Source organism: Ictalurus furcatus, chromosome 7, assembly GCF_023375685.1.
Source record: "Ictalurus furcatus strain D&B chromosome 7, Billie_1.0, whole genome shotgun sequence".
In the NCBI taxonomy this organism is placed as follows: domain Eukaryota; kingdom Metazoa; phylum Chordata; class Actinopteri; order Siluriformes; family Ictaluridae; genus Ictalurus; species Ictalurus furcatus.
In genome coordinates, this window is record NC_071261.1 from 28,466,805 (window position 1) to 28,704,113 (window position 237,309).

General features: G+C 40.3%; 3 protein-coding genes across 5 annotated transcripts; 2 read left to right on the top strand and 1 right to left on the bottom strand.

Moving 5' to 3' along the window:
* Positions 1-11,357: 11,357 nt before the first annotated feature.
* On the bottom strand, positions 11,358-96,800 carry cacna1eb (calcium channel, voltage-dependent, R type, alpha 1E subunit b). Its single transcript, XM_053629658.1, has 46 exons — positions 95,262-96,800; positions 89,159-89,264; positions 88,224-88,363; positions 72,786-72,889; positions 70,863-71,021; positions 70,502-70,692; positions 67,457-67,560; positions 66,539-66,654; positions 65,490-65,543; positions 62,912-62,986; positions 60,780-60,989; positions 57,567-57,679; positions 57,273-57,385; positions 55,175-55,306; positions 53,963-54,032; positions 53,731-53,848; positions 52,722-52,789; positions 52,573-52,637; positions 48,171-48,884; positions 46,694-46,956; positions 46,277-46,421; positions 46,053-46,182; positions 45,852-45,911; positions 45,635-45,741; positions 45,226-45,237; positions 41,544-41,640; positions 40,414-40,574; positions 38,690-38,827; positions 31,180-31,381; positions 30,395-30,559; positions 28,947-29,057; positions 28,390-28,470; positions 27,498-27,617; positions 27,056-27,121; positions 25,447-25,538; positions 24,184-24,358; positions 23,156-23,283; positions 20,884-20,980; positions 20,610-20,715; positions 18,965-19,072; positions 18,175-18,275; positions 17,339-17,388; positions 15,257-15,362; positions 14,492-14,582; positions 14,236-14,396; positions 11,358-13,137 (listed from the first exon to the last, which is right to left on the bottom strand). The coding sequence occupies exons 1-46, from the start codon at positions 95,507-95,509 to the stop codon at positions 12,571-12,573; spliced, it is 6,540 nt and encodes a 2,179-aa protein (XP_053485633.1). The 5' UTR covers positions 95,510-96,800; the 3' UTR covers positions 11,358-12,570.
* Positions 96,801-116,284: 19,484 nt separating this feature from the next.
* On the top strand, positions 116,285-228,489 carry si:ch211-241e1.3 (laminin subunit alpha-3). 3 transcript variants are annotated; one of them, XM_053629659.1, is made up of 70 exons: positions 116,285-116,711; positions 121,545-121,697; positions 133,572-133,689; positions 134,206-134,324; positions 134,572-134,742; positions 141,428-141,525; positions 143,818-143,933; positions 147,814-147,932; positions 148,019-148,109; positions 149,189-149,320; positions 150,585-150,638; positions 150,832-150,870; positions 152,683-152,817; positions 155,539-155,673; positions 155,783-155,920; positions 156,245-156,303; positions 157,020-157,119; positions 161,277-161,329; positions 162,335-162,440; positions 163,027-163,126; positions 163,448-163,604; positions 165,310-165,451; positions 169,927-170,069; positions 172,071-172,165; positions 172,778-172,919; positions 174,259-174,416; positions 174,714-174,822; positions 175,076-175,173; positions 182,030-182,165; positions 183,696-183,822; positions 183,980-184,119; positions 186,734-186,849; positions 187,008-187,219; positions 187,716-187,920; positions 190,539-190,683; positions 191,699-191,839; positions 193,108-193,269; positions 193,575-193,676; positions 193,768-193,851; positions 195,934-196,164; positions 204,133-204,234; positions 205,823-205,941; positions 207,974-208,054; positions 208,584-208,678; positions 208,828-208,881; positions 208,969-209,120; positions 209,206-209,316; positions 209,416-209,527; positions 209,667-209,837; positions 210,333-210,529; positions 210,631-210,747; positions 211,115-211,269; positions 211,774-211,915; positions 213,216-213,315; positions 213,541-213,657; positions 213,806-213,991; positions 214,082-214,233; positions 216,121-216,318; positions 216,868-217,016; positions 218,139-218,301; positions 218,404-218,537; positions 219,799-219,943; positions 220,830-220,934; positions 221,257-221,408; positions 225,183-225,300; positions 225,724-225,864; positions 226,424-226,554; positions 226,830-226,964; positions 227,145-227,262; positions 228,171-228,489. In XM_053629659.1, the coding sequence occupies exons 1-70, from the start codon at positions 116,439-116,441 to the stop codon at positions 228,171-228,173; spliced, it is 9,009 nt and encodes a 3,002-aa protein (XP_053485634.1). In that variant the 5' UTR covers positions 116,285-116,438; the 3' UTR covers positions 228,174-228,489. The 3 variants fall into 3 exon arrangements, with proteins under 3 accessions (XP_053485634.1, XP_053485635.1, XP_053485636.1); XM_053629660.1 differs by lacking the exon at positions 165,310-165,451 and adding an exon at positions 166,520-166,652; XM_053629661.1 differs by having other exon boundaries at positions 150,594-150,638.
* Positions 228,490-231,620: 3,131 nt separating this feature from the next.
* On the top strand, positions 231,621-236,595 carry LOC128610387 (laminin subunit alpha-4-like). Its single transcript, XM_053629663.1, has 8 exons — positions 231,621-231,790; positions 231,905-232,085; positions 232,158-232,313; positions 232,431-232,596; positions 232,802-232,929; positions 234,615-234,708; positions 234,867-234,986; positions 235,845-236,595. The coding sequence occupies exons 1-8, from the start codon at positions 231,765-231,767 to the stop codon at positions 236,009-236,011; spliced, it is 1,038 nt and encodes a 345-aa protein (XP_053485638.1). The 5' UTR covers positions 231,621-231,764; the 3' UTR covers positions 236,012-236,595.
* Positions 236,596-237,309: the final 714 nt, after the last annotated feature.

The following is a 237,309-nucleotide window of genomic DNA, read 5'->3' on the forward strand; positions in this document are numbered from 1 at the left end:
AAAAAAACACATCAAAGTGTGCTGTTGTTGGGAAATGATTGACGTATCACCCCAAAAGCAGACGTTTTTTCCTAGAACAGCACGTCCCCGAAAGTGTTTTATTCCTCTTATACCCCGGCAGTTCACATTTTTATTCATAAAAGAACACATCATACATTTCACCAGTTTATAGATACATTTAATGTTGTGGAATGTCCAAGAAACCTAGATAGCTATAAAGAGTTCTTCCCCTCAGCAACCTCTCTTATTTAAAATATATATATATATATTATTACCGGGGTATTACCGATTTATTCATTTATTTTATGTCGTAGTATAAAACGTGAAAATATCTTGAGTTTGTGTTAACCACAGACCTTATCTCAGGCATTTAACCAAAAACCCATTCAAAAACCCCACTGACTTCGGGACGATGGACGTCGAGTACACAGAAAAATTAAGTCGCGATCATGAGAAAACAAATAATAATGCATGGCCGCTTGGGGCTTCCGTAGCTCTATGTTGGTTGGCTCTCTTATATATATATATATATATATATATATATATATATATATATATATATATATATATGTGTGCTGCATCAATGCTGGTTCTACAAGGCTATATATTAATGTCTTTTTTTTTATACAGAACAGAGCATATCTGGTGATTTATTCGCAGGGTAACAAGTGTGTACTACAACATTCTGCACACACTGGAGGACAGTCACCTGCTGGATGTTAGCAACTGCTTGCATTTATTCAGCTGTCATTATGTCTTCCTGCCACGCATCCAGGCTGGATGTCTTTTGTGAGGGGTGGGACAACCATCCGATAGGACAAAACACAATCTGACACCCAGTCAGTTGTGGAAAGTGGACCAGTTCCAAAATCCACTTATGGATCCAGAGGTAAATTTGGCATTCACATAAAATTAAGGCAAAAGTTAAATAAGTACAACCAATTAAAATCATTTGTACAATTATCTACGAATTTTATTTAATTTTTTTTTCAGAATGTAGCCATACCAAACAATGAACAGGAGGACAGCAGATATGGATAAACATGTTTTCAACATTGATATACTTTATATTCTTTTTTTTTAACATGCACATATGATGTGTGTACTGTATACCAACAGGTGTTATTAAACATGACTTCAACATTGGTGTACTTTATATCATTTTTAACACGTGCATGTGGTATGTATACTGTATACCAACAGGTATTACTCTCACAAGTTTTCAACATATTAATGCAGTTTTTTATGCTAAAAGAATGCTTCATTATCAACACTGTCCTCATGATGTGTGTTCAATCGCAATGAACTACAGTCCAAAAACATTTTACGTCACATGCACGTGCATCCCGACCTGTAAAGGCTTCATTTCCTTTCTAATGAGTTCATGTTGCTCGAAGCCGTGCTCCTTGAGTCCTGCACTCTCAGTACTGGCTTATGATCGGTCGAATGGAAAGCTCGCATCTGATTGGCTACAGAGTACTACAGACGCACGTGGGAGGAAAGAGCGCTCAAAAACACACACACACACACACACACACACACACACACATCCAATGCGATTAGCACGTGAATGACGATTTGCAAACTTTCTGTGCACATCTATGGATTGTGTTTTGCGTTTGTGAAATGTATTTTTACTGATATATCATATTATTTTGCGCACGTGAATTGCTTTTTGTGAATATACTTTTTTTTTTTACGTGCACGCGAATTGTTTTTTCGTGCACGTGAATTAAGTTTCGTGCATGTGAAACTGGCTATGCATGTGTGCGTCATGTATTTATTTAAAAAAAAAAAAAATTTGTTTGCGTGAATTATTAATGAGACTGATCTAGCTCCGTAATGCGTCGCGCTTAAAACTGGCTCGCGCTACAGTCACTGAGCGCCACCGTTCCTGTGACGTCACAGCAGCTTGCTTCCATAGCAACACGTCCTATATAACTTCTCATCAGAATTCTGATCTCAGCGCAGGTAAAGGAAACAGGAGCAAAGAGACATGATTTCACTCCGAGCGCGTTGAGAGAACAAGTCTTTTCTTATTGTGAAGAAGTTCAGTGAGAATTCAAAACGCCATGTTTTGGGTGGAAGGTAAGAAATTCTTTCATCCAGACACTTTCACACATCACATTTAGTGTTCGTTATTGAAAGTGAAATATCTCAGGATCTCAAAAACACGCCTACTAACCCAGGGGTTCCCAAACTTTTCCAGGGCAAGGCCGCCCAAATGGCATTAACATGTGACCGAGGCCCCCCTTTTGCAAGATGTCTTTAAAACATATTAAAAATACAGACTTCTGAATATATCCCCCCTCCCCCTTTTTAATTTATTTATTAATAATTACATCTTTACATTACATTACATTAGGAATTGATTGTGTGTGTGTGTGTGTGTGTGTGTGGATTAATGTTTCACACCAAATTGTTGACGCCCCCCGAGCGCCCCCTGGCGGCCCTCACTTAGAAAACCACTGTTTTTGTACACTCTACAGAAATAATTCAGGGGACCTATTACCACAACTTAATTAAATGTGTGGTTGCAAGATAAAAATACTAAAGAAATGAATTTGGGCATATTCTAAATTGCGATATGACCAACAGTGGTCTCGTGTATAGGTTAGGATACACCTGCTAATACAGTTGATGGCTTATGTTCTACTACTACACGTAGCTAACGCTAGTCATGTTTAGCAGTTTCGTTGGAATATCTACTCTTTAGTTCACCATAGCACTGGATAAGAATGATACAGTTTCATTTGAGAAATCTGCTCATCTAGAGAGGGCTTTTCATTTGTGCTACAGGAAAGAAAAGCATGATTAAATTTCTGTATAGTCGTGCAACTACATGGTGTAATCTAATTTCATGCACTGACACATTTTTAAAAATCTTTTGTCATTCACGTAGATAGTCTTCTAGCTCCATTGTAGTCAGTTTGCTCTTTGAGCAGAATTAGCAGCCTGTGGATAGACTGTGGATAGTTCTATGAGAGGGATAAAAGTAGTAGTGTTTCTTTTTTTGTCTATATTGCTCATTTCATTCTGTGCTTTTATGTCTATAAAACCTGCTGAGATGTTGGGTATGATATTTGTATTGTAAATTCCGCCGGATTTTAGTTCCTATTATTATAAAACCTAGTTAGTAATTTTTCCTGGTTTAAAAGGCTGCATTCTACTGGAGAAAATCTAACTGGAGCAATTTTTAAAATGATCGTCATCTTAAAAACTTGTGTTCATAATTATAGTAATTAAGTACACAACACTTAAATTCCTTTTGGAAACTAGTTGGAACTACTTCATTTTTATGAGTAATCAACGTAAAAACTTGCGTTTATTATACAAATGATTAATTAAGTATTAATTGAAAATTCATTTGATTGTAGAGGAAAAGGTCATTTCTCTAACTCATTGTAGTTCGTAGGTTGAACTTAACTTCGTTATAACTCAAAATGATCGAGGCAAACTGTTGCGTTCATTTTTTCGTTGAGCCGAAACATTTGTTTTTAGAGTGTAAGCATCACACTTGGGTCTGTGTGTTTCTTTTATTATCTGTAGAAGGAGAAGGTGCCTTCTTCAGTACCTGTGACACCTAGGGAAACGTAAGCTACATTACAGACATGTGCATGAGATCGAACTCAAACAAGACCTCAGGTATTATGGGTAATGAATTCAGACTGAGATTGTGTAGGTTCAGAGCCCTGTGTGATTAATACTGTAGAATTTGACTGATAGAGACTGTGAAGACAAACAGCATCTGTTTATTCCTCAGCGGCTCGAGAACATCGGCCCAAACTGAGAAGAAGAAGAAGAAGGGTGGTGCAAGCAGAATCGCGAAATGGTGTTTCTGGAGAGTAAGAACATCTTTTATCCAAAATATTCGCATACAAGCATCACATTTAATATTTGTTACCGAAGTGCCACACGAAATATCAGACTTGTAAAGTGAATGAATTTTCCGAAAGCTTCTTCGATTAATCCTGTCGACTTGCAGTTTAGCGAAAAAAGTGTTCGTCCCTCTTGTTTTATATGTGAAAAGCAGCAGGGAATCATGGGAATCTTCACTCCTTCTAAATGAAAAGGCACTCTGGCAAACTGAGGAAGTAGAACTGCCGAAGAGTGGAAGAAAAAAAAAAATAGCTAACCTCAAATGTAGCATGATAAACGAAAAGAATTTCATGTCACAATTTCTTGTGGGTTTTATAAGCGTCCTTCTGATGTCTGTGTGTTTCTTTGTGTGTGGAAGAAGAACAAGATGCATCCTGCAGCCTTTACAGAAAGGTAAGCTACAGCAAAAACTATACAGCTATACAGCTCCATGCTGACATCATGAAACTGTAAGAACTTTTAGAGATAGTTTGTGTCGGCTCAGAGCCCAGATTTTTGAAAATACTGTAGAATTTGACTGTGTAGGGAATTTAGTCAGTGGTGGGAAGAGGACAGACACACAGGAGGCTGCTTCGGGTGAACACGTGGGGAATTTTATTTACAAAGTCCGTGAGAGTGTGTGTGTGTGTGCAAAAGTGTGACCGTGAGATGAAGTGCTCGGTCTTCGTGGGACTTCCGGCGTCGTGCTGGGGTTTTTCCTGAGTGGCGGGGATCCCTTTTTTCTGTCAGGCAGCGCCGTGGGTGCAGTCAGGGGACGGAGTCTCCGATTACGTTGGTCTCGTCTGAAAAAAACACAACGTGGATTAGTTCACGTGCCCGGAGAGCCTTCTCTACCTTTGCGAGTGGAGGATCGCCCTTTTATACTCTCCCCACAGCTGCCGGATGGTGGAAATTTGCCGCGCTGCTTATCATCTACCAGCCGTGTGTGTGTCGGCAGCCCCGCCCCGCAGCCACGCACTCTCCGGCTGTCCAAAACATTGGTGGTGCTGAAGCGGAGCTGTCTCTTCAGCACCACAGCGGCAGCCCTATTTAGTATCGCACTGCTCACCTCCAGGCATGAGGAAGGGGCTAGAAAAGGTGCCCTAAACATTGCCTTCTCCAAAATTTTCCCTAACCAGCTTACTGCGGCTGGTAGGGGCCCTAATCAAGCGGTCAAAACTCAAAGAAGAAAACGAGGATCGTTCCACTCACCTTTGGTGCATGGAATGTGCGCACTGTCATGGACAGGCATGACACGGACAGACCCCAGAGGAGAACCGCTCTGATAGCAAATGAACTATTCAGATACAACATCGACACTGCGGCTCTTAGCGAGACCCGGCTCGCAGGCGAAGGTGAACTTTGTGAAAGGGGCTCTGGATACACCTTTTTCTGGAGTGGTCGAGACAACGACGAGCACCGTGAAGCTGGTGTCGGCTTTGCAGTAAAATAAGCGCTGATTGGCAAGTTGGCAGGCCTTCCCAAGGGAGTCAACGACAGGCTCATGACCATGAAACTCCCACTCCTGTCTAGAAGAAAGCACCTTACAATCATCAGCTGCTATGTTTCATCATCTCTGATGACAAAATGGTCTTTGTCACTACGACGGACAACCAAGAACAAGAAGGTGTAGCAAGTGTCTGTCAGACTATCTGAACCTGTGGGTTCGGCCCCTCGGACCGGTGAGCAGCTCGATATCTGCAAAGTAGCAATCCAGGAAGTGATCCTGAACTCTAGAGCCCCTAGTACTCAGGCCATGTATGCTCTAAAGTGCTAGCCTTTTTGCAGGGACTGCCATATAGTGGTAAATCACCATCTGTGCTGAAAATGTATGTGGCATCCATTTTGGCCTGACTGCAGCACAGAGGATAACATCTAGTTATAATATAGCAATATCAGATCAACGTTTAGAATGTTTTACTCCCCTTAGAGAGACCAAACTAGCTTCATTAATCTCTTCAGTGAAATCATCAACTTGCATACTAGATCCTGTACCTACATGTTTCTTTAAACAGATTTGTCCTGGAGTAATTGAACTGCTTCTAAATACAATCAATTCTTCCCTTAGCACTGGTTATGTACCAAAATCATTTAAATTAGCAGTTATTAAACCCCTGCTTAAAACACCTGACCTTGACAGCTCTCAACTGTCCAGCTATAGACCAATATCAAATCTCCCCTTCATCTCCAAGATATTAGAAAAGGTTGTAGCACAGCAGCTATGCTCGTACTTGCATAGGAACAACATTCATGAAATGTATCAGTCAGGATTTAGACCTCATCATAGCACAGAGACAGCGCTGGTTAAAGTAGTAAATGACCCACTACTGGCCTCTGATCAGGGTTGTGTCTCGCTGCTTGTGTTACTCGACCTTAGTGCAGCTTTTGATACTATTGATCATACTATTCTCCTTGATAGATTAGAAAAAGTTATTGGCATTAAGGGAACAGTCCTCTCCTGGCTCAGGTCTTATTTGACTGATCGTTATCAGTTCGTAGATGTAAATGGAGACTTCTCCACGCATACCGAGGTTAAATTTGGTGTTCCACGAGGTTCTGTTTTAGGCCCGCTGCTTTTTACATTATATATGCTACCTCTAGGTCAAATTATTCATAAACATGGAATTAGCTTCCACTGTTATGCTGATGATACACAGCTGTATGTTTCAGCGAAGCCAGAGGACAGACAGCAGCTTAATAAAGTTGAGGAATGTGTAAAGCACATTAGACGTTGGATCCTTATTAACTTCCTCTTACTTAATTCTGACAAGACAGAAGTACTTGCACTAGGACCACGTGTAACTAGAAGTAATCTTTCTGATCTCATAGTAACTCTGGATGGTCTTTCTGTTTCATCATGTACAGCAGTTAAAGACCTTGGTGTGGTTATTGACTCCAGTCTATCATTTGATGCTCATGTAGATAATATTACTAGGATAGCCTTCTTTCATCTCAGAAATATTTCTAAGATGAGAAATATATTGTCACTACATGATGCAGAAATATTAGTTCATTCAATCGTCACCTCTAGACAAGATTACTGTAATGCCTTACTGTCTGGATGTTCCAGTAGGAGCATAAACAAACTCCAGTTAGACCAGAATGCAGCTGCTAGAGTCCTAACTAGAACCAGAAGATACGACCACATCACCCCGATCTTATCTACACTGCATTGGCTCCCAGTGAAATCTCGCATTGACTATAAAATACTATTATTAACTTATAAAGCACTAAACGGTCTCGCGCCACAGTATCTAAGCGACCTTTTGGTTTTCTATGATCCGCCACGCCTACTTAGATCTAAAGACGCAGGCTATTTGACGGTACCTCGAATAGTGAAGGCTACAGCAGGGGGAAGAGCTTTCTCTTATAGAGCCCCACAGTTATGGAACAGTCTTCCAATTAGTGTTCGGGACTCAGACACAGTCTCGGTGTTTAAGTCTAGGCTTAAAACGTATTTGTTTACTCAAGCTTACCATGACTAGACTTTCTGTTACGCTAAGCACAGTCCTAATAATCTTTTCTCTCCCCCTCTCCTTCTGTCAAGCTACACACGATTTTATGGAGATACTAGAGATCCTGATGCTTTCCGCTCTCCGGACCTGCCTGATCCGTTTCGGATGTCCTACCTCTGGATGGAGCTCTCATCTACTCCAATTCCAGATTGCTGGGACTTCGGCTGCTTCTAAGGCCAAACACTTCTTTTTACACTATCAGTTACCCAGATGAGGATGGGTTCCCTTCTGAGTCTGGTTCCTCTCAAGGTTTCTTCCTCTTAACATCTCAGGGAGTTTTTCCTTGCCACCGTCTCCACCTGCTTTGAGACAATGTCCATTGTAAAAAAGCGCTGTACAAATAAAATTGAATTGAATTAGTCACTATTCACTTTCACTGTATGGAAAAAACAATGGTGACTGAGGCTGTCAGCTCCTAATATTCTGTCTAGCATTGTCTTTTATGTTCCACTGAAGAAATAAAGTCATACAGGTTTGGACCAACATAAGAGAATAAGAACTTTTCTTGACACATGTACAATCCATTACATCCATTATAAAGGTCTTCCTAATGTCTTATAATAAACATTGCTGTATACATGGGGCAGCTGTGGCTCAGGTGGTAGAGCAGGTTGTCCACTAATCGTAGGGTTGGCAGTAGGATTCCCGGCCCACATGACTCCACATGACTCCATATATTGAAGTGTCCTTGGGCAAGACACTGAACCCCAAGTTGCTCCCGATGGCAAGTTAGTGAATTGCATGGCAGCTCCGCTACCACTGGTGTGTGTGTGTGAGTGTGTGTGTGTGTGTGTGTGTGAATGGGTGAATGAGACACAGTGTAAAGCGCTTTGGATAATAGGGAGGGAGGGAGTTCGGACCTGTACACAAAAATATGGCACAGCACACAGAAACAACTTCCCAACCCAAAGATAATGGGTTGTAACACATTATATATTGTCATTAATACTTGTAACTATAGTTATAATGGATTATATTGCCACATGTTATTCAAGGGGGCGCACAGTGGCTTAGTGGTTAGCACGTTCGCGTCACACCTCCAGGGTCCGGCGTTCGATTCCCACCGTGGCCCTGTGTGTGCGGAGTTTGCATGTTCTCCCCGTGCTGCGGGGGTTTCCTCCGTGTACTCCGGTTTCCTCCCCCAGTCCAAAGACATGCATGGTAGTCTGATTGGCGTGTCTAAAGTGTCCGTAGTGTATGAATGGGTGTGTGAGTGTGTATGTGATTGTGCCCTGCGATGGACTGGCCCCCTTTCCAGGGTGTACCTTGCCTTGTGCCCGATGCTTCCTGGGATTGGCTCCAGGTTCCCCCGCCACCCTGAAAAGGAGTAAGCGGTTGAAGATGGATGAATGGATGGATGTATGTATACTGTTAATGGCTTATAATAGTTAAATTTTGTCATGCTGAAACAGAATGAATCATTGAAGAGTTCAAAAGAACCGATTCACGAATATGAATCTTACCACATCATAACAGTGTAACGTGCTGTTAGGATCCTATCGAGTTTAATAATGAGTTTCGATTTATTTTAGAGTCAGACTGGAGCGATTTGGATGAACTGCAAAGTGAGTTGGATTCAGAACGATTCATTACAAAACGATCCAAAAGAGTGCGAACTGTATGACAGTATGATGAGCGCTAGGTGAGAAAGCATACGTCTCAATAAATGGGTGTCATTTTCACACACTGAAACCCCTAACAAGTTGACTGTACTCAATTGAGTAAACTCGTTTACTCAATTTAATTGAGTAATGGGGTCTCCCAAAACTCGTATATTTAAATTCACTTCACCCGAAGACTCGAGACGTGAACTAATTATTTCTGTTTCCTGTACAGAACCTATGGGGATGCTACAGCGCATGCGCGGTCAACAATAAACGAATCACTCTCTGAGACAACTCGTTGTTCCCGAGTCATGTTAAAGACTCGTTCAAAATGAACGACACATCACTAGTTCATAACGCTTAACCAAAGTAAGTTCTTAACACATACGCATTTCTTCTTCAGTGCTCCTGTTTTCTTTTGCGGTTGCTGTTTCGTCCTCGTCATCATCCTGACTAAAGATTTTTGCAATTCTTATCCGTTTGGAAGTGTTGGCTAATTCCTCCTCCATCTCTTCACGGGTCTCTGGAAGTGGTCAATTGAACCACAGTTAATGTAAGTACATCTCTAGCTTTCTAGTCAGCACAAATAGGCATTTGTATCTACTTTAATCGAAGCCCAATTTACTTTATCTAAGAATCACACCCGACCTTTTATTAAAAGTACCCGATACAAAAGTTACAAAATATCCTGCTGATAATTTTTAGGATGAAATTTTTGATGTCTTCTGTGGGAACGATATGTTTGTGTCCGTCCGAATATCTGAGGTAAAATACTATGCGTCAGGTTGAATTCGGTGAAGCAAACCAAACCGTCACAAAACTCCTCTTCCCAAGTATGAATCTTTTTACTGACTCGGATCTTTGAATCTCGTTCAGCAAAATGAACGAATCTTTTTCAGAGTCATTTCGATCATTTCAGCAGAATATAATTTAAATCTCTCTCTCTCTCTCTCTCTCTCTCTCTCTCTCTCTCTCTCTCTGTGTGTGTGTGTCTGGAAACGAATCACTCTCTAAGACAACTTGTTGTTCCCGAGTCATAGTAAAGATTTGTTCAAAATGAACGAATCATTCGAAAATCTACCGGAAATAGTACACCATCCGGGTACCTTTGGGATCCTCATCTCAACATACTACAATTCGGGACACACTACTTCTGATCTCGTATACTATTTAGGATGGATATTAGGCGAATTGGGACGCAACAAATGGTTTGTCATGTTATAGAGAAACCGGAAACCATAAACTCTTCTGTCCCGAAGATTTTCCTGTGGCAGAAAATGTACTGTAATAAATCAATGACACTGGACACTCTTTCCACAAATATTAAATGAGCACCTCCTACCTGAAAAATTCACCATATCATACATATTATACATCCTTCTTTATTCAATAGCACATTTTAAAATCTGTTTATTATTAATCATAGATAAGAGATAACTTTTATTTAGCTGGTAACCTTTTACAATGAGAGCATTAATATTAACGTATTAATGATTTGCAGCTTTCTCCCTTCTGTCTCCTCTTCAGGAGGTGAAAAAGGTCTGGTGATTGACTTGGCCAGTCTAAAACCTTCCTCTTTTCCCCCTGATGAAGTCTTTGTTGAGTTCTCAGTGTGTTTCGGATCCTTGTCTTGCTGCATGATAAAGTTCCTCCTGATTAATTTGAGAGCATTTCTCTGTAAATTGGCGGACAAAACTGTCCTGTAAACTTCTGAATTCATTCTGCTGCTACCATCATGCGTTCCATCATCAATAAAGATTACTGAGAATGTTCCAGAAGCAGTCGTGCGAGCCCCAAGCCGTGACACTACCTCCACCATGTTTCACAGATGAGCTTGTATATTTTGGATCATGAGCAGATCCTTTCTTTCTCCACACTTTGGCCTTTCCATCACTTCGGTAGAGGTTCATCTTGGTTTCATAACTTATCTCTGTATTTCTTTGCAAATTCCAATCTAGACCTCAACCCAAGAGTAGACGTTCAGAGCTATTAACTGTTTAAACAATCAAATTAACAGGGCAGACCTGGGCATAGATTTGGTGAAACGGGACATTTCTGATGTATGGACATTATCCACTATAATCCCCTTTTCCTTTCACAATTTTTGCAATATATTTTACAATGAATGGTATGAATGTTTCTGTGCATCGTAGACACACTGTCTGGACTTACACGTTGCCTTTGTTTGTGGAAATGTCTCAGATTTAATTCGGAGTATTTGCTATAAAACAAGATGTTGGTGTCTGTAGAATATTTTTAAACCATCCCAATTTGGCGTAAAAACCTTGAACCTGGCAACCCTGTCATTAACTCTCCTGTCCGCTGCTCCTCTCCTGAGCCTGGGTCAGCATGAATCCTGTCTCAGTGAGAAGGTCCTTGCTGCAGTTGGCAGAACGGGGCGGGGCTACATGTGTTGCTCTGCCCATAACTGGTCTCAATGTTTAGTCGCAATCTACTTGGTCCCAATAGGCCTTTATAAGAGTTTGTCGTAATTCCCTTTTTTGATCAATAAGTGTAATTATAACGCTATGGAGCTAAATAGGGTGGTGAGAACACTGCACACTAAAGTTTTCTGGTCATTTAAAAGACGTAAGTAATACTGCAACAGAATTTAAAATGCATGGACTTGTGAATGAGGACTTTATGTAGATGAACATTTGTTGAACTGTTCCTATTGATATATATATATATGTATATGCTGCCCCTATGGATGAGCTGCCCGTGTTGATGCGCCCTCGCTATATAAGCCGTCTACACATAGCGACAGATCCGCCTTAATCTGTCATGACGTGCCAGTTGTAGAAGACCCTATGAAAGTTTAATCAGGAACGTTATTATATGAACCTGAAAAGCAGGGCCTGAGGCAGAGGCCCTCGTTTAACTCTGTTTAAAAGAGTGAATGCAAGCATCTCTTCATGTACATGGTAGACACACACACCTCCACAACAAACACCACACCTCATCCGGTGTCGAGTTGCCTTCTTTTATTATTCTCAGATTGTACAAATGTTTAGAAATCGGAATGAATCCAACACAGTAGATGCATTTTAGGCTTTAATTCTGAGCTCACAAAAATATGTCATTGCAAGGTTGTTGCGCGCGGTTTGTGCATCGGTGTGTCGGCGAGAAAGTGAACATCGGTTAAAACGAATGAGCCAGTAGAACTGAATTCATGGAACTGAATTGCATTTCCTTACATTCATTCTGCAACATGTAGCCTATTTTGAGTCGAAACCATTTACCGTGCGAAAGAAAGTGAAATCGATCAGCATTTCAGAGTGTAAAACAGCGATAGTCTGAGTTCGTTATCTCCCACAGACGATGAAGCAGACTTTAGTCTGGTTTTCAAATGTACAGTGTTTTTTTTTTTTTTCTTCTTTTCCTCCGTTGAACTCTCAGAGTGTTTTGTTAGAAACAAGACAAGACAGCTGCGTATATGTTAAAAAAAAAAAAAAAAAAAAAGGTGAAAATCTTAGCAGTCCTCCATTTTAATGATCACATTGGACTTGTATGTAGAGTATATTCAACAGCGCAGCTCAGATGCTGCTGTCGCAGGGGTCAGCGTCCTTCTCCAGAGTTCTTCTGGTCAGTACTTAGTATTTATCATCCTCCGTGTCACTGAGAGGCTCGCCGGCCGAGATGGAGACGCTCTGCGCCAGGCGTTTGCGGAAGTGCCCGTTGGGGACGTGCCAGCCGAGGCGCGCGCGCGTGCGCATGGAGGCCGAGACGGTGTTGGCGCGGCCCAGGCTGGTGGCCACAGCGGCCTCAAACGTCAGAGTCTCCATGGCTGAGGAATCGGGGCTGTGCTCATCTTCCTGCAGGGCGAGGAAGGGTTCAGAAGGGAACCGAGGGGCGCCCGTGCCCAGATACTCGTCCTCTTCGATGTCCCCCATCTCTTCGTCTCCTTCGCCCACTCGCACTTCCTCTTCTTCTGCGTTTTCATCCCATAAGGCATTGCTGCAGCAGCCCAGAATGGGAGCAGCTCCTCGCTCCTCCTCTTCCTCCTCATCTTCAGCCTGTGAGGAAGGCTGAGTGTGGCACACTAACGGCGAGTAGGAGACGTGTGGGTGCGAGTGAGTTGGTGTCTGAGAGAGGCGACGCCTGGCGCTCGGTGTGCTCGACTCCGAGGTGGAGGGCACGGGGCTGTCTGAGCTGTTTCCCTAAAAACACACGCACACGGGGCAAAGCGTTACAAACGAATCCAAACAACCTTTGCTTGCAACATTGCCATATAAATGCACCAATTTGTGTCTTCATTTCAGGCTTTTGTTTGTATATTTTTCTGGCCCAGAAATGAGCTCCACTCCCATCCACAACACAGCTGCTCCTTTTCTTAAAAGGTAACCCCTAAAGGAGTCTAGAGCCTGATATGCTGTGTAAAAATCCCAGACTCAAAGGCTATGCTTGGAATGAAATGATTTTAAATGAAAGGTCAAATCACATGATGTTCACTTAAAGGGGATGCTAATAAGAATAAGCTTTAATAAGAATTAATGCTATCTTTCTAATTACTATATGGAATACTATATATTTGCTATATGTAGGGAAGTGGTAGCTCAGCGGTTAAGACTTTGGACTTCTGATTGAAAGGTTGTGAGTCCAGCACTGCCAAGCTCTCACCGTTGGGCCCTTGGGCAAGGCCCTTAACCCTCAACTGCTCAGCTGTATAAATGAGATAACTGTAAGTCACTCTGGATAAGAGTGTCTGCCAAATGCTGTGATGTAATATGTAATGTAATGTAATTAGGCGACATCAACTCTACTTGATACACTTTGGGTTGTGCTGTTATCGGAAAATAATTAACGACTAGATGGTGTGACGGAGCGGAGTCCCCCTGCTACTACACCGATGTTGATTATCGTCCTACAACAGCACATCCCAAAGTGTTTTAGTCATCTTTCACCACAACTATTTTCCTACAATGTTATTAATTAAACAATAGCTCAACCTACTTTATTTGTTCATACGTAGTTTAAGTGTTTACAGTTCGTTGTGGCTAACAAGGACAAATGAGTAGCCTACATTTAGTACTGGAAAATATGAATGGTGCCCTTTTAATAATAATAATAATAACAACAACAACAACAATAGTAATAAAGTTTAATTTATAATATAGCACATTCGTCACAACGACAAAAAGAAAAATAATTATAAACTTTACTCATTAACGTCATTACTGTTTTCTAGCTTTTTTATGGAAAAATGCAGGCTTCTATACACCTAGGCCCTGTCATATTTTTCATTTGCACATCTTTACCTGCCGAGTGTGTCCATGTCGTCTTTCCTCACTGGGAGAACGAGAGCAGGACTTCGAACTCCTCTCGTTTGAGTTGAAGCGGGACTTGCTTGGGGACAGCAGGTGGCGCTGTTCCTTAGATCTCCCTCTTTCTCTTTCTGCCTGATGCTCTGAATGGGACACTGAGGAGCATGAATCAGATTAAGTTAGACATGATATAATCCAAATGCCAGGGTTTTGCATGCTAATGAAAAGCTGAAAATGTGCGTTGACCCACCTGCAGCTTTGTAGCTCTTGTGTCTTGGTCGGTACAGACGCTCCGGCGGCTGTTCCTCTTCCCACAATCCGTCCATCTCCTGCTCATCCGCCTGTTCGACACCACACCACATGATCTATAACACCAGCCTCCTTCCTTCTATTTTTGCACTGATTCATTTGTTAGTTCTTTATTTGGGTTCGTGTTCACTGAAGAAATATCAGACTGTCTGAAATGATGGATGAAAGTGTTTTGTGTACTTAAATAGACCGAGTACTTAAAGAAGCAGTGGGAACGGTCATCTCTTCCCACATCACATACACAGAAAATATCTTGAGAGACACATCTCGTCTACGTTTAACATCTCCATAAAATGGCTTGAGGGACGTGCTGTGAATCCGCATTTCCTTTTGACACAGGAAATCAGAGTGGGTTGTAGCGCTTGACTGATTTACGCACCAGCCCGTAGCGTTCGAGATACGCCTCGCCGCTTGCTCAGTCGAAATATTCAGCTCGGTAGCTAAATACACACATCTGTTAACTTTAACGTGGACGATGTCCTGAGACTACGAAGCACTTCTGTATGTTGCTCTGGATCGAATGCTGTAAATGGAAACGTAATATGGACCAAAAAAAAAGTTGATATATCATGGGCTGATGAAATAACTCAACATATTTTAAGCCAGATTAGCCCGGTAGTTATTTACATGTTACAACTGTGAACGCCTAGCCTTGTTTGTCTCCTCTCTTCCGGTTTAAAATATAAACCTGATGCGACAAACTCACCATGGACACTTGATCGTCCTCACCGTCTTCCCCGTGATGTGACGCTGGCTGCATTAAGAGCTCTTGGGGTGAGATGGGACTCAAGGCCACGAAACCACCACTGGTCCTACAGAGGAACACACACAACAAGTTACAGTGAGAAACAAACAGGGTGTAAACGACAGGAAAAGTGGACTGATCCCCCTAATTAAGACTCTTCGGATCAACATAGGAAAAGAATTTGGTGGGATAGTGTAGGCATTTTTAAAACTGATGCTGTGTTACCAAAACATGTGATGTGTGTGTGTGTGTGTGTGTGTGTGTGTTTTCCGGTGATGTGTGCTCACACTACACTCCTCTGCACCCTAGAGAGCCACCGCTAATGCCAGCTCTCTGGACCTCATGGTGCTCAGCTCTGAGGTGTAGGTGGATGTGTGCGGTTTGAAGCGTGCTAATAGCCTTTGTGTTTTGTGCTAAAATGAAAGCTCAATTAGCACTTACAATCTAGCTTAAGCTTAGCACTTCATACGTTATGTATAGGACACACTGTATTCGACTCTGTATCAGAATTGTCGGCCAGCAATTTCTGCCTTAATATTGAACAACAATCAGGTACAATCGGGGCTCGAATTCATAAATGGACGGTAGCTTAAAGATAAACGAAAACGAAACAAAACAAAAGAAGAACAGAACAGCACAGAACAGAAGAGAACAACACAAAACTGAACAGCACAGAGTGGCACAGAACAGGGAAAACAAAACAAAACCGAACGGTGCTCAACAGCGCGGCCGGAAAAAAAAAACAGCACAGAACAGCGCAAGACCAAACAAAACCGAACAGAACAGATAAAAACAAACAGAACAGAACAAGACCAAGCAAAACTGAGCAGAAAAAACAAACACAATCAATCAGAACAGAACAAGATCAAACAAAACCAAACAGAACAGAACAAGACCAAACAAAACCAAACAGGACAGAACAAGACCAAACAAAACCAAACAGAACAGAACAAGACCAAACAAAACCAAACAGGACAGAACAAGACCAAACAAAACCAAACAGGACAGAACAAGATCAAACAAAACCGAACAGAACAGAATAAACAAACAAAACTGAACAGAACAGAATAAACAAACAACACTGAACAGAAAAACAAACACAATCAAACAAAACAGAACAAGATCAAACAAAACCAAGCAGAACAGAACAAGACCAAACAAAACCAAACAAAACAGAACAAGACCAAACAAAACCAAACAGAACAGAATAAACAAACAAAACTGAACAGAACAGAATAAACAAACAAAACTGAACAGAAAAACAAACAAACAAAATCAGACAGGACAAGACCAAACAAAAACAGAACAGAATAAACAAACAAAATCAAACAGGACAGGACAAGACCAAACAAAAACAAACAGAACAGAACAAGACCAAACAAAACTGAACAGAACAGAATAAACAAACAAAACTGAACAGAACAGAATAAACAAACAAAACCAAACAGAACAAGACCAAACAAAACTGAACAGAACAGAACAAGACCAAACAAAACTTAACAGAACAGAATAAACAAACAAAACTGAACAGAAAAACAAACAAACAAAATCAGACAGGACAAGACCAAACAAAAACAGAACAGAATAAACAAACAAAATCAGACAGGACAGGACAAGACCAAACAAAACCAAACAGAAAAACAAAAACAAAATCAAACAGAACAGAAAAGAATTAAACCAACCATCACACAACCGTGTAGGACGGCACCAAACTGAACAGTGCAGACGAGATCAGTGCAAAACAATGCAGAACAAAACCAAACAGATAGGCACTGAACATTACAGACTAGAACAGTGCAGAACAGAAGAACATAAAACAAAACAAAACAGAAATCACAGAACAGCGCAGAGAAAAAGAACAAAGCCAAGTTAACAGAACAGAGCAGAATAAAACCAAACCAAACCAAACAGAACTGAACCGCACAGAACCTTTACATTTAAAGCACTGCTTTTGACCTGCAAATGAGAATTATCCCAATGAAGGAAAACAGTCATGACTGAAACATTCCAGTCCAAGTCTAGATAAACGTCGAGCATACTTACAGAGCCGAGCCCGCACTGTGAGATATGAGGGGAAGGGCAGCAATGCTCAACTGTCCATTACACAGAGAGAGAGAGAGAGAGAGAGAGAGAGAGAGAGAGGTGTGAATGATCACTCAACATGGTCTTTCCGTACAACTTTTCAGCTTTGCTAAGCATGTACAGAAGTGTTATAAAATATGAATTAAAAAATAAAAACAAGACTGTACGAAGAAAAACCGAAGGCCTTCTGGTATAAAAACGATCTGTGACAGGTCTGAGTTTAAAATGACACCATCCGTTCAGACAAGCCATTAAAACACACTGAGCACAAAGACATTTACAGACTCATGTGCTGGATGTTCTGGGATGTCTAGATTTGATCCAACATGACATTTCTTAATGTGACTTTTCAAGGACGTAACTACAGTATGAGCAAGATGACAAACTTAATAAGCACCAGAAAGTTACACAGATTTATTGAACCGGTCAAGATGGACCAATGCATCTTATATCAAGGCCAAAATATTCCAATAATCAATGCCTATGGGTCACTTAATGTACCTTAGGGTCAATTAGTTTATATAGTAACTTATTGATTATTGTTATTTAAAAGTCTTTCACATTTTAAAACCCCATCAAGTTCCTTAGGAAGAAATGAGCAATGAGTTCATGAGGATCATTAGTGGGGCACAAACCCGAAAAATCTTTACACTTTACATTTTATATTTAGAACTGATTCAATCGTATTCAAATCACGCTTTGCATAACATTACTGACATGTGGTTTGAGCTGATACACAAGGCAATACGGAGTTTCTATTCATAAGATAAGTAAGTAATTATAATCCCTATGCGTACCTGCTCCTCAGCCTGCCGCCTCAACTTCTTTGCTTTGCTCTGTTTAAAGTAATCCATGATCATCATGGAGGCGTAGATTTTACCCACCGTCATGTCCGTGTCTGTGGGGAAAAGCACACACATGCGTACAAGCACGCATGGTTTGAATTCAAGTCTTAACATCCATTGCTGTACAAAGAGAAAGAAAGATCTAGAGCATCACACTGCTGCTCCGTTAGACCCTTAATGGCTGTTGTGTTTCTATACAGTATGTTACGATACAAGGGAGAAAACGATTAAAGTGCATGGCTGACATTATAAACACGACATGGCAGTCAGTAATGACACAGTAGGATTTACTATCGTCTTAATTCATGGAGTCAGTCAAGACATCTAACACCAATCCTTGCTGTAGCTCTGCATATTTACTCCATTGATCTCACTCCATATTTATACTCGCCCTTCGGTAATCCCACAATTCGGTGTTAACCGGAGGAGGATTTCTCATCCTGAGCAACAGTTCGTCTTTCGAATGACGTGCAGATTTCTCCAGATTTAAGCAATCTCTATATAAATACATTGAATGAATTAAAAACCATCAGTTGCATGGTAAACCCAGATTTCCTTGCTGAACAAAGCTGAGGCGATCATTAATCATCCGCTCAGAGAGGCTCTTAAACGATCCTGTAGTGACACAGTGTGTGTTTAGGCACCGTAATCGGACTCGGTGAGTGGCAGAACGCTGATAAAATGTGGATTCTTCAGGGCACGCAATGATTATCAGCCTAACCGACGGGCACCTGGGCATCACCTTTATTGATCGGCACCAGCAGGTCCAAGGTCTTCTGGGAGAGATGAGGCCAAATCACACTGATCTCCTTCTGCAGTTCAGCATCCAGCTGCAAACGGTCTTCTCCTCCTGAAAGTACACGGGTTTGCTATTTTATAAACAAAGAGACAACGTGTTCTCTCCTTTACTTCTCCTCCTCCTTCTGTTTATGAGTTTAAGACAAAAAGCTTTTTAAACATAATAACTTACTAATTAACTAACAAACAAACCAACTAACTAACCAACTAAGTAACTATCCAACCAACTAACTAACCAGCCAACTAACTGGTTAACTATGATAAGTTATTATGATAAGTTAACATATACCTAACTAACTAACTAACTATCTAACTATCCATCCAACCAACCAGCTAGCTAACCAACTAACTATCCAACCATCCATCCAATGAATCAACCAACTAATTAGCTAGCTAGTTAGTTAGCTAGGCAGCTGGTTAGCTAACCAACTAACTAACCAGCCAACTAACTTAAAAAACAGCCAACTAACAAACCAACCAACCAAAAATCTAACCAACCAATTAACTAGTCAACTAACTAACCAACTAACTAATTAACCAACTAACCAACCAATTGAAACTAACTACCCAACTAACTAACCAACCAACTAACCAATTAACCAACCAACTATCTAGTTAACTAACTAACTAACTGACCAACTAGCCAACTGACCAACTAACTAACAAAGTATCTGACTAAATGTGAATCCTATAAGTAGATATAATAAAGTATTTACATGTAAGTAAAAATGAAATAAACATAAATATATAAATAAAACAGCAAATTATAAATATCATAAACAAACAATAAAAATATCCGTATGTAAACACGTACTGTAAATAGATATCATTTAACTAAGTGAACGTCAAATGAACGAATAAACACTTTATTCGTTGGTGACACACACACGAGTAAATAAATAAACAAACAAACAAATAAATACACCTGTATGAAAACACTGTGTATTGTAAATAGATATGCATGAACTGATCGTTAAAATAAATAAATGCTGTACGTAAGTAAGTAAACCTACCACGAACAAAGAAGCAAACAAATAAACAAACAGCTGGATGCTCAACGTTAGGATGTTTCTTATACAATTTTATTAAGGAAAACTCATTTTTAAACAGGATGAACAGAAAATGAGTTCGCTACAGTAAAATGTGATTCGGTATAATTGAGACCGCTTTTTTCCCCCAGCACATTCACTTACTGTTAAAAATTGTACACCATCAAAAATAGATTTATTTATTGTTGTAGTTGCGATTATAATTCCTATTTTAAGTCCCTGTAAAGAAAAGAAGTGCATACTGTATTCAATTAATATTGAATGCTGGGGAACTGCATGAAAGTGCTACGTTTTCTTCTTTTACCCATATATACATTAGGTTACTAATCTTATGTTATATATATATATATATATTTATTTATTTCTTACTATTCCGCAAGCAGCGCTGAGATACAGCTATTGAGATACACCAGCAGATGAAAAAGGTGAAACCACACGGAGCATATTTGTTAAACCTGCCCCTGTCAGTCTGAACAGTTGTATAAAACGACCACACTGAGTGATTCCTCACTTCTCTCTCTCTCTCTCTCTCTCTATTACCTCGGGCGATTTTGACATCCAGGGCAGTACGGATCAGGGACATCAGTGTGGAGGTAAAGTGGACGCTCATGTCTTCATCCACAGGCATGTTCATCAGTACCAGCCTCTGTGTGTTCACACATGACAAAACTGTATTTTAAACAAGTAACAGTTTAGCTGCTTTCCAAAAAAAAAAAAAAAACCCAAAACAATTGTCCTAGCACAAGTTCAGAGCTTTACTGTGCAGGTAAGACGACACAGCATGATGTAGAAACATTGTACAAACATCTCCCACCTTATACGCTACTTTAGCCGGACACTTCTTCCCCAGGCCAAGAGGGGGCGACATGTGGGTCAGCATCTCATACATGGCATTGTAATGAATACGACCACTAAAAAAAAAAAAAACACACGAGAGAGGTGCCGAGATTAAAAAGTCACAGTGATATAGATTGTTAATCGTTTCAAGAATAACTGATCGACGTGGAAAGCTCACAAAAGTTAATTTTTTAGTCATTATTTTGTAATTTTGTACCACGTTTCTTTCTTATAATACTGCATATCCCTTATAATAATATTTCTTACATGTCCTTCACAGTTTGTATAACCATGGCAGCGGAGATTATAAAAAGATGCAGAATTGGGGTTCCAACTGTGCCACTGCTGGTAAAATCTTTTCATTTCCTTCTCACGCTGTTCTCGTTAAGTGTTCGTGGCTTTTTTAAAGGATTTCCCCACAACTGCAGTGTGTGTGTGTGTGTGTGTGTGTGTGTGTGTGTGTGTGATCTCACTCAGTGGGAGAACAGGTTAAAAGTGCATTTAAAAATAACAGGCAAATTTAAAGTGAAAGTTTAATATGACAACCGGTACTGCATTTCCTGATGTATGACATTTGGCATCCCAACCTTGCTTTAAAAAAAAAACAAAACACACCCACATCGACATAGTAAGGGGATTATTAGCTGAATAATTGGGTCAGGTTTTAAAGCAAGGAAACCAACATAATACATCATCACAGCATTTTGCAGATGCCCTTATCCAGAGCGACTTAATTATCTCATTTATACAACTGAGCAGTTCAAGGTTAAGGGCCTCGCTCAAGGGCCCAACAGTGGTGGCTTGGCAGTGCTGGGATTTGAGCTCGCTACCACTTCCCTAATACTTCCCTGCATATAATAATATACAACCAGGGCTGGAACCTTAGCACTGTAAGATATGATACCTTAGAAAGAGGAAATGCATAAAATCATGCAGATACAGTCAAGAGCTTCAGTTAATGTTCAGATCAAACATCAGAATGGGGGGAAAATGGGATTTCACCATGGCAAGGTTATTGGTGCCATATAGTCTGGGTTGAGTATTTTAGACGGGATTTCCACACACCAAACCCAGACAGTTGAAGATTGGAAAAACATTGGCCTGTCCCCCCCCTCGAGTTTCGTGGGTCTGTGCCCACTGTAGCGTCGGATTCCTGTCCCTGGCTGACAGGATTGGAAGCTGGTGTGGTCTTCTACTCTTGTAGCTCATCCAACTCAAGGTTCGGCATGTTTTGTGCATTCTGAGATGCTTTTCAGCTCACCACGGTGGTAAAGAGTGATTATTTGAGTTTACTGTAGCCTTCCTGGCAGCTCGAGCCAGATTGGCCATTCTCCTCTGATCTCTCTCATCAACGAGGTGCTTCTGCCTGCAGAACTGCCGCTCATTGGATGTTTTTTTTTTTTTTTCCCCAACCCACCATTCTGTTGCGACTGTTGTGTGTGAAAATCCCAGGAGATCAGCAGTTTCAGCCCACCTACCTTACAACCATGCCACTGTCAACTCACTGAGATCACTGATATGATTTCCCCCATTCTGGTGTTTGCTCTGAACATTAACTGAAGCTCTTGACCTGTATCGGCATGATTTTAAACATGACTGATAACTGAAATAAATAAAATTCCACGAATATATCTGATGAGCTGTAGTTTTTCTAGCTGTTTTCTTTTCCCTATGATTCCCTTTAAATGCAGTTGGCATATATTGAACATGAAAGCACAGGCTACAGGCTAGCATGTACTCTATGCTAACAAATTTGAAATCTCCATTAGCCAGCTGATGTAAACATATTTATTTATTTAAATGTGCCAGAAGTTGGTAATTAGTCCATGGCCCTGTTTTTTAGTTAGCTAATACAGCTAATTACAGCTAAGTTTTCCTCAGCAGCCATTTTAGCTGGATAAATGTTCTACAAATTGGGTTTAAAAATGATTCATAATTGCGCCTGCTCGATGCTAGTGTTTTATAACGACGTGGTTCAATTTTGCAGTGCTGTTAGTTCGGTTGCGCAATGCTTCCTTTGTGTTTGGGCCACCGTCAAATTAAAATTGGATATTCGAACGCTGGGACTCATAATCCCCCCATGCCCCCCCCAACCCCCCCCCTCCCGGCCCACGAACTAGCATATGTCCTACTCCAGTTGCCAAATCACTCCTAATTATACTCCTCAGTCACACAGTAGTTAAGAGCCCTCTCTTCCCTTAATTCAAATGAGTGTGCGTCTAATTTTTATTCACTTTTCAATGACTCACCATGCTGCTCGATCAAACTCTCCCCAGATCCGAACAAACTCGTCCAGATGGTGTGGGCCCAAGATGGAGGAATCCCGTGTCAGATACTCAAAATTATCCATGATCACAGCTACAAAAAGATTTAGCATCTGAGGAAAGGAAAAGAATTTGATCATGCAAATTGTCATTGTAGAACAGCATTAAACCCATGAGAATGAAAACTTTTTTGTTTCTGTTTGTATCCTTAACTTATGATTAATTTGGTCATCACGTAACTAAAATAAAAGTTTTTTAAGCAATAAAAAACGGTTCTTTATCGTTGTGCATTTTTGCATTTGAACCTGATTGGCTGTTATATTTTGTGAATCAGTAACACTCGCCTATTTCATATTCAGTACTCAGACTTTTCATTGTAAACCACTGCAAGAACAATTTCTACACGTTGACCAGTCGAATAAATTCTTCCACAAAAAAAACAAAAAAAACCCCCAAACATTTAATGATAAAATAAAACATTTTTATAAAGGTGAAGTTGCCTTTAATATATTATACATTTGAACGTCTACAGCAATTTTATGAAAGTTGATTTCGTCTTGTCTTTTTCCCTGCAGTTTGGATTGTTTTTAAATCATAATCATCATTGTGATGATATTAGCTGTACATATGTTGCGGAGTGATGCACACCAGGTTATTTAACATGAGTCTATTTATCGTGAGTCATGAGTTCAGTTATGGTGCAAAAAAAAAAAAAAAAAAACAGATTCTTGTTATGACTCTTACACAATGAAGAAATGAAGCCACATGGCAAAGGCAAGGGAAGAAGAAGAACAAATCTTGTGTATATGCTTTCAAATATGTATATGACGGTTACATTATTATTATTATCCGTTCCATCCATGCTTCTTTCATCGTAAAAAATGTAAAGGAGATTTATTATTGAAAGTCTGAGCTTTGCAGCTTCATTATCGATCATTATGGATCAATAAGACAGCTAATTTTTAAAGAATATTCTATAAATACTGAACATTGTATAAATACTCCAGCCCTACCAGGAAGGAACTGAAGAAGATGAAGGAGACAAAATAGAAATAGGCGAAGTCAGTGCCACAGCCGCCTTCGTGATCCGGAGAGACGAAGGGTGGAGCGATGGAGGGGTCGGGTTCACACTCCTGACTAGCCAAACACGACAACATGATCTCCTGCCACGACTCTCCTGTTGCACTCCTGCAAACAACACACACGTGTCTCTCTATAATCAATACACCATTCTGAACACGTGACCACAAACCTTCAATTACACATGATCTAATCAGTTCAGAGGGACTTCTTACTCAGTGAGGACCATGTCTAAAAATGGTTCAAATGTTCTTTCTTAGTTATGTTTTACAATATCAGGGATATAAATGTTTTTTTTTTTTTTTTCATGTTTCCTAATTGAATGATGAAATTCACAGAAAAAACCCCCTCCATAATTATATAAAATAACTGTAGAAAAAAATTCTATAGATTTCATTGAGAATTCCAGTAGGAAACATGAGGAAAGAAACATTAGCTATTTAATGCTGAACTGAGCTGACAAAGCACATTTTCTCTCATTTGCTAATGCATAGAATTATAAAACTCCATAATTATACATTATGGCGAACCGTTTGGAACATCAACATTCTTTTGATAACTTTTGTCCAAGTTGGTCTGAGGATGTTGTATGGCAAATTCGGTAATAACTGGACAAAAATTTGTAGGAGGAGCGAAAAAACAGTTTTGGAAAAAAAAAAATCCAACATGGCGGGAAATCGAATTAGGCGGAAATTGACGTCATAGGGTGCGTCTCGACCCAGGGAATCCAGGATCGGCTTTTAAATTGGACACATGGTTCAACAGATATGACCATAAGCGTACTTTCAAATCAGTCACAAATTTGACCCGATGGGGGTGCTAGAGCAATGGCAGCACTTGGCCCAAATTTGGTTAGAATGTTCCATACACCCTCCCCAATCAGTGTGCCAAATTTCACAACTTTTTAACATGCGGTTCTATGGGCTGCCCTGGACACCCTAGCCAGAAGAAGAAGAAAAAAAGGTAGAATAATGACAGTGCTCGGCCCCTTATTATAGCTATATATCACCTTCCACAGACCTATGGCTACTTAAGTCTTACTTTACAAATAAAAATAAATTAATAAATTAATTAAATTAATTAAAAAATCCAGTAAGTGTGCAAAAACATCTTCACTTTGTTCACCCAGATAATCTTTATGTTTACAGACCTTTCATCTATTACAGTTTAGGCTAATGCTGATCCACTAAACTCACCTGAACAGCAGCATTAAAGCGCCAAAAAACGTCTTGAAGTTGTTGTGCTGGTTTATATGGCTCTCATCATTCAGCTTAATATTTCCAAACACCTACAGCGACACACAGGACGAGGTGTAATTCACAGCTCATACACCAAAAACTCCAAAACCAAAAAGGTCACAGAAGTTTTTGGTAACACTTTATTTGAAAGATACCTGCAACGAGCCTTCATAAAACATTCATTAGCATTGCTGTGAATCTTTAATAAAGTAATGATCAAGAATTAATGTACGGCTGATGTCAGAACTTGTGAGGTGACATTTCATGTAATGAAAGGTTAAAAGAGTGAGAGAGGAACTCTCAATTTTTAATTAGTTTGAGACGGTTCTATCTATAATGATTCATTCTTAACGTATTATTTTGTCCTAACCAACAGCACAGTTATGTTTTGAGATCTTCTGGATATCGTACGTTTTTTTGGAACCTGCATCTACTGTGTTAAATTAGACATGAGATGTTTTTTCATTCATTTGCAATCCAAATGATTTTACAGCATCGTTTCAGTGCAGCTTCTTTTATTTAAGAAGCCCAGGTGTCAGCTGAAGGAATAGGGAAAGTCGTCTCAAGTGTATAAGTGGAGTCAAGTGGAGTGTGTAACTTTCAAAATGAGGATTAAAAAAAATTCATAAATGCACCAACAATACTAAAGGATCTACTCCACACGACATTGAAACTCTAATATCATCTCATGGCTTCCACGAAACCTCCAGCATTGGCTTAAAACAATTATAAAAAGAAGGAACCTTTCAAATAAAGTCTTAACAAGGACGCGACATTACAAGAATACTCCTAAAGATTAAATAATGTAGGAGTGGAGTATTCTTCAGGCTACAGAGACTACAATGACGTTCTGGTTTTTTTTGTTTGTTTGTTTGTTTTGTCTTTTTTAAACACCCTTCTTACTGTACCGTGTTATCACGTGACTTGCGAGCCTGATTGTGTTTGCAGAAAAGAGGAGGCTTAATCATTAAGTCATGAAAAGCACAACATTTTCACGTGATGTGGGCTACACTCTATATACATATATATTAAAAAAGAGTTAAAATTGTTTGTTACTTATCAAGCTTATTGAACTAGCTTAGTGGTAGAGGAGGACGTGCCTTGCTGAAAAAAACAACAAAAGACCAATAGAGACCCCCATTAAATTTGTAACGGTTTTAATGGTCATAATGGGAGTTGTATTGGTTTTAATGAAAACTGTAGTGCTTCCTGTGGGTCTCTACTGGTAATTTGTTGCCTTCTATCGGTGGCATGTTATGTCTAGTGGATACCATTAAGGACCTATGTCCTACTATGTAATGGAAACCATTTGGTAATGATTTTCTGGTTAACAGCGGACATTTTGTAAAGGTATTTGTGGTGCGAAACCAGAGAAAAAAAACATTTCTGTGATGGTTTGTGATTCAATTACACTGGTGCACAACCGAACATACAAAGCATTCGAGTGAAAGTTGAATGTTGGTTTTTCTCTTTAGCGGCCCATGCTTGATTATATTCTTCTTTTTAATCCTAAAACTGAACCTGAACCTGTTATTGTACAGTATATGGTGTACAACGTCTGGCTTACCTGCATCCCAATGATGGCGTAGATGAAGAAGAGCATAGCGATGAGCAGACACACGTACGGCAGTGCCTGAAATCAGAAACGCTCCGAGTTCAACCTGTTATTTCTCTTAATTCGTACTAATTCATATCCACACATGCACTCATTAGCCCAGGGCTGTCCAATCCTATCTGGAAAGGGCCAGTCTGGGTGCAGGTTTTCATTCTAACCAAACAGAAACCACACGTGAGTCTATTGAGAGTCAAGATCAACTGATTAAACAAACAAACGGAAGCAGGTGTGGTTCCTGCTTGATTGGAATGAAAACCTGCACCCGCACCGGCCCCCCTTTGATCGGATAAGATTGGACACCCCTGCATTAACCTGTTTAAAATAAGATTTCATATCCAGAAAACAAACAGCACAGTTTAGATTTGTGTCACAATTTTAACGTTACGGAACTTACCTTAAAGGACTGGACGAAGGTCCAGAGGAGGATTCGGATGGTGTAGCCCTGCCTCAAGAGCTTAATGAGCCTGGCTGCACGAAACAGCTTCAGAAAACTCATATTAAAAGTGTTGACCGACTGCAACAGAAAGAAGAGGGAATTTAATGAAGAACTTCTATACTGCTGGGTGACTTGGTCACTAATTCTCAAACGCAGTGAGCTTCACTATAAGGCATTTTTGATATCGCTATTTTTTATTTGTATTTTTTGGTCTTTTTTTTTTTTTTTTTATTAGAGCCTGATTCATGACACCTGAAAAAAGATGCACCGTAAATGTAATTAGATCATCGTTCACCGTAAATCCATTATTGTTTATAGATAATTCTCTTTAATGCAGATTTCTTCAGTCTAGCTAGGGAATAAAACACGACTTGCTGTTACAGGAAAATAATCAAGAATCAACAATCGCTTTTCATCCAATTAAAGTTATGTTTAATGTCTGAGAAACAAGTCCACTTACATACTTGCTATCATTTACATTATTCTCGATCTTGAAGTTGACGAGACAAAAAAAGAAATGCCGACACCCTTCGCGCCGACACTGGAGACTCCTTACAAGAATGCTCACAGAAAACGTCATGCTCCACCGTATAAGCTGTGCGAACCGTTACTATAGAAACCATAACGTATTAGAAGTAGCGCGTTAATATAACCTGTCATTCTTGTCTTGTCACCATGTCACTCGAAATCAATCAACACCTTCTGACCAATCAGAATCGAGAATTCAACAGTAAGGAATACGGAACGGAGAAACAGCTAGATCAGACAAGGCGAATGAAATGAAATGAAAGAAACTTTAAAAGCTACGCGAACATAACGTTTAAAAACTAAAAATGGCTTTCATTGTTACCTGCAAGTCTACAACGATCTCGGTGATGCTGCCGAGGACAGTGATGAAGTCAAAGATGTTCCAAGTGTCTCGGAAATAATTCTGTGATAAAAGACAAATGAATGTACGTTATTGTGTAACGTGACTAAAATAAACATGACTCTAAGACTATTTCCATACTGCCAAAAGGTCCTCTTTTTTTCAGTTTATGCACTTTAATGGCAATTCAATTAGGGAAAAGATGAAAGAAATGCTCCATCAAACTCTAAACGCATCCTTTACTATAAGGCAAGGGCACATGTTTGGTGAAGAAATTGCTGCTTAAATGATACTCAATTTTATTTTACTGCAATATAATGAGTTTAGGTTCCATGAAGGAAAATATTTTGTAATAAAATCCGTCGTGCCTCCAGCAATGTGTAATAATGTTCTGTATTATTATTATTATTATTATTATTATTATTATTTTACATTTTTGTTTATACTGTAGTAGTTCCCTGGCTACAAAACTTACAAAATATCCCCTTTTGATTATTATCAGGTTATCAGGACCTAAACCCCATCTCTGATCAACTCACCATGAAGCCAAAGGCCATGATTTTGAGGATGCACTCCATGGAGAAGAGCACAGTGAAGGCTGTGTTCAGGTGCTTCAGTACCATGTCATAAGCAGCCGGAGCCGAGTGATACTGCAGCAACACACATCAAATACAGTTACAGAGTCACTACAGAGTATTATCTACTGCCAAATTAGTCAAAAATCAGCTGTGTTGCTATAAATAGGTCACTCTTACTGATATACCGTCCCCAAATAACACCAAAGGGGTAATAACTATTGTTCTGTTGCCTCTTTGAATATAGAGTAAGGAGTTGATATCAAATTTGTGTATAAGGCTGTTATAGATGTTCATATCAGTCTTTGAAAAAAGAAAGCCATTATTGTTGCATATAGAAGTACAGTAAAATTCTTCTTCTTCTATTTATTATTATTATTATTATTATTATTATTATTATTATGTTATATCTTAGCTTGTTAGGAAGCAGAGAGGGTGAAGGCCACAACAGTGATGGTTTGGTTGTACTAGGGCTTGAACTCATGACCTTCAGGTAGGCCAGAGCCTTAACCACTTAGTCACCACTGCCCTACATTACCATTCATACAAAATGTATTATTATCCATCCATCCGCTTATCCTACACAGGGTCGTGCGGAGCCTGGATCCTATCCCGGTGAACTTGGGGGAAAAAAGTGCCAACCCAATGACCTAATCACACACCCATTCACACACTAGGGACAATTTAGAAATGCCAATCAGCCTACAGCACATACCTTTGGTCTGGGGGAGGAAACCGGAGTACCCAGAGGAAACCTCCGAAGCACGGGGGGAATATGCAAACTTTGTGCACACAGGGCGGAGGAGGGATTCAAACCCCCAACCCCGGGGTGCAAGGCAAACACACTAACCACTAAGCCACCATTCCTCCAATTATTATTAAAGTGAGATGTTTTATCAGTTGTGGGGTTTTTTTTTTTTTGTATGCCCTTTTTTTCAGGCTTCACGGCAACTTCCTAAAATATCTGTATTAAAAAATTCTCATCCAGGAATTAGGGAACATTGGGGAAGCAACATGAGACATTTTATAGACCTGAACTGAGCTGAGAAAGCACATACTCGTATACTCGTAGGTGTGAACTGCACCCAGGTCATTTTAATACGAAAATGAACCTAAGCACCAACGCAGCATGAGTCTGAATTCACAAAACTCTCCCCTGTGTGATTATGCATGTGAGTTGTGAATTTAATTCTCCACAGTTGTGCCTGTTTCTGGCACAAATACAGTTAAAATATTGATGGCTATAGAAACAGCACGTTGAAAAAGAGAGATCTTGAACGCTGTATGAGTTTTTATCCCGTACAATGCCAATTTTAATATACACCGATTACTAATCAGCTTGATTTCCAACTAAAGACCACCCAATACTGTGGCTTTTACAGGACGATGCTGCAGAATAGAAATGTAGTTACCTTCATCATGAGGACCACAGTGTTGAGCGCGATCATGACCAGGACTGTGTACTCAAACGAGGGAGAGACGACAAAGTGCCACAGTCGGTACTGGAGCGTCTGCCGGTTTTGGGGCATGTAACGAGTAAAAGGCTTTGCACTGATAGCAAAGTCTATGCAGGCTCTCTGAAACATTCCGCCAACAAACACAACTGTTTTAGTGCAGCATTTCTTTGCTACATATATTCATTTGACATGTGTTTTTTATTCAAAGTGATTTCAATTACAACAAAATACAATTTAAATGACAAAATGGAATTGTATGAGAGTTGTGGTTCTTGCCCAAGGGTCCAAATATATCATATTTTTATTCAACTTAAGGAGGAACACTAGAGGTAGAAATAACAATTTTGGTCAGTCTTCTCTTACACTGTAGTACTAATAAAAAAATAAAAAAATAAAACTCAACAAAAAATGTTTCAGTATCTTTGTCTGCTCATGTGTCTTCATGTCCAATCGCGCTATCTGAAACTTAGCAACTCGGAGTAGGCTGTAAGCTCCGCCCACTTAGCACAATCATGCCATGTATCAGCATTTAAAACTACGAAAAGGTTTACCTGTTTAATCTAACCCCCATCTACACACTGTTAATTTACCTTCATACGTTCTGAACGAGTCTCTTTGAGATCTGATCTTTGCTGAAGAACAATTAGAGTGCGTTAGGATTAGGATTCGAGTTAAACACCGCAGGAGTGTCTGATCTACGCCATGTCTCTCTGGCTCTCTGGATTCAAATGAACGCTCACCTCGTTTTTCTCCAGGCTACACTCCTCCATCAGTTTGTCCCCTTGCTCCTGGAACGTGATGATGATCAGGGCGACGAAGATGTTGACGAAGAAGAACGGGAAGACGACGAAGTACACGACGTAGAAGATGGACATCTCCATGCGGTTGCCTCGGCTCGGGCCGTGATCTTCCTCGGTCACGTCTACTGAGTGCTGGAGAACCCTGAAGCAGCACACAAACATCCTCAGAAACAGTGACTGAAATGAGCACCGACGTTCCCAGTGCATGCTCACTAACACACGCATGATTACATAATTATGACCTTTTTAATATAAACAGTAATTTAGGAATAAAAATGCTCATGTTTAGTAGAAAAACAAAAGCAAGAAAATGATTTTGAATCGCCCTGAACAGAACATACGGTGTTAATTATTCAAAAAGAAACTGGAGCAAATTTATGCTAATTAACCAGGAGAAAATGCACTTCACATCTCTGCTGGCGAAGAAAACCTCCTAACAAAAAGGGCTATATTCAGATTTGTGCTAAACACGCGCAGTGAGGATTTAACACCAAAATGAGGCAAATTGGTGCTCAGTCCGCAGACATACAGTAACTCTATTTATACATACAGCGCTATTCCAAAGGTGCTGGAGAGTCACGTAAGTGGGGTGGAGTTTGAGTAAAAAGCAGCATGTCTCAGTTACATGTGATAACATGTCATGCTGAAATGTACGTCTTGGGCTGAAAATACACTCAAATGCCATTTATGGCCAATATTTAATACTAGAGATGCACCGATACTAAATTTCTCCGCCAATACGATAAGCGATTATTCAGAGTGATATCGGCCGATACCGATAACTGATTATTCAGAGAGATATCGGCCGATACCGATTATTCAGAGTGATATCGGCCGATACCGATTATTCAGAGTGATATTGGCCGATACCGATAACCGATTATTCAGAGCGATATAGGCCGATACTGATAACCGATTATTCAGAGTGATATCGGCCGATACCGATAACCGATTATTCAGAGCGATATAGGCCGATACCGATAACCGATTATTCAGAGTGATATCGGCCGATACTGATAACCGATTATTCAGAGTGATATCGGCCGATACTGATAAGCGATTATTCAGAGTGATATCGGCCGATGCCGATTATTCAGAGTGATATCGGCCGATGCCAATAACCGATTATTCAGAGTGATATCGGCCGATGCCGATAACCGATTATTCAGAGTGATATCAGCCGATACCGGTAACCAATTATTCAGAGTGATATCGGCCGATGCCGATAAGCGATTATTACCGATAACCGATTATTCAGAGTGATATCGGCCGATGCCGATAAGCGATTATTCAGAGTGATATCGGCCGATGCCGGTAACCGATTATTCAGAGTGATATCGGCCGATACCGATAAGCGATTATTCGGAGTGATATCGGCCGATACCGATAAGCGATTATTCAGAGTGATATCGGCCGATACCGATAAGCGATTATTCAGAGTGATATCGGCCGATACCGGTAAGCGATTATTCAGAGTGATATCGGCCGATACCGGTAAGCGATTATTCAGAGTGATATCGGCCGATGCCGATAAGCGATTATTCAGAGTGATATCGGCCGATGCCGATTATTCAGAGTGATATCGGCCGATGCCAATAAGCGATTATTCAGAGTGATATCGGCCGATACCGGTAACCGATTATTCAGAGTGATATCGGCCGATGCCGATAAGCGATTATTCAGAGTGATATCGGCCGATGCCAATAAGCGATTATTCAGAGTGATATCAGCCGATACCGATAAGCGATTATTCAGAGTGATATCGGCCGATACCGATAAGCGATTATTCAGAGTGATATCGGCCGATACCGATAAGCGATTATTCAGAGTGATATCGGCCGATGCCGATTATTCAGAGTGATATCGGCCGATGCCAATAAGCGATTATTCAGAGTGATATCGGCCGATACCGGTAACCGATTATTCAGAGTGATATCGGCCGATGCCGATAAGCGATTATTCGGAGTGATATCGGCCGATGCCGGTAACCGATTATTCAGAGTGATATCGGCCGATACCGATAAGCGATTATTCGGAGTGATATCGGCCGATACCGATAAGCGATTATTCAGAGTGATATTGGCCGATACCGATAAGCGATTATTCAGAGTGATATCGGCCGATACCGATAAGCGATTATTCAGAGTGATATCGGCCGATACCGGTAAGCGATTATTCAGAGTGATATCGGCCGATGCCGATTATTCAGAGTGATATCGGCCGATACCGGTAAGCGATTATTCAGAGTGATATCGGCCGATGCCGATTATTCAGAGTGATATCGGCCGATGCCAATAAGCGATTATTCAGAGTGATATCGGCCGATACCGGTAACCGATTATTCAGAGTGATATCGGCCGATGCCGATAAGCGATTATTCGGAGTGATATCGGCCGATGCCGGTAACCGATTATTCAGAGTGATATCGGCCGATACCGATAAGCGATTATTCGGAGTGATATCGGCCGATACCGATAAGCGATTATTCAGAGTGATATTGGCCGATACCGATAAGCGATTATTCAGAGTGATATCGGCCGATACCGATAAGCGATTATTCAGAGTGATATTGGCCGATACCGATAAGCGATTATTCAGAGTGTTATCGGCCGATACCGATAAGCGATTATTCAGAGTGATATCGGCCGATGCCGATTATTCAGAGTGATATCGGCCGATGCCAATAAGCGATTATTCAGAGTGATATCGGCCGATACCGGTAACCGATTATTCAGAGTGATATCGGCCGATGCCGATAAGCGATTATTACCGATAAGCGATTATTCAGAGTGATATCGGCCGATGCCGATAAGCGATTATTCAGAGTGATATCGGCCGATACCGATTATTCGGAGTGATATCGGCCGATACCGATAAGCGATTATTCAGAGTGATATTGGCCGATACCGATAAGCGATTATTCAGAGTGATATCGGCCGATACCGATAAGCGATTATTCAGAGTGATATCGGCCGATACCGGTAAGCGATTATTCAGAGTGATATCGGCCGATGCCGATTATTCAGAGTGATATCGGCCGATGCCAATAAGCGATTATTCAGAGTGATATCGGCCGATACCGGTAACCGATTATTCAGAGTGATATCGGCCGATGCCGATAAGCGATTATTCGGAGTGATATCGGCCGATGCCGGTAACCGATTATTCAGAGTGATATCGGCCGATACCGATAAGCGATTATTCGGAGTGATATCGGCCGATACCGATAAGCGATTATTCAGAGTGATATTGGCCGATACCGATAAGCGATTATTCAGAGTGATATCGGCCGATACCGATAAGCGATTATTCAGAGTGATATTGGCCGATACCGATAAGCGATTATTCAGAGTGATATCGGCCGATACCGATAAGCGATTATTCAGAGTGATATCGGCCGATGCCGATTATTCAGAGTGATATCGGCCGATGCCAATAAGTGATTATTCAGAGTGATATCGGCCGATACCGGTAACCGATTATTCAGAGTGATATCGGCCGATGCCGATAAGCGATTATTACCGATAACCGATTATTCAGAGTGATATCGGCCGATGCCGATAAGCGATTATTCAGAGTGATATCGGCCGATGCCGGTAACCGATTATTCAGAGTGATATCGGCCGATACCGATAAGCGATTATTCGGAGTGATATCGGCCGATACCGATAAGCGATTATTCAGAGTGATATTGGCCGATACCGATAAGCGATTATTCAGAGTGATATCGGCCGATACCGATAAGCGATTATTCAGAGTGATATCGGCCGATACCGGTAAGCGATTATTCAGAGTGATATCGGCCGATGCCGATAAGCGATTATTCAGAGTGATATCGGCCGATGCCGATTATTCAGAGTGATATCGGCCGATGCCAATAAGCGATTATTCAGAGTGATATCGGCCGATACCGGTAACCGATTATTCAGAGTGATATCGGCCGATGCCGATAAGCGATTATTCAGAGTGATATCGGCCGATGCCAATAAGCGATTATTCAGAGTGATATCAGCCGATACCGATAAGCGATTATTCAGAGTGATATCGGCCGATACCGATAAGCGATTATTCAGAGTGATATCGGCCGATACCGATAAGCGATTATTCAGAGTGATATCGGCCGATGCCGATTATTCAGAGTGATATCGGCCGATGCCAATAAGCGATTATTCAGAGTGATATCGGCCGATACCGGTAACCGATTATTCAGAGTGATATCGGCCGATGCCGATAAGCGATTATTCGGAGTGATATCGGCCGATGCCGATAAGCGATTATTCAGAGTGATATCGGCCGGTGCCAAATATTCAGAGTGATATCGGCCGATGCCGATTATTCAGAGTGATATCGGCCGATACCGACAAGCGATTATTCAGAGTGATATCGGCCGATGCCGATTATTCAGAGTGATAACGGCCGATACCGACAAGCGATTATTCAGAGTGATATCGGCCGATGCCGATAAGCGATTATTCAGAGTGATATCGGCCGATACCGATAACCAATTATTCAGAGTCATTTCGGCCGATACGATAAGCGATTATTCAGAGTGATATCGGCCGATGCCGATTATTCAGAGTGATATCGGCCGATGCCAATAAGCGATTATTCAGAGTGATATCGGCCGATACCGGTAACCGATTATTCAGAGTGATATCGGCCGATGCCGATAAGCGATTATTCGGAGTGATATCGGCCGATGCCGATAAGCGATTATTCAGAGTGATATCGGCCGGTGCCGAATATTCAGAGTGATATCGGCCGATGCCGATTATTCAGAGTGATATCGGCCGATACCGACAAGCGATTATTCAGAGTGATATCGGCCGATGCCGATTATTCAGAGTGATAACGGCCGATGCCGATAAGCGATTATTCAGAGTGATATCGGCCGATGCCGATTATTCAGAGTGATAACGGCCGATACCGACAAGCGATTATTCAGAGTGATATCGGCCGATGCCGATAAGCGATTATTCAGAGTGATATCGGCCGATACCGATAACCAATTATTCAGAGTCATTTCGGCCGATACCGATAAGCGATTATTCAGAGTGATATCGGCCGATGCCGATTATTCAGAGTGATAACGGCCGATACCGACAAGCGATTATTCAGAGTGATATCGGCCGATGCCGATAAGCGATTATTCAGAGTGATATCGGCCGATACCGATAACCAATTATTCAGAGTCATTTCGGCCGATACCGATAAGCGATTATTCAGAGTGATATCGGCCGATACCGACAAGCGATTATTCAGAGTGATATCGGCCGATGCCGATTATTCAGAGTGATAACGGCCGATGCCGACAAGCGATTATTCAGAGTGATATCGGCCGATGCCGATAAGCGATTATTCAGAGTGATATCGGCCGATACCGATAACCAATTATTCAGAGTCATTTCGGCCGATACCGATAAGCGATTATTCAGAGTGATATCGGCCGATGCCGATTATTCAGAGTGATAACGGCCGATACCGACAAGCGATTATTCAGAGTGATATCGGCCGATGCCGATAAGCGATTATTCAGAGTGATATCGGCCGATACCGATAACCAATTATTCAGAGTCATATGGGCCGATACCGATAAGCGATTATTCAGAGTGATATCGGCCGATACCGGTAAGCGATTATTCAGAGTGATATCGGCCGATACCAATAAGCGATTATTCAGAGTGATATCGGCCGATACCAATAAGCGATTATTCAGAGTGATATCGGCCGATACCAATAAGCGATTATTCAGAGTGATATCGGCCGATACCGATAAGCGATTATTCAGAGTGATATCGGCCGATGCCGGTAACCGATTATTCAGAGTGATATCGGCCGATACCGATAACCGATTATTCAGAGTGATATCGGCCGATACCGATAAGCGATTACTCAGAGTGATATTGACTGATACCAATAGCCGATACTAATAGTTCTGCCTTTTCTGCCTTCTTTTAAATGAATAATAATTAATTCCACAATTCTGAAAGAAATGCAAAATAAAAACTTTATTCTCTCCATTTCAACAAGTTGTTTGACAGTAACTGGTCTCATAAACAGAAAACACATTACTCTAATTAACATTAACACATGAACTAAATTCTGAAGATTAAAGTGAGATTATTAACTTATTGAATGTTATTAATTCATATGAACATTGACTGAATTCTAAAAAAAACCTCCTGTTAGACTCACATTCACTCTCCACAAACAAAAGCATTTCTACTCCATCACAGACATCAAACTGGTCATACATAATATAAACTTTTTTATATATTAACATTCACTGGATATGAAATATACTACTCTACAAATGTATTTTTCTGTGCACTATATATACTTTTTCGTCAACTCATCTTCATTTAAATCTTTCAGTGGTGTACTGGCGCTTTAATTCAGCGATAGCAGCTCGGCAAAAATAAATAAATAAAATAAATAAATAATTAGACTCAACACCGAAACTCCCGCTTCACCGCTGCAGCGTCCGGTGTAAAATTTTATCAGTGCAGAGATTACAAACCGCACTGTTGTCATCATTCCACACAAGAGACATCTTCTTTACACACAGCACCAAATCCATGTGTTTTCCACCTCTTTTGATTGACAGGATATAATCCGCCCTGATCATCGGATGTTTTTAAACTATCGGTCGATAGCCCATAGCGGGGAAAATAGCCTTCATCGGCCCACACATCGGTGCATCTCTATTTAATACAGAAACATGATACTATTCATTCATTAGTTGTATATTATCCCTTTAGTGTCTTTAGTGTAATGTTTTTATCATAGCATAGCTTATCTTGAGAGGCCAGTAAATCGACTCGTGCGTAACCCAATTCTGAATACGCATAACTTTCCAACATGTCAATCAATACTGATGTAGTATTTAGACCGACATTAAACCGGGCCCAAAATGAGGTAACACTTCACCTAAATGTAGCAGCATTCATAAGGCTACATAACACCTCCATGACAAATGACATAAATCTACACAAACATTCACAGACTCATTCCAACGAGCGACAAATAATATACAGTATATGCCTATACCAGTCGAGTAAGCTGTTGTCATGAAGTGTCTCGGTGTAGTCTTGGAATAAAGTATCTATAAATACTAATGCATGTTTATGCCAATTATCATGAAGACTTATGCAGGAGTTATGACCGCCTAATGAACACTAAGTAAACTGTCATCCACAATATTTTACTGTTTATTTATTTATTTATTAATCGTGAAAGCAGATTATTCATCTTATTCCCTGGATGTGCAAAAAGAAAAAGAAAAAAAAAAAAAATCATCAACTCCAAACATCTTGAGGGTTCAGGATGATGAGAGCACAATGGCAGAATGCCCAGAATGTTGCCTTCCTCTGCTCTAAAGCTGATTTTGTACTGTAGAGAGGAGATGAGCGCGAGCTAGAGCCGGTGGGTGGAGTGAGTGTGTACGTACTGCGGCCAGCCTTCTCCTGTGGACACGGTGAAGAGTGTAAGCAGCGCCCACATCACGTTATCATAGTGGAACTCGTGTCTCTTCCACTCCCGCTTCTTCACCTCCTTCCTGTCCCTCCCGTAATCGATGTAGTAGCCTCTGAACACACACACACACACACACACACACACACACACACAGGGCCATAATGGCATAACAGTTACACCCCAGTGTATGTATATGTATATATATGCCAAAAAAAAATAAAAAATTATATATATATATATATATATATATATATATATATATGTAAAAGTGTCATGAACTGATTTACAGTATACCGCAGTGCTGTTCTTCCTTCTGATTGGTCAGAAGGGGTTGATTCATTTTCTGTAACAGCAGCTTAAAAGTAGTTCCGGCTGCAACATTCATATCGTTTCTATGGTAACAACTTGAAAGGCTGATGCGCCTCGTAAACGAACCGAAAACGTTTATAGTCGTCGATAGACTCTCATTTTCTGTGAAGAGATGTTTATTTCACATTTTGGGAAGGACTCTCCAGTGGAAGCACTTTGTAACAGTCTAACTTTTCGTTTTCCGAAGCAGGAAATCAGAAAGGCGTTTACGTTTGGTGCTTTCTCGGTATCACGACGCTCCGCACTGTTTTTTTTTTTTTTTTTGTCTTATAACTTCAAAAAAAAAAAACAAAGAGAGTTCAAATGAGAGGCTGGTGAGGGAACTTCAGTTTACAGCTGTTGTAACGTAAGCGATAACGGGATCTAAATTGTTTTGCGGCTGCTCCGCTACATTAGAAGTAACTATAAATGGTCACGTATACAATACTATATATAGACAGTAACTATACGGTACATGGAGAACTAGAGATGAAAAGCATGACTGGAGATGAAGATGAAGATGAAGAAAACATTTCAGGATGTGCTGTTACTGGAAAATAACCGACGTACGGGTTGTAACAGTAACTTGGGCCACATTCACCCCGCGCCATTTTGTTTTGTTCCTTACGCAGTACATTCCTTACTAAGGCTCCCAAAAGCTAGATAAAGTTTTATGCGAATGAAAAGCTTACTTATATCTCATACAGATGGTAGCAGGCAAAATGGTGACGAGGTCGACGGTTGATAGAGGGAGAGAGAAAGAGAAAGAGAAACAGAGAGAGAGCTAGAGAGAGAGTGTGTGTGTGTAGGATGAGCGCATCTGTCACACGGGTCTCTCTTACTTTCTGAGCAGATGGACGAAAAGCGGTAGAATCTTTTGACCGCGAGACCGATTGTTTCCTGGATTTGAATACCGTTTGAGGACGTTTTCAGTCTTTGGTATGAATCTCATGTTATAGTTTTCATGATATTTACTTTTTCTTTAAGCATCAAGCACCCTTTTTTGTTGCAGGGAGGATGTAAATAAACCCAATAAAGGCATTCTGGAGGACGACTGACTCCGTGCGAGATTTCTTACAACGTTTACACGCTAACGTGTGATGCTATTAGCTTCACATGGAAGTATATCGTAGGACATCCGTCTGGTGGTCACGAGGAAAACTGGGTTTCTTTTCCCCCTTCCAAAAAATTCAGCGTTTATTTAAAGGAACTGAAAGAACCCAATGTTACCTTTTGGATAATCTGGAGAATCTAATTTAGGGTTAGATTTACATTCTTTATTAATTATGTCAGTGGAAAGTCCTCACTTGTGTGTGTGTGTGTGTGTGTGTGTGTGTGTATGGTACTCACTGGCATTCTCTCTGCGTGCCCATAGAGCCGTCTGTACAGTAGAAGAACTTTCCTTTGAACAGCTGGACTGCGATGACGGCAAAGATGAACATGAAGAGCTTGTAGACGATGAGGATGTTGAAGACGTTCTTCAGGGACGTCACCACACAATCGAACACGGCCTGCGTGCACGCACACACACACACACACACACACACACACACACACACACACACACAATCCCCACAGAATTCAAGTCAATCATCTGTTTAATTCAGTTAGAAATCCAAAAATACACAGCAGAGCGAACCTTAAGGGCCAAGGTTCTACAGCTTGGCAATAGAATTAAAAAAACTGATTTTTCTTCTTTCCCTAGACCAGATATTGTATGGGTTGGAACAGGTGGAGACCATTTTAGGTTTCTGTACCAATAGGAACTGCTGGTACTCGAGGACAGGACTAGTGGAACCCGTTTTTTTATATTGCCGACAGGTTATACAGTCGCCATACTGTGTATTCACACTACATGCAACATTATACACATTATATTATATACATTACATTATACACATCCACATTATGCAACACATCACGTTTCCTGGAAACTCCAGAATTATTGGCACCCTTGTTAAAAAACGAATATACAGTATAATACAAATAACATGCCATAATTGATATTTTGATATATCACTTAACTCATAGGGATGCAACATAATTTAGCACAATAAAATGTACTTTTTCCTTTAAAAAAAAAAAAAGATGACTATTTGTTAGGTTGTGTTGTACAATCGAAGAGCTTAGTTGTTCAGACTTTGCTCTACTGAACAGAAGGATACGAGCGAGACGATCAACCCTCGACTGCATGGCTCGAAGTCGCTTCGGGTGCATTGCAGGTTGAATCGTGGAAGTATACAGCTAATATTTGATGTATTTTCTCAAACGGCGCCAATAATTCAGACTGTATATTTGAGGTCGACTAACCTTTTATTCAGCAGCTTTGTCGGTGCAAATATAAGTCGGTTAACCGAGCGGTCAATAAGACAAAGTATAATTCAAGCACTTTTTGTCGGTCACTGAGAGCTGGAACGATGATGCGGTTGACGTTTTTTAAATGCGCCGTGGAAAACACTCTAATCAAACTAATCTGGTACCTTCAGCTTTGGGAGCCTTTTGATGGTCTTGAGAGGCCGGAGAACTCTCAGCACCCGCAGAGACTTAATAGTCTTGATGTCTCTGCCTTTGTTGTTTCTGCGATTGAAAAAAACTCACATTAGTTGGACTTCAAATCGACTGGAACGTGAAACTCTGTAGCAAAAAAGTATACTGGATAGGGTTATATAACCCAGAGTTCTCATCTTTTGTCTTTTACAGATCCGATATTGGACACGTTTTTTTTCCAAGACGGGTATGTGTAGTAATTAAATAATAAACAATTAAGCTATGAAAGTTGCTTTTGCTTATAAAGTCATAGAACCGTAAAACTGTAGGAAAGGGTTATGATCCAATACTGATATCCCTGCCACCTGCTCCACTGATGAAAGAGTGTATTTATAGAGTGTCTACTCTATAAATACATTTTAATTCAATTATACTGCTATTCATCACAGCAGTGAGTGAACGCTGCTTAGATTTGTTCTCCATGTGTTCTCCATGTACTTGTTTGTGTACAGCCATGTGTATTTGTTTTGGTTTTGTTCCTGTCTCTGCCCCGTCACGTCACTGGTTTGTTCGGGGAATGTGTGTGCCTGGTCTGTGTTAAGTCATTGATTCGTTTGTCTGTTTATTCCCCGCTGTGTCTTAGTGTCCTTGCGAAGTCTTGACAATTCAGACAGCACGAGAAGCATGCTCAACAGCTCAACAGCACGCTTCCGGATTGGCAACCTTTGTTTACTTTTGAACACGTGCGTTTTGTTATGGTTAACTGTAGAACCCTAGGTGTAACGCCCTAACTGAAGAACCCTAGCTGTAGAGCCCTAGCTATAGAACCCTAACTGTAGAACCCTAGCTGTAGAGCTCTAACTGAAGAACCCTAGCTGTAGAGCCCAAACTGTAGAGCCCTAGCTGTAGAACCCTAGGTGTAGAGCCCTAGCTATAGAGCCCTAACTGTAGAGCCCTAGCTGTAGAGCCCTAACTGTAGAGCCCTAGCTGTAGAGCTTAGCTATAGAGCCTTAACTGTAAAACCCTAACTTTAGAACCCTAAATGTAGAACCCTAGCTGTAGAGCCCTAACTGAAGAACCCTAGCTGTAGAGCCCTAGCTGTAGGACCCTAACTGTAGAACCCTAGCTGTAGAGCCCTAACTGTAGAACCCTGGCTGCAGAGCCCTAGCTGTAGGGCCCAAATTGTTGAGTCCTAGCTGTAGAACCCTAGCTGTAGAGCCCTAACTGTAGAACCCTAGCTGTAGAGCCCTAACTGTAGAACCCTAGCTGTAGAGCCCTAACTGTAGAACCCTAACTGTAGAACCCTGGCTGCAGAGCCCTAGCTGTAGGGCCCAAATTGTTGAGTCCTAGCTGTAGAACCCTAGCTGTAGAGCCCTAACTGTAGAACCCTAGCTGTAGAGCCCTAACTGTAGAGCCCTAGCTGTAGAGCCGTAACTGTAGAACTCTAGCTGTAATGCCCTAGCTATAGAACCCTGGCTGTACAGCCCTAGCTTTAGAACCCTAGCTGTAGAGCCCTAAGTGTAGAACCCTAGCTGTACAGCCCTAGCTGTAGAACCCTAGCTGTACAGCCCTAGCTTTCGAACCCAGCTGTAGAACCCTAGCTGTACAGCCCTAGCCTTAGAACCCTATCTGTAGAGCCCTTACTGTAGAGCTCTAGCTGTAGAGCCCTAACTGTAGAACTCTAGCTGTAATGCCCTAGCTATAGAACCCTGGCTGTACAGCCCTAGCTTTAGAACCCTAGCTGTAGAGCCCTAAGTGTAGAACCCTAGCTGTACAGCCCTAGCTGTAGAACCCTAGCTGTACAGCCCTAGCTTTCGAACCCAGCTGTAGAACCCTAGCTGTACAGCCCTAGCCTTAGAACCCTATCTGTAGAGCCCTTACTGTAGAGCTCTAGCTGTAGAGCCCTAACTGTAGAACTCTAGCTGTAATGCCCTAGCTATAGAACCCTGGCTGTACAGCCCTAGCTTTAGAACCCTAGCTGTAGAGCCCTAAGTGTAGAACCCTAGCTGTACAGCCCTAGCTGTAGAACCCTAGCTGTACAGCCCTAGCTTTCGAACCCAGCTGTAGAACCCTAGCTGTACAGCCCTAGCCTTAGAACCCTATCTGTAGAGCCCTTACTGTAGAGCTCTAGCTGTAGAGCCCTAACTGTAGAACTCTAGCTGTAAAGCCCTAGCTATAGAACCCTGGCTGTACAGCCCTAGCTTTAGAACCCTAGCTGTAGAGCCCTAAGTGTAGAACCCTAGCTGTACAGCCCTAGCTTTAGAACCGTAGCTGTAGAGCCCTAAGTGTAGAACCCTAGCTGTACAGCCCTAGCTGTAGAACCCAGCTGTAGAACCCTAGTTGTACAGCCCTAGCTGTAGAGCCCTGGCTGTACAGCCCTAGCCTTAGAACCCTATCTGTAGAGCCCTAACTGTAGAACCCTAGCCGTACAGCCTTAGCTTTCGCCATTACTCTACGAGCCGTTCTGTCCTTTGTTTCTCGTTTCATGGTTCTATATCCGGTTCTCGTTCTCGTTTGTGATTCTCGTTTAAGCCCTGTTTTGCCTGTTTGCCGATCACCTGACCCCCTCGCCTGTTTTGTGACAGTTTTTTTGCCCTACGATTGGGATTTGTCTGCCTGCCTCTCTTCATTAAAAGCTTTAACTGCACTTGTATCCATCTCCACCTTGCATTTTAGCAGCGATAAACAAATCTGCTCACCAGCATCTCTTTTTTTTCCTTTCTTGACATTCATGAGATAAAAATGCAGCTTGTCATGTTACTAAAAAAACAGCTAAGCACAAATACCTCTGTCCTAAAGACATTTCCATGTCAAAAAATAAATAAAACGACACTTTTTCCAGAATGCCGAACACTCCTCATGTGTTTGTTCTGTGTTCTTCGTGTGCTATTGTTTATACATTCCAGGTCTCTGCCCCTGTCACGTCATTGGTTTGTTCCCCAAACGTGTGCGCCTGTTCCGTGTTAGGTCCTCGATTAGTATGTTTATTTATTCCCTGTTGTGTCTCTGTATCCTTGCGAAGTCTTGCCAATTGCATCATGCAGTTCTGAGCCTTATTTTCTACTGCACATTTATTCTGATTTTCTGACTCATGCCTACATTATGATTATTGATTTTGGATTAACCTCATTTGAGGCTGCTTAGCTGTGTATTGACCCCCACTATGGCACTGACTATAGTATTCTTGGATTTGTCCAAATAAAGACCCACGCTGTGTATAAACACTTTACAGAAATACAGTTATTAAACTATCATTGGCACACTACACTACACTGCTGTTCAAATTCACTTGTGGACCCAGTTACACTGACGTTATATTACACTGCGACTCTATTTCTCAATAATATTTATAATTACACAGTAATAAATTCAGACACGAAGAGCTGAAATTGAAACCAATGTTATAGTCCTAATTTTTTTGGGGTGGGATGCCATAAAGACATGGTGCATCATACGCTCACATCTTGTGCACTAATATAACACCACAATTTACTTTTCAACTTTTCCGAATTAAACGAGTTGAATTTCGTGTATGCTTTACAATTTTGAAAAACACCGAACCCTATCCAAAGGATTTAACTGACAAAACACTCCACAAAGGCTGCACACATGAACGTTACTGACATAAATAATGCATCTGTTTGAACAATATGAATGAGAAGTGTGTGGCTTTACCCCATAACATTCCTGGCAGCCACAATGACACAGTCCACAGAGAAAACAGAGAGAAAGAGGGATGACAGAGAAAAAAACATTTACAGCAAGAACGAGATTAAAAACAGAGAAACACCGCACTACCACATAAAGCAATTTGGTCATCTTAACACTGATTTATATTCCATAACATCAATAACTACTTTCTCTTGACCTTGGAAAGAGTGGTTGATAGTTTACTGTAATAATTGAAATTGACGTAAAAGTGAAAGATTGTACATTACAAATATTATGAAAGGCACTTAAACTTGTGAAGCGAAGAAAGCGTTAAATGTAGGTACTAAAATGTGGTTATAAATCGCTTTTCATTGTTAATTCGATTCCACTATCCCTACGTGAAAAGGCAGTTAGCTACAGGGAAATCACTCACGTAAGAGCGAAGGCGATGAGAGCTCCAACCACCACGATGAAGTCCAGGATGTTCCACAAGTCTCGGAAATATGAGCCATCGTGCAGAATGAGGCCCTGGTCAATCATCTAACAAATATAAAAAATATTAAAGCAAATAAATGAAATATCTTCAGTAGGATACTAGGAGGCGACTAGCAAGGAGGATGTGTGGTAAAATTGGACAACAGATGACATACCTTTATGATCATTTCAAATGTAAACACGCCCGTGAAAACGTAATCAAAATAACGGAGAACCTGCAAGAAGAAAAAATTTCAGCAGTGAAACCATCTGGACAATGTTTTGCCCCATCCGCCCCCGTTCGTTTGTGTGTTGTTTATGCAATCAAGTTCCTACAAGACAGGGTTGCGTTCATGAAAAATTTTCAATTTGTTTACCCGGTTGCGCTCCGAGTTGGTGGACACGGGGTCCTCTGCGGCCAGAGCGATGCTGCTAGCCACGATCACAAGAAGAATGGTCATCTCGAAGTAGCGTAGTGTCACTACATAGTGACAAATTCTGCGGATCCTACAGTTTGGATGAAAAAGATTCACTCCACGTTTAGTTTTTTTTATGTCAATTCGGTTCCAAAATGACGTTTAATACTTTGTAATCAGCTTACGGGTTTCTGCTTTTGAAAATGAACATGCTATCCGGTATCACAGGTTTGACGACTTTTGTCGGAGCATCTTCATCCGTGTCGTCATCGTCATCATCGTCTCTATCGGTCTTTTCCGAGTGAGAAGCTTCCACATCCTTAAAACTGACTACAATAGATTGTAGATCCGAGTCATGTACAATGAGCTACTCCATCCTCCAGGCATATCAAATGAAGCGTTAGTGTTTATGCTAGGTTTAGTGTTACAGATACAGGAAATAGATATAGAATTGAATAAATATATCAATGTTATTAAATGTGTACTGGTTGAATTATAGATCGGTGGCTATTTCCATGAGCATTCGAACCAAAAAATGAATTTATGTCAATGAATGAACAGCATAATAACGTTTGTAAAGATGATGTAGTCGGTCACTTTACCAGTCATTGGCGTTAACTCTAAAAGCGGCTGCGCAGACATCTCTCGCATAATGCTCGCTTCCGTCATCGACTCCCCCTGATTTAAATAACAGGCATTGTTCTCGTTATCGATGGCTTCCCCTGAGAGGTAATTAAGCTCTGGAGTATTTTCTCCCCGGTGCTGTGGGCAGGACTCGGCCTCTCCATCTTCACCCAGAGCCGTGCAGGTGCACTGGAGACCAGACTCGTCCTCAGCCACCTCAGAAACCTCACACACACTGTCCCTAAAAAAAGACCAATCATGGGTATGAAAAGGACGTTGGAACACAAATGGACGTGCAAGTGTGTGTGAATTTTTTCATACATAACTTAGATTGGTAAATAATTTGAGGTAAAATGCATGACTATGTGTTTAAACAGGGTGTACTGTTTGCTTTCTTGAATTCAAGGCCTGGTCCTGACCCCATCTTAGGTCCTGATCTAGTCCTATTCTCGGTCTCAGATACAGTTCCTATCTCTGTCCCTGCTCTACAAACTGGATCTCTCTGATGCTCGGTTTTGAAGTACCACCTCATCTTCTAGACCAGGGCTCATCAACTGGTGAACCATCCATCCATCCATTTTCCATACCGCTTACCATACACAGGGTCGCGGGGAGCCTGGAGCCTATCCCAGGGAAATCAGGGGACACCCTGGATGAGGTGCCAGCCCATTGCAAGGCACAATAGCACACACATTCACACACCCATTCACACATTATGGACAATTTGGAAATGCCAAACAGCCTACAATGCATGTCTACGGATGGGGGGGGGGACCGGAGGACCTGTAGGAAACTCTCAAAGCATGCTGAGAACAAGCCAACTCCGTTCGTTTAAACAAATTGTAACTGTGGTATCTAGACCTTTATAAGCAAGGTCCAGGGTTTCTGCTTGTTAAAGAGGGGTCTTGGTTTTCTCTCGTCTCCTTGTTGTGTTGACCTTCTCCTTGTTTTCTTAGTTTCCCCTAGTGCTTGACCTTTGCTTGTCTCTTTTGGATAATGACTACGGTTTGCATGTGATGATTGTGGACTTTGACAACAATTTTCGACAAAAGCCTACAGTAAATAAAAAGAGTGAAAGTCAAGATGTATCGACATTGACATGATACTAAAATATTGCTCTTGACCTTGGGTTACTGTCTGTGTGGAGTTTCTAATGGTAACCCTGTGGCGGCGTGGGTTTTCTCTGCATTCTCTAGTTTCCTCCTACCTCACAAATACTGTACGTACATACTGGTTGTGGAGTAGTTGCTCTAAATTGTGTAAATATGTGTGGGCATGGTGTCTCATCCAGGGTGTATTCCCACCTCATGTCATGGGTAGATTCAGGATCCATCAAAACCTGACCAGGATAAACTGCTTACTAAAGATCAATGAATATATTGTGCTGAAATCAGAGGCTAGACATTATGCTCAACATTACACCATGTCCAAGGTGACTAACAGACAGCATTGTACCTTTGCGGTTCCTCGTCAGGTTGATGGGACATAATTGTCTCACTCCCATCCATCAGAAAGCTCTGTCTGGACTGGGAAGCCTCTCCATCATCTCCTCCTTCCTGAAACTGTTCTTCGTCTGTGTTTTTAATCTCTGTCCTGGACTCACGATGCCTGTGTCTCCGGTGTCGGCCACCCTGCACGACGCCTACTGCTGCAGCAGCCCGGAACTTTCGTGCCACCCGGTGCCTCCTGTCCGTATTGGAGCGATGGATGGCGCCTGAGGATCTGTCCTCCAACCCAGAGCCCATTAGAGACACTGGCTCAGATTCAGGTGGCTCAGGGAGTGGGATCGAGATGGACATGGGTGGTTCGGGTAAAGGCATGATGACTGACATTGGTGACTCGGGGAGGTGTGCTGGACTGGCCTCAGCTGAGGGGACAGTGGTGTGCGCCTGGTGGTGGCCACTCATCGGCGTGCCCATAGGGTCCTCCGTGGGGCTGTCAAACAGAACCTCGCGACTCGCCATCTGACGCCGTCTGCGCAGCTGGTTGGCACGTTGCTCCCACACAGACATTTTGATCTTGTTCCGTCTGTCACGTCGGTTGGCAAAGGCATTTGAAGGCTGCTCTTCACTGGCTTTCACCCCCGCTGTCTCCTCCTCTGCCTCGGCGGGGTTCGGCCTGCCTCTATGAATGGCTCGTTTTCTGTAGAGATATGGCCTTCGCCTCCGTCTGCTTCCACAAAACACGGACTTAGTCACAAAAATAATTATTTAAACGTGCACAATCACAGTTAGCATTCACAGGGAGTGTGTGTTTGATCAAATCTGAGAAATCAGAAGTTTATAAAATAATGGTTATCGGTTTGGGTTGGAGAAATTGAGAGTTGCTGGAAAACAGAGCATTCGAGGGGAGAAAACAAAACAAAACAAAAAAAACAAAGAAAAACCCTACAAACAATTTGCTAGTAAATGAAAAGGACAAAAAGTTCAAAACAGAAACAGTGTGTTAAAGTTGCACGTGTGTGGAGTAAATGAGACAAAAAGATGAAGGTGGAGGACGGAGGTGGAACAGGTAAAAAGGGGTATAGAGAGACAGCGCTACTCACATTTATACGCATTCTTTTGTTGTCCATGTGACCAAATGAATGATTGGTTGGAAATAAGCCATTAGTGTATTTGTACAGCAGACAGACAAAACAATCAGAGTGACAAAGACCAAGTCAGGATCACTAAAGTTTGCTGAATTGATTGGCTAGAGAAAATCGGTCAATACTGTTAATGTTAAAAACGTTGACAAGATGATCCGTATGACCTACACTTACACCTACAATTTGTGCTAAAAAACAAGATACTCACTTCCTGTGAGCAAACCAGCCATACACCATGATATCAGTCTGGTCTGTTGGTGTACCACCTCAGTGCATGACATTATTTTTTGGATGTCTACACAATTTACAGTTGAGCGCAAACATTTGTGAGATCCCCCCCCTCCCCACACCCCCCACACACACAAGTTGTCCTATTGGATTTTGGCTTCTAGATAGGCTCAGATCCTCAAAATACCCAACGATACAGCCAGACTGCACGACTTAATCCAAGCCAGACGCCAAAAATCCATTAGGATCCCTGTTGAAGCAAAGGTGCCTAAATGTCACTGCACTTTCTCTCACACAGAGTGCACACCAGAGCACATTTACTCTACTGTATAGCTTTTTCTCCGACATCCCCTTCCTATTTTCTCCTTTCAAAAGCCCAAACTTCAGTGTCACATTCTCAATGCCAATAGTTCTTGTTCCCAGTTCTTACAAAACTTCAGTTCTCGGATGGATGAACCTAGCAACACTTTCTGCCAAACGCCGTGGGTTGCATAGCTTGAGAAACTTCAAGAAATAAAAATTTAAGTTCCCCTGGAGAAAAGCTTTCATGAGTCGCTAAGGCGGTGGACACATGGCTGTCTAGTCAGGCTTAGAGCCATTTCTTATGCAATAACTTGATATATCTCGCAACAACTGTGCTAAGTTCTCAAGATAATGAAAAAGCTGTTCTTAGTGCTTTAGCGTCAGTGACGGTTTGGCCTTTGTCACTCCATAACCATAAACTGACAAGACAATACAATGGTAGCATCATAATATTTTGGCATTAAGTCCTTCAAGCTGTGCTGAATGCACCAGGCAAAGGATTCTACTGGAAGCACTGGCCAATTGTTCTGCAGGTTTCATCATCCAAGATGCAGGTCAACCTTGTTTTTAAAATTGCACAACAATTTTATCATGAGGACAGTGAGATTTATTTTTCGACATGACATTTGTGGTTTAACTTAAATTACTGGAATGTTGGACATCGGTTTAAGTCGACCAGACAATGAAGTGATACTGGTCTCTTCACTGAATTTCGAGAGGAACGAAGGAACAAGCATGCGAGAGTGCAAGCAGGCAAGCATGCATCATTCCTGGCTCGGGAAATCAAGCTTTCCAGGTACATAACTTCGAATATAGTTCTTTCTAATCTGCTTCAAAGAGGCTTTTTTTTAAAAATGTAATATTTATCTAACCCTTAAATAACATTATAACTGCATTAGTTACTATTAACAAACCACAAAGTTCAGCTATATTCCAATGTATACCGCAGCGATTTCGAATTCTTGTTACTGCTTGGTCAGAAGTCGTTGATTAATTCTCCACAACAGCAGCTCTGACAGTAGTTCTGTCCACAAGAAAAATCAGGGGTTTTTATTAATCCACTGAATCCAATAAATTGACGTTACCATGGTAACATATATTTAGTAAGGAGTCTCCGGTGTCAGTGCTCCAGTGTTAGGACAGAGGACATCTGGTTTCTTGGTAACATGAAAGCTAAGTGGGTTTTTTTTTTGTGGGGGGGGGGGGGGGGGGTGTGTCTCGTTAAGTTCAAAAGAGAGAAAAAAACAGAGACTGTTAAGGAAATAACTGATGAGAAGAATGAACTTGTTCTGCAGACCTTCCACGACAGTGAGTCTAACTATAAATGGATAAAACGCATCGTGTCGTTATTTAATGACTAAAATATATAATTGTTGCTGAAATTACTGAAAAAATTGTTGTTGCCACTTTTTTTTTTTTTTTTATAACAACATGCAATGTCATGCATTTATTCCTTACACAATTAAGTCGACACACGTTAATTTCTGTTGGCTTAAATGTTAAATAAATATGCTTTCATTCTTTTGATGTTCATATCACCAGTGTCTAAAGGTAAGTCCACATAAAATAGCATAAATTACAGTACAGCACGTTCCTGTTGTTCATGTTCATAATGAACTTAACTCAGGTCTCTTATTAGGCATTTCTTACTCATAGATAAAATAAACAACGAATACAAGCATTAATTACTTTATTAAGGTTTATTAATGCTGAAGTTCACGGTTCAAGAGCTGCTCAAAATAACGTTATTAAGAGAACCTTTATGGAACGCTTTATTAACCTACTACCTATTTAGTGTACAAGCCCAAGCCAGAATATATTCTTTAAATTATGACTAAACACCCTTCTTCTTTGAAATAATCCCCAAAGGCAATTTTTATGACTTATACATACGCCTAATGTCTAGGAATAAATGTTGAGGGTTGCAAATCACAATTCACAAGCAGCAGTCACAGTGAGGCGGTCGAGTCAATGCATTAAGAAGGACTTACAAACCAGCACACAGTGAAAGAGTGTTTATGACACTACAAGAAACACTCTGGACACAAGATAACATTTGATTTGCACATTGAATAACCTTGCAAACTGTTGATAATCTTCCAATGATCATTAACCTTGCTAGTATTAAACTAGCGTAAACGATGCTAGACAATGCTAAGCAGAAAGCTCCAGCCTCAACTCCAGCTACAGTGTCAGTTGTAGCAATGGTAAATATATTGTAGTCTATCTGTAAGCAGCCACATTTAAAGTTTTCACATGATCGGAAAATTCCGGGCCAAAAATGTCCCCAATGCCACCACATGTAACGTGGCCCCGTCTTTAAAATCTGGTCTGTATCATGAGAGAATATCTAGTCTTATTAAGTTAAGTAAAAGTCTAAACAAAGTTTTGTATTTTCCATCTAGGTAACACCTCACAACATCACGATGCTCAGCAAACACACTCTGTTCTGTGTTAGACTTTCATTATTTTGCTCTTTATGATTAGTACATAGCAAGGAACATTCTATAAGACTCACTCCAACAGCGACAGACGGATGGCACATTAATAAATGATGCTAGGCCGTATGTAGTGGGTCGTAACAGTTTGATCACAAGAAAGTTTAGAATAACACAGCTTCCTCTTATCGTGCTACTTCCTGCCAGCTAAGTACAGTTAGTGTACATCAAACTGATGCGATATCTAGTAAATACAGGAGGCAGGGGGCATAAACTTACTGACAGGACTGATAACACTTACTCAGAGAGGCCAAATTCCCGGCCCTTGTACCGCTGATTGAAAAACGCCTCTTCCTCCTCTTCATCCTTTTAACGCATTAAGATAAGTTGTGTTATGTGTCAGGCGAACTATTCTTGCATGTATATCAGGATCTGTAGGATTTTCTCTACCTTTGTAAGCTCCTGTGCGTTGGCGAGATTATCCACAGCGATGGCCAAGAAGACATTCAGCAGTGTGTCTGGTCAAATTGTGGTCAAGGATTGTGGTACGTCATTCACACCGACGAATACTGTAATCTTTATGTACTACTGGGACGAGATATGATTCCTGGATATGAAGTAATGTTGCCGGAAGACGTCTGGTCAATTAGTACGTGATCAGTGAAATGTCAGGGCTGTATGCATGGTTGTTCCATGTACTGTACATTTACGTACACCTTACATAAATGCAAACCGTTTATTGTGACCTTCCTCAAACAACTTCTAAGTCAAACGCCCGTAACGTGTATGAAGACTGTACCTGTGTTGGGAATTCAACAGATTAGTCCTTTGTTGTCTATATCTTATTGTTATTGTTTTAAACTTGGTTTCGTCTCAATGATAGAAAAGAAGAAAAAGTGCAAAGCCTCTTTTCCTATACGATAGAACTGAATCTTGACCAACATGCATGGTCAACATGAGTTATTTCTCAGGTCCTTTTTATAGTAGGTGAAAGGTCAGAACCGTTCCCCATAGTGAAGCACGGTGGTGTGAGCATCAGGCTGAGAGTTACTCTTAGTCTTAGATTTTTGGTTCCTTCTTTGACCTTATATATGATCCATGACTTTTTGACCTTGCCTAGGAAGATCATAGTCATGTCGTATTGTTTAGATTGTTTAAATAACGGATTTATTGGATGTTTGAACTTTGGGATATTTTGGTCTTGGTCTTCATGATGCTGTTCTCTGAAAAAAAAACCCCCACTGTATGGCCTTCCAGAAGCAAGTGAAAAAGTTCAAAAGGGGTGAATAGTTATGCAAGCCAAGTGGAACCTGGATTATCAGATCTTTTTATTTATAGAAAGTATAATTAACCCATTTTACATCAGAATAAGTGCCTTTCTGTTGTTCTGTAATTGTTGTTCCAGGCACAGTTGAACAAATTGAACCTGATTTCATTTCGAGACATTTCTGAAGGATACAATTACCAATCAGCGTGAGCACAATGAAGTAGATGGAGGACCACATGCCATACTGTACGCCTCCCTGAGAGCGGATCCCGTTATACATCACCTCGTTCCAGTCTTCACCCGTCAGAATCTGCAGGTTAAAGCGAACAAGGCGTCTGATTTAAAAGCGACGAGACGTAAACGGACAGATATAGTTATGAAATAACGAAACCGCCTCGGCTCGTTGCCGTGATTTAGCACTGACCTGAAAGACCGTCATGATAGCAGCTGGAAATGTATCAAAGTTGGCAGGAGTGTAATCTTTAAAGATGAACCTGGAGAACAAACACAAATCCTAATAATAAACAATGGGTTTCGATTAAAAAGACGTCAGAGGTTTACACAGTGGGGAAAACAATGAAGAAAAGCAACTGGATTGACCGGATCGACTCTTATGGGTTTTACGAGTACAGAATTGTCTTTTCGCGTTACTGAACATGTCCTACGTTAGGAATAAAACAAAGAAGAGTGCTTTTATAGGAAAATGATCAACGACTGGGTCGTGTGATGTATCCAGAGACAAAGCGGAAATACTTTTACCACCCTGGCGTTGATGATTTTCCAAAAACAGCACATCCTGAAGTGTTTTATTCCTCTTATACCACAGCAATTTGTCAAACACTGGAATGTCATACATTTTCCTTAATCAGTTTATAGTTACATGTAACTATTTAGTCAATACACATTAATTTATACATATAATTAAACAATTTGCTAACGAGTAAATTTAGACAACAACAACAACAAAAAAACGTTCTACACGATCCATTTAGAGTCACATTTAATGTTGTGGAACATCCATGAGACAGATCGTTCCTCTTCGAACTTATGTTACAGCAGCTATGAACAGCAGTTCCCTGTTTTGCCATCGAGAGTTAATAAGATGAAAAAAATGCAGCTTGTTTTGTTACCAAGAAACTACAAAGCACAAATTCTACAGTCCGGTACTGACGCCTGAGACCTCCTTAAATGTTAAGCAAAAAGGTGTTACTATAGAAACAGTATACAGTATATGAATACAAACATGTGTGATTTGAATTAAGCTGGAACTACGGTTAGAGCTGGTCTTATAGAACATTAATCAACACCTTCTGACCGATCAGAGTTGAGAATTCAATAGCAGTGTGCGAGGTGACTTAAATATTGGGATTTTTTTTTTTTCAAATGTGAAGTTTGAAGTGAAATACAAATACTCCATACTCCATAAACGTAAATATTCAAGTGCACATGCAGTGACAAAGTGCTGGTAGGACATGAAGAACCCTCCATTTGTCCACGCTTACACAATATTACATAATAAAATGAATTCAAAGAGGAGGCTAAAGTGGATGGCAGTTTTACAACAGAGGTGGTTATGCTTTTAATGTATTAAATGCCTTTATAGGCTATATCTTCATACTCAACATCTGGATGTTACCTGCCACCAAACAGCTGCATCCCGAGCAGAGCGAAAACCACAATGAACAGGAAGAGCAGGAAGAGGAGGCTGATGATGGACTTCATGGAGCTCATCAGAGACACGACCAGGTTTCTCAAAGAGGCCCAGTACCTGATCGGTTTAAAGCAGTATAAAGTAAGTACACACTGCTGACGGTTAGAGGCGTATACAGTGGCGCTGGAAAGTTATTTTTAAATACATCTGCATAAATATGACCTAAAACGTCATCAGATTTTCACACAAGTCCTAAAAGTAGATCAAGGGAACCCAATTAAACAAATGAGACAAAGATATTATTCTTGGTCATTTATTTATTGAGGAAAATGATCCACTATTACATATCTGTGAGTGGGAAAAGTATGTGAACCTTTGTTTTCAGTATCTGGTGTGACTAATTGTGCAGCAATAACTGCAACGAAACGTTTCCAGTAACTGTTGATCAGTCCTGCACATCGGCTTGGAGGAGTTTTAGCCCATTCCTCAGTACAGAACAGATTCAACTCTGGGATGTTGGTGGGTTTCCTCACATGAACTGCTTGCTTCAGGTTCTTCCACAACATTTCTATTGGATTAACGACTTTGACTTGGCCGTTCCAAAACATTAAATTTATTCTTTTTTAACCGTTCTTTGCCAGAACGACTTGTGTGCTTAGGGTCGTGATCTTGCTGCATGACCCACTTTCTCTTCAGATTCAGTTCACAGACAGATGTCCGGACATTTTCCTTTAGAATTCTCTGGTATAATTCACAATTCATTGTTCCATCAATGATGAAGTCGTCCTGGACCAGATGCAGCAAAACAGTTCCAAACCATGACACTACCACCAGCATGTTTCACAGTGTTCATTTTGGAGAGCAGTGGCTTTCTCCTTGCAACCCTGCCATGCTCACCACTGTTGTTCAGTGTTCTCCTGATGGTGGACTCATGAACCACCAAGAGTGCAAACTCTTTAGAGGTGCTTTTTTTTTTTTTTTTTTTTTTTAAACCTTTTCCAGCCTCAACTCTTTTTATGAAATCTCCTTTGTTCATGCCATAATACACTTCTATAAACATGAGTTGTGAAGATCAGACTTTGATAGATCTCTGTTCTTTAAATAAAACGGGGCGCTCATTCACACCTGATGATCATCCCATTGATTGAAATCACCTGACTCTAATTTCACCTTCAAATGAACTGCTAATCCTAGAGATTCACATACTTTTGCCACTCACATATATGTAATATTAGATCATTTTCCTCAATAAATAAATGACCAAGTATTATATTTTTGTCTCATTTGTTTAATTCGGTTCTCTTTGGACTTGCGTGAAAATCTGACGCTGTTTTAGGTCGTATTTATGCAGATGTATAGAAAGCCATCAGGCACCACTGTAATTCGTGAAGAAAGATGAGTCATCATGCGTCTCATTCTATCTCTGATACACCTGAGTGCAGAACTCCTCTACAATATTTAAAAATGAAATGAAACAAGATGAGGAAATGATTCATCTCTACCTTGCAATTGTTGCTACTGACTTTCAGTTTTTCACTTTTTAGAAATGTCTCCCGCATTGTATTGGTCTTCCCTGTTTGTATTTTTCTCTCTTTTTAATTTTTTATTCATATTTTCTTTCTTTCTTTTTTTTTTCTCACTCCGTATTCCTATTTTCTTTCCTTCCTATTTATTTCCCTCTCTTAGTAGTGCCTTTAAAATGCTGTACTAATGTAAGTTAACATATTCCTAACAATGTATATATTGTTGTCTGAAGAAGTGGGTGGTAGTGGCATGTTAAAAAAAACCCCCCAAAACAGATCTGACTATCCAGCAACAAGACAATAATAGACAACATTAAACACATTTTTAAAGAGTTATAGGAGAATACGAGACTGTATATATTCACAATTTTTTCACTATTAATATCGCAACATTGAACATTTGATTATTAAAAAAAAAAAAAAAACACCTAAAACACCTACCTTCTGTAACACCTAAAAGACGAAACGTTTTATCGATATACATTCAATTTCTTTGCCATGTTGACACAAGGGCGCACAAACTTTTGAACTGGATGCTTTTCTGACTCTCACAAACCCACCTGGTTATTTTAAAGATTCGTAACAGTCTCAAAGCTCTAAGCACGCTGATCCCGAAGGATGTCCCAGGTCTAAAGAATCCCCAAACCACCTCGAAAATACTGCCAATGATCACCTGGACAAAGATATGAGAAGAACAACATGACATAAATCTCCACTCGTACTCCTAGTCAGGCCTAAGCAGAAGAAAAAAAAAAACAAAAAACATCTTGTACAGCGGAGTCACGACGTTCTGTTGACAGGCGCACAATGATTCAGCAGTGGACTCACGAAAAACTTCTAAACAGCACACCTACCCCACAGTCAAAGCAGTTGAAGGAGGAGTGGAAGTAGAGGCGGAAGCCAAGACCGTACATCTTCAGAAACATCTCAGCCAGGAACAGTCCCAGAAACACGAACTCTGCGTAGTCTGCAAAAGGTTTGAAAACATTTTCAGTGCCATGATTATGGTACATGTAGCTGAGTGTACACCTGGGTAATTGCCATGATAACTGCAGCTGCACATCCACCTGGATCCAAATATCACCTGGATGTGGAAAAACAATCCCTCAAAACACTGTAGGGGATTATTGCATCTTTCGATAGACAACCACAAAAACTGTCTTCATCTTTAGTACATCCATCCATCCATCCATCCATCTTCTACTGCTTACTCCTTTTCAGGGTCACGGGGAACCTGTAGCCTATCCCAGGGAGCATCGGGGTACAAGGCAGGGTACACCCTGGACAGGGTGCCAGTCCATCGCAGGGCACATCTTTAGTACAATTCAGTTGAATTATACTTGAATAACAGTTTTAACAATAGATATTGCCACAAAGCAGTTTTACAGAAATGTGGATGTAGATTTAGATTCAGGGTTCCGTTACCTATACTCAAAGACAGATTAAATACCAAAATTGTGCACGACCTCAGAACTACAGATTTAAGCGCTATTTAAAAATGCTATGAGTTACACACGGTATACGGAGTTTCCCTAAACATAGATGTTTTTAGCTATGTGGGTTTCTCAACTTACGCTTAGCCTCAATTTTTGTGTTGATATCAACTCGAGCGACGAGCAGTATTAAGTCCGGCATCACTGTCAGTCAGTTTCATGTAATACACAACACGGCGTGCTGACATTCATGTTTGGCGCATTGTGAATACACTATGGAATGCCATTTGAGGCTAACACTGTTAATCAACTCATAGATTCATCCATTTAAAGTCTATGAAAAGTATTTTTTTTCACATGGACGACATCAGAGGTGACAGTATCTTAATCAGAGACGTTTTGAAGTAACTTAAAGTGAGCTGTACTTGTAGCAGATGAGTGCTCGGTCAGCTTATCCTTCAAACCGTCGACATGTTTTCATTACAGGAGAGCTGTCACGATTTCCCTTCGAGCTAGCGCTGCAGTATTGCAGCGTGCTTGGAAAACCGACATGCAGGCTCGTTGCGCGAGCTCGAAACGTGAGCTTTTCAGTCTTCAGTGACATTGACTTTGTTTACTTTGGACACGTGCTTTTGTTATGGTTATGTTCTGTCTCCAGCCCTGTTTTGTCATTGGTTGTTTACCGTATCTACGTCGTCATTGTTTTCAGCTGTCCTGTGTTTCACCCATGATTACGTTTGTCATTTAAACCCCTCGTGTCTCTTAGCACATCGCGTAGTATTGAGTTATTCTCCTTACCAAGCGGTTTTTCCTTGTTTTCGGTTTGATTCATGTTCCTCGTTTCTCGTTCCGGATTCTAGCCTAGCCCAGTTTGTGCCTGACCTATTGCCTGTTTTGACCCCACTTCTGTATCACGATTTGGATTGGTCTGCCTGTCGCTCGTAAATAAAAGTCTTTTACTGCACTCGCATCCGTCCAAACCTCCATTACGTTATTTACGTGACAAGAGCACATCAAACGAACGATGACAATCAATAACAGTCAGAAAAATAAGCACAATTAACTAGCCTACTTCCCACAAACACACTGCAATTTTATGATCTTGACTTAGTATTTATCTAGTATTAAGTTTAAAAAATCTGTGAAAAATGAAACAAAATAAAATAGAAAATAACAGGACTATATCAAGTGCTATTTTGTGCAGGACATGGCACCTGCCCACAGTGCCAAAACTTCTAGTAACTGGTTTGCTGACCGTGGTATTACTGTGCTTGATCGGCCAGCCGACTCGCCTGACCCGAACCCCATAGAGAATCTACGAGAGACACCAGACCCGACAATACAGACGAGCTGAAGGCCACTATCAAAGCAACCTGGACTTCCAGAACACCTCAGCAGCGCCACAGACTGATCGCCTCCATGCCACGAGGTATTTATGCAGTAATTCATGCAAAAGGATTAAAGCCCTGACCAAGTATCGAGTGCATTTATTACCATACTTTTCAGAAGGTCGTCATTTCTGTATTATAAATTCTTTATTCGAACCTTTTGAGATACTGGATTTTTGATGTCCACAAACTGTAAGCCGTAATCTTCGAGATTTAAACAAAGGAAAAAAAAAGGCTCGAAATATTTCACTTTATGTCTAATGAATCTAGAATACATGAACGTTCCACTTTTTGAATTCAGTTACGGGAAAAAAAATGAACTTTTCCACGATATTCTAATTTCTTGACGTGCATGTGTTTCATCCTTACAACACATTTTTAAAAATCCCTTTCTTATTATGAATGAGCTGTTAAGGTACAGGTTCCCAGGTAAGTGGGAACATTAGTATAGAAAATGAATCAACACCTTCTGTCCAGTCAGAACAAAGAATTCAACAGTACTGTGGTCTAAATCGCAATAATTCCCAATTGTCTTTTTTTAATCCTATAATATTACATCTGACTGGTAGAGATCATCAAGTGAAGAATTACTTCCTGGATTGGACTAGACTGAAAACGAGCCCTTACGGTATCAAAACTGGATGTACTAATGTCACAGATGAGCAGCTAATCATTTTTCCATGATAATCACTAAGCATCTGAATATCAGAGAGATGCTAAGATCAGGAACCGAGCATCCCTTTGATAGCAGGCTCTCTTTCAAGTCCTACATTTATCTGACCACATTCTGGCCTTCATTTATATTCCGGCCTGACTCACAATGCTGGGAGTCTTATTTTGCGAATCACTTGACAGCGCCTCTTACATGAATCACTAACAAGAAAATAGACACAAATTAAGAAGGAGGGGAAAAAAAGAAAAACTGTATTTAAAAAAAAAAAAAGGACGTGATAACGTCATGTCTCTATGTAGTTATAAAGTTGCAATTACGTAAACTCTGATTTGTAGTCATCACATGAACGTCGAAGAGAAGCAGATTAGGATTTGGATTTTGCCAAGATCTACCAAGAGGTTCCCTAAGCATGAAAAGTGTTTAATGCTTAATTTAAATATAAAATATATACATTTCCATTGGTATCAAAATGAATATATTCATATTCAAATAAAAAGAGAAATATAAAATACATTGATGTCCCATGGCCTGGGTCGAGCCATTCTTAAGCAGTAAGCAGAACCCGGCTCTTACACTGAAGCACAGTGAGCCACTCGGGCTGGTTGTGGTGGACGATGGCTACGCAGATGGTGTTCAGGCCCACGAGGCTGAGCACTATCCAGTAGAAGCTGTCCGTCTTGACCATACGGCGGATGGAGAAGCGTAGCATGCGCTCTTTACGGCGCAGGTAGGCAGCGGGACCGCGTCTCACGGTGCGGATGTTCACCGGAGGCCTGGGCCCACCTGGGAAACACATGCACGCAAACACAGAGCCAACGTCATGCTGTCACACCACGCAACATGATATACTATAGCAACTGAAGGGTAGCGTTCATAAGATCTTAATAACAATTGACATCAATCTTTTATAATAACTCTTGCGTCAGTTCGGCGTTACAGCACTTTTGCGTTACAGGCTAACTTTTGCTTGAATGTCATGACAATTGACTTGCTGTGCTTTATGTATGTCAGAGTTAGGGTTTGTACAGGCGAATACATTCACTAAAACAGAGGGGCAGATGGTAAGAAAGCAGATAGATGTACTTTGTAGTCTGAACATACTCTATTTCAGACTGGGCCCACGTAGGCAAGTCTCAACTTCATTTTTGCACATGGAAAAACCTCCAAGATGCTGCTGAAGAGCTGCTGTGTACATGAGACGATATAAGGAGAGCTCTGCAGAAGGACATGAGCTTCCATGCTACGCACTCTCAGTTCAAGAATCAGCAGTTTCCATCGAGCCACCAACTCTGGAGTACAGTGATACATTTTAACCACCGGTACATCCTTAAATAGTGTAATATGATACACCGATTTATTATTTTTCACATTTACTGCATTGATTTACAGCCTAAAATATCACTTATAGCCTGTAAATGCTTAATGAAATATGATCGGAAGCTGTTGTTTATCAGCATTTATGTACAAAGTAGTTGACTTAACGATGGAGAAAAAATTACTAATCAACTAGTAGATTGTTTTTTTGTTTTTTTCTTTTTCTGGAATTACTGGTCGAGTAGTGAAAATGAATAACTACATAATGGTGGTGTTGTGATTGGATTAGCTTGCCAAATGAAGATAATCGGAAAGGTTGAACACTGCTCATCATGATGTCGGACCTTAAAGTTTCATATTTCTACCTACAAAGTTTTATGAATATCCACAACAGTGCCAGGACACTGTACTCTTCTGGCCTATCTGTAAACTGAGCATCGTTTGACTACTTATAAGGTTTTTATGAGAACCAGAGTCAGCTGTTATAACGTTCTCATGTAAGCATCATAACAACTGTAAGAAATGACAGACTGCCTCTCAGCAGATTCCACCCCGAACCCCTAACACATGAGCTTGTTCCCCCAAAAATGCCGAATTATCAAAGGGACACTTCACTTCAATCTCAGCAGTATGCGTATAATACCACCTAAAGTGACATTCACACGGTTATAGCATGGGAGGTGCAGTTGGACATCAAGAACCATCCCTGAACAAAGGTCTACGTGACCGTAATTATCATTCAGAAAGACATCTGCCTCGATAAACCCTATCACCTCACCATTTGGTGGGGTCACACCTGTAACAACTGTGAGAACGGAAAGCGATCGCATCGAATGCTTTCCTTAATTTACATTTCGAATGAAACTTCATTTACATCACATACAGAAAACCTGATTTGAAACACAGTATAAAATGATCCGAGCGGATATTATTCGGGGTTCACTCTGACTCTGACGAACCCGAACGAAGTGCTCCGTGTACTTTGTCACTGCTGTGCTGCGATTAAGTTATTCTTCACTGAGATCTTCGACACGCTCTTCATTTTTTTTTCTTACACGACCTTATGTCAAAAAGGAAAACGAATCGATCTCACGTGAGATTAAAAATTCCAAACGGGGTCTTAATTAAAGCCTGTTCAAATACACTTTTATAAATGTTTATGCACGTTTATGTTGGTTATCATGAAGAGCTTATGTCAATGTTATGTAGACTTATTCACACTTATTTTGTAGGCAAAAAATAAACTAGAAACCAAGCACAAAAGTCTTGCAGAAAGAAACTGAGAGAGAAAGAATGAGAAAAAAGACAGAGACACAGGCTCAGAGAGAGAGAGAGAGAGAGAGAGAGTGAGAGAGAGAGCATATGGATGTAGTCAAAGTGATGTTACTAACCAACTGTTGCGATTTCTGAATATTTGTCCTCTCCACGACGCCTCGCGTTTTTCTTGCTCGTGGCTCGCTTCAACACTTCAATGGAACGAAAAAGCGTAATTACTGCAGTGAACATATGAATATCACAACCTAAGACTCCAAACCAAAAGGCAATGTCTTTTTCACACAGCCTCGTTTCGTGCTCCTGTCGGGACCAGCTCGCAAACGTGAAAGACGTGAGTGACCTTTTTTTCTTTCTGCAAAAGCCTGAATGCAGAGGCCGAACAAAGGCACACCGCATCAGTGGGCATGTGAAAAACGGAAAAGGATCAGTGCTGTGGTGACTGGAATGGCTGCAACGAGAGAGCGACCATCGTCAGTGCGCTTTACGAGCCGTAGCGTCCTGCTGCTGGGGCTCGGGCTTGGGCTCTGAATGTATACAGAGCTGATCGTCGGGAAGAAGCAGTAGTCTTTACCAATCATGTGATCTCATGACCATTCTAATATAAACCACGATGGTGTTTTTTTTATGTGCGGTTATTTAAAAAAAATATATAATATTCATGGAAAAGCCAACGTTAGAAAGACATGTGTTTCTATCTATCACATGCTGTCTTGTATCTTGCTCTACTTGGGACTAGCTCACAAATAGTTCAGATGTAATTGAGCTGTTTTTATTGTAAACTGTAAATGGGAAAATACACTATATACGGTATGTAAGGAATAATACACTAGGGGGCATGCTGTTATAGGAAAATAATCAGCGACAGGGTTGCGTGGTGCATCCTGATGTAAGGTGGAGTTATTGTTAACACCCCAATGTTGATTATTTTCCTACACCAGCGCATCCTGAAGTGTTTTATTCTTCTGCTGGTAGTGGTGGCTTGGGGGCAGTGGTGGTGGTGGTGGTGGTGATGGCTTGGGGGCAGTGGTGGTGGTGGTGGTGGCTTGGGGGCAGTGGTGGTGGCTTGTGGGTAGTGGTGGTGGTGGTAGTGGTGGCTTGGGGAAATGGTGGTGGTGGTGGCTTGGGGCAGTGGTGGTGGTGGCTTGGGGGAAGTGGTGGTGGTGGTGGTGGCTTGGGGCAGTGGTGGTGGTAGTGGCTTGGGGGAAGTGGTGGTGGTGGTGGTGGTGGCTTGGGGGCAGTGGTGGTGGTGGTGGCTTGGGGGCAGTCGTGGTTGCTTGGGGGAATTGATGGTGGTGGTGGCTTGGGGGCAGTGGTGGTGGTGGTGGCTTAGGGGAAGTGGTGGTGGTGGCTTGGGGGCAGTGCTGGTGGTGGTGGCGGTGGCGGCTTGGGGGCAGTGGTGGTGGTGGTGGCTTGGGGGCAGTGGTGGTGGTGGTGGTGGCTTGGGGGCAGTGTTTGTGGTGGTGGCTTGGGGCAGTGGTGGCTTGATGGTTCAGGCTCTGGGTTACTGATCAGAAGGTCGGGGGTTCAATCCCCAGCACTGCCAAACTGCCACTGTTGGGCCCTTGAGCAAGGCCCTTAACCCTCTCTGCTCCAGGGGCGCTGTATCATGGCTGACCCTGCGCTCTGACCCCAGCCTACTAACATGCTGGATATACAAAAAGAAAAATTTCACTGTGTTGTAATGCTTATATGGCTAATAAAGACTCCTTATCATTATGCAACAGGAATTTGCCAATAATTACGTTTTTTTTTTCTTTTTCTTCTATTTTCATTTCTTATGTCTTCCAAACAAGTTCCTATTATCACTTTTTTCTTTAATCTGTTTGTTAAAGGTCCTTCTATTAAGTCTTAGATTAATGAACACATTCATATTATATAGAAAATGAATCAACCCCTTTTGACCAATCAGATTTCAGAATTCGATAACACTGTGCTATAATAAAGCAATAAGCCGCTCAAGAATGTGCGCTACAGTCATCTTATCCTACGTAAGGGTGTTTCGCTTAGCACAGTTTGACCAAAGCAAAGCGAAGTTTCAATAAAATGACGAAGAAAACGACAAGCTAAAATCCCGTGTTCAATAAAGAATTCAACTGATTATGAATAATATTAACTAGTATAAACAATCCTTCCGTGATGCAGCGTCGTCGGTAAACAGGGAGCGTTGGTTGCTAAGCAACATAACAGGCAAACGTTACGACGTTCTATCCACCGATGGACGTGGCACGTTAATACAGAATCCAATTCTTGCGATGTGAATGTCGAGGATTTTACGACACCTTTGAATTTTTCGATTTTAGGGCTTAAACTGTCAGTTTTGATCAGAATTAATAACGTTTGAGGAAGGGTTAATACTATTTGTGCTCTATATAACGTAGAAGTCACGTATACGCTTTGTACTTTGGTGTTCCAAGCGTTAGAAAATCTCTACTACGTACGCTGAGAAGAGGAAGGTCCAGCGAACCTTTTAGAAAATAAATACATTACGACTCAAAGGGTAAAATTAATATAATAGCACCGTCAGGACGATGTGTCTCACTGCGAATATAAATGCAGTAAAGCGTTTTACAGCGCAGGAGTAATTTAACTGGAGATGCATACTTATGTCTATTTGTTTATTGGTTGTAATATGTGTGTGTGTGTGAGTGCACTGAACAAAAAGGCACATTAATACATGAATAATAAACCTCATACCCTCTAATGCAGACCTTCCGGAGTTTTTATTCTCCTCTGCGAGCATCACTTCCTCTGTGGAGAGAAAGAGAAAAGAAACGTAATGACACTAAGCGCAAACTGTTCTGAATAGTGAGCAATGTCAAAGCGAAATGCCAAAGTGGCTGGTGTTTGGAGTCCATCATTCGAGACTGATTAAAGTTCTCTGTACCAGAATGCCGCTTAAATCTGATCCCTTGCACTGTAGAAAACAATGACTATACAGAGCGGGTGTCTCACATACACACACACACACACAAACACACACTAGCACACTCCAGTCTGTGAGTCAGGCTCACCTCTTTGCTAACCCTTATCTGCGTGGGAGAGCGAGTTTGCCATGCAGCTCCTACAGAAGAGCAGAGGCTTCACAGAGCCGCTGTGTTTCCACACACTGCCGCTTACCTGCTTGCTCGGCTCAGGTGGGAGGCTGGATCGAGTCGTACCAAGGGTGGCGTAGGCAACTAAACTGGGAGGCCTTTTAGCGGAACTAAAAGGTTCACACTCGGTAAACTTGGGAGTAGTGGGAGACCATACGACTCGCTTTCATGGGATTGATTGATTCACTGATTGATTGAAATACTGAACATCCTTTTAGTTAAAATAACTAATAATAATAATAAAAAAACGTGTTCTCTGGACTGATTAGGACTTTTTGGCTTCGGTACAAAGTGCAGTGTTTTGCAAAAACCCAACACTGCTCATCATCCTGAGAACGCACTGAAGCACGTTTATGGTAGCAGTAACCAATCAGGTTGCACGCTTGTCCTTGCGTATTGGTTGCTTCGTTGACTTGTCTTTGCTCTTCATCAACTGCCTATTTGACAATAATAGACAATGTACATAATAGACAATGCAAATGATTGCGTTTAAGGTCTTTGCCATATTTTTGTCTTATTTTATTTTCATTAATTGTCTGGATTTTTGGAAGTAAGGACATTTGCAGCACGTACTATATCATGGGCGAACGGTATACTATAAAGCACACGAAGGCTCAAAATAGCAAATGGGATAAATATGAAATACCGTACCTGCTCGGTCAATCCATGCACGGTAGCCATTAAGCTCCCTCTCCACCTGCTGCTGTCGTCTAAGCTTCATGAAGGCTCGTCGATTCTCCACACGCTCTCTTTCTTTAGCAAACTCACTATGGGGAACAGGACACACGTCAAACACCAGGACAACTTCAAACGCAAACGCAAACAACAACAAAAAAATGAGCAGTGATTTGACTTTGAGAGTTTGACTTTATTAATGACTTACTATTGCTGGGCATTGACAGCACATTTGATCTTTCTCTAAATGTTAGTCACACAGGAAAGACATGTCCTTTCTGACTGCGGATTATGCGGGTGAGAAAAATACTGATTCTTGTTTACAGTGCCTTACATACGTTTTCAGCCCCCTTTAAGTTGTCTATATTGTGTAGTGTTCCAACCTAGAACGGAAATGGATTTAATTGAGATTATACTGTATATAATAACTAGCGGAGGTTATCCAGCTGACTGTGTACAGAGGAGAAGCAACCAAGAAGCCAAGGGTAACTCTGAAAAAGCTGACGGGATCCACACCTCAGATGAAAGAAGCTGTTAATAGGACAAACTATAGCATGGACACTCCACAAAGCTGGGCTTTATGGAAGACTGGAAAGCCATAGGACATCCTGTTTAGAGTTGCATGGTGGAGACTCAGCAAACATGTGGAAAGTGGTTCTGTGAACTTTTTAGCCTTGGTTCAAAAGCTACGTTTGGCCAAAAAAACAAAACAATACTACTCATCATCCCTACAGTGAAGCACGCTGGTGGTCGCATCATCTGGAAAGTTACCCTAGGCCTCTTAGTTGCATATTGGTTGCAGACATATTTCCAAGGATTGACGCCATTAGCTAAAAAGAGCATGTTACATTTGTCCTGTTAGAGAAACAGGAGTATGTTCTGTGAGGTTCTCACCCTGAAAGGACACCAAGCACCAGGTTTAGCACGAAGAAGGAGCCAATAATGATGAGGGGAATGAAGTATATCCAGTTCCACGTGGGACCCAGCGCATCATTAGTCTAAGGACATATCGGACAACAGACGTGTTATTAGCCTACTTTCATTAGACTGATGGACAGTCCAAAACAACCAAAGCCAAAAAAAAAAAAATCACCAGGCCAAGGTCGTACCAGAACAATATTTAATTCACACAAACAGTATCTCTTAAATGACATAATAATGAGGTGTTGTTTACTGGACTATCAGACATCTGCTGCAAGGCTATAAAAAATGGTGTTGAGTACAGTAAAGCAGTACAGTAGTTTGTGCTTTAAACATAAGAAGGAGTTGAAATTCAGTGTAATCAGAACAAAAAGATCCATCCACCCTCACACAGTGAGTCTGATGAACCTGTGTTGGTGTAGGTCTCCTGACAGCATAACAGCTCTTTCTCCCTCATAAACAAACATCATCAGCGCACTGAACTTCAGTAACATGATGTTTTTCATTATATAAAAATATTGATATACTTCATATCTAAGGACCATTCACAGAGATACACTGTAGATTGTTGCTGGAATTTAAAAAAATGTTGTTGTTGTTTTTTTATCAGAAAATCTTGACTACTTCATATTTTAACCTGCACCTGAGAATAACAACCCAAGTGTAGTTATAAAACGGTGCATTTGTTAGCTTCATAAAAAACGCCGCATGGGACATTCATTAGTTTAAGGACGTATGGGAGAACAGAGGTATGATTAGCCTAATTTCTGGAATCTGATGGAACGTCCAAAATGGTAAATGCCAAAAACACACCAAGGTCACACCAGAATCTCTAGTATCAAATGATCTCAGACTGACATAGTATTACAGAACTCCAATCACACTAAATATTGAGAAGGTTAAGGTTAGTATTCAGGGTGGAGATATATAGTTTGTACCATACGACCTCATCCGATCACATCATTCACACTTGTTTAACGTCATATTTGATTTATTATGAGATAAACCTAAATCTGCTAGATCTTCAGACCTCCCGTAACACAATGAGATTTTGCTGAACAGAAGAGCGGTGTTTATTGAACCGAATGCCATACCAAACATAGGCAGACAAAAGGGTGAGCAAAATCCAACGGGACAAAGAAAATCAGCAAATATGACAAACAGTCTGAGATCCAAAATACCAGAACAAGAAATAACAAACAGCTCAGAATCGCAGACGATAAAACAGGCAAGACTTCGCAACGCATACCTGGAAACTAATGTTTATACTGTATACTAGCTCTGAATGAGGAAGGGATGGGAATCAGGTGAGCTCGGTATCCTGGAAGTGGGTTAGTACTCAGGTGATGGAGGCCTCTGGTGTTGTGGAGTGAGTTTTTCTGTAGCTACAAATTACACATTACTTGGACAGATGTGCGGGGGTTGTGTGCTCGGGTGGAGTTTGCCTAAAGCGAAAGAATTTCAATTTTGACCTTGAACTGAGAGCCATTTTGCCCGCCGTTCTACTGAGACACTGAATGAATAAATGAATGATAAGTAGGATCCTTTCCGCATCCCGTTCATGACAGGCCTTAATACTGCATATTCACGACTCATTAGACTACTGTTAGATATTTATTTAAAACTGGGTCTTTATCCTCATTCATATATCATTATATTAATCTAAAGTGTATTGTATCGTGCTTTACTTTTATGCCAAATGTATTGCACCTAACAGCGGGGGTGGTGGGGAGGGGCGGGGTGATAGAATGCCATTTCAGTCCGTATTTTCTATCACCTGATTATATTATGTTTGGACTTAGAACAATTCTAGACACAACTAAGTTCTATACAATAACAATCGGGCGAAATCGGACGTGTGAATTAAGTTAAGCTCCGGTGTAGCGTGGCTGTAAATGCAAAGGATGTTCCCTGCATAAATCTGAACATAAATTGCTACCTTAAATGATCGATTCTGAAAACGGACCATAGTTTATCACTCAAAATGACCAAACCTTTCATGAACGTTCGTACGTTATCTAGGTTTAAAAAGTGATCCTAAGTAAAAGTTGTAGGGTGGTTAATGACCAAACCACCGCGGTGAGTGGTGGTGGTGGTTGTGTGTGGGGGGGGGGGGGGCAATTGAGGTAATATAAGATAATATAACATAATAATAATATATATAATTTTACATGCTTAAATTAAATAAAAACCTAAATATATAAAAATTAAATGAGGCTTTATTTGAGCAATTCCGTCATCGAAACAACTCAATACAGCCTTGTTGCGTCGTGCTGTTGCAATGAGAAACAGCCTGGGGGTGCTGTGGGATACGGTATTGTGATCGCACGCAAGGGGAGAAGGAGAATTAGTGGATAATAAAGAGATGGTGTTAAACACGGTCGCGCGTTTCTCTGACGAATACTTTATTTCTTTTACAGGTGTCGTATACCACAAGCCTATAAAACTTTGAAAGAAATACCAGTAGGATGGTAACCTAAATAAATTGTTAAAAATCGTCATATTAAATAAAATTAAGAAACGCGGCTGGGTGACGCCTTTTTCCCCCACAAAGCCTACATATGGCTTCATCCAAATTTATTGGATCACCTCTCATTAGGCACGAATCCAAAATGTTCCCAGATCGCCGATGTAACATTTGGTTTCCCAAGATCCATCGCAGCGGCAGAACCCGAAGCGAAATCGCAGAATTCGCCTGACCGGATTTTGCTGCTCAAACAAACCCGGCCCAAACTGACAGACACCACCATAAAAGGCTTTTGATTATGATTACGAAATTTGCGTATTAACATAAAATCTCCCGCTATATGGTAGGTTATAAATACAAACGAATATCGCAACTGGTATTATTATTACACTCGTATACAGAATGTTGTACTTGTCATAGTGTCCACTCAAGCAGAAATATTAACGTTGCGTGTCATTTGACATTACCGCAGGTGGCACTCCACCACCGTGGTGGCAAACTACCACCGTCATGGCCACAGTCACAGATTTATATAAGTGATGCAAGCTTACATTGTAGAGAACAGCAGTCCAGCCCTCCATGGTGATACACTGGAACACGGTGAGCACTGCAAAGAGGATGTTGTCGAACTGAGTGATGCCATCGTTCGGCCCAATCCACGAGCCATTACAGTCGTATTTCTCCGGACACCTGCGTACGCCGCAGGCAAACTCCACTTCGGAGGAGTCCACTGTCTCGTTATCTGACGGCAATACAAACCCACCCAGTGAGAAAAAAAAAAAAAAACATCTCACAACACAAAAATGGAAAATTTCCTACATGGAAAATTTTGGAAAATGGAAAATTTTCAGCTCTATCTCCAATCTGCTTTAATTCTCATTCACTATTATATTATTTAATGACGATCCTAACCAAGGATGTCAGGTTGGGGAAGGCAGGTGTGGTGCAGCTTGCCGCTGTAGAACTCCAGGCCGATGATAGCGAACATCAGGATAGCAAAGAACAGCAGGAGGCCGATCTGCAGCAGAGGAACCATCGCCTTGATGATGGACTTCAGAACAATCTGCAAACCTGATGTTACACATGGAACTCTTACTTCAACACCATCACAAAATCTGTGGCAGGTATGGATAATTGTAATAATTTATAATACAAATTATATTTACTACAACAACAACACCTACTACTACTACTAATATTCATTATTATTTCAAATAATATGTTTTATTTACAAAGAGGACATCTTAGGTTTCCAAACATTCATCTTCCAAATATTTTAATATTATATTAATGGACGGCTTTTATATACAGTTTTGATTGCTTTGTTGTTATATGGCCCAGTAATAAAACACAGCATGGTCTGCGGTTTTAGGAAAATAACAACTTTAGTAATAACACCTCACATCTTATGTACCGTACCAATTTGCCACCGAATTACCTTTCTTTTTATTTAAAGAATGACATATTTTTTTAATGAATTTTTTTGTTACATTTAATGTTGCGAAACGTCCACAAGACAAGTTAGGTCCTCTTATCACTTACATTATAGCAGCTATAAACAGTCAATACGGATCCAGTTGTCGAAGATGCTTGGAAATATCCTACCAGCCGATTTCCTTTAACACTTGCGCAACAAGCACCGGCTATTGATTCGATTTAGATTTCATGAGACTTTTGGACAGCACTGGAGATACGGTGTTATTATATACAGTCATGATGCAATGTATTCACGAAGGCACAAAGGCGATTACAGCCTGAAATTCAAAGACACTAGCTCCTGTGTTTGGTGTGGCCGCTGATGAAGGTGGCTGGCTTATTATGAAGATCAATGATAAGATATTCTAAGGTGGGCTATTTATAGTGAGCAGGATGTAATTGTTATTAATGAAAGAAACCAGAGAATGAGCTCAGTGAGAGAATTCCTCAGGATGCTCAGGATTCATTAGAAAGCTAGTCTGAACCAAATGCTCAGGATTCATGTGACTAGTTTGAGGTATGCACTGAGGATTTGTAACAAACCCACTCGAAACCTTTTCAACGGTTAATTCCACTGATTCCAATTGGACAGATTACTGTTTTGGGCAAAGTTGGCCAAAGAAAGTTGAACACATTTTTCTTCCGAAAAATTGAACATTCATGAGTGAAGCATTTGGGCAGGCAGGCTTACGGGTTTATAAACCAGAACCGGATTGTGAGAAGTGGGCATTCCTCTACCTGCAACTAAGATCATTACTGTCTTTAGAGAATCGCTGCTTCTCGGTTCACTGTGCCAGAGATACTTGAATAAACCAAGACTCATACTGAAAAATCTAGCTTAGTCTGACCAGCAAGTAGCTGCCAAAACACTGGCCAAGTCGGTCAAACTGGCAGACTATGTTTGCGAGAATTAAATAAATAAATAAAACTAATTATAAAATTATTTAAACTAAATTGATTACTAAATGTGTGAGATTTTCCTAATGACCACACTTTTGTCTATTATACTAATAGAAATCAGTAGCTTTAGTAATTCAGTTTCTACCAACACTTACCAGCTAGTAAAGATGGTCTACCAGTTTGACCTGCTCAGCCTTTGCTAGTCAGTCTAGTAGCTAGTCGAGCTAAGTTGCCTTTCCAATTTGCATAACCATGCATATTCATCAATTGCAGCCATTTTGATGTACGGGTAAAGATGTGATGTTTGCTCAAGACTGTTGGGAGTTTATTGGGAATTAAGAGCATATTTGAACAATTTATTATTCGACATGGATCGTATTTTCAAGGTTTAAACGTTACGCTCTTGGGTACTCTTGTGCTATACACATAGAGTTCATTAAATAAATTTGAGACGCTTACTGGGAATTCCTGAGACGAGTTTGAGAGGTCTCAGGACTCGCACTGCTCTCAGAGTCCTCAGGTCCACTGGGATGTTCATGTGAGCTCCAGCAGTGGCCAAGATCCTGTGTTCAGCACAATAAATCACACACACACACACACACACACATACAGATGCCTCATCACTGACCTATTTTCGAATACTTCACACCAAAAACAGGAATACAAAAATGACCAACATGCACTTGCAAATTCATGTTTTTGACCAAATTCGTATCAGGGTTTAAAGGTTACAAACCCCCCCCCCCCCCCCCAAAAAAAAACAGTTCCTCAAGGGTTCTTAAAGTACAACGCCACCCCGAAATACATTAAATATTAAAATATTTGTGAAATGTTTAGTGTTTTTTGTGTTCACTTGTTGGTTGGTACTATATTTTCACCAATCATGTGAAAAGAGACCAGATGTCGATCACGCTAATGTCAAAGCAGGACATTGTATCAGAGTTATAATGGAGTTTTAAAAAATTTCAAGGCTCCAACCAGTATAAAGCGGTTACATGTGAAAAAAATGAAAGATTATAGAATGAATACATAAATAGAGGAGGTTAACAGGAATCCCAGCGTGATTAGAATATATACAGCACCCCGAAGTAAAACAAAGGATGCTATATAAATGTATAAATGTGCATCATCATTTTTCGGAGGTTCCGTTAATAGCAGGTTAGCGATAATTTCATGCAAAACATGACTCCCCATCTGATTAGCATTTAATTACCAATCTTTCACCAATGTGTCTTCGTCCTTTGAGTAAACAGTGTAAGTACAGATCTCCTGTATAACCAAACAACAACTCTATCTAGACATCCATCATATCTTTCATAACACCACGTGTAAATAAACATGATTGTGAGTACAGTGAGGAGAAGTGAAGCGGCTGTAGAGAACTGAGAGGGAATGAGGTACAGAGGTAGAGAATGAGCGCATGCTGAGTGGGAGCAATAAGAAAAAGGCTGAGTGCGGGGGCGTCGAAGGGTGTTCAAGGCTCTGAACGAACGCCGTTGAGTGAAAATGTGCCAGTCTCAAGGTTACGAATCCAACCGGAACATCGTGTATGGTTGTTATTCAAGGAAACGGCTGTGCGGTACACCAAGGCCACGAGTCACCAACAGATCAAAGCAACTGGTGAACAGATTTCATTGCATAATCTGAAGAACCGAGGTAATATGCTAATTTTCTTCAAAGCAAAAATTGGATTTGAAAAACACATGCCAATAGACAATACTTTTTGCTATTGTATAAGCTATTCACGCATATATACTAAATCCAGTCTTCACTGTCATACTGTATGTATAGCTTGGGAAGACTCTGTGATTCTACCAACAAATGAAATCCATAATAAAAGGGGGCGGGGGAAGCTTTTAGGTGAACACCTAATAAAAAAAGATATTCTGAGATATCCATTAAAAAGCATTCAGTAATAATTCCATCTCAATGACTGGAGATTTGTTGGTCTGTAAGTAAACAGAGTTCAGGCTGCTCACAATTCTAATACAGAACCAAATAAAGTCTATAAGAAATGCTTGAAGACTCTTCGGAGAGCCATTCAAACACCACCAGCTCAGTCCCACTGAGCGTACATATGCTTAACACTCGAGAATTATTTTTTGGGATCCCTTCAAAATGATCTGTGCCACCACGTAATCTTTGATGAAGCTTGCCCTGGAGAAAATAACGGCACTGAGGCCCTGATTTACAGTAAAAAACACATAATAAAAAAACACATTAATAATCAAACCTCTGTCCTGGAGTTGTTCTGAAACCTCATAGGTCTTTATGATGCTGCCGGTTTAGGTATGTTCTCTAACAAATTCTGAGGCCTTCCAGGAACAGGAGTATTCATATTGAGATCATGTGACACTTTAATTGTACACAAGTCGACTTCATTTAACTAATTATGTGAATTGTGATGGTAACTGCACCAGAAGTAATTTCAGGTTTTCACAGCAATGGGCGTGAATACTTGTGCAAAAAAAAAATACTTTTTTGTTTTTATAACTATATTGAATCTTTGAGCCTCACTTGATCGGGATCCTCAGGTTCAACACTTTCACTTGATCTAGAGCCTCGGCTTTGACTCTGCCTTACTTAAGGTACGTAGAGCCTTGGATTCAACTCTGCCTCGCTTAATCTAGATCCTCGGAATCGACTCTTCCTCACATGAACTAGATTCTCGGATTCAGCTCTGCCTTGCTTGATCTATATCCTCAGATTCAACTCATTTGATGTAGATACTCCAATTCAACTCTTACTCACTTGTTGTGTATATTCAGATTGAACCCTACCACACTGCTAGAGAAAGATCAAGATCCCTTGCATTCGTCTATAGCTCATGTGGATTCTCAGATTCTACCCTGACACACGTGAGCTAGATCCTCAGATCGACTCAGATCTAGATCCTTGGATTTGGCTCTCCATCACGTACTCTAGACCCTCATATTTGACTGTAGCTCACCAGATCTTTGTATGTGACTTTCCCTTACTTGATCTATATCATTAGACTCAACAATGTGCCACTTGATCTATATCCTCAGATTTGGCTCTGCCTAAATTGATCAAGATTCTCAGATTCGACTGTGCATCAATTGATCTAGATCCTCAGCTTCAACACTCCCTCACTTGATCTGGATCCTCAGATTCAACACTGATTTACTTGATTTGGATCCTCAGATTCAACACTGCCTCACTTGATTTGGATCCTCAGATTCATCACTGCCTCACTTGATTTGGATCCTCAGATTCATAACTGCCTCCCTTGATCTGGATCCTCAGATTCATAACTGCCTCCCTTGATCTGGATCCTCAGATTCAACACTGCCTCACTTGATTTGGATCCTCAGATTCATCACTGCCTCCCTTGATCTGGATCCTCAGATTCATCACTGCCTCACTTGATGTGGATCCTCAGATTCATCACTGCCTCCCTTGATCTGGATCCTCAGATTCAACACCGCTTTACTTGATTTGGATCCTCAGATTCATCACTGCCTCACTTGATCTGGATCCTCAGATTCAACACCGACTCACTTGATCTGGATCCTCAGATTCATCACTGCCTCACTTGATTTGGATCCTCAGATTCATCACTGCCTCCCTTGATCTGGATCCTCAGATTCAACACCGCCTTACTTGATTTGGATCCTCAGATTCATCACTGCCTCACTTGATCTGGATCCTCAGATTCAACACCGACTCACTTGATCTGGATCCTCAGATTCAACACTGCCTCACTTGATGTGGATCCTCAGATTCATCACTGCCTCCCTTGATCTGGATCCTCAGATTCAACACCGCCTTACTTGATTTGGATCCTCAGATTCATCACTGCCTCACTTGATCTGGATCCTCAGATTCATCACTGCCTCACTTGATTTGGATCCTCAGATTCAACACCACCTCACTTGATCTGGATCCTCAGATTCAACACCGCCTCACTTGATCTGGATCCTCGGATTTGACTCTTCCTTACTTCTAGTTTGTTTTGATAAAAACATCTGACAAATGTGTCACTCTAATGTAAATAAAAATGTAGAAATGATTTTCTACACTGATGCAAGTCAATTCAGTATCCATGGCAACATGCTGAACACTGAATGACCAGTTGTTCATTGTTGGTGCAGAAAAGATGTTGTTATTGGTTTATTTTGCTTGGCCCTGGTCCACCTTCATCTAAATCTGCCCACCTTTTTTCAGCCCGTAATGAATTTGATTTGTATGTGACCACAATATTTGTTTTTTTCCTACGTAATAGAAAAGACATGTTAAACTTTCAGTCTAGCTAAAATCTAGACAATCAAATTAGACAGCATTCTTAAATGTGTACATGCAATGTGTGCTCACTGGCTTACACCAGAACCCTGGTTTTTATTTAAAAAGAAAGAGTTTCATGCTATATGCCTAGGTCGAACAGCACACAAAGACCCAAGCTGAATAAAAAACTGAATTAAAGCAGACTTTGCAAGGATACCTGGTACATGCTGATCATAATCACAGCAGTAAAGCAAAAGAAGTGAAAGGATAATAGAGTGCTAGGTTTAAGAGAGTTCTCATGCTAATTTTAATTGCCATGTGACAGCTTAGTTGTACAGTGATGTCTAAACCACACACACCATGGAAACACACACACACCATGGAAACACACACACCATGGAAACACACACACCATGGCTCCTCCAACCTGATATTGATACCTTAAAATGTATTCTTGGTGGAAGATAGAGTAGAACATTGGCTCTATACTTTAATAGATATCATTTATTTGCGTCACATTCACCCATGTGACTCCTGAATTTCCAGACTATAACTCACATGATCCTCAACCTGCGACCTCATTACAATCAATGATTACTCAAGACGCTCACCTGTTTGCAGTTACACTACTCCCTTTAAATACCCTGGAGTCTAACCTGGACTTGTGATGTCGAAACCAACATTGTGTTGTGAGGGTTCCAAGCTTTGGTTATCTGCTCTTTTTGATTTTTTTTTTTACTATAATTTCCTTATTTAGTGTGTAGTTTATTTCTGTTTGCTGAACAGTTGACGTTCATGTAGTTCATGCAGTTCATGTTTCTGAGTTTTGCCTAACCCTTTGGTTTCTTTGCTACATTGGTTGCAGTAAAACCAGAAAACCTGCACTCGTGTTTGTCTGTCCACTTCAATGACAATTAAGAATCAGGACAGAATTAATCATGCGTAACCATCGACATTGAGAATGAGGTTAAATGGGATTGAGGATTGAAGCTTTTATTAGTAAGTTAAGTAAAATTACCCACTGGACAATGCACATGTCCATTGGTTCCTATTGGACAATGCATGTATCCATTGGTTCCCATTGAAAATGCATGAATCCATTGGTTCCCACTGGACAATGCATGCATTCATTGGTTCCCATTGGACAATGTATGCATCCATTGGTTTCCATTGGACAAGACATGTATACATTGTTTTCAATTGGACAATGTATGTATCCATTGGTTTCCATTGGACATTGCATGTATCCATTGGTTCCCATTGAAAATACATGTACTGTATCCCCTGGTTCCCATTGAAAATGCATGTATCCATTGGTTCTCATTGGACAATGTATGTATCCATTGGTTCTCACTGGACAATGTATGTATCCATTGGTTCACATTGGACAATGCATGTACCCATTGGTTCTCATTGGACAATGCATGTATCCATTGGTTCTCAGTGGACAATGTATGTATCCATTGGTTCTCATTGAAAATACATGTACTGTATCCACTGGTTCCCATTGAAAATGCATGTATCCATTGGTTCTCATTGGACAATGTATGTATCCATTGGTTTCCATTGGACAATGTATGTATGCATTGGTTTCCATTGGACAATGTATGTATGCATTGGTTCACATTGGACAATGTATGTATCCATTGGTTCTCATTGGACAATACATGTATCCATTGGTTCTCAGTGGACAATGTATGTATCCATTGGTTCTCATTGGACAATGTATGTGGTGGGCAGGTATGGCTTGGGGGAGGGTAAAAGGTGATACATTTACAGCATTTCTCAGACAGTCGTATCCACTACATAGATGAGTGAAATTGTGCTACATTTGTACAATTATATAACTGAGTTGAGGGTTAACAGCCTTGCTCAAGGTTCCAGGAGGAGCAGCATGGTGTTACTGGGATTTCACAACCTTCTGCGCAGTAGTCCAGTGCTTTAACCTCTGAGCTACCACTGCCCATACACTTGGGGATGCGATAGGTGTATAACAAATGTTGCCTATTAAGGCTGTATTCGAAGACAGGAAGGCATTAGAGCTGCCATCATAACAAAAAGTGCCTTCTTCTGGCTGATATTTGAAGGTAACATACATGGCTTACAGTACATATTCCATAATCCTATGCATCAGCAAGCCTGTACAAAAATGGTGGCAGAGCAGTTTGTGGACAAATAGGTTATTACTTTTATTTAGATTTAAAAATAAATCAATAAATTTTTTAAAAAATTATTATTGGTGTAGTCACACAATATTCGGTTTGCTTTCCCCAAAAATATTTTATTCTGTCTTGCCTAATGGACTTTAGGGTTAACGATTGTTGGCGTATTTTAGTAACCTGACAATGTAGTTGTGTTCCATTTCTGTAGATATGTAAGCACCATCTTAACTGACTTTTAAATCAGCAAGGCAACAAATGCAGCTGCTTTCCATGTGTATATATACTGTTCATTTAATATCTGAACTAAATTGCAAAAAAAAATTGGTTTCACATTTAAATAAATAAGCCACGAACACCGAATTCACTGACAAACACGTCACATGTCACGTCTTCCCACATTCATGCCCGGTTGCAGGAAATCTTGCTGTTGTACAACTTACACTTCATTTTCCTGTCACTATGTCTCTCAAACCTGACATGCACAGCTCAACACCACATTCCAACCCATCGCATTCGGCACACATTTCTTAAGACGGTTCCTCTCAGGCTTTGCTGAAGGCTTCGACAAATTAACAAGCACGGAGCTAACATCAGGCCACGCTAGTCCTGAATGAGAGCTTTCGGCCTTTTGTGACGATTCCGTCCAACTACGCAGCTTCTCTTTCAGAACTGGAAAAGAGAATTTTTTATTTATTTATTTTTTTTGCAGCTGACATGTCCAAGCTTTGAATTCCTAACATGAACAGAATTTGCCCTCTCCCACACACGTACACCTACATGCCTGCACAGTAACGAGCTGTTAGAGGCCAAGGCGAAATCAGAAGGGGGAGAGAGGGGGGACGGCCATATCAACACCGAGCTGTGAATCATCAACATAACTGTAGCAGATGCAGAGCATTTCAGATATTTCCATTCGGATGAAAGTTTTTTTTTTAAATTTAATTTATTTATTTATTTTTACATGTTTAACATTTCGGACATGCAAATCCATGTGTGTCTGACTAATGAGGCCTATCTTTATATAAGAATGTTCTAAAAGCATATGGCAATATAATGACACCATAGAAGCAGGTGTTGTTTCTTTATTCTACATTTTCAACTAAATTATAGTGAGCTTGGTTTGGATGTGATTCTGACATTTTACAAGTGCACTGAGCTACAAAATCAGTTCAGACATAAAAAAAAAAAAAGGTTAAATACAACATGCTTAAGGGTTCTTTGGCTTGTCCCTCTGGAGGAAATCCTAACCGAGGCTTCCATTTTTCCAAGTAGAACCCGCGTAGGAAGCTATTAACTCTATCCAAAGAACGAACATTTATGATATATATTTAATACCAGAGCATTAAAAAAATCCTCCTTATGCTAACTGATAGCTGTTAAAGTATAAATGTTTCCTTATGAATAAACAGTATAGTAATGCGAAACATCAGTATAACTGTAGTAGATTTTGCACTTGGATGACAGAGTTTTTTTCTTTTTTTTATCATGTTTAATGTTTAAGACATGGAATGCCATGCTAACGTCTGATTAATGAGGCCTATCTTCAGACTCACCGGCTGTCATGACTGTCAAAGATTGCGCTTTTGGTCATTTCACAGGCTCGACACAAACAATAACACTCTTTAGTGCTGCTTAGTGCTGAGACTTTTTATTTATTTCGGCTGACTGTGAAACACTTACTCAGACATGCAAAAAATGACTCAGATCTCCACCTTCGGCACAATCACAGAAAAGAAAGTCAGCTCTTTTACTCAAATCCAGCTCAAGACTTCACAGAAAATGAATGATCTCATAACCAGGCATTTGCTCTTAATAACTCCTCAAGAGCAGTGTTTATTGGGCTATGCTACGCACACATTCAGGAATAACAGTTCCATCTAGCAGCTCTGGTGGACTGTTAAAGGTTGCGAGAATGCTTTTATAACTCTAGAACCCATAACCGAGACTTTTATAAAAGCTCAGTCCAACAGGAATCGGTTTGATGATTCTGATGAAATTTTTATTCAATCGTCTTTCAGAACCGTCACTATGGATCCTATCCCAGGAACACATCCTGGATGAGATGGCAGTCTATTGCAAGGCACAAGGCACATGCACATTCACACCAAGGGGCTATTTACTGTAGTAAAGCTACCTATTGGCATGTTTTTGGAAGGTGGGAGGAAAACGGAGAACTAGGAGGAAACACACATGGACAAAGAACTGCACACAAACAGTAACCCGAGATCAGGGTTGAACCAGGTACCAACACTACTCTCTGCACCACCATGCAGTCCCATATATGTACACTGTTCCTGACATAAATTCGAAGAAAATGGTGCCCTTCAAGTGTTCTTTTGGGAAGCTTCCTCATGGAAAATTAAGATTAGTTCTGATGTTTGATCTCCTTTGTATATCATGGTATTTATTTTTAAAAAATGAACTTGAACAATTTCTTAGTCTATAGGCTATGAATAAAGGCAGGGATGGATGTTAGAAAACGTTTCGTAGACATGTTTTTGTATATTTTATTGATTACATATAAAATTAAATGCAAATTAAATCTGCCGATTGCTTTTGGGCGTCATCTAGGTTTTCCAGGTTCCTCCAACCTCCAAAAATCATGCCAGTAGGTAGATTTACTCTAAATTGGCCCTATGTGTAGATGAGTTTCCTGTGATCGACGGGTCTAATCCAGTGTGTATTCTAGTAGAGTGTAATCCATGGCGTATTTACAATTCACTCCCAGTGTTCCTGGGATAGAGTCCGGATCCTCCGCCAACCTGACCAGGATAAAGTGCTTACTGAAGATGAATGAAAGAACAATCAGTATGGCATTCGGTGGGCCGAGGATGAAAATTCAATGCGATTCACTTCAATACTCGAACAATGCTAGAACTTTACTTGTGATATTTCCAAAAGAGAAGCATTATTTCAGCTCAGTAGCTTTTTTAAAAATTTCTATAGTAGAAAATGTCCAGATTTCATCATGTGAAGGGTTTCCCCATGCTGCCACACATATTATTCTATAAATGCCACGTGACTGCCTAATTTAATGCAAATGCCAGAGGATCAGCGTGGCAGAAATGTCTGTGCAGACTTTACCCGCATTTCAGCCCTTCACTGACATACTGTCAAGCGCCATATAGTCTAAATTCGACCTTGCCAGAAATCCCAGCACACTTTTTAGTACACCGAGGCATTCTTGACTTATTTAAGCAGCATTTGCCGTTTTTAGCACTTTACACTCTCAAACAGGACTAATATAAAGAAGGAGAATGGCTTCAGCTGCCCAGGGGGGAAACAATAATCTCCGACAGGGGGCCACTTATGCAAATGCAAGTGCTGCCAATAAAAGACTATTATACAGAAATGAATATTACGGTATATTAAATATAAACACACGTTCCCTTCAGACTTCTGCGCAAAAGAGTATCAAATTAGCTCGGTGCGTCTCTGCAGATTTGCTAGTGGCGATTCATTAATTCCAGATGAAATGACAGCCGCAAGCTGTGGTCCACTGGCCTTGTTTCTAGTCCCGGCGGACCGGAGTGACACATGTGTAGTTTTCTTTTAAGTCTGACTTACTTTTTTTCTGTGTCGAAGGAGGCCGAACGTGTGATGACTGAAAGTGTGTCAGCTGCATACAGGGGGGAAACTGGGTTACATTGCAAAAAGGTGGGACTGTACTAGTAAGGGGCAAGTGTGATATAACAGATTAGAGCTCTAAAATTAGGGGGGAAGTGGGAACCATGAGCACCCAACTCTGAACTATTTTCACATTTTAACCGATAACAGAAGACTGCCAGTAATATACAGTAAAGCTTTGGCGTGTCAGATAATGTACGGAGACTCGGAGGTGACATGGTGGATGATTTTTAATAAGGCATGGCCATGAATTCTTATATTGAGGCCACAAGTTAATATATTGAGGCCAGGACTGTGGGAAGCTCATACTTAATACATGGCCTCCAGATTATTATTGGGTAGAAATGGGAGAAAAAGTGTATTTGCTTTGAGAATTCGCTCGATATAGAGAGTGCTACATCCATTTCACAACACCAGTGACACCAGTATGTGTTTATGCATCATTCCAAGATTGAAGTCAAGTGTAATATTATCATCAATCATCTCCATGCTTAGGTTCCTGTGGCCATAACACTCTAATTCTACTCGTTTTTATGTCTCATTCAGTTAAAAATACAATAACTGCCACAAAATAGCAATTATAATAGATCTTGAGAAACATAATACATTATCTCATGGCTTTATTTGATTCATTTATGCCCACACCTTATTAAAAAATATCTCTCAGCAGTCTTATAGTAATGCTCTATTTCTTGAAGTAATTTACTTTTATGTTAAGCTGGCCATTTTAGAGTAGAGTTTTACATTTTCATTCTGTTATGACAAAAACAGTTAGGATGAAACCTACAAACCAATCCTTTTGGTTAACCCTGATATGACATGATGATTATTTTACAATAAGGTGTAGACACAAATTAATACATTGTGTCCATTAGTTCATATTTCAAGGCCACAAACGTAAACTGAAGTTACACAGTATTTTCCATAGCAACAAGATTCCAAAGTTTGGGAATGAATTGTGTAACATACACCTTAATAGCTGACAAAAACAAACAAACATCAATGTTAGCAGTTGATTGGGGTTTGGGTTGATATCATAAGTGACACCAGTTGATTGGGGTTTGGGTTGACATCATAACAAATGTCACCAGTTGATTGGGGTTTGGGTTGATATCATAACCAATGCCACCATTTGATTGGGGTTTGGATTGATGTCATAACAAATGTCACCAGTTGATAGAGGTTTGGGTTGATATCGTAACAAATGCCACCAGTTGATTGGGGTTTGGGTTGATATCGTAACAAAAGTCACCAGTTGATAGGGGTTTGGGTTGATATCGTAACAAATGCCACCATTTGATTGGGGTTTGGATTGATGTCATAACAAATGCCACCAGCTGATTGGGGTTTGGGTTGACATCATAACAAATGCCACCAGTTGATTGGGGTTTGGATTGACATCATAACAAATGCCACCAGTTGATAGGGGTTTGGGTTGATATCGTAACAAATGCCACCAGTTGATTGGGGTTTGGGTTGATATCGTAACAAATGTCACCAGTTGATTGGGGTTTGGGTTGACATCGTAACAAATGCCACCATTTGATTGGGGTTTGGATTGACGTCATAACAAATGCCACCAGTTGATTGGGGTTTGGATTGACGTCATAACAAATGCCACCAGTTGATTGGGGTTTGGATTGACATCATAACAAATGCCACCAGTTGATAGGGGTTTGGGTTGATATCATAACAAATGCCACCAGTTGATAGGGGTTTGGGTTGATATCGTAACAAATGCCACCAGTTGATTGGGGTTTGGGTTGACGTCGTAACAAATGCCACCATTTGATTGGGGTTTGGATTGACGTCATAACAAATGCCACCAGTTGATAGGGGTTTGGGTTGATATCGTAACAAATGCCACCAGTTGATTGGGGTTTGGGTTGATATCGTAACAAATGTCACCAGTTGATTGGGGTTTGGGTTGACATCGTAACAAATGCCACCATTTGATTGGGGTTTGGATTGACGTCATAACAAATGCCACCAGTTGATTGGGGTTTGGATTGACGTCATAACAAATGTCACCAGTTGATTGGGGTTTGGATTGACATCGTAACAAATGCCACTAGTTGATAGGGGTTTGGGTTGATATCGTAACAAATGTCACCAGTTGATAGGGGTTTGGGTTGATATCGTAACAAATGTCACCAGTTGATTGGGGTTTGGGTTGATATCGTAACAAATGCCACCAGTTGATAGGGGTTTGGATTGATATCGTAACAAATGCCACCATTTGATTGGGGTTTGGATTGACGTCATAACAAATGCCACCAGTTGATTGGGGTTTGGATTGACGTCATAACAAATGTCACCAGTTGATTGGGGTTTGGATTGACGTCATAACAAATGTCACCAGTTGATTGGGGTTTGGGTTGACATCGTAACAAATGTCACCAGTTGATTGGGGTTTGGGTTGACATCGTAACAAATGCCACCAGTTGATGCGGGGTTGGTTTGATATCATAACAAACTGGTTAGATAACCAGGCATTTGTGCTTACAAAGAATTACAAGACTTAGAGCAGTGTTCATGTGGTTACATGACACATACATGAGCCCTTCATGACAAGTGACATCAACTTACATAAGCAGTTATAGAAACTTATTCTAAAAGATGCCAGCTGTAATACTGCGTTTGTCATAACATCATAACAGCATGAGTCATGAGGTCATAAGGTTAGCTATCTTTTACGTACATTAGAATGTCATTATGACTAACTTTGAAACTAAGTGCACACTATGGTCATGATTTCATGTCAAACAACAAAAACCAAGCTCAGAGAAAATTCACATAAATCTGCTATAATAGTGTCCTGACATTGTCATAGTTTTTTTTCTTCAATAAATTAGATCATTATGGATGGGTTAGATTCATCACATGCAAGTTAAACTGCTTATTTAGTCTCTTTCAAGCCTGACACAAAAAACAAAAAAAAACAAAAACAACAACAAAAATAACGTTACCACAGTGAAAAACGATGTAACGTGCCACTTCTACCTCAACACCTTTAAACTAGAGTGTGGGAGCAGAGCAGCTTCTGAAGCCAACATCTTGGCTGAATTTCACTTCATCTCGTCTGCTGACTGGCTGACGTCATGAGACCTTTGCCAAAATTCTGTTTGGAAGGATGAAGCTTCTCATTCTCATCAGCACTGGAAAGCTCTGAAAGCCTCAATAAGGATGATTTCAGGACTATGTCACACAAAGAAATGGGTCATTAAAATGAAAATGTGTCTTCCATAAATTAAATGGAGATCAAATTCCCCTGCATATATGTATATGTACAAATAAATGTCAAAACTGCTGTCACTTCAAATGTGGATCAGGGAATATAAACAACATCAGGCTATCCATCCTGTCCTTGTCCTTATAGAAATAAACCAATATGAAACACTAATTACATAAATCACTGCTTAATTACACTTACAAATGACAATTCCTTGTATATTCGCATAAGCTGTTATATATTGTGACAGCTATACATGAAAGAAAGCAGCAATTTATACAACTTAACTCAACTTGGTCACTACTTCATGAAAAGGAGGTTAAAAAGTGGACTGTAAATGGAATAGAAAGCTCCCATAATCTTCGCTGTGAGCAGTTAACTATAGAAATCTTCCATTCATATTCAATATGCAAATGACTCAAATGCCTCAATCTAAGTTTAGAAAGTTTAACTTAAGTCCATGGAAACAACTTTAAGAACAACTTTCTAACCTGGAATCACTGCAGTGTTTGGAATGCTGCAAAACCTACGCATAATGACGCCCCCGCTACGAAGCTCGGCACCAGCTGACAGTGTTACTCACTGCCACTTTCTAACTGATAAGCGGAAAATGGCCTTAAGGGAAGGACCGCACGGAGAAACTCGCGAATAATAAAACTCAGGAAGATCGGAAGATGTAAAACTTCCAGTGCACGACAGTAACTAAAAACATGTCCACTGACTGGAAGCACATTTTGACATACACAAGTAGAACCTTTCTGTCCTTTTGGTAAATAGTGAGTTAGCACTAAGTTCTCACCTACCATGAGAAGAAAAAAACAACCTACCACCAGTTGACAGGTATTATACCAATACTTTGGTTGGATATCATGAAAAACTGGATAGATAACCAGGTATTTGTATTTAGAAAGTATTATGACACTTTACCTTAGGGGAATGTCCATGTGGCTACACGACGCTTACTGTACATAATGCCTTAATGACATAAACTATATAAATTCACAAACATTTATAAAGGTTTAATGCAAAAGCTCTTAGCTGTAATAAAGACTGGTTTTGCCAAATTTGAAGTCATGTTCATGTATGACATTAATCAAGCTACTGTGTATTGCAACAACTTTACATAAGAGAAAGGAAGGCAAGAATCTATGGAGCATTTTATATAAAAGTATAACTCCTTGATGTAAATACGGCTCAAATAACCTGCAGTGGCTCCTGACCATATAATTTGGTGTGGCAAACAACATGAAGTCAAGACGCTACCACACACGACTTTTCTACTAGATAGGGTTGCTATCTAGTGAAATTTTAGAGTATCTACATAATATGCAGTTGTGAGCTATCCAGCATACAATCTTGAGCAGTTTTAGATGTGTATTTGTTTGACTCTATTCGATACTGCAGGAAAGTGTCCAAAATGTCCACCCAACTACATCTAGCCCAATATAAATGAGAAAAGGGAGACATACTGTATCTTTCTTCTTTTTCTCAGCGTTTGCACGGAAAACAAGGTGACTGTGGCGTGTATGCATTTCTAATGTACGGACATCGTCCACTCCATAATCCCCATTTCAGTCTCCCGTTCTTTGTAATATGTCTTACAATACAATTGGTTCTGTCCACCAAAGACGTGCTGCTTGCACTTACACTGTGCCTTTGATTGTGCAAATGTATTAGATTTCATTCTGCTGATTTGCTATAAATCTAGATCTTCGTAGAGGCATAATATTTTTAAACTAGCCCAATCTGGCAACCCTGTCATTAGCTGTCCTGTCCTCTCTACCGAAAATGTTCACAGAACGAGCATGGGGCGGCGTGATTTCTGCCCCAATAGAGCTCTATTGCAGTTCCAATTTTTGACCACTAGGAGTAACTTCTTGAAAGGTGAGCAAATCAATGGAACACTGGTCACTCAAAAGAAGTAAATAGTATTTCAGAGGACTTTAAATGTATGGAGTTGTAAATGAGGACTTGATGAAGATGAACACTTGTTGACTGGCTGATGTATATGGTGGGGCTGTGCTCTACCTCCTCCTGTGGACCACTGCAAAGAAGGTCCTGTTTTTTGGTGTTGAAGTGATAAAAAGCTTCCATAATCAACAAAGTGTCCTCCAGTGGGGGCCACATTTTCACAACTAGACCTACATGCACAGGTAGCACCTTGATCAGAACCCTTGATTAGACCAAAATAAAGAACTGACGAGATTATCCAAGAATCATTTTGGTAAGGATCCAGTCTTACTCAGAGCTCCGGCAGCTTGTTCTGTCGCATAGCTACCAGCAAATCAGTCTGATGATGATGCCGCTTTTATATAAGCCTGATCGAAAAAGAAGGGAGGGTTGTGATGTCGGTGTGAAAGTGCGCAGTCTAAATGCTTGCATATATCAGCAGAGAACGAAGCTCTGTACAAGCAAGGGGAACATGAGCATGAACATGGGCTTGGTATGAACTTTTTCAATACTAATCAGCGATTGCTGGTTGTGATATTGGAAAATATAAGATCTATCTCTAGACAATGAATGAGGGTTTAACAACGCATCAGTGGATCGACAGGGGCGGAGCTTAGCTCCGATAGCACATTTATACAAGCCGCTCCGGATAATAACTTTAAACAAGGGAGATTCACTTACCCGCTTAGTACAACAATAAAATCCATGACGTTCCAGCCATTTCTCAGGTATGAGCCCTTGTGGAAAACAAACCCAAGCGCTAGCAGCTTGATTCCAGCTTCAAAACAGAAGATCCCAATAAAATAGGGCTCTGTCTTCTCCTGTTGGAGTGTGGACACACAGAAAAAAAGTAAATGAGTCCACAAACAAGTCATTCACGAAAGTTCACATGATTTAATTGACTTCTTTCTATTCAACCTCAATTCTCCAGACAGTGCTCGCAGATGATTTAGCTAAGAGACAGGATTTTTTTTGTCTTTTTGTATAACAGAGCAGTGTCTAGATGGTAGACGAGCTTGTGTCATCCTTTATGTTTTATTTCAATGTCTTTATTAAATCTGAAAAGGTGAGGAAACGAGTACTGCGTCGTTACCATGGTTAAGCGAAGAGAAGGGCTACAGGGATGAGTGAGAGGTGAGATAAAAACATGCAGCACTTTGTTCAAAAAAAAATCAAAAAAATTAAATAAATCAGCATTTGCTATTAATATGACATTTGTTGACGAGTGCTACGTGCATCGATTTGCAGTATCCGCCCATGAATCATACACACGCTGAGTGCAAGGGTTGTGGGCGTTGCAGATATGACGTGTGATTGTATATTAAGTGAACACATCCTCCACTCTCGCTTTGTGGAGGGATCATCATGATCATTGCACAACTCTTATCTCACCTGGAGATTCAGTCTAAAAAGCTCTTTAGTGTAGAAACACGGATCTGATCACACGCCATCAAATGACTCAGTACTGTTTAACAACACTTATGCTTTTTTTTTTTTTTTACCGCAGTATTAATATACTATACAGAAAATTCCCCCGTGTTCAAGCAGTGCTTACTGTGTTTGTGTAAGTCCAGGAGTTATAGTTGTTCAAAACAAAACAAATACAAAAAACTCACCAGTCTTTTGGCCATGGGTGTCTTGTCCTCACCGGGAAGATGCTGCTCCAGAGCAAGAACGACACAGTTGGCGATGATGGTAGCCAAGATCATGTACTCAAACGGAGTAACGGTAAGGTTAAGGTGTATATAAAACTCTCACAAGATGGAGGACAATCATTAAATGAAAAATAAACAACGTGCATACGAATCTTATCATACTGTAGATGTGATCTTCAGTGGTGTCCCAGATAATGAAATTATGAATGGACTTTTTTAAGTTGAAAATGTGTTCATCGACGTGTTAACAGTTTCCTACATTACCCACAATGCCATTTGACTACCTGCTGATAGCGCTACCAGTAACATTTAACCCTCGCTTCATCTCTACCTAAAAAAAAGAGAGCGATGCGGCGGCGCTTTAGTCCTTTAGTCTGTCCAGCTCTCTCACGTCTCACAACCTTCATACTAATACCACCAACACCATCACCTTCACCATCTTGTCGTTCGGTAATCGCTGAGCTGAGTCGAATCTCTAACTGCTGTAATTCTACGCAACCACATTGTATAACTGCATTGCATTCTGGGACTTGAGTCTGTCTTCGCTCATTTCTTTTAATGCTGAGTTTCTCATTAATACGATGTTTAAAAGCTCTTGCTCACTTGTTTTCACGAGCTAACGCTGAAAAATGACTTATGTTATCCCTTATGGTTAAGATCACTTCCTGTGATGTCAGTGAGGCACACAAGAAGTAACTTCTCATAGGAATAATGAAAATACAGCACCAACCATGAAATTAGTGCCATCACATCACAACACAGATATTTGATTACAAACGCTTTTATTATGTTTTTAGGGTGGAGTTTGACTTTAAACATCCACATAATCGAGACACACCTGATTCACCCCCCAAAAAAAACTGAACAGGAAAGCTAAATTCGGGGAAAATCTGCTGCTAATCTGCAAGTCTCATAATCATTTCCATTAGCTAGCCATTCACTAAAATTGCATGTGCATCGCAGTGGTAAATTACAGTGCCATCCATACTAATAGCTTTGACTCTAAATTATGTTCAATGTGCCTTGTGATGAGTGTTTTGAAAACCATTTGCACAGTGGTTATTCTGTGTAGGCGGCTGTACTGAGAAAAGAAAAAAAAAAAAAAAAAAACCCACCCAAAACCTCACATTCACACCGTATGCTGTGGTTAAAAGCCTCTTTGTAACATGCACAAGAACACAGAGAATGAAGTCTATAGTCAATTACAATTCTTCACCATACAATTCATTCTAAATTACAATCTATGGTAAATTATACTTCAGAGTTCCGAATGTTCTCTGTGCAGTGTCTGCGTAGGTTTCCTCTGGGTTCTCTGGTTTCCAGACACCTCCCGAAAACACCCTTACACTAAATTACCTATAGGTGTGAATGAGTGTGTGAATGCACGCTCATCTGGGATGTATTCCCACCTTGTGTCCAGTGTTTCCGGGAAAGACTGACCAACATATAGTGGTTACTGAAGATGAATGAATTTAAAATTTAAAAAAAAAAAAAAAAAAAAAAGGACAACTACCCAAATGTGAACATGTGCCTCAGGACGCTAAACAGTCCCTTTCATCTGTTATTAATTTCTCGGCACCATCATAAACGGTGTCATTAAGCCACAATGGACGGCGTGATGAAGCTGTGGGATTCTCAGTGATTCACGCTGAACAGACAACGTCCACGCAACAACGAGCTGCTATAAATAGTCTCGGTCGTCGAGAACTTCCCACATTCGCTTAATCTCCGATCGGCTTCATGCAAAACACCTTGAGGGAGGTTAGAGACAAGGACCTCATTAAAACACCCCAGGTGAACGCGGACGCTTCGGCTTTTCAGTGTTTTCCTCGGTCAAACGTATGAAAAAGGACAGGAGAGACAGACAGATGAAACAATAGGGAGTGACACATGGCAGACAGACGAGCCACGGCGCTGTCGCAGTTTCAGCAGCACAGAAACACAGATCCTTAGAAAAAAGCACCGAGATACTGTCACTCCAAACAGAAAAACATCCAACAATTATCCACACAAGCCGTTCAGGTTCAGACATAGATTCTTCTTACGTTCTTCACCCTCGTAACTACACGGCTTTCCTCTTAGTTTCACTCTAGTTACCGAATAATTCCTAGTAAATACTGAATAATATGACTAAGGATAATTCAATAATGAACGGCAGCATAGTGTGATGAAGCACGTTTACTGAACCCAACCAAAGTGGATTATTTTCCAATACCAGCATGTCCCAAAGTGTCCTTTTAAAATATATCTCCTGCATATATGTCTCTTAGACACTTATAATAGCTTGAAGAAGCATCTTTACCTCTGACTCTACACAGAAAACCTATGTATATATGCGTATAAACCTTTTATACAGGAAATAAATGCCCCTTCGCCTGTAGTGTCCTCCAACACAAGACTATACCTGTTACAGGTAGACTGTCAACAACCTGTCAGGTGTCTGTCATAACCAACCTGTCGACTGATTCTCAGCATGCCAACAACTGATTTTTATTTGTTGATGTTTAGTAGAAAATCTACATCTTTCACCCAGGGTCATCAAATGACGAACCAGAGTCCGGATGTGGACCCAGCAACGTGTTCAAAACCAAGCACTTGGGAAAAATGACTGCATCAGAGCCGACTGTGGTTTTCTTAATATGATCCTGGCTCTTTGTAGCAGATCCACTAATGATTACACAATAACATGAATTTATGTCAACGATTTAGCTGAGAGTAGCTCATCGGACCAGAGACAAGCTTTTTTTGTTCCTTTTTTTTTTTTTTTTTAACATTTTGATGAAAATGAACTAAACAGCATATTGATAAGAGGACTGCTGGCATGGTTTGTTAAAAAAAAAAAAAATAAATAAAAAAAGAGGCAAACCCAAAATGTTCGAAGGTGATTGGATCGAGACACGTTTGTTTCCTTTCCCTTCATCACTCTAAAAACAAACAAACAAAAAAAATAGGTCTCATCTGTTTAGTCTCTGACACTAGTCCAAAATGGTAATACGAAGTTCCAGTGCAAAGCAAAACTTAACCACTTTAAATGGTCTTATACTGTATATAAGCAGGAATACTACATGAATAGGTAAGTATTGTAAGGTAACTGTTGTCATCTTCCAGATCCTTTGCAAGCAAGGAAATGTAAGTAACTGGAACATTTTTACATATACCTCATTTGGATGACATTTTTATCCGAAGCCGAGGGTTACGGGCCATCGGGATAGGCAGTTGGTGGTGCTGGGATTTGAACTTATAACCTTCTGATCAGACCACCAATGCTTTAAACACTGATCTACCATTGCTCTTCATTGTAGTTGAATACCCTTGATGTAGACTACTAACTTATCCCTAGTATCAGACTTTCAAATCCAGTCACTGTTAATGAACATTTCGCTCATGTTTTGGTTGCGTATCTATAGTGGACTATCCTAATAAGGTGTTACCAATAATTCTGTTTTGAACCCAGGTACACATAAAAAAAAAAAAAAAAAAAAAGAAAAAAACCCAGACCAATATTTCTGGCTAATTGGTTTGCAAATATGTAAAACTGAATGGGAATTGTTTGTTTTTTAATTTACGCACCCCTTATTGGCCCAATCAGGAGTTTCCTAAACAGAGAAGGAGGTACCCCACAATTAGCTCTTAGTTTACTGATCAAGAGTGAAATAAATGTATCGATCATATGTTAAACACTAATGGTTCCGTTAGTCCTTACCAAATATGGCAATCCTGACTGGGAGTTTGAGTTTAGTGCAGATATTAACAATGAATTTCACGCATTAATCTGAATTTGGCTTGGAAATTTGCTCCAGCTATAAGACTGATGCACAAACGACTGGGACTCGGTGATGAGGCCTTCTTTTCCCATGCCAAAATAATATGCAAATCAGGTATATTTTACGTTATTATATAATTCTTAGTGCGAGTAACTTTTTCAGATACAACCCCACTAATTAAAATACTGATGTTTTTAACGTCATCTCACTGAGGAGTGTAACTGGGGAAACGAATCAGAAATCCCGTGTTGTATCCGGGATGTTTTCCCCAGCAAGGCTCTGGATCCACCTCAGCCTTGACCAGGATAAAGTACTTTCTGAAGATGATTTTTAATCTAGGATGAGTTTAATCAGCTTCTTTTACATTTCCAATATCAGAAAGCTACGTTTAGAATATGTTTATTACTATTATTATTATTATTATTATTATTATTATTATCTGGTGTTCCAGGGCTGTCAGGCAAGATTGATCTTCTTTAGAGATTTATCTATTATCTTCAAGAAGTCAGAGGGGCAACTCATGAGCTTCCCTAAGCGAGAATGAGTTTACACATGGCGCAGTGTGGCTTTGAGCTGACTGAAAAATGATCATTTTCATTCCAAGCTCCACAACCACAACGCAGCACAACCAATCTTATATTCACGGTTACAGTTAAAGTTCATTATGTTCCTCAAGGTACAGGCAATTTAAAATGTATCACCAATGCTCCAATAGCAGTCCTAAAGGTCCAGTTATGTACCTTAAATATGTACACTATCGTCAAAGACCTCTCACTAAACGTATACAAGATGTACCCTCGATAGTACGATCCCAGTGACAAACATTTTTACACCTAAATGTACATTTTAATGCCTGTTTTCTGCTACTGAAACAATACACCGAGATTATCTTGCCGACTTGGTGGTGGACACAAGACAAGAGCAGTGTTTTCATGTTTCTAGCCTTATCCCGGAACATTTCGCCACTCCCCTACTCTGACACACATGACTGAACTCTCCAAACCTTTCATGAGACCAACCGAGTGTGTGTTATAGCAGGGAAAACACCCGACTGCGCTTTCTGGCTTATTAATGCAAATGTGCTGTCCATGGTGCTGACGTCAATCATCATCCACCACATGAAGAAGAAAAAAAGAAGGAAAAACCTTATTTTCCCCATTTGCAAAACAATAGGTTCCCCTCAGTGCTCAAAGATATTAATAAACGCCAACAATGCAGAGTTAGACACAACACAACAGACCTGTTCTGAACATATTAAATATGAAGTGCACTCAGTGGCCACTAGATACACCCACCTTGTAGCTAAAACCCCTTATTGGCCCTGTAAATGGTAAACCTACCAAATAGGTCACTTTATAGGTGTACAATTACTGACTGTTGCTATGCACAGAATGTCAGTCATTCTCAAACAGGTCCATCAATGGAAATGTACATCCATTGACTACATATTATTTACGCAACGCTATTATTAAGCAAAACATATTAAGCCAGATATATTCCATCCATTTCCCATACCACTTATCCTATACAGGGTCGTGGGGGAGGCTGGAGCCTATCCCAGGGAGCTTGTGGCACAAGATTTGGGACCCATCACATGGGCTAACCCATCACAGGGCACAATCGCGCACACATATACAATTTGGAAATGCCAATCAGACAATAAACAATGTCTTTGGACTGGGGGAGGAAGCCAGAGTACCCGGAAGAAGCCCCTGAGGTGGGATTTGAATCCCCAACCCTGGATGTGCGAGGCAAGCGTACTAACCACTAAGCCACCGTGCCCCTCCCCCAGATACATTTGTACCACCTAAATGATATTTTGTCCGCGGTGTCCTGTGGTGGTCTCTTTCCACTGATCCAATAGCCTGTACAGAGCAACATATGGCACACAGACAGTAATTGGAATGAAATGACTTACAAATTAAAAGAGCCAATGAGTGTAGGTGTAGCTAATAGACTCACCATTTAGGCTCGACTTTCAGAAATAAACGTACCAAACTGTATTTTGCCTTGTTGTCTGGGGTTGGGGTGGCACCTTTAGTAGGACTCTTTTACATGGGAAGGTGCATGTGGTGTACCTTGAGTCCAGTTCAATTATTTTAAAGGTGTAAGGATACAAACTAAAGGTACTTGATGGTACCACCAAGGAAAAGTACAGTTTGGTACCTGTATCTGTAGCCTATTATTTCCTAAGGATGTTGATTTGAATGTGGGTCAGAGTTTAGTCTCACACACACACACACACACACACACACACACACACACACACACCTGAGTGAAGGTGTAAAAGGTAAGGATATGGCCATTCTATGATCCTCCGTGCGTACTTCCTCACCGGGTTATTCTCGGCGAAGATGAACAGCGACCTGTTTGCCGTGAGACAGTTCCGGCTGCCCGGAGGTGGAGGTTTCGCGCGCCGCGCTTTGATGCTCTTTGGTGCCTCATTACTGGGACCATCTGCGCGCGCGCCCGTGCCTGCGCCCGAGTCCGTCCCCGAGCCTGCGCCCGAGCCCGTCCCGTTCGGCGCGTGCTGTCCGGAGCGGACCATGCCGACCGGACGTGAAGCCAGCGAGTGCAAGGAACGAGCGCGATGCCGCTCTCACTCCATGCCAAGCGCATCCACTTCTGAAAAGCGAGGTCAGATCGGTGCTCCGCTCCTGCTGTTTACATTCCAGGAACTTTTCTCGCAAAAAAAGTTGCTGGCTATGCATCAGATGTCGGGCGGCGCGTGAGGTGCAGGTGCATCTCCCCTTTCCCGTCGGCTCGAGCCGGCTAATTAAAAACCCTGGTGTCTGTCGGTGCGCGCGAGAATTTCCCAACCAGCAAAAACAGCTCAATTAAAAGAAAAAAAAGAAAAGATATCTCGTCATGCATGCATGCAACACACTGGAGAGAAACAAATTTACGTTTCCAATTGCATTGCACGAAACATCATTTCATCTCCCGCCCGTAGTTTTCCGGCATGCAAAACAGTCGAAAGGTGGCGGAAAATCCTGCACGTTGGTCTCACACTTCGGGGCGCGACAAGCAGCAGCAGCATCAGCATAGAAAGACTCAGGAAGCCAAGGGAAGGCTGGAACGGTGGTGGAACAGTTGCCATCCTCCACCCACCCCCTCCCCTCCGGATCCACTACCGTCTCCCACGTACTTTTTAGAGGAGCAGTTTATCTCTTTTCGCCCTCCAGGCAGATCGGGCCGCGGGAAAATCGGTTACCATGGCGATCTGTGTTACACTCATCCTTCCACTCAGTGCTGTAGTGAGTGTGCGTGCATGCATCATGCTCTTTACATGTATAAGAATTGGCGTGGAGAAGAAAGCACTCGTGTTTTCATGCATGCAGTTCCCTGTAAAAAACAAACAAACAAAACAAAAACAAACAAACAAACAAACAAAAAAACAAGAGAGAGAGAGCTCAGAGAGAATGGAAAAACTCTTTTTATTTTAAATTCATCACATCTCTGATTAGACAGAAAATGGTGTGACGCAAACTGGTGGTTCTTACAGCAACCATGGCGTCTCCTTCTTATAACTACTTCTCAGTGTTTTGACCAGAAATGCAAGAAGAAGAAGAAGAAGAAGAAGAAGAAGAAAACCCCAGTTTTGCGTATCAGTGGATGTTGTGATTGTCTTTGTGCGAATATGTCTTTCCCTTCTTGTATTTCCACCTATGAATATAAACTTTGAAAACGTGACTTTTTATTAAATGAAGATGCCTGTATGGTTGAAATAAAATGACCTAGAGTATCCGATGGTACTGCAGAACAATGTGTGCTTCTTTATTAAAAGATGTGTGTGATACAATCGAGCGTGCAGTTTTATTTGTCGAGCACTTAGAAACAATGGACGTCGTCACAAAGCAGAAATCTCAGCGTAGAGTCAGAGACAGTGACAGTGGCGAGGGGAAAAAAAACACCTTGAGTTGACAAGAGAGTTGACGAGGGGCAGCGGTTAAGACACTGGACTTCTGGTCATGAGTTCAAATCCCAGCACCACCAAGATACCACTGCTGGGCCCTTGAGCAAGGCCCTTAACCCTCAACTGCTCAGTTGTATAAATGAGATATATGTAAGTCGCTCTGGATAAGGTTGTCTGCCAAATGCCATTAATGTAATGTGAATGAGAGAGCAACCTTGAGACTCAAAAGATGACTCCATCCTCTTCTGGGAGACACCCGATAGTGTGATTATAAATATTTACTCATCTTCATCTCTATATTGTACTACGGGATTTTAAAGGAGGTTCAATATGAGCAGATTGTGAATAAGAGTCCTGGGATGAGCACAGGACAGCGGCTCGTAGGTACATGCTTACAGTATCCACTGAAGGACATACAAATTGAGTAGGGGTTTTTATGTTAGGATAGCAGCAAGACCTCAGGTGATATTATTTGAGTCACTGAGTACGTTTACATGGACAAAAATAATCTGATATGAACCCGATTAAGACGATACTCTTGATTAAGAAACTAGCATGTAAACAGAGATTATCGATGACCTTAATCTGATTAAAGTCATACTCGAAGTAAACACAAATGGAATTAAGACGTGTGGAGTATTCCTGTTTAAGTCGCATTATCGACGTGCGTTACAGACGTGTACACACCTTAATCACACTATTAACGTCGTGTGGGAGTTTACACCGCATTTTACGACAGGACACGTACACACACGGCAGCGCTCAACCGTTTGACGGCAAACAAGAGAGCACGGCTGCGTCCCAAACCGCGTACTTACCTACTATATATACACGGAAAACATGTATCTCGGTTACTATATAGTAGGTACGTACGTGGTTTGGGACGCAGCCCACGGCTTCAAGTGGTCGTCTATTTGCACGTACAGCACGACAAATAATTAACCGCACTGGAAGCTTTCGTAAAATTAAACATGAAACACCCAAAACTGTAAACGGCACCATAACGAAGACCAACTGTATGTCGATACGTGAAATTCTGGAGGGAACGTCGGACGGCGTGGCGCGGTGACGTAATGACGTGTGCCGTTAATCAATCTATGTTCTATAACATGTAAAACGGGTACATGAAAGGAATATTCTAAAAGCAACTCATGTAAACACCTTTAATCAGAATACTGTCTTATTCAGAATAAGGTCAATAATTAGATTACTGCTGTCCAGGTAAATGTAGTCACTGACTCATAGTCAACACGTTTTGTCTTACTTTTCCAGCTTTTTTTTTTTTATGCCTGATGTTAGATGCCTCATCTAAGAATAGGAAATAATGAATGTACGTGTACGATTACAATAGCATCCAGAGCATTATGCTGGAAGGCTTCCCAACTTGCTACATATTCAAATATCTGCATCTATTTTACATGGGGCCTCCCACAATCCACCAAAGTGAACAACCAGGGCTATGTTTTTAACAAGATGCAGGCATGCGTTGCCGTAATTGTCCACCGTTTCAGTGGGATGCGTTTTTGAGCTCTCGGAATAATAACGTGTCAAAAATGTTTAAACACATGAAAAGGAGATAGAGAGACGAAACAAAGACATGTGACACATGGCAGCCTGATGTGCAACAGCGCTGTCACAGTTTCAATACCATGGAAACACAGATTGCAAAAGATTAAACTCGAAGGTTGTAATTCTCCTACACAGTCAGGCTAAATGTAATTTTTCTGCCACTAATTCATCTCTGTAGATAAATCTAGTTTGTTTATTCAATATTATCGAAGCAGGGAGTGATGGTTTATTCTCGGATGTGTTTCCGAACCACATTCGCAATTCATTCATTTCCATTTATTTCCTATTCCATTCATAACCACTGATTAAATAGAAACTTTGAAAACACATGTTCATCGTTTAAAAAAAAAAAAAAAAAAAAAAAAGAGTTCCCGAAAACATTTGGGTGAATGTTTCTGGAAGTATTTACAGTTCTGTCCGTGGAGATACGCACAATGAATCTCAATGAATTAAACACATGCTTCCTCACACAATGTATTGTTACATATCAGCACAAAGACATTTTTTAAATCACATCACACAGTTGCATTTCACTCCCAGGCTCCAACTGTGCTTATGAATCATCCTCATTTTTGTGTCATTGAAGGAAAAAAAAAAGACAAATACATCTTGGTGAAATGTTTGGCCAGGCTATAGCTATTTGGCATGAGTGAACTCAAAAGCAGCCAAAAGGAATGAAAGGGCCACCTACATACCTGGGATAAAGCTGGGATAATGCAGGCAGAATTACACATTAGCAAAAAAAAAGAAGAACATAAATAAAAACAAACAAAAAAATCATTAGAATAAGCATGTGTACAATTACAAGCACTTTGTTTAATAACCCCCGTTTATAAGACCCTGTCCAAAAATGAAATTAAACCAAATAACAATATCACAGGAGATAGAGTGGTTGGACAGGAGAGTTGTCCTTCAGGCTTCCACTCTCAATGTTTTGGTCGACTGTGCGGTTAAGGCTCTGGGTTACTGATCGGAAGGTCGGGGGTTCAAGCCCCAGCACTGCCAAGCTGCCACTGTTGGGCTCTTGAGCAAGGCCCTTAACCCTCTCTGCTCCAAGGCGCCATATCATGGCTGACGCTGTGCTCTGACCCCAGCTTCCTGACAGGCTGGGGTATGCGAAGAAAACAATTTCACTGTGCTCTACTGTATATGTGACCAATAAAGACTCATTATCATTACTGGATCAGACAACATGATTAAGCCGTTACTGTTCAAACAGTAACTCTTACCTACCAACTGGTGATACCCCTCATAGGTGTAGTTTGACAGCTGATTTTGGGCTCTGTTCTCGATTTCCTTCCAAAATGGGATCTGTAAATAAAAATAGGGGGTTCATTCCCACTCAGAGACCCCCACCAGAACAATACACACAGCTCATAGAATTAGATATGAATGAGCTACACAGAAAAGCTCAATGGTTCAACCTTTAACGGTCCCTCTGGGGGGAAACCTTAAAAGGTTCGATGTAGATCTTTATAATGGAGGATGTCCTTCTGGGTGATGAGTGAAACTGTGTATGCAGAATGACTACAAATTCTGCTGTAGTCTGAAACTCGGGCTCTATGTAGAACCTTATAACAAACCTGCGCATGTGCAAATGTGATTGGCTGGATGGGCTTGCAGTCTGGATGCCTGGCTCTGTGGCAAATAAAATTGGTGGATCTTTGTGTCACTGTCAAGAATTTTCAGACAGAACATTACAAGCACCCTAAACCCTAATGTGAGGACATTAGAAATATTATAGGTACATTGTATGGCCAAAAGTATGTGGACACCTCGCCAATCACACCCATATGTACATTTTGAACATCCCAGTCCAGATTCAGTCCCGCTTTGCTGTTGTAATAACCAACGAATCTTCTGGGAAGGCTTTCCACTAGATTTTAGAGTGTGGCTGTGGGGATTTTTGCCCACTTAACCATAAGAGCATCAGTGAGGCCAGGCACCGGTGATGGATGAGAAGATCTAGGGTGCAGTCAGCATTCCAATTCATCCCAAAAGGGTTCAACGAGTTTGATGTCAGTACTTTGTGCAGGCCACTCAAGTTCTTCCTCACCAACCTTGGCACATCATGACTTTATGTTCCTCACTTTGTGTCCAGGGGCATTGTCATCCTGGAACAGATTTGGGCTAGACTTCTTAGTTCCACTGAAGGCAATTATCTGCTTCCCCCTTTGTGGCAATAGTTTTGGGAGGCCAACATATGGGCGTGAAGGTCAGGTGTCCACATACTTCTCTAAAACACTGAGCACCTGGATGGGTTCTCAAGTAGGCACAGAGATGATTTTATGGAGATGTGACTGAACCTGACGCTGGCCAAGACAGCAACACCCCATCGGAGGTGGGACGACCTGATACTGTGACGAAAGTAAAAGTTGAATTTTGGACTCAGGGCTGTCAAGAATCTTCAGACACAACATTACAAGAAACCGAAAGCATGTAAAGTGGGGCCATTAGAATATATCATATATAGTTCTAAAACCTGAGTTTTAGCTCCTGGGTGGGTTCTTCAGTAGGCAGTGAGGCAGTGAACAGAGATGTGACTGAAACTAAAGCTGGCTGACAAAAGAACACTAATTCTGTGACAAAAGAAAAAGTTGAATTTGGTCCTCAGGGCTGTCAAGAATATTAAAATGGAGCACTACAAGAAACCCAACCTAAGGCATGTAAAGTGGGACTACAACAAATATCATACTTATCTCTAGAACTGGGCTTTGAACTCCTGCATGGGTTCTTGGGAAGACACAGTGTCACTCAGCTATGTTGAAAAAGCCACTGGCAACAAGAAAGAAACCAAGGGGACTCAAAGGCTGGTGACAAGAAGGACAGACTGAGCATGCTTCTCAAGGGGTCCAGGCACACGGATGGCTGGAATAATGGACTGAGGGGCCAACTCACCTGTCACTCCACTGGTCTATGCTTTATCAGACTAGTGGAGTATGTATGCTTGTGATCATCCCTCTGGGTGATGGATCAAACTGCGCATGCAGAAAGCCCACAAATCCTGCTATAGTCTGAAACTCTCTAGGTTTAGGTATCCACCCACACACACACACAAGCTCATCCCTTGATCTCTAAGAGCCTGATAAAAAGCTTAGCTCTTTCAGGAAGAGTTGTTGCTCAAAATACACTAAGCACTGGAAAATATATCCTTTAGTTGACCAGAAACTTGATGGTATACTGTGAAAAATAGCAAGTATTGAAGGTTTTGGTTTGAGGAGGCTGCTGAGGCTGGAGAACAGTGAGTGTTGTGGATGTAATAGAGGATATGAGCTGTTCAATTTTCTGCTCAAGGACACACTGTGGCTGAACAGACTTTCTACATCCATTAGAGTTTGGAAACAGATTTTAGTGATTTTATAGCCCTTTGTTCAAGTGTATCATGTTTTGTTTCATACTTTTCAAAACTCTGTTTCTCTCAAGGTTTCTTCCTTATACCAATGTGAGGATTGTTCCTTGACACCGTTGGTCCTGGCCCGGTCATTAGAGACCAAGATCTGAACCCAGATTTCTATAACATTTACAACCCCAATTCCAAAAAAGTTGGGACGCTGTGTAAAATGTAAATAAAAACAGAATGCAATGATTTGCAAATCTCATAAACCCGTATGTTATACGTAATAGAACATAGAAAACACATTAAATGTTGAAACTGAGGAAATGTACCGTTTTAAGGAAAAAAAGAAGGTCATTTTAAATTTGATGGCCGCAAGACGTCTCAAAAATGTAAAGTTGGGGCAACAAAAGGCTGGAAAAGTAAATGTTACTAAAAAGAAACAGCTGGAGGAATATTTTACAACTAATTAGGTTAATTGGCAACAGGTCAGTAACATGATTGGGTATAAAAAGAGTATCTTAAAGAGACAGTCTCTCAGAAGTAAAGATGAGATGGAATCTGGATGGAAGCGTATGTTGTTCTAAAACCTGTATATACCTTTCGGCATTGGCAGTGCATTTCCAGAGGTGCAAGCTGCCCATTCCATAGGCACTGATGCACCCCATACCATCAGAGATGCTTTTGAACTGAGCACTGATAAAAAGCCAGATGGTCCCTCTCCTCTTTAGTCCTCTTTAGTTTAGAGGACGCGGCGTCCATGGTTTCCAAAAAGAATTTCAAATTTCGATTCGTCTGACCACAGAACAGTTTTCCACTTTGCCTCAGTCCATTTTAAATGAGCTTTGGCCCGGAGAAGACGGTTGCGTTTCTGGATCATGTTCACATATGGCTTCTTCTTTGCATGATAGAGCTTTAACCAGTGTTTGTGGATGGCACGGTGAACTGTGTTCACAGACAATGAGTTCTGGAGGTGTTTCTGAGACCATGCAGTGATTTCCATTACAGAATCATGCCTGTTTTTAATGCAGTGCCACCTGAGGGCCCGAAGCTGTATTGATTCGGTATTCAATATTCAGTATTTAATATTGCCCAATGCAATATTGATTTTCACCCTTGTCCCTTGCACACTGTGACAAATCCATAGCGGAATAGTTAGAATCCATATGCAGTCGTTCTTTATTTCAGAAGTTACAAAGCAAACAATCCAGGGCATCAGGCAGAGTCGTGGTCAAAGGGGAAAACACGGTATAAACACAGAGAGGCAGATAAACAGCAAACAAATCCAAATGAAAGGCTAAATGGCAGAAGCCACAAAAACAGGAATAGGTCAGAGCACAAAGAAACAGAGTCAGTAGCATGGCTTGGTATGGCAGAATAACACTGGCAATACTTCACAAAGGGAAGTGGTAGCTGAATGGCTTATAAAGCAAAAAAACCAGAAGTGAACTCCTATGACGGCTCCCTCTGGTGGCTGGAGGAACTGTTTGTGGGCTGAGGTGTTACACGCACAGATTTCTCCAGATTTTCAGAATCTTTTGATGATGTCACGTACTGTAGATGATGAGATATTCCTAGTCTTCACAATTTTACGCTGAGGAACATTATTCTGAAAGTGTTCCACAAATTGTAGATGCAGTTTTTCGCAGTTTGCTGAACTTCTACACATCTTTATTCCTCAAAAACCTCTCTAAGATGCTCTTTTATTCCCAATCATGTTACTGATCTGTTGCCAATTAGCCTGCAGCTGTTTCTTTTTAGCAACACTTATTTTTCCAGCCTTTTGTTGCCCCGTCCCAACTTTTTTTGAGATGTGTTGCGGCCATCAAATTAAAGATTCCCTTTAGATTTTTTTTTCTGAAAATAGTACATTTCCTCAGTTTAAACATTTGATATGTTTTCTATGTTCTATTGTGAGCAACATACGGGTTTATGAGATTTGCAGATCATTACATTCTGTTTTTATTTACATTTTACACAGCGTCCCAACTTTTCTGGAATTGGGGTTGTACATTTACATTTATTCAATTAGCAGACGCTTTTATCCAAAGTGACTCACAAATGAGGAAATACAAGCAAAGTGATGTATCAAGCATAGAACAGTACAAGTAGTGCTACTATACAAGATTTATAATTGAGTTCTAGAGAAGCAAAGTGTGCAGAGTAGAGGTGTAAGAGCCAGAGTGAGTTATTTATTTTTAATTTTTTTTAAATGGGGGGGGGGGGGCAAATTAGGGGTTAGTTAAGTGTTCATGGCAGAGGTGGATCTTTAGCCGTTCTTTGGAGATGGTGAGAGATTCTGCGGTCCAGATTGAGGTTAGAAGTTCATTCCACCACTGAGGGACAGTTAGTGTGAAGGTTCTGGAAAGGGACCTCGTGCCTTAATGAGTAGGCGCTACTAAGCGTCAGTTGTTCACCGATCCGAGGTTGCGTGAGGGAATGTAAGCCTCAAGGAGAGTTTTAATTGGGGGGTGCTGTTCCAGACAAAATCTTGTACGTGAACCTCAAGGCCTTGAATTTGATACGGGCTGCTACAGGAAGCCAGTGGAGGGAGAGGAAGAGGGGTGTGATGTGGGTTCTTTTGGGCTGGTTGAAGACGAGGCGTGCTGCTGCATTCTGAATCATCTGAAGGGGTTTCATGGAGCTGGCTGGGAGGCCCGAGTGTCGTGCGTTGCAGTAGTCCAGTTATGAGCTAACTATGCTTTGTGAAAAAAAAAAAACCTCTATTTGTAAAAGCATCATAGCATTCTAAAAATAAAATTGAATGAGTTAAGCTTATGAAGTTGATCTGGCTATAGGTTATCTTTTTCATCTTGTTGACTATGACTTGGTCTGAAAAAAAAAAAAAAAATACACCCCAACAACTCACTCAACTTCATATTCTAGATCGCAAATGTTTCAGCATTATTTGGTCTGTAACACTGATTTAATAACGAATAATGAATTCAATATGGTGTCGTACTTTATTTGGGTGCATAAAATAATCCCACAGCTTGTCATACAGCCCTGGGAAATGAAGTGACATATTGGATTGCATGGCAGAGTAGCATCACAACTATTCATAATGACAGTTTCATAAATACTTCCTATCCAGGTCACTGTGCAAATATAATATGTCAAAAATAGATCATGAAATAGTTCTTAAGACTGCTCTGCTTTTGGAGAGAAAGTGAGGTGCGAGGAGGGGGTTGAACTCTGTGCACTAATTGAAGGAGAAAATCTGGCAATAAGAATGTTTTAACCATTTAGCAGAGGAAAAACTGTCATTTATCTTGTAATGGAATTTTTACATATCACCATTGTAATTTCCTCACAGCTGATAAATTTGGGTCTGGAATGCCAAATAGTTCAGATCTTCCTGACAAGAATGTCTGCCATCATTTCCAACGCAAATTAAAGCATATACCAATGGCATAAAGATAACAAACACCTGATAGAGATATAGTGTATATTTTCTCACGACCAACTGGAACCATTCAGCAGTATGTAAAATATCCTGAAAGTGTAGCACTGCCACCTAACAGCTCCAGGGTCGCTGCTTTGATCCTTGAGTCTGTACGGAGCTTCTTATTTTCTCCTCACGTAAATGTGAGGTTCCTCCAGGTTCTCCCACGAAAACATGTTGTTACACATTTTGTCTGAGGGAATACTGAAGCAGACAAAAGCACATATGGTCTGCTGGAAATATCTCTGCCCATGCCCTAATGAGTTGAAATCTTCTCTGGAGAGGAAAAAGTGTCAGAATTTTTTTTCCATCTACTGTTTCAACAAGAAAGGTTCATTTTGCTACTAAGAATTAAATAAATAATCCAGGGTTAATTAAATGTTCAGGGCAGAAGTAGTTGGCCTCCTCCTGGAGTTTCACACTCCCGCAGTTAGTTTTAACAGACATTTACCATCTAATGTGGTCAAATATTTAAGTGGGTGTATGTGTGTGTGTGTGTGTGTGTGTTACTGGCACAAAAGAAGGCATACGATAAGTCAGTCCAGGTAACGAACATCCTAATTATGGCACACGTACCCACTCATTTACAAACGCCTCATTGGTTTATGTTTACAAATGTGTTGACACGACAGGAAAAAAACGCGTGAGATAAATATAAGCCTGGGCGTGATAGAGGATAAATGGAAATGCATCTGAAATTCACTGTAACCGGATGAACGATTGGCTTTTATGTGGTAGGCATATTTGGATACCACTACCACTACCACTACTACTCTTCCTGTTTCCCATCGGGTTTAGAGAACGTGATGCTGAACGAGTACTTTTGGAAACAGTTCAGTATTCACGTAACTGCAACGTTCTGATTTCAAACACATTCGCCCTCCACGTACGACCATGCCGTGTGTCATGTGCGTATGTATATATACATGTATGTGTGTTCTTACATAACCTTCTGTAATAAAATCTAAAGATGCAATCCAAACCACTTTTTTTTTGTTCTTTTTTTTTTCTTTTTTTTTTTCCTACAAACATTTTGATCTCAACTGTTGTTTCCATGGCAACCAAACCCACTCGAATTTGTGCAAAAAAGAGTTGCTGTACAATAGAGCGAGCTCTCCCACAGAAAAGCTGCTCCATCCCGAGGGCAGATTCCGATCCAGCGTGCGGAGTCAGGCTTTCGATCCTGCTCCGGCCGGACTGAACTGGACCAACATGGTCACCAGAGAAACACCACTGAGCTCATGCACATGCTCCCAGCGGTGATCTCACGGAGGCTTTCATCAAGTAGTTGAAGAGCATCCTGGAGGTTCTTAAAAATCTAACCAGTATCCGGAGACATTGGCATGTCCAGGTTTTTAGATATGTGGTGGTGAAGGAGGGGTAAGAGAGGCACTGCAGGAAGACTGGTTGAAATGATTACCCAGAGGCCATAGGAGAAGAAGACCTCAAGAGGCCTGGACTAAAAAACGTTTGCATTTTCAAGAGAGGGGTAGGGTCCCTGAGAGACTACCATTGCACAGGGAACAGAAATTCAGAAACGCATGGAACCATCTAATAATATACAGTATATAGGACAAGACGCGATTGCAGAATGTCCGATTTGTTCCTTGGTGCAAATTGAATGGCCACACAATGACCTTACTGTCTTGGCTTTGTAGTAGCTCTATAGTACCTACTACTGAATGGTGAAAAAACATGATAGAGTCTCTCTAACACAGCATGCAGGAGATGGAAATCTCCTAGAACACTGTTAAAACCCACGAGTGTACCTTGAAGCTCCTATGTAGCCATTGACCAGCATAACCAAATGGGGGCCAGCTAGGCATGTAGTGTTTCATAACAAGATGGACAGCAACTCCCCTCTCGAAGAGAGATCACCCAGGCTTAGAATTTGAATGAGCACAATGACCAAACGTGTCTCCTCCTGGAGGAATTCGGCATCCTCTGCATGGAATCTGTGCATCATCCATTCAATCGATATCCATTTTGAATTCTATAAATGGAAAAACGAACCGTTAAAAACAAACAAATGTGGATTGTTCCAAATGAAACAAGCAATTCAAATCAAATGGGAAAAGGAAAATGAGAAAAAGATTCATTAATTTCCTTCTTCCATTTTCCATTCTTAACAATATATTGGGAAAGATTTCATGTCCGTTCTAGCAACCATATTATCCTGATCAACCTTGATACAACTTTTTCCTCTAGATAGTCAAGTTTGATCGACTTCTCGGCGCGCCGCCAAGACCTGAGAGGAGTCCCGGCGGGACCGATCCGAGGACCTCACTAAACCAATCCGATCAGTAGTAGCGACGGGCGGTGTGTACAAATGGCAGGGACTTAATCGACGTGCGCTTATGACCCGTGCTTACTTGGAGTTCATGGGGAATAATTGCAATCCCCAGTCCCAATCACGAATGGGGTTCAGCGGATTACCCGCACCTCTCGGCGTAGGGTAGGCACACGCTGATCCGACCATCGTGGCGCGTGTGCAGCACCGGAAATCTAAAGGGCATCACAGACCTGTTATTGCTCCATCTCGTGTGGCTGAACGCCACTTGTACCTCTGAGAAGTTGGACGCCGACTGCAAGGGACCGTGTAACTATTTATCATGCCAGAGTCTTGTTCGTTATCGGAATTAACCAGACAAAGAATGACCATCCCCCCACCCAGGGTGGACCTGGAACTGATTCCAGTAACACTGGGCAAAAGGTAGGAGAATTCACCCTGGATGGGAAGCCGTTCCATTACAGGGCACCATTCACACACGCATTCACACCTAGCGGCGATTTGGAGTATCCAATCCACATACCTGCATGTTTTTCAGCTGTGGGAGAAAACTGGAGGCAACCCATGAAAACACGACATTGACTCACGTTTTAGCACAAACCCGGTACCCTGGAGCTCTGAGGTGGCAATGCACCATATTTAGCAATGGCTAAATTCAGAAAACAATCCATGCTTGGATTTCCAAATGGGTATGGATTGAACACGACATACCGTATGGACTGTATGGTCAGGTCTGTCCGTTCCAACGGTATTATGAGTTTTTCCAACTTCAACTTATTGCTTGAATGTTTAAAATGAACTGCTATAGCAGAATAATTGTTTCATACAGCGCGTGCTTAGTGCTAAAAGTCTCTGAGACTGGTTTATACAGTACATAATTCAAGATAAATAAAAGCCTCTGAGATCATTAAGTCACATGTTAGTCTCACAGACTTTTAGCAAGTTGTACAGTATGTGCTTTATGAAACAATGAACTTGCTAGCTCAGCATTTTGGGCATGTAATATTAATGGAATTTTGATATATATATTAACTCGGGATAGCTTTTTGTCATTTTAACTAAAAGCTTATTGTTTGGAATCAGTCACATTATCCTTATAATTCAAGAAATAGTTCAGTTATACTGAAATAATAAACACTTGTTTATTATCGCCAGGGTGTATCCCGCCTTGTGCCTGATACTCCCTGGGATAGGCTCCAGGTTCTCCACGACCCGGTAGAACTAGCGGTATAGAGGATGGATGGATGGATGAAATGATAAAATGATAAACAGGAGCCAGATATTTACGTCATAAAATGAACAGATGTATTTAATCTCCACCTGTACTTATTGATTTTAGGTTAGTAGAGCTTGTTTGTTTCCAATTTTTTTTTTGATTTCTTTGATAAATCCATTGGTGAAAGCAATCGGTCTGGCTACGGTTTATTTCAAGACTAGCATCCAGATCCATGCATAGAGAAAACTAACCAACAATAAGAAAAGAAGAAAGTATTTTGGAGCAGTGTATAGAGATACTGCACCAAGAGTAAGTGGAATTTTTGCTATCATAGTCTCTTGCCGATTTTTGAGCCGTTTAATAAACCCCTTCAGTGGCACCTGAGTATCATTGGGCTTACATTATGAGTTTTTTATGATGTTCGCTGGATCAGTGCAGAATCTTTTGAGAAAACTGTGATGCGTCTCAGAATCTAAGATTACAGATACGTCTGAAAATCTGAAGACCATAGTCTTTTGAACCGATGATGTTTTTTTTTTTTCTATGATAAAAGCGGTGGAAAGATCGGTGGTAAATTCTTCGCAAAGTCAAAAATCAAAGAAGGGTTTAATGAAATTAATTACGTTGTGCTGGATTGAAAGCTTTTCCTTAGAAGCACTGCTTCCAACAGAAGTCAGCAGGCCCATAAACCCCTCTCAGCCTTGATCGCCGCAAGTCTGAAGGACGCTTATGTAATTTCTGATGGATTTTCACCTCAGCTTTGATGAGAGTGGTTTTGGTATTTTTCTTTTTTGCTTTGTTACCTGGCAACAGTCTCTGTTCTCTCAGCTTTTCTTGATCAGGTTCAAGCCTAAATCAAGCCTTACATAAAACACGCGTCGCACATGGCGTAATGTGTTCATCGTTTTCGAATTTTTTTTTTGGTTGGAAAACACTGTAAAGAGTTAAACACAGGGCATTTCCAGCACATTTTCAAGCCGAATGAATTCTCTTATACATTAGCGCATCGTGTGCAAAAAGCATTCGAACGCACTTGGCTTGCCTTGGCAGTGAATTGATTTTCTCTGTTTCTTCCCACCCACATGCCCCTATACTCTTATGCTCATTCTCTGAAAGCACTCATAGCTGCTGGTCTGCATTCATAATTGCTTCCTGTGCTCGAGTGCTTCAGTGTTTGGCATGGCTATAGCGATATAGTAGAAGCATACAAATCACATATATATTCAAGATGTCAGGATCTGTCAGGATAATGGCAGCTGGGGGGGTGGGAGACTTTCACTGAAAGAAGAAGAAAAATAAATCACACCTCATGTTCACACGAGGATGTGTGTAATGGTGATGGGTTGAAATTACCCTGTATAGTGAGGATGCTTAACAGTTTCAGATAGAGCAGCGATTCCCACATGTACACCTAAATTCCCTGTGGGTAGTTTTACGATCACAAAGGGTCTGGAAATGAATTGTGTCGGGTGTGTTAAAGCGGGAAGACATTTGCATGCAAGAAGATGCTAGAAGAGAGACCGGGAAAGGAATGAGCTCAAACGTAACAGCACAGCACTACTGAAATCTCGATTCTGTTCGGTCAGAAGGTCTTGATTCGTTTTCTATAACAGCAGCGCAGATATGTACGGTACGTCATCAGGACAAGCCGATTGTTGGGAAACGTTTCATCGATTTGTCGATATACCGTGGTGAAGCGTTCTGTAAGGAGACGTTCGTACATTTATTTACTTGTCACTGGAGACTCAGTTCCAAAAATGGAAGGAGTCTCCAGTGTCGATGCGTTGCGACAGTCAGAGACACTGCTGTAACTTTACGTTTTACACAACAGGAAAGTCTTTAGGATGGATGGCTTTCCTATTTCTTAAAACATGACATGGTGTGACTTATGAACTTAAAGAAAGAGGAACACATCGAGGCTAGTGATGGGAACAACTGTTAGTAGCTGCTATAATGTAAGTGATAACAAACACTGAATATAACTGTAAATGGATGAAAAGTACAATTATTTCATTAATAAATACATTACATTTTAATTAAATAAATCGCTATGGTATAAGAGAAATTAAACACTTAAGGATGTATTGTTATTGGAAAATAGAAATTCGCTGCATCACACCACCTTGTTGTTGACTATTTGCCTGTTACAGCATAACAGTTGTACAACTCTTATGAGTTCAGTACAGTACAGTAACTTGGATGGGATCAGAACCAGGTCACTTCATCTAATCCCATCTCTAATCACAAGAGGGTCTTTTATGGTGAGCTGCTCTCATTTCTGATAAGAAATATCCAGGGCTGTGATTAGTTTTGGCAGAAGACCTAGATTTGAGATTTTGATAGGTCTATATTTGCAGCTCTCCTCCAACAGATGTCACCAAAGCTTCAACTTTCCATCTTGATGATCTTTTTTTTTCTTCTCTTGTATTGCTTCTCAGTTCAATTTCCAAAAATTCAGTGTAACAAAGAAAAGGATTGTTTGAAGTGACACTTGATCTTAAAACACCTACAACACCTGACCAGCTCACGTTCTTTACCAGAGTCTGAGGAACTTGTTTCAAGAAAGTCTTCAATAGTTTAATAGTTGAAGTAATAAAATATCACTAACAGAATTTTTTTTTATTACATGCACTATTTAAATGAATGGTGTCAGAAAAGGCTCTTTAGAGTGATTAATGACTGGTGGATCGACAGATGAATGGATGGATGGACTGATGGCTGTGTAGATGGATGGTTGGATGAATGGATAAACAAATGAATATATGGATGGATAGGTTCATGGATATACTGTATGTATGGATGAATGGGTGGATGAATGAAGGATGGGTGGATGAATGTTGGATGGATGGATGGACAGATGAGTAGATGGATGAATGATGATTGGATGGATACTGAATGAATGGATGTTCAAAAATGTGGACTGTTGGATGGCTGAGCGACAAACTGATAGATAATGGATGGATGGATGAATGGATGGATGGATGTGTTAGTGGTGGATGGATGGATGGATGGATGGATAGGTTTATGGATATACTCTATGTATGGATGAATGGGTGGATGAATGAAGGACGGATGGATGAATATTGGATAGATGGACAGGTAAGAAGATGTATGTATGGATGGACAGATGAGTAGATGGATAAATGATGAATGGATGGATGGATTTTCAGATGAGTGGACAGACAGATGGATGAATGAATGATGAATGGATAGATAATGGAAGGATGAGTGGACGGATGGATGAATGGATAGATAATGGATGGATGGATGGATGAGTGGATGGATGGATGAATGGGCAGACAAGTGGATGGATGGATGAATGGACAGATGAGTGGATGGATGTATGAATGGTTAGATGAGTGGACGGATGGATGGATGGATGAATGATGAATGGTTAGATAATGGATGGCTGGATGAGTGGATGGATGGATGAATGGATAGATAATGGATGGATGGATGAATGGATAGATAATGGATGGATGATGGATGAGTGGACGGATGGATGAATGGACAGACGAGTGGATGGATGGATGAATGGACACGTGAGAGGACAGTTGGATGGATGAATGAATGATGAATGGTTGGATAATGGATGGCTGGATGAGTGGATGGATGATGAATGGACAGATGAGTGGACGGATGGATGAATGGATAGATAATGGATGGATGGATGGATGAGTGGATGGATGGATGAATGGACAGATGAGTGGATGGATGGATGAATGGACAGATGAGTGAATGGATGGATGAATGGACAGATGAGTGGATGGATGGATGAATGGATAGATAATGGATGGATGGATGAATGGACAGATGAGTGGATGGATGGATGAATGGACAGATGAGTGGATGGATGGATGAATGGACAGATGAGCGGACGGATGGATGAATGGACAGATGAGTGAATGGATGGATGAATGGACAGATGAGCGGACGGATGGATGAATGGATAGATAATGGATGAATGGATAGATGAGTGGACGGATGGATGAATGGACAGATGAGCGGACGGATGGATGAATGGATAGATAATGGATGGATGGATGAATGGACAGATGAGCGGACGGATGGATGAATGGATAGATGAGTGGACGGATGGATGAATGGATAGATAATGGATGAATGGATAGATGAGTGGACGGATGGATGAATGGACAGATGAGCGGACGGATGGATGAATGGACAGATGAGCGGACGGATGGATGAATGGATAGATGAGCGGACGGATGGATGAATGGACAGACGAGTGGACGGATGGATGAATGGACAGACGAGTGGACGGATGGATGAATGGACAGACGAGTGGACGGATGGATGAATGGACAGACGAGTGGACGGATGGATGAATGGACAGACGAGTGGACGGATGGATGAATGGACAGACGAGTGGACGGATGGATGAATGGACAGACGAGTGGACGGATGGATGAATGGATAGATGAGTGGACGGATGGATGAATGGATAGATAATGGATGAATGGATAGATGAGTGGACGGATGGATGAATGGACAGAGGAGTGGACGGATGGATGAATGGATAGACGAGTGGACGGATGGATGAATGGACAGACGAGTGGACGGATGGATGAATGGACAGACGAGTGGACGGATGGATGAATGGACAGACGAGTGGACGGATGGATGAATGGACAGAGGAGTGGACGGATGGATGAATGGACAGACGAGTGGACGGATGGATGAATGGACAGACGAGTGGACGGATGGATGAATGGACAGACGAGTGGACGGATGGATGAATGGACAGACGAGTGGACGGATGGATGAATGGACAGACGAGTGGACGGATGGATGAATGGACAGACGAGTGGACGGATGGATGAATGGACAGATGGTTCTTTAGAACGAGATGAAATTTTCAGTTCCTTAACATTCAGTCCTTGAGTGCTGAACCATTTCTTTGCTGATGAGGCAATACAATGAATCAATATTTTACACAGATCTTTCCACACACTGGTAACATTTATGGAGAGGAATTTTTCAGTTCTCCAGAGCACCAACAAGAATGATTCAAGATCAATTACTCAAAAATATTCTCCAGTAAATACAAACCTGTTTATTTTATAGCATCACTCTATAAAAGAACCTTTTCTAGGACCTGAGCTGGAACCCGAATAAACATTTTTGTGAGGTCCACACTCCAGAATTGTGTCATAATATATATACTGTACCACAACACCAAGTGTGTACTAGAGCAATTGCTCATTTTTAATCTCCATCATGTTTTCCCTAAATTCTTCCATAAACTTCTTGGACTCTAATTGGACCGTTACATGTTACTGAGTTAAATATTTTGGCTTAACAAAATAGCTGAAGTGTTGTAATTGTTGGAGCCTGCTGATTTCTAAATCAATACATTAGTTAATAATGAAAACCATGCACACACACTTTCTCGTGTTCTTTCTGTGTTGGTTTCCTCCAGTTTTTTTAGGTGTGAATGCCCCGAATTATGAATGAGTGTATGAATGTGTGTACATGGCACTCGTTCTGTGGTGGGCATCCTGGATTCCTGCCTCACGCTTAGTGTTCCTTGGGAAGGCTCTGGATCCAGCGTGACCCTGATCAGGATATAGCAATTAATGAAGACTTAATGAATTAAATTACTTAAGAATGAATGTTATGAAGGGACGTCAAAGGACGTCTATAGCAAGTGGATGACTTTGAAACCCACTAGTCCTACCATGCCAACAATCTAGCTTCACATGGGGGGAAAAAAAAAACATATAGACCAGTTAGTTGACTAGCTAGCAAACCTATTGTAATAAAGTAATTAATGCGACATAAAGTGTAGTTTGACTCCAGTATTTCACAATGTAAAGTAGTGAGTGTACAGCTTGTGTAACAGTGTAAATTTGCTGTCCCCTCAAGATAACTCAACACACAGCCGTTAATGTCTAAACCGCTGGCAACAAAAGTGAGTACACCCCTAAGTGAAAATGTCCAAATTGGGCCCAATTAGCCATTTTCCCTCCGCGGTGTCATGTGACTTGTTAGTGTTACAAGGTCTCAGGTGTGAATGGGGAGCAGGTGTGTTAAATTTGGTGTCATCGCTCTCACACTCCCTCATACTGGTCACTGGAAGTTCAACATGGCACCTCATGGCAAAGAACTCTCTGAGAATCTGAAAAAAAGAATTGTTGCTCTACATAAAGATGGCCTGGGCTATAAGAAGATTGCCAAGACCCTGACACTGAGCTGGAGCATGGTGGCCAAGAGCATACAGCGGTTTAACAGGACAGGTTCCACTCAGAACAGGCCTCGCCATGGTCGACCAAAGAAGTTGAGTGCACGTGCTCAGCGTCATATCCAGAGGTTGTCTTTGGGAAATAGACGTATGAGTGCTGCCAGCATTGCTGCAGAGGTTGAAGGGGTGGGGGGTCAGCCTGTCAGTGCTCAGACCATAAGCCACACACTGCATCAAATTGGTCTGCATGGCTGTCGTCCCAGAAGGAAGCCTCTCCTAAAGATGATGCACAAGAAAGCCCGCAAACAGTTTGCTGAAGACAAGCAGACTAAGGACATGGATTACTGGAACCATGTCCTGTGGTCTGATGAGACCAAGATAAACTTATTTGGTTCAGAGGGTGTCAAGCGTGTGTGGCGGCAACCAGGTGAGGAGTACAAAGACAAGTGTGTCTTGCCTACAGTCAAGCATGGTGGTGGGAGTGTCATGGTCTGGGGCTGCATGAGTGCTGCCGGCACTGGGGAGCTACAGTTCATTGAGGAAACCATGAATGCCAACATGTACTGTGACATACTGAAGCAGAGCATGATCCCAGCATGTATTCCAGCATGATAACGACCCCAAACACACCTCCAAGACGACCACTGCCTTGCTAAAGAAGCTGAGGGTGAAGGTGATGGACTGGCCAAGCATGTCTCCAGACTTAAACCCTATTGAGCATCTGTGGGGCATCCTCAAACGGAAGGTGGAAGAGCACAAGGTCTCTAACATCCACCAGCTCCATGATGTCATCATGGAGGAGTGGAAGAGGACTCCAGTGGCAACCTGTGAAGCTCTGGTGAACTCCATGCCCAAGAGGGTTAAGGCAGTGCTGGAAAATAATGGTGCCACACAAAATATTGACACTTTGGGCCCAATTTGGACATTTTCACTTAGGGGTGTACTCACTTTTGTTGGCAGCGGTTTAGACATTAATGGCTGTGTGTCGAGTTATTTTGATGGGACAGCAAATTTACACTGTTACACAAGCTGTACACTCACTACTTTACATTGTAGCAAAGTGTCATTTCTTCAGTGTTGTCACATGAAAAGATATAATCAAATATTTACAAAAATGTGCGGGGTGCACTCACTTTTGTGAGATACTGTGTGTATATATATATATATATATATATATATATATATATATATATATATATATATATATATAGTTTCTTGTTTTAAGTCTACTTTTTAAAACTCTTTTCTGCAAAGTCCTTCTGAGAATTTGATTGAAAATGAATTATGGTTTGATTTGATGCTTTGGTCCTACCAAGTTATTGACGCGCGCGCGCACACGCACAGTAAAGAGGAAGCGCTTGTGCACGAGCACGGTGGGGAAATCCACTTCCAGCAAGTGCAGCAAACTCTGATATCACGCGCACAAGTTCAGGAGTGAAGGCAAGAGGGCAGCTTTTATGGATCGGATATGACTGAAATTCCGCGACAGTCCGAACACAGGGAAAATGGCGCGGAGCAGAAGAGCGACGCTGAACTCCGCCGCACAGCTGCTTGTACCCTGCGTGATCTGCGTGCTTGTTGCGGTGAGAGCGCGAGCCTCGGTCAACGACGTCCCGGGCGGATTCAGCATGACTCCGCCGTACTTTAACTTGGCTGAGGACTCGGTCATTTCAGCCACGGCTACGTGTGGCGAGGAGGAAAACGGCAACCCGAGGACGGATCTGTACTGCAAACTGGTCGGAGGGCCGACGGTGGGATTAACGAGCCAAACTATCCAGGTAAAACACGCGCGCGCGCGCCTACCTGCGTTATTCCCGACTCTGGGAAAACAGGGAGGTGTAAAGAATACCAGAAATCACTGCTGAGCATTCAGTGCTGAAACTTGTATTCACTGATTCATTGACAGTGCAGTTAAACTAATAATAATAATAATAATAATAATAATAATAATAATATAATAATAATGATAATAATAATAATAATAAGGATCATAATTCTAATAATTCTGCCCTGTGTACGTTGAGTTTGCATGTTTGTCCTGTGCTTCGAGGGTTTCCTCCAGGTATTCTGGTTTCCTCCCCCAGTCCAAAGACATGTATGGTAGACTGATTGGCGTGTCCACCCTGTCATGTAGTGTATGAATGTGTGTGTGAGTAAGTCCCGCGCTGGATTGGCACCCTGTCCAGATTGTACCCCGCCTTGTGCCCTTTGCTCCCTGGGATAGGCTCCAGGTTCCCTGCGGCCCTGAAAGATAAGCGCTATAGAAAATGGATTTCTGGATAATTTCACAGCTTCATGGTTCCAGGTTCACCAAGTTCAGAGTTTCACAGCGTTTGTTCTTATTGTGTCCGTGTGGGTTTCCGAGGCATTCTCTGGTTTCCTCCCATCTCCCAAAAAACATGCCAGTAGGTGAATTATCTAGGATAAAACGAAACTCCTGGTCCTGATCCTGGAGAACCCTCTGTTCCGGACATTTTCGTCTTTCCCCCGATCTTACACACGTCGTTCAAGCAATCTGCTAATTAACAACCAGTTATCATGCAGCCAGATGATAATATATCAGTTATTATGCCGGTATCTTAATGGGTTCTCTGGTTCCTTTCTACCTCACAAGAACATGCCGGTAGATGGATTAGCTTTCATAAGTCCTAAAGAGTGTCAAAAGTCCTAAAGTATTGTGCTAGGTGTGAATGTGTGTGTGGTGGCCTGCGTTGAACCGGTGTCCAAATCCAAGGTGTATTCCTATCTCATGCCCAGTGTTCCTGGGTTCGGTTCTGGATCCGCTCCAACCCTGACCCGGACAAAGTGGTTATCGCAAGTGAAGTGAGTAGTGGGAGTTGAAGTGGTTGTGTTAGAGCAGGGAAAACATTAAAGTGTGCACAACAGGGGGTTCTTTAGACCCAGAACCAATTATTACAAATCATGAAATATTTAACAAGAAAACAGACCCAAGAACATGAACAAGCCAAGCTAAACAAGTAGTTTTATTTATTTTATTTAAAAAAAAAAAAACATTGTATGGGATAATATTGTCTGTAACACTATTCTGTAGTTTTTGGGGAAGACCACCTTCTACCACTGAGCTGCGAGCGATGTTCAGGACTACCAGTAGGCCAGTTTCAGCTGAACGATGTGCTCAGGATGAGCTGTACTGCTTCAGGATTTCAGCAAATTACACCCGAACTAAACCATTCGGAGCTTTAAACACCATAATCGGGTTTTTTTTTGTAGTTTGCTTACATTGAGTATATAATATCTAGATAACATCTTTTAATAAAAGTAACATTTCTCTTAAAGAAGTTTCTGGTTTCACGGATTACTTGGAGCCGATCGGTGTTTACAGCTGGTTCTGAATCCTCTCGCAAGGTAATCCTCTTGGTGATCACTGGGGATCTGCTCCATTATCAAAACATTTACAGAGATAATGTACGTGCACCAAATATAGCTTTTTTTTTTTAAAAAAAACTTGTTTCTTCATGTCCAGCTAGTTTTTCTTTCTTTCTTTCTTTCTTTCTTTTTGACCCGCATGCCTCTATGCTGCATTTGGCCTGTGGGAGATTTCAGGAAGGTGAAAAAAAACATCTTGATATTTCACTTGTAAGCTTTTATGATAGGTTAAAATGGCATTGAAAATACCTGGTGTTTTCAGCTCGTTAGCATATAACTGTACTCATAGTACACTTATCATATCAAACAGCAACAGATCAGTATCAGTTTATCATGTAAGCTAAAATGTCTATTTTAGGACGATCTTTGGACAAATCTCGTGCCCACGTTGCCAGTTGCCTGAACTTTGAGTTTTGAGAAGAAAGAAGATAAGAAATGTCTGACAATAGGAACTACGCATGAGTTTTATATTAAGGAAATTGAAAGGCATGCTTAAAAAAAAAACAACGTAAGCAGGATGCATTTAATACTGTGTTACATAAATGATCGAATTTTATAGCAACTTTTCCCATGTTGCAGTGATGAGGATTATTAGCTATTTCATAGCATTTGCTGAAAAGAATTCAAATAGTTTTATCAGTAGCACACAAATATTTGATTTGTTATAAGTGGAAAATGATCTTGGTGGAAAGTAGTGAGAAAGATGGGGCAACAACAACAACAACAACAGCAACAACTGGGAGCAGAGTGGCTTAGTGGTTAGCACGTTTGCCTCGGACCTGCGTGGTCGGGGGTTTAAATCCCACCTCTGCACTGTGGCCGTGGAGTTCTTTCCTTGCTTCGGGGTTTCCTCCGGGTTCTCCGGTTTCCTCCCCCAGTCCAAAGACGTGTGTTGTAGGATGACTGGCACTTCCGAATTGTCCTGTGTAGGATAAGCAGTGTGGAAAATGGATGGACGATGAACATGATTATTATTATTATTATTATTATTATTATTAATAAAATGTAAAAAATCTAAATACTAGCTGAGATTGTTGTTTAAATGTTGTTAAAAACTGATTTGAGAAAAAAGGTCCTAAAGTTCGCAAGACTTTTTGAGATGTTCATATAAAACATTAATCAGACATAAGGCAACATTAGCACTTTGTCAGCCAAGATTGGTGGCGGAAACACACGCACACACACGCACACGCACGTACACGCATGTACACGCACGCACACACACGCACACGCACACGCACGTACACGCATGTACACGCATGCCAATCTCGCACATTTTATTTCTAGAGAGAAACCAAATTATCTGTCAGTAGAACGAGACATTTTCACCCTTTAATTTCGAATACATGGTTTGTCTTGCTTTTCGAATGAACTCCCATTGAGAAATATTAGATGCGTTTGCCTTCATTCAAGATCGTTTCAATTCCTGAGATGCAGTTGTTTTTGCAGTGCAGAGTAAGAGAGAGATTTTGTGCAGCTCACTTGCTTCTCTGATTTAAACGCACCGTGTGAGAGACGAGCGCAGCTTTTGCTTACAAGCTACATTCGTTTCTAAACTCCTTCTCGACTTCGGACTCAAAACTACGTCTGTGAGTGTGAATTAATGAGGTTTTTTTTTTTGGTTTTTTTTTTTACCCTGATACGAAATATGTAAATTTGAACCTGTGGTGCAAAATTTCTTTCAAATTTTTAAAGCATTTAGAATTCTTCCCTGGGGCATTGGCTGAAATTTGCTCGCCATTCAAAATGCTAAAGAAGAACAGAGACTTGACATTTTTCTCATTCCTAATCCTAAAATGTATTTATTTATTTCAGTTCAATATTGTAGATTTGAAATGTCTGAGTTTACACTTAACGAGCGAGCCAGAGGCGACGGTGGCGAGGAAAAACTCCCTGAGATGACACGAGGAAGAAACCTTGAGAGGAACCAGACTCAAAAGGGAACCCGTCCTCATCTGGGTTTTAATAAATTGTTTATTTATTTATTTATTGTTATTAAATCTCTTTGGGAGAGTTCAATTTGTGTGCAGATTATTTAAAACAAACAAAAAAAAAAACGGCATGCAGGCTTGAGACGACTCAGAAGGGGGATCTTTATACTTCTTATTTATTTTCCTTCAATTTTCTCTCTAGGTATATGCACACCTACATGGTTCTGTGCCTCTCTCTCTCTCTCTCTCTCTCTCTCTCTCTCTCTCTCTCGCTCTCTCTCACTCTCTCATTCTTGTTGTCTCTCCCCCTTTGATCGTTTCCACTGCTCACTGTAACACAGAACACTTGTTAGCAAAATCCCTCACAGATATAGGTCCTTACCACTCACTCTCCCGGCTCCACCCTCCATTCACAAACTGGCGCTCGACCACGCCCCTGCCCCTGCCCCTGCCCCCACCTCCACAAATATATTTATGGCTTCTTAAAGTTGAGGTGTTGAAGTATATTATTGGAAGATAAACCCAATTTCTGGCCAAAGCCTGTTTTATTTATTTATTTATTTATTTACTTACTTACTTATTTATTAACTTAAATTATTATTATTTTTTAAACATAATTTATTTATTATTTACAATTTTTTTTGCCTATTCGCCAGAAAATTCAGCCACAGTGGCATCTGATGGGTTTTCCCAGACCACCACACATGAAGCGAATCACGAAATAATCACGTTCCAATACACAAATGTAGGCAGACATTTCCATATAAGGTCGGGGGTGTTTCCAAGCTGCAGATTGCTAGAAAGCGGATCTCTTTATGTGGGTAAAAGTGTATTGCGTTTTTGTCCAATCAGTGAGTGATTTTTATTGATTTATTTATTTTTGTGTGAAACTATTTAAATGATCAAAAATATTGTTGTCCCAACAGCTTTTGGGTTTGGAATGTGTTTCGAGTCCATGCCTATAAAAAAAAACAAAACAAAAAAAAAAACAACAACAACGTAATAAGAACAACTCTGTTATGCAGTAAAAGTTTTCTTCGCTCTTTTTATTCAAACTATTTTTATACAGCCAATATTGTGTATTTATTTCAGAACTATATTATGTACATTATACAGAACCCTTAAGGGTTATTTGGTTGTCTTTCTGTGGAAACCCTTGACGATTTGGATATAAAACCCGAGTGTTTCCTTAGACCTTTTTCGGAAGTTAGAAACCCTTGAACCTGTTTTTGTTAGAGTGTAGATATGTAAAATACGAGTGTGAGACGCTGAGGCTTTATGTGATTGTTTCAGGGGCAGTACTGTGACCACTGCAATGCCAATAACCCTGAGAAAGCCCGTCCAGTGAGCAACGCCATCGATGGCACAGAGCGCTGGTGGCAGAGCCCGCCTCTCTCGAGGGGGATACGGTACAACGAGATAAACGTCACGCTGGATTTGGGTCAGGTGAGTGTACCATGAGAAACACCCTTGCTGGAATTTGCATTCTTTGCCAGGATCCATCTCTCGTTTCTAAATAAATAAACAAGTACACACAGCTATTTGTGTTAACATCCTTGTGAGAACCAGTCGGCATCGTTGAAGCTAATTAATATTGCGTCAGCACTTAAATCTAACTCGAAATGTCCCTACAAATTTGGTCCCCACGCAGATATAAAAACATTCCCGTATACAGACATTAAATTAACTATGGTGTGAATGCTCCAAGAACCTTACTTAGACTTGGCACTGTACCTTTTTTTTTTTTTTTTTTTTTTTACACACACACATATTTATACAAGTGACTACAAGCAGATTCCAATGGGCATTTCCTAAGACTGAGTCTTCTATGTTACAGAGTGCCTGAGCTTCAGACACTCATCCCTCTCGATTAGGACAATAAAATGTATCCCGAGCTTGTCTTCTTGCTCTGATGAACAGCGAAAAAATCCTCTTCAGGCTTAAAAAACAGGACAAAGACTAATAATCCTGCAGGATTTGGTGGGCACGGAGCCTCCTTGAGACACTTTTCGTCTTTACTCAAGGTTTTTGGCACAGAGCACGACCTCATATCAAGGCCCTTTTTAGGGTTTAACGCTGTTCTGTGCTTTTCGCTTTATTTCCAAGTAGGTCATCGTGGTTTCTTAGGGATTTGTGGGAAGCTAATGGATTGCTGCTGCCATGCGGCTGCTCTTAGTGTCTCAAGAGAGCAAGATGTAAAAATAGAGCGTTATTATCGGAGAATCAAGTCGGGTTTTTAGCGTGTTCTCAAACCACAGCACTGTTGAAGTCTCGAAAAGGATCATTCTGTAATCGATGATGGACTTTCGGATTCTGCTAAATGGCGTATCGAGGAGTCTCTGTTCCGCTTTCTCTTTTGCTTTTCTTTTGTTCACACACACACACACACACACACACACTCTCTCTTTCATACACCACACATACACATCCACCTGTTGAAGGCTACAGAATCCTGGCGCTTCTCACGCCAGAGAGACTCCGTTCTCTCAAAAATAGCCTGTGTGTGTGTTACTGAAAGTGTCTGCCATTGTGTTTATTTATAGAGATATGTGGGGGTTTAGAGATTTTCCTTAATGCAGAGAACCGAGCTGGAACCCTACACTTAAAGAACGGTTTAACAAAAGGGTTCTTATGTGTAAAGTAGACCAAAACTTGGACCTTGGACATACTTCAACGATGCCAGTGTAAAATCTCTGACTTTTTTTTTTTTTTAAAATATGTGTTTCTGTTATTTTGAATCTCTGAGTTAATCTTGGACACAAAGATGTTATATTTATTAATGTAAACAGTTATTATAGTCGTAGCACCTAGAGATTTGAAGTGAAGTGAAACGAGTGTGGTCATCATGTCGCGTTGAGCCAATTAGGCAAGGGCTTTAGGAAGTGGAAATAGGGCTGTTGTGAAGACCACCAACATCAATCCAAAGCAAGTCCAATTCCGAGAATAGCCAAGACCGAGTCAAAGCTAAGTCTTAAAGGGGTTGAGGCTAAAGTCAAGATTGAGTTCAAATGAAAGCGAGATTAAGATTACGACTAAAAACCATCAAAAACCTCTCGAGGCCACGCCTTTACATCAAATAGCTGGCTTCATTCATGCATTGCTCCAATGACAAAACACAAGACGAACAGTACTTTTACAAACTCTTGATCAAGACCGTATTTAAAGAGACCGTAATGTCCGAGACCAAGACAAATCCAAGTACGAATGTCTATATGTCTGAGACCCTAAGTCCCAGGCAATACTGAAAACACCTTGAGACCAGATTCAGGTCCTATAGCCATAAGGGGAAAACCCAGAAGCAAATCCATCAGTATTGAAACTGAAAGTGTCCCACAAAGCCACAAAACTTTCTTTGCAGAACTTTGACTTGTTTTTCCACCTTTCTATTTCTCCCAATTCGGTCATTAGTAAGTTTTCACGCTCCTGATGACATGTTAGCTACCAAGCAGGGATGTTGAAGAGTAGCACAGTGTGGCGGAACACATTCTCAGGAAAGCTCTTTCTGCTCTCTTCCGCATACGTGAGTTCAGAGAAACCCACGATTGGCTAGGGTTGCTGTGATTGACAAGGGAGAGAGAGAGAGAGAGAGAGAGAGAGAGCGAGAGCGAGCGAGCGCGCATGCCATCCCTTCCACCCAAAGAACATGGCCAATTTTGCTAGGACTCCCAGCCACGGATGGCTCCCGCACCATCGGGATTGAAACTCGTTGTCTCCTAAAGTTAGCGAGAACGCCGTTCAGCCCCTTTTTTTTTTTTTTTTTTTTTTTACGATTGACTCTATTCCACAGCGATTGAAATGTTGGAATGTATCAATTGAGTTGAGATGTCGTGCACTTTAAGGTCATGGCATATGATTTTATATTATTTTCATCCTCATCAAACCATTCCAATGCATTCCATTCCATCCCTTGTGCGCTGTGAATGGGGGCGGAGTCGTCTTTTAAGAGACCACACCCATTAAGATCGTAGGATAAAGATGATCCGTCAGACTAACTCTCTATTGATTGAGCATCGGTATGAAACGAAATGATTTTTAGTTTTGACGACGGATGGAATAAAAAAAAGAAAGAAAGAAAGAAAGAGTTTTTCCTGTTGTTCGCCAAGACTATTTTGGAAATTTATTCCACGACCACTTGTATAATGAGAACACTACAATCATTTGTATAAATACTGCCTTACATACGTACATTTGTATGTTGCTCGTACAGTTCAAATCCAAACACTGTTGGCGTGCTCCTTCATCTGATATTCCACTTACCTTCCATTTAATCTGAAATTGTCTCCGAATCGCGTGGCTGTAGATGGTATTATTCAAGCTAATTACATATATTAGAGGATAAATACGGGTCATTTGTCCTACTGACTGACGTATTGCTCCTGATTTTTTGTGGTTCTGAGAAGGAAACTGCATCAGATTTCACTTCTGGGTAAATCTTTCATGCCTCAGCTCTCAATGGCTCATTTTACAAGCTACAGTATACGACACGCCCCTTAAGATGGAAACAGGGATTCATCCAGAAGAAAATGATGTGGGAAAGCTAATAAGGGCATGTGACAAACTGGAATTCAGGGGAGTTCACTCTATCTGTCTCCCCCCCCCCCCCCCTTTTTTTAAAGCTGTATGGCTGAGTCTTATTAAGGAAAAAAAGAGAAAGGAAATGAAGAAGGAGAAAATTGAAAGAAAGAGGTGAGAAAACGGGTAAATAGAAGAAAATGAGAAGAGTAAAGGGGGAAAAGACAAGGAAGTGTGATGATGACCCGTTGAGCCCAGTTCCCTCTCCAGGGCATACCCCTTATCATCAGTCTTTTTCTCCCTCCTTTTCTCCTGCCAGTCCCTCTTACTCTCCTACCAGCCCCCCTTATTCCCAGTAAATGTGGTAGTCTGCTTTAACCTCTGTGTCCTGTGGTTATTTTTCTCGCTCTCTATATTCCGTATACCAAATTGTTTACAGAAGAAAGGCGGGGATTAATGAGAATGAAAATAACGGAAAGAAATATAAAAAAGAAAGAAAGGGGGAGAGGGGAAAAGGAAAAGAACAGGAAGACATCCAAAGGAATGATGATGAAGAGAAAAAAACGGAGAAGAAATCGAAACATGGAAAAGAATGAAAGGGAAATAAAAGGGAATGAAACATGGAAAGGAAGGGAAAAGGACAAGAAAGAAGAAAAGGTTAAAAAAACAAAAAGGAAAGGAAAGGAAACAAGAAAGGTTAAAGAAAAAGAACAACAGTTGGAACAGCTTGCCAACCCATCACTGACTACGTTTACATGGACAGCAGTAATCGAATTATTGACCTTACTCTAATTAAGATAATAATGTGAGTCGCTTTTAGAATACTCCTGTCGTGTTCCCGTTTTATATGTATTAGAACATAATCAGATTAACAGCCCGCGTCATTACGTCACCGCGCCACGCCGTCCGACATCCCTCCAGAATTTCACGTATCGACATACAGTTGCGCTTCGTTACGGACCCGTATACAGTTTTGGGTGTTTTTATTAAATTTTTTACGAACGCTTTAAGTGCGGTTAATTATTTGTCGTGCTGTACGTGCTAATAGACGACTGCTTGAAGCCGTGGGCTGCGTCCCAAACCGCGTACTTACCGTCTATATAGTAGCCGAGATACATGTATTTTTCCCTACTACAGGCCTATAGTAGGCAAGTACGCGGTTTGGGACGCAGCCGTGCTCTCTTGTTCGCCGTGACATGTTGAGAACTGCCGTGTGTGATCGTGTCCTGTCGCACAATGCGGTGAAAACTCTCACACGACGTTCATAATGTGATTAAGGTGTTTACATGTCTGTAATACACGTCCATAATGCGACTAAAACAGGAATACTCCACCTGTCTTAATTCGATTAGAGCGATTTCTTAATCACAGTACGGTCTTAATCGGATTAAGAGTGGATTATTGTTGTCCATTTAAACGCAGCTACTGTCTTTAGTTGTGATTCTTCTCTTTGTGTGTGTGTTCCTTACATCACTGACCTTCTGCATGTATTTGTAGAAGAAATGTATGGTTTGTCCTCCTGACCTGCTTTATTGCTTGCACTAGCTTTGTGAATGATTTTTTTTGTTTAGTTTTTTTTTTTTCTTCCCACTGTCTGTTTTTGAATCTCTTGGTTGCTATAGTGACAGCATAGCCTTTGATCTACTCCTGTAGACTCTTATTGTTGTGAATTTTTTTAATAGCGCCACCTGCAGTACCGCTGAACATCACGAACAATACGAAACCGCACGGAGAATGCGAGCTCGGGTGTGCAATCCTACAGTCTGTCTGAACCTTTCAAAACCTCGGTGTAGGTCTTAAAACGTACAATGTTTGTCCTCGTGCTGAAAATCTGTACTCGATTAAACACACCGCTCCTTTTATGTGGCGCTTTTATGACTTCTGTGTTGGTCGCGTACTGTTCTTGGAACCGTGAGACATTTTTGGACTGGGGAGTCCAGCGCTAAAGCAGGGAACATTGTTAGGGATTGACCTTTTAATAGCACCCGCCTTTTCCAGCCTTTCAGCCGTGTACACAGGTAAAGATACAGCGGCGTGCACGAAGAAAATAAATAAATAATGGAGTTATGTTTAAAGCTCCTAAAGCTTGATCTGTTCGAGGAAAAGACTCTCTGCGTAACCTGGCTTACGGAAGCATGTGATCTTTTCTTGGAAAGATTTACCTCGTTTATTATTTAACATAATGCCTTTTAGGTCGTGTGTGTGTGTGTGTGTGTGTGTGTGTGTAGAGAATAGAAATCCGTCTCCCCATGTGACAGCCGTCCCAGCCACCTGTCTCCCTCAGTTACGTGAATGCTACTCTTATTTGAAAGGCCGCATTTCATCCTGCCGCTTTGGGGTCCGGCTCAGAACGTAACAACTGTCTGTCTCTGTCTGCGGCGACGTCAGGTGATTGTTCATTTGTGGAGCAATCTTTATCCCTGAGCTCACACACAATATATACTGTAGATGTCCAAAATAGCCTGTGGTCTAGAGCAAAACACACACACACACACACACACACACACACACAGGTGCCACGTAGTCTTGCTCTGATTTAACTTGAACTGATAATGAGGTGATGAGTGAGGTGAATTAGGTGTCATAAACCAGGAAAAACATTCAACCACCAGTCTTCAAGTGCGCTCTTCAACACCAAAACAAGGTTCCCCTAATGTATAATCTTTTGCCTGAGGGGTCTTTTAATAATTTTTTGGTGTTCCTCAGTCACTTACTAACATTCAGTAAGGGGTACATTCCGGTCAGGGTCACGATCATTGATTCGGAGGAATGTTGGGAATACACCCTGGATGGGATGCCAGTCCATCAGGGATCAATGTTACTGTATTGTAGTTATGTGAAGCAAAATAGTTAAAGAACCATAGACCAAGGGACCAAACAAAAATGTAGATTTATGGTATTTGACAGGGGTGCACGGTGGCTTAGTGGTTAGCACGTTCGGGTTCGATTCCCACCGTGGCCCTGTGTGTGAGGAGTTTGCATGTTCTCCCCGTGCTGCGGGGGTTTCCTCCGGGTACTCCGGTTTCCTCCCCCAGTCCAAAGACATGATTGGCAAGTCCAAAGTGTCCATAGTGTGTGAATGTGTATGTGATTGTGCCCTGCGATGGACTGGCACCATGTCCAGGGTGTACCCCGCCTTGTGCCTGATGCTCCCTGGGATAGACTCCAGGTTCCCCCGTGACCCTGAAAAGGAGTAAGCGGTATAGAAGATGGATGGATGGATGGTATTTGACAGACGATGTTATCCAGAAGTCTGTATGTTATATAGTAGTCCACTTACATTTATCTGATTTATATGACTGAGCAGCTGAGGGCCTTGCTCAAGGGCCCAGCAGTGACTGCTTGACAGTGCTGGGATTTGAACTCACTACCTTCTGATCAGTAATTTAACAGTATAACCATCGAGCTATCACTGGCCCCGTGGTTCTTTACAGTCCTTACAGGATTTCAAAGAGGTTTCCTTGATTTTTGCTGCATCTTTTTGTTCAAAATTTGAGATGCAATTTCTGAGTTTTTTTTATTTTGTGCTTATTTATTTATTTATTTATTTTGCGGAAAACTACACGAACTGGCGAAATTGCAACTGCGTGAAATTGTTCTGCGTGCTCTTTCACAGTGATGGATTGTTGGTGAACGAGACCTTTCAGCTGTACCCGTGTTCGACGCACGTGAATCGAAGACGGCTTCGGCGGAATTCGCGTCGTGATGACGTCACGTGACTCGTCTCGACCCGAATCTGTAGAAAATCTTGATTTAATATATAGAATTATGAAAAATTGCAAGCTCCTTCAATTTGAATAAATTTCTCCAATTTTCATCATTTCAGCGATTGAGAAATCAGGAAATCCTGGAGGGGACTGATAAACAGTGTCTTAAAGTTGTGTCTTTTTCCATACAGCGTGTGTGTTAATTATTTCCTAACCTTCAGCCCTGCGCAGTTTCTGATGGGTTTTTTTTTTTAGTTGGTTTCTCAATGCAGCAGTGACACACAGATATTTAAAAACCTAACACTGCTGATACAGTGTGTGTGAATCACTATATGTTATATCGAGTGTTTACTCAGTGGTGCAGTGGGTAGAGTTCCCGCCTCACTACTTCAGGGTCCAGAGTTCGGGTTACTGTCAGTGTATTGTTTCGCATGTTCTCCTTATGCCCACATGGGCTTCCTCAGGGTTCTCCAGTTTCCTCCTACTTCCCAAAAGCATTCTAGTAGGTGAGCTGGCTATGCACAATTGCCCCCAAGTGAGAATCTGTCCCATCCATTTTATAAAAAGCGACTTACAAATGAGGAAATACAAGCAAAGCGATATATCAAGCGGAGAACAATACAAGTAGTGCTACCGTACAAGATCTTTAATTGAGTTCTAGAGAAACAAAGTGCGCAGAGTAGAGGAGTAAGAGCCAGAGTAAGGTTGTGTTGTTTTTTTTTATTTTTTATTTAAGGACAATGTGGGGGTTGGTGTTGTATGGGTTAGTTCACGGAAGAGGTGGGTCTTTAGCTGTTTTTTGAAGATAGTGAGAGGTTCTGTGGTCCGGATTGAGGTTGGAAGTTCATTCCACCACTGAGGGACGGTTCGTGTGAAGGTTCTGGAAAGGGATCTTGAGCCACGCTGAGTAGGCACTACTAAGCGTCGGTCGTTAAGCGATCGCAGATTGCGTGAGGGAACGTAAGCCTTCAGGAGAGAGTTGAGGTAGGAGGGTGCTGTTCCAGACAAGGTCTTGTACGTGAGCATCAAGGCCTTGAATTTGATACGGGTGGCTACAGGAAGCCAGTGGAGGGAGATGAAGAGGGGTGTGATGTGGGTTCTTTTGGACATGGGTTCATTCTGAATCATCTGGAAGGGTTTGATGGAGCTGGCTGGGAGGCTCGAGAATAGTACGTTGCAGTAGTCCAGTTTTGAATGGGTTGTACTGCTGAGGTAACTTATCAAGAATACCAGAACACCAGCCTGAGCTCTGGCTTCCATCCTGATTGTAAACACGTCCTCGTTAAAACCAGAGCCGGAGAAAGTAAAGCGAGCGTAACGGAGGCCGTGTTGAAATTCACAGCTGTCTGTTTTCTCCTTGAAACGCTATTTAGAGTTAACATGACTCCTGAACCTTTGGCCTGAAGATGTGTTAAGTCTGTGGTCAAAGCGGTGCTGACAGTTTGTAATCTTCTGGCCCATTTTTCAAATATTTACCGCCACTTGAGCGGACAAGGAAAGGCGATAAAAGAAGTGGATACACACGTCCCTTGTGCGCCCGAGTTTACCCGTCACGTACTCGGTGTGCTCTGACATGACCGATGATCAAACACGTTCCTTCCTAACACACCACAGGACCCTCATGCCCTTGTATACGCCGTGCGCCCACAGCGTCAAACAAAAGGAGCTGATTTAAGACTGTTTGACTTTGGAAATTGAGAAGGTAGCACGTCTTATTCAGTCCGTACATGTTAGGGCAGCAGTGCGTGTTGTTCCTTTTGTACGGTGTTTTTTATTGCTGCATGCAGGACTGGACTCATGGCATGAACGCACACTTTCTCTGAACCTGAAATCACAGAACGTGCTCTGTGAAATTGACTTTATAATACAGCACTGATGAATGCTCCATTCCGATCGGTTAGAAGGTGATCGATTCATTTTCCACAACAGCACATCTGCAAGGTTTTTATTTCTTTCTTTCTTTCTTTCTTTCTTTCTTTCTTTATTTTTAACACCAGTTGACGCTTTGTAATACGTTATCCGTGTTCTATATCGTTTCTATAGTAACAGCTTACACAGGGACGGGCTTGGTGTTTTGATTCCGTACATTTCAGGATAAAAGGTTAACGCTTTGTATAACTTTAGTTTTGTATAACTAAGAAAATCTACTTCCGATATATTTTATTGATTATGTTCTTTTATATTTCTAGTGAGTTTTTATTGATTTAAAATGCTACTGTATTTGAAGAAAATTCAAATGAACAATTTATAATACAGTACAGGTAATTATTATAAACAAAACTAAGTGATTTCAGTTAGTTATTTTTATGCATATTTGTATTCATCAGTTTTTCTAACTACATTTTTATAACGTTGCTTAAAAATTCCATTTGACATTTGTATGTAAGCGTTATGTAAATAAAGATTATTATTATTATTAGTAGTAGTAAATAATGAGTAAAATTACTAAATGATTAATAAATGCGTATTTGAATGCATGTTTCCTTGATAAAGAAATTCCATAATAAAAAGTAAATGCTTTATTTTTTTACGCATTAATTCTTATAATATTTAGTATTTCTGTTATTTCATCTCCAGCTACATCTATTGGATTACCGCCACCACCATCCCTGGTGGAGAAATATTCTGCGTACTCATCGTTAAACTCAATAAGACGGAGAAAATGTCTGTGATGTGTTGTTGGAAATTGCTGTGTACGAGGCGTAGCATGGGAGTGACATGCCATGAATGATAGTATGTTGGGTGGGTGTAAGGGGTGTACAGGGGGGTTGTGTTTGCTATGTGACACCATTCCAGGAATCTGTGTGTAGCTGACATGTCTCTTCACACACCCCGAATAACGCCTACATTCGTCTAACAGGAGTGAGTGGGGCAGAACGGATGCATGCCGTCCCTCTTAACACACAGGTGTGAACAAGATGCAGGCCAATTCAAACGGAAAGCCAAGGCCATGTTCAGATCAGCAGCTTTGCTTCTCAGTTCAGATCTTCTCGGTTCACAGCTGTGCGCAAACGTTCAAAGGAGATCTTTCCGAGGAAATGACATGCATACTTGTGTAAGATTTTCATGCTCATTTAATGTGCACTTCTCCCAACATGGGAGTGTCAACAACAGCTGCAAAACAGCTGTATCTCGCATCTTTTCATTTATTTATTTATTTATTTATTTATTTATTTGGGGGGGGGGGGGGGGGGGTAGAAAAGTGCATTAGAAATAAACATTATTATTATTATTATTATTATTATTATTATTAATGATATTATTAGGGGTGTGGGGGGTGCTGTTCCAGACAAGGTCTTGTAGGTGAGCATCAAGGCCTTGAATTTGATGCGGGCGGCTACAGGAAGCCAGTGGAGGGAGATGAAGAGGGGTGTGATGTGGGTTCTTTTGGACATGGGCGTGCTGCTGCATTCTGAATCATCTGAAGGGGTTTGATGGAGCTGGCTGGGAGGCCTGAGAGTAGTACGTCGCAGTAGTCCAGTTTTGAGATAACAGGAGCCTGGACGAGTAGTTGTGCAGCCTGTTCGGTGAGATAGGGTCTGATTTTCTTGATGTTATATGGACTGAACCTACAGTACCGTGCAGTTGTTGATATGTGGTCTGTAAAGGTCAAGCTCTCATCAAAAGTCACCCCAAAGTTCCTGGCCGTCCTGGTTGGCTTGAATGTGGTTGAATCGAGTTGTACAGCGAGGTTGTGGTTGACCGAGGGGCTGGCTGGGATGACGAGAAGCTCAGTTCTTGCCAAGTTGAGCTTAAGGTGGTGTTCCCTCATGTTGAAACTAATCATGCTATTACATAAAACAGGTGGACACAATAGGATAACAAAGCAGTACCAAACATGAAAAAAAGTGTCAGATTTAAGAGATTGTAAACTATTACGAATAGTTTACATAAACAATATGAAGTTTCTCCTCGAAATGTGATTTAATTGCTTATGCAAAATTGAATTTAAACAAGTGTCTAGTTACTGGTCTCAGTTATGTACGGTGAATGCGACCTGCAACTCGCTCCTGGCAGATCTGCCTGTGAGCGCCGTCCGAGCTCTGCAACTGATCCAGAATGCATCTGCATGACTTGTTTTCAGCCGTCCTAAGTTCTCCCACACCACCCCACTGCTACGCTCTTCCGCTGGCTTCCTGTAGCTGCCCGTATCAGATTTAAAACACAGATGCTTGCCTACAAAGCCAAAAATATACCCCCACCCACTTACCTCAAAGCGCTTATCACACCCTGCTCAGCACCACGCTCCCTCCGATCCTCTAGCACTGTTCGACTGGTCCCACCATCTCTCAGGGTAGAAGGAAGGCATGCATTAAGACTTATCTCTGTTCTGGCACCTAGGTGGTGGAGCAGACTTCTCCTAGATGTCCGTCCAGCTGAGTCACTGGCAGTTTCCAAATGACGTTAAATAATTAAAGGTTGTCCTTTGTTCTGTTGTTATGATATTACCTCCCCGACAACGTTTTTAGACCGATGATGATCTTAGTCTGTGACTTCGTGAGCCAGTATCAGGATGTATTTATCGATAGAGACTTCAAAACAGTTCTGTAAGCCGCTCTGGATAAGGGCGTCTGCCAGATGCCGTCAATGGAAATGATCGTGGAGTATTAACGTGATCCAGTTACGCTATGAAATCTCGCCGATGCGAAGAAAGCTCCTCAGCTCGGCTGAAAGTGCAGGCTTTGGTTGCATTCAATTAAGAGTCAACAAAGGAGCACTTGTTGGATGCATCCATGTTTTGACTGACCACAGAGTTTTGATTTCCCACTTCCGAGTTAATTTGAACACAGCGTTAGCACTATGTGGATCCACGAGGTAGAGTTTAGTCCTGCAAGCTCATTTAGATGAACCGGCCCTGGTTTGTATGCCGAAGGGAGGAAAAAACAAAACAAAAACGAATCACTATGGACCTCAGGTCTTCATAACGTGTAGATTTGCCTGTGATAAATCTCCGGTAATATAACTGTGTAGAAAATGACAGTGATTAAGATCCTATCACAGCTTTATTTTGATGAGACAGACCCAGTGATGTGACTTTGATGACTGTGGAAGATAAACCTTACTGAGTGCATTGTGACCGGCGTTTTTGTTTCCTTCCTAGCTCTTCCATGTCGCTTACATCATCGTAAAGTTTGCCAACTCGCCACGGCCAGATCTGTGGGTCCTCGAGCGCTCCGTCGATCACGGGAAGACCTTCACGCCCTGGCAGTATTTTGCACGTGAGTTGACGTTTATCAGTCTCTACCAAACAATTTAGATCTTTAAAATCTAAAATATGTCGTTTTTATTTTATTTCCATTTTTCTCTCTTTTTTTTTTTTTTTTTTTTTTAAAAAAAAAACCCCAAATAAATACATTTTTTTAAAACTGTTTTACTTTTTTTGATTGTTGTGTTTTTACCCATTTTCTTGTAAGAAAACATCGAATAAAGGCTACGGCAGTGACCGAGTCAGCTGAGCTAATGAACGGCGTAAAAAGTCATCGGGATATTTTTCCGTTTCTGACTTCAGCAGCGAAAACTGCATTTTATTTTAGTACGACGGATATTGTCGGGTTATCCAGTGTGAACCACTTCAGCATTGTTTTCATTAGTTTTTACGTAGCTGGCTAACCCATGTTTCCACTGATAAAATACACCGAGACAAAGAAAGATAGAATTCCTATGAAATAGGATTTTTGTGTCCATATGTCACTAAAGCAGAATATATATATTGGGTTCTTTCGATTTTGCTTTAGATTTAAAACAGGATTGCATTGAAAGGTTTGGTAAGGAGCCTAACATCAGAATCGTTGGAGATGATGATCAGATCTGTACCACAGAGTACTCACGGATTGTCCCATTAGAAAACGGCGAGGTGAGTTGTTTTTGTACTTTATTATTATTATTATTATTATTATTATTATTATTATTATTATTATTTTAGAATTTAAAGTGGCAGTGAAAAATAAAGAACGATTGGTGTGATAATGTACGTGCTATCGATACATTAATAAAAAATTGATCCAGGACTATAAGATGGTCATGGCAAATAATCAACTTTGGTGTAGTATCAGTAACATTAACCGCCCTGTTGTTGATTATTCCATTATTGGTGCTTTCAGATCTTCGTGTCTCTCGTGAACGGTCGTCCCGGATCGAAGAACTTCGCCTACTCTCCGGCGCTGCAGGAATTCACCAAGGCCACAAACATCCGCCTGCGCTTTTTACGGACCAACACACTGCTGGGGCATCTGATCTCCAAGGCTCAGCGTGACCCCACTGTGACACGCAGGGTGAGGGTGCCGTTCTATACGTACCACCTCGTTTGTAAAATCGCTCACGCTGACGCAGAGAAATTTCACGAGGTAAATGGAAAAGTTTCATTCAGCCTGGCTGAGAAATGAGGACTTGTTTTGTTTGAGTCCCTTCTCGTTTGAGTAAAAAGATGGCGAAAGTCCTGGGATGTTATAAACCGTGGCGTGTGTGACGCTCGGGGTGCGAGACACGAGCGTGTCGGTGGGTTTAGATCCACTAAATCTGAAGGGAATTTAATGAATAAATCAAACTCTCCACTTCATCTTCACTTCTATTTACGAAGGATCAAACCAGAAACAATGATTCATCATCGCAGATCCTTAAATCAGCTCTTTTCTCTCGCGTCCTGGTCCCGGATCCGTAAATAAGGGTTTATTCGGTATCCTGCTTTATTGTTTATTTTATTTTGGAGTTGTTAAAAGCGACCTAACATAACAGTGATTCCGCGCTACTGCAGGTGAGCTCATTCTTCTCCTATGTAGAGCAGTTTCTCCTTCTCTTATCATGCGCACGGTCGCAAGTTTGAACACGACCAGTGTGCGGTTTTTAACCGCGCCGCACAAAGGATCCGATTTGAGCGTGAGCTGAGTAAACAAGAGATAAGCTCGACTCCATTTGTCGAAGGTTTGCCGTGCGTAGTAGTCGTCGAGCTCTGTGAGTTCTGCGTGCACGACGCCGAGAAGTGCTTTCACTGCGAGATGACCCGGGAGGAATCGCTACTTCCTGTACAGAGACGTGAATCCCGAACGCAGGGAGCGGGATCCTATGGTGTAATTAGCATGGAGGTAATTAAAGACACCAGGTCTCCTGTAATGCAGACTGCAAGGGTTTTCCCGTCTGTCTCGAGGTAAGCCGTATCCCAGGATGCTCCCTGCTCAGGTCTGGGAGCAGTAATTAAACCGGATCAGCTGATGAGGAAGTGACCGAGCCGTACAGAGAGTTCTTTTATGGAAAGTGATTAAAAAAACTACAACAAATTAGTAACATGCATGAGGTTACCTACAGGAGAAATCACGTGACATATGTGAATGGTTTTTCACTGTTTTACGACGCGATACGCAACATTTGTCATGGTAGAAATGTAGTCTCAGACTCGGACGTGCAGTGGCTCATGGAGCTTTTCTGGACACAAGCTCCAGGATCCTGAAGGCTGCAATCTGATTGGCTCTCAGCATTTCTTTGTGCTGGGTCTTTCGAAGGCCGCTAACCAATGAGCTTTAGAGAGTCCGATACAGCCACTGAAGTAAACAAAAAACACCCAAAAACTTCAGTCTGTGTTGTTATTAAAGATTATTAGAGTTGTGTTAGTGGTGAGAAAATGCGAACATGTCACATTTGCTGATGAGCTGTAGGGGGAAAAATGTAACATTTACCGCGTTCTGTAAAATGTACCAGACTCTCTAGAAGATTCTAGAAGGTTGGCTTGCCAGACTTGATGAATATGTTTGAATTTGTTTGTTGGGAAGAAAATGAAAAGAATAGAAAAAAGAAATATGTAAAGGCGATTAAAAGGGCATTCGTTTTCAGTTAGAGTTTTGTAACCTGTAACCTGGTGTGTGTGAGTGTGTGTGTGTGTGTGTGTGTGTGTGTGTGTGTGTGTGTGTGTGTGTGTGAGAGTCGGGGTGTGAAGGACTCAGGAAGGAGACAGGTGCTTCAGGTTCCCATTATTTTCTCACCAACATTTTTCAACAAGTTTTCAAAAACTCAACAGGAAAAAAACCCAAACAATCCCCATGTCGTCTCAACACTTGGCAGCTTTCGTCAGGTTGAAGGTCAAGTTCAAGTTCAATTACGCTCTGTGCATGTGCATTTGTTGTGGGCAAAGTCTGTCTGTCTGTCTCTCTCTGTCTGTCTCTATGTCTCTCTCTGTCTTTCTCTGTCTCTCTATCTCTATAGCTGTCTCTCTCTCTCTGTCTTTGTCTCTCTCTGTCTCTCTCTCTATAGCTGTCTCTGTCTCTCTGTCTGTCTTTCTGTCTCTCTCTCTCTCTCTCTCTCTCTCTCTGTGTCTCTCTCTGTGTCCCTCTGTCTCTCTCTGTCTGTCTGTCTGTCTGTCTCTCTCTTTCTCACTCTCTGTCTGTCTCTCTCTCTCTCTCTGTGTCTCTGTCTCTCTCTTTCTCACTCTCTGTCTGTCTTTCTCTCTCTCTCTCTCTCTCTGTGTCTCTGTCTCTCTCTGTGTCTCTGTGTGTCTGTCTGTCTCTCTCTGTCTGTCTCTCTCTCTCTGTCTGTCTCTCTCTCTGTCTCTCTCTTTCTCACTCTCTGTCTGTCTTTCTCTCTCTCTCTCTCTCTCTGTGTCTCTGTCTCTCTCTGTGTCTCTGTGTGTCTGTCTGTCTCTCTCTCTCTGTCTGTCTCTCTCTCTGTCTCTCTCTTTCTCACTCTCTGTCTGTCTTTCTCTCTCTCTCTCTCTATGTCTCTGTGTCTCTGTGTGTCTGTCTCTGTCTCTCTCTGTCTTTCTCGCTCTCTCTCTGTGTCTCTGTCTCTCTCTGTGTCTCTGTGTCTCTGTGTGTGTGTGTGTGTCTGTCTGTCTGTCTGTCTGTCTGTCTGTCTGTCTCTCTCTAAAAGGACAAACAAAGCAGATAAGTAAACTGGCTGTAATCACACACAGGTGAGAATCATTATGATTTACCTGCCGGTTCAACCCGCCTCCTCTCTGTCTGTAGACCTTGCTCGACCACGCCCCCACTGCCTCATGGTACTTTTAAGACATAGTCACACTTCTTAATTCCATTGCTGCATAGATAATGGACTCTGAGTGGTGTGAATCCCATTTTGTATGAGTGTTTGAGCTCTCACAGGTTTGCAGGTTAGTTGGAGTCACCTCGTTAAAATCTTGTTAGGTGTTGCGTTTATGAAGGTTGTCCTAAGTTACCTCTGCGAATTTCCACTTTGTATACCGTACACACCGTGAGTCTGTGTGTGCCTGAGAGGAACAATCCTCCCTCAGGTGCTATGTCTCTGTTTACTGACAGGACGTCGTCTGGCCTCCGCTGTCTCTCCCCTCCGCTCTAACATTCCTTCATCCTGGGCCGCGTGCCAGCCGAGAGCCTCGTGCCAAGCCGAGTGTAGAGTAATGCATGCACTCGAGGAGAGTGTTTAGACCTGCTTGGGCAGTCAGTAAGAGCCTTCATCACCGGTCTGTGGAGTCTGACATGCTTCAGCACAGGAGAAAAAGCATGACCCGAGTGGAACGATTTATTAGCGAGAAAAATACATCGTAAATTCAGCTCCCAGCTCTGGGGATGGATAACCGGACTAGTGCGGCTAGTGGGTGATGTTTCTAAAGACAATAATACCACGGACTGGCGAGACAGGAGACGTGCCAGAACGTTAAAAGTAACCATAAGTGGATGAATATGAAAAGTTATTCTTTAATGAAGAAAAATCGCAGTGGTATAAGAGGAGCAAAACACTTCAGGACATGCTGTTATTGGAAAATGATCACCGTTGCTTGATTGTTGATTATTTTCCTATAACAGCACACCCGAAATGTTTTATTCCTCACTTATATCGAATACATGCAGTAGATTTGTCTCACCAGGTTTTTACACGTGTCGTAAAACTCAACACGCATGGCTAAAGCGAACATGACAACTTCCACCTGTCGAAAACGGTCACAATTCTCCTCTTTCTAAACAAATTGTTATACTCGGACACGGTGGACTTCTGTTATTGTGCATTATATTATGTTATATTAAATGGTGTCAGTTTTCTGCAATGCTGTCGACTTTGTTTGATCATTAATATAAACTTTATTAAGAAGCTTGACTATGGGGGAAAAAGATATTTATTGGTGTCACAATTTTGATTTCTCAGAGAGAGAGAGACACACAGAGAGACAGAGACACAGAGAGAGACACACAGAGACAGAGAGAGAGACACACACAGGGAGAGAGACACAGAGACATAGACACACAGAGAGAGAGAGACACAGAGACAGAGAGAGAGACACACACAGAGGGAGAGTGACACAGAGAGAGAGACACACAGACACAGAGACATAGACACACACAGAGAGAGAGACACAGAGACAGAGAGAGAGACACACACACAGGGAGAGTGACACACAGAGAGAGACACACAGACACAGAGACATAGACACACAGAGAGAGAGAGAGACACAGAGACAGAGAGAGAGACACACACAGAGGGAGAGTGACACACAGAGAGAGACACACAGACACAGAGACATAGACACACAGAGAGAGAGAGAGACACAGAGACAGAGAGAGAGACACACACAGAGGGAGAGTGACACAGAGAGAGAGACACACAGACACAGAGACATAGACACACACACAGAGAGAGAGACACAGAGACAGAGAGAGACACACACACAGAGGGAGAGTGACACACAGAGAGAGACACACAGACACAGAGACATAGACACACACACAGAGAGAGAGACACAGAGACAGAGAGAGAGACACACACAGAGGGAGAGTGACACAGAGAGAGAGACACACAGACACAGAGACATAGACACACACAGAGAGAGAGACACAGAGACAGAGAGAGAGACACACACACAGGGAGAGTGACACACAGAGAGAGACACACAGACACAGAGACATAGACACAGAGAGAGAGAGAGAGACACAGAGACAGAGAGAGAGACACACACAGAGGGAGAGTGACACACAGAGAGAGACACACAGACACAGAGACATAGACACACAGAGAGAGAGAGAGACACAGAGACAGAGAGAGAGACACACACAGAGGGAGAGTGACACAGAGAGAGAGACACACAGACACAGAGACATAGACACACACACAGAGAGAGAGACACAGAGACAGAGAGAGACACACACACAGAGGGAGAGTGACACACAGAGAGAGACACACAGACACAGAGACATAGACACACACACAGAGAGAGAGACACAGAGACAGAGAGAGAGACACACACAGAGGGAGAGTGACACACAGAGAGAGACACACAGACACAGAGACATAGACACAGAGAGAGAGAGAGACAGAGACACAGACGGAGAGAGAGAGACACAAAGAGAGAGACAGAGACACAGACACAGAGACAGAGAGACACAGACACACAGACACAGAGAGAGCGAGACTTGCTGTCTGTATAGCCCTGCTGAAAAAAACCCCAATAGATACCCTCGTAGAATTTGTAATGGTTTTAATGGTTATAATTGGAATTGCATTGGCATTAATGGAAACCGTAATGGTCCCTATGGGTCTATACTGGTAATTTTTTGCCTTCTATTGGTGGCCTGTTATGTTAATGGAAACCATTAAGAACCAGTAATGGTTTTAATGGTTAGCTCATTGTTTGTAATGGTATTTGTAGTGGAAACCATTAGAATTTCTGTGATGGTTGCTATTATTTTCTTGTTGTTGTTTTTTTTTCCAGCAGGGATGTTTCCAACTGATGTGTGTATTATGGGAATAATTAAATAGCTACACTTACCTGCCACGGTAACCCGTATTATTTTGGCTCTTTTTAATTTTCTGATTTTCTTTTGTCCCTAGAAATAAAAAAAACAAAAACAACAACAAAAAAACAGTAGAATACACAAGCGCGGTCTCTCATGATAAATCAAAGACGTGTATAAGTATCAGTTTTAAAAAATGAATATTTATGGATCCGATATTATCGCATCATCTCAATATCCGAACCACAACACGGTTATATAGTCTACATAAATGTGAAAGATCTGCAACACTGTTTTTCTTCACACCACATACCAGTCACCTATCAGCATAATGCATACATACAGGTTAAGAAACCTTATTGCACAATGCCCTGAACTTAATGCACCTTCATTCTGACACACACCCTCATACACACACGTTACCATAAGATATCCATTATTCTAGATCCAAAAACATGCCATAGTTTCTGGTTCACTCCACAAACTCCAAAGTCTCTGTTTTCAACAGCAGCAACAGCCTCTGTCGCAATTGCATTGATACCAATATACTGATATGAAAGTATCTGATTGATGATTGATAGAACCCATGTCACACCCCTCTTCATCTCCCTCCACTGGCTTCCTGTAGCCGCCCGCATCAAATTCAAGGCCTTGATGCTCACGTACGAGACCTTGTCTGGAACAGCACCCTCCTACCTCAACTCTCTCCTGAAGGCTTACGTTCCCTCACGCAACCTGCGATCGCTTAACGACCGACGCTTAGTAGTGCCGACTCAGCGTGGCTCAAGATCCCTTTCCAGAACCTTCACACGAACCGTCCCTCAGTGGTGGAATGAACTTCCAACCTCAATCCGGACCGCAGAATCTCTCACCATCTTCCAAAAACAGCTAAAGACCCACCTCTTCCGTGAACTAACCCCTAAAACGCCAACCCCGACACTATCCTAAAAAACAAAACAATTTACTCTTCCACCTCTACTCTGCGCACTTTACTCTTCTAGAACTCCATTAAAAGATCCATTTTTACTTAAAAACGCATAAATGTCAAAGTAAATGTCGGACTGTAATATATTACCACCACGGTCAAATATGGAATATGATTTCACCAGTGCGAGTGCCAGTTTCACTCACTGTCCGTACTGTCATTCGACTCGATTCATTTCTATTTAAATTGAGGACATTTTGCTTCAACGAGACTTGTACTCGAAGCGCGGTTACTGCATGCGAGTTGAGTTTTCACCCTTTTGTACTCTCTCTCCTCTCCTTGCAGTACTACTACAGCATTAAAGACATCAGCGTGGGAGGACGGTGTGTGTGTCACGGCCATGCCCATTCGTGCGGAGTGCGAGTGCCAGGCAGGCAAAACCTGTGAGTAACAGTATCCACTGGATAACACTGCTGAACGTGTGCGTACATGAACAACATCTGGACCAGGCATGGCTTTAGCAAACAGATAGTTTTGTCTTTTTTTTAAAATTTATTTTAATAAGCCTTTAGGTTAAAAGATGTACGGCAGTGATGACGGTATAATCAATCAGTCAAGCACAATTTTTTTTTTTTATATCAGAGCCTTGACTATTTATGGATGCCCGATACTGGTGTAATACGTTTTTGTAACCTTAATTATTTCAAACGTTGTTTAACAGATGTTTGTTAATGCATCTCATTTGTTAGGATCATTTGTACTTATAATCATGGCGTACAGGATTTCGCCTGGATTTTTTTGTGGTTGTTGCGGCCAACAAATGCTTGATTTCAATGTGGCTTTTTAAAAAATCTGCGATCTTGCAGTGCTTTTTAAAAAAAAACAAAACATTTTTTTTTCTCTTTTCTGGAAAACTATTGAATTCGGCAAAATCCCATTTGCACGAAATGGTTTTGCACTGTCTTTCGCAGTGCTGTTTGTTGGGTAATGGGACGTTTTAGTTGTAGTCGTGTTCGACGCTTTGACTCGAAGAGCGCGTTGGCCCAAATCTGAGGGAAATCTGCAATGATTTCAGGGAGTTTGCGCTGATTTCTGTGATCGCAAAGTCGCGAAATCCTGGAGGGATTGTGATAATACAAACAATCCCTGAGTTTGTGTAAAAAAATAAAATAAAATAATTAAAAAAAAAAAGTTCTTATTTTCTTCATCATTCAGATAGAGAAGTATAAAAAAAAATTTACTGCTAAAAAAAAAAAAAATAGCAGTGAATCAGTTTGAAAAATGTTAAATCCAATCCAAGAAATTCCTAAAATAAATAAACTATAATCCATGATATTTTCGCATTAAAAAAAAAAAACTCACTTCATTTTAAAGTGCACCTATTATGCTTTTTCACATATTACCTATTCATGTAGTGTGTTATTCACGTAGTTGTTCGTGAATGTAAAAAGTTTCAAAAATTAAAACGCAGGACAAACGGAGTTATCGACTCCCAGAAGAAGGAACCGATTCTGAACAGCTGAATCGAGTCGTTAGTGATTCCAGACTTACTTCCAGTACTAACCTACGTAGGTTTGTAAAAATAAATAAATAAATAAAAAGCCCCGCCTCTGGTCTTCATCGGCCGCTCGCTGACAGACGGAGCTGATACTCGTTACGGTAGTGGGCGTTTCCTTTTCGACACACGCTGACAGTGGTAGACCAATCACAACAGACTGGGACATCTGACCAATCAGAGCAGAGTATGCTCTCTGAAAGGAGGAGTTTCGAATGAATCCTTTTGAACGAATCATTTAACGAGTCGTTTCTTGACACTACGGAGGTAATAATGCTTCAGTTTAAATTACGAGCACGTTAAAGTGTTTTTTTTTTGACCTCGGATGCATGGAAATCTACTGTATGAGACCTTTAAAACAAAATTAGGCACGTTTCAAAACCATAATTCATAACCATAAAAATTCCAACCAATGAACAGGTCTAAGTGAATAGAGAAATGTTTATTATTAAATGGCGAATTAAGTTTTATTTTATTATTTTATTTGTACAATCTAATCAGAAAGATCTAATCAGAAAGGTTAATACTAATGTTCTGTGTGAGTGTTTTATCTCTAGGTTTAATGCTCCAAATGTGCTGCTTTTAATAAAACGCTCATTAAGACTGGCATTAGGATCCGAGAGAAAGCACTTAATACGTTTCACACAGATTTATCTTTCCTTATCTAATCGCTATTCTGTCATTTGTTTGGTGTACAGTAAAGACGCCCAGGAGAGACTTGACTACAATCGACACGCTAGCGTGAGCGCAGGGTTAAACGCGCTTCGATATGAATAACCGAGTAAGACGTTTGGATTTTCAGGGGTTAATAGAGCATAGCCGGTGCTTTAACGGTGCAGGACGCAGTCTTTTAGAAAGGAATTCGTTTGAAGTTTGCCTCCTGGCTATGAAAATATGAAAACTGTCTGTCTTTATCTTTGATGCTTTGGGATTTTAGCCAACCTGCGAACCAAATTCCCATCTGATCAAAAGCTCTGGAATTTTAATTCTACATTTCTGGATGGTTTTTGTACATGTCTCCTGGTGAAAAACACGTGTTGTAGTCTGTAATGCTGCCAAATTCAAATGAAAGGTCTGAGGAATTTGGCACCGTCTCAGACTAATAAACCGTCGAACGTTTTCTCATATGAACAGTTTTACAGACAGAATGATGTCCAGAAACTATCCTGTGTCTCTTCAGACTTCAGTGCGAGTGTCAGCACAACACCTGCGGTGAGTCATGTGATCGCTGTTGCCCTGGATACCACCAGAAGGCGTGGCGTGTGGCGACGACCGACAGTCAAAACGAGTGCGAGCGTAAGTTTCAGTTTCTATCGCGGATGAGATTTGGTTTATTTATTGATTTCATTATTGTATTTATTATTGTTATTTCTTTTAAATTCAGACCTTCAGGGACATGCTGTTATAGGAAGATAATTCACTCTGCTTAATTATTGGTTCCTTATCACACCACCCAATGTAAACTTGGGTTTGCTTTGTTGGTTATATTGTGTTGTTGGGGCGCAGTGGTGGCTTGGCGGTTAAGGCTCTGGGTTACTGATCGGAAGGTCAGGGTTTCGAGCCCCATCACTGCCAAACTGCCACCGTTGGGCCCTTGAGCAAGGCCCTTAACCCTCTCTGCTCCAGGGGGCGCTGTATCATGGCTGACCCTGCACTCTGACCCCAGCTTCCTGACATGCTGGGGTATGCGACGAAAAGAATTTCACTCTGCATATGTATATGTGATCAATAAAGACTCGTTATCATTATCATTATTTTCTGTATGCAGCAGACAAAATGGCTAATTTCTTACTTATATAAACGCTGCTGTACATGTCTCCGTGTGTGTGTGTGTGTGGTGTAAGATGAAATTATGCTGGGTTTTTCTCGCTCTAAGCAGTGTTACTCAGACACAGTGTTTAATCCGGACTAGTGCAAGAACGCACAGGTCTGTTTTGGCACACTGAGCCCCGACAGTCATCTTTCCACTGGCTGAGTACCTTCAGGGTAGAAAAAAAAAAAACCCCAACTTGAAAGAAAACTCCACCCTGAGACACATTAAATATGTTTATATTGAAAGATATGTGAGGTGTTTATTGACTCCGGTGTTGATTTGTTGGTTGATGCAGTATATTCATTATTCCTGTGAGAATCTAGAGGCTGTACATCGCTCTGATGTCCTAGATCTCCTAAAGACATGTGACAAGCGATGTTCAACATCATACTAATGAGAAGTAGTGGAAACAGTATACGTTGGGCTTAAAGTTCCAGAATGCAACATGGCCACATGACGTTAGTTAACGATCTACGAGATGACGAGCGCGGTGGCGTTGATGGTGGTATTAGCACGTGGAAGCTGATCTCTTGGAGCAGAGTTTACAGATGAGGAAGTGAGAAAGCTGGACGGAATAAAAGACTAAAGCACTGCTGCATCACGCTGGACAGCTATCCGCAGGCATTGTGCGTAATGCAGGTGGACTCGTGTTAACCAACGTGTAAATAGCCCAACGTGCGGATGACAGAAATCAACTGACTGCAACACACTTGGGACAGTCGACTGTTTAGCACTGTGCATCATCACCTTTTCTTTTAATAACACTTATTAAGCGTTTGGACGCTGAGTGAAGACACCAGCTGGTTAAGTTTAGCAAGTGGAATTTTCCCCCATTCATCCATTATGCGTTTCTTCAGCTGCACATCTGTACATGGCCTTCGTTGACTTATTTTGCGCTTCATAATGCACCACATGTTCTCAGTGGGAGACGGGTCAGGACTGCAGCAGGCCATGCTAGCACCCGCACTCTCTGCTTACGCAACCATCCGTTTGTAATCCGGGCAGAATGTGGTTTGGCGTTGTGCTGCTCTGGATGGCAGCACATGTACATAATTTTTCTGCATTAATGATACCCTCACAGATGTGCAAGTTACCCATGCTATGTGCACTGACACACCCTCATACCGTGACAGACGCTGGCTTTTGAACCTGACGCTGATAACAGCCTGGATGGTCCTTTTCCTCTTTGACCCGGAGAACACGACTTGACTCGTCGGACCACAAAACACGATTCCACTGTGCTACTGTCCATCTCAGATGAGACCGAGTCCAGAGAAGTGGGCGGAGCTTCTGGACAGTGTTAGTGTATGGCTTCTGCTTTGCATAGTAAAGCCTTAACTTGCATCTGTGGATGCAGCGGCGAATGGTGTTGACTGACAAACGTTTACCAAAGTATTCCCGAGCTAATGTCAGGATATCCATTACAGACTCATGACGGTTTTTAAGACAGTGATGTCTGAGGGATCGGAGATCACACGCATTCAGAAGCGGTTTTCGGCCTCGCCCTTTACGCACCGAGATTTGACCGGATTCCTTGAATCTTTTAATTATATTCTGCACTGTAGAAGGTGAAATGTCCAGAATCCTACCGGTTTGTCTTTGGAGAATGTTCTCAAAGTGTTGGATTATTCACTGACGCATCTGTTGGCGGATTGCCGAGGCTCGACCCATCCTCGCTCTTGAAGGACTAGACCTTTTTTGGAGGCTCCTTATATACTATGATTAGACGATTGCCTCACCTGTTTCACATCATCTTCTTCTTATTTCAACTTGTCACAGTGCTATTAGTCCTAAATTGCCCCGTCCCAATTTTTTTGGAACGTGTTGCATGCATCAATTTCAAAATAAACCTTTATCTTCAAAAAACTATGCAGTTGACTAGGTAAAACATCAAACACGGTACCTTATCTTCATACATTTTTTGTTTAAATACAAGTCAAAGTACATTTACTAATCACTCCTCTTTGTTTTTATTAGCATTTTCCATACTGTCCCAACTTTTTCGGAATTGGATAGGATTATTTTTGTTATCCTCAATCAGGGTAGAGACATACTGATCTAGCTGCACTAAGGGATTTTTTTTTTTTATCGTTCACGAGACTGTCCTTCCATGCTGTTTGAAATACTACCAATGTGGTTTGACCATACTACCATTTACGTTCTAAGGTACGCGTTTGATCGTTACACCAGAGTGCTAGCTTTTTCTCTCTAATTATTTTTCTTTTGAGTGGAGCTACCTTATCTAGCGTCTAGTGGAACAGTGACTCTAAGCGTTTACGCGCCTGATCAAGTTCTTTGGGATCAGACGTTAATCCGATCATAGCGGAGATCTCTGGGAGGTTATTGATAAAACTCGGTGCAGTAGCAGACGTGAATGTACGCGTGATGTGGTAGCGTGGCGAGGTGCATATGTTATGATCAAGACGCAAATTAAAACGAGATGAGATAATGGTCCGAGTTAGCTTCTGACTGCGGAAGTGTTACAATGTTTTCTGTATTTAATCCGTATGTTAGGATCAGGTCAAGAGTGTGACCGCCATTACGAGTGGGTCCTATTACATTCTGATTGGCCTCCATGGAATCTAGAATAGACACAACCGCTGTTCTCAGTGGGTCTTCCGGGTACGCTTGATAATATAATGTACTTTGTATTTCAGCAGGATGGTGTAGAAATGGTTAGAAGGTGGCAGTTAAATGAAAATGGCCCCTAAATTACTGTCAAATCTGATCTTTTACAAAACAATATATAGTCAATTATCCAGCCATCCGTCCGTCCATCTTCTATACCGCTTATCCTTCCTTCAGGGTCACGGGGAAACCTGGAGCCTATCCCAGGGAACATCGGGTACAGGGTGGGGTACCAATCCATCGCAGGGCATATAATTAATTATATGAATGTCAAAATTTCAGCATGTGAAGGGTTTTCCCAGGCCACCAAACGTATTTTTCCATATCCATGCTTATTGGTCTCATTTGCACGATTTTTAAGAAGCACAAATGCAAACTCGTAACCCCGACACCTCACATGAGATGAGTCGAGAGTGTGTGTGGGGGAGGGGGGGGAACTTAAGTTCAGCTGAAATCATTTACTTTTTAATCTTAAGGACCTGTTAATTACGGATATTTAAGTATGGATTGAAAAATGTTTTTAATTCTGCTCAACGTCTAATCAAGTATCCCTTAAGTATAATGTTTAAGTGAAACCAGATGTGCTCAATCAGGTCAGAGATCCAGGGTCCAGGTGTGAAACGCGTTATAAACCCTCATTATTCCAGATGATTTCAGTCTTGACTGTGTGGTCCTGTGGACATGTTTGTGGATGAGCATGAGCATGTTGTTGTTGTTTGTCCCCCCCCCGTGCAGCTTGCCAATGCCATTCGCATGCCACTGACTGTTATTATGATGCCGAGGTGGAGCGCAGGAGAGCAAGTTTGAACATACACGGCAGGTATGACGGTGGAGGCGTGTGCATTAACTGCCAGGTAGGAATCCTGAAGTCTTAAAAAAAAAAAAAAAAAGTGCGTTCATGTGTTTCAAATCCTGTTTAATCTTCAATATCGTGTTTCAGCATAACACCGCCGGGGTGAATTGTGAAGTGTGTGCTGAGGGTTACTACAGGCCCCATGGCGTCCCTCCAGAGTCTCCTACAGGCTGCATACGTACGTATCGGTGCTTTCTACCGTTAAATCACTTTACCTCTGAATCCGAATACATGATGGGTCATGTTGAGCTTTTAGACGGTCCTCTAAAGGACATTTAGCGTTTTTTAGTGCTTGATATATAATATTCTATAATATTTGTCTTTCATTTTTTTCTTCAGTAAAATGTCTTTATCTATATTAGCTGGACAAATGTTGAAATATCCTAATCATACAACTAATATAACAGTTAATATGTTATCACAATATTGGCTTACATTTATTTTGAAGAAGCTGAAGGGCAAGTATTAAATGTATTGAATGTATTAAAGTCTCTTTGATATAGTGTATAGTTTTTCGATGTACGGATAAATTTGTTAGCTCAATGTCATGGCACATGAAGCAGGATCGTAGGCAAGGTAGTATGTTTAAAAAAGAAATAAATGAATTAATCACTTAAGTCATTAGACTCAAGCAAACCGTATATAGAACGTCAAATAAGGTTAAAAACCACTAACGTGAGTAATCGTTTGAGAGATACAACAATAAGAACATGCTACTTACGTTTGCAGACGAAGTTCGTCCTCCATTTTTTTTTTTTTTCCTTCAGAAAATATGACATCATTTCCAGTAAGGGAACTAAGTGAGCATCGACGCCCTCTGGTTTTTGAGGTGCATTGTGGAATATTTTAGGGCGCGAACGTTCCGGTGCACCGGAAGGACTTTGCGATCGAGACAGCCGTTAAAATGGCTGACTCGCTGATCAGTGCCCTGACGGCTGAACTAGGGAGCTGATTGAGACGTACCGAGAGTTTTGGCTTCTGGGAGAGATCTTGGCTCTGGGAGAGTTTTGGCTTCTGAGAGAGATCCTTGGCTTCTGGGTTGCTTTTCTGAGTGACACCGTACTTCTCTGAGTTTTTGGTGGACTCTCCTTTAGGCAGAGTTGTGGTTGTACCGTATACTTTCCATTTTCAATAAAGGATTTTACGGCGCTCTACAGGAAGTTCAATTTCTGAGATATTTTTTTATAATGTAACCAAACCCTGATGGATAGTTTTCCAGAACTTTGTCCTAAATTTGTTTTGATGTGTCTGAGACAGCTTGCAGGTGTGACGACAGGACTACGAGCGGCTGTGAGATGGGTTCAGGACAGTGTCTATGCAAACCTCAGTACACTGGAGACCACTGCGATCGCTGCGCCAGAGGCTACCACGATTACCCACAATGCACTCGTACGTCTTTAATGAAACTTCCTAATCACTGCTGCCAAATGGCTGATTGCTAGATTTCCTGTCTTGATTATAATCAAGACTTTGCACTAAGCCATCCAGGAACGGAAACAGACCCAAAGCTCTGATTGCGGATGCTCTAAATATAACTTCAGAGGAAATCTGTTTATAGGAGCTGGGTCACGTTCTGTAATTCAGTTACAAAACCAGAGGTAGATGGCCAGCTTTAATTACATCCACCTTAAGCTCTCTACACTGGCTGTTTTAATTATTAATTTCACATTGTCTAAATTAATAATGTACACTTATTAAAAAAAGAAAAGGGTTCATCAAGGGTTTTGTTTGAATTAATGGCTTTAGCTCTCTAAAAACGGTCTACTTAAAGGCTCTAGGTTTTAAGTTAAAGCTTTATTGGCTTTCTCCAAAGACACAAAGTAAAGGAAAGTAGAGGACAAGCAAGTAGAACTCGATGCTAATGCCAAGTCTAGTCCTTTTTTGTTACTAATTTGTCAAATCTACTTCGAATAGCTTGGAAGCCATTCCAGACACTTGACCTCGCTGTGACCTTGACCCTGTTTGGATCAATTCCGAAATCGAATTAGTTCATTTGCTGGTTGCAGTGATGTTGTAATTCCAGATTAATCTCATAAACATTCGATCCCTCGTTCTTGACACATCACACGAAGATGGATGGACGTACAGCCGGAAAATGTAAAACACGTTAAAAATAGACGGAGACAAATCAAGTAAACGAGTAAGCAATGGGAATAAGTGCGTGTTTAATATGGGTCAAAAAATACCGCTTAATTACTCATTAAGGTTGAAAATGAATAAACTGTTAAAATATTAATGAATAATGCAAATAATAAGTAGTCTTGAAGTAAAGTAAAAAGATTAGTTTTTTAGCTGGATGATGATAATAATAATAATAATAATAATAATAATAATAATGATGAAGGTCGACTCAAAACTACTGAGGGCCTGCAAGACAACAACAGCATAATTTTCACCATAGAAATAAACATAAATATCACAGAAATAAACATCATTTAACATGAAGTGTATAAAGAGCAGTGTGCTTTATTAATGCATGACAGGGATATCACGCCGAATTTGTTGACAGAATGAAACAGGAGCTTTTTTTTTTTTTTAATATACCTCCCATCCATTCATGTTTCCTGAATGCCATTAGTTACTCTTTTTCATCATCTGTTGAATTGAAACACTCACGTGATTTCACAGTGACTGAATTACTTCATTCTTTCAGCGTATATAGATCACCTGATTAAGACTCCTGCACCTCCAACTGGCAATGCTGTTGGCAAGTATCAGACATATCTTACTTTACTCTCCAGTGAGATTATTACATTGGGAGATAAAGAGCTAAAAATTATTATTATTATTATTATTTTATGAGAAAGCTCTCAAAGCCTGAACGTATTTTATTTTTTTTTTTAGTATTAAACGAATGGATTTTATAAAATTGTTAAAACTATGACATCTCTTTCTCTCAGATTGTCCTGTGGGGTTTTTTGGTGCGCCCAACTGTCAACGTGAGTGTGCTGATCACTTAAATTTGCTGTAACACATTCTATGAAGCCCATATTCATAAATCATTATAACTGTGTTTATCATTGCTTAAGTTGGTAATGATTCCATGCAAGCATTTATTATATAATGATTGATTTATATTATAATGATTGAATATCATGAAGTATAATAGTAAGCATCTCCAATAATGCCTTCATGATTATTTACAATCACGCTGTAAAACAAGTATTAATTATATTACCATGTACTGTACTGGACATCCTTCTTTTATAACTAATAATAACCTGTTTACCATAAATATAATGCAATTCTGATATTTATTAACAGTTTTTAAAAAGCAGTAATTATACAGTGTAAAGTGCTTTGAGTGCCTAGAAAAACACTATATAATCCTAAGGAATTATTATTATTATTATTATTATTATTATTATTATTAAAGAGGGCAAACACTTCTGGCTACACCGGAGTTATGCTGGAGTGAGACCAGAAGCCAGTTACTGAAATATTGCCTCAATCCCTGATTTCATTATTCCTCCTAAGTTGAAAAAAAACTCAAAGCTTGTTTGTTAACTTTAGGTGATGTTGCGATATATATATATATATGTGTGTGAGATATAATTTTGGTGTCACTATGTAAAAGCGTTGCTAAGATATGCCCTCACTTCCTGTGTGACGACTTCAAGTTAGTCTGCAGGTTGTGGATGAACCGTCTCACGTTTCAACAATCCAAGAAACAAGTAATGTCCGTATTTATCTCAGGATGCTGTGATCCAGATTCCGTGATAATTGGACAAAATTTGCGAGAAAAAACAATTTTTATTTCAAAATGGCCGGCATAATTTTTATTATTTTATTTATTTATTTTTTGCAAAGCGACTTCGATAAAGTTTTCAAATTTCAATAGTGTTTCTGTATGTATTTTGACCATTATATTAGGCTTGATGTGGCATTATTAGAGTTTTTAAACTGCTCACAAGGAGTCATTAGCAACTTACAGATAATTATTATGAATTTATTAAGGTCTTACCAAATTACTTTTCCTTTCACCCACTTCCTTTATCCTCTCGTTTTGCCTGAGCGCTACCTTAATGCCTGTCTCTCTGTTACTCTGTACAAACTTTATTCTTTAACTTAATGCACATTAAACACTTCCTGCTCTGGGCTGAACTCCAGAATAGTACAAAATAGCCTTTGTTTGATTTTAATATAATGGCTTTGCTGTAACACTCCATTGGCTCGTTCGCACTAATTCCCATCCTCCTCAGGCCTCCTCTGCTCTGCCAAACTTATTTATTTAATTCTCGGAAGTACTTATTCCTGCAGAGCACTCGGGTCTAAAGTCCGAGGCCTCTTTTTTTCCCCCCATCCATTGTTTTGGTCACCAACTGCGACTGTTTTGCAGGGAATGTTGACGGCTCCTTGGCTCGCATAATGCCCGTTATACTCCGCTCACTCTGCCAAGGTTACTTCCTGTGTAGTGCCCTAAAGACAAAACCTATTGTATAAAAACTACTGTATTGACATCGAATGCACATGGATTCTAAAATGTTAGCACAATACAAAATGTCATGAGGGTAGAATAACAGTTACTCTGTGATCCACATGTACAGTATTAATCATTTGGTCTTAAGTCACTCAGATATTATTTCAGTCCCCTGGTTGGTGAAAGTCTCAGGTTTAACATGTATATGGAACAATGAGGTTTGTAATAACACATGAGGATGTAATAATATTACAGTAATGATGATGACGATGATGACTTTCTTTAAGACACCGTGCTGAAGAGAGAATAACGCTAGTGTTTTTCTTTGCAGCATGTGCGTGTGAGCGAGGTGGTACAGTTCCAGAGATCTGCAGTGTGTCTGGACAATGTTTATGCCGTCCTGAGGTTACAGGCCAGAGCTGTGACCGCTGTCGTCCGGGCCATCACTCCTTCCCGTACTGCCACTGTGAGCTTTCAGACTTAATAAACATAACCAACCAGCTCACAGCTCACTCACTCACACTGTAATACTTAATCAACCTATGGATAAATCTCCAGTATTGGTACAAAAATGCACTTCTTTCTAGACTTGGAAAAGTACGGAGGCAATGATATTCTGTTCTCAAAGCATTAGTGACTCAAGACACTAAGGGTCTGAATCTAAAGAATGGCTTAATGCAAGAATTGTTTATGGTTCATTGAACAAGCATGAAAAACATTGTTTAAGCCCTTTCCAATAAGGATCTGTAAAGCTTATTTTGGTTTGACAAAATGATCTTTATAATACAGTCTCGTGAAAAAGGTACGTTTCTTTTTTTTTTGCTGAGTTTATGTGTGTGTCATTATTGAGCGCTTCCTAAAATGCTTCCAAAATGACAGGCACACACATGTAGCATCTAACTTCCTGTGGTTTCACGATTAAGTAGGTATTTCAGATATGAGTCCAAAAAAGCCATAATGTTTTACTAAAGCGCCTTTAATGTTCTGACATTAACATTTTCAAACTTCAATAATATTTGTGTAGGTATTTGTGTAAACATTCTTTTCCTTTCTGAACCTTTCTGAATTTTCCTTCTTGAACCTTACCTTTACCCTTGCCTACCTTACCTTACCCTACACTACCCTACCTTAGTTTTACCTTACATTACCTTACCGTACCTTTACCTTATCCTACCTTACCCTACCCTACACTACGTTACTTACCATATCTTACCTTTACCTTACCCTACCCTACACTACCCTACCTTAGCGTTACCTTACATTACCTTATCGTACCTTTACCTTACCTTAATCTTACCCTACCTTATCCTACTTACCTTACCCTACCCTACCTTACCTTACCCTACACTACCTTACCCTACTTTACCTTACCTACCTTACCTTAATCTTACCCTACCTTACCTTTACCTTACCCTACACTACCTTACCCTACCTTACCTTACCCTACCTTACCTTAACCTTACCCTACCCTACCTTAACCTACCTTACCTTAATCTTACCCTACCTTATCCTACTTACCTTACCCAACCCTACCTTACCTTACCTTACCCTACACTACCTTACCCTACTTTACCTTACCTACCTTACCTTAATCTTACCCTACCTTACCTTTACCTTACCCAACCCTACCTTACCTTACCTTACCCTACACTACCTTACCCTACTTTACCTTACCTACCTTACCTTAATCTTACCCTACCTTACCTTTACCTTACCCAACCCTACCTTACCTTACCTTACCCTACACTACCTTACCCTACTTTACCTTACCTACTTTACCTTAATCTTACCCTACCTTACCTTTACCTTACCCTACTTACCTTACCCTACCCTATCTTACCTTAATCTTACCCTACCTTACCCTACCCTACCTTACCCTTACCTTACACTACTTACCCTACCTTACCTTACCTTTACCTTACCTTACCCTACCTTACCTTACCCTTACCTTACGCTACTTACCCTACCCTACCTTACTTTACCTTAACTTACCCTATCTTACCTTATCTTCACTTTACCTTACCATACCATACCTAACTTTACCTTACATTTACCTTACCCTACCCTACTTTACCTTACCTTTACCTTTTCTCACGATACTCTACCCAACCTTATGTTACCTTACCCTACTCTACCCTACCTTATTTTACCCTACCTTACCTTACCCTACACTACATTACCCTACACTATCTTACCCTACCCTACCTTACATTACCCTACTCTACCCTACCTTACCTTATCCTTCCCTACTCTACCTTACCCTACTCTACTCTGCCCTACCTTACTTTAACTTACCCTACCTTACCTTACCCTCCTCCCCTACACTACCTACCTTAACTTACCCTACCCTACACTACCTTACCCTGCCCTACCTTACCCTACCCTACACTATCTTACCCTACATTACCTTACCCTTCCCTACTCTACCTTACCCTACTCTACTCTACCCTACCTTACTTTAACTTACCCTACCTTACCTTACCCTCCTCCCCGACACTACCTACCTTAACTTACCCTACCCTACACTACCTTACCCTGCCCTACCTTACCCTACCCTACACTATCTTACCCTACATTACCTTACCCTTCCCTACTCTACCTTACCCTACTCTACTCTACCCTACCTTACTTTAACTTACCCTACCTTACCTTACCCTCCTCCCCTACACTACCTACCTTAACTTACCCTACCCTACACTACCTTACCCTGCCCTACCTTACCCTACCCTACACTATCTTACCCTACATTACCTTACCCTACACTACCTTACCCTGCCCTACCTTACCCTACCCTACACTATCTTACCCTACATTTCCTTACCCTACACTACCTTACCTTACCCTACCTTACCTTACCCTCCTCCCCTACACTACCTACCTTAACTTACCCTACCCTACACTACCTTACCTTGCCCTACCTTACCCTACCCTACACTATCTTACCCTACATTACCTTACCCTACACTACCTTACCTTACCCTGCCCTACCTTACCCTACACTACCTTACCTTACCCTACCTTACCTTACCCTTCCCTACTCTACCTTACCCTACTCTACTCTACTCTACCTTACTTTACCTTACCCTACCTTACCTTTCCTTACCCTACCCTATCTTACCTTACCCTACACTACCCAAATTAAGGAAGATAAACAGGATTGAATTGGTTGATTACATTCTCTCCTTAGTGTGCCGATGTGATGGGCCTGGGGTGTATGATCTTTCATGTGAACCGACGGGTCAGTGTCGCTGTCGACCCAACTACATCGGCCTACAGTGTGAGCAATGCGCCATGGGATACTACGCATACCCGACATGCTCCCGTACGTGTGGTATCTTTTGTTTCGTATGTAATAATGTGTTGCTTTTTTGTATTATGATCCGGATATTTAGTTCAGTGTAAGATTTATGAAATCACTTTTTTCTTCCCAGCATGCCATTGTTCGCGAGAAGGCTCTCTTGATGGGTCATGTGACCCAAAGACAGGTCAGTGCGTGTGTAATCCTGCCGTGACAGGACACAGGTGTGACCGCTGTGTCGAACCCGACCAGACCTTTCCTGATTGCTTTGGTAATTATAAAACCGCATATTTACAGCAGGATTGTTTCATCTCACGCTCGTCTTGTTTCTACATGCATCACGCGCCGTACTCTTGGAATATTCTTAGCATTGTGTTGATGGACAGAATGTGAGTCTGGGATGAAGTTTTTCTCTGCATGACAGCTCTGTGTCCACACCTTCAGAGGAATGCAGATTTACTGAAGAAACACTGTAGTGTGCACTGCTAACACTAGTGTGCAAACCCAGAATGTGTATTTTTTTTCTTTTTCTCCTCAGTCACTGTTAAACCATATGATTTAAAAGTGTGTGTCTGTGTGTGCGATGATTTTTCAGACCTCGACACCTCCTGCAATTCTGCAGGGTCAGACATAGACACTAAGGATCCATTAACGGTATGTAACTCACACGTGTAACTAACACGTGTTCTCACAGCTTCTGAGGTTTGTGTCTTACGCCTTAAATACTGCAAATGACAGTAGAGGCCTTAGAGGACGTGTCAGTAGATGAGTTAACTACCTTATAAATCTTGCTGTTCACACTTTACACGTGTTCATACATTAGCAGGATGTAAATCTGTAAAAATCTGATTGGTCAGAAGGTGTTGATTATTGTTCTATTACAACAACTCTGACAATAGATTCGGCTGTAATTCAGTTAGCTCATTAAAGGTTTAAGGCAGGGGTGTCCAATCTTATCCGCAAAGGGCCGGTGTGGGTGCAGGTTTTCATTCCAACCAAGGAGGAGCCACACCTGATTCCACCTGTTTTAATCAGTTGAGCTTGGATTTCATTAGACTCAGGTGTGGCTTCTGCTTGGTTGGAATGAAAACCTGCACCCAGACCGGCCCTTTGCCGATAAGATTGGACACCCCTGGTTTAAGGATACAGGGATTCAACTCATGACCTTCTGATCAGTAACACTATAGCTTGTTCTATGATATGATATGATATCATATTTATAGTAACATGTACAAGGACTTGTATGGTGGATGCTCCACTCAAACTGAGACTGATAGTAAAGAGATTAAAAATGTGCTGATAAAGTTTTTTTAAATTGAGAAATTATTTTTATTGAAACTTTTTTTTTTTTTGAATCGGTTGTGTTACAGGAAGCATGTATCTGCCTACCGTATGTAGAGGGACCTGAATGTGAACACTGCAAACCTCTTTACTGGAACCTGGATCCTGAAAACCCAACTGGCTGTGCTGGTGCGTCCCACGTCACACTCACTCATGTCTTAATTCCGTTCAGTGCTATTTGATATGATTTAAATCTAAATCAAATTGAATTCCATTCCAGTCCTTTTGATTCAAATCAATTAGATGGAATTCAGTTCCATTCTGTTTTAATAGAAGATTGAAATTCTATTCTATTCTATTTAAAAAAAGTTAAATGAAATTATATTAATTATGATATTATATTTGAATCAGAGGAATTATATATTTGACCTGATTCAGATCATTTAAAGTGAATTCCATTTCATTTTTATTTGCCTTGATTGGAAGAAATTCTATTCCATTAATCTGTTGATTGAAAGAAATTCCAATCAATTTAATTGTGTTCAATTCCATTCCATTTGCTTTTTATTCAAGTTAATTCCATTCTGTTTGCTTTGATTTTTAAATAAATTCTATTCTATTACATTCAATTCCATTCCACTTGGTTTGATTCAAATAAATTCTATTCCATTCCATTCGACTGGCTTTGAATCAAATAAATTCTATTCCATTTGTATTGATTCAAATAAATTCTATTCCATTCAATTAAATTTCATTCCACTGACTTTGAATCACATTCAATTCTATTCCATTTGGCTAGTTCTAATAAATTCTGTTCCACTCAGTTCCATTCCGTTCCACTTGCTTTGGTTTCAAATAGGTTCTGTTCCATTCAAATTGAATTCCATTTGCTTTTTATTCAATAAATTCTGTTCCATTCAATTCCATTCCACTGGCTTTGATTCAAATAAATTCTATTTCATTCAGTTCCAGTCCATTTGCTTTTATTCAAATCCCATTCCATTCTCTTCGATTCAAATAAATTCTATTCCATTCAAATTTCATTCCATTCCACTGGCTTTGGAATCAAATAAATTCTATTCCATTTGTATTGTTTCAAATAAATTCTATTCCATTCATTACATTTTCGACTGCCATTACACACATCTCTAAATGAAATGTTAACTTACATTCAAGTCCCTCACAATGTTTCTTGCAGTTTGTTATTGGAGGTGTGTAGTGTTTGCTATCAGTGTTGTCCGTGTGTGTGGCCTGACCTGCTTTTTTAAGTTCTATGAGAGAAACAGAGTACTTTCTGCATGTTAACACTATAAATATCCAAACAAAGTAGAGTAGAAACGGCATTGTTTTAAACTCATCATGCACTAGAGAAGCAGTGAAATGTCCCGCAGTGGTTTGGGTAGGTTTTTTTGTTCATCACGTTCCCTCCCTTCCTTTCCTGCTCTCACTGACCTGTAGAGTCCGTTTCATTGTCAGAGGAGAAATGTCGTAAGGATTAGGTCCTGTTTCAATTCATAACCAGTCACAGGAAATGATTCGAATCATCACCAGTCCTGTAGCATGCAAGCTGATTCGTGCGCTTTTTCAAGAGCCATGTATCTGTCATTCTAACTCTGACTTTCAGCAGCTTTCCATAATCCTGACACTGATATGAGCAAAATAACTATGTGGACACGTTCCTTAAAATCTGAGAGATTAGATTAGAGATGAATAAATCTGGAATGAAGTTTACTTTAAAAGCTATAATAAATTATAAGATAGTGTGGAGTTGTAGAGTGTTTAATTTTTTTGTGTCTTTTGATGTATTGTAGTTCTATATTCATTTCAACTATTAGTCACTGCAGCTACAGCGGCAGGGATCATTCCTGGGAGACTTTTAAAGCTGATTTCCCTGGCTTTTAATCCAAACCTCTCTTATTTGGGGATTGGATTTCGAAATACTGCACATGGTATTACTATATAAGTGGTTATTAGTCTCCATCCCCACCCCCGTCCCCAGGCAACAGATGTTATTTTTTGAAATTAGATCCTTTTGCTCCTTTTTTTCTGTTCAAACACAAATTTGAGATGTAAATTGCAAACAGTGCACCCTTGAAGGCTTAAAGTAGTCATAAAGTATGACTACAGGACTATGAATAAGGTAGATTCATAGTCCTGACTTGACATTCTACTGATCAGCTTGATCAAGGTCATGACTTTCAACTGAGATAGATGAGTACCTTTTAGTAAAAACAGTCTACATCTTGTCTCGTGTGAAACTGACATATGAAGTTTTTATACTTACGCATCTTTCAAAAACTCATATATTTCCCCTGAGGTTATAAAGTTTATATAGGACACCAATTTTAAAAAGCCTGCATGATTTGTATAAATTTATTATACCGATTATTACTCTGGACTTAAATTGAATAAAGAGCGCATTATGACTCGTTTAGGACACGAAAAGTTGAAGATAGACTTGTAACTTGACTTGGGACTTGAATGCCAAGACGTGAGACGTGTAGGACTTGTGGTACTTGTGAAAACAATGACTTGGTCCATCGTCTGCTGCCGGGGCCGTATTCAAATTTGGTGACTTGAGTCTAAATGTTATGTTAATATTTACGCAGGGAAAGTTATATCTGTTAAGAGATAGGTTAAGAACTTGCTTACGCCAATTCAGATTTATGTGAATTACCTGCCTATAGTTAACGTTTCTCAGTAAAAATCTCAATGAAACCACAACTTAATGAAGCCGTGAGATACTATGTCAAAGTTATGAAATTGTTTTTTTTTTTTTTTTGCTATTTTAAGTCATCGAATTAATAAAATAATTTCATTTTTTTTTTCCCGTTAATTCGGAAAATTTGCCCACAGTTTGAAGGATAAGCTGACCAAGCACTCATCTGCCACACATAAAGGGAATTTTAAGTTAATTTATAACTTTGTTCATGAAAGATGGTGTCTCCTCAGATGTCCTCCATGTGAAAAATAAACCTTTAATTGTCTTTAAATGGACAATACTATTTGATAATTAATCGTGTCATATTTATACTGTGTATTTAATGGCTTGTGGAACGGGTGTAGTGCTGTCAGAGAGCCTGAACATCAGCCTGAAGTGTAGCTAGCCATAAACCATGACTCTCTCTTTCCTCTTTGATGTTTCATCCGTGGGTTGTTTGCTTTGTGCTACATAGATCACTTTTATTTATTTATTTTAGCATTGAATAGACAGCCAGTGCAGGTAATCAGGGCCTATTCATCCAGCTCCACCTTTCTTTTTCCACCTTCCTCTGTCCTTCTTGACCCTGCTCATCTGCTGCTTTTTCTGCCTCAGTATAGATGTCCATATCCTCTTGTCTCCATTTTAAACCAAAAGAATAGGGTAGGATGTTCTTTTTATGAATTCATTAGAGTAATAGGCTTGACTGGTTTGCTAACATACAGACAGTGAAAAGAGCTGAAGAAAACAGGACCTTTTGTACAGTTATGTTCACGTAAGCATCATAGTACTTGAATAACACTTATATAAGGCATACGATATAAGGGTAATACCGTATCCAGTGGATTCTGGACATTATTTTCCACATGGGTGCTAGAATAATAACATTGACCGCACATCACCACTATTCATGCCCTCAAACTAGGTATAACACAAGTTCATAAACTTAAATGTAATCACCTGATCGCATCATGACTCACATGAAATACTGCTAAGCTAACCTTAACTAGCTTAGCTAGTGTTATCTCACCAGCAGCTGGTATTTGATATTAGAAGTGCTAGCCATGTTCTAGCTAATATTAGACTAAGTATAATATTGTGTACAGTAATTAAGGCCAGTAGACAAGTTGGCTAGCAAGCTAGCCAACCTTAAGTCAACTACTTTATTGTGGACTAGGGAGAAAAACAGTAGCCGAGTTTGCTAGCAAGCTAGTTTACGTTGTCATTTTAAACCTGTAGCTAGCACCTAGCAAAGTTTCTAATGTTAGCAACTATTATATTAGCATTGACTTAATTAAGTCGATTTTATTGATAATTTATGGCAACATAAATGCTACATTTTGTTGTGAGGAATCACTGACTGTTGGTGGGATTTCAAAACAGTAAGAAAGATGAGAAAGCAGCAAGCAAACATGAGATATTTCAGCGTACTGTCACAGGCTTGTAATCCAGAAAGGACATCATCATCTGAAAACAAATTATATATTAATATCGCTAATGTCAAGGGTAATTCGAAAAAAAATATTTGGGAACTGTTTGATGTATGAAAAAAAAAGTGAATAACATTCAACTCTAATGCATCCTGTACTCTAACCTGTCTTATAAATGGCTCAGTGAAATGTTTTTTTTTTTCTTTCCTTTTCAGAGTGCATGTGTGATGCTAAAGGGACTCAGAGTGGTGTGGGTGAATGTCATGAGGTGAGTGAGTTTAATGAAGCTAGTTCACCTATAGACAATGAACTTCATTACAGTCAGGGTTGCCAGATCTAGAGAAATATAAGTATTGCCAAAAAAAAAACAAAAAAACAACAAAATTCAGTGTCATTAAACAAGCCTAAACACAACCCTATACATCTAATTAATATTATATTATCCTGTATTATTCCAGATGTTGTCATAAATAAAGTATACCTGTGAGAATGACTAAAGTTTATGTGTATATGTGTATATACATATGTATGTGTATATATATATATATATATATATATATATATATATATATATATATATATATATATATATATATATACATGTGTATGTATGTATGAGAAGAAAACCCTCAACTTACAGGAACAAAAAAGTTCAAAAATCGCCCAACAAAACCTGAAAGGAAAAAAAAATCTATCAAAAAACATGCAGGGGAAAGTTTTTAAAATTATCCCAAAAAAAAACTGCCAGGAAAAAAAATTGGCCAAAAACCCTGCAGAATTTATTTATTTTTTATCATTTTAAAATCGGCCAAAAACAAACTGGCAGGAAAAAAAATAAGCTAAAAATAAATAAATAAATAAAACTGCAGAAAAAAGTTCAAATCAGCCAAAAAACTTGCAGGAAAAAAAAAAATCAGCCAAAAAATTGCTCAACAGAACCAGCAGGATAAATACACACTCATCATTTGGAAAAGATGTATTTTTATTGTATTTCTTGCAGTAAAATGAGCATGAATGACGTCATTTATGTGATTACATTTTTAATTTTTTTATAAAATTAGTCTTAAATTAGAATCGAAGTTTATTTGAAGCTAAAATCTGCTTTGTGGAACCTGTGCAAAATTCAATTTGTATAGCGCGTATAACGGTGGGCATTGTCACTCAGTCACACGCAGCAGCTTCACCGAAATATATAAATATATAAATGAGTAACTGATTTGAGTTATTCTTTGGCAAAGTGTGTGTGATGCAGTGTGTGTGTTTTGTATTTCAGAAAACTGGTGAATGTTTCTGCAAGCCCAACATTTGCAGCCACGCCTGTGATACATGTGACGACGGCTACTTCCTGCTGCAGGAGAAGAACTATTTTGGTTGCCAGGGTGAGTGAATGGAGTGGAAGGCAGTAATCAGTAATCTTTTAATCAAAACATACACACCCTTCAGCTTTGCTCGCTGTGTGTGTGTGCGTGCGTGTGTGTGTGTGTGTGAGATACTGACACGAGTATACTGTAAACCAGAAGCAGTGTTATATATTTAAAAAAAAGGCCACAGTGTTCTTGTGAATTATTGAACTGAAGTGAACTTTATTGTCCTCTCCAGAGTAAATGTGGCTTTGCTCTCACCTGCTGGTCAACATTTCACACCCGAAGAGATCAATTTATGAAAGTTCTGGGTGTTAGTGAAGAGTGTCAAACGAGCAAGGTTATTCAAATTGGGATTGTAATCGGTTAAAACCAAAAAAGTATAACTCGTGAGAACTTGCTAATGGACTTTCAACCCGAGCGACCTGAGGACAGACCATAATATGCAGTCCGAGGTTGCCAGGTGTGTGTCGTTTAAACTCGACTCGACACTGTGTTATCTGTGTGTTTGTTCAGAGCGAGTCGTCTGCGCTGGTCACGTTATGAAGTGTACGTGAGTGTACATGTCTGAGAAGCTACCTGTTTAATCGTCTTTCTCTAATAGGCTGCCAGTGCGATGTGGGCGGGGCTGTAGGGCGTGGCTGCGATGAGCTGACTGGTCAGTGCTGGTGCCGGAAGCACATGCGCGGCCGAACGTGCTCTGAGTAAGCACCGGGCTTCATCTCGGTTTTATTCTTTTACACTTTCATTAAACTTTCCCAAAGCCTGACCATCCTTTCAGCAATTCAATCACGAAAGGAATACACAGCACAAGATATGACACACACACACACACACACGTACATCATCTCCGAAGTGAGACATTTCTGATTTATGAAGCTCTTTTCACTCAGCTGCTATTTCTGTCACTCTTGTGCTGTTTTAGTGTGAGTCACTTTATCTTCCTGATGAAACACTCACTCTCTCCACTGTGTGTGTGTGTGTGTGTGTGTGTGTGTGTGTGTGTGTGTGTGTGTGTGTCACAGGCCAGAGCCCAGCTTCTACATCCCTGACCTCCATCATCTGAAGTTTGAGGCAGAGAATGGCATCATGCCCAATGCCCGGCCCGTGCGCTTCGGATACGACCCAAACGAGTTCCCACAATTCAGCTGGAGAGGCTACGCGACACTCTCGCGTGCGCAGGTAACAATAACACACCTGATGTAGTGAGATCATTTCATCGGAGTCAGATAGAAATGTACAAACACACAGAAATAGACAAATCGTGTACCTCACGAGGAGAATTATCGGCCTGAATTTATTAACAGAGGAAATCAAGCTATCAGTGTGGTCCATTTTAGAAATCGTTTTCATATGAAGCGAATGTGTTGGATATTAGACACCACATGACTTTCAGCTAATATACAGCATGCACTGGTGTAATACTGGAATTCAACACTGCATTAAAAGCAAGCACTGATTAGTTATTTATTTGTTTGTTTGTTTGTTTGTTTGTTATTCCTTACAACTTTTAATCCCTTCATCTTTACATATTTCTACAATTCCTTCCTTCCTGCCTTCCTTCTTTCCATTCACCCTTTTTTTCTTTTCTTCTTCCTTTCACTTTTCTTTTCCATCCTTCCTTCTTCTCTTTGTTTCTCCCACCCAACCCTTCTTCCCATCTATCTATCTATCTATCTATCTATCTATTTGTTATTCCTTACAACTTTTAATCCCTTCATCTTTACATCTTTCTACAATTCCTTTCCTTTCTTTCTTCCTCTCGGTCTCTCTCTCTTTCACTCTCTTTGTTCCTCCCATCCTTCCTTTCCTCTTTCCACCCTTTTTCCACCCTTTTTCTCTTTTATTTATTCATTTGTTTGTTTTTGTTTACTCCTTTCACCTTTCCATCCTTTCATCTTTTTACAATCCCTTCCTTCCTTTATTCCTTCCCTTCTCCCCCCTGTGTGCCCCTTCCTTGCTCTCTTTGTTCCTCCCATCCTTCCTTTCTTCCTTCCACCCTTTCTATCTATCTATCTATCTATCTATTCCTTTCACCTTTCCATCCTTTCATCCTTACTGTACATCTTTCTACAATTCCTTCCTTTTCTTTCTTTCTTTCTCTCTGTCTCTCTCTCTCTCTCTCTCTCTCTCTCTCTCTCACACGCACACACTCTGTCCCTTCCTTCCTCTTTCCAGCCTTTCTTCCTTGTTTATTTGTTTCGTTGTTTGTTTTTGGTTGTTATTCCTTTCACCTTTCCATCCTTACATCTTTCTACAATTCCTTCATTCCTTTATTCCTTCCCTTCTTTCTTTCCTCCCTCCTCTCTGTGGCCCTTCCATCCTTCCTTCCTTCCTTCCACCCTTTCTCCCATATCTATCTATCTATCTATCTATCTATTACCTTGAACCATATTATTGTATGAATTCATTTCAAAGGAAAATGGTCTTAGCCTCGCACCGTGGATTAGGTGAATGAAGAAAACGGATAAATTGATGAGATGTTTATTATTAATTTATGAATGAACACTGCTCTTGTTTAAATAAAAAATGCTAGTATAAACTGTACGGTGTAATATTGTATATACAGTATTGTTTTGTACAGCGTGTATTTTAAGGCCTGGTTGATGTTTAATCAATCTTGAACTAATCCTATTCCATGCTGCTTTATTGCAGTTATTCTCTGAGGAATGAATCCCTCACTTTTGTTTACAGTAAAACATTTTTTTTTTATTCTGGAAATCATCTGGATGAAATCATTTCCACTAATCACGAGCAGAGCAGTTCTTCTCGATCTCGGACGAGATCTGTGCAGCTTTACTGCGCAGCTTTTTAACCGCCTGTAATGCAGTTAAACGTGTGCAGTAATGATCAAGCTTTTGAGCTCTAACCCTGTCTCTCTTCTCAGCCAGAGGTGGAGGTGTATGTTGTTGTCACCTCCTCTGGTCCCTTTACCGTTGTAATGCGCTACATGACCGCCGGCGTGCACACGCCCGTGCGCGGGAGAGTCTTACTGGTGGCGGGATCGAGCTTTTACTCTCACTGCAGCTGTAAGTGACGAGCAGACTGACCATCATCATCATCATCATCATCATCATACTATCCTGTGCTACTTCTTCCATGTTTTTCTACTCATATGATCCTTTTTCAGCTACTGTATTCTCTAACTAACAAAATGACTTCGTTATCATGTACATTACAGCACCTGTAAACATTTGTCCCTTATTTAACTCTCTTGAAGACAAAAAAACATCCTGTGTCCGAAAAATTTCACAGCTTCACAAACTGCTGACGCTGGAGACTCCTTCCGTTAACGTTATATAAACTTCTCCATATATATATATATATATTTTTTGTTAAATGACATTTCAGTTTTTTAATCAGTTTAGTATTAATGAAGTGTCTGCTATACAATGCCATGTGTATACTGTTACTATGGAAACGATCACAAGTGCATTCGCTTGTAACTGGAACTTCAGTTAAGAAGAAGTCTTTATTATTTGTCACACGTATGTTAAAGCACAGTGAAATTCTTCTCTTCGAATGTCCCAGCTTGTTAGGAAGTCGGGGTCAGAGTGTAGGGTCAGCCTTGATACAGCGCCCCTGGAGCAGAGAGGGTTAAGGGCCTTGCTCAAGGGCCCGACCGTGGTAGATTTGGCAGTGCTGGGTCTTGAACCCCTGACCTTCCGATCAGTAACAGAGAGGCTTGCTAGAAAATGAATCAGCACCTTCTATCCAATCAGAATCGAGAGCGCTGCAGTATAATCCTGAATGAGTTGTTAGACATATTTGTTGATTATTATGATAGTTTGTTATATTAGACTAGTCACATCTGAGCTCTTATACAACGATTGCATGATTTTCCTTCTTTCCTGCTAACGCCTTCATGCTAGTACTTTGCTTGCAGCTTGAGCTTGTTTGTCCTGCACTGAATGCTGGGAAATCGGGGCCTGTTTTTTAGTAGGAATTTAAGGAGAAGTTTTAAAGAAGGTTCACATTGAGTGGCCTGTGGCTCTGGAGTCCCTGCTGTGGAGCTGTAGTTGAGCACTGACGTGTATAACCTGACCCACCTGACCTGCTAGTGTGTGTGAGTGTCCATGTTCACGTTCTCCCTTCAGAATGAAGTGTGTGTGAGTGTGCATGCCAATGAGACACACCCTCCTCACTTCCTCATGCTGCTGCGCTACGCTAACCCTAACGGAGCCCACGTGAGCGGCCGAGTCACCGTCACCCGCACCCGGGGCACACCAGGTACTCCTGTCTGTCTGTCTGTCTGTCTGTCTGTCTGTCTGTCTGTATATACAGCATAGATGTAACTCTATATGCTTGTCTGTCTGTCTGTCTGTCTGTCTGTATATACAGCATAGATGTAACTCTATATGCTTGTCTGTCTGTCTGTCTGTCTGTATATACAGTATAGATGTAACTCTATATGCTTGTCTGTCTGTCTGTATATACAGTATAGATGTAACTCTATATGCTTGTCTGTCTGTCTGTATATACAGTATAGATGTAACTCTATATGCTTGTCTGTCTGTCTGTCTGTCTGTCTGTATATACAGTATAGATGTAACTCTATATGCTTGTCTGTCTGTCTGTCTGTATATACAGTATAGATGTAACTCTATATGCTTGTCTGTCTGTCTGTCTGTCTGTATATACAGTATAGATGTAACTCTATATGCTTGTCTGTCTGTCTGTCTGTATATACAGTATAGATGTAACTCTATATGCTTGTCTGTCTGTCTGTCTGTATATACAGTATAGATGTAACTCTATATGCTTGTCTGTCTGTCTGTCTGTATATACAGTATAGATGTAACTCTATATGCTTGTCTGTCTGTCTGTCTGTCTGTCTGTATATTCAGTATAGATGTAACTCTATATGCTTGTCTGTCTGTCTGTCTGTCTGTCTGTATATACAGTATAGATGTAACTCTATATGCTTGTCTGTCTGTCTGTCTGTCTGTCTGTATATACAGTATAGATGTAACTCTATATGCTTGTCTGTCTGTCTGTCTGTCTGTATATACAGTATAGATGTAACTCTATATGCTTGTCTGTCTGTCTGTCTGTCTGTCTGTATATACAGTATAGATGTAACTCTATATGCTTGTCTGTCTGTCTGTATATACAGTATAGATGTAACTCTATATGCTTGTCTGTCTGTCTGTCTGTCTGTCTGTATATACAGTATAGATGTAACTCTATATGCTTGTCTGTCTGTCTGTATATACAGTATAGATGTAACTCTATATGCTTGTCTGTCTGTCTGTCTGTCTGTCTGTATATACAGTATAGATGTAACTCTATATGCTTGTCTGTCTGTCTGTCTGTATATACAGCATAGATGTAACTCTATATGCTTGTCTGCCTGTCTGTTAGTCTGTCCGTGTAAATATGATCTCCTGGGATTTTCACACACTACAGTCTCTAGAGTTGTCTTGTCTGTCTGTCTGTCTGTCTGTCTGTCTGTATATACATAGATATACAGTCATGTAAAAAAAAAATAAGTACACCCCATGGAAATTGTTGGCTTTTTTGACATATCTGGACAAGCAAACATTTGATCATCTTTGAAACAGCGCCTATTAATAAAGTTGATGTACTTGAACAAAACCACAAGGAAAACGAGCATTTTCAATCATTTATACAACAGAATTATCAATAGATGTGTGAAAAAGTAAGTACACCCTTGGCCTCAGAAGCTAGTATTGCCCCCTTTAGCAGAAATAACTTCTTGTAGGTGTTTTGCATAATTGTCCACCAGGCTTGCTGGAATGCAATATTCTTTCAGTTATGAGATGTTTGAGGGTTTTCTTGCATGTTCTGCCACCCACAACATTCACATCCACCCACAACATTTCAATGGGATTCAAATCCGGGCTTTGACTAGGCCATTCCATAACCCTCCATTTCTTCTTTCTGAGCCATTCCTTGGTGGATTTGCTAGTGTGTTTAGGATCATTATCCTGTTGAAAGGTCCACTTTCGGTTCAACTTTCAGACAGACGGCCTTACATTATCTTCAAGCACTCTTTGATATGATGCAGAATTCATAGTTGTATAAATAAATGAATGCAAGCTGTCCAGTCCCTGAGGCAGAGAAGCAACCCCAAACCATAACATTTCCACCACCGTGCTTCACAGTTGGTATGAAGTGCTTCTCCTGAAAAGCTGTCTTTGGTCAACGGCAAACATGTCTGCTGTTACTGTGGCCAAACAACTCTATCTTTAACCCTGTCCAGAGCACATTATTCCAAAAGGCCTGGTCTTTGCCTATATCCTCATCGACAAACTGCAGTCCTGCAAAGGCTTTTTCCTGGCACACCTCCCATGCAGCTCAAATTTGTGCAATCTCTTTCTGATTGTAGAAGCATGCACTTTAACACCAACAGCAGTAAGACTTACTAGCAGATCCTGTGATGAAATCCTGGGGTTCTCGGGGACTTCTTTTTGCATCAGACGGTCTGCTCTTGGGCTGAATTTCCCTGGACGGCCAGTCCCGGACAAATTGGCAGTCGTTTGAAATCTGCGGCATTTGTAGATGATTTTCCTCACAGTGAAATGATGTATCAAATAATTTGGAGACACCACACACCTCACTAACAAAGGGAACACCAGACACTAGATATGAAAGGGGTATAAATAAGACCGGTTCCACCTGCACTTCCTGAGCAGGTTCTAATCACTGCCACCCGATCTTCAACACCTGATTCTAATTATATGGATTTGAAGGTGCGATAAATGTCGGGGTGTACTTACTTTTTGCATGTGACTGATCTGCTTTCTTGTTCATTTAAATTGTAAAAATTACTACAAAATGTCATTTGATAGAGTGTATCAACATTATTAATAGGCACTGATTCAAAGAGGGTCAAAAGTTGGCTTGTCCAAATATGCCCGAAAAAGCTAACATTTTCCATGGGGTGCACTTATTTTTTCACATGACTGTAATTTGTGTGTGTATGTGTGTGTGTGTGTGTATTTCTCTCCCCCTGTACATACTGGTCTGAATACACTACCGATATAGACCAGATTTCATGCGTTATTAACCTGGCACTTAACACACAGCACTCTAACGAGCACAGTCTTCTGCTTTCACAGGGAGGATTAAAACACAACACGCAGCGTGTGTGTGTGTGTGTGTGAGAGAGAGAGAGAATCTGAATAAAAATAACTTACTTAAATATTAACATAACCTTTTGAACTTAAGCCACCAGCTCCGAATACGTCTCGCATCACCGCAGGGTTACAGAAACGTTCTACACTAACACACACACACTGTTTAATGATGTATCATGCTGGTAGTATTGCTTTTAGAGTTCAGGAAACGAAATACACCGATGCAGTGTGAACAAATATTATTAGTAATTGAAATGTAAAAAAAGAAAAAAATGAAAATAGTTATGGAGTATTGATTATGTTACAATTATATACAGTATTATAAAATGAAGAAATGATCCATGTCAGTAACTTACTCCACTCCACTCCACTGTAGTGATTGGTTCTTTTTCCTTCTGTAGGGTCTGGAGATAGTAAAGAGGTGCTGTTTCCTCCCAGCCGCTCTCCCGCCTTCCTCACCGTTCCCGGAGACGGATTCGCCCAGCCCTTCACTCTCAGTACGGGGAAATGGATCGTGTGTGTGCAAGCTGAGGGAATCCTGCTGGTTAGTTCCAGTTTCTTATCCTCATCAAAAGTTGTGATATGAATTGACTTTCTTATAGAGTAACTATCTTCGCATAGAGTAAAGTCTTTGATTCATTAATAAGACTTTACTGTGTAAACAGATGAATTATTTGCTCGCCACAGGTCTGTTATAAGATTAGTCAGGACTCTGTTGGGTTTCTGTGTGTAGAGTATGGTGACTCTGGGTTTTACACATCTCCACGGTAACATTGGTACAGAGATAAAACAGACAGCACAGCTCCAATTTTTTGATAGGAAAACACCGTATACAACGTCCACAATAAAACATTTAAACCTAGTAGGCTTGTGATATGAATTGACATTCTTATATAGTCACTTAGTAGTATACATACAGTAAAGTCTTGATTCGTTATTGATTCATTGAAACATCATAGCACGTTCGCCTCACACCTCCAGGGTCGGGGGTTCGATTCCCATAGTGGCCCTGTGTGTGTGGAGTTTGCATGTTCTCCCCGTGCTGTGGGGGTTTCCTCCGGGTACTCCGGTTTCCTCCCCCAGTCCAAAGACATGCATGGTAGGCTGATTGGCGTGTCTAAAGTGTCCGTAGTGTATGAATGGGTGTGTGAGTGTGTATGTGATTGTGCCCTGCGATGGATTGGCACCCTGTCCAGGGTGTACCCCGCCTTGTGCCCGATGCTCCCTGGGATAGGCTCCAGGTTTCCCCGTGACCCTGAAAAGGATAAGCGGTATAGAAGATGGATGGATGGATGGATGGATGAAACATCACATGACAATTTAGAGTATTGAACTACGAGCCAATGCGGAGGTCAAAGCAGATCCGACTGAGTCTACCATTTCCGCTTATCATGCAATGTTTATACGTTAGGATGGAAATCGTGTTGTATGTTGTGTGGTTCGAGATGTGTGTGTTGAATGTACGGTGTTGTTACTGAACACCAAGAATAATTCCTAATACGTGTGTGTGTGTGTGTGTGTGTGTGTGTGTGTATAGCTTGAGTGAAATGATTCTGATTCTGCTACATTTTTTTGGTTATTCTCAGACCATAAATGTTAAAGAATTTAGTCTTGAACAATCAAGTCAAGACTTTAAAATTCCTACGTTTTTGTAAACAATTAATAGGAGTTGATGCAGACTTGTGTAAAATTTGGAAACGACTAAACTAAACTAAATGTATAACCCAGTGTAACTTTCAGACTTTCTCACCTTCTCACTTTTTAAAAAAAATCAGAATGGTTTTTTTGTTGTTGTTGTTTACGATCCCAAAGTTCAGAGGTGTAAAGAGTACCTGAAAACTATACTTGAGTAAAAGTAGAGATACCTTAACGCGTTCCAAGTTACAAGTCACCAATTCCAATACCACTTCAGTAAAAGTCTTGAAGTGTCTGATTTTAACAGTACTCAAGTATTTCGCTCATATTGAATGTAGGCTCAAAGATGCACTAGTTCTCACCACCTAAGAGACGTGTCAGTGAAAAACAAGAAGCAGTTGATTTGTGAGGAGAGCGAATCACGTTTATTTTCTTTTAAATAAGGCTATGGATGGTCACCAGTTCTGGCACTGTGCTGGCTTTGGCCTCACCACTGACTCCAGCCTATGAAATACCAGCGATTCCGCAGCTAGCTGCTCATGCGCTCACATTCGCGTGGAGCGGCCTCGTTTGGCGCGTAAGAGCAAAACACACAAGATCTAGTACCTTCAATGCCCTATAGATGGCGATATCGCCTCTTCCGTAGCAGAAACAAGCGGCTGCAGAAGACGTTATGATGCCATGCAAAGAGTAAATGCCGTTGTCAATTGAAATACAGTGGAGCATATATTTATTCAAAAGTTGCTAACATCTGATACGCATTTAAAGTACAAAGGAGCCAAAATATAGATACTTAAATACAATAACAAGCTACATTTACTCAAGTACTTTACACGTCTGCCAAAGCTGAAATGTTTGAATTGAAATCAGGTTACATAAACACACAACTGAAGTGTGTGTTGTGTTACAGGATTACTTGGTGCTGCTGCCCAGTGCGTACTATGAAGCTAGGATTCTGCAGCAGGAGATCACAGAGCCGTGCACATACCGGTCCAGAGACGGCAAGTACGTGCGACATCATTACATCAGGATATCCGACTTTCTCGAGATCACGAGCACACATGACGTTTGGATCCAGAAGCCAGAGTTATCATTATATCTAAGCGCAGTCATTATATTCATTATTTATTCAAACCTAAACAGCTGTGTTAAAACACTTCAGCGACCAGATTACAGCAGTCTTCGCTAATAAAAGTCTCGGTTCTCTTTACTGTCCGAATGAAATATATGTTTTACATAATAAAAGGAATATTACTTTTGTATCTGGAAACATTACTGCAAAAAATTGTGACTTTCTTAACTAATATGCATCATTCATTTATTTGATAAATAATTACACATATATAAATAATTAATATTTAATAATTACTGTTAATATTAAAGGCTGCAAATCAACCACTTTTTCTTTTATATATATTTGATATATATCATATATATGCATATATTTGAGATATATATATATATATATATATATATATATATATATATGTGCCTGGGGCGGTGGTGGCTTGGCAGTTAAGGCTATTTACAAAATATTACCATTGTCTTTGTTTACAGTGTACTATATTATGCTCAGATGGTCAGATTCATTTTGTTTGCCATGTGTCCCGACTGCAGCTGTCTCCTCTACAAGCACGTGCCGTTGGACGGGTTCCCGTCAGCGTTGGCGTCTCAGAGCCTGGGCTCGACACACAGACACGGCCGCATCCGCCAGCCCACTGCCGACCATCCCGAGCTGGTGTCCGTTAACGGCAGACAGGTGGGAGATTAGGATGATTACAGGCAACTATGTATGCACATACACACACACACACACACACACACACACAGAGCATGGCATGCATGTTCAAACAAACCCAAAGAGACACATTCATGTGTGTTTCTGCAGTTCTTTCACACATGGGCGATGAGTCACTTTAGCACCTTTTTAATTCTGTCATGGTTATGAAATATTCATCTGCAGTGAATCAAGTGAAGTCCAGCAGGCTTTATCGTCATTCTGCTTTTCAGAGACAGAAGGAATGCCACACCAAACGTGAAACCACGACGGACAAAAAGAATTCGTAGTGCAGTGTCGATTGTTCATCGTATCAAAGTATACGATGAATTTATACAGATTGTGATTCCTGATTCTCGGGTATGCGCCGATAACAAGTACCGATACGTATCCTCACTCCTTATGACAAAATCAGTACGTTTACACGGACAACGATAATCCGATATTAACCCCACTAAGACGATACTCTGATTAAGAAACTAGCATGTAAACAGACATTATCGATGACCTTAATCCGATTAAAGTCATACTCGAAGTAAACACAAATGGAATTAAGACGTGTGGAGTATTCCTGTTTTAGTCGCATTGTCGACGTGCGTTACAGACATGTACACACCTTAATCACACTATTAACGTCGTGTGGGAGTTTTCACCGCATTTTGCGACAGGACACGTACACACACGGCAGCGCTCAACCGTCTGACGGTAAACAAGAGAGCACGGCTGCGTCCCAAACCGCGTACTTACCTACAATGTAGTGTGCAAAATACATGTGTTTTGGCTACTATATAGTAGGTACGTACGTGGTTTGGGACGCAGCCCACGGCTTCAAGCAGTCGTCTATTTGCACGTATAGCACGACAAATAATTAACCGCACTTGAAGAGTTCGTAAAATTAAAAATAAAAACACCCAAAACTGTATACGGTCCCATAACGAAGACCAACTGTATGTCGATACGTGAAATTCTGGAGGAACGTCAGACGGTGTGACGTGGGGACGTAATGGCACGTCATGTTAATCTATCTATGTTCTAGTACATGTAAAACAGGAACATGAAAGGAATATTCTGAAAGCAACTCATGTAAACACCTTAATCAGAATATTGTCTTATTCAGAATAAGGTCCATAATTAGATTACTGCTGTCCGTGTAAACAACAATACGTAGTCACTGACCCAGTAAGTGCCAAATCTTGACAATTAAACTGCTGTGACACCCTAATTTCTCCGTCTGGGGATTAATAAAGTATTATCTTATCTTATCGTAAATGCACACGTGTTTGTGTAGTAACATCACATTTGTCTTCTTTTTTTTTTCCAGCTGCGGCTGATGCTGCACGTCCCCGAGTCCGGCTCACACGTCCTGGTTCTGGAGTACGCCAGTGAAGTGGACGCTTACCAGAATGTTAACGTACATATTGGTGGACAACCAAAGGACCAAGTTCAAACCAGAGCTAACATCTACACCTGCGCTTATAGGTGTGTCCTACTAAATGACAAATTTAATTATGGGACCTCTCAATAAATAAATAAATAAATAAATAAATAAATTCCCAGTAGAAAACCGATGGTGCTCGGGGGGAAAGAATACACACGTACACATAAATATGTTTCCATACATATTGTTTATATTGTAATAATACTGATAAAAATGACAGTATATTGACTATACTGATATTATCAGGCGATGTAAGTCGGCTTGATTCAATTAAATAACCATTGTAGTGGAATTCAGAAAAGGAATTGAGTATGTTTAAACAGTGTTCTGCTCTGTAGCTTTCTCTGTCGCTCTGTGGTGGTGGATGGACAAAACCGCATCGCTCACTTTCTGCTTCCCCCCAAGGCTGAGATACTTCTGCAGTCCCCCACGCGCTCAGTGCTGCTGGTAAGAGATCGCTCTTATGATTTTCTGACTACCGTTGGACCTTTTGTCCCGAATTGCCAGCTCTGAGTGATCTAAATAGCCTCGTATGAGCATTTTGAGAGGCGAGAAAACGAGCTGGACTAAAAGTAATCCTCTTACCGTGTGCATGTAGCGTTGAAGAGTTGGTGAGCCTACAAGTGCATTGTGTTATGCAATCCTCTATTGTGTGTATTGTGTAATACCTTGATCTTTTTGCTGGTTTTTCCTCCCACAGTATCGTGTGTACGCCGTCCCTTCTGATGAGTTCACCATGGAGCTCGTCCAGCCCTCAGTGCTCTGCGTCTCGCGCCACGGCCGATTCACAGAGGACAGGTGAGGTTTTTTTTGGTGGGGGGGGGGGGGGGATAAAAGTATTTCCTATTCGGGAAAAGAGAGTCCTCTTGTCCTTTAATCTGTTTTTCCCGACAAGGGCTGCTGAGTATAAAATAGACAGCAAATCAGGCAGCACTTCAAAGTAGTAATTTTGTAAAGTGTAGTAATGCGTTTCGATTCGGACCGAATTTAATCAGAATAGAAATTGTTTCATGTTCACATTGAAATCAGAATAGAGTAAGCCAACTGACGTCAAACCAAGCACCATCATCCATCCGTCCATTTCCACACCGCTTATCCTACACAGGGTCATGGGGTAACCTCTCCAGGGAACTCAGGGCACGAGGCGGGGAGCACCCTGGACGGGGTGTCAGCCCACCTCAGGATACAAGCGCACACTATTTAAAGATGCCATTAAGCATACAGTGCACATCGTCGGACTGGTGGAGGAAACTGGAGTACCTGGAGGGGGCACGGGGGGAACATGCAAACTCTGCACACACAGGGCGGGTTTTGAACTCCAAACCACGTAGGTGTGAGGCGAACATGTTAACCACTAAGCCATCGCAAGCATCATCAGTGACAGTCCTGTCAGGTGATCACACAGAGTGACATACCCCGACCCCGTTTGTTATTTAGAGGAAACAAAGCATGACCCCAGTAGGGCATTACACACTTAAAACACTTCAAATAATATTTTTGTAACTTCCAAGTCATGAAGGGGAGATGACAACATTATCCTAAGTCCTAAGACCCAGTCACATGACCTGCTTTCTTCTTCTAAACACACCCACCAGTTCCTAGTAACCTGGCCTTTTTGTGCATCTTTGCGAAGTCTTGCTCTTCGCATTATATTAGTGATGATGTAGAGACATGTGTTCCGGACCATTTGGTCAGGATAAATATTAACCGTTCATTTCATCTGTTCATTCGTTCATCCATCTTGAGCAAGCGCTTTATCCCAGCCAGGGTTGTAGTGAATCCGTGGCCTATCCCGGAACCACCCAGGATAAAGCTCCAGTCCGTTGCAGGGCATTATGCACACACAAAATCACACTGGGGGCAATTTAGAGTCACGGGTGGACAGCAGGAGGAAACCAGAGAACACTGAAGAAGCCCGTGCGCATGGGCTGTCCATACAGTCAGTAACCCGAGCTCAGGAGCGAACCGGGATCCCTGGAGCTGTGAGGTGGCAATGCTTCCGACTCTAAGAAAGCTCAGAATGAATTCATGTACATTGATGAAGCACAGAAAGAAAAAAAAAAACCCAACACCAGCACCACCACACCAACGTACTCAGCTAGGCTCAGGATGTAGGCAGTGCTGGACTTCTGAAGCCAAGCAGGATCTGTTCGTCTGAATCATTCCTTTTTTATTTCCTCCGAAGGGCATTGAGCGTAAAATAGAAACAAGCCCACGCTACAAAACAGGGATGTCTTTAACAGCATTTTTTAAAAGTCATGTGCGATCTCAAAAATAAAACTCTCTTCCTCTACACAGAAACGATGTAGCCTTTTCCAGTAGACTTTTTTTTTTTTTTTTTTTTTTTTTTTTTTTTTTTTTTTACAACATGTGTTTAACATAATAGTTGTGGTTATAAAACATGTATAAACATGCTTTAGCAGTCATGTTAACAGTTGTGGAAGCACAGCTCAAATCCACCCAGGCACTTAGCCTGTAAGCCTCTCCTGCTTTTGATCTATTCAGAAAGCAGTCATATTTCAGTAAGGAGAAAATAAAAAGCGCATCTGTGGTACAGGCGTGGCTGCTTACATTCCACACACAGGGCTGAGTGTGTCACCTGGAGCGCAGTATTCCTCCATTTATCATCTCTAACCCGCCTCACGGTGTTTCGGGGTCTATTCTTGATCCGAGGCGTAATAACAGAGCATTAACGTCATAAGAAGCGGTCATGTAGAGAAACACATTTATTTATTTATTTAGTTATTTTGTTTGCCACGGCAAATAGGAAACGGGTTGAACGGTTCAGTTCGGGGTTGTTCGGCTTATGTTCTTATAAGATGAGACCCGAGTCTTCCGAAAGCTGCTCACACTGTACACACTGGCAATCCACATCTGTCTGAGCTAATAGATACATAAAAAAAACCAAAAAAACCCCAAACATTTAAATAAATAAATATATATTTTTAAAGGAAAAAATGGCAAAAAAAATATTTAAAAACAAAAGAATACTGAAAAAAATAGAAGACCCCTTGAATAAAGTGTCCAGAGAACAAGGAAAAAGCATTCCATGTACAGTAGCACTCTGGAGGGTTCTCCAGTTTGTCCCTCTTTATGTGTTACCCTTTAACAGGTAACTTCTTATAAGAACCTATGACTATTCAAACAAACCTTATAAAGGTCCTTCTTTGGACCGCTTTTGGTACTGTAGGTACTAACCGCTGCATACCGGGAACACCCCACAAGACCTGCGTTTTGGAGATGCTCTGACCCAGTCGTCTCGCCATCACAATCTGGCCCTTGTCAGAGTCGCTCAGATCCTTACGCTTGCCCATTTTTCCTGCTTCCATCACATCAACTTCGAGAGCTGATTGTTCACTTTCTGACTCACGTTATTCACTTCACCTTCATCAGTGGTTTTAATGTTATGGCTGATCGGTGTATATATTTTTAAATAGTTCTGGTTGTATCCTCGGTTTGTCCAACAGTGGAAATCCTTAAAAGATCTGTGTAGTATCCTATAACACAGAACCTATAAAAAAAACCCTATACCTATGCCTTATATTCTAAACCTTATATTCTTTAAAAAGGTGTTATCTAGAACTCGGGGGGGGGGGGGGGGGGGGGTTCAGTTTGTCCTGTGGTAGAAAGGTTCTCTTAATGGTTCTCTCTAGTACCCTATAACCTTTTTTACATGGGTTCCAATTAGAACTAAGAACCCATCAATATCCCAAAAGCTTTTACATTCTTAGAAAAAATAAGGATTCCATCTAGTGCTCTGGAGGGTTCTACAGTTTGTCCCTCTGGGGGAACCCTAAAAGTTTCTGTGTTCTACATCGGAGTGTTTCCCTTTCAGTAAGGGGTTGCAATCAGTGCTTAATTTGTAAATCTGCAGGTCCCGGAACACTAAGAGGGTAGTGATCCAGCAGGTCAGGAGGCACGCAAAAGGTCCCGTCCCCGAACTTACAGACATGTAAAAAACATGTAAAAGTACAGGGAGGTGGTAGAGCGGGTTGTCCACTAATTGTAGGGTTGGTGGTTCGATTCCCGGCCCAAGTGACTCCATGTGCCGAAGTGTCCTTGGGCAAGACACTGAACCCCAAGTTGCTCCCGATGGCAAGTTAGTGCCTTGCATGGCAGCTCTGCTACCATTGGGGTGTGTGTAAAGCGCTTTGGAAAAAAGTGCTATATAAGTGTAGACCATTTGCTTCCAATATCTCACGTAGCCAATGATATTCAATGCTGAATATAGCAGCATTGAATATCAATGCTGATAGGTAGGCCTATGAAATTGATCACACTGCTACAGTGTGTAGCTTCAAAACACTTCCAAAGCACTTTGAAAACAAAGCTACGTTTCATACAGTAATCAAGAAAGAAATCGTCTTACCTAAGACAAAATATTCCACGAAGCTGTCAGTGTGTCAGTGTCCTCCTCCTCCTCCTTCTCTTCCCTGCATCCATTACGTATCCATGAGTGCACAAATGGCTCGGGATTGAACTTTGTAAGCGGTAGACCCACGATGTTCAAAAACATCAGAGACGAGATGGTGAGGATGAGAATGGATGCACGATGCGAGCTACAACCGAGATTGATTTTGGACAAACCCTGCTCGTGCTCCACTTGAGATCGGTGTGGTGTTCTCAGCCCTTCTGGGACTTTTTGTCTATTTGAGTCGCAGTACTCCCTAAAAGCCCGGATGTCTGTACATGGACTGTTAACTCGATTTAATTCCAGGCAGCCGATCTCACTTTCAAAGCCATGCGACAACGTTTAGCCTCATAAGCGCTTCTAAAAACCTTCCACAATCAGGTTCGCGTTATCACTGCTAGTCGTGGGAACGGTTGCCAAACTGCTTTATCAGTGACCTGCTGCCGCTCGCTCTCTTGGACTCTTGCCTTTTTAGTACTTTGTTTGTGTTCTTAAAAAAATCCTGGTGATGATAACTGCTTACTTTTCGCCATGACGCACTCTACAACGCATGCTACGTGACTGTAGGCTCGCTTCGTGACAACGAATTCAGGTGAACTTTGAACTTGAAATGATTACATTATATGAAAGAGGCTATTGATTGGCTATGAGCAATATTTGAGCATTTCTATTGCCGTTTTTTGTTGTTGTTCTGTTTTACTTTTGGTGAATTACAAATTAAAACGATTTATTTTGATAATATTGCTGCGGGAGACTTTGTATCCAGCCGCAGTGGTTCCGGATCCACATAAAAAGGTTCCGGAATGCAGGTGTGCTATATTTTAGAGGTGCAGGAACAGGATCCGGCTCAAATTAAGCTCTGGTTGTAATTATACATCCATTTGGAAACTAGGAACCCATAACTATCCAAAGAACCCATACTTTCTTATAAAAAAATAAAAAATGGTTCCATTTAGCTCCATTCAGGCTTTTGCAGTTTGTTCCACTCTTAAAGATTCTACGTAGAGCCCAACAACAGAGGATTTCCCATTCAGAAAAGGTTTGTACGTAGAACCCCTTTCCGAATCTATGAACCCATACCCATACCCTACGTTCTTATCATGCTGGGGGGTTCTTCAGTCCTCCCACTGGGGGAACCCTTAAGGGTTCTATGTAGTAACCCACAACAGAGTGTTTGACTTTGAGTAAAAAAAGAAAAAATGTTTGAGGTAGAACTTTTATAGGAAGCTGAGGATTTATAAATCTCCAAAGAACCGTTGAGGAATGTATTTTTATGCTGTATTGAAGATTAAAGGCATAAGCTTAGTACAGCATTAAAGAACATGAAGTGTGTGTGTGTGTGTGTGTGAAATCCAAGCTTTAAGGCAAATCATGAGTGAATCATTATACACATCTCTAAAAATACATCTATACATCCAAACGAAGAGCTTTATGTGTGTGTGTGTGTGTGTGTGTGTGTGTGTGTGTGTTTAAAGTAATTTGTCATGTTTCTTGGCATAAGCGATCCACTACAGGGAAATACATCTACATTCCCTATTATTAGATGTCTTTCATAGAACGTGTAACTATACTATTAAAAGAAACGATTTCTGAAAGGTTCTTCACACAGTTAACGATTGCTAGTTTCCTAAAGGAATTCTACATGGAAACCTTTCTAAAAAGGAGACGCTCTGTTTGTGTGGATATACAGTGTGTAGAACTTATAAAGCTTCACCCAGGTAGACAAATGGATAAAACCCTTTATGATGCTAGATGGAAACGTTTTAAGAGTGGCAGGGTTCTTTGGAGAGCTGTGGGTTCATAGCATTGAACCCTTTATTGTATGGTTCTTTTCATCTTTTAAGGTTCACTTATAGGGACAAATGAAGAACCCTTTATGGCACCAAAGAAAACCTTTATTTTTTAAGTGTTCAAAGGTTCTTTGTGTGGTAATTGGGTAATATGCTAGATGTAAACTTTTTTCCCCCCTAGGGGTTTCTTTGGCTATATAGTTCTCATTTCTTAGCTTCTTGAAGAAAACTTCTTCTCTTCCTAAAGAACACTTCTTGGGACCGTTTATAACCGAGAACCCTTTTGTTGTACGGTTTTACATAGACTCTTAATGAGTAGTTTTCATTAAGAGTCTATGTAGGTAGTTCTGGGGTATCGTCTTCTTCAAGAACCCTTCTTGAAAAGAGATGTAATCTCTTTTCCCACTGGAATGTCAGGAAACTTTGACTATTTCTAGGTTCTAAGCTTCTTGAACACTTTTTGAAACCCTTTCTAAAAACGGAAACCCTTTCTGAAAGGTTGCAAGGTTCTATATAGAAATTTTAGGGGTTCCCACAAAGGGACACACCAAATAATCCTTTAGGATGCTAGATGGAACCTTTGTTCCCTAGAGACTGTACAGAACATGTGGCTAGTTCTGTATTCTTTGCTTCCTGAAGAGCAGTTCTTGGAATGCTTTCTAAAAGTGAAGCCTTTTGTTACATGGTTCTACTTACAACAATTAGGGTTCTCCTGAGAGGAGCAGACTGAAGCACCCTTTTGATTGCTGGATTGAACCTTTTCCCCCTCAAGAATGTGAGGGTCCTTTGGAGTTCTTTGCTTCCTGTGTGGTTCTACATACAGTACCTTTTAAAGGTTTCCTAAAGGACAACACAAAGTGCCTATTAGGATTCTAGATGGATCTAAGGTGGATCCATACAACAAAAGATGTCCCGTTCAGAAAGGGTAGCAAGTAGAACCCTTTGATAGATGGTTGGGGAATGAGGGTTCTTTGGCTAGCTCTGGGTTTGTAGCATCCTATCTGGAAGGGAGCCCTTTGTTGTATGGTTCAACTTTAAAATTTCACAACAAGAGCCGATGCAAAGTGACCTATAGAGTGCTAAATGGAAGACAGTGCAGAAGACAATGTGTAGAGATGACCGTGTTCATTTATATTTAACGATATATTTCCTTTTGATTGCGGCAATTGCTTGGAGGAAGGAGCTGTAAACTTTTAGCCTCACCGATGGAGCACAGGATGGGATGAGGAAGCTTCGGGCAATGAAACGAGAGATATGGAGTGTGTGTTCTAAGCGGCTCAGAGCAGGTTAAAACGTCCTCTCTGTCTTTGTTGTGACTGAGCAAAGCTGAATTCAGATGCAGCAAAGGAAATCTGTCTCTGCTTTCCACATCTGATCTCTACCTGATGTTGTCAAAGACACCAAGGAAGAACAACGTCCGTAGGCAGTAACTTGTGTTTGTTCTCTGTTTCAGTAAGCACTGCGTTCAGAGTCAGTTCAACACACCTCCTACAGCGCTCACGTTAGACGCCTCGACCGTGACACGGCCGTCCAAATTCAGCACTCAGGCTTCAGGACGGTGCGATGGACCTTTGCTCAAATCACCCCAGGTACCACAACCACTAGAACACCATTATCTCAGTGACTCAGGTACCACACAGATTTGCGAGTTCACACTAGGGAAGAGCGACTGATTTTCTTTCCATTCCTACAACAAGTGATGCCATTTTGATTATATTCAACACTTCTGAGATCATATTTAAACTTTAGATGGCATCTTAAGCCCTATTCGGAAGAACTCGGGTAAATCATTTGTAGGTACTCCTCTGTGATTTAGGTTTTTTTTTTCCCTTTTCCCTTTGTTGAGAAAATTATACACCCAAATAGTGGGGTCATCTGATAATTTTAGCCACCGCCCACATAGTGATTACTGCCTGTTGCATTGGAAGGAAAAAATAGTGACCACTCCTACTTACCATATTTAGGTACTTGACACGCATATCCAACTTCCTGTAATCTCTCTGCCACCATGGTACCGCAATCCCACCACCCAGTTTACAAATGATCACACTAAGGAAGATTTAGATTTAGGGAAGATGTAGGTTTTAGAACGTGTCTTAAGCTCTGTTTGGGTGGGATGAATTTGATCATTTGGGGAACTGGGGCAAATCCATCATTTGTAGGTGCTTCTCTATATATTGTTTCTACCCTAAAAGACCACGTTTGAGATTTTCTTTCTTGTTTTATAACCAACTTTGCGGTCATCTGAACATTTTAGTCCCGTCCAAAAACGATACATCTTCAGCATTACAGGCAGATACAGCCTTGTGTTGAGAAAACAATTGTTTTTGACCACTGTTTCTTGACGTTTTTTTTTTTTAGTGCACATATACGCTTCCTGAATCTCAAAAAAGACAGACAAACGAAGCAGCCTCTCAACAACTTACTTGGATTGTAGAATTTCTTCTCTTGTCCATTGTATGGACTTCGACTTTTTGCTTGCCATCTCATGAATCGAGCATGAGCAGTGGTAGCTCAGAGGTTAAGACGTTGGGCTACTGATTGGAAGGTCATCATCGCCAAGCTGCCACTGTTGGGCCCTTGAGCAAGGCCCTTAACCTTCAACTGTTCAGATGTATATATGAGATAAATGTCGCTCTGGATAAAGGCGTCTGCTAAATGTAAAAAAAAAAAAAAAATGTAAATGTAAAATGATCATACGTCCATATGGGATGCAATCATCCAGGCTAGTCTACAAAACAACCCAGTAGAAACTTGTCCCTCGTACATCGACTCGTATACATTACAGCACAGTGAAATTCATTCACCGCATATCCAAGCTTGTTAGGAAGCTGGGGTCAGAGTGCTGGGTCAGCCATGATACAGCACCCCTGGAGCAGAGAGGGTTAAGGGACTTCTCAAGGGCCTGGCAGTGGCAGCTTGGCAGTGCTGGGGCTTGAACTCCGACCTTCTGATCAGTAACCCAGAATATGGCGTTGAGCCGCCACAAATAGGGCTTTAAACAACCAAATTAGGGCTTTAAACTAATATTAATATAATTACAATTTGAGCATCAGTGCCCATCCAAATTGAAACATTAACTTGTAAGTCTGTATTTGTTCGTACTAATCTGCTTCCAGACTGAAGTGGAACTGAGAGCACATGTTCCTCAGACAGCCCGCTACATCTTCATAGTGCACTACTGTCAGCCTGAGCACACTACTTTCCCTGTAGAGGTGCTGCTGGACTCCGGGGAGATATGGAAAGGTGAGGACGCACAACGAACACTCTTTTCGAACTCACGCCCTTTCGAAAAGAATGCGCTTTCTGAATGCTTTTCAGTCGCGCCCAGTACACGCTATCCCCTTTATTTAAAAAAAACAAAACTTTTTGAACCATTGAACGTTTAATTTTTTCTCCTCAGGTCATGTGAACGCCTCCTTCTGTCCCTCCGTGTCCGGCTGCAGGAGTGTGGTCATAGCAGACAGACGCATCGCTCTGGACGTCCGTAAACAGACTCTGTCTATTACACTGAAGATCCCAAAAGGAAAAACCCTCACTCTGGTCAGGACGCCTTTATCACATTCCTTTTGTTTTGTTTTGAACAGTTCTTCCAGACTTATACTTACATCAGTTACAGTAATGAGCTCATGATGGCTGCGTGTGATGCTTCATATGAGCTCTTATACACTGTTATGTAAAGATTCTCTATTATAAAAGGAGAGGAGGTTATGAGAGGCTGGTATGTGGTTGGCTGAGTGTTTCACTCACTCACACACACACACACACACACACACACACACAGATACTCTGTGATCCTCTGCCCATCCCGTCCTGGCTCTTTCTCTCAGTACTTTTAAGTGCTACACTACACAGGCAGCTGAAATAGAATTTTTAAAAGCACTGCCAGTAAACCAGAAGGATCTAGATCCAACGCTATGATTATTTACATCACATCTACAGTAGGGTCGAAAAGAGTCTAGGTCCATTACCAAGAGCTGTTTTTATTTCATCAAAAACATAGTGTTCTTGGCCTCTGACGATTTTAGTCTATCAAGCTAAAACCTTAATGTAAAATTACTGTACGTAAAGATCAGGACTGTACGTGGAGTTAATAAGCTCATAGCAGTAAAATGAAGGAAATTCCCAAATATATTTCAGTTTCATGTACTGTATGTAACACTGTTGTTTTAAATCAGAAGTCATAGTGAGGTAACTATATTTTGAGGTTCGTTGGTTTCTAATCAAATGGAGTCGCGGCTTTCCTAAAATACATATATATATATATATATATATATATATATATATATATATATATATATATATATATACTTAAGGTTTACATTTAGAAATGCGCATTTAGCTGCAAAATCCTAAAAAGTTTTAGCAAAATATCAGTACAACTGGCTAAAAAATATCATCGTTCTCATTAAACAATAAGATTTTAGTCATTGACTTCAGCCAAGAAGGTGTACTTCAAACCTTAAGTACCCCTTTACTCAAAAAGAAAATTTGATGATGGATTCAAAAGTATAGTGTATTAATATAATTTAAACATAGTAACATTTGTTATTTATTAATATAAGATTATTATTATAATGTATCCAATACATCTATCTGTTTTTTTCAGGCTCGGAATGATCCTGTGCTATTTTTGGATAAAATATTTCAAGCTTTTGTTACTCAAATGGTCATGAAACGGGCGTGCAGGTGGATGTGAGTGCAGTAAAAGGCTTTTATTAAAGAAAGGCAGGCAGACAAATCCAAAACGTGATAAAAAGGTAATCCACAAAGCAGGCAAGGGTTATAGAGGCCGCCCTGTCGGCGTCTGGCTGGAGCTCCTCAGGGGAGACCATGTCTTTGGTCTCAGGCTGGAGCTCTGGAGGTGAGGATGGCACATTGGCTTCTGGCTGGAGCTTTTCAGGAGAGACCGCCTCATTGGTTTCTGGCTGAAGCTCTGGAGGTGACTTCACTTCGTCCTCGACTCCAGGTTTCCTCACCTCACAGAAGATAGTCATCATCCGAGTGGGCTCGGCCCTCCCCAAAAAGTTTTCTAGGTTTAACTTGAAGTCTGCGTTTCCGTAGATCACCCGCAACTCAGCCATGCTTCCTAGGCCCATGGTTCCTGTGGCACCTAGAAGCTCCGCCCACTAGTGGGTTCGGCCGGTTTGGGATCACATGAACCCCAGCCTCTGCTTCTCTTCACGCTTGGGTTCCAACAGGCTCTCGAAATAAAACTGGCACTGGAGAAAGAAACCATTCGGTACGCACTACCAGTGCCGTGAAATGGACCTGGGGTGTTCATGAAAAGCCAGCGTAGCTCTCCTCGCACTTTCCTGCTGCATCCATGGTGGTGGCACAGTATTCGGTCATGAAACGGGTGTGCAGGTGGATGCAAGTGCAATAAAAGGCTTTTATTAAAGACAGGCAGGCAGACAAATCCAAAACAGAACAGGCAGGGGTCAGGCGATGTGCAAACAGTGATAATAATAATAATAATAAGAACAATCCGAAAACGTAAAACAGGAAACCCAAACGAGATCAAGAAGCGAGATGACAAACACAGAAACAAATGGCTCTGTAATGCTCAGGCGGCGAGACACTGATTTAATACTGTGCGAAGAAACAAGGAAACACAGGGGATATAAATACACAGACTAATCAAGACTAAACACAGAACAGGTGACAGGAACATGACGTCTATATTAGGGAGACAACCAGTGACCTGACAAGGGAGGAGACAAGACATTAACCGAAACAAACACACGTGTCAACGTAAACAAAGTCACAACCTGGAAGCACACGCTGCTTATGCACTCGGGGGAAATCCCTACACAAATATTCCAAAGAATGTTTTTAAAATAATAAATAAAATATCTGTTAATAGAATGAGACAGTTTTAAGCTTGAAATTAGTATTAAAAAAAAGCTTAATAATCTTGTATTTATTTTATCAGTCTGTAAATGAGCAATATGAGATAAATTGGACTACATTCAGATATTATGAGCTGCTCAGATTTTTTTTGGGCGGTGTAATCCACATATTTAAATCACTATCATCGATCTAATGGTCGAAAAATTAAAGTGAGCATCGGTTTGAACCGATTTTGTCAGCATTTTGAACGCTGTAAGCTAAATTAGTTAGCTCTATTCATGCAGTGTGTGTATTTTTGTTAAAGGATTCTGTGCTGGTGATTCCTGAAGAAAGCTACAGCCCCGAACTTCTTAATCCTAAAGCTCTGGATAAGGCTTCGGATTTCATCCATCAGTGTGGAGCTCAGGGATTTCACATTGAGTACGTGTGCACTTTCTTTTTATCTGTCTCTAAAATGATTATCCTGGATTTCATTTTCAACTGTGAGAAGTGTCTCGTTCACATTTTGGACAACTTTCACCTTCCATCCCCTGTCACTACAGACTTGACTCTGACTTCCTGTTCCGTTTTTCCCTCAGCCACCACAGCGCCTCGGAGTTCTGTAAGAGTTCGGCACGCTCTCTGGTCGCTCACTATCTGGACGGCGCTCTGCCTTGCCATTGTGATCAATCGGGATCAACCAGCCCTACCTGTGAGCCAATAGGAGGACAGTGCCACTGCAGACCTCACGTGATTGGGCGCCAGTGCTCTCGCTGTGCCACAGGGTTCTACGGCTTCCCGTACTGCAGACGTGAGTGCCCTCTGCTGGACAACTTACACACTGCCTTCACATGCTCATCAAACTTTCACTGTCTTTTCCTATTTCATATTTATCTGATTTATTGTAAAAAACAAACAAACAAAAAAACATGCATAACCAGTGTACCCTCTGTATATGGCTTAATCAGTGACTGTGCAGCTATTATTATTATTATTATTATTATTATTATTATTATTTTACATTTTTACCACAAAAAACAATTTTTTTAAAAAAAATCGTCCTATATTTAAAACCACAAACAGTAAACATACAGCAATGCAACATAAAGTGGTGTGCTGTTGTAGGAAAATAATTAACAACGGGGGTACGCTTACATAACTGAAGCTGATTTAGTTGCATTTCCCGTGCATCATGTCTAGGAGAAAGTCAAGTATTTCTTCCCACCTTAATAAAATTGCTTGATGGCAAAGTGTTTAAACACCCCTGACTTCAACGCCTATTAATCTCCGTCTCGGTGTCCGTGCAGCGTGCCAGTGCGGCCGGCGGCTGTGTGACGAGGTCACCGGCGAGTGCATCTGTCCTCCGCAGACGGTGCGTCCCGCGTGCGACGTGTGTCAGAGTGAGACGTTCAGCTATCACCCGCTGCTGGGCTGTGAAGTCTGCGAGTGTTCACCCACTGGAATCCGTAACGGAGACACGGGCCAATGCGATGTCACCACCGGCCAGTGCATGTGAGTCACACGTTCACACTAAAACCTCGTCTCCTGTTGTACAATAGTCACTGCTGGTTTACTGAAGAATCGTGTGTGCGAGACACGGCCTATACGGAGGGTCGTGTATTTTACATCAGCAAAGTAACACGTCAGTTTTGTGTGTTTTCTTGAAGCAAAAACGAGACGTGAATATTAAAAACCGCCGGATATTTAATAATGAAATTTGAGCGCCATTGGATTTTTTATCATGAAATTTAAACATGGTGTGGATTCTTAATAATGAAATTTAAATACTGTTGGAGTCCTAATAATGAAATTTAAATACTGTTGGATTCTTAATAATGAAATTTAAATACTGTTGGAGTCCTAATAATGAAATTTAAATACTGTTGGATTCTTAATAATGAAATTTAAATACTGTTGGATTCTTAATAATGAAATTTAAATACTGTTGGAGTCCTAATAATGAAATTTAAATACTGTTGGAGTCCTAATAATGAAATTTAAATACTGTTGGAGTCCTAATAATGAAATTTAAATACTGTTGGATTCTTAATAATGAAATTTAAATACTGTTGGATTCTTAATAATGAAATTTAAATACTGTTGGAGTCCTAATAATGAAATTTAAATACTGTTGGATTCTTAATAATGAAATTTAAATACTGTTGGAGTCCTAATAATGAAATTTAAATACTGTTGGATTCTTAATAATGAAATTTAAATACTGTTGGATTCTTAATAATGAAATTTAAATACTGTTGGAGTCCTAATAATGAAATTTAAATACTGTTGGAGTCCTAATAATGAAATTTAAATACTGTTGGAGTCCTAATAATGAAATTTAAATACTGTTGGATTCTTAATAATGAAATTTAAATACTGTTGGAGTCCTAATAATGAAATTTAAATACTGTTGGAGTCCTAATAATGAAATTTAAATACTGTTGGAGTCCTAATAATGAAATTTAAATACTGTTGGATTCTTAATAATGAAATTTAAATACTGTTGGATTCTTAATAATGAAATTTAAATACTGTTGGAGTCCTAATAATGAAATTTAAATACTGTTGGAGTCCTAATAATGAAATTTAAATACTGTTGGATTCTTAATAATGAAATTTAAATACTGTTGGATTCTTAATAATGAAATTTAAATACTGTTGGAGTCCTAATAATGAAATTTAAATACTGTTGGATTCTTAATAATGAAATTTAAATACTGTTGGAGTCCTAATAATGAAATTTAAATACTGTTGGATTCTTAATAATGAAATTTAAATACTGTTGGATTCTTAATAATGAAATTTAAATACTGTTGGAGTCCTAATAATGAAATTTAAATACTGTTGGAGTCCTAATAATGAAATTTAAATACTGTTGGAGTCCTAATAATGAAATTTAAATACTGTTGGATTCTTAATAATGAAATTTAAATACTGTTGGAGTCCTAATAATGAAATTTAAATACTGTTGGAGTCCTAATAATGAAATTTAAATACTGTTGGATTCTTAATAATGAAATTTAAATACTGTTGGAGTCCTAATAATGAAATTTAAATACTGTTGGAGTCCTAATAATGAAATTTAAATACTGTTGGAGTCCTAATAATGAAATTTAAATACTGTTGGATTCTTAATAATGAAATTTAAATACTGTTGGAGTCCTAATAATGAAATTTAAATACTGTTGGATTCTTAATAATGAAATTTAAATACTGTTGGATTCTTAATAATGAAATTTAAATACTGTTGGAGTCCTAATAATGAAATTTAAATACTGTTGGAGTCCTAATAATGAAATTTAAACCTAGTTTGGTTTTTAATGGCAAAAACTTGAACACTGTTGGATTCTTAATCATGCAATTTAAACACCGTTGGATTTTTAGCATTGCGCTACGTTTGCTCATCATGTATGTATTGGTTTTGAATTTAACGTCCTTATAATTTAAGAACTGATTTTCCCCAGCGCTGCGATGAGCAACCTGAACAGACTTTTCTTAATATCTGAAAATGTAATGATTCAAACTGAATTTTTTGAGCAACAAACAATTGATTCATTTATTTATTTATTTATTTATTTATTTATTTCCGAAAACATGCATTTTAAAATGTGAAAATCTCCTGAACGCTGAAATAAACCACTTTGAAATTCAAGGAGTTTCATTCAAAAAGAAATGAGTACAGTTTTTGCTGGTTTCAAAAGTGATATCTTTCAAGTCTATGAATTTGAAATGGATTTTGAAATTTCATTCTTATGAATTCAACGGATTTAACTTTCCAATCTTGATCTCTCTCTGTTATTTTTTTTAATGCCTTAAGGAATATTCAGTTTGGGGCATTACTACCTTAAATAAAATAGAATGCAAAATACAGAGCAGGGTTAATGTTACGCCAGCCTTGAAGGCACTTCGGGAAGGGCAGGTATTCAATTTGCGCCGGCTGAAGACGAACTAATTCGGATCGTTCTGAATAAATGAGAAACGTTTCCAAATAATAGGCCTTTGGCGTACTAGGAATATTTCATAAAAGAGGATGACTTACGACTGTATATCTGTGCTAATTAGTGTACCTTTGTATTACTGTAGAATGAAGGATGTTAAGTGTGTTGTGGTTTATCTGCGTGCTCTCTCAGCTGTAAACCCAGGATAGGTGGGCGGCAGTGCTCGCAGTGTGTCGCCGGTTACTACCGTTTCCCCGACTGTCTGGCGTGCTCGTGTAACGCCGGAGGAGTGACGGCGCAGATCTGCGACCCCAACACCGGACGCTGCCTCTGCAAGGTGACGAGTGCGGCGTGTCCTGCTCGCGATATAAAACTCCTGACACGCACTACATGACAAAAACGATCAAAACACATTACTCGTTCAATTTCGAACGGATTTCATCCTTACTCTTACGATATATAATGAATTTCATGCACAGTCCTGCATAGTCGTGAGCTCCTAAGAGCTGTCTTCGCTACCGGAGTAACTTAAAAGCAATCCAGGTGTTCATTGTGTAATGTGTGTTTAGAGTGTTTGATCATGATGACACAAGCTTAAGGCTGCTTTCAGCGTACAGTTTAGCTAGGCTTGTCCTAGTCTCTCGTCCTAGCTAGTATCAGCTAACTAACCAGCCTACACTAGATTAGACTTATGCTCTTTTCTTTCTTTTAGATTAGATTTTGTGCTTTTGCGCTCTAGATTTAGATTCACCAGTAAACACTTGGCTTCGCTGTAGCTTTGCAGAGAGAAAATCTTACTGTGAGACTTGACCGTACGCAGACACGGTTAACGTGAGACGTCACGTCGCAAGAAAGGTTCTTATTCTGGGTCACGTCACTACAGTGGAATATCGGCGGTAAAAATGCTTTTCATTTCACGTATCATGAATCTCCTCGTACTCAATCACGAACAATGTTTAGTCACATTTTTCATGAGTTGTTTTTTTGTTGTTGTGGTTTCGTTTTTTTTGTTTTGTTTTGTTTTTCGTTTGCATCCCAACTTGCGATCTGATTGGTCACTACGTTACCAAAAAAAATAAATAAAAAATCAATGACCAAAAAAGGCAGTAGCAGCGCATTTAAAAAACAACACCCACCACCCCCCCCCCCCCAAACTGCATTCCACCCACCTTTTCACAAAAGAAAAAGTGTGAAGGAGCGTTAATCTAGAGTTGTTACAGATAAATCATAAGAATTGTGTTATGATGGTGAATTGTGCTAAAATATTCTGCTAAATATTCCGAGGTGTGTGTGTGTATGTGTGTGTATGTGTGTGTATGTGTGTGTGTGTGTGTGTGTGTTCGTTCTCTCAGAGTAACGTGGAGGGGCCGCGGTGTGACGTGTGCCGTAAGGGTTCATTTCATTTTGACCCGAGCAACCCGAGAGGATGTACCGAGTGCTTCTGCTTCGGTGTAACAGACCAGTGCCACAGCTCTGACAAACGCAGGGGGAAGGTGTGTGTTTCTGTCCGTCCGTGTGTGTGTGTGTGTGTGTGAGTGAGTGTTTATGTGTGTGTGTGTGTATTTGTGTGTGGTTTTGTGTGTGTGTATGCGTGTGTGTGTTTGTGTTTGTGTGTGTGTGTTCTGTTTGCGTGTGTGTTTGTGTGTGTGTGTGTGTTTCTGTTTGCGTGTGTGTGTGTGAGTGTGTGCGTGTGAGTGCGTGCGTGCGTGTGTGAGTGTGTGTGTGTGTGTGTGTGTGTGTAAATAAATAAAGAACTGAATAAAGATTGTCTACAAAACCAAAGCATCTATAGATAAGAGATTGTTTACATCATTTATTTGATGCTTTTATTAATTTAGATTATTTTATTTTTTTACTTGACTTTTTTATTACACTTAAAATAAAATTTTTTTGTGTATTTATTTATTTATTTTAAAATAAGAAAACATATATCTCGTTTGGAGCATTATAACATTTTTATTTCATACTTATTCATTATTGACCCAAGAGCACTGTCGTTACTCTGTAACTGATGATTAGTGATGCAGTGCTGTCTCTGTATTGGAGTTCTTAAACCTCAGGTGACTAAAGGATGTTTTTCACTTTCTCTCTCTCTCTCTCTCTCTCTCTCTCTCTGTCTCTCTCTGTCTGTCTCTCTCTGTCTGTCTGTCTGTCTCTCTCTCTATATATATCTTTTTCTCTCTCTGTCTCTCTCTTTGTTTTTCTCTCTCTGTCTGTCTCTCTCTGTCTGTCTGTCTGTCTCTCTCTCTATATATATCTTTTTCTCTCTCTGTCTCTCTCTTTGTTTTTCTCTCTCTGTCTGTCTCTCTCTATCTTTTTCTCTCTCTGTCTGTCTCTATCTTTTTCTCTCTCTGTCTGTCTCTCTCTGTCTGTCTGTCTCTCTCTATCTTTTTCTCTGTCTGTCTCATTCTCTCTCTCTCTGTCTGTCTCTCTCTCTCTGTCTCTCTCTGTCTGTCTGTCTGTCTCTCTCTATCTTTTTCTCTCTCTGTCTGTCTGTCTCTCTGTCTCTCTCTCTGTGTCTGTCTGTCTCTTTCTCTCTCTCTGTCTGTCTCTCTCTCTCTGTGTCTCTCTCTGTCTGTCTGTCTGTCTCTCTCTATCTTTTTCTCTCTCTGTCTGTCTGTCTCTCTCTCTCTCTCTCTCTCTGTCTCTCTCTCTGTGTCTGTCTCTCTCTCTCTCTCTCTGTCTGTCTGTCTGTCTGTCTCTCTCTCTCTCTCTCTCTCTCTCTCTCTCTCTCTCTCTCTCTCTCTCTGTCTTCGTCCAGTTTGTGGACATGCGCTCGTGGCGCTTGGTGACCGCTGATCAGGACGAGGTGGGGAGTGTGTTAAACCCGCTCAGTAATACAGTGGTGGCTGATGTTCAGGAGCTTCCTGCGTCCGTTCTGCAGCTCCACTGGGTTCTGCCTCAGTCGTACCTCGGGGACAGGGTGAGCATGTCCTCCATCCTCCATGTCCACATGTAAATGAACATAGAGTGAAAGATTAGTCCAGTGCGCTAATATACGACATACAACACAGCACATTTTGTATCAGACCACCCAATTTGTAGGCGAGGAAAAATATTGGAACACGTGACTGTCGGGTGTTTCTTGTTACCCGGGTGTGTCCTGTTTCACCGGTGAACGCTGCATTTGTTGTTAAAAAGGATAAACCAACATGAAGATCAGAGAGCTGTCTATGGGAGAAAAGATTTTTAGGAGTCACTGTCTTATTCCAATATTTTGTGCTCAAGGTGTCATCTTACGGGGGCTACCTCACCTACCAGGTCAAATCTTTTGGCCTCCCACGTGAAGGGATGAGCCTCCTAGACAAACAACCTGACGTTATTCTCAAGGTATTTGTTCACCTCTCAGATTCACATGTGCTTATCTAATCTACACAGATATCACGTATAAAAACCTGACATTTTCATTTGGTTGTCACAGGGAGAAAAAATGATGGTGGTCTATCAGGACCCTCAGTCGCCTTTGCCAGACAGGGTTTATCAGGGTCGCATGCAGTTAGTCGAGGTAACACACACACACACACACACACACACACACACACACACACCACCTCGTTTGCAATTTAACCACACAAATGTCACTTTTCTCAAAAAGAGAGCTCAGAGGAAACACGCTGTGGCTTGATGGAAAGCAGAGTGTCTGATTTAAAATGCTCAAGAATTTGCACTTCATAAATTTTCAATCCTGTTCTGATGTGCCAAAAGGATCATGGTGCTGAATGTTGTTTTGTTGAATCCAGGTGCGTTTCATCACATCTCGAGCCAGCATTTAATCAGATCTAACTCGGAACTCTTAAACTCGCATAGCTGTGATTTCGGCTGAGTCGCCTGTAGCTTTACTTACAGCTGCTGTGTTTTCTATACAAGCAGCAACGCTGCAGATACAGTACAGGTGTACTTTCGGCTAATGAGATGTCTGTCCCAGTCAGTTCCACAATACAGAGGTTCATTCTTACATCACAGCTTTTACAACACAATCAGTCCTGCTTGAAATTATTTCCAGCATTTGTTTACATTAACAAAGCATCCATTTAATGAAATTATAATACATTTAATACACTTCAAGTAATGTCATTATGTGATGCTGTTGCTGTTCTTGGTGTTGTTAATACAGCTGTTGTTCTTAGTGGTGGTAGTGTTGCTTCTGCTATTGCTGCTGCTGCTGTTCTTGGTGATACTGCTATTGTTGTTCCTGTTGTTATTGGTGGTGTTGTCATTGTTATAAGTATTGTTGTTCTTGGTGTTGTTGTTGTTATTGGTGGTGTTGTCATTGTTATTGGTATTGTTCTTGGTCTTGTTGTTGTTATTGCTATTGTCGTTCCTATTGTTATTGTTACTGTTGTTCTTGGTGGTGTTGTTATTATTGTTGTTCTTGGTGTTGTTGTCATTGTAATTGGTATTGTTGTTGTTCTTTGTGTTGTTGTTGTTGTTCTTGGTGTTGTTGTCATTGTTATTGGTATTGTTGTTGTTCTTGGTGTTGTTGTTATTGCTATTGTTATTGTTACTGTTGCTGCTGTTGCCGTTATTCTTGCTACTGTTATTGGTGTTGTTTGTGTTATTGCTACTGTTGTTGCTGTTCTTGGTGCTGTTGTTATTATTGTTATTATTGCTGTTCTTGGTGTTGTTGTCATTGTTATTGGTATTGTTGTTGTTCTTGGTGTTGTTGTTATTATTGTTGTTCTTGGTGTTGTTGTCATTGTTATTGGTATTGTTGTTGTTCTTGGTGTTGTTATTATTGTTGTTCTTGGTGTTGTTGTCATTGTTATTGGTATTGTTGTTGTTCTTGGTGTTGTTGTTATTGTTGTTCTTGGTGGTGTTGTCATTGTTATTGGTATTGTTGTTGTTCTTGGTGTTGTTGTTATTACTATTGTCATTGCTATTGTTATTGTTACTGTTGCTGCTATTGCCGTTATTCTTGCTACTGTTATTGGTGTTGTTTGTGTTATTGCTACTGTTGTTGCTGTTCTTGGTGTTGTTGTTATTATTGTTGTTCTTGGTGTTGTTGTCATTGTAATTGGTATTGTTGTTGTTCTTGGTATTGTTGTTCTCATTGCTATTGTTATTGTTACTGTTGTTGCTGCTATTATCGCTGTTGTTATCCTTGCTACTGTTTTTGGTGTTATTGTTGCTGTTGTTGTGGCTGTTGCTGTTGGTGGTGGTATTGTTGCTGTTCTTGGTGTTGTTGTCATTGGTATTGTTGTTGTTCTTGGTGTTGTTATTGCTGCTGTTGCTATTGCTTTTGATACTGTTGTTGCTGTTGTTATTGCTATCGTTGCTGTTGTCGATAATAATAATCATCATCATCATAATAATAAACAACTTTATTTACATATAAAATTTCATGCATTAAAATGCAGCTTAAAGTGTGTTACAAAGACAAAAATGTCACACAATAAAGGCACAAGCGTACAAAGCAGAAAATTGCGCAAATAAAATCTTAACATTAAAATAAATAGGTAACTAATAGTAATAATATCACGTATTCTCAGAGCAGCTGTAACAGAAAGCACAAAGTTGAATTTACACATCAGTAAATTGAATTAAATAAAGAATTTGACATCGAAACTTAATCAGTCCACTTTTACAGGGCAGCTTCCGCCACAGTGGGACGAACAGACCTGTGTCCCGAGCGGAGCTGATGAGAGTGCTGGCGCAGCTGGAGGCTGTATGGATCCGAGCTCTCTATTTCAGTCACACTCAGAGACTCAGCGTGGGCGAGGTGGGCCTGGAGGAGGCCAGCAGGGTGGGCACCGGGGCACCAGCGGGCAATGTGGAGGTCTGCACCTGCCCACCGGAGTACACCGGCGACTCCTGTCAGGTCAGCACACTGCGCTCATTCAGCTTGCTTTTTGATCTGAACACGTAACCCAGGGCAACCTTTTTTCTTTTTTCTAAAAGAGTCGATTAACATCGATGACTGTTGATTTGCTTCCTTAAGCCAGGGTTTAGCTCATTATGATTCTGTACAGGAATAGATTTTTAACTTCTATATTTAATGCATATTTTATGAGCATATACAGCATGTCCTGGCTGACAGCTATTCGGTTTTATCCTTTCTATCTAACATGATAATTGGATCTTCACGCATGCATGAGATTTGGCAGACAGCACGGTGTTGTGAAACCTTCACATCCTGAATAAAAACCTTGTTGAATTTCTCTCAAGGGGGACAGTCGACAGTTGAAAACTTAATACTCTTAAACATGTCTAAAGTAGTTGTGGTAGTTGTGGTTTCTCGGTAACATGACAAATTGCATTTTTTTTGTTTGGTTGGTTGGTTTTTGCCTTATGAACTTTAAGAGAGAAAATAAAAGAGATGCTGGAGAGGGAGCGACTGTTTATAATGTGCTATAATGGAACTAACTTGTCTCGTGGATGTTCCATAACATTACATTATATAAAAAAAAGTATGACGTACCAATCATTAATAAATTGTGTAATATATATATACACACACAAACACACGCACACACACACAGTGGTGTGTGAAAGTGAACCTTGTAGAATTTTCCATACTGCATAAATATGACCTAAAGAGAACCCAGTTAAACAAATGAGACAAAAATATTCTACTTGGTCATTTATTTATTGAGGAAAATGATCCAGTATTACACATCTGTGAGTGGGAAAAGTAAGTGAACCTTTGTTTGCAGTGTGTCTGGTGTGACTAATTGTGCAGCAATAACTGCAACTAAACGTTTCCAGTAACTGTTGATCAGTCCTGCACATCGGCTTGGAGGAGTTTTATCCCGTTCCTCAGTACAGAACAGATTCAACTCTGGGATGTTGGTGTGTTTCCTCACATGAACTGCTTGCTTCAGGTTCTTCCACAACATTTCTATTGGATTAAGGTCAGGACTTTGACTTGGCCGTTCCAAAACATTCACTTTATTCTTCTTTAATAATTCTTTGGTAGAATGACTTGTGTGTTTAGGGTCGTTATCTTGCTGCATGACCCACTTTCTCTTCAGATTCACTTCACAGACAGATGTCCTGACATTTTCCTTTAGAATTCTCTGGTATAATTCACAATTCATTGTTCCATCAATGATGAAGTCGCCCTGGACCAGATGCAGCAAAACAGTTCCAAACCATGACACTACCACCAGCATGTTTCACAGATGGGATAAGGTTCTTATGCTGGAATGCAGTGTTTTCCTTCTCCAAACATAATCCTTCTCATTTAAAACAAAATGTCCTATTTTGGTCTCATCTATCCACAAAATATGTTTCCAACAGCCTTCTGGCTCGTCCACGTGATCTTTACCAAGCATCAGAAGGGCAGAAATGTTCTTTTTGGACAGCATTGGCTTTCTCCTTGCAACCCTGCCATGCACACCATGGTTGTTCAGTGTTCTCCTGATGGTGGACTCATAAACATTAACATTAGCCAATGTGAGAGAGGACTTTAGTTACTTAGACGTTACCCTGGGTTCCTTTGTGACCTCGTGGACTATTACACGTCTTGCTCTCGGAGTGATCTTTGTTGGTCTCCACTCCTGGGGAGGTTAAGTCTTGAGTTTCCTCCATTTGTACACAATCTATCTGACTGTGGATTGGTGGAGTCCAAACTCTTTAGAGATGGTTTTGTAACCTTTTCCAGCCTGATGAGCATCAACAACTCTTTTTCTGAGTTCCTCAGAAATCGCTCTATCATGGCACGTATCTTTGTTCATGCCATCATACACTTCCACAAACATGTGTTGTGAAGTGCAGACTTTGATAGATCCCTGTTGTTGTTTTTTTTTTAAACGGACGCTCACTCACACCTGATCATCATCCCACTGACTGAAAACACCTGACTCTAATATCACCTTCAATTTAACTGCTAATCCAAGAGATTCACTTACTTTTGCCACTCACAGATCTGTAATATTGGATCATTTTCCTCAATAAATAAATGACCAAGTGGAATATTCTCGCCTCCTTTGTTTAATTTGGTTCTGTTTATCATCTTTTAGGACTTGATTTAGGTTTTAGATGTTGTTTTCGGTCATATTTCTGCAGCTATATAGAAAATTCTTTTCAAGCTCCACTGTATATTCTATATTTATCTCACGAACTGAGCTAAAAATATTGTTGTTGTTATTTTTGGCACTAATGATTTCCCCACAGTGGCTGAGCTTCTTTCGTAAACTAATTTTGCTTTCGTTTCCCTAACTATCGGATTACTCGGTTATCCTTGCTAATCCTCTAACCACAGGCTGCTTTCACCTTGATATTTTGGCATCTGTGGGTGAAAAAAGGCGCCTTGACGTGATAATTGTAGGAACGTTTACAGACGGACGTCATTTCTCTCCCTATTTTGACACAGAAGCTCAGACATACTGTAGATGTTTAAAATCGGTGAAACCGTGGTACATGGAAAGATACAAAAATAAAAACGATAGTTTTTCTCATCTAAGCCCTGTATACATATAAAAGAGTGCTGGAGGGAACTGTATAGCAATTGTAGTGATCTCTATGCTAATATCTGAGCTAGCTAAGATGAATTTTGGAATCAGCTGTCTTATTGTTAAGAGATTGGAGCGATATTTATCAGTTCACAATCTGATAATATAACGATTGTTTTTTTCTTCACGTAACCTACTTCGCTAATGTCGAACTGTGTGAGAGGTGAACGGTAAAGTTCTGTGTGCTGTAGATGGTACGGTAAAATATTGGCAATTAAATCGCAAAATGCTGTATTTCGCCAGTTCAAGAAAGCTAAGAAGGTGCTATAAAATGTACTCTACCTACTGCTATTGTAAGGTCATAAGAATTCAGTCATTATTAGAGACTCACTATATATTACTGTATTATAACATCCTGAAAATAAATATTTGTAGATAATGGAAAATTTGTTTTTTTGTTTTTTTTATTTTAATGAAAGAATAGACCAAAATCTATCTGAATATTATAAAAAGTAAAATAAAATACGTCGAATGAGTGTCTTACAGTAAATTTAAAAAAAATCATGACTACCATTAGCACTTTTAGCATGAAAAATCAATAGCGTTCTTTAGTGTTAGCTTGAAGCTGTTAATCTATTATAATGTATGCTAAATGCCCAACCCACATCCTGCTCACACCAAAACCAACCTGCAGCAACAAGTCCAAGCTAACCCAATCCTGGAAAAGTCATGAACTTGCCATTCCTGCTAGTCACAGCCTAGCGAACAACAGAAACACAGAGAAAGAGAGAGGTTTCTGAATCTGTGAAACACTCGACTAGCTTGTACAACAAATGATCCAACGTGACTTGAAAACTAGCATTAGCATACGACGCATTCTTGAACTTGAATCTACATCCTTGAATCTTCAGGCAGCTCTAGACTATCGTTAAGTCATAAATCTCGCCTATATAATAATGCTCTTTCACTGCAGCTCATAAGAGGACTTGAACATAAGATGTCCAGCTCAACATTAATCCAAACCAAAGATGAAATCAATCCTGCAGTCCTTCAGGAAGTAGTTAGTAGTTAGTTCTGCCTGCAAAACAAGTCCCAGGTTAATATTTACGCACTAATTGCTAACGTTAGGCCAATGAAATGGGCACACGAGACACCGTCGTCTCGACAAACTCATCCGAGTTTGTCAAACTCGTTCGGCGTCATCCGAGAGCTACGGAGACATGGCGACTGATTCCAGAGCTATTTAAGGTTAGACGAAAACGGAATTCCGATCTTTAAGATTAAAATAAATACCCCATTTATATTGACACACGCGAGTAATTAACAGCTTCTCCGTTTTAGCTAGCGAGTTGCATGTTTGTTACGTCGCGTTATTGGATGCGCTTCGAAAACGTTAGCGTAAGCCGCGTGAGATTTGAGTGCATAGTCCATAGGAACGCGACGGCTTTGTATCGTGACCGCTCATTCACAGGGACTTGTACTGCGGACGATCTGCCAAATCTAAGACTAATACTAAACAGATTTTTTTTTAAAAAACGACGTATTATTCAGCAGAGAAAGGCATGTAACCGTCGCTCCAGCGCGAGTGCTTTGTAACAGTCAGGAAGTCTTCCACCGCGGAGTCTTCCGTGACGCACTAACTTGAGTCTCTGACAGGAAATGTAACTATAAATGGATAAAAAGTATGACATGCCATTCTGTTATTAAAAAATTGCCGCGGTATGAGAGGAATAAAACATCTCGAAATAATCAAAAGTCATAATATTCCAAGAAAAAAAGTCATAACAAATAATCATAATTTTGACGTACATTTCAATTAAATCAAACCATTCTGGTGTAGTATTTTGACTTTATTCTCAAAATACTGTGACTTGTTATTTTCTAAATATCACGTATTACGGCTTTCTTATCGATATATATTACGACTTTTTTTAATCGATATATTACGGCTTATTTTATGGATATATTATGACTTTACTCACAAAACATTACAGCTTTATTCTTGAAATACGGCAATTTTTATTTTCATAATATGATATTATCAAATTTGTTTTCTCACTATATAAATTATTATGAACTGATTCTCGAAATAATGCGACTTTAAAAAAAAAAAAATAAAAAAAATAAATTTGAGACTTTATTCTCTAAATCTTCTTTGTTTTTTGGTTGTTGTTTTTTTTTTAAACAGTGGTCCTAAAATGCCATCGCACTTCTTCAGGATGTGCTGTATTTTGAAAATAATCAACTTCAGCGTAGTGACACTACCTCCTCGTTGATTATTTTCCTATAACATCACATTGCGTACAGCGGTGCGTATGCTTTACGTGATGCAGGTTGTTACTGTAACATTATTAAAAACCGGTCGTTCGCAGTGTGGATATGAGCTTCAATTAGTTTGTCCTTCATCTTAACATCAATACTTAAAGCCTCGACTTAGACCTATCGCTTGACGTATCTTCGCGACCGCGTCAAAATTTGAACGCTGACTGAAAGACGAAGCGACGTCTCTGGACGCGTCGTTTTCATACTGAAATCCACGTCAAAAAGACACGGAATAAAAGCAGCCTCGGTTAATGTTAACAAACGCTACATGGTAACCGATTCAGTATGTATTAGCACGGCGCGTCACACACTTTGTGATTATTATGGGCTGTAGGGTTTGTTTTCTCACCGTGGTAACCACAGCAGCACTGAGACACACACTGTAAAGCCTCGCCCAGGAAAGCAGAGCGGCGAGGAAGTACAAAGTCTGTTGCCTGCAGCAATGTAAAAATTTTGACACACACACACACACAGAAGACATGCTGGGACACCTTCGGGCAGGGCGTGGAAGCTTGCATTACTAAAAACCGACAGTCAGACAGTTTGTACACAGTTGTGTGTGTGTGTGTGTGAGGAGCGGCAGCCACACCCTCAGCTTTCTATGTGCAGTGTATATAGACTGTGTGATTCAGTAGTGAGTACTGCATACACTCACTGTCTGAGTCTGATATTATTGTGTAGGTTTTTTTCCCCGCAATATGATCACACAGGCACTTAAATACAAAAAGTTACGCTTTATGACGTATCATTGTTCAAAATGTTACGACCTACTACTTTAATTTTTTATATATATTTTTTTCCTTTAGTTAGTTAGTTAATTATTTTGCGTTTTCTTAACCATCCTCCGCTCATCATTAACAGGGACTTTAAGATACAAATCCTTATCTCATAATCATAGATGAACATCAGTCTTTATTATTGGAGGTACATTTACTTGGGGAAGCTTGTTTGTTGATGTTTTTGGTTTTTTTTCTTTTTAAAATAATTGTTAAGGCTCTAGACATGGATTTCTCGAAATCTGCATATCGATAATGTCTATTGCTATAAGCGCTACATAAATAAATCATTCAAACTTGACACTTTTACGTTAAAGTTCCCTTCACGAACACTTTTTTTTTTTTTTTTTTTTTTACAGCGTTCACGAAAATGAACAAATGTCAAAACATAAAGTTCTTAACACTATGTTAAGAAATGACATTAGTAACGATAGCAAAATGAACACGTATTCATTTGGAAATATCGTCACTGATGCATGTTTTTGGATCTAAAAAAAACCAAACAAAATCCACGCTCATTTTATGACGTACTGAACTCTGGGTCCTGGTGAAAGTATTACAATTTGCCTTTCAGTTTACAAGGACAACCCTGTGTAAAAAAAAAAAAAATGTTTAAAAAAAGGAAATGATGAATGAAATAATCCAGTTAAACAAATCCTTAAATGCAAAGAGTCCACATGTAAAGAGTTAGTGAAAATGTCAGTGTCTTTATCAACCTCCAGGATGTTTTATCGATGAAAATCCAAACAATACATGATAATACAAGTGATTAGTCTATTGTAAGGAAGGTCCTCACGATGATAGGACAGAATCATATGTCCTCAGAAAGACTCGGTCCTCACATTTGGACAGTATTTTTTTATTTGAGTAACAAAAAGTGTTAAACCGTATATTTCCTGGTTGTGTTTGGTGTAGTCATAGTATTATTTAGCTTACACTAATCATTATGTTAGTGGAGGGAAAACGTGTACGTGTGTGTGTGTGTGTGTGTGTGTGTGTGTGTGGTGTACGGTTTGTGAGTGTATTTCCCCTGACGCAGGTATGAGCACATGCTCGGGGTGTGTCCCTCACTCACGGCGCTCTTAAAGCACCGTCTGTCCACACACACACACACACACAATCAGTTCCACGCTACCAGTAGAATGTTAGAAAGGAACGTAAAGCAAGCGTTCTGGCTCTTCGTCAGCTTTGCGCTGTTGGGTCTGTGTTCTGCCGGCCCGAGACCTTCTCACAGGAGGCATCATGAACCCGGGACACGGGTGCACGACAACCCCATCCTAATCGACCAGGGGCAGCAGAGGACTCCCTTCCCTTCTCTTAGAGATTCGGGCGTTCAGAGGATTCAGATTCCTTCACTTAGTGATTTGGACACACAGAGGATTGAGATTCCTTTATTGGATGATGGACAGGTGACCCAGGTAAAAGTTTTGAGGTTGAAGTCTTGGACTTGGGTTAGATTTCCTGCGTCAGGGTTTAAAACCTGGTTGATTTTTAAATATATTGGCCGAATCGTTCGTTTAAGATGTTTGACCTAGATTTCTTTTTAACACTGAGAATTAAGATTCCTTCATTATACCTACAGGACACGGAGTTAAAATTCCGGGAAACTGAGTCTTGTTGGTTGGAGTTTTGTAAAAAGTGATCGACTTCTAGAATTTACTTTCAATGTTTTGTTTGAACATTCGTATAAAACTAATATTTAGTAGTGATTCCAGGAGTGTCTCATTTAGCCATTGCGATTCATAATTCTATTTTAAAAAAAAATTAAAAATGATTCACAATATTGAATCTTAGGAAAACATGCATTGAACTATTTTTTAAAAATTTTTTAACTCACCTCAGGCAGCAAGATTTCTTTTTTTTATGTTTCATTTCTGACAAAAAAGCCTGTGTTTTGCTCTTAAATAACAGAATGTATACAAATACATCAAATGTGGTTAAATAGCATAAATGCTGAAAGCATAAGGACAGTAAGGACATTCTAGTGATTTGCTTAAAATGTATTATTATTTTTTTTAAAAGGAAAAACGTACTTTCAATCTATATTTTGTGCAACACTGCTTTATGTTCAAAATGACCTCATGAGTCGAAATCACAACATCACCGAACACAAAGAACAAAGAACAGAATGAGATTTAGTTTTTTTTTTTTCTTCTTCCCATGATCCACTCGAACATGCAAACTGGAGAAGTTTCCAGAGACGTTATGTAGCATTCAAAGTGTTAGAAGTTGTTAAGGATTGAAAGAAAAAAAAAAAGCTAATGTCTTTCTTTCTTTCTCTCTCTATTCATACAGAGATGTGCTCGTGGTTACTATAGCGACAGAAATGGCCGCTGTGTTTCCTGTGCGTGTAATGGACGTTCCGACGATTGTGACGAGATTACAGGGAGATGTCTGGTAAGAAAAATGGAACAAGCTAGGCTTTATTTCTTCACGTTTGGTGTTAACTCAAGTGTATAATCTAAAATGTCAGCATTTCAGCATATGATTGTACTGTATTTCCCAGGACAGCACACACTGTATATGTAAATGTGGGTACTCTTATCCACTTTACACTGTTGTGATGACTCACTGCTTTATTCAGGGTCTGGACATTCGATCACACACTATCACCTTTATATAGTAGTCATAATAATAAAAAGCAAAAATACCAAAACATGAGACACGCTCAGTTTAGTAGAGGTGTTCAAAAGATGCAGGAATGCTAACAGAGCTATTAAAGTATAGCAAAAGTGAGTAATTAACCCTTTCAGAGCTACTTTAACTCGTTTTACCTGAGGCCAAAAAAAGGAATTTGCGCCAATTTTGGTTCTACCGTGTCCAACATTGAATGTGTTTGTGATGTCACACGACACAGCAGTGGTTAATGGCTCATATGAAAGTATGCACCCAGGGCTTTAAGAATTTTTTTTTTTTACCTAGCCTAGTAGGTTTCAATGTTATAATTGTATCGTGGCAGTTGTATACGGTGTTTTACTATCTAAAAAAAGCTTTAGTTGTGCTCTCCGTGTTATCTCTGTACCAGTGTAATTGTGGAAAGGTGTGAATTGTTTGCCCAGCAGGGGGCTCACACCTTCCTATTACACTTTCCTACTCTGCTAAACACAGAGTCATGGTACTCTACATACAGAAACCCAACAGTGTCCTGACTAATCTTATAACAAAAGTACTCATTTGTTTATACTGATAGAAAATGTCAGATAAGTCGATAACGCCGGTGTACTAGGAGAAAGGGTTAAAGCTTTGAAATGTGCGCATAAATTATGTTGGGACGAAAGCAACTTGACTGATTTTCTCCTGTAAGTGAGAATAGACGATTCACTGCGATGCTAATGGGATGTAGTGTGACATAATAGTTCCTAAAGCTTTTTAAATTAGAACTCTGTATGACCGGAGATAAAGATGAATGATCTACAGAGTGGAATGTGCTATGTAAGAGGAAGTAGTGGTGGTGGTGGTGGTGGTGTTGTTGTATTTTTTTAAATACAAATTTACCTGGTAGTTTGACGGTGATACATTGTTAGTTAGCACAAGAACTGAAAACAGAAAGTCTTCAATACAGTGTGAAAGTGTGTCATGAGAGCTAAGAGTGAGATGTGATGATGATAATTTGCGCTAAATCGTAGCAGGTTTGTCCTCCATTGTAAACACTTGCATGGTTCATACAGATGATTTCCTCATACCTTCCGATAAAAGACTACATGTACGTGAGCAACGCTTCACGGCCTACCTGTGATCCCGTTCATACGGCTTAGTGTTTTATGATCAGCGTTCTCTTGAGTAAGATAGGATAAAAGATAAGTAGGAACATGAATGGGAGCGCAGAGATCTACAGATACGCAGATATAAAAGTGTAAAAGTCTAAAAGTCTTGCGCTAAATGTACCAGTAATGCCAAAAGCATCAAAGTCCTTTGAGGAATTCCAGGAAATCAGCGTGTGGAAAAGCGGGAGTTTCTCAGTGAGGTATTGATTTTATCTGAACAGAACTGCCAGGACAACACAGCCGGAGATCACTGCGAGCGCTGTAAAGACGGCTACTACGGCAACGCCGCTCTGGGGACCTGCACGATCTGTCCATGTCCGCTTCGCCTGGAGAGCAACAAGTGAGAACCCACACACACTCAACATTCCCACTAAGCAAGATCTGACGTTTTCTTTGCTATTACAGTTACTATATTTAATTTCCTAGCTGGGTACTCTGGTTACACAAGTAGCTCAGTGACACATAACCACAAATTAATCCAGAAAAGTAGGTCTGTTAATTAGTATTAGTAATAAATAATCTGCACCACTTTTTTAGACTTGAAAATTAGTTTATAATAAAAATAATAATAATAAATATAGCGGAAAATATAGCAATTATCGGGGTTAAAGCTGTTAACAGACCTTAAAGACGTTGAAAGATATTACTTAATATTGTACAATCTTACATGCACCTAGATCCAAGAAAAACCAAGATCATTTTAGGAAATATCGGCCTTCGTTAAAATCGTCTATTAGCCGCTGAACATTGATTGACCAATGGCGGCCATGTTTTTCCAAGATTCACAATTGTCCTCATGTATGCTGATTGGACTTTGGACAGGAACAATTCTTGCAAGATTTATTTATCATGTAGTGCCAATTAGTGCCAATTTCATGTTTTGTTCTGTTATAGCACCACCAGCTGGTCACAATCAGTAATTTTTTAGGTCTGTTCTCAGATTGAGCCCATACATAAGTATCCAAAATTTGGTGAAAATACCTAGTGGCCGATTTTTTAAAAAAAAAATTGCACAAACCTCTTAGACCAAGAGTCAAATAGGTCCACCAAGTTTTGTTCCAATTGGCCATTGCTAACCTTGTCTAATAGGTGCTGAAATCTCATTGACCGATGGCGGCCATGTTTTTCAGCATACATGAATGTCCTCATGGGCACTGATGGCAGCTGAGACAAAGACACCGTCTGCAAATTTTGAAGTCAATTGGATCCACTGCGCCATAGTTACAGCCAATAACGTTTTTTTTTGGTATTATAGCACCACTATGTGGCAAAACTGGGTGAATTTTTTTGTGCTACCACCGATTGACCTCACACATAAGTTCGGTGAAGATGTCTAATTTTATTCAAGAGTTATAGCCATATACGTAAAACTGGCCATGCCTACTTCCTGTATTTTCGCATACCATAACTACCACGAGTCGAAAGTTCGAACTTTTTTTTGATAACCTTTGATATGGAGATTCCATAGAATCGTTCGGTGCTGGTTTGGTCCCGATCGGACGAAAACCTAGGACTAGTTCGCAAAAGTAGGTTTTACGAAAAATCCAAGATGGCAGAAACTTCTTATAGACAGAAATGAAATCGGATATACGTTTTGTTCATCTGGTCACAAGAATTCCAGAGATATGACACTTCAGTCTGTGACAAATGGTTCAAAAGTTATGGTCATTTTTATAAAAATGCTCACTATAGCGCCACCATCTGGCAATCGAGCCAAAACTTTAGTACTCTAGGGGACGACGTTCCCTCAAAGTTTCAGCTCTCTACGACTTGCACTTTGGTCTGCATGATCAGTTTTAAGGTGGAATAATAATAAAAATCCTTACAATTACAACAGGGTTTCAACACTTCGGCCTTGAACCCCTGATAATAAATTAAGACATAAGACATAAAGACAAAATTAAATTAACTAAATTTCCTCTTTTTATCTTGAAAATGTAACAATTTTATTAAAAAAATATTTAAAATGATTTTAATAAAAATAGATTATTTTGCTAAATCATAAAATCTTTAGTTGAATTTGTGAATCCGATTTGAGTTATGTAACTGTATTTTGTTTTTTCTTGAGACATTTTTCTTGAGATAAAAAAAAATGATCAAATAATTTCTGAAAACATTTCTTTAGTCTAAAAATTAGTCAATTTTTTTAAACTTTTTTTTTTTTTTTTTTTTTTTTTTTTTTTAAACTACCATAACTATCTTTAGGCCTCTGTTTAGCTCTGAATGTGGTTTCAGTACAGAGAAATCTGTAACTGTGTATAATGATTGTAGAGATGAGGATGAAAAAGTCCGCTGGTGTGGTTTACCACTGTTCTGAGAATGATGAGAGTTTACTACTATATGATGAACTCATGGCTCGTGTGTTTCCTCAGTTTTGCTGTGGGCTGCAGTGAGGTATCTGGAAGAATTCGCTGTCAGTGTAAGCCTGGATACGCAGGAGAAAAGTGTGAGAGGTGAGTTATATCATGACTCGATGTGCTCGGTGAACTCTTCCTTGTAATGCGCAGGATCATTTAAACGTGAGGGGTGGCATGAGGCGATTTATGATGATTTAAACCTGAATTATCCCTAAAAAAAAAAATCATCCCAAAGAAAACCATGACTGAAAAAAAAAAGAGATTAATCCTTGAACTGACCCCGCCCCTCCGCCCCCCCGCCCCGCCCCTCCGCCCCCCCACGAATCGTCAAAATAATTCCAGAGTCATTGAAGAAAAAACCCTGAATCATGAAAAAAAAAACTAAAAGCATGAAAAACGAGAATCATCATCATAAAAAAAAAACAACAATCAACCAAAACAATTCTTTTTCATCTCTTGGTCTGTTGTGTGGTTGCTTGCTTTCGCCTAGATATTTTTTTGAAATGTTATTTGAGATCTTTCCTTGATTTTTCCTGAACTTTCTTACACGTGTTTGAAACTGTACTTGTCCCCCATAGAATTCTAAATGTTGACCTGCGTGTGTAAATGGAAATGTTCTCCTCAGGTGTGCTCCTGGATATTTCGGCAGACCTGAGGTATATGGAGGCAGCTGTCAGCCCTGCAACTGCAACGGGAACTCCTGCTCACCCACCACCGGAGGTACCGTCGCCTACGACTTTCAGAATCCAAATCCCCATGAAAACCTTTTCAAAGCTTTATTATTATTATTATTACTGTTAGAATAACTTTTGTATCGTCACTCAGACCCACGTCCAGAATGACATTTATTAACAATCCTTCTCTTCTAGTGTGCAATTACATACAGGACCCCAAAGACACGAACACTGCAGAGGAATGTACAGGTACGCTGCTCTTCACCCTGCTGTCTTTGTTCAGAAGAAGTCATGTGAGAAAACCAGCATTGATGTTTATCTTTGGGTGTCTCTCAGAATGTGACAGCTGCGCTCAGACCTTACTCAACGATTTGGAGCGGATCGATGGTGATCTGGCGCGGCTCAAGATGCAGCTGGACTCCATCAATTCCAGCTCCGAGGCTCATAAGCGTCTAAAAGAGCTTGAGAAAGCCATCAGTGAAGTGAAGGTATGTTGTTGTTGTTGTTGTTGTTTAGCTTCACGTCCATGTACCAAGCGAACAGAACTGAAATACTGAGTTGCTGTTTTCTCAGCGCATGGTGATCACTTACACGACTGACGTGGGAAGGCTCAGGCCTAAAGTGACCGAGCTGGAGCGAGACGTACGCGCTCTGACTCTAGACATCAACAAGCTGAAGCAGGAGGTACTACCGGATTTTTAGGACTACCTGAAAAAAGGCTTTAGTCAAATACTATCATCATGTAATCTTTTTATTGATGTATATATATTTTTTTTATATAAGGCTGAGAAGAGATCAGACGAGGCCCAGAAGTTGGTGAGGAATGTAGAGAACACTCACAAAAAAGCCAGAGATCTCAACAGCCAGATCCTGGACATGCTTAGGAAAATCCAAGGTAAACACACACACACACACACACACACACACACACACACACACACACACACACGGAACTTTAGCTTATTTTCAACCATGGCATCACTGACACGTGCGACAACAACAAGGATATTGACGATGTGTCCTTCATGTCTCAGAGCTCCTGAAGCAGTTGAGCAATCCGTCACTGAACGGCAGCAGCACCCTTCCTTCAGGAGACGCAGACAAACTGCTGAGAGAGGCCGAGCGGCTGGTGCAGGTGATGCAGGAACGGAGCTTCAGCCCTCAGAAGGATGCAGCGGAGAAGGAGCTGGACGAGGCGAAGAAACGTACGTCACGTGCCATGTTAACACACAGGGGTTTTCTTTCTTTTTCTTGGTTTTCAAAGTGGAGTCGAAGCGAAGGCTGTGAATAATGAAGAATAAAATAAGAATAAAAAAAAAAAAAAAAACAGAATTATCAACGAAAAAAACCCACAATCATTAAAAAAAAAAATCTGAATCCTCAAATCACCCCCTCCCCCCCCCGCAAAAAAAATGGAATCACCCAAAAACAAACAGAACCATCCCCCGAAAATCTCCTTAAAAATATAATATTATTATTATTATACAATTCTACAGTTTTATACTGTACAGAGATATTATACAATTCTATATTAAATAATGAGTATATCATTTATTCTTCTTTTCTCTTACCGTAGTGGAGAATCTTATTTATTACTGAGTTCTAGCCGACAGTTATTAACCTGTTTATACCCAGGGTTAAGACATCATAATCTTGTGTGTGTGTGTGTGTGTGTGTGTGTGTGTGTGTGTGCACTGCAGTCTTAGATTACATCAAGAACAACTGCACGAAACAGTTTAATCAGAACCAGGAAGCAGCCGAGAGGATCAGGGGACTTCTGAACGACTACGAAGACAAGCTAAAGGAGCTGGACAGGGCTCTGAAGGAAGCCAGTGAGACGGTGCAGAAAGCCAACACACAGAACACACTCAACGCTCAGACCCTCACCGATCAGCTGGTACGGACGCGCAGCGTCTCGTCCGCACGCACGCTCCCTCCACGTCTTTACTGAGTAAAAAGAACGATCCGTTGTAAGTTCTTTCGTGTTTCCTCCCGTAGAAACGCATTAACGATTTGGAGAGGGAGAAAACCAGCGTGCAGGACGACATCGCCATGGCGAAGCAGCAGCTGAAAGGTGTCGAGGACCTGCTGAAGATGCTCAGTGAGAGCAAGAAGGTACGGCAACGTCTCCGAGTTCGCTGACAATATTACGCGGACATTAAGATGCGGGGAAAAGAAATGAAATAAATAAATAAATAAATAATTAAGTAGATAAATCAAGACGTAATGAAAAAAATTAAGCAGAACATAACCGAGATAGTAAAAATGAAAGGAAATAAGACGAATAAACACACAGTTAGGCGAGAAAGCAACTATGTCAGTAAATAAGTCAAATATGATAAGTGAAAAAAAAAAAATCTAATTTAAATGACAGAGCTTAATGTGAATCAGATATGCCAGCTCTTTCAGATGTTTTTATTCTCTTCCTTCTTAAACCTTAAAAAAATATATAGTTTTCTTTCATTCTGATATTTCTTCCCAGGAATATGAGAACATCGCTGCAGAGCTGGACGGAGCGAAGACGGAGCTGACGAACCGAATGAACAGCATCTCCCGGGCAGCGGCTCTACAAGGGCTGGTGAAGGACGCGGAGGATCACGCCGCTCTGCTCAACAAGCTGGCTAACGAACTCCAGGAGTAAGGAACATTTCGTTTGCTTGTGCTGAACGTGTTTAGTCCGGGCGACATGCCGTAACAGGACGGCGCAGGCTGTAAGCCAAGCGTGACCCAGTTCTGCCTGCTGGGGGGAAAATGTGAGAGAGGTCTGTGTGAGACACGGTCTTGCTCTCAGTCTCTTTTCCGTCGGGTCTTCTACCACCTCGATTTCAGATTGCTGTCCGAGTAGTCTTCCTGTCTGATCCCTCTATTTAACTCTTTTCATATTAACGATGGAAATCTCCATCGTGAGGTTTCCATGCCGTGTGAGACTTCAGATCTGGATTTCTTTCGCATACACGGCTGTTTCAGTCATCTCTAAAATGGAGATTTTATTAATGAGAGATTTTTACGTGTAGATAAAACCACCTCGTAGGTTATACCAGACAATACTGCTACACGTGCTGAGGTTCTTCTTCTTTTGTGTGTGTGTGTGTGTGTGTGTGTGTGTGTGTGTGTGTGTGTGTGTGTGTTTTCCCCCTTCAGGGCCATAAAGAACTCGAGCGGCCGAGCCGATGTGAAGGACGCCCTCGCCGCTGTCGACGCCTACAAAAACATCACAGAGGCAATCAAGGCAGCCGAGGAGGCAGCAAAGAAGGCCAAGGAGGCAGCTGATAAGGCTCTGAACGTAAGAATAGAGGAAACCTCTCGTAAAATATCAGCTTACATTTTAGCTGGAAATCAAGTTTTTACAGTTTCGTGTGTGTGTGTGTGTGTGTGTGTGTGTGTGTGTGTGTGGTTATTATCTAGCAATGAGTAAGTAAAACATTAAAAAGTAAGTCATTAAGTTAGTGAAACCTTTTTTTTTTTTTTTTTTTTTAAAAAAAAAAAGGTAAATAAGCAAAAAAAACAAGAAGTAATTAAGTTGGAAAGTGAAAAGGTAAATGAAAAGTAAGTAATTAAAAGAAGAAATAAACCAAGAACTTAAGTAAGCAAGTAAAAATGGTAAATAAATCAAATTTGAACATAAGTAAAAAGTTAAAGTTTTTTTTTTTTTTTAAAAAAGTCAAATAAGATCAGTAAAAAAGTACAGGAAAGGGAAAAAAAAGGCAAAAATTAAGTAAGAAAGTAGCTTTAAGTAAAAATGTAAGAAAGTACATGAGTAAAATAAGAGAATTAAAAAAAAATAAGTAAAGTCAGTAAGTTAGAAATGAAGGAAGAAAGTCATTTGCATAAGTAAAAACTGCAGTCAAAAGGTTAGTAAAAATTAAGTTATATGTAAGAATATATGCAAGAATATGTTTCTTACACATGTAAGAAAGTAAAAAAGGTAAATGAAAAAGTAAATAAATAAAAGAAAAAATAAGTTAGAAATAACAAAGAATGTAAGTCAAAAGTAAATAAAATTAAATAAGAAAAGCAACAAAATTCTGTAAATTAAAAAAATAAATAAGTAAATAAGACCAGTAACAAAAGTACAGTTAAAAAAAATAAGTTAAATATTTTATTTTTAAAATAAGTAAGAAAGTAGCTTTAAGTAAAAAAAAAAGTAATAAAGTGAATAAGTAAAATAAGAAAATAATTTAAAAGGTAAGTAGTCAGTACGTTACAAACGAAGTAAGAAAGTAACTTGAGTATGTAAAAAATGAAGTAAAAAGGTTAGTAAGCACGATAGTTAATAAGTAAAAAAGAAGCTAAGTTAAAGTAAACAAGTAAAAATGTAAGTAAAATTAACTTAGAAAATACATAAGTAAGAAAGAAAACGAGTCAGATGAAAACATAAGCAAAAGAATAAGTAACGTATATAAAAAAAATTAAGCAAAAAGCAAGAAAGTTGCTAAATTCATCAAAAAGTAATGATAACGTGAGTTTGTTTCAAACAAACAACTATTAAAAAATAATGATATATTCTCAATCTATGTTTTTCTTTTGTTTAATCTGTTAATTAATTAATCGATTAACCAGTTAATTAATTAATTTATTTTTAGGATGTCATTCGTGGTGATATAAGCAACAGGGCAAAGGATTTAAATGACCAAGGTACATCACTCCAAAAAGACGCTAAAAACGCTGAGAAAGATCTGAAACGTGAGTACATATACAATTGTTTTATTTTATATTTGGTTATTTTGTTTTATACGACGAGGTTAAATCTGTACGCCGAACTTCGCTACTATTTTTTTTTTTTCCTCCAAGTGCAGCGATCTTATCTTTCTTTAGCCTCATTTCTACATTTCACGTGAATCATGTGGAGTATTTATTGATCATGTGGAGTATCTTTTTAAATTTATTTTTCATTTCGATAAACATCAGAGCTAAAAGATGACCTGAAGGAGCAGCAGCAGCGTTTGGATGACGCCCGAAAGAAGCAAACCCAGCTGGACAAAGATCTGCGTGACATCAACAATGATCTGAACAACATTCAGAGAGGCAGGAGAGACCGTTTCAATTAATAAAATGAACATTACAACATGAGACATGTCTTTAGTCTAACCATTGCGTTGTGTTTATCTCCTGAAGTCACATGCTAGAAACTCGTCACACCGTTTCATGACCCCGTTTTCCTCTCTTCGCATAGATGACATTGCTACAATGATCGATATCGCCAAGAGAACAGCAGGAGCAGCGAACGCCTCAGCCAGCAACACAATGAACAGGCTGAAGGACATAAACGCAGAAATCAACGCTATTAAAGCGTTAAACGTCAACGGAACTCCAGACCAGGCCAACATCAACCGCATACTCAGTGACGTGGACATGGCAGGTGAATGGAAATTCCTCCATGCTGCTTTTATGTTGAATATGAAACGATGAGTGTGTGGTGACGAATCCGATTTGCTTTCCCCACGCACAGTGAAAAACCTGAGCAACTCAATCCCATCACTGCTGGATAAATTCACTCAGGTGGAGAAGCTGAGTTCTGACATTGACCCCAACAACAACATTTCCTACAACATCATGCGCATTAAAGAGCTGATCGAGCAAGCACGCAACGCCGCCAACAGGGTAAGATCACTACACACAGGCAGAGAAGCGGTTAAAAATAACTCGACTGTGGCACAAAGCTAGGCCTTTACAGTCTTGGCTATGTTCAGTTAGCATCAGCCTGACATTACAGTGGACCTGAAGAGCAAAGCACCAATTAATAGATAAACAAGCAAACAAATAAATATGGTAAATATAAATCATTAAATACAATAAATAAAACTTTTATTATGTGAAAAGTGCCAACTTTAGAATGAGAACTTTTTTTTATTGTTTTATTTAAATTTGACTCTTTTTTTAATTATTATTTAAAATTGTCTTTTCATTTAAAGTTGACTCTTTAATTAAAGTTGACTCGTTTTAGTTCAATTTGACTTTTTAAGTAAAGTACTGTATACTTTTAGTTAAAGTTGACTCTAATTTAAAGTTGACTCGTTTGAGTTAAAGTTGATTCTTAAAGCTGACTCTTTTTATTTAAACTATACTCTTATTTAAAGTTGACTCTTATTACGTAGTTAGTTGACTCTTTTTATTTAAAGTTGACTCGTTTTAGCTAAAGTTGTTTCTTAAAGTTGACTCTTTTTATTTAAAGTTCACTCGTTTTAGCTAAAGTTGTTTCTTAAAGTTGACTCTTTATAATTAAAGTACTGTATACTTTTAGTTAAAGTTGACTCTTATTTAAAGTTGACTCGTTTGAGTTAAAGTTGATTCTTAAAGCTGACTCTTTTTTATTTAAGCTATACTCTTATTTAAAGTTGACTCTTATTACGTAGTTAGTTGACTCTTTATTTAAAGTTGACTTGTTTTAGCTAAAGTTGTTTCTTAAAGTTGACTCTTTATAATTAAAGTACAGTATACTCATTTAAAGTTGACTCTTATTACGTAGTTAAAGTCGACTCTCATTATGTAGATAAAAAGTGGACTAATGTACTAACTATGTAGATAAAGTGGACTCGTTTGAGTTAAAGTTGATTCTTAAAGTTGACTCTTATTATTTAAAGTTGACTCGTTTTAGCTAAAGTTGTTTCTTAAAGTTGACTCTTTATAATTAAAGTACGGTATACTCTTATTTAAAGTTGACTCTTATTACGTAGTTAAAGTTGACTCTTGTTATGTAGTTAAAATGGGCTCTTTTTAGTTAAAGTGGACTCTTATTTAAAGTTGACTCTTTTGAGTTAAAGTTTATTCTTTTTATTTAAAGTTGACTCGTTTGAGTTAAAGTTTATTCTTTTTATTTAAAGTTGACTCGTTTGAGTTAAAGTTTATTCTTTTTATTTAAAGTTGATGTCTTTTTTTTATGTTTTTTAAAAAATTTTTTATTATTATTATTCTTTTGGCAAAGATGACAAATTTTTGTGCCTTGGGCCACCGTCAACACCTCCGGAAATTTTACTTCTGTTTCCTAACAGTTGGAAAATCTTGGCTTTCTATCAAACAAGTGGGTGGGGCACTAAACAGCAAGCAGTGGAAAAGAAAGGGGAAAATACATATTATATTATTTGTTTAAATGAAATGGTAGCGCTTTAGCTGAGATGGGGATGTTTCCGTACTTGCTCCAGCCAGTAGAGGGCGATTATACAGAATGAATAAATTCGAAAACATAATACATTTTAACAGGGTCATTAACCTACTACATAATTCACTTTACTGTAAGCTTGTTTAAAGTCAAATACTTGTATGACTCATCTCCAGTTTTGTATAATTTCATATTTAACGTGCGTCGACTTAAAAAATATAGTTAAGATAAAAAATTTTTTAAAAAATTCAAGCTACGGTGAGTTCGGACAGTGACTGAACTGCAGCATTAGTGCAGCATTAGTGTAGTGTCAGTAATAATATCAGTGCTAGTCTCAATGTCCACACCACACACGTTGCTATTTTAATGCCACTCTCCTGAATCCTTGGCAGGTTCCAGTGCCCATGAAATTCACTGGTTTGGAGCATGTGGAGCTGCGACTCCCCCGAACCCTGGACGACCTGCGAGCCTACACGACGATGAGTCTCCTCCTGCATCGTCCCGTGGGCCGAGGGGACGGCAGACGGCGGCGTCGCCAGGGCAGCGGAGACAACGGCAATCTGTTCGTTCTCTACCTCGGCAACAAGGACGTGAGTGAAAATCTTCTTGGTCATAACAATAGTGTGTGAGTTTATTAAAAATGCCTAACACCAGAGCATGTACGGTGACCTCTCCTCATCACCAAGAGGCAAATATCAAGGTGTCAAGAAGACGAATCTCTTTTGTCTAGTCCACATACTATTCTGTAAGTTCTTCCCTGGTGTAATGGTCTCTACTTAATCATGGTTTACGCTGAGTCAGAAACAAGCATCTGAAATCCCTGATGAGCGTTCACGGTCCCTCGGAAAAAGTGGAAAGATCTTAGCTGTCCGTCAAACAAGAGGGCGGGGCTGTAAACAGCAAAGAGTAATACACATAATTCACACTTTATTGTTGCCTGTTTAAATCAAATTCTCCACACAGGCATGATGTGCCTAATTCAAATAATATCTTCATCCCGGTTATTATGTATTGTTACAAAATGACGTGCATCCTCGTAATATACAGTAACCGTGAAATTAAAAATATAGGGTGTTTTATTTTCATCCTAATCGAAGTTTCATGTTCAGAAAGTCATTTTAAAATGCTTCATCCCACAGACGAAAAAGGACTACCTCGGCATGGCTCTGAGAAACAACGTCCTCTATTTTGTTTACAAGCTGAACGGAAACGTTCAGGAGATCGAGTCGGTGGACATCACACTGTCGAATCCAGATCGGATCTTCATGGATAAAGTGGACATGCGCAGGTCGGGCTACCACATGCTTCCAACACTAATAGCAGAGTCTCGTGATCATTAACAGTGCATTGTCCAGTTGTTGTTGTTTTGTTTAAAATCGTGATCAGGTGAGCTCAACCTCTGAGGCATGCAGGTTTAATCCCTGAAGAAATCTATGATAAATAAAGAGGTTAAAATTGGTATGTAAGGGAATAGAGCGGGAACTAGAAAGTCACTGGATAAGGTGAGGCTTTTAAGTTTCGCATGGAAAGCATGGCAAGACCTTGTAAGGAAATCGCAACACAGAAGATAGAAATATGCTAAAATGTAGAGATACGTCTCAGGTGAGGCGAGTGATGAGACCGATAATAGTGAAATAATAAATCTTAAATAAAACTTTAGCACGTTCGCCTCACACCTCCAGGGTCGGGGGTTCGATTCCCACCGTGGCCCTGTGTGTGCGGGGTTTGCATGTTCTCCCCGTGCTGCAGGGGTTTCCTCCGGGTACTCCAGTTTCCTCCCCCAGTCCAAAGACATGCATGGTAGGCTGATCGGCATGTCCAAAGTGTCCGTAGTGTATGAACGGGTGTGTGAATGTGAATGTGCCCTGCGATGGATTGGCACCCTGTCCAGGGTGTACCCCGCCTTGTGCCCGATGCTCCCTGGGATAGGCTCCAGTTTCCCCGTGACCCTGAAAAGGATAAGCGGTATAGAAGATGGATGGATGGAATAAAACTTAGTATACTATAATAATACTTATAATAATATAATATAATAATGCTGAAAATATAGTATGATACAAATATTTTCTATAGAAAACCTTGCAGCGTAAACAGATCGAAACCTCTGTAGGAATATTAATGTAACATTTTGGAAAATATGATATTTCACCAATGTCGTTTAAACTGTATGATTCCAACGATGTATTCATTGTATATTTAGTTGCGATATGACGTATATTATAACTCATTTAGAAAGGGATTCAGTTCGTAATGAGTCACGTTAGAGATATCAAGCATGTCATTTCCATTGGATCCTAATTGCTGGTGCATCAGATTCCAGATCGTGTGATCGGTCGAATTCACTCGGTGAATCTGAACAAAATGAATCGGATATTCATCCCTCTGCTTCTCTGCTCTGCTATGTCTTTAGGATTTATGAAGATGCTCAGGTCAATCTCACAAAGTTATTCACGACAAATAAACCAGATAAAGAAGTCCCAAAGTCCGCACAGGGAGACGCGCTAAATAACCTGCTGGACCTCCATCCCAGTGAAGCCGTCTTCTACGTAGGAGGTTACCCGAACGACTTCACTGTAAGTGTGATGCTTCTTACCGCATGTAATGATTTGAAATGCGAAACGACATTTAAAAATTTTTTTTTTCCTCAAGTTAAAACGCCTCTCTTCTTTTTTTAGCCGCCACCACCTCTTAATTATCCCGGATACCAGGGCTGTATAGAGTTCAACATGTTTAACGAGAAGTTTATGAGTCTGTACAACTTTAAGTCACTGGGACCTGAGAATGTCACCTTACAGACGCCGTGCAAGAGGTAAGAGAACAGTGACGGTCCTGAAGTGTTTTTATTTCATCTTATGTGCTATTCTATGTAAGAGGAACGCTAACAGACATTTTATCCGTTTGTAGTTAGATGTAATGTAGAAAGTCAGCAAGTCTGAAACAGGAAATCGGAATGCTTGGCTGATTTACAGAGCAACTAATAGCATTCAAGATCCCCCACACCCGCACTGTATCCTAACAACCCTGGGAGTTGCTTAGCAAGCTAGATAGCTATGGAGAATAGTGAAGAGCCTTTTATATACTCTTACTGATGGAGAACGTGGTGACGGTGTATAAAGATGGAATCGGGTTCTCTCTCAGTCTGAGGAAGCGACATATGGGGCACTGACGAGCCCAAAGTTTCCCAAGTAAAACCTTTCCAAAAAGTAAAACGCCGACTCTCACGTGACCGTGATGTCATAGAAATTCCACTCTCTTCAAAATGAGTGAACTCAAATTTCGTTTTTTGTTTTTTTTCTCAACCAAGGCATGGTTGGAAAAAGCAATAGTGTGTGGGAAAGCTGCTCAGCCCAAAACGCATCAACGAATCATGCTTGTCTGGGGGCGGGACATGTACGTCTCTAGAGAGCATTTAATCGGACGAACGTGAAGATTTGCATCAGTACGAATTGCCGGTTTTAAATCGCTTTTAGCGTTTTTCACAGAACTGTAAGAAGTTAAAATTGACTAGAAGTTAAAACTGTACTCGAAGTTAAACTGCGAATATCCACAAAACTTTTTTATTTAAAATGATTTATTTTATTCAGTATAGTGTCATGCAAAAAGCTGTGAAAGTTTCATTTAGCAGTTTTCCAAGAAGTGACCGAAGTTCAAATGAGAATATCTCTAAAACCTTCTCTTTCTTTCTTTAGATATGTTATACAAAAGTTCTTAAACAACAGTTTTTATTTCAGACAATACAAACCAGCGTGTCATGTTACAGAGAAACCCCAAATCCCTCCTTACTACAGGTGTTCTTGTGTCTGAAAACTTTACAGCTTCACTTCTGACTGTTAGAATGCTAAAAAAAAAAAAAAAAAAAAATTCGTCTTCCCACAGAAAACTTTTACAACAATTACACACACTTTAAAAAAAAAAAAAAAAATCCCTTGTGTTTTTAACAAATCCCGATGTGTAAGAAAATGAATCAATGCCTTCTGACCAATCAGTATCAAGCATTCAGCGCTGCAGTGGTTAAAAACTGAATATCTGACTTTTGTACATTGTATCATTTGTTCTCTCGCAATTCCAAGATACATCCAGCAAGAGGAAGGTGAATACCTTGATGGCACGGGTTATATTCAGTTGCAGCTTGAAAATGTCCCCAAGAGGTTGAACATCTTCCAGAAGATAGAGACTCGAGCCGAGAACGGCATCCTCCTGTACATGGGAAACAAGGTCAGGTTCTGCTCAGGGACACTAATAAGCACTTCGCTTTTGAATGCACTTATGATTTTATTTTAGTTTTATGGCCAGGCACTATTAAAAATTTGATATGTGAAAGTCTACATAAATAGAAGATATTGTTTCATTTTTAATAAAATGATTTTTAAAAAAAATCCTTTTCTCAACAAAAGCTTTTCACTTAGAATAATACGTTTTGTTTTACTGCTATAGAAAACACAATAGTCAGACTGTACACATGACAGTTTATGAAAATATTATTGTCACACTGAATTATTAACAGAATAAAAACACCGTTCACGCGTATGGCGAGTGCATATTTTGCATAGTTCCATGGATAAATTCTTTTCAAAACTAAATCGTTCAAAAGTTGTGAAATGATAAGAATGTACTCTGAGGAAAATTATGTTTTGAGAAAAGCTTTTATTTAAAATATATATATATATATATATATATATATATATATATATATATATATATATATATAATGCTAGGAGTAATTAATGGATTAATGAAATAACTATACAAATGTACTTATATTAAAAAATATTTTTTACATACATAATTGAGATGAAAAATAATCATTTCAAAATAATAAATCATTTTTTGCTTGTGATTCCTGGCCTGATTTTCACTTGTATTGCTTGCATACTATTCACAAAGCAAACATTTATTACATAAAAAAAAAATAATAATAATAATAGTAAATGAGGCTTCCAGAGCCTCAATTGTTTAATATTTCTGGTGAAAATATTAAACAAATATGTTGGTAGTGGCTCACTTAAACATCAGAACATTACAATTCTTTTGTAGTACCATTAGTTTCTACTCGAGTTTCCCCATAACTTAAAAAAAAAAAAAAATTGTTACTGTTTTGCAGAACTCATACTACCTCATCACTCTCGAGAACCGCTATCTGGTGCTGCGTAGCAAAGTTGGAGACAAGCCGCTGGTGACCAAGAGGAGCACCGACACACAGGATTTGGTAGGTCATGCTAATGCTAATCCCTGCCGTCACCACCAGTGTTGTTTTAACAGTGGATGATAGTGTAAGTGGTCCGTTTTCATTTTCAAGATCTCTCCGATCTCTCAGTGCGCGATGAAAATGAAAATGCCACTAAAATAAATCGTGTTGTAATTTATGTTAAAAATAAATAAATAAATAAATAAATAAATAAATAAATAAACCCTGTGCTTGTTGTGGACCAAAAAAATAATACACTTGGACATATTTCGTATACTCGGAGAATTTTTGTACTCTTGTTGATTTGTGTTATTGTTTTTGTTGTTTCTTCTCCTTTCTTTAGAACGAGGAGCTCAAGGTGTTATTCGATAGCATAAATAACGTTATACAGATACGTTTCCGGACAAAGAACGACGCGGTGGTGACTGGTCCATACGCTTTTGAAGCTTTTGACAGCTACTTCATCGGTGGCGTACCCTCAGATTTGAGAAGAAGGTGTGTCTTTTTTGGTTGATTGTTTGTTTGTTTCATTTTTATTTTTACTGTGCAACAAATAAGCTTGAGTCAAATCCTGTCTGATACTTTGTGACCGCATTTAGTTCGGCACGTCTTCATGTATTAATTAAAAGAAAGACTCGATTCAAGTCAATTCAGTTTTTTTTATATAGCGCATTTGGCCCAAAGCAGTTTTACAGAAATCTGGAAATTTTACATTTTAAATTGATCCCTTGTATTCTGTTCTACCAGGGTACTAGTATTCTCTTCTACCAGGGTACTAGTATTCTCTTCTACCAGGGTACTAGTATTCTCTTCTACCAGAGTACTAGTATTCTCTTCTACCAGGGTACTAGTATTCTCTTCTACCAGAGTACTAGTATTCTCTTCTACCAGGGTACTAGTATTCTCTTCTACCAGAGTACTAGTATTCTCTTCTACCAGGGTACTAGTATTCTCTTCTACCAGGGTACTAGTATTCTCTTCTTCTGGGATATTAGTATTCTGTTCTACCAGGGTACTAGTATTCTTATCTACCAGGATACTAGTATTCTCTTCTACCAGGGTACTAGTATTCTCTTCTACCAGGGTACTAGTATTCTCTTCTACCAGGGTACTAGTATTCTTATCTACCAGGATACTAGTATTCTCATCTACCAGGATACTAGTATTCTCTTCTACCAGGGTACTAGTATTCTCTTCTACCAGGGTACTAGTATTCTCTTCTACCAGGGTACTAGTATTCTCTTCTACCAGGGTACTAGTATTCTCTTCTACCAGAGTACTAGTATTCTCTTCTACCAGGGTACTAGTATTCTCTTCTACCAGAGTACTAGTATTCTCTTCTACCAGGGTACTAGTATTCTCTTCTACCAGGGTACTAGTATTCTCTTCTTCTGGGATATTAGTATTCTCTTCTACCAGGATACTAGTATTCTCTTCTACCAGGGTACTAGTATTCTCTTCTACCAGAGTACTAGTATTCTCTTCTACCAGGGTACTAGTATTCTCTTCTACCAGGGTACTAGTATTCTCTTCTTCTGGGATATTAGTATTCTGTTCTACCAGGGTACTAGTATTCTTATCTACCAGGATACTAGTATTCTCATCTACCAGGATACTAGTATTCTCTTCTACCAGGGTACTAGTATTCTCTTGTACCAGGGTACTAGTATTCTCTTCTACCAGGGTACTAGTATTCTCTTCTACCAGGGTACTAGTATTCTCTTCTACCAGAGTACTAGTATTCTCTTCTACCAGGGTACTAGTATTCTCTTCTACCAGAGTACTAGTATTCTCTTCTACCAGGGTACTAGTATTCTCTTCTACCAGGGTACTAGTATTCTCTTCTTCTGGGATATTAGTATTCTGTTCTACCAGGGTACTAGTATTCTTATCTACCAGGATACTAGTATTCTCTTCTTCCAGGGTACTAGTATTCTCTTCTTCTGGGATATTAGTATTCTCTTCTACCAGGGTACTAGTATTTTGTTCTACCAGGATATTAGTATTCTATTTTACCAGGGTACTAGTATTCTGTTCTACCAGGGTACTAGTATTCTCTTCTACCAGGGTACTAGTATTCTCTTGTACCAGGGTACTAGTATTCTCTTCTACCAGGGTACTAGTATTCTCTTGTACCAGGGTACTAGTATTCTCTTCTACCAGGGTACTAGTATTCTCTTCTTCTGGGATATTAGTATTCTCTTCTACCAGGGTACTAGTATTCTCTTCTACCAGGATACTAGTATTCTCTTCTACCAGGATACTAGTATTCTCTTCTACCAGGGTACTAGTATTCTCTTCTACCAGGGTACTAGTATTCTCTTCTACCAGGATACTAGTATTCTCTTCTACAAGGGTACTAGTATTCTCTTCTACCAGGGTACTAGTATTCTCTTCTTCTGGGATATTAGTATTCTCTTCTACCAGGGTACTAGTATTCTCTTCTTCTGGGATATTAGTATTCTCTTCTACCAGGGTACTAGTATTCTCTTCTACCAGGATACTAGTATTCTCTTCTACCAGGGTACTAGTATTCTCTTCTACCAGGATACTAGTATTCTCTTCTACCAGGGTACTAGTATTCTCTTCTACCAGGGTACTAGTATTCTCTTCTACCAGGGTACTAGTATTCTCTTCTACCAGAGTACTAGTATTCTCTTCTACCAGGGTACTAGTATTCTCTTCTACCAGAGTACTAGTATTCTCTTCTACCAGGGTACTAGTATTCTCTTCTACCAGGGTACTAGTATTCTCTTCTTCTGGGATATTAGTATTCTGTTCTACCAGGGTACTAGTATTCTTATCTACCAGGATACTAGTATTCTCATCTACCAGGATACTAGTATTCTCTTCTACCAGGGTACTAGTATTCTCTTCTACCAGGGTACTAGTATTCTCTTCTACCAGAGTACTAGTATTCTCTTCTACCAGGGTACTAGTATTCTCTTCTTCTGGGATATTAGTATTCTGTTCTACCAGGGTACTAGTATTCTTATCTACCAGGATACTAGTATTCTCTTCTTCCAGGGTACTAGTATTCTCTTCTTCTGGGATATTAGTATTCTCTTCTACCAGGGTACTAGTATTTTGTTCTACCAGGATATTAGTATTCTATTTTACCAGGGTACTAGTATTCTGTTCTACCAGGGTACTAGTATTCTCTTCTACCAGGGTACTAGTATTCTCTTGTACCAGGGTACTAGTATTCTCTTCTACCAGGGTACTAGTATTCTCTTGTACCAGGGTACTAGTATTCTCTTCTACCAGGGTACTAGTATTCTCTTCTTCTGGGATATTAGTATTCTCTTCTACCAGGGTACTAGTATTCTCTTCTACCAGGATACTAGTATTCTCTTCTACCAGGGTACTAGTATTCTCTTCTACCAGGATACTAGTATTCTCTTCTACCAGGGTACTAGTATTCTCTTCTACCAGGGTACTAGTATTCTCTTGTACCAGGGTACTAGTATTCTCTTCTACCAGGATACTAGTATTCTCTTCTACAAGGGTACTAGTATTCTCTTCTACCAGGGTACTAGTATTCTCTTCTTCTGGGATATTAGTATTCTCTTCTACCAGGGTACTAGTATTTTGTTCTACCAGGATATTAGTATTCTATTTTACCAGGGTACTAGTATTCGGTTCTACCAGGGTACTAGTATTCTCTTCTACCAGGGTACTAGTATTCTCTTGTACCAGGGTACTAGTATTCTCTTGTACCAGGGTACTAGTATTCTCTTCTACCAGGGTACTACTATTCTCTTCAACCAAGGTACTAGTATTCTCTTCTACCAGGGTACTAGTATTCTCTTCAACCAGGGTACTAGTATTCTCTTCTTCTGGGATATTAGTATTCTCTTCTACCAGGGTACTAGTATTTTGTTCTACCAGGATATTAGTATTCTATTTTACCAGGGTACTAGTATTCGGTTCTACCAGGGTACTAGTATTCTCTTCTACCAGGGTACTAGTATTCTCTTCTACCAGGGTACTAGTATTCTCTTGTACCAGGATACTAGTATTCTCTTGTACCAGGATACTAGTATTCTCTTCGTCTGGGATATTAGTATTCTCTTCTACCAGGGTATTAGTATTCTCTTCTACCAGGATACTAGTATTCTCTTCTACCAGGGTACTAGTATTCTATCCTCCCAGGATACCAGTATTAATTGGAAATATATTTTTTCAAATCCTTTCCAGTTAATTGTCTGTGTGCCTTTGATCTCAGAAATAAAACCCTGCTTTATCGTCACTGTACCCCTCTTGTAGATACAACATCACGGTCCCACCATTGAGGGGTTATGTGACGGGTTTGAATGCTGCCGGCAAAGCTCCATCTCCACTGAATAAAGTGGGTGCTGGCCGGAGTTATGGCAGCAAGATGCTGGTGAGGATTTTATTTTTTAAAGTGAAATTCAGCTCGAATAAATCAGGTAGATTTCCTTAGTGCCATGTTAAAGTGCAAAGGTTTCTAGTAATGAATGAAATGAAACATTGTAATAGTTTTAGTAGTAGTAGTAGTTGTAATAGTAGTGGTGGTAATTGTGGTAGTCATAGTGTTAGTTGTAGTGGCTGTAGTAGTGGTGGTAGTTGTAGTAGTAGCTGTAGGAGTAGTTGTTGTTGTAATTGCTGTAGTAATAGCTGTAGTAGTAATAGCCTTACAGAAATGATTATGCATGTTTGTTTGTTTTTTTGTTAAATAACAGCACATTTCTTTAATAAAAAAGGAAACAAAGTCCAGCATGCTGTGCCATTTGCTGTAGAATAGTCGTAAATAATCGATTAATATGGCCTTTTTATCGTTTTGCAGGCATTGAGGAACGCAGAGTTCAGCACGGGCAGTTCACTGGATTCTCTGCCCACAGGCTTCAGTCTGGACGGAGCTTTGACGCTTTCGCTTGGATTCAAGAGCACCGGGAAGGACGGTCTTCTGCTGAAGAACAAACAGGCTGTGCGTGTTCTCCATAAATAATCGTGTTCACGTGTAAATACATATTTAGCATATACAGTAAAGTCCAGTACTGTAAGTGTCCAGGTCTGTGAACTCACATTAATGGCGTCATGTATCAGTGTTAGTCAGTAAAAGTTTTGGCAAATTTTGGCATTTAAATGAAATAATGTGCTTAAAGCAGTTTGAACAAAAGAAAATAAATGGTAAATGAACAGGATGTTCTCATATTCCTATTTTATTTCAGGATTTCTCAAGCTGCTAAAACTATTTTCAGTTTCAAGTCATATACTGTTGAATTATAGCTATTAAAGAAGTAAAGTTTTGGCATTTTGTAAAGCAGGTCTTAGTAGTGGAATCAGCACCTATTTAGTGTGTTGGAGTGACATTTATACGTTTGCAAATATTTAAGCAAAGCAAAAAGAAACAGACTAGGGAGGAGGGATGTGTAGTAAGGTGCAGGGCTAAACAACATGCCCATAAAACGTTTCAGCACATAAGTGTGTACAACGCTTGAGACGAATCAACTGAAAGTGCTGCTCTCGTCTGATTCCTCGTATAGAGCAAAAAGATCGGGCTCTCGATGGTGAACGGATACGTGGTACTGAAGGACGAGAACCGTGCTTGGAGTTCCAATAAACAGTACCAAGATGGAGAATGGCATTACGTTACTGCCACCAACAAGGGTGGAAGGTAAGTGTAGTATAGTAAAAAAAAACAGTACCTATATATATGTGTGTATATATATATGATTTCTATACAAAATCATAGTAATCTTTGCCTGCACGAGTATTATGTTAATTGCTTAATTATAATATTGCAGTACAATTCCCTAAAAGCATCATGGTTTCTTTACTCGTTAGGTTCTTCCTCTAATTTGTCACCATCTATAAATAGAACGTATGATGGTATGATTTTCATTTACCTAAAGCCACATCTTCATATCTTCCATATCTCCTGTCTTGTAGAATGGAGCTCCGAGTTGACGAAGACGACACGGGAAAGGATTTCCCACAGGCTCCCGATCTCAACTTCCTCTCCAATAACGTCACTCTGGGCGCGGGCTCCTTCACAGGCTGCATGTCCAATGTCTACCTGAGAAGGTTACACACCTTCAATGTTTCTGTTTGTACCATGCGCTAGTTTACAGTGTCCAAGTGTGGACTATAATAATAGCGAGAATAAACAAATGAACAGGATTATTATAGCGAGTGTTAATGATGAAATTATGTGCTGCTCATAGTCGGGTGTTATTGTTTTTTTTTTGTTTTGTTTTTTTGCAGGTCTGATGCTTTGTACTTGCCGGAGGACTTGAGTGGTTTTTCCTCGACGGGAGACGTGGTCTTGGATACGTGCACGTCCGAGCATCAGCCGGAGAACATGTGGGACAACCCGAAGAAGGTGAGCATCTGCGTTCTTTCAGAGTCCTCTTTCTCAAGTGCACAGAGAATGATGTGGTGACCAAATACATTCCGGTTATAAAAAGGACAGGAAAAAAAAAAAACAAAACCCTAAATGTTATGTATAGTTAAAGATATGTGCAATGGGTGCAATTAAATGTCATTGTGTAACAAATAAGTCTTTCAGTTTGGGTGAGCGCCTATTTAGAATGGGGCCAAAGAAGTGGAAGATGAAAATTAAAAACAAAGAGACGTAACCCCTTAACTTTATTTTGACTAAATTTTTTGCTATTATTTGCATTGAGTAGTAGTACCAATAATACCATATATAAACATAGCTACAAGCAGCGATAAGGGACCAAGCGCTTTCTGGCCCCACCCATTTAGTGACGAAAGAAGATCAGAAGCCAATGGGATCATCGGCGCTTGTTCCCAAGGAGATATACTACATCTGATGGCAATACGTCAACCCATTGCTGAGATGTTGCCTCACTTCCTGTTTGCACAGGAGTTGCGAATGTTGATGTTAATTTAACATCAGATCATGTTGTGCCAAGTTTGGTGTCAATACGTCAAAGCTGTACCGTGATCTTCCTCAGAGGGACTTAGATGACGTTTCTAAGAGAATAAGCAAAAAAACGAGAGAAGTTTTTGTTGAAATTCAAAATGGCCGACTTTTCATTTAACATCACAGTAAGGCGCTTACTGTATTATTATTATTTAAATGATGTATACGTATTATTACTATAACTAATCAATTGTCTGTTAGTAAAAGAGGTGCCAGTGTTCCTACGGACTTCCGTTTGTGATTGTAGTGCAACGCTGCCGTGCCTCAGCGAACGCCGTCCATGTTTGCACGGAAGCTGCTAGGTCTTGTGCTCACGTGTGTGTTGTGTGCTTTGTTTCCAGTGATGAAGACGATCCTGAGAGAGTGGACTAACAGGGAGATGTGTGTCAGCTAGTCTCATCTTAGACCAGCACCTGCCTAACCAGACGCCTAATCTGATCACTGCATGAACTTTTTTTTTATTTTTATCATTAGTAAACATTTTCCACTGATACATATACATTTCATCCATTCCTAACCCGTATGTAAACACAAACCATTTAGCAGAGACAAAGTAACATTTTATTTGGAATTTTCTTTCTATTTTTGTTGTTTGTATGAGTGTCAATATCAATACCAGTGTGTTTCAGATAAAGGACTACTAATAAACACTCTAACCAAGTTCTCACCTAATGAGGGAATTATTTGGTCCTGGTTTTTTTTTTTTTTTTTTTTTTTTTACCATTCAATCAACATGCTAATATTCTCATAATCCATGTCCACTCACACTTCTTAACAATAATTCTTACCAAGGGTGTGTGTGTGTGTGTGTGTTTGTGTGTGTGGAGGATGGAGGTATGTTTTATACATAGTGGGGACCAAATGTCCCCATAAGGACAGGAATATCTGAGTGTTTAATCTCTGTGGACATTTGGCTGTTCCCCACAAGGACAACATTGTTTTGTTTTGTTTTTTTAAATACCAAATTCGTCCTTTTATTTAAAAACCTAATGGAGCCTAAGATTTTCCTTTTGTGAACTGATGTTACTGTTGGAGTTGGATTCAAGTTTTCAGATTCAACTGAATTTATCCTCTCACGAGGATAGTAAGACGTGCGAGTATGTGTTGTGTCGGACAGATTTACAGCATGTGTAGCTGAACAAACTCATCGCTGATACATTTACACTTTCTCTACCTAACTGCAATTAACATGCTCATGGTAAAATTGCCCAAAAAAACATACTGCACAGATCAGCGTGTGACACTCGTAAAGATAGAAATTAGGATAATCCAGGAATCAGCATTAGTGCAAAAAATCAGACGTAAGTATGCGGCGTAATCCAAAACTGAGAATGGTTTGACATGATGAAAAGTGAATGGAACGTAAAAATCAGGGTAGCGAAAGGAATTGTACGACGACGGTGTTGTTGAATCCGACCGGTCAGAAGGTGTTGATTCATTTTCGATATCAGTAAAAACAAATCACATGCTTACATTTCTATAGTAACTTCTATTAGAACTATTACTACAGTTCTATGTACACAGGAACTTCTAAGACAGTTCCTCATGGAGCCTGATTTAAAATGTGTTGATATGGCACATTTTTCTATAAGGAGCTGATTGTTCAACATTTATGGAAGGAAGCCTTCATAAAGTGTCATCACTTTCTTAAAGGTAAAGCTTTAAGTTTTCCAACATGGGGAAGTCTTCAGAACAGAAGAGTTTTGGGGTTTCCAGTAGAAAAAATGGCCTGGTGTGGAAATGATTGCCCAGTATACCGTTACAGCATTGCTGCCTCACAGCTCTAGGGACCTGGGTTCGATCCTGAGCTCGGGTTAATGTCTGGGTGGAGGTTCAGATCTTCTCCATGTGTTTGCGTGGGTTTCCTTCAGGTTCTCTGGTTTCCTTCCACTTCCAAACAACATGCAGATAGGTAGATTGGCTACTCCAAATTGCCCCTGGGTGGGAATAATTGGGTGCATGGAGACGAACTGATGCCCTAATGTCCAGTGTTATCACCATTGCATGAATGGCAATATGCAATAACCACATGCAACTTAACCTTTCAATATCTGGTGATTCCCAACCCTGGTTCAGGAGTCCCTTCACCATATATATGTTTTGATTTTCCTGCCGTAACCCGCCTGATCCAATTAATTACCTCGAGGTGTTAGAGTTAAAGGTATATAGATATATTATAGCAGGAAAATGCTAATCTATGCACATCAGAGCTTCTCCAGGCTAACTGTATTCCACATGATAACAGCAGGAGTCATCTGAGTGGTCATATTCTTTGCTCAAGGTCCTGCTCAGTATATCTCCAAAGAAGTATACAAGAGCTACATGTCGTGAATCATGTGGTATTCTATAACCCAAGCTGTACCTTGATAAAAATTTATAACAACTAGAGGGGTTACACCGAAGTGAATCTAAAACATAGACACAATCCTACAGAAGAATGAGAAGCAGGATCTTGGAAGGGAGATTTAAGAACAAAACATTTTGGTTAAATGTTATTCATGGTAACAGTTTGTGTTTTTGGTAATGAGATAAAAAAAAAACAACAACAACTATTGATTGTTGATAATGTGATCGTTTCTGTTCATTTTAAGTGTAAAGCTCGTTCAGGTCTCTGTTGATATTCCATAGAAGTTGCCCAAAATGTGCTACGTAACCAATCTGCTAAGCAGTTAAAACTTTCTAGAGTCTGTGATATTGGGAGGGCCAGTGGGTGGAGCCAGAACACTATAAAAGGTAAGTGGGAGAACATGGCAGTGTGGCCAACTTAGCGACATTTTAGACCCCTTTTAAAGAGTTTATTAATAAAGAAGAACAGGGACAATTCTGACAACTTTTTGAGCAGACACTGGAGACAGTACTTTCCATCTGACATCACAGCTTCTGGCCTTGTCCAGGGTGTATCCCTGGCTTGTACCCAGTGTTCCTGGGGTTAGCGGTAGACACTCTAGGTAGTGCTACACTGACCAGGAAAATGCAGATACCGAAGATGAATGGATGACAGCAGTCTCCTTAGCCATTCCCCACAATGATGATGGCGTTCCTACGATATTGTCTGGGATGCATCAAGACACATTAGTGTTTACTTTACATGAGTAACATGGATGTACATGTCCCTCTGAATGTGGTTTGAGTGAATAAATCACAATGATAAACCCATGATATCTGTTATCTAGTTATTTAATACTAACCACTCGTGGTTCGGTCATTCAGGACACTAATGTTATTGTTAGTTCAAAATCAAATACCATGGTTACTGTACGTGGCACCTAAAGGTCAAAGGTTAGACTCCGCCATGAGAGCCAATCATATATTTCTATATTCTGACTCGGGGGGCATAGTGGCTTAGTGGTTAGCACTTTTGCCTCGCACCTCTGGGGTTGGGGGACCGAATCCCACCTTCACCCTGTGTGCGTGAAGTTCGAATGTTCTCCCCATGCTTCGGAGGTTTCCTCCCCCAGTCCAAAGACATGCGTTGTAGGCTGATTGGCACTTCCAAATTGTCCGTAGTGTGCCAATGTGTGTGTGATTGTGCCCTGCATTAGGTTGACACCCAGTCCAGTGTGTCCCCCGCCTTGTGCCCGAGTTCCCTGGGATAGACTCCAGGCTTCCCCACAATCCTGCTTCAAATAAGCAATATGGAAAATGGCTGGAGGGATATTCTGAATCACAGTATTATCCTAAAAACCTGTATTTGGTTTGTCTTAATATAAACCTTATCAAATATTAGAACTTTCCCATTCACAGATGGACTGAAGAATTGAAAAAAAAAACACGATGAAAGGATGCTCATCCTGAGCTCCAAGCTCATGTGTGTGTTTTGTTTATAGGATGGCAAAGAAGAGATAAAGGATGATGGAGTCTCTAGCTGCTTCCACCCGACTCCGATCCCAGATTCCTTTCACCTCGCAGGTGCTTCCAGCAGTCTGAGCTACACCATGCCCTCTCGAGCTCTCACACACAGGTGAGTTCACTTCCTGTTAATGTTACGAATGTTCACATCAACGCCAACGTCAATAGAGTATAATGGGATTAAAGTGTTGACAGAGAGTCGTCTAATGCGTTGTTTGCTTCACAGGCCCTACTTTTCCTTAGATGTCAAGACGAAGTCGGCAGAGGGTCTGCTGTTCTACATTCCCGCCGAACAGGAAAAGTACCACTTGGCTCTTTATGTGTCCAAGGGAAGAATCCGCTTGTCAGTTGGCCGTCAGAGGGAAATCTTTAACAGGGAGAAGTACAACGATGGAAAGTGGCACACGGTTAGAATTCTACTGTGGGTTATTTATTTTTAATCATGGTCAACCTTTTGACCTTCAATGATCTCCTGGCAGGTAACACTGAGTCTGGAGAAGCGCAGGTTTCGCCTGGTTATTGATGGTCTGAGGGCCCAGGACGGTGTGCTGAATCCAGGAGAGAGCTCGTCCATCCAGCTGAGTACAGCTGTACACCTGGGCAGCCCTCCACCACACACGCATGCTGATCTGAAGGTGATTTAACACACACTATTTAGTGGTTCCAGAAGAGTTCAAATGAAGAACTGAACTGATAAAGGGATTTGTAATGGTGGAAACGGTACATTTCTAATCTCTCAAACTCATTCCTAGTGGAAGAGTTTGCCCGTGCACGGCGTGGTCGGGTGTGTCCGCAATTTCAGGATGAACGGCTCGGCGATGGCGGCACCAGCAGTGAATTGTGGTGTAGGTCTGTGCTTTGAGGGGCAGATGGAAAGCGGGGCGTACTTCTCAGGGAGGGGAGCTCACATCATTATTGGTGAGTCCTAGGCAAAATCTTCCATCACTTCATTGTACAATTAAGTCATACAATCAGATACATTCATTTGGGATCCCTTTGGGTGGTTGATTTCTAACCATCAAACATAATCGAATAAAATATTTTAGAACCAATTTTAGAGGCAAATTTAAATGTGACCTCTGACACGTCATACAGAAAGAGCTTACTTCTTGTCTTTGTGCAGATGAGTCGTTTATGGTGACCGGGAAATTCGAGCTCGTGTTCGAGTTGCGTCCCAGTAATCAGAGTGGCCTCCTACTGCACACAGGAAACTCTGACCATCATCTCACCGTGTTCATGAGGAAAGGAGAGGTGAGCTCTTTCTTTAAATTTGGACCCTAGTCAGGATGTTATGGGTCAAAAGTGCCTCAGTTTGATCATATAGGAAACGTTGGTCTTGTAACAGTAACAGTAAAATTTCTTGTCAGGGTATTATACTAAACCGTCATTGATAATGTTCCTATAACAGCACGTCCTGAAGTGTTTTATTTCTTCCATAATAACTGTCCCGTTGTTTATTATTCAACATATGCACAATTGTCAATGTGTTAGTTCTGCTTACCTTCTGTCTAAACACATCGGGTCTTTTATCAGGTAAACTGTAAGATACACAGCGGTGCTTAGAATTTGCTGTATTTCTGCATAAATATGACCTAAAACATCATCGTCCTAAAAGTAGATTATTTACTGAGGAAAATGACGCAATATTATGTAAATGTGAGTGGCTTCATTTACTTTTAGGACTCGTGTGAACATCTGATGATGTTTTAGGTCATATGTATGCAGTTATATTATATTGAACATTTTACAAACTTTCCAGCACCACTGTACAGTAGGGCTCTGTGCACATGTACGATATGATCAGGTCAATGATGGTTCCTTACCACTGATGATTGGAGTAACTGTCCACCTACAAATGACCGATATACAAGATAAAATGGTTCATGAGTGTAACAAACAGTCCCTGCCAAAATTACTGGAATGGCGAGGGCAATTCATTTGTTTGTGCTATACACCAAAGACTTCTGAGTTTGAGATCAAAATCTGAGATGAGCGTTGAGGATTTTTCTTTAGGATCATTGTCTTGCTGTTCCTCCTGATTAATTTGGATGCATTTCTCTGTAAACGTCTGAATTCATTCTGCTGCTACCATCATGAGTTACATCATATATAAGATTAGTGAGAATGTTCCAGGAGCAGCCAGGCAAGTCTTCTTTGAACGGTGATGTCACTGACTGTTGTTTTTGGGTTTTTCTTCACAGCTCTCGCAATATTTCTGTCATCAGCTGTTGTTGTTTACCTTACCCGACCCATCGTCTGTTGCTCTTTTTTCATTGTATCGGCTATGCCCAATGCTTGTGCAATGCCTCTGATTGATTTCCCCTCTTTTGTCAGCTTCAAAATGACTTGCTTTTCTCCCATAGACAGCTCTCTGATCTTCATGTTGGTTTATCCTGTTTAACAACAAACGCAGTCTTCACAGGTGAAGCTGAAGGCGAAAACCCCCTGACTTCAGAGCTATTTATTGTTGAAACAATCAATCTAAAAAGAAACACCTGTCAGGCACGTGTTCCAATATTTTTGCTCACCTAAAATCGAGTGGTCTGATACAAAACGTGCTACGTTTTACGCCGTTTAACACGTCTACATATAAATACCAGGAAATCAAAAAACTTTCTTCTCATATTCATCTTTTGATCTCAAACCCAAATGTCTTCAGTCTACAGCAAGAACAAATGACCTGGCCTTGTCGTTCCAGTAGTTTCAGAGGGGACTGTATGAACTGAGTGCATTCCTACTGCATTCTCAGGGAACAATAGCTGGCCTTCTTACAGGAAGTAAAAATTGTGATTTCACACAAGCATGTGATGAAACACAGCCTTGAATGTGAAACACCTCATCAAGTATGTAGGAAAGAATGGAAGACAAGACGAGAAAGAATCAGTCATCTCCAGAGGAGCGTCGCAGTTTGAACAGCGCTGATCTTTGGCTTGCAGGTGGTGGCTCAGGTGAATAACGGCGGCGGGGGATTCAATGTGTCCGTCCAGCCAAAGCAGTCCCTCTGTGATGGTGTGTTCCACAGGATAGCGGGTAAATCCGTCGAAGCATGAACTGTCTACGGACTAAATGTCATTATGTGTAGAAATTAGACATTATGTGTAGAAATTAGACTAGGAGAAATGGAAAGCTTCCCTAGATTTTTATTATTTTCCGATTTCACTCATCATATTATTGCTCCCCTCTGTTAGTAATCCAGCGGAACAATGTGGTAGAGATGCACGTGGACACAGAGGGCAGGTATACGATCGGCCCGAGCTCGTCTTCCCCCACCAAGGACAGATTTCCTGTTTATGTGGGTGGAGTTCCAGGTATTCGCATGAGGATTACAAAGATTAATACTCATTAGTAAAGCGTTGTGCTACTCAAAATCCAGAAAAGTTTCTTTTATTGAGCACTTCACGTTAAGTATTGATTACAATAACAATAACAACAACAAAAATAATAATAATAACAATAATAGTATTGAAAATGTTTTTATTTATTTATTTATATTGCAGTTTGGTTTAACACTTTTGGTAGTTTCTATAATAATGTATTGTATTATTCAAAATCGTTTTTTTTGTATAAATTTATTTACATGAGGACTTTACTCTGATAAATCCATTATTATTATTATTATTATTATTATTATTGTTGTGGTTGTATTCATGTTTCTGTTTGATTAATCGATTGATTTATTCAACGCTTGCATTGCTAGTTTCTATAAAGTATTAATGTTTTATTAGTAATATTACTAAATTTATTTTCATGAGCACTTTATAGTAAGTTCTCTTTGTTCGTTTGTTTGTTTTATAGCTTAAACACTTGCACCAATAGAGTCAATAAAATACAGTCTTATTTCTCCTCTCAAACATAAGCCTTAGTGACTGCCGGTGTTCATAAGTCTACTTAAGCCCTAACGGACCTAAAACTACTTAAACTCTTTATTCAAACGCATCAGCTATCATAAAGAGTGCTCTTTTTTTTTTTAAATACATTTTTTATGTCAATTTAATACCTTAAGACAAGTGCCATAGATGTCTGTTGACATAAGGTCGTTATAACACGTCACGGCAACTTCACATGACTTTGTAGCTCATGAGTTTCATATTTTAGTTTATAAGACTTTAGCACTACACTTAAGTGAATAAACTTATCACGAGATTATTTTTTCTTCTTTTTTGCAGATCGTCGAAGGTTCTCATTCCTCCCGGTTACCGAATCCTATGTTGGGTGTCTCCAAAACATGGTCTTTAACAGGGATGTGGTGGTGTTTGACAAGCTCGCGGCGGTATTCGGACCTGTAAACGTGCGAGAGTGTCCAGCTAACTTGACGCCGCCTTCTCCACAGTGAAGTCATTTCCACAGCTGTAGGATTAGAAGAGTAAGTGTAAGCCCGGCAATCATGAGAAATTATAGCGTAATACGTTAACGTTTCCCAACTCCGTCCTGTAGTCCACTGTCTGATAGCGTTGTCTTTGATCGCTGTTAGATACAAAAGTCACATAATTGCCATATATTGAAATAAATGTGGACAGAGGTCAAGCAAAAACAAAACACAACGATCTCCATGGATCCTTCAATTGGGTGAATGTACTTATTGAGCTGAAGTGTAATACTGCCTATTTATTTACTAGCTGGTCTTGTTTGCACACTATTTATACTGTACACACAATATTTAAGTCTTTTATGATAGCGGAAGTGAAACGTGAGGTGTCGTACTGTAACTTTGACCATCGTGGGTAATGTTTACCACCTGATTTACATTTCTACAAGCTGTATTATATTTGGTGTAAAGACTTATTAGGTAAGATAATGGACCATTTGTTTTTGTTTTTTTGTAATATTGTTGGTGGTGCTTGAAATGTGTGTAGAATTAAAGTAACTTTTCTCACACAGGTCTGTTTTGTCTACTGTTTTCTTTGCAGGCCCTTTACTACTTCCAAAATTCATTACAAACCTCATACATATATATATATATATATATATATATATATATATATATATATATATATATATATATATATATATATATATATATATATAAAATCAAGGGATAAGAATGAAAACAAGTTCATTGTGCTTAGTGTGTCGGAATCACAATAATACTATACCTTTCTGCATCTGCTACAGTTTGAGTAGCAGGTTTTCTTGCATGAGTTCTATGACAACTGACACGAATCCACATGACCGTTCCAACAGGAGTGGGCCGTCATAAAGGCTGCTTTTGTCAATTTCAATGTCAAGTTGACATACACAAGATAAGTTACAGATCACCTGCCGGCACAGACTCACCCAGACAGACTCATCCAGTTGAAGACTGGAAAAAGACCAGGTCATTTTTTTTTTCTTCTAGTCTTCAACTGTCCAGTTTGGGTGAGTCTGTGCCCATGCTAGCGTCAGATTCCCGTTCCTGGCTGACAGGCCTGGAACCCAATGTGGTCTTCTGCTGTTGAAGCTCATCCACCTCAAGGTTTGATGTTTTGTGCATTCTGAGATGCTTTTCTGTTCATCACGGCTGTAAAGAGGGACCGATTTACTACAGCAGCTCGAATCCATCGGGCCATTTTTCTTATCAACAAGGCGTTGGTTATGGTTAAAGTCACTGAGATCACACCCCCCCCCTCCCCTCCCCCACTCCCCCCATATTCT

Excerpts from the sequence above, each read along its gene's own strand:
- cacna1eb (XM_053629658.1), bottom strand. The coding sequence starts at position 95,509 with ATGGTCCGCTCCGGACAGCACGCGCCGAACGGGACGGGCTCGGGCGCA. Across the intron at positions 89,265-95,261 it reads CGGAGGATCATAGAATGGCC|TCCGTTTGAGTACATGATCT; the intron begins ATATCCTTACCT and ends CCTTACCGTTAC. Across the intron at positions 52,790-53,730 it reads GCTCACGCTGATTGGTAATT|ACACACTGCTGAATGTCTTC; the intron begins GTATCCTTCAGA and ends CAATTTGACCAG.
- si:ch211-241e1.3 (XM_053629659.1), top strand. The coding sequence starts at position 116,439 with ATGGCGCGGAGCAGAAGAGCGACGCTGAACTCCGCCGCACAGCTGCTT. Across the intron at positions 156,304-157,019 it reads ACACTAAGGATCCATTAACG|GAAGCATGTATCTGCCTACC; the intron begins GTATGTAACTCA and ends GTTGTGTTACAG. Across the intron at positions 186,850-187,007 it reads GCTCAGGGATTTCACATTGA|CCACCACAGCGCCTCGGAGT; the intron begins GTACGTGTGCAC and ends TTTTTCCCTCAG.
- LOC128610387 (XM_053629663.1), top strand. The coding sequence starts at position 231,765 with ATGCCCTCTCGAGCTCTCACACACAG. Across the intron at positions 232,314-232,430 it reads ACACGCATGCTGATCTGAAG|TGGAAGAGTTTGCCCGTGCA; the intron begins GTGATTTAACAC and ends ACTCATTCCTAG. Across the intron at positions 234,987-235,844 it reads TTATGTGGGTGGAGTTCCAG|ATCGTCGAAGGTTCTCATTC; the intron begins GTATTCGCATGA and ends TCTTTTTTGCAG.